This window comes from Aythya marila, assembly GCF_965140915.1.
Source record: "Aythya marila genome assembly, chromosome: Z".
NCBI lineage: Eukaryota > Metazoa > Chordata > Aves > Anseriformes > Anatidae > Aythya > Aythya marila.
The window spans coordinates 25,552,378-25,798,270 of record NC_139080.1 but is presented as its reverse complement, the minus strand read 5'-3'; the positions used below and the strand labels follow the sequence as shown (position 1 = coordinate 25,798,270).

Genomic DNA, 245,893 nt, shown 5'->3' with positions numbered 1-245,893 from the left:
GGCACTATGGCCATGCACACCCTTGTTCTTTCAACTACAGTGAACGAGGGAGCAGCACAACACAGCAAAGGCTAAAGAACAAAGAAACTGGGTTGTGAAAGTGTACTTCAATACATTCTTGACGTTGGCTGAGTATGACATTATAAAAATCAGTCAAAATGGTAATTTACAGCAAATAAAATATTTCTAGTCTTTTACTCATATCCACTTTTAACCGAAATGTTTTCCATGTTGGTTTGGGTCTAAGATCAGAAGAAAATATATGGGTGATTGTTTAAAAGATGTGTTCAGAAAGTGTTCAGAAGTGTTCAGAAAGCTTAGTGAGGACTGCAGCTCTACCTGTGTCTGCCCTGCATGCCTTTACAGTAAGTCATCACCTTTTGCTTCAGGGAGTTGAGAAAATTAAAATGACCTCAGTAAAGGTAAATTTGTTTCCTGTTGGGTGTCATTTTTCTCCTGCACTCTTCCAGCCCTTTCATCCTGTATAATCTGTATTTTAATTACTACCAGAAATGTCCATTCCCTCCAGCATGTTTTCATCCCTTCATGAGCCATTCCCAGCAATGCTAAAGATGGAACGAACAAAACAAGAGGCCTTGCAAACAACCTGCAGACATCCTCTAACCTGTGGAAAAGCTCAAAGGAGGCTCTGTAGAGCTAGCATGGTTTTATTGTGAAACAGAGATGACTGAAACCTGATGGACAGTCTGCAAACACCTGCTGAGAGCTGTCAGGTAAGTGGACACTGTGCACTAAACTACAAGCACACACAGGGACTTTGTGTCCCACACGCACTGCAGGACAGGTTATGGCTGTGCATGGACACTGCTTTCACTTTCTGTCTTCCAGCAAACCTTGTGCTGGAGGCTTAGAGGCAGCCTGTGAGGCACAGTGTAACCCTAAAATGTGCCTCCACTTCCAGCACTGCTGACCTCCAAGTCTGCTCTGGTGCATTTCAGGGGTTGCCCAGGAGCTGGTGGCCACCATCCAGCCACAAAATGTGAACATTTGGCCAGAAGCTTTATTGGTTCATTGCCTGAGATGAAGCCATCGCTGAGGGCACTGGGGTCACCCTGCATGGAAGCCACCAGTGAGGGCATTCACCCTGCTCCCACACCTTGGAAATGAGGGGGAGGCCGACAGGTACACCGTGCTCCAAAGGTGCCCCAACTGCACTGCACATTGTGGTGGTGGCTTCTTGGCACAACAAAAACACTGCTTGTGGAGGGTGAGGGTGTTTCAAATCAGCAAAACTGCAAGTGGGAAACCAAGTTTGGTTTCTCACCCCTCTCCACAGTCTCCTTTCTGCAAAAATGCAAGACGAGAGGTGGTTTAGCTATTTCTACTTGGGGTAGAATTTATTTATTTATTTTTTATTATTTTTTATTATTTTTTTTCATTGGCTTCACTTGTTTTACTCTTTCTTTTCCCCCCCCCCCCTTTTTTTTTTTATTTTTTTTGGTTAAACTTTTTTTCCTTTCCCCATTTTGGTGGCTTTTTTTATGCTTTCTTTTTATTTTTTTTTTCTCTTTTTCCTTCCTTTCTTTCTTCTTCAGCATTCTCTTTTCTCTTTTATTCTCTTTTCCTAATACTTGGCTTATTTTTTTAACTTTTTTTTTTTTTTTTTAATTTGATTTCATCATTTTCTTTCCTTTCATTTTTTTTTCCTTTTTTCTTTTTTTTTTTTTTTTTTTTTTTTTTTTTGTAGCTTTTTTGGCATTCTTTATTACTCCCTATTTTTCTTTCTCTCTCTCATTCCCTCTCTCTAACTCTCTCTTTCTCTTTCTTGCTCTCTTTTTCTCCCCCTCTCTATCTTTCTTGGCTTTTGTATTTTCTTTTCTTCTTTCTTTTTCTTTCTGTCTTTGTCTCTTCTCTTCTCTCTTTCTCCCTTCTTCTTTCTTTCTCTCTTTTTTTCTCTCTCTCTTTCTCTCTTTCTCTCTCTCTTTCCCTCTCTCTTTCTCTCTCCCTTTCTTTCTCTCTCTCTCTCTCTTTCTTCTTACGGGTGGGTGGGCTGGGATCTCCCACTCTGCCTCTCTCTCCCTCACTCTGCCTCTCTCTCCCTCACTCTGCCTCTCTCTCCCTCACTCTGCCTCTCCTCTCCCCCTCTCTCCATACCCCCCCACCCCCCTCTCTCCTCTCCCCCCGACCCGCCGCCCCCCCGTCGCTCCCGTGCGGCGGCGCCCCGCAGCCGTGCGCGGCGCCTCCCCGGGTGGCCGCATCCCCGCTCCCCGCTCCCCGCTCCTCGGTGCCGGCGCGGGGCGGGCGCGGGCGCGGGCGCAGCAAATCAGCGCGGCGCGGCCGGCGCATAAGAAGGGCGGGAGGCAGCGGGCGCCGTCCCTCCCGGCGGCGGCAGGATGCACCATGAGGAGCTGGCGCCCCTGCAGCGGCCCCGCTATGGCTGTGAGTGGGGTCGGGGGGCGGCGGGAGCGGGGGGCGCCCGGGGCCTGCCTGTTGTTCGCCCCCCTCCCCCGCCGGCCTGCTCTTTTTCGTGCGAAAAGAGAGGGTTGAGGGCAAAGAAAAGCAGCTCGGCCGGCTCTGCCGTTGCAGAGCGGCGCTGCGCGCAGCGCTCCGGCTTGCTTTGGGTTTGCTCGCGGCGACCTCCGGCAGGCTTCGGAGCAGGTTTTCGGGCTCCTGTTTTATTGCCTTTTTTATTTTTTGAATCATCGCTGTTATTTTTAACCTGAAGCTTTCTGAACGGATTGTAGCTGTAGTTCTGCGTTTTAACTCCAGGACTTTAGGTTCCTGCTAGAGCTCGGGGTTTTACCTCTATGTAATGCAGCATTGTAGGTATCAGGTTGGGTTGTAACTTCACAACTTCAGACTGCAACTGCAGCTTTCAGGTTATAACTTTATAACTTCTGGATTATAACTTCGGAATTTTGGACTGTAGTTTAAAACTTTGCTCTACAATTTTATAACTTTGCATTATAACTTTATAACTTCAAATTACAGCTTGAGTGGGGTGAGAAGCAGTGCAGGTACCAGGCATTTCCTTTCAGACAAGGTGTATTTGTTTCTCCAACCTATATTTAAAAAAAAATCCCTGAAGCAGCTTTCCTCCTCCTGCTTGCTGCAGGGCCCTCTCAGCATTGCTGTGGTTTGCTGGGATCCTGCATGGGCTGTATTTTCTCCTTTGGGCAGAGATGTGTAAGCCCTTGGTTTTGCCATCCTGATAAGAAATGCCTCTGATATTGTAGGCATTGCTAAAAGTGAACATGCAAATTATTTGCAAAGCTCATAGCAATTCTGGCATCCTGTGGTCTGATGCCAATACTAAAACCTTTCCAGGTTTTAGTATTGCAGCTTTTTTTTATAGCCATTTCTGGAAACTATTTTTTATAGAAGCACAAAAACCTTCACAAGGCTAGGGGCCACCCCACTTCCACCCAGGAAAGGTGTGAAAGCTTGACAGCAAGACCTTCGGTTTGGAGGATCCTGCACCCTCTTGAACACTTCCCTCTGTTGATGCCCCCCAGGTGGTGCATTCTGTAGACCATGCCCATAGGTTTCATTTTTCATTTGCGTTACCTGATGGGTGTCCCAGAGACCTTTGAAAGCATGCTGATGATGTTTTCTGGAGAAGGTTGCTGAAGGTTAGCACTGATGTTTTCTAGAGTGGCTGCTGGCCATGTATGCTCTGTGTCTATGCTAGCGATGATGAAGTTTGCTTTTGAAGCTAACCTCCCAGTCATCCCAGCTTGAAGTGCCATTGTTTGTGTGGTATGGCAGAGTCCAGTCATGGGAGCGGTGCCTGGGAAGATGTGGTGCTGAGGACAATCTCTGGGCTTCATGGTGATTTGACCTTGTGCTGATGCTTTATCCATGCATCTGATGTGCAAAAGCTTCTCAAGTGCTAATGGTGTGCCCATCAGGTCTTCAGAAGCATGGGATCTGCTCTGCAGATCTGGTCTGGCGGTTCTTGGGACTTGTGGATTTGGACATGTGGCGTTTGCCATAAAGTCCAATATGGTCAAAGAATCTTTGACAAGGAGCAAAAGGCCAATCCTTTAAGCCTTGGTTCCTGGCTGGACACTATGGTTTATTGATTACTGTACTGTCCAAGATGACTGGGGTGTTCTTAAGAATCTCACACCCTTATTTATGGTGGGAAAGGATGTCAACAATAAACATGCTCAGTGTCATTTTGAAGATATGGCTTCTTATCTCAGCATTCATGCTTTGCAATGGTAGTTCTGAGTTTTTTTTTTTACTGGAGTGATCAGGGAGAACTTGGTGTATGTTAAGTTGTAGCCACTCTCCCACTGCTTGGCCTTTGGTCCCAAGGCGCTGGCAGGTGTGGGTGAGAGCATCCTTCATTGCTTTCCTGATGCTGTCTTCCCTCTGACCAATGCTGTCTGCTTGCATAGGCTTCAGTTGCTTTTCAGTCCTTCCCTGAGTGAGAAGCTGAGGCTGTTGTATCACACTATCATTTTATTTATTTTTTTAGATTTTTTTTTTCCTGTAGGAGCCTTGGAGATGACTTTTTTTTTTTTTCCTGTAGGCTTGAATAAAGGCTCCTCATATGCTGGGCTGATAATCCATATTTTAAAAATGTGTGTGTATATATACACACATACCTGCAAACCATAGCCATTTCTGAGGTGATATCAGAGGTAGGGATGCATGTATTTAATTTCTTAGTTCTAGAAAACCAAATATGCTTTAGCTATGCTGTCTTTGCTTGCCATTTTGGAGATAAATAAGAGAGGAAGCATTTTTTTTTTTTTTTTTTTTTTTTAAAAAAAGGAAGGAAAAAAAATGAAAAGGCTCTCCAACTAGAAAACTTAGGCTTGCATTATCTGATGTCTTATGAAACCCAGCAGAAGTTGCAGGTTCTCTGTATAACTAAAATTTCCCTTTGGATCATGGGAATACAACATCTATGCAGGCTTTCTCATAAGAGTTAATAAGTTGTTCAGGTTAGACTATCAAATTGCTGAGGCTTCTTGCTCTAGCAAACTAGTACTGTTTTAAACATTTAACCTAACTTGTACTTTTGACTTTGGCTTTAAGCTTCTGGCAGAAGCTGTAGGTTGCTCTGAAGAAGGTTAGCTTTTTACTGTGACCCTTCTCTGCTAGGAAGTATGTGAATCAGTCTGCATGGCTGCCAGTAGCACTTCATTTTGACAGCTAGAGAGGAAGATGCATACAAATCTCAGGTACATTTTGTAGCCTGATGGAAACTAGTGTGAGAAAAGCATCTTTGGGTACTTTGGGACCTAATAATACAAAGGGAAAGTAATGGGGAAGACATCCCTAACTTAAACGCCAGCTCTATGTTTCAAGTTTTGCTGATATAGTTACTCGAAGATATGCATCTGGAAAAGATCCTTGTAGCTGATCATTTTCATCTTTAAAGTCAGGAAATAGCTGAATGAAACCAAGCAAGAGGATCCTTTTCCGGTGCTAGCTCAGGGTGAACACTGTACCTTGGAGAAACAGGGCCTCAGGAAAAAAAGCCTTTGGGCCTTCTCTTTGTCTATCAGTGCCAAACCTTTGTGGCTTCATGGACTGCTTGTTGAAATGTGCCTCCAACTCTGCATGCTGTCAATTGCCTTAAATAAATAAAGACTTTGTAAAAGGTTTTCTTTGGTGCTGCATTGAGTTTTTCAGTTGTTCACGTCCAGCACAAACTCAAGTGAGATCATATAAGCAGAAGGAAGTAGCTCATGCAGCAGAAACTGTGTTAACAGGCTCAATGCAACTGGATTTATGTAGCTGCTATCCAACCTGGTTACATCTGTTGCCTGACTTATTTCTCAATCCCAACACAATCAATTGCAGTCTTACTGAATTGCAGAGAACCGGGCCTTGTAATAAAATTCAAAGGATGAGCCATTTCTATGATGAAAATGCCTTTGCCATTGAAGATTATGAAGAAGAAAAGTATAATTCTTAGAAGTGCCTCCCAGATCAGTTAAATGCGAAGTTTTTTATGCAGGAATACAGCAAATCAGACAGCAGTGTATCCTCGAGGAAAAAGCCTCTTTCCTATCACTTTGAAACCTCAAACCTTGCAGTTTGGTCTGTCTGAAAATTGTGTGAGGTAACAAATACTTACATTTTGTAAGAAATGGCTGAATGGCTTCACGACAGTTCCAGGGATGTAATACAGCTACACTGAGTGAGGCCACAAACATCTGGATTTGGGAAGGATTTCAGGCATTTCCATGCTGAAAGTTTCTGAATTAATGTACCTGTGTTAGTGAGCCCAGGTCCCTACAGAATGAGCAAGGGGGGAAATTAGGTACACGAGCAACATCAAACTTGTTGGAAGGGAGGTGTGAAAAGACATATCAAAGAAATATCAAGCAGACTTATCCTGAAGTCTTGTTCCTCTTAGCTTCACTGCATGCTTTGAGGTTTGCAGCTGGCAGTACCCTCCTGCTCGTCTTGTGACGAGAGGTAAAGGAGTCTTCATCTCACCCATTGAAGTTGGAAAACCAGCTTTATGGGTCTGAGGTGGGTGAATACAGAGGAGACGTGACCTTAGCATCCAGTGAGGATGGTGATGTTGATGCTACTGATCATCCCTCCCACGACTGCTTCTTTCTGGTGTTAAGAGAAGAGCAAACAAGCAGCATGAAACATTGAGAGCTGCCCTGCCTGTGGAGATAGGCGTAGGCTACGTTTCACTTTGGGTTTGCCCTGCTTCTTTATGAAACTGCACCTTAACACAGCAGGATGTGAAAGTTTTTGAAAAACAGTGACTTTTAGAAAAATGTTGAACTTGAGAATCTATGACTTCTGCGTGTCTGTATTAAGTGCAGGGAAACAAATGGCCATTTTTCAACTGAATAGGAAAAAATCTTTTGGTAAATGTTCCATAGAATTTTTTAAAATGAAAACAGATGGATTTTTAAAGCTTTAAAAAAAGGCTTAACTGTATCATATGCATATATATTCTGTTGGGTGTATGCTTTCTGTAGCACTTGTGGCTCATGAGAAAGCTTTTCTTTTTTTTATTGATGGGCATAATTTGGCAACCAAACACACTGTTTATCTCTGCTACTCTTTTGTACATTGCTAATAATTAAACTGCTGAATGAGAACTTGAAAAGTTTAACTGCTTTGTTTAACCAAGTGCACATAATTCATTTGGGAGGAGTGGTTCTCTGTGTGCCTTTTGTATGAAGCAGACTCATCTCCCCTGAAGTCTCTTGGTAAAGAAAGGACTGAGCTATGTTAGAGCATGCTTGCAGCTACTTGAGTGCTGTTGAAACAGGAAATATTAATATCGCACTGGAAGCGGGTTTTATAGTGCACACAAGTGTGCTTATATCAAGTCCAATACTTGAGGCAGGGAGTAGGAAGCGGCAGATTAGCAACTTGCCTCTTCTGTTGAGAGTGGTGTTTCAATTACATAGTTGTTCCATCTCAAGATTTGCTTGTTACTGTTGCTGCTTCAAGTCTGCTGTGATATACTGGGAATAATCTTACTTGTGTGCTGGGAAAAAAATGCCTGACAGCGATAGACAGGGCTGGCAGGTCATACTTCACCGGGATGATAAGCAAGCTGTGCTCAGCTCCTCACAGCAAATGATTAACCTGCTCTGTTTGCTTCACTTGTTCAGGCTGTTTTGGTGATTTTTTTGGAACAGATATCCTTGAACTGTTCCTGCAGAACCAAGCTGTGGGCATGGGGTGGGGAGGAAGCAGTGCCCACCCTGTGACCTGCTGGAGATGAAGCAGGGAGGAATGCCCCATGGGGGCACCATGCTTGTTGATGCCCAGCAGTGAGATGGGCTGGGACACGAGGTGGGCCCTGCACATCTCTCTGGGTGGATCAGCACTTCCTGCACCTTAGAGCTTGTGCTTGCCTTTAGAAAACCACCGTCATCTACTGAAGGGTGCCAGCTATGCTTTGAGTAGTGTTAACCACAGGATATGCACTGCTGTAGTGTCACAGCTGGGGGAAGGGAGAGGCAGGTGTGTGCTGGCGGCCAGGGGTATCCTGCTCTATGGGGTGACAGGCTGGTGGCAGCAGGCAGTGCCAGGAGGGTGCCATGGGGTGGCCTTTGAAGGGTGCCAGGGTGGGATGTGGAGCAGGAGAAAGAGGAGATGTGGCCACAGTCCTTGCTTGAAGTCCTATGTAGCAGAGAAAAGGCGTACTTTGGTCCAAAGATCTACTGCTGCCCTCAGCGGAGATACTGAATCAAGTGGTGTTCCTACAAACACTTCTCTTGCTCCTGAATACACTTTGAAATGCTAAAAAAAAAATAAATAAACAACCATTAAGAATTTGTATTGGTGGCTGACTTCAGAGTTTGATTAAATTTCTCTTTCATTCAAGTGAGTGTGCATTAGCAAGAAACTTAGGAGGAATAATGTCAGTGTTATCCTTTGTTATCACTTACTGCACAAGTTAAGAGGTTGGCCAGGTACAAAGCCTTCAGGAGTCAAATTTGAGCAGCACCTCATGGCTCTGACTCATATCCATGGGCAAACAGCTGCCAGACCAAGGAGCTGCTGCCTTGAGGTGTGGTGCCTGCCCTGCCTGCCAGACTCTGGAGCTGGCAGAAACTGCAGTTCTCATCTCAGGAGCTTCTCCTGGCTTGGGTATAGCAGGCTAAGCAGCCCATGGATTCAGCAAAAGCTGGTAATAAGGGATGAGGTCTCTGCCAGTGGACATTGTGGACATTGACAGACATCCACTGTGGACATTGACCTGTTTCATTCAGAGTGTAGCAAAAGCTCCTGTGGCCTCCAGCAAGGTATTTAAACTGATTCTTACCAGTCTCCAAACTCTGACAAGGTATTCATGCTGGGAACACCAGACATGCAGGCTGGAAAATGAGAAGTTGTGCGTACTAGCCATCCTCTGGGCAATCTGCCTGAAAATCGAGGATATCCTCCTGCATTTGTGCTTAATTTGTAAAGATGCTTATTACACTACTTATATCTGCAGGATATAACTGGAGCCTTGATTTCTATGAGCCCAGTACAGATTAATTTCTGGAAAGCTGAAATAAGAAAAGCCCAAAGTATGTAGAGAAATGTATTCCATGGTGTTGAAGGCCACAATGTTTTACTACCTTTTTTTTTTTTTTTGGGGGGGGGGGGGGGGAGGGAGGAGGGTGTTTCAAAGGTGTTTTGTGGAACTGTTGCTAAGTACAGATCATTTCTGTGTCCAGTAGTCTGGTTAAAGTGAGTAAAAACTAGATAACTTGAAAACCTAAGGGCACAGGTTGGCTTTGCTTAAAACATGATCTTTTATCAAGGGCTAACTTCTTTTGAGAGAAACTGTTGTTTTAACTGGTTTGTTACATTGGAATCCCAGCTTGCTGCAGACCTTTGCAGCTGGGGAGCCTTCTGCAAAGCCTGAAAGTGTTGAGGTGCCTTCAGCTGGTCTGCTGCGGTCTTTGCCTCTTGTCAATATGATGGCATGGAGACCCAACCTGTTGGGTGGCTAATAGCTCCTTGTAGAGCTGATTTGCATGGCTGGGTTTTCTTTGCATCTTCCAGCCTCTGAAGTGGCTGGTTGTGGGTGACACAGCTGCTTATGCTGACCCCAGGAGGGGGAGTATTTATGGCCAGGTGGGACTGTGGCAGCCAGCATTTAAATGAATTTAAATTGCTCTGGATCCGCACCCTGAAGCTGTGGTTTTGTGTGCGCTTTCAGTCAGCTCTGCTGTTGGGAGAAGCAGCCTTGACTCCTTCCACGTGTTTTTGTTTTTTTTTGGCTGGGTTAGGTCCCCAGTCTGGCTCACACCAAAAACCCACAGTCAGGTCTGCCAGCCTGACTTGGTGTAGCTGGAGCTGGGATGAACACGAGCAGCAGGCAGAGTTGTTTTATAAACTGTGTTACTGCTGCACATAGAGATGAATATTTGATTGGGAAAGTGTGTGTGCAAAGGGACAGCAAAACATGGGGATGGCACAGGACTGTGCAGGTGAACCAGGCCAGGGGACCTCCAGGTACATAGGGTGGTGGGATAAGCATCACCTGCTTGCTGGGGTCCTCTGCTGTGATGCTGCTGCTAGTCTGGTGCCACTGCTTGCCTGCCAGGGATGGGCTTGGTCTCAGCTGTCATGTGGCCAAAGCAGTTTTGAATTACAGAAATGTTTTTTGAGAGAATTCAGTCTCAAATGCCATAGTTCAATAAAGCTGCAATTGTGAGCAAAGCTGTTGTGGTGCTCACCAAGCACTGCTGCAGGAGTACAAAAATTGTAAGGAAGTGTAAACATTAGACTAAACAAGAAAGGTAAAAAAAAAAAATGCTGCTTGTACATAAAAGTAAGTTTCAGCACAATTTTGCACCCCTTTTCTGATTGTAAAGTTACTTGAGTTGTAGGGCCTCAAAACTGCAAGGATGAGAAGTGACTTGTGGTTAGGTACTGCTCATTTCTGGGATTTTTAGTTTTTTTCAGGCCAACTGATTTACCCAATCAATAGTTGGCTGGCCTCTGTTCAGTAGTAAACAAGGCTTAAATTCCATATGTTCTCAATACTATGTAGCAGGAGAAATAATGCACTGAAATATCAGCCTGGGTATGTGGTAGTGTAACTTAAAAAGAATAAAAAAAAGTGTACTGGGAGGAGCAGTAATTATGCTCAGATTAGTCTGGGATAGAGCACTTACCCAGGAAAAATGGTTGACTGTTTTTCCAGGCACATTGTAAACATTATTTCATTATATGTGAGCTCAAACTTTTTGAATACTGGTTTTCAGGACATGGCAGAGCAAAGATTTCAGTGCTGTGATTTAGAGGGAGATGAACCAGTCCTGTTTTGGTGTTTGTTAGCTGACTGCTGAAAGTAGGTAGCCAGCTTAGCTGCAAAGACTGGACGTGACTGCCTACCGCTTTGAATTTACATCACCTCTGACCATGATAATACTAAACATTTGAATAGTAGATTACAACACTCCAAAAGCCATCTCAGTTTTATCACGTGCAAGGCAGACTGCTTGTGCTCCAGTGTCTATCTTCATACCTATCATAAAAAGAAAAACACATGATTTTGCTGAAGATTTAGCTGATGTGAGTTGTTCTAGAACAAACAATGTATTTCTTTTTTTTGTATTTTCAGTAGTAACAGCAAAACAAGGGCTAGTGTTTTCCATAACATTGAACCATGGCAATAACACTTGGTAGTTTGTCCTTTGTTGTTGTTGCACTTGAACAAAATTGAGCAGATCCACAAATGTTTATGGACATTTAATAAAAAAGTGGATTTCTGCAATATTGGTCTATATATTTTTTCCTAAAATTACAGTGGGATGCTGTAGACAACCAGTTGCCTGCTTCAAGCAGGATGCACATGTTGTTTGATGATGGCTGTATCTGTAACCCTGAGTGGATGAAGAAACAGGGTACTGAGGTGTTTGGGTTCCTAGAGCAGTAGGAGGATTGATCTGTATTAGTTTCTTAAACACATTTGAGATTTAAGTTTACATCTGATCATGGTGTTCAAATTTATTTTCCACAAGTTATAAAACAGAGGCTTTCTTGGAACTTGACCACTTGTATGAAAAATGTTGTCAGTTACAAAGAAGTATTTCCCTTCAGCTCATTTGTTACAGCCATTAGCCTACAATCCAGCAAATCAGAAAAACTGATGGTAACAAAACAAACCCTTTTGTTACACTAGGTCTCTGCAGAAACTGTTCCCATTATAGTACTAAATGTTACTTTCAGACTCTTCTGTACCCTATAGCAGCTCTAAGTCTAAGCATCTTACAGTATGGATGATGACTGCAGATAGCATGAGTGGGAAACCAGCACAAAGCCTGGAAGAAGAGATTGTTACAAGGTGTAACAAGAGTGCTAATTTCTAAAGCAGTGCTTCAATGAAGGAAACAGACTGCAGCTATACAGAAGATGACAAAAGTCAGTGCTGAGCCTATACAGATGTGATTTCTGTTGTTGGGTAGAAAATTCAAAACTTGAACTAATAGCTTAATCTGATGTTAAATTTATGTGCATTGTGTGCACTATGGTTGCCACAACAGTGATGAAAGCTAAATATGCTTCCTGTATTTTAGTGGTCTCAGTGTTGCTATTTCAAGCAGAATGCTTGTTTGTTTTGAGGTATCTGCACGATGATCCTGATATTACTATCTCTATCTATTTTCTATCTATTTCCATCTAGTTTCAACCCTCCTGCTCTGAGCCCAGTTGCCAACCACTAGAGCAGGCTGCCCAGAGACACATCTAGCCTGGCCTTGAATGCCTTCAGGGATGGGGCATCATCTCATACTACTTTATTCACAACCGATATTTAACTTCGTCACTGCAGTGTTTTCATTATTGGAAAGGCAGCCAAGGTAGCGAAGAGACTGTTTTGTGTCAGTACTTTGGGTCAGTATTTATTGCATTAAAACAAACCTTATTTTTTTTTTGAGTAGACTATAGAGTTGATGTGAGTGAGTAACCTGAAAAATTAAAGATGAGAGATTGACAGTTTTCTATCAGCTTAAAGGAAATCTGAATTTACTAGATGTAATAATTATGTTTAGAAACTGGTGGGCACATGATTTAGTAAACGCGTATCTTGTGTGTGCAGATGTCAGTGACTTGTCCTGGAAATGGAAGTGCTCTGAATATTGATAAGTAAGGGGGGAACATCTGATTCACTTCATATCTGATGACTGTGCAGTGATATGTGCAATGGTAGCTATGTCACTGTCACCCAAAGCATTTAATACTCTCAGTATTTAGGCAGTACACCTATTGAGTGAAAAGGCAGGGTTTTGTATGCTCTTTTCAAACCTTGATGTAAGAACTGACATTTAACTTTTAGGCTGGTGGAGCTTCAGTTCACTGCTATAGCTCTAACTCCTGATAACAAAGGAGAATTAAGTCTTTTTACTGGGTATGCAATTAATGGGGAGCACGGGGACAAGGCAGGCTGGAGCCAGTGGTGCCAGCTCTGATAACTTTGCAAGCACCGCTCTGCTCTCTGTGGAGCAGAGGTAGCCAAGCAGGTTTCAGGTGATAACTGAGGCCCTAACTGATATGGCACCGCCTTTGAACTGGTTACCTGTGTGGGTACACCTAGTTTGTCCTCTACCTGTGAAAACCGATCATCATCCCACCTATGAAGCAGAAGCAAAGAAGGCATCTCCTGCCCCTGTGCCATTGTGCACCCACATGGACTGGCAAAGTCAGTGAGGACAAGAGCTTATAAGGTGAATTCCTGGCTTGTGAGCCTGCTGTACCTCTGTCCCCTTTTTATGATGGCTCCTGCTCATGCTGGGCAATTGCAGTGACAGAAGCAATAAAGCGCAATGTGGTTTGAGTTGTTTCACAAGCAGCTCAACTGCCTTCCCTGGGGAACTGGAAACATGGGAGATACGGCAGGAGCTGCCGTGGTTTTGTGGGGTCTACTGGGTGCTTAGGGGTCCCTCACATTTGTGTTGGATGTTCTGTACCACATAACATTTCTTTACTTTCTGTGAATTTTAGTTCATGTTTGTACTAAAACTGTTCAATTTAATTCTATGGGACAATTTATTCTGTAGGTAGAAACTAAGTTGGTTCATCTGTTATCCCTAATGCTTAAGGGTTTTTTTTCCCCCCAACAAGATTTGAAATGCCATTGTTTCTATAAAAACAAACAAACAACATTCAAAGGCACTGAGGCTGTAATAATTATTTAGGGAGAAAAACCAAAGAAAACAAGGAAATGTGTTCTCCAAGTTCAGGGCTGTGAACATCATGTGTGCATATTTTTCTTTCTATTTTATCCACATACTTGTGTTTGCATCTTAAGGAAGAAAGTATTGTAACAGTTCAGGTGTTTCTGGAGCTTTTTTCAAAATATGGAAAGCGTGAAACAGTGTTTTGGAACTTTGTAGAGGCTAAACCCTGCAACAGACTGGTGAAGGAGCAATGAATTGTTAAAGAAACAAAGGCCAAGTGTCAGGGCTGAGTGACTCTATAGTGCTATCTTACAATTTCAAAGTTACCTATGCTTAAGTGATGCTTTTGCTTTTGGCTTTTCCTAGGCAGGTGTTTCGACCCTACTGAGTCTTCTCGTTCAGACCCTGAGGCTTATATAGCTCCTGTTAAAGTTGCTCGGTGACACTTGCATAGCTTTCTGCTCAGGTTACAGTCTCACAGAATGGCTGAGGTTGCTCCAGCACTCCCCCTTGTCATCCTCCTTTTCAGTTCTTTAAGCTGAATTTTTCCGCAGTTCTTTCAACTGGTTACTATAGCATGAGTTTGCTGGTAGGAAGCTTTTTCATGTAAACATCACAGTGATCTGAACATTGAATCTGTTTGTCAGCTGTTCACTCCCAAAGAGAATAGTTTGCTGGGCTGTTCTGGGAGCTGAAAGGGGCTCTTCCATTTCCTTCCCTTCCCTGCTCTCTCTCCCTCCTTTTACCCCCTTTCTGTTCTTGTCTTCCTCCCTTCTCACAGCCAAGAGTAGCCCCTTATTTGCCAACATCCAGGTAGAAGGCATTTACTGCAACTATCTACAAATTATTCTTTTGGTCTCAAGCTTTAATGCAGTCAGCTTTTTAACACTATAAAGATTTAAAACCAAACACGTGCAACATTTTGCAGGGATGTACATTAGCTGGTTATGGTTTAAATGACAAGTATTGTTTTGAATTTCTACCCATCATTAATGACAGTGAACAAAAACCTTCACCTTATGTTGCTTCTTGCAAACTTCAACCAGCTTGTGTGTCGGTGAAGCATCAAAGGTTCCTGTCAAACATGTTTGGCCTCTTCAGTCCTCAATTGCCTCAGTAAACCTAGTACTTCATCCTGGTCCTGTGGGAGGGATAAGACATCCCAATTTGATCAGGGTGACCTTAGCTACTGTTTGCAGAGTGAAGCATCTAAGCTGGCAGCTGTGGGAGTGATAGAGCTGTGGGTAAATATTGTGTGTGAACAGAGGAGAGGCAGACAAACCTGAATTCAGGTTTCCTGCTGTCACTGTGGTGAGTTCAGTCTGTGCTCTGCCATTCCTTCTGGTGGTCTGTTGTCCCTCTTTCCTGTTCTTCTACTCTGCTTCTGCTGTGTCTTCTGCCCTGTGCTTGATCTACAAATGTTTATGGATGGAGATCTATCCACAGGCAACGTTGTGACTGCATATAATGAATGCCTTTGGGGTTCGATAGAAAGCTGAATCCATGTCTACTTTTGCTGTAGATGCCATAGACATTTCCCTTTGTCTTTCATATTTGCGTAGCTTATTTTACTATCCTGGCAATACTAAACTATTCTTTTCATTATTTCATTTACATTTTGTTTGTGTTAACTTGAACTGAGGTCAGAATAGGTAAAATATAAGGAAATGGGGTCCATATGGTAAAATCTTGGCTCTTTAATAAAAGCTTGTTAATGTATATTGCTAATAAAAAAGCATGCAATAATTCTAGTGAAATGAACAGAAAATGACAAATGTGTCAAAATACATGGAATTCAAATCACAAGCTGAGAAAGCTGTGAGCATATAAAGTTGACAGAAACCTTTCACACTTTAGTAGTTGATTCGTCATGAATTAACCCTTGAAGAAAGAAAGCCTATTGGAAATTCCTGCTGGAATGTGTGATACAGTTTCAAATGTCTTGAGCCTCCAAAGACGTGTTAATCTTACCAACCAAATCTTCAAAAAAAAATTGCTTTTTTTTTTTAAAAAAAAAATAAAATATGAAAAACAACATGCTTACTGTAAGTATGTAGAAAACACACACCTCTCAACTGGACTGGCTACTTACCCATGTAGTCTTTTCCAAGCTGGCTTCAGGCTTGACTGTGATAATGGGTTGGACTACGTACGTGAAGACAGGATGACCTGCAAGGGAAAGAAACAACTTGTAATTGGTGTTCAGTTCCTCATTTCCATCAGCTCGAGTGCTTCTTTAGGCTTGCAACTTTATATTGGTAATGTTAGACTGAGGTTTTATCAGCAATCAGAGCTTTATGGACAACCAGGTAGTTCACAGAAAGGAGCTATGTTTTACAGATACTGAGTAGCCCATATTTTGGGGAATCCAGTTGTGTTGAGGTGACCAACTAGTAACACATGCAGAGGTAGCTTTATTAAGGAGTTACTTGAAGTATTTCTACAGACAGTGGGGTTTGCAATTAAATGCAAATGGAAATAGTTGGGCAACAGGAAGACTTATAAACTGCATTTCAGGTTTATAATTGTAGACAGCAACGCATGCTTTGAAGCTAACTGAAATTGTTTATGGTCAAATTTTCATGTACGTCCTTCAGACCCATTATTCTGTCTTCCTCCCTGTTCTTGCAAGTATACAGAACAATTATACTGTAGTTAAAATATAATGAAGAGTGTTATTTTTCTGCACAATGTAAAGAACCCTACTAGACAAGAGATGGCTGTGCTCTGGTATCATTACACATTGAGAGGAAAACAGAACTATTTAATGTCTATTGCCTCTACTAAAGTGTCACTTCATGGTATTGTAGAAAGCCTGACATCTGAAAGTAAACTAAAGGCTATTGATACCTATAAGCAGAAAAGTGAATACTAAATGTTCCAGCTGTGCCTGTGATTACTTGATGAATGCCAAAGTCATCTGTGTCTGTGTGGTTAAAAGTGACTTCTTAACTTTGTGGGAATTCAAGTAAACTAAGACAAGTCTCAACAGTCCGTCAGCCTTCTGGCAGTGTTGGCGCTTGATGGGCTCCATGAAATCTAGCAGTTTTGACACTTGGTCCCAGAAGCATGGGTTGTGGTTGCTGTTGCATCATAGTCCCTTTGTGTGATAGCCCTAAGGTTCATGACTTGAAATAGTGCTTCCTTTCTCTAAATGGATGTGGTTGGACTTGTGGCAGCAGATACAGAAGACTGAAATAAGACCTTTTTTCAAGGAAGTGAGGGAAGATTACTCTGGGAGAGTGAATGAACAGGAATAAGACTCTACAAGAAAGCTCAAGGGAAGGAGTGGTTTGCTAATGCTTCCAATTTTTACATCAGACTGTCTTTTTAGTGGACTTCTGGAGTCAACACTCAGAAAATGTTTTCCTACTTGTTTTCAATGGCTGGCAGTGAGATCGGGTCTAGAACAGTGACCCTGTAGATCTGGTGTGACCAATTTGTGAGAATGGTCTGGCCAGAAAATGCATGTGTATTTATGTATGAAAATCTGAGCGTGCATGCCTCAGACAATGTAATAACTAGATTAGGAAATCCATAGTCATTTCTAAGGAAGAAGAGAGCAGTTATATGTTGGAAAAATTGAGAATGCCAGATTGAAGAGCCTCATAACTTAATAAAGTGTATTATTCTAGTTTCCAAGGCATATCTGCCCTCCAAGTTCACAGCTGTGGTAAGTCTTGAGTGCTTTCTGTGTTTTATGTTGTACAGAGCCCTTTATTGGAGCAAATGTTCAGCAAATTGACTGAATTTCCTTAACTGGAGCCATAGGAAAAGGGTTTGGGCATCTGGTTTTATGGTTGTGGGATATGAGCTAGCTGCTTGCAACTGTGCTCTTTGACAGAGGAAGTCTGTAGAAGGCTGTCCTGATCAGAACCTTAAGTTTTTTCTACCAAAGATAAGTGTCCTCTGGCATACCACTGGACCTTGTAGGTACTCAGTACCATAACAGAATTCCTGTGATAGGAGTTTGGTGTTGTAAAACCATCTTTTCTTAATGGACATCTCTGTTCGCAGTTAGTTGGCATATTTGCTTCTGCACAGTTAGCAAAGTGCTGCATTAGATACCTGTGGTTTTGTATTTGGGAGCAGAGGCTCAGGAGGGAACTCCTTTGGCATCTGTAGCTTTGAGTAGTGCTTTTCCAATAGCTGGACATGTAATCCTGTCCCTGCGTTTTCCAGCTGGCTGGCAGTGCAACAGGCTCAGGTAGCAGTGAACCTGTCTCAAAAGGAACTGAGAGATCACAGACCTGCTCCAGTTACAGGGCCTGGCTGGTGCTATGTTTGCTGGGGTAACCCTAGGAGCAACTGCTAAGCCAAGCTGCTCTGGGCAGGCAGTCCTGGCTACTTGAAAGTACAAATTATACTAGAAATAAAGATTAAACTGAATGTATTGGCCTTGTTCATACTAGGATAAAATATTTGCATGCTCTCATAACCTATGGTTTTTGAGGTCACCTTGACTCTCTAAAACACAGTTGAGCTTTTTCTTGAAATTACAGCACTGAAATGTAGGGACAAATACTTCCCATTCAGAGCTTTTCCTGGTACAGACAGACATGAATGGGATGTTGCCTGGGGTCCATCAGTCACTGCTTTCACACCTGGTTCTAATTTTACCAGGACTGATAAGTAAGGTGCTGCTCTGGAGGTTGTGTGCAAGAAAGTCTTGACATTTGTTATAGTGTTCTTTGAGCTGTTACAGCATGTATCTGTTAAACACTGTTCATGGTGCTAATGCTAGGGATGTTGGGGTATGCTTGGGTGGGTGGAGGAGGCAGGAAGGTGTGAAGAAAGGACACAGAACTTGCCGAACATCTTGCAAGTGGACTTGAGCATGTCCTTGCCTACTGTGGGGCAGTGTGCCAGCCTCTGTATATGGGCTTTACACAGCACTCAGGATAGCACACAGTTGGGACTGTGAAATGAGATTTAAATGATTTTCAGCTCAAACAGTCTAGACAAAAACTTTTATTCCAGCATTTTATTATATTTTTGTCATGCATCCCTTTACCTCTTACCTCAGTTCTGAGTTTACTAACTCTTCTCTGTCACTGTAAGAAGATTTTGTTCTTTTCATCCTCTGTTATATCCTGTGTATTGATCTTCACTGTTGTGGTGCCAAAAACCATTGTCTTCCTTGCTTATTTCTCTCTTCCTGGGAAAATGTTTCTGATGGTGGGAAACTGAGAGCAATTGGTCCTGACAAATAAGAGCCTTTGCTCCTTTTTTTTTTTTTTGTCTTCCTCAGTATAAGAAGTCTTTTGGTGTGTCTGTGGCAAGTGTCTTGTTAAAGGGTCTACCTGCTAGAACTAGTCATGTATTGTTCTTGAACTATTGCAAACAGTTACACATCTGAGTACAAATGAATAACCAGAAAGCCTTAAATGATTCTGTATAACAATATTTTTTCCTAGTTTCTGTTTTTTAAGAATTAAAAAACTGGCTGGTTTTTTAATTGGGGGGATGAGGGAGAGGGGTGTAGGGTAGGAAATGTGTGGAATGAGAGTATGTAAGAAATTGTTTGTAGTATGCCATCTTTTCCACTGAATCAACTGAAGTAATTAGTGGAAGAATTTGCTTACTCAATTGTTATATCTTATGGAGTGCTCCAATAAGTCTGCTCATGTTTGTTGAAAATTAGGTATGACAATTTAAGCTTTAATGCTGCTAGCTGCTCCATACAGAGTTTTCTACTTATTCCTCATTTGGAGTTCTTTTTGTAAAGAAATATCTGTAATGAGGGAACCCAGTAACTAAACAAACAAATTCTTTGTATTAACTGCTGGCTAATGGGGTGGCAACAATTAAAATGAGTTGAAATGGAGAGCTTTTAGGAACTGCACTGGCATTTGTCTATATATTCATAACATCTAATCTTTGAGGGAATACTTGTGATGTTTTTATCTGAATTCTAAATCCCAAATCCCCAAACTGATGAATTGTAAAACGTGATTTCAGATGCATTTTTCTCTTCCTGCAAAGCCTTATGTAGTGGACATGTGCCTTGTTTTGTGGCATTTGGATCTTTTCAGCAGCAATGTTAAGTCTGTCCAGATAACTCTTGGTCATACCAGTGGGCTGGAGGTCTCCAGGTGAACCCTAACCTTGCTCTTCTGCACCCATAACATTCTTTATCATAACATTATCTTCGAGTTTAGCATTATCAAGAAGTTACTGATAGAGCAGAATGTATTTCTCATTTCATAATTCTTCCACATCTTCTGGTTGATATGTGCCCTGTTTGGAAAAGAGACTGAGCTTTCTGTCTTCAAACCAAGATCACTTGTCTGGAAACTTGTGTGGATGGATGTACCCAAAGGGTTTGTGTGGTAAGGTGGAAGGCTATATGCTTGAGTTTAGCACTGAAGACTGAAGTCTTTGCCAAAGAAAAGTTACATCAAACCAGACTTAAAGGACCCATGATCTTGAAAGTCTTCAAACTAATTTCCTGTGCAGCTTAGTCCTGCTGCCACCTCTATCCCACAGGTTGTCATTGCTGTTTCTAAAAGCATTTGCAACTGCTTATTTCATGTGATATCACTGTCGCTTTGAAGCCAGCATGTGCTGGAGGGGAAAGTGTATAAGTAGTCTTATCAGAAGGCGTTGGGTGTTGCAAGAGACTCCTCCCAGCATAAGTACCATAGGTGTTGGTGCTCCCTGTGCTTTGCTTTTTCAGAGCATAGGTATTCAGCCCAGAAACACACTTAGGCACTGGCAGGAAAGAAGCCTAACCTGTGAATTGCTGATGCAGTATCTCTTCTAGAAGAGATGCATGTTTTTCACTTTTCAGTGTCTCTACATTCTCCACTCTTGTCATTTTTCCTCATTGTTAGAGGTTTCCCTAAGCAGAACTACAGCAATCCCATGATATCTGTCACTGCCTTCACCCACCCTCTGAGTCAATCTTCACCAATAATTTTAATGAGGGATTTGATGTTGGCCAGGGCTGCTTGATCAGGTATGTCCTTGTTGAGGATAGGAGGCACCCATGGATGTGTTGATCCAGGAACAGATTATAAAGCATTTGTTATTCAGTTAAATTCCTAGTCTGATGTTTATCAAATGGGTTGTGTGCTTTTCCACTCCACTGCCTTTTTTTTTGATTGTCTGTAGCAAGTTGTGTTTGAAGGGCAAGAGTAAAACGTGAGAGCAGCCTAGTACCTGCTAAGAGGAGCAGGACATGGTAACAGCAAAGCTTTTAATGGGGAGCTGTTATGGGGGACCAAGTTCAGGTTACATCAAGGCTGACAGGACTGCACCATGTTAGGGTGGTTGGCTGGGCTCGCCTGATGGCACTTGTCATCATCCATGGGCTCATACCTCTAGGTGAGCAATGCTGCCTGAAAACTAGCCACAGAGCTCACTGCCTCAGGTAATGAAGTGGTGTATTAAACTTCAGCATGGGGCTCATTGATACTTCACCCTTGTCTAAGGGAGCCATGACTCCTCCCTTGCAGAAGCGCCGTGTCGGAGTGTGGGATCAGCCTGTCCTGGGCACGCTGACAGATGTGGGCAGGAACAGCAGCAAAGCAGCCTCCATAGCCAGTTTCCCATGCCGAGTGTTTTATGGCTTGCATCTTACATTTGCCTCCACATTTATGTTTCAGTTCATAATGAGTGATGACCTGATTACAGTATCTAAGAGCTCATTTTAGAGTGAGTCATGTTTATTGGAGCTACCAGACTTAAAAGGGACTCGGAACAAGACACGTATTTGTTTTATTGGTGCACGAAACTTCTGGGTAATTAGGAAGAGCCATCTTAAAAGCAAAGGAAGATGAGAGATATCAGTGCTTGTGGTGATTAAAACTGAAACTACAAAGCTCATAGTAGCTATATTATATGTTAACAAATGTGTGGTAGCATCAGCCTAAAACGTGGGTGAGTAGTGTCTTTTTTTCTGTCCTCAGTAAGGACGTGCTCTGTGTACTTCTACTTGTCAACATGGGTCATAGGCATGCTGAAGCTACAGGATCTGTTTTGTGTGTGGTCTCCGTTTGGAGAAGAAAGTATTTTAAATATCATTAGTGCATAATGAAGTGAAAGCAGTCTACTGTGACTCCATTTTCTCATGTACCTCAGACGGGATCACTTCTCTTTTCTTTTCTCAGGTTCAACCTTCAATATATGTATGTTCTTGTAAAGCACTTTTGCTGTGTTACTGTGTCTCTTACCCAAAGTGCTCATATCAACTCAGGATGGTGTTTACCCACTAAATGAAGTTGCATCAGGGAAATGCTGAAAACTACTTGTGACCTGTGTGACATTACAACTAATAGTGGCCAATAGTGCATTTGGGAAGGAGAGGGTCTGATTTTTTTTATCAGTGTTTCTTGATGTTCTCAGCTTGTGGCCTGCTGCTGAAAGCGGCTGGCCCAGCCCTGTTTCCGTCCCCACCCTGTGTTTGCATGAGAGTGGCTGCAAATGTGTAACGACTCAGATCAGAGATTTGATCCTTCTAGAAGTGCGTCTCTTCATAGCTCTTGTTTTTTTTTTTTTTTTTTTTTTTTTTTTTTTTTTCAGAAAGGTCATCTTGTGCTTCATGGATGCAGCCATAACATTGTCAACTCTGGCACAAACTGTTGGGAACATGTGGCTGAGAAATACAAGGGAGGGTAGGATAAACTCTTCTGGCAGTCACCAGCACAAATAGGGTGTTTTGGTAACTGGTTTATAGTGAAAACACTCTTCAAGAGCCTCATATGCTGTGATTGAAGCTCATCCAGAAGTCAGTAGTACTGTATTGCCCTGCAGATTCAATGCTGGAAACATATGAACTTCTGTAAGGATGGAGATTTTGCTCACAGAGGACCTTTTACCTACAAAGAGGGAGATCAGTTGTGAGGCACTTAATGATCAGGGATGCTTTCAGCTGGAGGTGTGCAGAGAGTCGTGCTTAATAGGTTGGGGCAGTGCTTTTATGGGAGGTGGTGTGTTTCAGCAGTAAGTAGGGGTATGAATACCATATCTCCTTCATTTGATTACAGCTCTTATCACAGGGCCCATCGATGAGAGACAGCCCAGTCTGCACGTTAACAGCTTGCTGAAGCTGCAGCTGGCTCCCAAGTTGCCCTTGAGACAAGAAATGCCCTTGCATTGTCTCCATCTCTACTTCTGTGGCTGTGTTTAGCATGAGGCTGCTCCATCCAGTGCTCACTTCAAGCTTGTGTTTGGGAGTCTTTAAACTTCTCTGAATATGTGTAAACTGAAACTGTCAGCTCCCAGGCATAACCCCACCTGTTTGAAATCTCCTTTTTACCCCCAAACCAGGTGACGGACAAAGTGTGATATGTGCTTGGTCTGAGCAAGTGGCACTTAAGGAATTCATGCTACAGAGAACAGCACCTTCTTAGTCATCTAAATACCTTTGTGTGCCAAAAAGGTCTCCGTGTAGAGGAGGGACAACTATGCTAATTTCATTTCTGCACTATTTAGCTTAGGTTTTCAGTAAAACTGCTCATTTAGAGCCTCGAATAATGTGTAACTTGATATGGGTTTCACTTTGCAGCTATTGTGGATGATGAAAGGCTTTCAGCGGAGGAAATGGATGAGAGGAGGCGTCAGAACATTGCTTATGAGTATCTCTGCCACCTAGAAGAAGCAAAAAGGTAAGTAAATGAAAGCTCTCTTATAGCTGACCTTTAAATACAGAAGTTAAAGCCTGCTGTGTTCTTGTGTTGCGATGCTTAAAATAACTTTTGCATTACTTTGATTAACTTAATATTGGAATCATAACACTTCAGTGTGAGAAACAAATAACCAATATGAAAAGCATCCTTCAAAGAAAGGGTTAAATCAAGAAAATCTCTTCAGACTCACTGTGGTGGCCAGTATCAATGAATGCAAAGGCTGGGTGTTAAAACCTAGGGCTGTGGTTTTGTGAGAAGCTGAGTCAAGCTTGTGTGACTGGGGAAATGCTTTTGCTCTTGGCCACGTGGTCCTACTCCCGTCTACTTGCTTGTGCTTTTGTGGAGTGACTTGGGTTGCCAAGATGGCAGATAATCACCTGGGCTCTTACTGGGTTAATGATCCATACCAGCTCAGTGTTTCAGTAGTAGTGTATGGCAAGTGCATACAGGGCGGTAAAGAGAACATACAATGTACTCTTTTGGCTCCTTTGACCCATTGCTCAAGACTCATTACTCCTCTCTTCAATTGACAGTCTGTGATGAAGCGCTGATTTTTCGAGGACACCAGGATTTTATTACTGTGCCATCCTATCTACAATTCACTCTTAAAACACATTCAGCTCTTGTAACTATTAAGCAAGAAAACAAGGCGGAATATCCTTGTGCTTTTGGAGTAGCTTAAGGTGCTGCCATTATCATTTGTAAAAACATTTCACACAGTGTTGGAACAGTTTTTCAAAGATGCCTGTTGTGCTCCATTGCTCCTGTACAGCTCTGTTGGTAACTATCCCACTTCTGATCTGCATCAACAAATAGATAGGGATCATTACTCCTCGTCTCCAGTTGGGTGCCTTTCCTAGAAATTTCTGTATGCAAAAGGAAACTTGCATTTTGACAATCAGTGGTACATGCTCTAAAACCTAGGAACCATCACTGTGATGAGAAATCACAGGAACCTTAGAAAGGAGCAACACAGGGTACATCAGTCAGGAATCAACTACAGAAGAATGCACTGGGTTCTGTGTCCACACTGCTCTCCACCATCATTCTGGCACTGACAGTTACCTTTCTAGCAGCCATGGGGCAACTAGCTGCCATTTACTTTCTCTTAGATGTGTTATAAAGGTCATGCTTTCTTATTTCAACTTGCTATTCATTCTGCTGTCCCACTTACTGTAGTAAGCATTGCCTTCTTTTCTCTTTCTTCTTTCCACTGCGGAGGGGTTTCCATGTTTGCATATTTAAGATGACACTCCATTGTGGCAGCAGTATGACACTTGCCCTGCTTTGTGCACTCCTGTTGCCTGCATCATGCAGTTGCAGGAGATTGCCCTTGGTCAGCTGAGTCAGCTGGCTGTGCTGGCAGGAAATTCGTAACTTTTGCTGAGTTAGTTTTCTAGTGGTTTAGTGAGCTGACTAGTCTGATCAAGGGGTCAGAGCAGAATCAGTGCTAGCAAAAAGAAGGGGATGGAGTGCAGCAGGGCTTCTCCTAGCACACTGAGTTGGAGGATCAGCTTAACCACCTCAGGAAGTGTAGTCAAGCTTTGATTTTACTTAAAGTGTACTCCTCCATTTTTTGCAAGTCCACAGCCTGCTGGCCTCTGGCAAGACAGGAATAATTAGTCTACAGATCCAGCCTTTTCTCTTCCATTAGTATTATAACTAATTTATCTTCCTGATTTTTTTCACCCTCTTCACTTCCCAGGGCTATCACTTTGAACTCAAGTTCTGTAGTTCTTCCTTTGAAGCATCCCTCGACACTTAATGAGGAAATGTTTTACAATTACTGAATTAAATTATCATCTTCTATGAGTAATCCACCTTCTCTTCCTTGTATTTATTTTCATAGGGATTCATGCCACTAGTGGTTTTCCAGAGGAAACAGCTTTAGTTCCACTGGCAGGTGATAGGGCTCACAGCAAACACTTAGTCAATAACTCCCAGGGCTGTCAAGTACCTGGAAGAATTTTTGGATCTCAGTTTTTGAAATGTACTTTTAAGTTAACTGTCAACACTACTGTATAAGGTGTATGAGTGCTGCAGCATAAGAGACTTTGTGGTTCCTTGTCCAGTCATTGCTGAGGGGTAGAATTGTCACAGATTGAGCTAATGCAGCAGCACAATGCTGCTGGATATCCTACTTGGGTGCCTTAGCATGGTGGTGATTTGACAGGAAATGTATTTTATATATTAAACACAATATATTTTAAACAAGACAAGAGGGAGAACTGCTCCTGGTCAGTGGTTTGAATCTGTTTACAGCACAGAATCTGCTTACAGAACAAGGTGATGCTTGGCCAAGCAAGCAAGGAAGAGGGCAGGACTGCATGGGGAGAAGAGGATGATGGAGGCTGTGGAGGTTCTGTCAGATGGACAGAGCTGCTGGGGAAGAAAAGAGGGTGAGGGAGGCTTTTCCCTTCGCTGTAAGCTTCTGGAATAATTCAGTTGCATCAGAAAACTTCCCCCTGAGAGGGGCTCTTGTTAATGTGAAAACACCACAGCAACACACCCTGATGAAAACGTGCAGAAACAAGCAGAAATGACTTGATCTCATAACTGTGTAGCTTCTAGCCCTCCTTGAGAGCAAGCAAATACTGTGAGCTGGGGTGGTCAGGGACAAGCTGGGCACAGGTGGTGCCAGGTGGGTATGTGGCAGAGGTGGTCTGCCACTCCTCTGTTGGAACAGCAATGGAGGAAAATATCACATCTCACTGCAGTCACTGCACATGGTGCCATTGCTTCCCCAGCAGCTGCAGCATTCTCCTTGTAACAACAGAGCCTAAATGAACCCGGAGGTGCTAGGAAGCAGCGGAGGTGCTAGAAGGTGGTGCTAGAAAGCAGGAGAGCAGCCTTGGAGGGAGTAGCAGGGCTGTAATTCAAACTGGCAAAGCAGGACTGGTGCACACTTGGAAGACCTGGTTGCAGGCCGTCTCATCAGTACAAGAGGGCTTGTGTGCTTTGGCTGCACTACGTGTGAAGCTCCAGCCAATAGGCCAGCATCTGCAGATCTTCTGGGCTGCACATTGGTGCTGGTGGGACTGGCAGAGCAGGGGAACAGGAGCTGGTGGGAGGAGGCAGGATGGTGCCTTTGGCCCCAGGCTGTGGAACAGCCCATAGCTGCAGGCATTGCCCTGCTGCCTGTTCTCTCCTGGGTGATACTGGGAACAAGAACTGCATCTTTTACATACCTGATATAGAATCTTGATGTCTGTTTAGTTGGTCACTTTTTTGACCCCATAAAGCCTGAATGAAAGGAGAGGCATCTTTCAGTATTCATGGATCTATAGATAGCAGTGACAATAAACTGAAGAAATTACTAAAGCAAAGCAATTTATTTCCATTTGGTTGGCAGCTGCTGAAACAGCTAAACAGCAGTGTGCAAACACAAAGGGCTTTGGTCCATACTGAAGATGAATAAATACTGAAATAAACAACTAATAGCAGAAGACTGGGGTGAAGTGTGGTTTTAGATACAATACTAAGGCAGGGTCTATACTCTCTGGCAATATTTATAATCAAAATATTGTTTTATAGCAACTCTGCATTTCAAAATGCCAAAGTTAATTAAAATGGTGAAGAATGTGTACTTTCAGCTATTTTTCAGACCTCTGTTTGCACACTTAGTTCCTGTAGTCCAGCTTTATTAAAAAAAAAAATGAGTTTAACGTGAAAGGAGAATCCTGCTGCTGGTAACTGTTTCTGCAAATAGTATTTTCTGTGCTAGACATAGTATTTTTTTTATATATATATAATATAGGAAACTGTTTTTTAAACACAATGAACAGGCTTATAATATCTGCAGAGGTCTGTAATGTCTGAATAGGGTGTTGGTACTGGAGAAAAAACATTTTCTTCCTAAATTGTTGATTCTTTCATGCCTAATAGCATCTGAGCATCTGAGGGCTTTCTTGCTCATAAGACATTGGGTTTATAAACCTTCCTTAAAGGCAAGAGTCATTCCATGTTGGAAAAATTGAGAGGTCTTGGTATCCTTAAGCTCCTAAGAAAAATAAAACTAAACACTTAGGAGTAGGGATTTCTTCCTTCAAGAAAAGTAAATGTGTGCCTACAACAGAAGCTCACCAACAGTTGCATGAATATGTTTCAGTATCATTTGGGAATTTTTTCTTTTAAATGATCAAGGTTTAAAGTAGGCAATAAGTAACAGCTGGACCACAGACCTTAATGCCCTATTGGATGAGGCTAATTGTAACAGATAATCTTTGGAAAGGAGGATCTTGTCGTAGGTTTTATCTCTGTGATGCCCAGAACATCAGATTCTATCTCAAGTTTGGCTTTTGCTGTTGCTTGTCTCTTTGCACTTGTGCAATTACCTCTCTGTGAATGATAACACAGATTTGAGGGTTTTTAAACTGTGACTAAAGCTTTGGCAATAATGCAAATTGAATTTACAGTAAAACTGTTGTAGCTGGTTAGGGTTATAATCATCCATAATTAAGGAGGCTCTATTTCTCTTGGTTTCTTGGAAATTATACCTTCTTGTGCTAGGCTTAAATTTGGACCAGAGGAAGCCTTATTTTACTAACCTTGCATCTATACATGAAACTATGGAGATTTTTATAATGTTGGCAGTTCTGATTATGAAATTTCAGTAGATACATCTTTTATTTCTTTCTTTACTTTCTTACTAACTTGTTAAATAGGACAAGAACTTGTGTGGAACACTGAAATTAAAAGACAAAGAAGACAATGAAGGAAAACTAACCTGGGAATTTCTTTTGAGAAATTTGGAAATGAAGTCAGAAAAGAATGCGGATTTACTGTACAATAGGAAATCAAATAATCCATTTTAAATTTCAGAACCTGCTTCCTTCATCGTACTAGGTTTTATTAAATTGGCTTGCAACAGCTATTTGCAGTATTGGTCACTGATGAGATCACAGTTGGAACCTGCTGTGTGAAAATGCACATCCAGTTTAATATGCTTAAAAGGTCAAGCCCTGAAGTGCTTAACTGGTTCAGTTAAAGCTAATAGTTCTGTGGTACCATAACACCACAGAAAGCTTTAGTTGCTCCAGTTGTCGTGACTGAGGGGTCATGGGGGTTTGCTTTGGAGCCCACCCTGTTACTGGGGGGAACTGATACTCTGATAAGGCTTGGTACAAACACTGAACCTGCCAGGCTGCTTGCTTCCATTTTTCCATGTTTAGGTAGTGGTAATTGTGCAGCCCTGGATGCTCATGGGTAAATCAACACAACTCAAATACTCTGTTTTTTTGTCCATTTCTTTCAGACTGCAGAAAATCTTTCAAGCTTTGTGCTTAAAGGTAAATGCATAATATTGTAATACAGCTGTACAACTAGATGACTATAAGCAGAAAATAAGATATTTCCTGGTTGTCTGGTTTGTATGAGTTTGTCCTAAAACAATTCCTGGAGTAGCAGTCAACTGACATTTTTGTAGATTATGTACTTTGGATCATCTTCCCTGTCTCTGCCTTATGTCTAATAAAACCTGCAAGCCTCAGCTCTGTAAAGGCCAAGTGTTTGAAATTAAGATGCTTCATGAGATGAAACTCTTGGATTAATCCTGTTTGGCCATGATGCTCATGTCCTTGAAATATCAGTCATATACTCAGTCTTCAAAGTTATTGAGCAGCAAGTATACTTATTGTTTCATGCCTTGATCCTCAAAGGTACTCATCTAGCAGACTGCAAGCTACTGAGTTGAACAGGTTTTTGTTCCAGATGGTTGTACAATTGAGCAGATATGCCAGAGTTTTCATATGCAAGTGTCAGTGGTATCAATCAGTCCAAATAATTGCTTGGATAGCAATATTTGCATATGAAAAGTCTTACTATTAGGATCTGAAGGAGAGAGAAACCTTTGTGCCACCATGAGAGAGCTGTTTCTGTACAGGATGCATTGACCTGCTCATTGGGATGTTGAGGTAATTCCTGCACATATTATGGGTCACTGCTCCGTGTGTATAGATGTTGGATAATGCTGCTGAGTATTGATGGATGTGACCTTTGTTTTTTGGAGACTAAGCCATATGGCACTTAACCTATAACATGCTCTGAAGCTAATAGTACAGTCATTTCAGAGCCAGTTCTTTCCTGAAGTTTTCCACTTTTGTTTTAAGCAGTACCGTCATGTAAAAGGATTTAACAGAGGAGTGACCAGTGTGGAATCTAGTTTTGTGCTCTAACACCCTCATATTGGTATATTGTAAGTCCAGTTTCACCAGGAGAGCAAGCGGTGCTTTCATTCCTCCTTCACTTTTCCCTTTGCAACTTGGATTATCTGCTGTGCAACTCAAAAGCAGGATTGCCTTTGTACTCTGTTGTGAGCCTAGCTCCCTGTCAGAACAAGCTAATGGCCTCATTCTGCACCCTGAGTTCCTATTTAATATTAAGCATAACCTGAGGGGGCCTCATTAAGGAATGAATTGTAGCTGAGTCATCATGTCACTGTACACAACATTGTGGAGTAGGGAAGCAGGCTGCAAGGGGAGGATAGTGGGGTTCCTTGCATGTCACCAACCAAAATTTCCGCATCTGTTCTGTTGGCAATGGTGAAGGAAAGCCTGGGGCTGAACTGTGTATGGAGGAGTGTAGATGTAGGTATTAGAGGTAGCAGATGGATTGAAGATTTTATTTTTTTTTTTAAAGGTATTCATATGAGGTTCCTGTTGGGAAGAACCCATGACAGTAACTGTGAGCTGGAGGGGTGCTGTTATCTTTTGCTTGGAGTTTAGAGGACTTTACTGTTGCTCTTAACCTTGGGGTGGTCCTTCTGCACTGTTTGAACTCTGCTTAATAAGACAGGGTGTATGCTCTGCTGTTCCTATACTTCTGAATGTAGACAAAGCTTTTGCTGGCTAACCTGTTAATAATGGAACAAATCACAATGTGGGTGCTGGGTGTACATGCTTTGTGCTAGTACCAAGTGTGCTGGACTATTGGCTGCAACAGCTGCATGCTGCATTGCTGGTGTAGATGACCTGCAAGTGGTGAATGTTGTCTGGCATGTATGCCATCATGCTGCAACTTCAGTGCAACCTTCAAAGAGCTTTGTAAAGGGTTGTGTGTCTGTTTGCCTTGGACTGGAGAAGGAAATTACCTGGGATGATGGATTTTTTTTAACAGTTCCCTTGCAGGAGTGTGCTTTCCATATGCTGAGATTGTCCTTACCCAGCTCTCTCCTGGAGAGCTGTTGATCTTTGGAAAAAGTGTTTGTTCATGTCCTTGTAGAAACTGGTGGGGAGATGTAAATGGCTCTTCATAGTTCAGAAGAGATGAAGTAGCTACTTGCAGCTTTGTGCAGCTGAGCAACAACTTGACCTTTGTAGCACTTCTTCGAGTGGACTGTTGCTAGCGGTGAGGAGCCCAAAGGCACGTGCTGGTGGAACCTCACTCTAATGGAAACAAGGAATTAAATGCTGACAAGAAACCATCTTCCAAGAGCAGGAATATTTTGCTATAGCTTTGAAGATACAAGAAATCTAGGTCCCCATGAGTTGCTAGTGAGTGGTTTGGGTCTGGAGATCCTAAAATCAGTCCAGTAATTGTTGAGATTTTCAAAAGAACTATGCTGCTGTATCTCCACTTCTGGATTGGAAAAATGACCCAAGGACTGGAAGGGATGGTGCTCACTGACTGTACAGGGGTGAGTCCACAGCTGGCTCTAGCTCCAGTTACAGCAGGGAAGTCTGTTGTGGGATAGGGCAACTGTTGAGAGAGAAGTCTGAGTTCCCTTAAAATCACTTCTGGTGCAAGTATATCAATCTGCTTACTGGAGAAGGAGCAAACATGACTGTTCACATTTACTGCTTTGGGTGTGGATTAATGCTAGAAAGTGTTTCAGTAATTTTGCTCCACATAGCCTAATGAATGAAGTCAGTAGCTACAGCTGATGCAAAACCAACATCATTTCCCATCATGGGGTGAACAGCCCTCCTCTGAGGGACTAAGTTGTGGACAGTAATGACTTGAAGCTTTCCAAAGCAACACATACTCAGACTTAGGTTGAGTTATGAGGGGTTATGAGGCTCTGGTGTCTGCTGTTGCTCTCTGTGATTAATATACTTTAAGATCACTTTCTATTCACATATGTTCAACTCCAAGGATATATTAAAATGTAGGGTATAGCAGTGTTCCAGAGTTCCTAAAATCACAGAAGCACCTAGCAGGAGCATAGATATTAGTGAGACCCCTTCCTGATATGGTGGTAGAACTGCCATTTGAAGCTCATGATGTGGTAGCCTTTCACAATTGCTTTTGCTGTTTCTGTTGATAGACATAGAGATGGGCAATGTGCAGGCTCCTGTGTAGGACCTAGTAGAAACCTCAAGCTCTCTATCACACTCAAGGCAGAGAAGGCTGTCAAAACAGACCTTGGTGCTTCACCGGTTACTTGTTTTCCAACTGCCTGTGCTTCTTTCAGTTGTGTATGCACTTTGTGTAGTGTACAGTTGGGGAAGCTTCAAGGTAATCTCTGCTATCCTGCATTTAACACTGATGGGGAAAAGATTCTTTAAGTCAAGGCATTCTTTGGAAAATATAAATCTTGTATTTGTTCTCTTAACCATGTTCAGGACCTGGGATATTTTCTTGAATTAGTACAACTTAATTAAACTTACCGAGCTGCATGTGTGAAGGAATGTTTTCTTTAGAGTCCAAACAAAAAATGTTCCTTGCCAACACTCTTGTTTTGCAGTTCCAGATCACATGAGGTGGTCAGATGATTTCTTAAAGATCAGTACAAGTGTAGCTGAGAAAATAACCCAAGGAGGTATCTGTTTCTATTCATTGAAAGAGGAAATAGTGGACCAAAATCCTTGCTGTAATTCCCCACAGACTATATGTCCAAAATTATTTCTGTGATAGACGCATGATAAAGAAGGGAGAAAGCAATTGTCTTTGCAGCAGCATCAGCACGTATTGCTTGATGTATTGCACTGTTTCTATTGCACACTTGCATTCGTGATCAGTAAGGCCTGAAATTGGTTTCAGAAGTAGACACAGAACTCAGGGAGTTCTAAGTCTGACAAATTTGAACCTGGTTGAGGGGCTGTGGATGAATGGGACTGCTCTCAAGTTTGATATACTAGGAAGGATTTCATGTAGCTTCCAGTAGCTGTATATGCTAGGCAGGTCTGGGCTCAGAAGCTGAAACCTCTACTAATAGCAAGTGTAACAACTGCATGGGCTTGAAGGGGAGAATCTTGGGGCTTTTCATTTTTGAGCTCAGAAGTGTTGAAAAACGAATTGTTACTGTGGCAATGAGTACAGATTTATTCTGGCAGGCTGATGGTTACCTACATGCATAACTTTCTAGCTACGCAGAAGATGAATAGCTAGGCTGTGCTGGGATGAGAGCTCATAGATCTGTGATTGAAAATATGTGCCATAAAGGCTTGAGTTGCAGAAGTATCCAACTCTTTTCATAACAGTGGAGGTGAGAGCCTGGACTTTGATCCTGGTTCTTATTGTTCCCACCTGGATTGCTACAGGTTTTGTTTATTGGTGGTGCCTGCCCCTAAAGGGAAGTGACAAATCTAGTCTGACAGCTTGAGTGCTTCTGCCATCTAAAATTTCTAATTCTGCTGTTTCTAAAATGTGATTGCAATCATAGTGGGTAGCATTATAATGCTAGATGCCTTAAATGTATAAAAGGAAATCTGTGGTAAATGAAATTGCCTTAAAAACAGTGCTTTTCATTACCTCTAGTTTTCTGCTCCCTAGCCATTTGCCTGTCACAGTGGCAAAGGCAGAATTCATGCATGAAGATGGAAATAGCTGTAGCAGTGCCTGCAGCCAGGCAGCCTTGCTGCACAAAAACCAGCCTGGTATGGTGCAGGTATGCTCAGGGCATTGGTGTGTTTGCTTCTCAATGGAGAAGAATAGGGAGAAGCAGTGGGAACAAGAAGGGAAAGGGAATGGTGCACTGGAACCACAAAAAATATACTTCAGGCTGCCCTTCCCTACCTCCTTTGCATGACAGCCTTGTTTACCCACAGGACTCATTACTGGTCATATGGAAAGCGTCAGGGGATCAAACGTATCCTATGTCACCACCTATGGCAGGAGCACCTTTAAAGACTGTCTGTCAAACTTCTCTAGGATGAGTAAATAGCAAGGTTTACATCAAAGGTCCGCACGTTGTGCCAAGCTTCTCTTTCTCTTTTATTTCTATGTGAAATAAATTGGAACCTGTGAACATTACAAGCTGGGATGGCTCCCTGTCCTGACAGCTTCCCAACTGCAGATTGCATCACTGTGCTTGTCATGGCCAAAGGAAAGCACAGGACATTTAACTCGAACGTGTCTGCCTTTACGTGATGTACAGACTCGGTCATGTGGAATTTGCTTTGCAGGGTGTATGGAGGAGTGCCAGCTCTTGGTCTCAGCTGTGCTCTCCTCGGGCTGGAGTTCAAGGGGGATTCGTGACTGAAGCTGGGTTTTAGGACTTCCCTGTTCTCTAGATGTTCACCAGAAAACGGGAAGAATCAACTTGATACACCCACTAACAGTTATGCTTTTTTTGGCTACTTTCTAAAGCAGAAATCAAAACCACTGCATTATGTTGAACATGAAGTGTTGGGACAGGGTAAAATATTTTTGATTAAGTATTGATAGCTCTGAAAGAGCTGTTTGTATTTTTTTAGCACTTTGAATGATGTGTTTTTCTTTCTCCTTTTCCTCCTCAAGACTACTGATCTATCTTTGTGATTGTCTTAACACTGATGGTTATACATGGGATGTCTACTATCTTTCTTTTAAGAGGGCTTGCACTTCAGTGTGAGTCTTGATAAATGTTAAAGTAAATCACTGAACAGTATTAGTGTATTTCTGTGTTCAGTTCATGTAGCTGGCAGGTCCTTTTTAGTATTTCTGCTGCTTTCTGTCCCCAGACAGAGACCTTGATCTGCTGCTGCTAAATAAATATACTTCTGTTGTGATTCCAATATCAACATTTTCTCCACTTCCTCAGGGTCAAAGTAGTATCACATGATAGTTACTAACATGTATTGCTTTACCTAATGAGAATAGGAAAGATCATACTTTAAAACAAGAATTTGTTCCAGGAGGTGTTATTCACACCTGGGCTTACACATTTATGATGTGAAGAAGAAACAGGGAGTACAGAGTTTGATTATTTTCTAGCATCCTGTGTCCCTTTTCAAAACTGTTTATAGTCAGAGGATTATCAGTAAGTAAGGTGTGGTCTGCTTGAGTTTTCAGTGCCTGAAAGTAGTAGGAACCAACTCATTTGCAGTGGTTACTGGCTGAGATTGTTATAGTATTTTGAATGTCAACAGGAATTGTTTTGCTTCTTAGGAAAACTTGTTAAAGAACTTTTTTTTTTTTTTTTTTTTTTTTTTTAGACCTTTGCAAAGATGTCTTAAAGGAAAAAAAGATTGAGCATGTTCATTCCCATGGAAAAAACAAACAAACAAACAAAAAAACCACAAAACTAGCAAAATAAGGGTAACTGGAAGATTTAACAAGACAATAACATAAAATCCCCAAGAAGAGGCAATAGACAACTGCTGAATTAAGCCTTCTCTGAAATTTGGGAAGGGCTGCTGAAGTACTGTGTACTTACAAAGGTCAACAGAACTGCTATTTGTATTTATTCTGCTTTCTAAAACCAAGGCCAAAATCTGCATGCTAGCAAAAGATTATTTGATGCAATTTTTGTTTGAATTCTCCTTTAGTGCAGAAACAGTCCATTTCTAAATAAAGACTTTTTCTTATGATTTGTCATTAGATTTCGAAATACATGGTTGAACTCTGCTGTTGTTTCACTGACTTCCTAAAAAATGTAGATACCTAAATTGCAGTGCAGAATTTTCATTAATTCTGTAGTTTCTGGCAAGTTCAAAGATGAAAAAAATGAAAATTGTCCAGTATTTCTGACCAACATCCATGTGTTGCAAAAGAAACCACTTTCTCAAAGCAGAGTTCACAAGGTTCTCTGGTTATTCTGTTTCTATGCTGCCTGTGAACTGGGTGTTCTGGAGGAATCATATCCTCTGTGAAGATCCTGCTTAGCTGGTACTTTGGTAACGTGATTAGATTAATAATTAATGCTGAGTGTACTGTGTGGCCTCTCATAACTCAGGATATGAACAATTAGGTGACTGCTATTAAAAATTTGCATGCCTGCATCATGAAAGAGTTTTATGGTTCAGCATCAAGAAAAAGCGTAATGAGGAAATGTGTAGAACACGTGTTGTTTCAGTCAGAGTCTATATCTTTCTCTTGCTTACTGGAAAGGCCAGGAGCAGGTGTAAGAGAAAATGCGAGGACTATTTAGGAGTTTTCAAGGAAGATGCTGAAGGAATGACTTCCCTTTATTGACTTTAGGCCACCAAAGATACCCCTTCTCAGTTCCGTTTTTAAGAGGTGGGTGAACAAAGTTCCTGACCTCTTTCTGCTGGTCACGTTATCTTAATTTTTTTAGCATATCTTTTTGTTTCAAGTCTGTCTTCAGAAAACTGGCTTCAGCAGTCACATTGCACAAGGTAGATTGTTGAGTTGTTTCTCAGATAACCTTTAATTTATGGGTTTCTTTCCCCAGCAAATGGATGAGCTTATGTTGAAATGTGTGAACACTCTGTTGCCAGCCACTTTGAGCAGCCCTGCCAGCTGGGCATGGAGGGCTTTCAGCAGTGGGTGAGATGAAGAGATGTGCAGGCACTGGTTCCCAGCCCCATGGGCTGAGCAGAGGGGTCCTCACCTACAAGGGCATGTGGTGTTTGGGGACTGTCTCTGAAGGATTTTGTTAAATGGCTTTAGTAGATCAAAGCCATGTAGTCCTGCCCTTACTTTGCCAGGGAAACTTGCACTAGTGAGATGGAGCAGTGATTGGTGGGACTGGGGCTGGTTTTCTTGAGCAGTTGTAGCAGAACTGTACCCATGCATGGGGAGGGAGCTATATCCAGGGCTTTTTTCCTGTTGCAGAAGAGGAACACCTATTCTTAAGATGACTGAGCAAGGATTTTGGGCAGGGATGCATAAATTCATTAGTGGAACTAGTTGTCCACATATATAGCATGAGGCATTTAGAGTTTTGAGTGCCACTGTTGAAATAACCATGTGTTGTGTGTAAAATGGCTGTCACCTTCAAGTAAATCCTTTCACAAGGCTAGCAGCTAGTGCATGTCTGTCTGGGGAGCAAGTGAAAGAAGAAAAGTGCTTTGTTTAGAAATACAACTTTGGTAATGCCTGATAAAGCACTTTCTAAAATAACAGTTGTTAGAGCTTTTGCACAATACAGCTTTTATCCACGTCTGACATTTAAACATTGAAATACTATTGAGTCAGTGTTGCAGAATGTTTTTGTGATGACCATATTACTCTGAGGAGTCTGATCAAGGAGCCAAAAAGCTGAATAACCTCAGGCATTTTTTTTCTCCTGCTGTATCATCTGCTGGAAAAATTTCTCTCAAGGCACATATTCAGAAATTGTGATGAAGTACCCTGACATAGGATGTCCTGGAAAGTGGCTTAATGAATTTAAACTGAAATTCTGACTTGAATAGAGGTCATGTATTAAAAGTCAAAAGTGCTTGAGCTGGTGATAAAAATGAGCCTTTGTTGCAATTCACTGCTGTTAGCTATGCTGGCTTAGTGTTCTGTGTGAACTGTAATGGATTTTTTTGAGGTAAGACTCTGAACTAGAGTTTACTGAGTTATTGTGATGTAAAACTGTTGAGAACAATTAAAGACTTGTGACTTGATCTGCAAGTAATAGGTGAATGAGCTGGAGCCTTGTGGATTTTCAAGGTTGGAGACTGGAAGAAGTGTTTTGAATTATGAACTTGGCATACCTGTGCAGGAGTTGAAGATGGATCCTTGCCACTTCTGAGTGAGTTGTACAAGAACCACTTAGTGGATGCTTTGTACTGAACCTGACCTGTTCCTCCACTCTAGGAAAGTGCCAGGGGGCATGAGAGGGGACTGATAGATTTGTTCCATTTGATTTGCTTATGTATACAGCAGGCTTGACAGTTTTCCATGATGTGAATGGTAAGGAAGCATGCATCCATGTCTCTAAGGATCTCATTAACAGCCTTTATAGTAAAGATTAAAAATAATAATAGTGATCTCTTAGGCTCAACTGTTCATTTGCTTGTTCAACTCTGTGCCTGCACAGTTGAAGACAGAAGCATCTCCATCATTCTGAAGGAGAGAAATCACAGCTAGCAAAACTTACATCTTTACAAATCTTCTCAAAGATTGAAAGACATTTAATTCTTTAAAAATCTGAGCACTGAAAGGGCTAATGTACTTTCATGAGCATACTTGGTGCTAGGTGCTACAGTATTTCATGGTCTTCTCTGCCACTTTTTTTTTTTTCATCTCCCATTAGGTCTGTGCAGTTAGAAAAACACTTCAGTAAAATGGCGTCAGTCCTGAACATATACATCTGATTATACAGTCTAAAGCAGGAGAGAGAAAGGTTCAAACTTTTACACAGTTATTGCATTGCTTAATTCTGCTTTTTTTATATGTTGTCACACTTCTTTTTGCTTTATAAAAAATACTTAAAAAAAAAAAAATAGGGTATCTGGAACACAGTATCTGGCAGTGGTTGTGCAGCCTTGTGAACTCTGAGTGACCTATTTGAATAGATTAGGGATGAATACAGTGAATATCCTGTCTCAGTATCTATAAAAAACATTGCACAGTAAGTATGGTGCTGCTGTAATGCACATGGCTTTCTGCTGCACAGGCAGAGAATGAAAACTTTTGAACATCGTGCATTGCAGATGGTTAGCTGCTGTCACTGAGTGTCAAATTATAAGATTTGGAGAAGGAAATAGCAACGGCTAGGATGGATGTGCATTGGTAAAAGGATCAGTTGGAAGGTGTTCAGATGTTCCTTCTGATGGTATTGCATCTGAATGGTTGTCAACCATTGTTGAAGCAGGGAAGAGAAAGATAAGTGCAGTGTTCTGGGTGTAAGACTTGTTCAGGTGGGAAGTGCCGGCATGTTTGTACCATCAGCTGGCTCTGAGGGCTGAGGACAGCATAGCTTCAGTGAGTCAGAGGCTAGAGTTCACTGGACATTGCTGACTAAACCTGTTCCTTACTTTGAAGCAAATTTCCTGCTGCTCATCTGCTTTAGGTTCAGAGTATGTCTTGGGAACATCAGCTGACAGTCATGGACAATCTTTACAGCAGAAACTAGACCAGGATGTCAGATAAACTGGCGTGAATGAGAAGGAAATGGAAATGGATGAAGAGCAGTGGCCTGAGCATGGGAATCCATGAGTGCATGAGGTAGGGATGATGGAAGCAGAGGAGCAACTACAGACAATTCTGCAAACATCTCCCGAGAGGTTTGTCCCAACAAGATCACGATCAAGTAGTCCAAGAAACCACAAAAACAGTGAAGGAGGGGCTGAAGACCTGAAGAATGCTTTCTGGATTAGGAGAGAAGCTTCATTAGAAGATGAATGTAGATGTTCTTCCTTTCTTTCCTTAAAAGGAAGGGAGCAAGGGCATAGACAAGAGTGTAAGGCTGTCCTACTGAGTGGGCAGAAAGGGCTGGTGTTGTGGGAATTGCCATCTTTCCACACCTTGTCTGATTGGAGGTGCTGTAACAAGGATGGGTGAAAGCAGGCAGTAACATGGTAAGTAACAAGACAATACCCTGCAGAATCATCACCTGGAGGAGGATTGCCTGATGGTGGGCTTTCTGTGGCTCTCAGTGCACAATCTTACTGGGATCATCTGTTTAGCTGCTAGGGAAAATACATTGTTTGTAATGCTATGAACAGTCTTGGTTTAAACAATATATATATTTTGTGATTTTTTTAAAATTCTGAATTGGTGCAGTCTAAACATTGCTCCTTCTTCAGAACAAGTGCTAATGAGTGCTCAATTCTGTAGAGATAAGAAGGTCTTTGTTCTGCTGTATACAAATGTTGAGCTGTGAACTTTGTCTACGTATGCTGTAAACAATGATTTGCATCTAAACATGAATTGCTAAAGCATCCTGTTCCTTGCTGTTTAACTTAGATGTACTTTAACTATCAGCATATTTATGCTAAATATGTAGTTATGGCATAATAACTATGTATTCATCAGGGGCTTAGCAGACCTTGTTCCCTTCTTTGTAGCTGATCCTTTGCAATGTTTCTACCTTGTGCCTCTTTGGTGGAATAAGACCAGCTAGCCACTGACCCTTAGAAACAACTTGTGAACATGTCAGATTAAACAGTTTCCATAACCAGCATATCTGATGATCAAATGATAATTTGCTTTAGTAATTTTGACAGTTAAATACATGGTGTCCATATACTTAAAAAAAAAAAAAAAAAAAAAAGAAAAAAAAAAAAAAACACCAGAAAACATTTTCATTGTTTTGAAGATGTGCGTTATGCTTACTGTCAAGGGTATAATAGCCAAGATACTTAAAGCAAACAAAACATTTATTAAAAGAGCCCTTGAAAGACAGACCTCTACTGTTTATAGAAGCACAGTTAAAGCTTAAATTTAAAAAAGTTAAATACATCAGGCAAAATAAATTTGGGAATGGGGAGAAAAGACAAATGTAAGGTATTATTAACACTGAAAGATCTTATCCTTTGGATGAATGGAGTCTGCTTGGCCATAATTTTGTTTTGTACTGGTGAAGTCTATGACCATGAATTGTCTAAAAAGAAAAACTGGCTAGACAAAACCTCATGTGATCTATTCCCTGGGTCAGTTGTTCAGGATCACTTACTGCCTCCTGCTTAACTTTGAATCTGTTCCTGGGTTGCTCTTTTTCATCTCTGAGAAATGAATTTGAAACTTCAGGTTCAAATTGTTGTCCTGTGATTTTTCCTCCCAGTGCAAAATCAAAATAAAGGAAGACAAAACTTAAGCATTTGGCTTACTGCAGATGTATCTTGTGCAAACTCAAGCAGTATTTTCTGAGTAAAACATAGGAAGTCTTTGCCTACTTTCTGATTATAGCAGTTATTCTTAACACTGAGAAGTAGAAATATACTCAGTTTTCTTGTACAAATTATTTCATGTTCTTCCTTAGAACTGTTTCTATTCTTCTATGTTTCAACTTTTTAGGAAATCCTAAAATACAAGAGCTCTGTTTTTCACTTGCCATCTGTTGATGCAGAGTTTTATGACCCTGTAAACAAAGTGTTGCCTGCTCTATCCCTACTTATAACACTTTTCCAAGTTGCTGTCTTTCCTATGTGCCTCAAATTGGTATGCCTGATCTGAAAAAAGCTGGAAGTTCTTGACTATTTGGGTAGTCTAAGCGATATTTAAGAAGATACTAGCCATCAGCAAGCAAAAATTGAGACATGATCAGGGAAATGTCCTGTTAAGTACACTTCATAATTTTGTCCCAGGGATGAAAGGGAAAAGAGGGAAGTAGGGGTAAATCTTGGACTTTTTGGAAGGTCTTGTTCTCAAATCTAGGTGGAGTCTAGCTAGCATCTATCTTTTTGTGAGGGTGGGCTTTGGGGCAGTCACATGAAGTTTTGTAACTCCTCTTGTGCCTCATCTGTGGTTTTAAAAATAGGTCTTATTCTGGTTCCCCTCCTGCTATTCTATTACAGCCAAACTCTGTTCTTACCACTGTTGCATCTTTTTCAGCATTTGTTTTTGAGAGGGTTAAGAGGCTAGCTATCAGTGTACAACTGACAACAAGCCTTTACCCTGTACTGGTGTGCTTTGCTTTGCCTGAAACAGGCACGGGTCTGGGGCCTTTTTGTGCACTGAACAACAGGAGCAAAAGCGATCAGTATCAATCTAGTTTTCCTCATTTTGTAAATGATAATAAAAATTCTGCAGCAGTTTTGCGTGTTCAGAAAATTGGTGAGTGATGCTTGCAACTTATGTTGTCTTCATATTTTAAGCTTTTTGCAGTAATGAAAAACAGTAACTATATATTTTAATGAGGTCTTAAATTCTAGGCAAGTTCATTCCCCCAGGTCAAACTTCTAGTTTGCAAGGGATGGAGCTTTGCCAATACACCATGCTTGAAAGGAATCATTGTGCAATATCTATACTTTAAAGCCATCCTGTCCCATAACTGCATGCTGTCAGGAGGAGAATGCTACTTTTTTACTTGGAAACAAGAATAATGACATGGAAAACTGATCTCCATCTGTTGATTCTCACTGCCTAGTTTGATGTTCAGATGGGGTCTTAATAGGTGCAAAATTTGTCAAAATAAGCTATCTAGACATGCAGTTCATTGCTCCCTCAGCCTTATACCTTGGTGTAGCCTTTTTTTTTTTTTTTTTTTTGCATGAGGCTTTTTTCATGCAAATCATCCTTGGTACGGGCTGAGTCTCCCAGGAATGAATAGCTTTCGTTCTCTTTCAGAGTTGTACTTCAGCAGTTGTGTTGTGTTGTAAGCTGGGAGAGACTTTTTTTTTTCCTCCTAGCTCTGCGATGGGAACTGCAGCACCAGATCTCGAAACTGTTGCTATGGCACAATTGCACACGGGGTGCTGTGCTCCTTGCTGCTGATGCTGGTTATCCCTGGAAAAGAGAATCCATTTGGCTTCAGTACAGTTGTTCATTATTTTGTGCAGATCACATACTGTTGCTGCTGTGGCAGCAAGATATTCTGGCAAGAAAAAAAAGTAAATGAAGGTGTAAACCATATGTAGGCTTCCTTGTAACAGAGATGCATGCTAGGCTAACTTCTGTGTGCATAACTCCTTTCCCCAGTTTCTGCTGTGGGCAGCTTTTTGTGAGGAATGGTAAAACAAATCTGTTGCTAGTTACCTGGAGTTTATTTTTAGCTATGAAGTTATCCTGAAATGCAAATTCAGAGTCAAATTACACTTGCTTTATGCTCTTTGCAATATTCCAGGGGTTCTTCATATATGTGTGTGTGTGTGTGTCTTGTGGATTATTAGTACCTGTTTCATCTTTTGGTCCTGCTCTGGAGAGTAAAAAGGTGGTTTTACAGACAACTGATTTTTCCAATTGCTGCACTTTAACATTGAACCAAAAGTATCTGGTGTTTCTCCTAAAGCTTTCCTCTGATCCTTAAAGGGTGATTAGATGGCAACCAGATGTTAGTCATTGTTAATCTTCATCCCACAAGTTCCAGACAATAAAACAAAGATTGCCTTTTGTCCTTGAATTTGGAAGCTATTGCAATTCACTTGGTATTTCTGTTTAGCATTTGATGTAGGAACAGTAAGCAGTGTAATACAGACAGTGTGCTGTGCACAGTGAAGAACACAGTGCTGGATGTGGCTTGCATTGCATCCAGGAATCAAATTAACATTTAATGTTTCTAGACTGTGGTCCCATCTGAATCTCCCCATGAGTGCACATGTGCTCAAGTGCACATACCTATCACTGTCTTGCTAGTAAGACATTGCTACAGTTAAGAAAGCAGAGTCTAAATAAATCCCAATGTTTGTGGCCTGGCTATTCTTACCATGAGCGTTAGATAATGAAGGGAGATATTTGGCTTCCCTTTCTCAGAAGAACTTTGGTACCATACTGATCAGTGCTTGAATGACTGGTCTGAGTCAGGGCTGCTTACAGTTAAATGAAGAAGTAATGATGAAACTTTATGGGCATAGCTTTCTACTGGACTTTAGGATTCCTGCCTAGATACTAATAAGATGTTTCAGGTTACTACTGCTTCCATCAGGTTACTTCTGAAGACCTGGAGGTATGTCAGCAATTGTAATAGGAAGTTCTGGATCAAAATGGGTTGGACATGGTTGCTTTAGTTTAGCTGAGTAACCACACTTGGTTAGAGACAGTTGTCAAGCCCCTTTCCATCCAAGATTCATTTCCTTTGATGAAATGGATATGTCAAAGAAGCCCTCTGTGCAAGCACTATTGAGCAGATTAAAATATTAGGAAGGGGATGTTTTGGGGCTTTGATAGGAAGTAAAAATACGTTCTTTTCTGCGTTCCTACAAATGACTCCAAAGCATTATCTTTGGGGTCTAACAAAATAGTTCTTGGTTTAAAACAATTCCTATCTAGAATGCAATTAAATACCATTTTTTACAAATAAAATAATAAATTGAATAAATATAGGTTAAGCATTTAAAAAAAAAAAAAAGCAAGTCTCTTTGTGCTGAGCCTTTTTTTTTTTTTTTTTTTTTTTTTTTTTTTTTTGGAAAGAAGCATTTGCAGGTCTGTGTGCTTGTCACTTGGGAGAGTAGTGACATAGTGACAAGTTTGCTTGTTCTCACTGGTAAATGTGGACAGCTTATAGAAAAATAACACTTAACTTGATAGAGCCAGATGGTCAACTTCAAATGATATATATTGTTTCACATAAAAATGTTAATGTAATAAATCCTGGGCTACAAATTCAGGCTAGAATGTAAAGTTACCTTGAGCTGCACAAGAGCTTAATTGAGAGCAGGGTAAAGCATTTTTGGAAGACTACCGGTACTGTTGTCCTCAGTCCTATGGGAATACCTAGGTTTGTAGAGGAGATGCTAAGAACTAGCATTCATTCAAGTATTCAAATCAGCTAAAACACTGACTTGTAAATATATTCCCTAACTACATACACTGACCTATTAGATGAAGGGTACATACATGTATACAAAATCTTTATGATGCAGGGGTAATGCTGCCCAATAACTGAGTGGCAGCCTTTGTCCTCCATGGAGCTGAGGAGTCTTTATTTGTTGTACTAGTCAAACTGAGCAGCAGCTGAGCAGAGCAACTCAACTCTCCTAAGAGTAATTAGACTAGTCCTTCTTAGTCATTTCTACATTCCACATAAATGCACAGGAAAATGTCTAGATATATATGTATAAAAAAAATAAAATCAATACTGCTTGAATTTCAGTCTGAAGTGGATCTGTTTCAGTGTCTTTGGAAACCACTGAGTAACTTTGAGCCTTATGTCCTAAGGAAGGCTGCTTCTCTTGTGCACCATCTGCACACACCTGTGTGTTCTCAAAGTGCAACTGCTGGAATAAATGACTACACTCTAAAACAGCTGCTTGAATAGTGTCCAATACTGTTAGTGTAAATAAGCCTGAATTACTGCACCTTAAAGCTAAGGCTAACAGTACTCAGAACTGAAACTAACTATAAACTTGCTGCAGTTCTCCATGCTTTAGTTATGCTTGAGTCTAAATGTTGTCTGTAAGCTTTCAGAGTTGATCTTCTGAAGTAGATGGTCTAGAGAGATTATATGTTGGAAAAAAAAAATATATATATCTTTCTTTGGTAAGCTCTGAGAAACTGACTCAAACGGTTTTGAGACTAATTTGTAAATGTTTGCACATCTTTGAATGTGTTGGAGCAAGACATCGAGCTATTGGATCTCTTGCCCAGCCTGTGTAATTGTCAGTTATATTCTATAGCACACTTCTCAACTTCTGATACTGTTTTACATGTAGTTTTTTCATAATGAAGTATGAGATTCCACAAACATTTCATATAATCATAGAATCATAGAATCCCTGAATTGGAAGGGGGACACAAGAATCATCACGTTTAACTCCTGGCTCTGCACAGGACCACCCAAAAATCAGACCACGTGTCTGAGAGCATTGTCTAAATGCTTCTGGAACTCTGGCATCTCTGTGCTATGCCCACTGCCCTGTGGAGCCTGTCCCAGTGCCTGACCCCCCTCTGGGTGAAGAACCTTTCCCTCGCAACCAGCCTGACCCTCCCCTGTCCCAGCTCCATGCTGTTCCCTCGGGTCCTGTCGCTGTCCCCAGAGAGCAGAGCTCAGCGCCTGCCCCTCTGCTCCCCTCGTGAGGGAGCTGCAGGCCACCATGAGGCCTCCCCTCAGCCTGCTCTGTGTCTGCTCTGGGCTGAGCAAACCAAGGGGCCTCAGCTGCTCCTCATACATCTTCCCCTCTCACCATTTTTGTTGCCATTTCCTATCCAGAAGGCAACCTTTTAGATACGGGTCTATTTGCTTTGAGTCTTCATATGATGTTCTGATGGTAGGAGGAAACTGCACTGCATTGAACTTTCTTGATAAATCTTAGTAAAGTACGCAATTAATGTTTGTCTTTGGATTCTGAGAGCCCAATTTACTTGGTCATGATGAGACACCCTTCTCTGAGAATTTCTTCAGAGGAATATGGAATTAAGATACTTGCTTACAAAAGCAGATGAGGAACTGGTCCTAAAAGTAACAATTTCAGATGGAGTCAGACAAAAATTGTTTTTATATGCATTGACAGATGACTTAAAGCATAAAACAGATCTAGCTAGTCCATTATTTTGACTAGAACAGTAGCCTTTGAGAATAAGGATAAACAAAACATACAATACTACCATTTTATTCAGGTGGGAGGTGGGGAGGAAATAAGGGAAAGGGTACCTCTGACTAGGTTTTGCCAACTTCAGGTTTTTATTAACAAATACACCAGTTTCCTCTTGTTGGTTATAATTTACATGTAGGTACAATAGAGGTTGACCCTGATTAGACTCGTTGTACCCAGGTGGTCATTGCTGACTGGAGAAGAGTAGTAATGAGGAAGCTGTTCTTTGAATAAAGACCAAATATGTTTTAATACTACCAGGAGTGATTACTTCATAGTATGGACGAAGTCTTTCCTTCACTCCTTTGCTGAGGATCGTGCTTTCCTCTTGTCTTGAGAGTGTTTTTTTCTACTTTCTTGAGAAATTTGTCTGTTTTAGTTCATCATACAGTTTTAGTGCATTCAGGTGTAGCAGCAGGCCATAGTCTTTTCTACCTTTTAGAAAAGCAGACAGACAAGAGGTCTTGAAACTGTCTGGTTTTGCATTGTGTAACTGTATAAAATGCAGGAACCTGTAGGGTTTGCTGTCATTACAATGACTAATGTTCCAGAAATCCTTGTTTAAGTTTTGGGTAAAAGGCAAACTGTGCATTGGTAAAGGTGTTCTTCCCCTCTGAGAAAACACCATCATTTGAGAGATTTTTTTCAAAAAGTTTTGAAAACATCCTGGAGTAGAACAGCTTAGTGCATGGTACTTCCCTTGTGACCATTTTTTAAAAGAAATATTGTACTGTTAATCTGGCATCCCATGAGTGTACCAGAAACTAAGTGGTGAAACTTGATTTTTTTTGGTAATCAGACATGATACAAAAAAACAAACCATAAAGAATGCCTCTGCTTTCAGTTACTAAAGCAATGTGGAGTTGGCAGCCAGTGGGGGAAGTGTGGCTCATGGTCCTGCTGTGACCTGGCAGCTTTGCACCTCTACAGAGGGACATTGTGGTTGATGCAATAGATTACCATGTGCAAGTTTTCTCTTGTGTATGGCTCTAAAGGCACAGATGATGCAGATCCTGCTATGCTATTCTGTTGTCAGAGGCACAGCTGTTGTGAAGGAGTGAGGTTGAGACTGAACATCATCTCAGTGGCTGGCTCTGGCTGAGTTTGGGTAGGGTGGAGCAGGACAGGGCATAACTGGCTTAGCACCAACTTTGCCCCCATATGCTTCTGCTGAGGACTTCTTGGCCATGTAGGAGATCTGGCACGTGTGTCTGAATTCTGAACTAGCACTGTCTGTCTGGGAGAAATCCATGTGCTTAGTGGCTGGAGCCCAAAGTGCTTCAGCATGCTGTGCTTTTTGCTAGAGATGAAAGAATGTAAACTAGCTGTGGTATCTTTTTGACTAGAGGTCAGAAAGGTGAACTAGCAGATGACTTAAAAGAAAGTATAGAGAGCTGTATAATATTGCAAAATGGGAGCTGCATTTTTAAGTGGTAATTGTGTTGGTTTGTTAATCTTGTGAAGAAAACTTTTATAAAATACAGAAGGTGAATTTAAATAATCACAACTATGACTATTTTAAATAAACTAGTTTTTTTAGTGCCTGGATATAGTAGCTTCTGAAAAGCCTGAGTTTTGCTGTCACGTAAAGGAGATGTATACATGGAGTAAACTCGGTCGCTTAATCTGTCATTTTCAGGTATCCTTATTGTTGGAGAAGGGAGAAGTGGTGGTGGTTGAGTCTGAAGTGGGGGGGATGTCAGAGCAGCAAAACTGCATCTTGTCTTGGCATATGCAATAGCCTTAAATAAGCAGTGATTATTCTTGCTTTGGAATAGCTTTCACCTAAATTTACAAAAAGTAAGCAGTTAAGTCCACCATTTGCATAACATCTAAAGTGACTTATTCAGTGTATAGTTAGCCTTCCTAGTTAATAAGTACTTCACACGGGACCCTGCAATTGCATAAGATTATTTGCTTCTAACAGACCTAGAAAAGGGCTTATGTTAGATATTACCAAAACAACACAACAAAAATGAAAAGGAAAATAACATGATCATACATCCCATCCTTTTATGTATGGACAATGTTTCTAGTGTCTTTGACAGCTGTGGAAAGGCATTTTAATCTTCTTCCCCCATAGTACACTGGCTCTCAAACTGTGTCAGACTTTGAAACAAAGATTGGCTTTACAAACAAGATCCAATTAGTGACTAAGGAGGAAACATTCTTCTCAGGGTGGATAACTGTCTGGATTCAGAGAAGAACTGGAAACATTTCTGTGACAATCAGTAGTATTCCTCAACAGAGACTGTAATGAGAAATTGTTTCCATAGGATTTTGGGTCTCTTTCCATCTATTTCTTAGATTAATTGAAGCATTGGTCGAGGATGAGGCAACTGAAGATTTGTTGTAGTACTTGTGCACAAGGTTGGTGCAATTGCACTTTACAGCTCTGAAAACTCTAAGTTGGCAAATGCAGGTAAAATAACTTGTAGCTTGATGTTTTCTTGCATTTCCGTTATGCATCGAAAATATATAAACCAATAAAGGGAAGCATGTGGTCACGTAGCTCCTGTTTTCTAGCCTGTACAACTGTGTATCTGTCCGTTTGCTTCTCTAGGATATTCCTTTTCTTTGAAGTCAGCACTGAGATTTTTTTTAGCTGCACTTCTGTCCTGAGCAGCAGGACTTGCATGGCCTCTACAGTCCCTGTGAATCACAGAAAATTTTGAATCTCATGTTCTTCTTTAGTGTGTCTCTCTCCTTGTTCTGGAAAGTGACTCACGGGCTAGGCCTGTCATAGTTGCCAAAAGTGATGTAATTTGGATAATGTAATACCCCACATACAAACTAAAGGCTATTTAGAATGAAAGGGAAATAGCTGTGTATCAGATGCATATCTCAATTTTAAAATCAGTATAAATGTGTATGCATTTATTAAATTTTAAATATAGAGAGTGCAAAAGGAGTAAAAGCTTCAGTGCTCCTTGAAATGTGTTTTCAGACAGTAGTAGGATGTCTAACTCTGTTCTGCTTCTGTTATGCCACAGCACTTGTTTGTGCAGCCAAGCTGTGGATCTGACCAGGGCATGCATCTGGTTAAGTGCTAATGTATGTATCTGGTGGTGTTTTTATTAGTTCTCAGCAATTCCTGCTCCCACTCACCCCATGGTCCTCCGGGCATGGGTGTTGCCTAAGAGTGGAGGAAAATGCAGGCAAGAATGAGCAGCAGGGAATGGGATGGGGAAGGGGGAAGCATGTTAACTTCAGTGGCCATCTATACATTAAAGTAACCCTGAAATGATAGTCTTAGCCTCACAAGGGTGGCATGACACAATTTCAGATGCAACTGTCTAAAGTAATGTATGGAAATGGGACGTTGCTTTGAGTTCCCCTTCCCTAATTACTTTTTCCAAAAAGGTGATATTTGTCAATGTCCCTGTCACTGTTTGTGGGCCCTAGGTAAAGAGCTGCCGTTGGGAGTAATTTGCTGTAACTCCTTTGGCAGAAGAGGTCTGCAACCCTGACAGTGTGGTATAGATTGGTGAAATGCTGTTAATTCAGCTTTGAATAGTGCTGGGGACAAAGTCTTGTTGCTTGTAAAATGGCAAAGGCATGAGAGGCCAACAGGTAAGCCTTGGTGGGGAAAATAAATGGTCTAGAAAATCTATTTTGGCATACTCTGTTCCTTTTCTGTTGCTGGCAGATATATAAGCTCACATTCTGTTGCTTTGGGAATGAACGCGGAATTTCATTTGCTACTAACCATCATGCTTTCAGATGGCCTGGAAATATCATATACAGTGTATCCTCAAGATAAATGAACTGAACTGTGTGTTTTATTACTTCATCTCATCACTGTGTTTTGTATTAAAACTAAACAGCAAGTAAAAACTGGCATGTAAACTGACCCACCTGTATTAAGCACAGCACTATGCAAGATAAACTCTACATGTTCAGTCTGTGCACTTCATTTCCCTGTGTGATGTAGCGCTGGCTCTGCCTCTTGGAGCAGCATGCTTTTCTGCTCCTACTGCTCCTGATTATTGTAACCAGAACACAAACAGATGTTCCTGTTAAGTCTGTTAAATACAGTGTTGAGCTTAAATTCATCATAATGCAAACCTCTTTCTGAAAAGAGATCTTTGCTCTTTGACTGCCCCAAGTCCAGATCATATCTAAGATCTGGAACTTAAAATGAGTTAGGTCAGGTCAGATTTGGTTGCCTTCTACTTCTGGAGAAGGATTTCTTGTTTATATGCTCATGACAGGGAAACATCAGAAAAGATTACTCTTCCACAACCAATAATTAAGGAGCATTGGACTTCAAATATTGTTCATCTTCATGTAGCTTCTTCAGAGGTCAGGAACACATTGTTCAAGATACATCCACAGTGCTAAGCTTTAAATAGGTGAAAAATAAAGTAAATCAAATGTGTTGCGCATTAAGCAAGAAAAGCACTGAAGAAATTGATAAAATTTCTGCAGATCTTAAATAGATTGTAATGCATTCCTCCATTGAAAATCACTTGTTTCAAGCCCTCCCTTGACCTACGTCTACCCTACTTCAATATTTCTTGATGTATTGTCAGTAGACCATATTTTATTATACTAAAATATACAGTAAAACTGTTACTATTTAAAGTTGTTGATGAAGATCTCCCAGTATAGAAGGAAAAGTAAACCAACTCTCAATCACTGGAACCTCTGTGGGATCAGCTGTTGCTGTTGCTTTCCTATGACTTGTATACTCTCTTCTATCAAAACTGTGGCAATGCAAATGCACACACATTGTACAGAGCTGAAACAATTCTAACTCTGTTAGACTGGAGTTTCACTGTTGGAAGATTTGTGGATCCAAAGCAAGATGACTGAGGGGTTGCTAGGTAACCTTATACATGTATTTGTAAAAGTGCATACTTTTTAAAAAAAAAAATTTACTACAATAACAGATTTATTGTAAGATTCCTGGTAGAACAGCAAGAATCAAAAATTACGTGAAGAACTTGAGCTTTCTTAAAAAGTGCAAGACGAAGACAGTGTTGATTGCTGAAAACTTGGGGAAAAAAGTAGGATTAAGACTTGTCATACACATTTTTTTTTGATAGACTTTTTTTTTTGTCAGGGGACTGAGAAACTGGAAAAAAGACTTCCTTAAGCCAAAGAACTACAATTCCCTACAGATTGCCTCTGCATTACCATTCCTTTTCTGCTATTTAGATGACACAGCAGTACAATATGTAAGAATTAAAAAAAAAAGAAAAAAAAGCAATGTCTAAGTTCTGGGATCTGAATGGAGGTAACTGTCAATATAAAGACTGTTTCAGTTTTGTGGAGTTTTATTAGAAAATGATGGTGAACAAAGTAAAGACAGATGTGTGGATATTGCTATATGGCAATTATTTTCAATATGTGCTGCTGCTCTGTAAGCAAGTAAACATTTTCATTTTATTTTTTTTTAAAGTGCATGTGAAGCTTGTTTGATTAGGAGCTTTGTGGAAATGGTACATAAACTTGCATATAAAGAAAGTCTAATTATTCATAACACTCAACATAGAGATTGGGAGCTGATTATTTGCCAGTAAACAGTGACAATATTAGTATACATATCTGCTGATATTAGTTTAGAAATATAATAGATGAAAACTTTTTGGAAAAATGTTTAATTTCCATCTAAATAAAATTATATATTTTTTCCCTAGATCTTTCGTGACTGCTTATTGCTCAATGCCATTGATATTTCTCTGCTCACAAGCAATTACTTCAACACAAGACATGATGTGCTTGTAGTACAGTGTCATAGTGTCAGGAAAGTGTTTTTTTTCAAAGCTGGCCAGAATGGAGCAAATACAGTGTTTATATAAAGTAAGCTCTGTCAAAGGAGTGTACTATAATTCAAGAATAACATATATATTTATAAATGAAGAATTAAGTTACTCAGGGTTTTACTAACAAGCTGCTTGTATCTTAAGACTACATCTGCCACCAGAGTGTTATTGAAAAGAACAGCTTGTCTTTCATTTAACATATTTGCAATAGAATCAACCTACAAAGGAAAAAAAAAATCTTATTTCTGAAGGATAAATGCTTTCACTCTTTCCCTAGCCAGCCATCCTGAACACAAAGCACTTTTGTGCAGATATCTAGAAAAGAATAATTTCCAGCTCTTTGTCCAAGCAAGGGGGATATCTTTGAGTTGGGACAGGACATTATGCTGTGTGTATGCTGGACACATTCTGCTATTTTTCAGTAGAGCTAAGAGAACTAAGGACTAAATACTTGGAGCAATGAATTGATGGACAAAAGGATTAGTCTGGGATTTCTTTTGATATTAGGTCTACTATCTCCTACTGCACAGAAACATCATTTACACTTGTTGAATAATAATGTAAGCTGTGACAGTGTTAGTAGAAAAACAGTTATTGTTAATTACTTCAGTTTCCTGTAGCTATTAAGTGAGTTTACCCAACATGCTGCTCAGGTATCATATCTAATATAGCCTACTTACTTCCCATCCCTGTTCAGCACTTCAGGTTGGATGCATGTTTTTTCTTACTTTCATACACTTCTACTTCTCCTATGGTAAACTCTCACCTTAACATGCTTGCAGACTGTCTGCTTCTCACAGAAGTGCCCAGCAGTGGTATAGGCCGAACAAATGCACTCTATATATATATGTAATATATATACTCTGTATCTATTTGAGTTACTGAGTCGACAAAATTTGAAGTTTGCTCAGTTGAGTGCCCTTTGCCCAAGCTCTTGCTCTGCTTTACAACCGTGCCTTCATATAGTTGTCTTGTACATTGATATTAGCATTCCTCTAATATCCATATGTGTGCATTTGTATATACCTTTGCAACAGATAGTGAATTTTCAGCTTACCTTAAAGCATTCGGGTACTACTGCTTTTAGTTTCTTATCTATAAACAGTTATCAGTTCCCTTCACAGAAAGGCTGGTTCTGACACTTCTGTAACAGCTGAAATGTGTTGTTTTGTTTTGTTTGTTTGTTTGTTTGTTTTGTTTTCCTTCAAATGCAGCTTTTTAGTTTGTTACTTCATAGCGTTGGTGGGTTTTAATCTATGCCTGTTTGTTGTTGAGCTGGGGCTGCAACGTAGAATACCTGCAGGTGTATTCTGAATACATGCTCTGAAATTCAAGGGACTGATGTTTGATGCTCTAGGACAAACCTGCAGTCCTCTGGTACCAAGCATTGAAAGTAGTGGAAAGCTTAATCATAAGCTTGGGTTCTGTTGCAAAAATTTGGTTTCCTTAAGAACTTAAGAGAGCAAGAATGGCAAAAGGACTACTTTTACTGTGCAGAGATGCAACTTTTACTACATTCACTTTGTTTTGTCGCAAAAACAGCTTCATTCCTGAAATAGCCTGAGTGTAGAACTTGTGTTTGAAATTAGGAGCAACTGGGCTGCTAAGTTTCTTTGAATTTGTGTTTTGGCTTTACTGAGGAGAACAAAAAGAGTGTGAAGATGTTGCCTTGATTATGTTGCATCTTCATATGGAAAATTGAAGTAAAATATGCTGCTTAAAGGATTTGGCTGGGTATCAAAGGAAGTGTGCAAAAGTTCTGTGAGACATACTTTTTAAATCTTAGATGAAGGTAAATATCTACGGATGCAGGCATTCTGTCAGAATTATTCCTTAGTTAGAAGTTGTGTCTGTTAGTGTAATTGTGCACGTACTCCGAGGCTCTTTTTTATCTCTTCCTTCTTTTTCATAAGATTTTCTTAACCAATTTTAGATTTAATGTATTAGTAAATTCTACAGTGAACACAGGCAAATCCCCCCCCAATCATCATAGAATGGCTTGGGTTGGAAGGGACCTTTAAAGATCATCTAACTCCTACCTGCCTGCCATAGACAGCCACCCACTAGATCACGTTGGGCAAGGCACCGTCCAGCCTGGACTTGGACACTTCCAGGGAGATGTTCAAGCTCTTCCAGTGCATACTTGTCAAGTTGATCTGATTTTATGGATCTAGTGCATTTTTCTTACAGTTGTATAACCTTTCTTTTGTCAGGGCACTGCTTTGTGTTTGTTGCCCAGGCTAAGGGACAGCTCTCCACACTCCACTTCAGACCTGTGGCAAGAGAAGCCACTATGCTTTTTCTTCCTTGTTATATATCTTACTATCCTGACATCTGTCCTGCTGTTCCCCTTATCTACTAGCTCCTGCGGTTGGCTCTTCCTGCCCCTTTCTCTTGACAGGAACTGTGTGGCATGGTGACAGTTGTGCTCCTCTTCCTCTTGCATGCAGTGTTTGTTTCTCCAGTGCTGGTGGATGGGCAGTGTCTTTATATGCCCCACTGCCATATAGCCTTCGACCCTATAGGCCAGTCAATGCATTATTTGTATTGATCTTTCATGTTGCCAACTAAGCTTTCAGCATGTTCCAGGAAAGGCTTTCATGCAAAATAGTAGCATTTCTTTTGACCTCTTTTACAGGAGTACTTGCACTACACATGATGATTGGGCTCTGCAGGCTGCAACAACAAGTAGCTCAAAATACACAATCTCCTCAAAAAATAAAAAATAAATACAAAAACATGCACTACAAATGACAAGGGCAAGTCGGAATCCAGTTTTAGGGTTGTGTGGCTTCTGGTTGTAACTGCAGCAACACCTTCCCAGCCTCTGTGACAACACTGTTACAGATGCTGTGCTCTCTTGGGATAAGAGATGAGGAGGAAACTCTCATATCAAAATAGCAACATAAGGCACTTAAGTCTCTGTGTAGAGCTGAGAGTTAACAAGCTGTGATGGTTTGCTGATTAACTTGATCAAAGTATCTAGGTCATGAATAGGCTTGGCAGTGAAGCAAATTGACTTAAAATATTTCTGTTTCAAGTTCATGTTTTTTCCACCTGTGTTAAATTGTTTGCTGGTTGAGGATCAGAAACCCTGAGTTAACAAGCATTATTCCAGCACAGTATTTAAATGTTTTTCTCTTGTCCTTTTAAATTTATTTTTTGAACACAAATGTAATATCTTTGAAGGAGTCTCAGAATAAGAGTAATGTCTAACCTTTCTAATGTGATAATGTGAAATTGTGTGTTAGCTGTTTATGCCTTTTTAAGGTGGAGTAACTGTTCTGTAGAAATAACAAAGTGAGGCTTACTAGCTTAAAAATGAGTTCCCAATGAAGGGGACTGATCATGATGCCAGGGCATTAGTCCTGCATTGCACTTCAATTTCAAAATAAAAATGTCATTACTTCCATTTTCTAACATGGATGTTTTTAGGTGAATTCCTATACTTAAAAGTACTTGGAGATGCTGAGCGAGGTGGTACAGGAGTATTTCCAAACAGGATATGCTGTACTAGTTGAAACAGCTTGTACCAGCTTTGTTTCCATTTAACTTTGCTGCAGTTCTTGCTTTGCAAAGAAATGATTTCTTTACAAACTGCTGAGCAAATTGTTCTCCACGGTTCATGCACCTAAAGGTACACAGAGGGTTCAAGCAAACTGAAAAGTCTCTGGAAATCTGCTTGTAGTAATATATGTAGTATAGTACATATGGAATATGCTCCATGGCTATGTCCTGTAAGTAGTTGACAAGGTTTAGAGAATATTTCCAAGTTTTTATTCTGATTTTACGTTTCTTTCATTTTTATTTCCTCTTCATGCATGAGCAAGGAAACAAAGGCTTTTTTTAAAATAAACTTTTCTGTGAATATAGCATCTGCTCTGCCAGGCAGTCCTATTGATACCAAAACTCATGTTTCAGTTGGATGACCAGTGCATATAGCATTCTCATAGGGATTGAGCAGCTACTATCTGTCACACTGTTGACCTGGGACCTCACTGATGAGGAGTTACTTGTCTTTTTACTTTTCTGCTGTTTGTTGAAATGATGACACAATGTCCAGAAGCACTCGTGGGTTGCCCTGAGCAAACGGCCACAGTGGGAGCAGTGTTACAGGGTAGCTGGGGATGCTGATCACTGGTTTGCCCATTCAAATTATTGAAAATCACTTTCTGGCAGGATAGAGGAAGTTTTTTCTGCACTGTTATGTTAAATCATGTGTCAGGAGGGTTTTTGGTTGGTGCTCATTGCTTTAAGCCAGACTTGATACCCCATTAACCTGTTTTTGAATCAAGTGGTGTCGGAACTGCTCATTTTTTCCAGTGCGTAATATCTTGTCTGGTGACTGGCAGGCTCATGGTTGATTAAGTGTTTCTGGAACCTCTCCTGCTGTCTTAAGTAACTTCAATGCTGGACTTCGATGGTAGATTTTTATCACCTAGTGATAAAAAATAAAAAAAAGTGATTGATAGGGATTTTGTACTCTTTCTTCTTGGAGACAAGATAGTCTTGTGCATGTAAATGTTAGAAACAGTGATCTCAAAGCCCTTAAACGGAAGTGTTGTCACCAAACAGTGCGCTTTATATTGACTGTGTGAGATGCTATTAATTGTGCTGTTAAACTTTTTTTACAATGCTGAACACTACCAGTTTCTTTTTGTCTAGCCTAGCAGTTAAATTGCAGTTCGCTTTCAGACTCTTTTATTGGTATCTGTCCACTAATTTTTCAGTTTTCACGTGCATATTGTTAAATACTTATTTGTTCTTGATGGCAAATACTGTTTGGAAAGACATGTTTGAAATGCCTGCAAGTGTTTTATGCTTTTTAGTTATGTCCTCAATGACTTGATTTGCACTGGCAAAATTGTAGCCAGTTCTTCACCAAGAGCTTATACTTACATATTGTATAGGAATTCCATATCTTACCCTTAGTCTAAATCAGTATTAAGTAGCTGCCTCAGACCTCTGTAGAAAACACTATCCAGTTTTTAAACTGGAATAATGGGATGGTCCTGAAATATCCAAACTTTTGTACTACAATTCTAAGCTTATAATCTGATAATAAATGTCAGGCTGAAGATCACTTGCAAATTTTTTTGGTGATTGTCTTTCAGCAGCTGAAAAGAAGTAACTGAATACAGTCAGTATATCAGTATAAAGAAGACCATGAATATCTTGTTTTTCTCACTTCTTTATACATTATTAAATGTTATATATACATTAAATGTTGCTGCCTACATTCTTCTCATTTACTGCAGGTCTAACTTGTATGTATATACTTCACAAATTTTACAGACATACCATAAAGTAGGTAGATGAGGACTGTCTTTCTAATCAAAGGAAGTGGGAGTGATGGAGAAGAGCATTGGTTACACAAGCATGGGAAAAAGAAAATAGAATAAATTAATTGTAGGTAGTAATTAATTGCTGTGTGTGGAGTTGCTTACCTAAATGTGTTGGTTTCAACTTTGTTCCTGTCTTGTGTTTCTCTTTGACATGAGACAAAGTTTAAACTTTGCAAACTCTTGTTATTGCTGTTTTGCAGTGTTTACATAACACTAAGTACTCTTAACAATAGTTGAGCTTTTCAGAAGCTGGCTCTTTCAGTCTTTTCACTTCTTTAACATCTTGTTCTCTCATCCGTGTCTCTTAATTCTTACTTGGCTGCTGTCCTGCACCTTTCTTTAGAAGTCATAGCTGCATGTCTAGTAGCTGAACTTCTTGGGTCCTTTTTATGGTCTTTGTCCCTGTGTACTTGGGAAAGCAACTAGTAACAGAAGTAGGATTTGTCAGATGCTAGACAGTACAAATACAGCTATCAGAATTAGATCCAGTGGACTTGAACTTGTCAAGTGGTCAGAACAGCACCCTGGACCTTGCCATGTCTGAGGTCTTGCTGTGCCTTAGGTCTGCTGCGTGGCTCCACGCACGCTCTTTAATTTGCAACACTGAGAGGGGTTCTGCTCACCCAGCTGCATCAGTCATTGAGTAGACATGTAGATCTGAAGGTAGAGCTGTGCATTTGTGTTCCTAGTCTTGATTTACTGTCTTGTTTTTAAACACACGTACAACATATGTGCTTGTCATGCTGAACCTATAGTGTAGCTACTTCCCTGGTTTACTTTTCTATCCTAGAAGTGTGTTGATCATGAATATGGCTGCAATGTTATGTCTGGCTGCTTACCTGGAAATAAAGGTCATAGCACATCCTTCTGGATAGCTGAGGGCTAATATCTGCATGGAAGGCATATCAGATCTCAATGCAAAAATGGCTGCCATTTTGGTGTTCCTGTAGCTGCCATCCCGTTTATGGTTAAGGATGACATCTGCTAGATACAGCATATCTGCTGATGCACAGGAGCTCTATAGAATGGGAACAAGATACTAGAGCCCTGATGGGTAGGTTTACTTTAGCCTGACTAGTAGCTTCATCAAAGTCAATCTTGTGCAGGATGCTTTATAGAGAATACTGCTGTTTTTCTATGCATTCAGATACTAATTACTGCTGTGGCAGGGCACAGATATTGGGTAAAGACTTAATGTAGCTGTGATTTAAGATTACAAGGGCTCTTAAATGATGTACATGTGAGGATTATATGAAGGATCCATTATTGGTTACTTCACTGTAACATATTCATGGCTTGCCAACAGAACGTATCTTCAGCTGCAAATCAAGATTATACTACTTATCCCCTCAAAAGGGTTGCTTGAGTGACTGCCAGGTTATACCAGAGTAGAAACCTTTAAGTTGATAAAAATGAAATAACGTGCTGTTTTTTGTCTTTTTTTTTGAGTTTGTGCATTAAACTATACTACCATACTACACCCTTAGTCAATGGTTGAGATGGGGGGGAGAAGGGGAACAGACAAAACACCCAAACCAACAGAACTCTCTAGTAGCATATAACAAGATAGTACAGTAAGCAAGTCTAAACTATGATCTTGGGGTCTGTGACCAGTGTTTTTCTTTAAGCAAACACCATGTTTTAGAGAAGTGACTTTTTTCAATAATTCCACACCAACGAACACTACACTGTAAAAATGGTTTTATTGCTGTGCCAGCTTCTGTTTGTCAAATCAGAGTCTATGTAGATGGGTAAAACATTAAGTTTAGATAAATTCATATGTTAAATTTGGTCTTTGGTCTCCCTCCATTTCAGATAAAAAGCACTACTTGATTTGTAGGGTTAGGTGGGGACCCTTTGTGTTTTCATGTGGGACTTGCTTTGGAGCTTATGTCTGTGCTACCTGAAATTTCATTAAAATGGCTTGAGTCTGTCATTTGCCTGAAATAATGCTTTCTAGGGGCCACTGAGCAAACAGTGCTGAACACAAGAAAGACTTGTTTCTGCTGCTGTAGTCTCTGCTGCCTGTTACAGAGATCACTTTTAAAAGAGCAGGGCTAGACTCTGAAGCCAGATGTTATGCAGTTATGTTAACTTGTATGCCTGTTACAGGGTCCCTAGAAGACCAATATGTTTCATCATTTTCCTCTTCTCTTGTAAATTAAAAAACAGTTCTAATTGTGAATTGGGACATTTTGCCCCACACCTTCACCCAGGTATTTTTTTTCCCTGAGACATTTGAACATCAGCTTAAGATTTTCACCTCATTTGGTAAGGCAACCTGTTCAGTTTTGTTTTCCCTGTGAAGAAAGAGTTGGTGTTTCTTATGGAGAAATACCTCAGATGGCTGTTGTCAACTTTTTCCCCAATCTCTTCCATCACTGCTACAAGCACCTGGCAGCCTGGAGCCAGGCCAGGAGCTGGGCAGTAAGACAAGGTGTCCATGTGATCAGACTGGGCTTTGTTAGTGTTGGCTCTGCTCAGCCTGTTATCTCACAGAGCAGTTGTTGAGTTTGTGGCTGATACGTGGTGCTAAATCTTAAGTCAGTGCAAACAGAAGAGGCAGCAAAACAAAGCCTGTTCAGGTTGCGAAGGTCGGGGGCTGTCATGAAATGCAGGCATGCGCGCTGCTGTTGCTTGTTGGGATGTAGACTGCTTGCTGGAGAATCACTAGCATTTTTAATACCTTAGAAGTGCTGAGTAAACAGGACTTGGCTGCTGCCAGGTGCCCAGTAGCTTGTGCCACCTGTGAGGCCATGCTGATGCTCCACAGGCTCTAGTGCAGGTTTCCTGAGCAGCAGGTTGCCTTGTGGACTTTAATCACCGATTAACCCACATAGGGGACCTGTGGAGTAAACCAGATTAAAATAACAAATAGTATCTGCACTGCCATCTTGTGAAACATAATTTTATAACACCTTCAAGATTATTTTGTAAATATGGTGATGTTTCCATAGCAGCAGAAATCTTGTGTGGAAAAATGTTGCTGAAATTATTTATGGCTACTTTAGTGTGCTGAACAAGGTGGGCAGGTTGTCATTGCTTCTTGTTTCTACTCACCTGAATTGAATGACCTGCATCAGAAGGGCCTTGATCAGGGAAATGAATATTGCAACAACCCTCTTGTAGGTCTGCAAAACTCAACAGCAACAAAATCAACAAAGCACAGCAATGCACTGTGAGATCCATACTATTTTAATACTTATGCATGACAAATTAATAACTTCGTCATCGCTTTCAGTGTAGCTCTTATGGAAAGTCAGTATCCTCTCTGGTAAAATCATGCATGACTTAATCATTTAAATAAACTGAGATGCTGCTAAATCAAGACAGTAGCTAGAAGGACAGGTGCACAACTTTGAGTTTGTACAGAGTTGTAGAAGGGTTAAAAAAAAAAAAGTGCACTACTTGAAACTAAAAATATCTTGTTAAAGGATTTGATGCTCATTTTACTTGTAATAAAGTTCTGAGATCTTGTGTGAGTTACAGCATCCTCTGTGATGCTTTCTTCATGTTATTTCTTGTATGTATTATAAGAAGTGTGGTGACTACTGAACTGCATCATGGTTTTCTTCTCTGCACTGCTCCAGTAAACCACCACCACAAATGCTGTCGTCTTTGTCACCAAGTATATTTTCAGTATATTTTTCAGATAAAACTTGAGACTCAGTGGAGATTGTTGCTGCATTATGAATCTATAGCAGATTTAGCAGACCATGTTTCAAGGGTGTCTTGCTACAGCAGTAAGTCAACACAGGCTGTTGCTGAAAAAGCTTCTCTCAGCTGTCTGTTCTCACTCCTTTGCACAGGCTTTATGTGGAGCCTACAAGCTTGTGCAGTTATTTGATAAAAACCCATACTTCTTGTTGTTATGGTATTCAGATTATCTGTACTGATTTTCATGGAATTGCTGGGAGTTCTGTATGCTTTTGTTCTGGAAACAGTATGTGGCTATTTGTGAAACAATTTTTGTCTGAGACTTCTAGTTTAGGAGATGTATCACACTGAAGCTTGCTGCCTAATGAGAACAAATTCCAAAGTTAACATACATTCTTTCCTTATAAACAAACCAGTGCCACCACTACCCTGCGTAGCCAAGAAATACACCTAGCTCCTCTGCTGCTCTCAGCCTCCTTTTTAAACAGTACCTACATGACTGCTAGTAGGAAAAATAAATCCTTTTTTTACATTAAAGAGCAAAAGCAAACAGAGTAAAGAGCTTAGATTTCTTAATAAATCTTTAGATTTTGAAACTGGAGGCATAAAAATGTAGAACGTGAAATGTTCTAGTTTCAATGGTTCAAACTACTCTTCATTTCTAAATATCTTCCAAAAAAAAAAAAAATCCTTATTTTAAATAAGTGTCTGAAGTGGTAGGGTCTTTTTAAAATTGGAACTTAAGTTTTTGCCTTGGGATTGGTTGTTACTTTTTGTTCTCTTCTAGTAACACATTTTTTTCAGTCTTTGTTGGGAATGAGATGTCTGAGTAACATCTAGGTGAGAACTTTAGTTTCCCCTCAATATGCATCTGCAAAAACAGATTGAAAGGCTGTGGTTGTGAGCCAGGGAGGTAGTTAATGTGTGGTAACTTGTCGTTACCTTGTATTCACTATGACTTTTTTTTATAGTAGCATCCAGTGTTTTGAGGTTCTCTCTGGAGCCTTGTCTCTTGCTCCCGGGGAGGTACAGACCTGGTATCCTTGGATCCCCATCTTGCAGCACAATTCCAAGAGGTCTGGGCAATGCAAGTAAAAATTCTGCTGCTATATCCAACAAGTGCCAAATGTGATGGACTTTTGGCAGGTTGTACAATGTATTCTGTTTTCTCTGCTGAACATTAGCTTAAGCATTTCCAGTCCCTCAGCCAGCAGCGTGTTTTGCTGACCACACAGCCTGTCAGTGGCAACTTCATAACTGGTGATGTTCACAGTACAGCACTGGTGCTTTGAGTTCCCTTGACTCTTGTCTTGAATGAGATTCATTTTTTTTTCTTTTAAGCTGCAAGTCTGATCTCATTATACTGCTGCTGTTTTGCATGCTTGAATCTGGAGACTGGAGTCTCTGGGTGAGCAGTGTGCTGTTTACTGCTCATAGGTCTGGCACAGAAGTAACCATTGTTATTTTGCCAGAAATTCACTGCTGAACTTCTCTGCCTCAGATTGCCAAAAGTTAAAACAGAATGGAGCAGAGCAAATGAAAACTGTACCTACTGGACCTCAGTACTCACTGCTGCCAGTACCTACAATGCTATAAATTAGAATTACTGTTTTGGAGGCTTATTTCCCTTGATTAACTTTTTTTTTTTTTTTTCCCCACTTATTTACATTTCTTAAGGCTAATATTCTCTGCTGACAACTACTGGAGTAAAATGAAAATAAAAGCTGATTAGTTTTGCTTACCAGTGTATTTATGTATACTGATTTATGATCCAAAGTATCTTTTCTCAGGAAAACACCTGTTTATATATTGGAATCAAAATGGTAAGGTTAAAACTGGCATTAGTAGCTCTGCAGGAAAGTTTAAATGATAACTAATTTTGGGGGATGCTACCCCAGGACTTCAGGTCTACATTCCAGCCTGCATCCTGACATTTTCTTTTGTTTCTCCACCATGGATTGGTGTTTGGGTTTAGCTATAATTAGTGATCAAGTCAACCATTTTTTCGTGGCATATATCTGACAGTATGTTAAAGTTGTTTAAAACACAGTACTAGCTATGGGGAGTGCATTGTAGAAAAATAAAATGGTAGAAATGCATGTATGCATTTGATAGTTATACTAGTATTATGCCACAAACTTCATACTGAAAATTCATAATGAAGAAAAGCACCTTGTATAATGTTGATTATAGATCCTTCTTATATAGCCTATTTATTTCTTATTTGTTCGTGGGGAACAGCTCCTGTGACAGACTTAAGTCTAATGCTGATGCTGCAGTACTACATGTTCAGGAAAACAGTGGGTGAGCCAAAGGCAATGGTGGTGTTTTTTTTCAGTCCAAAGAAAAAATAAATGCCCCAGAGATACCTATTAATCCTTACTGTCAGGTAGATATTCTGTGTGACTTAAAAACAGAAGTAGAAAGAATTTGTTTTTCTATTCCAGTCTACTCTTTCTGTCAGTACCACACTGTATCATAACTTTCATAAACTTGCCAAACTGCATCTTAAAAAGCAGAACCTCACAACCTTACAATTAATGCTTTGTTCTGTTGAGAACCACAACTGCTTTTTAAGTAAACTGGAGCAAAAGGAACAAAACTATTGCAAATGCAAGAAATGGGGCGTGCAAATGTGCTGCAGATGTGTCAATACATAACAGATAACAGGAGAGTAACAGTTGAGCATCTGTGAGTAGCATAACAAAGGCTTAACAGGTTGGTTGTATATTTGCAGGACTTCACAGTAGTTCTTGTAGTAGGTATGTTCTGCAGCTTCCAAATATTAATAAAACTTGTCTTACATGTAACACAGCCATAGCTGTATTCTCTGCTGTGGCAATTGATTCACAAAAGCTGTAGGTTAGTTCCCCTATTGATGACCTGTGAGAGCATTTTTCTGGAATGAATGTCACTTACAGCTAAAAAATCTTTAAGTGGAAATAAATTCTTCATATACATTTTTCAGCTCTGCTCTATTTATCTTTTTCTACTTTTTCTTTATTTCACTGAGCTACTAATGTTCTCCTTCTGAAAAGACTGCTCGTGTACTTATCTGTAGTTGGTGGATTGACAACTTTACTTTTCTTACTTTTTTTGCTGTTTTCTTTGCTTCCTCATACAGTTTCCTGTTCTTCTGTGTTGCATTCACCCACTGAATCACGGAGAGCAGTATCACTGTCCAGAACAGGGTGGTTCCAGGTTAATTTAGGAGCTTGTCAACACGCAGGAAACAAATTCAAATCCATTTTTGTTGAATAACAGAAGGTTTTTAAGTGGAGAAGCAGCTTTCACCTCAGATTAGCACCTTGTTTAGAGTTTGCGGAATAACTCTATTTCATAAGGACACTTCATAGCCCAGACCAAAACCACCCAAATGCATCCTTTCCTCTAATTCAACAACAGTGGTGGGTTATGTCTTGACAAGAACATTGCATTGGATTCTTTACACTTCAAAATGTCAATGTGCTGAACTCTGCTGTAGGGTTATACAGCTTGTTTTTGTCTCACTGGAGGTGGTTCATTGTGTAACAGGATCAGCTTCAGCTCATGGTGACTTACCTCCCTTTCATTACTCAGCATGCTCTTCCTGCTGCCTGGATCACTCTACCAGAAGACATGTTTTAGGAAGTAAAACCTGCAGGGAAAAAAAAAAAAAGATAACTGACTCAGACAAAACCCACAGTTGCTACAAACAAGAGTATATATTCTTTGCTTTTTCTTCCTTGCCCTGTTTTGAAGACAAATGTTATGACACTTTGCCTTATTGTATTTATTTATTCTATCAAATGTCATTAATAAGATAACTTTTCCAATCCTCAGCATGGACCCATAGCACATGTCTCTGCTCCATTCTGCTTTGTATGCTCATCTGACACTATTTCTTACCAGAGCAGCTTTTATACTGCAAACTATAGTTCCCCTAGTGACACTTGCTCCGTGCAGCTTTCCGTGATATAGTCCAAGATTTATGACTGGTGGTTTCCTGAAGAGCTATTTGGGTAGTCTGTACTTCACTGAAACAACTTTCATATGTCTTGTAACAAATCCAAAAGTGTAATGGAATAGGTCATTTGTCTTGAGTCTTAACATGAAACAAAATGATGTAGTAGGCTTTTTTCTTCTCTGTAGTGAGGAAAATTTGGCTTATTTTCAACCTGGATTCCAGCTTTCTGGTTTCTGAACTCACCCCTGTGGAGGTGATGCTAGATTTGTAATGTCTCACACAGCATACAGCAAACCTGCTTTAGTTACAGTAAGGTGAACTAATGTCTTCAGTTTTGTTCTTTCACAAATGAAATGATACTAATATCTTTTTATCAAAAGCAGAGATCGCCTAAGCAATAAAATAAAGTATATATTGGGAAAGTACAAAACAGATTTATAACTATCATAATGTTATTTTGCTGCTAGAAATAAGAATAAGATTACAGGGCCAAAACACTTAGACCACCAAAGTAACGAGCTTCTGATGCAGTGAACAGGATAGTAATCATTTTCAGGAGTAGTTTGGTAGCAGTGTTTCTTGGCTACTCATTATAAACATACTAGATGGATGGTTTTATGTCTTTTAATGGCTTTCTGGACTGATTATGTATTTAATTAGTTTTCTATCTAGTATAACTTCTAAATCTCAAAAGTGGAAACTAGTTTATCATCTTGAATGATTTAGTTATTGTTGGACAAGAAGCCCTTTCCAGCGATGTGCAATGGGAATGTTTCAGCCAAGTACTTGCCAGACAGACCTCAAATGTGCAAGGTTCTTTGGGCTGTTTCAACAAAAAAGCTTGTCTCCTATCAGCCATGGCACCACAGTTCGTAGGTGAAGGTGGAGAGCTGCTACCTACTGCAGATAGAAGATGAATTGCTGTGGGCACTGCTGCTGCAAGTTCAGTTTGCAGTGCACCTCAGCTGTGTGAACTCAATTCATGCCACATGCTACTGGTCTCAATGCCCCTGGCATTCAGCACAGACTTATTAAAATACAAATATCAGTGATACACAGCATCCCATGTTTTCCTCTGGCTTCAAAATGAATCACTGCCTACTTGAAAGCCTAGGGCTGCTTAGAAGATCTGAGACAGCCCTTAGGGGGTAAGTACTTCAAAACATGTTTTTGGTTGTTGATGAGTCACTAACATGCAGTGCAGATATGACTGTAGTCATTTTGATCTGCTTTATTAGCAAACATTAATATTCTCAACCTGTTTGTGCCCTTTTCCTTTATAGATTATGAGCATTGTAGCAGTGACATTAAATGCACAGTGGTTGTGGGGAAAAATGTCAGTTTAAATCTACTAGTTTTGCAGGTAGTGATGTTTCTCAAATGATGTATTTGCAGGTGGATGGAGGTCTGCTTGGAAGAAGAGCTGCCCCCTACTACTGAGCTGGAAGAAGGCTTAAGGAATGGTGTTTACCTTGCCAAGCTTGCAAAATTCTTTGCCCCTAATGTGGTGTCAGACAAAAAAATCTATGATGTGGAGCAGGCACGTTACAAGGTAATAACTCTATCCGCTGTATAACAAGACAAAAAAAAAATCTATCTTCCAGCCCTTCAAGAAATGCAAGCATGGTAGGTTCACTTTCTATACTGCTTTTTAAGTCTGTCAAGATGAGATGGAAGATGCAAAGCACTAGGAAGCCAGTATGATAATTTAGAAATGTTTTATATTGAGAAAAACTGTGTTAGTGCCACTTAAAGCTTATAAAGCCAAACAAATTACACTTCTGGCTCCAGGGAGAGCATAAAGGTTATCGCTTAAGCAATTATTCCTAAGAACTGGAGCCAAAAACAATTCAATAATTAAACATGATGACTATTCCTGATTTTTCTTGTCTTGAAAGGACATTCACTTCATTAGATCTGTGTTTATTTTTTCTGCCAAATTTACAACTGAAGCAAAAAAAAAAAAAAAATCAAGCTGACAGTAATTAAGCCTAGATAGCATGTGTGCAAGCTGTTCATTAACTCCAAGATATCCAATAACGTAGAAACATACACATATGCATCAGCCGCACTATAGAATGTTATATCAGTTCATAGAGGGGGCAGAAATGTGTAAGTTTTGGAGATGTAACCACTGTTTGTTGTCTAAGTATAGAAATTCAGGTGCTCTGTTCTCATGTGGTTAATAGAATTATGGTTAAGAATCATGGCTAATTTTAAATACTTCTCTTGAAAATTCATGAAACTGGAGTTCAGTCTTTTGTGCCTTTACCCTCCCTCTTTAAAAAATGCATACATATATATATATTTTCCCACTTTGTTCTCATAACTGCTTCTTGTGTACTCTGTAGAAAGGGGCAGGTGTTCCTGCAGACCTGAACAGCAAGTGAGAGTTCCTTATCTATTCTCCTTAATAGTAGTGCTGGTGGCATCTCTGCTTCTTTATACTGGAGGTAGTGGTTTGTGGTATGTAACAGCCAGCTTTTGCTTCTGAAGCCTGCTAAAGGTCTTCATTTAAACCATTATGGCCATTTAAGCCACCACATACCTAGATGTATAAAAATTTGGTTCACCTTGCATAAAAACATGGGTTGGACAGCATGAGCCTGTTAACGCTTTAGGCTATTTCATTACCAGGATTGCAGCTGTGGTACTTGGGTCTCCAAGTACAATGAGGGAAAACTCCTCAAACTCATATTCAGGACATAAAATTGGGAATCGGCAGAACATTCAGTAATCAAAGAACTTGATTTGCATTCTTTCCATCATTTTTCCCTTCTCTGTTTCCAATAGAGATCAGGACTTCATTTTCGGCACACAGATAATACCGTGCAATGGTTAAGAGCAATGGAGTCCATTGGTCTGCCTAAGGTAAGCAGTTAGATTTTAGCAAGGAATCTGGATCAAGGCACTGACTCAATATTTCCTTTCATCTGCCTGCATATAAACAATCGTTTACAGTAAGTCTACTGGGAAGGCTGGCTCAGGAAAAATCTGAAGAGAAGGTAATGCTGAAAACAGTGATGGTGTCAGTTATGTGCTGAGGCTGCTGTGGATGACAAGTGCTGTGAGTGGAAATACTCAGTATTTTGGGAAGTCAAAGGGGAATGCTAGCAGTGTTTTAGCTGTACCTTATTACTGTTAGAGTCTCAGGGAGGGCCTAAATAGAGTATGTTTTAAAGTAAAAAAATAAAATATTTGCTTCCTTTAGGTTGCTACCTCTCATGTCTCCTGCTGACTCTTCCTCCTAACGTCTGTCCTAGTTTCTCTGCCTCTGCCCTGTTTCTAGACTGTCCTTGCACGTTCCGGTATCCCTGCGTGGCTATGCTGCTCCTCTTCCACCAGCTGGTTTCTTGGGTCACCTTTAATACTTATCTTCCTTCTTGCTGGTCTTCACTTGTCATCTTCCCCCTCTGCTGTTTCTGGGCACCAGTGAGTCTTTTTTTCTGCATGAAAATCCTTTAAGAAAGGGCTGCATGGAAACAAATGCTGTGCTTGTTCTCCCGTTTTGATACTCGTGGGCAACTGGGTGAGTGCCCCCTTGGCCAGGAGCAGCCCTATGGTGCCTGGGGGGGACTGTCCCACGTGCTGTGAGGCTGGGCACAGGGGATGCTCAGATGGACTGCCTGAAGGGCTGTGGGGAACAGTGGCTGGTCCATGTGCAGGTACCCATAGGCAGATAGGATTACACATGACTGCCATCCTCCATCCCATGAAGAGATGGAGGGTCCTACCTCTACTAGTTCAGCTATTTTGTAGCTCTTTTTGAAAGCTTGAGGCCTCTGTTTAGCTAGCTGATTTCTACCACACCATTCCTCCTCCAAAAGGTTTCACTTCTGCTGCACAGGAGGGTTGTGGCCCAAATGTTTCCCATGTTTCCCTCCCAGAGCTGTTGTGAGCAAGTGATGAAGAGGGCACTGTGCTCCTGACCAGCTCAGTTGTGCTCCGCTGCCTGTGGGACTGTGCAGTTCTGAGTGCCCAGGCTGCAAACATGCTGCCAGCTCTCACGGGTAGCCAAAGCTTTTATTTTATTTTCTTGAAGGAGCAGTGTTTAGTGACTGGGACCAAGGCCAGGAACAAATTAGTTTTAGAAGCAGAACTGGAACTTACAATGTGACTTTTTGACTAAATTGTTTTTACACTCCTCTATCCGAGTGTATTTCTCTGTTAATGATGCACTCACACGGCTGGGGGTGCTGCTGTTTAAGCTCTTTGCATTTTTAAAACTTACTGGGTCGTGGTGGTTTGCTTTGCAGGTGGTAACTGTATCCTAAGCTTTAGGTGTCTGTAGGAAGACAAACCCTACTTTCTGAGCTCTTGCCAAAGGATCATTTCTAACAGTTTTGCTGATATGCTATCTTCTGTATTTTCCATTTTAATAACTAACCTTTATTAAACTTTTCCTCATGAAAATTACTGATAAAACTAAAATAGTATGACATGAGATTTGATTCATAGATGTATAGAAATAACAGTGGAACTTCTGTATTTCAAAGATATGGATTTGCAGGCAGCCCATTTTAGCTATTCTTCTGCCCAGTTATCTATCTTCTCCTTCAACAGCATGCTCTTTTTTTTTTTTTCAGATCTTTTATCCAGAGACTACTGATGTCTATGATAGGAAAAACATACCTAGGATGATATATTGCATTCATGCTTTAAGGTAACTCCTGATGGGAATTAAAACAAAACTGGTGAATTTAAGATTGTAAGTCTTGAATGGCATTAGTGTAATCAGTCCGTCACAATCTCTCTGAATATACAAGTTCATTAATTTAAAGCTAGTGATGAAAGTGGAACTTAAGCAAGGCTGCTGGGTAAATTATATCTAAAATGAAAAAGGACGGCAAAAAGTAGTGCAAACATCCTTTTAAATGTGTATTACCTTCACAAATTCGTTTGTCTTAACGTGTGTTTTGATACATGCAAACAAATGAAGAAAACCATAGCAAAATATTAGTGTTACCATGGAACAGAGGTGCTGATCAGAGTGAAAATGGTGAACTGACATCCCCCTGACCCACAAGAAGACCAAATAACTGTATTATGAGGTCAATCACATGTAATTTAACACTTTCCAAACTTCAGAAATTCTAAGCAACTCAATTCTGAATGTAAATTCAAAAGACTTTAGCAACATCTCTGAAGTAGAACTTAAGGGGTTTTTTTTGTCCAGCTGCAAGGATTTCCTTGTGACGTTTAGCACTGAAAGCACTGAACATCTGCCTCACACTACCCCTGTTGTGAGAGGCAGTGGAGTGAGTAGACAGCTCCTCCCTCTTGTGGCTCTCCCAGCTCATTTCCTGCACAAGGAGACCTTTTCCTTTCCTTACTTTAACTACATCTCCATAAGCTTAGTATGTCACACATCCCAGCTCTTGCCTGTGTTCCTAACAGCATTCAAAGGCACATCAGCTGCCTCAGGGGTATAGGTCAGAAACCACTCAATGCATGGTGTAATTGAAATTTTTTACAGTCTAATCCTTGAAATGATGTGCACACTACTGCACTCCGCCATATGCACTTACTGCCAACAAATAAGCCATACCACCAAAGTTCACCATATTTCCTTAAAATAATAGGTGTTCAGACTTGGCAACCCTGGATATATTTTTTTTTTTGTCAGCTCTTGAGTATTGCCCATTGAAATTACTATGACTGGTGTGATGTTAACTGTCTGGCATTGGCAGGCACGTATGTGGGCAGCTCTCCCCTAAAACTTTGCAATGCCGTTTCTTCTGTCAGCAAGTGTCTTATGTAAGCCTGGAGTGATTTCCTGGAGTGGGCGCGTGGGGCTCGTAATGCTCAGCAGCTGAGGCGGGAGCGGTGGGCTGCGTTCCCCCCGGGTGATGTAAGGGCCGGCTCAGATGTTTCACAGGAGGTGGGAGAGCACAGTGAGGTTTTCAAATAACTGTGTGCCTGTGGATGGAGGACTTCATCAGCCATGGATTTCAATGTTACACGAACACCTTATAAGATCTGCCTAATCTCTGCAATCATAGGAGTTTTCTTCTTGAGCTGAATTTTGCAATGGGTTGGCCTCTGGTAGGGGTCTTTTGTTCTCCAGCTTGGCTTGTTCCAGGATTTATGCTAGTATCAAAACCAGTCTGCGTTGTCTTGGCTCTCACTTCCAAGTTTGTCTTGTTTAAATTATTTTTCCTTGCTACATATCAACACAAAGCTATAACTCCATGCTTCTGAGCTATTATTTTAGAAATAGACTTCTGTAACATACATCACGCATCATGGCATGCTGAAGGGGAGTAGACTGGCAATGCTTTGCTTATGATGCTTCACCATGGCAGTGTGGGGCCCTGTGACCGCATACACGTGCAGGATGTAAGAGTCGAAGAAGCAATTGTTGAGCTCCACTTACTTACAGACAGATTACCAAAATGCATGTTGTAAACATCTTTCTTTCAAGTCAAACTCTGGTATCGGTATTCAATTGTACACAGACTACATTGTGAAAGCAGGCTGGGAAAGGGCTGTTTTAAAGGACAGGGCACTCACTTGGCCAGCAATGTTTGCTCTTGGGTTGGTGTCAGGAACACTGAGCTGCAGGAATCCATCTCTGTTCCCCTTCCACTGACCCACTGTTTTCTGTCCCCTGGATCTGTGCCAAGTGCACTGCCTCATTGGGTTTGTCGAAGCATCCTCTCCAGGGAGCCAGCATAGGGATCACTGACCCTAGAAAATTCCTTGTCCAGCTGTTCTCAGGGGAACCAGAGTACCTAGAAGCAGAAAATGCAAGCAGGATTTTTCCATTTGTGTCTGTTGTATATGATCATGATCACTATATGAAGAATCACCACAGGGTTGAAGTGCTAAATTCTAATATATGTCTTGGAGTGTGTGCTCAAATTTCAAAGGCTTGAAACCTGGGAAAATTGAGTACTTTCTCTGAGAGGTGAGGGGCTGATCTACTTTCCATTTATTCTTAACTGTTACCTAGTCATTACCCCAAAGCATAAAGATTCTTAAGCCTTCCAATGAACTGCAAGAATTTAACACAGGATATTTTATCTTTTTCTGGTACACAGAAATACTGAAGCCAAATGCAGTTGAGATTTTTCATAGGTTAACTTACTGAAGCAATCTACATAACTATTACTTAAAATTGCCCCCTTCAGAAGACTGAAGTAGACTTCACTGTAGATAATACGACTAAATGTTAACCAAGGACTTTTTGTATGAAATGTTATTTGGGTTTTGCTGATCTTTGAGCAGGTGGAGGGCTTGAAGACGGGAAATTACTCTAAGCAAAACTGTTTAAATATATTTTTAAGATATGGCCTGCTTCAAGCCTGAAATGAAGACCATTGCCCTTACAGCATGTGGGGAAAAAAAAAAAAAAAAAAAAAAAAAAAAACTTGCAGCCAAATACAGTACTGCTCTGTCCAGGAAGGAGTGATTTAGCAAACAATTTCTGGATTTCTGCTGAGTACAATTACCATCTTATTTTTTCCTGTTGAAACACCAATACTTAAACCGGACCCAAAAAATAAAATATTTCTCAGTTCTTGCAGCATTTTTCTTATGAAAGCTGATTTGGATTTGGTCCTGGACTAATGAGGTTAAGAACTGCTTTGTTTAAATTTAAATGCTAATAGTGATTCTTGTTCCTAAAAAGTGGTGTTGGAGATTTGATTCTTCTCCCTCCTCCTGCTCCCTTAAATATATAATTTTCAAATAATCTTTACAAACAGATCACTGGTACATCCTGGACAAACTATCCCGCTGAAACCGAACATTTTCAACACATTTTTTTCCTAGGAAGTGGTAGAATAGCAAGCATATGTTTAAAAAATAAAAATAAAAAGCACGTTTTTTTTTTCAGGTTTGTTTGTTAGGGCATGCTGTACATGAGCTAAGCTTAAAACAAGACCTATGAGCTTCTGGTTGATCACAACTGCAATTCTTCATGGGTGATGCAAAGGTAGCTTCACCTGGAAGTGCCCTTTCACCTTTGTTTCTCCCCTGCGCCCACTGCATCACGTCCATCATTCTCAACCTGGTTTTGATTTTCCCTGGGTTCCCTGAGGCTCAAGCTACATCTACAAAAGCATTGAGCAAGCTGTTTCGAGTGAAATTATTCATGTATGTTGATATAGAATAGAAATGTCTTCGTGTTCCCTGCAAGCAAATTTGCAGCACCACCTGGTGGTGAATAAGTTTATTCAGAAGAAGCAGTCTCGGAAGTAATGTGCATTGCTCAGCGCTCTTGGGAAGCGCTAAGTTTAAGAAAAAAAAAAAAAGTCCCTCCTGTTCATAGCATTCATTTTTTAATTCTGGGTGTTCTTAGCTCCATGATGTTGCTGATTTCCATGACTACTGTTGACACCCAGCACCTCAGCCAGTGCTCTATCTTTGCCTTGAGCTTGGAGTAATATCTCTTTTAAAGTCTGCAAGAAAAGACTGTCAGGCAGTTTAGGGTAAAGAAGGGACCTGGCTCATTACTATAGTCTTGTGTGTTTTTCCCCCTCTCATATAGCTATCTTGCATCTGAGATTGGCACAGTTATTCTCAGCTTTCATAACAATGATTTGAGGGACTTCAGCAGCCCAAAGTTTGTATACATTAGATGTGTTGTTGCAACCATCCAGGTTATGACAGGACAGAAGTAGCAGCAGTAGTACGGAAGATGAAATGCTGATTCTTTGTGCTCTGAAATGTAGCAGCTACAAATACTTGCTTTCAAATCTCTACTTGCAATTTCTTAGTAGACCAGAAAAAAATAAAATAAAAATGAAAACAGAAGGCAAATGTCCTCCTCGACAAACAAACACCAGCCCCCAATGCACATTGGCAATGTATGAAGTTGTGGGTGAAGTAATTTAAGTAAGAGGTACAAAATGATCCTCTTGGAGGAATACATTGTTTCAGTCTTATTTTTAAAACTTACTTGCTGAGAGTTGATACCTTTTCACAGGATTTATTTTGTTCATTGAGTTTCACTGATTAAAGTAATAATTAAGTCTTTTGTAGATAAATGCCTGTCTAGTGTTGGAAGATATTGAGCAAAATATGCTTAGCTGGTTTTCAGATATCACCCAGAGCTCTAGCAATAATGAGTATGGAATTTTTTTATTCTATTTTGAAACAAGCCTGGAAGGCACTTTTACACAGAGTTCATTTCATTTTCCAAAAGCAAAATTGTTAATGACACAAATGTGTTTGAGAGGACCTAAGCACAGGCTCCCATACACTTAATAAGAAAGGTGTCAGTGATTTGTGTGCCTATCTATTAAGATGTAAGCAAAAACAAAGTATGGATCCAAAGCTATAAGCTGTACTGAAGTGCATTCACTTCCTGATTTTTGCCAATATTAACTTTTGAATTTCTTTAGAAAAACTTAGTGGAAAACAATTGCTTGTTTACATTTCTGAGATACAGTGACAGTGCTTCTTACAGATGCTTCTTTAAAACTTCAAGTCAAAAGAGACCTCGTTCTGTAACACCTACAATGCAACATAAAAATTAAAAAAAAAATAATAAAATTTGCTAGTTTGACTTTTATGGAGAGATATGGAACAAAGGTTAAAGGACAATCTTCACAGTGGCAACTATTCTGACAAAAACATTCTGTTTATACAGAAAAGTGACACATGAACAACACACAGGACTTCTAATTCTAATATTTTTACTTTGCAGTTTATATCTGTTCAAACTAGGATTGGCACCACAGATTCAGGACCTACTGGGAAAAGTAGACTTCACAGGTAATAAGTTGCTTATATAATCATGTATTAGATAACTTCTTCATGTTGTAAATCTGCTAACATTGTACATATTTTCCGTTATGGTCTTTTTCCTCCCCTATGGTTGTGTTAAGCATGTTGTAATTAAATACACGGGAGGTTGCTATCTTTAATAAACATCTATCTTTGAAGGACGGAAGGGAGTGAATTTGCATGGAATACTTGCCATATCTTAGATTCCTTCAAAACAGGGAGGGAAAAACTGCTAAGAATTCCTAGTGACATGTGCTTTCAAAAGAAAAAAAAAAAGTCATGCACATATTTGTAGGTATGGTGGTTCAAAATGGATTTTTTTCAGATTTTGTTTATATAATATTTTTTTATTTGAACAGAGGAAGAAATCAGCAACATGCGAAAGGAGCTAGAGAAGTATGGCATACAGATGCCATCTTTTAGTAAAATTGGTGGGATTCTGGCCAGTGAATTATCAGTGGACGAAGCTGCATGTAAGTATGGCTCTTGTTTTCTACTAAATACTGAAAGAATGCCAATAAAATACTTTGTGTTTTAATGCATCTATCTTGCTATAAATAATGAGAAAGGAAAGCAATTTTCATTTATTATCACATTCCATAATTGTTGCAAGGCCTTTTGCATCTTGTCAGTCTGCATTATTTGAGCAGGAAAGAACATGTGTATATATATCCATGCAGCCTCTGGAAGTATTACCACAAACAAAGATCTCTTCCTAGCTTCTGCATGTGGTTGGTGTTTTGGTAGCTAGTGTTCGTCTAGAATGTAGACGTGAGCTCTGTGGGTGCCTCCACGTTGTACAATGGGCTAGTGAAGACAACACATATAGTGAAATCAGGAATTATTAACATAGGAAAGGGGCATCAGGGAAAAAACACAACTGCATTATAATTAAGTTTCAGCAAAACTTTTTAAACCTTGCAAAGCAGCATAATTGAAACAAGCTGCTTCATAAACGAGTGTGCTGAAAGTTCCGGACCTGAACTTAAAACATGCTTCCTCATGTTGATTCACATTCTGTCACATACTCTGCAACCTGCTGCAGCTTAATTTTGTGTATGCTTGTGCAAAGACAGATCTCAAAATACTGTCTATGGAAGCGATGGAAGCGGGGACAGTGTTTTTTTTTTTTGTTTTTTTTTTTTTTACCAGACTCAGTGATACCAAACGCTATTCCAGTGAGCTTCCTTCCTTCTTCGGAGATGAAAGGGTTGCAACTTCCTTCTGTGAAAGCTTTTTATAGCATCTATATGTAGTTTCCTTTAACTTCCAAAATGTTTTCAGCCCTCCATAGAAAATTAGAGTTTCCTGGTTAGGGTTCTGTCTCTTTGGGCAAAGCGTGTGCTATATATAATGTGCACTGGCCCACAACAGGAAATATCTGCTGTGGGAACCCTCATGCACTACGAAAGATTGACATGGAGATCCTGCCAGAGGAAAGGGGGCTACCATCCTGCTTCTGAAATTGAGTAAGCAAAAAAGAGATACGAAATGAAACGACTGCTAATGACTCCTGCAGTGCTGTCAGCAATACCAGAAATCAGTGTGCAAAGAGCAAAACTTAGTGCCCTCAAAACAAGTTATTGTAAAACTTTTTCATACATTCAGACCATTCTTGCTAGTCCAATTGTTTTTTTTATTGTTTCCCTTGGTAGTTTCCAAGGTTTGCAACATCCACCAACACAAGCTCACAGCTCTAACCTTGACACTGTCTGTTGTCTACATGTTACCAGCTCCACTTATGTCAGTGAGGCCTATTACACAACTTTGGAAGAGAATGCGTCTTTCCTATGTTTCTGTTATATGTGGATGCAGGGCTGATACGTCTTAGGAAATGCAGTCTTTACTTAGCCCCTTGAAACTTCTGTGGGTGCTTAGCCCCTTGAAACTTCTGTGGGTGTTAACACTGAAAAGCAAAAGAACCAGTGTCTCTGCTTGCATTTCCTCCATGCCAGCTGCTGTTTCTCCTCTGCTGCTGTGCTGAAATGAACTAGTGAAAATTGTTTCAGAACAACTTTCTAGCATGAGCATAATGCTAGGCTGTGGAAAATCCAGCAACAGCTAGACAAGCTTTTGCTGTAACTCTGAGAACGTGTAGCTTCACTTTATTCTTCATTTGCCTGTGTTCAGTTTCCAGTGGTCTGCTCTTCTGTTCCACTTTCCTGAATTTCTTGCACCTTCGTTTTTCTAAAAGCTCAAAAATGTTAGTCATCAACAAATGTCTTTCATTTTTTACAAAATGTAGTTTTTTTTAGTATATAAAGAACTACAAGGCTATAAACCCAGATGTACAGACCCTAAATTAAACTTAATCCCCAAAAAATGATTTTTTTTAGAATAGTAACAAAACTACTCTAAGCCATGTAACAGTTTAGTCTTGACAGAATAAGGAAAGATGACATTGTTTGTTTTTTTTTTTTCCCCCAATACATTTCATTGGTGATGTGAAAGTAAATCTTAGACAAGCTTCTATGGTGACAATAGGGAGCTGCTGTTGTCCGCCTTCAGGATAGGTTCTTTAAATACTCATCAACAATTACCTTATAGTAATGTTTGAAAAATCTTTCAGATGAATATGCCACTAAAGCAATCACTAGTGTGCTTTTTTTATTATTTTCTGGCATGCTGGTCCAGATAAAATGTAGCTCTAGAGAAAACCCTTCCTCTAGCCTTTTCTCAGGTTCTTCCTCAAGGAACAAATGTGTGCAGGAAACATCTGGGAGGGATGTGTTGGCCCTTACTGTATGCCTAACTCAGCTGCAAGTGATCTTGATTTTTATACAAATATGTAATTATTCTGAGTGGAAAAACAAGACCATTTCTATTCTTGTCTAGAAAAAGAACAAATCTTTGAGTCAAGCATTTTTTGGTAGTTGAAGTTCTGTTGTTTTCTCAAAAAAGGTTTAACATTTAAGCTATATTAATGAGTTGCTCAATGGCTATAGTGAGGCACTTTTTCTCCATATCCTGTGCAGTAATGTTCTGAGAACTATACAGATCCTTTTTTTGTGTGTTCTTCTAGCTGTTTGAAACTTGCTGTACTACTGCTTTCAGGTGACAGAATTAGGGACCGTTATAACAGTGACTCTCTTCACTAACTGCTCATGGTGATCCTCTGTTAGGAAAGGAGAAAGTTTGTCTCAGACAATTTTAGGCATGGTGTTCAGGATTGTGTCCTGCCTAGGGACTCTTAACTATGTTTTTTGGGGCACAAGTTTGAACTTTCTTATAGTTGAAAGGTTCTACATAGGAATATTTATTATAAACAATGCTTTTTCATAGATCAAAACAGCAGGGTTATTTAGGTTGGAAAACACCTGTAAGGTCATCAAGTCTGACCATCTACCTAACACTACAAGTCCACTGTTAAACCATGTCCATAACTGTAGCATCCACCCATCTCTTAAATGTCTCTTAATGAAAGTGACAAAAATGCTTTCAATTCCTGCATGTAACTGCCTTCTAAATGAGATAGAACTTGAATAGTAAAGCATAACTCACATTTTGTTTTTGGTCAGTAAAGCAGTAACCCTTAGCTGGGAGAAGGGATAACATGTAGCAGACATGATGTGCTACCAAAGCTGCCTCTGAGATAAGTGTTTTCGTTGCTGCAGCCTAAGTGAAGCATTAGGAGTGGAATGTTTTGAGTGGGAATATGCGAACTGTCTTACACGTATTAAACACTCATTTCAAATAAATCAAGAGACAGTATAAATAATAAATGGATATGAGGAATATGTGATGCAGAAGGTATCCAACCTGGTGTTCTGAAATCCTCCCTGGGGAGGTGGCTGTCAATCCTGGGATTTAAGCTGAAAGAATAGAGCACTTGTATGTGGCAGCTGACTGGAAGGGTAGGATTTAGGCAAGCTGCAGTTAATCTTGTGCTTTTACATACAAACTGTTTTTCTTAGGTTCTTCTACTGCTATTTCTAAACTTAATAGAATTATTTTGTTATCTTGCTACAAAAACTGAGATTTTCTGTTAACTGGTAGTTTGCCATTGTTTAATGAAGTGGAATTTCTGCTCTCTATAGCATGTTATCTGCTTGTTATCTGCTTTTATTTTTTTTATTTCCTTTACCTCAGGCTTCTTTATTAAAAGCACTTAATTCAAATATTTTATTCGCTTCCTGAAATCTTGGATTGTACTTTTAATTTTAGTGCATGCTGCAGTAATAGCAATTAACGAAGCTATTGAGAAGGGAATAGCTGAACAAACCATTGCAACTCTGAGGAACCCAAATGCAATGTTGCTAAATGTGGATGAGGAACTTGCTCAGGACTATCAAAATGAACTCTTTGAAGCTAAAAGGAGAAAACAATCAAGTGCAAGACTTAAGGTAGTGGTATTTTATTACTTCTCACAGTGTTCCTTCATGTTGCTCTTCATGCTCTCATATTTCATAATTACATTAAATATTACTGCAATTAGGGAAAAAAACAAACAAACAGCTAAATAAGATAAGTAATGGTAATCTAACAAACTGACAGACAATTCTAGAATTTGGTTTATATGAGTTTGTAGTTCAAGTTTGATCAAGGAATCTTAGGGAGTCACTTAAAGTCTAAAAATAAATAAACAGACAATTTCCTCTATCACTTAACAATTTTTCTGTTTTTTTTTTTATTTAAAAAAAAAGTTCCAAAGGAAATGATACCTTTTGGGGGCATAAAATATAATCTCTTCCCAATGTCTTCAGTGTGAAATAACTTGCTTTGCTTTTACATGAGACAATGTTTTCTGCTGATGAAAAATACTGCAATGTATTTATATTTGTACTATACAGAAAGCAGAAAATGCTTTAAATCAGTTACCACAAGGGGCAGGTACTTTTGGTTCATGTAATCAACAAATTCCTTTGAGCGCATCCAGCAAATACTTAGCTGATGTAGTTTTTAATGACTCCCACTAATAGCTTTTCTCCCTGCAAATTTTTTTTGACTAACAGCATTTTGTTTTTAGAATGGCACAGTCTCTGAAGAGGAGAGAGATGTCTATGAAGAACTGCTGACACAAGCTGAGATTCAAGGCAATATCAATAAGATCAACAGTAAGCCATTCAGGATCCTTACAGAAGTGTGCATGTAACACGTGGTCTTCCAGATTGCAGCTGAACATGGCTTAAATCCACAGGAACAAACAAAATATTTCTGTGGATACTCATAAAACATACAGAAATAGCTAATGTCTGTCTACAACAGGTTTTTCTTGCTTTTCCTACCCTACTAATCATCTGGGGGCTAATGTCTGTTTGTTTGTGGGTTTTGCTGTAAAGATTCTGCAGTTCAGAATCCAATCTTTTTTGTCTGCTTTTTTTTCCTCATGTTTGAGTTCCTTCTGTTTGCAGCATACTGTAAATTTTGACCCCCTATTCTATATAGACCTGAAACTTGTTCATAAGCTTCCACCCATTAGTTAGCTTTAGATAAACTGCTCCCACATGGGCTCATATAGAATCAAACTGCTTACAGGATCTTGAAATAATCTTCTCTTGGATAATGACTGACACTCTATTTGGCTTTCACAAAAAGTGAGATGCTGACAGACTTGATTTTTATTTATTTATTTTTTCAAAAACATATGTGCTGTTTATAAGCATTGTTTTCATTTCAGTTCACATAGCTTTAGTCCAAGTGAATGAGGCTATTGACTGGCAAGATGAAGTGGCACTGATGGCAGGTTTGAACCGTCCTGCTCTGAGCCTACTTGAAGTTCTGCCACAAAATTCCTCATGGTACCTATTGCAATTGTGTGATTCTAAAGCACAGAAAATGCAGGTAATTGAATGGAATGGGTACTATGCATCAGTTTGATTTCTTTTTTTTCTAGCTGACTTAATCCAGAGAGAAATTACCCTACTCTAACTTCAGTATCACTTAAGAAATAACTCTATCAAGATTTTAGAATAACTAATGTACTAATCAATACCAAAGTAGTTGCATTTGCTCTGAAGAGCACGACTCACTTTTAAGTAATTACTAAGATATCAGAATAAAATTCGAGATATGTCATTCAACCCATAGTAATGCTTGTTTTGAAAATGAGTACAACTCATTTGTAACTTGAGTACAACAAAAGATAATATTGAACCATTAATGGCTATGAAAGAACTTCAGTGGTATTGAGTTTCAGGGAGAAAATCCCACATTCTGAGTAAGATAAAAATCACAGGGAAAGATTAATGCTTTGTTTACTGTGACATTGTATTTGATGCCCAGGCAAGACTGCAATCAAATTCTAGCGTCCCATCAAGGGTTTTTATCCCTTATGTCGCATCAAACTTGCAAGCGTAATCAAATCTTTTTTTTTCTGATGATAGATAGCAGGGGGTCCAATTATGCTCGACAAAAGTGAAATACAGAAAGAAGTTAGTGTTGCCAATGCGGAAGCTGAGGCTCACAAGCTTAGTGAGTAATTGTTTTAATACTAATTTTTTTAGCATCACTGTTTAATTATGTTAAGACGATTAATCGAATCCCCAATTCCTTGCATACAGACTAGGTTTCTCACACTGAAGCCATGTGCATTGCATTTTATTTTGTAACTGTCCATCTCAGTGTCACAATTGCCAAGTCACTGATCTGTGTTACAGTGGATGTATTCTTTTTACCCGAGGCAGCTAACACCTATGAATGACTTAAGCTACTGATAAATGCATTGTCACAAACTGAACAGACTGCATAGCTTCATGACTTGCACAGTAAGAGAGATGAACATCATTGTAGCATTAAATTAGAACAAGCAAAAGGAATAACATCTTGCAATCACATTCCAGAGGAAAATTGTTCTTATTTTTAGATGCATATATCTAAATTTAATTTGTAGTTTCAAAAAATATAGTTAAAGGGGATCTAAATTTGCAGCGCATGCATTGCTTCTTTTGACTGGAAACTTCTCTGCTAAGAAGTTCAGCTATGTTAAGCTGCTGTCATTTCATGCTATATCTGAGCATGGCTTAGTGGCTGTTTTCTCTATTTCCAATGCTTTGAATCCAGGCTGACTGCTTTTGTAATGTGACTTAAAGTTGGTACCGTGAGGTCAACCTAAGCCAGAAGCAAAGTTACTAGCTCAAATGTTATCCTATTTTAGATTGGTTAGGCATGGTGAGCAGTAAGTTCGTCTAAAAGAGGTGCTCCTTGGTAAACAAAATAATGAAAATTGTGATCTATGAAAAGCAGTAATGGTACTTTGGAGAGCAATTTATTTCTTATGTCTGGTTTAAAAAGGAAAAATAGCATTTGTTATTGGAATGTGAACTTGTTAGTGTGTCTTTTGTAAGTTGCATGCTTGGTTCCTAAATTAGGAATCAATTGTTTAGCTGCTGACTACAGAGCTAGTTTAGTTTATTTGTGGACTCAGTCTTTCCTTTGCTCTTTTCTCTGAAAAGCATGCATGCAGTAGCTTTGAGAGCCTTTGCTGTTTCTAACCACAGGAGTAGCCAAAAGAGAGCCTTCAAGAACTACATGGCCCCATGTGACCATGCTTCAGAGCAATTGAAATGAGAAGCAAAGAGCTTGTTTAGGTGGGCCTGATTACTTTAAAAGGTTTTTGAAGTCTTAATCTTTTATAATAAGACCCAAGTGGTGTTGCATACATGAAATGAGAATGGTGTCAGCTGTACAAGCAGTCCTGTACAGACTTGAGCAGTCAATGGTGACTAGAAGCATTCACTGGAAAAGAGGAAAGTCATAAGATAAGCTGGAAGAAAGGGGGTTATTTTGCTGATGGAAACGACATTTACATAATTGTGATTCCTTACTCTGCCATACACACGCTAACCTTTAAGGTTGTTTCCTGTTTATGCAAGACTGAGGCTGTACCTTGTGCAACATATTCCTGGGTGCGTCCCAGCCTGGGTTTCTTGAGAATTGGCTCCTCCGGGAGTGCAATTACGGTCACTGACTAAGAGAGGAAGTGTTGCCAAGGTTGCTGTGGCTCAGGTAGGAGTGTTTTTCAGTGTTTTTCTGCTGGCCTTCAAATCTCTGAAGTGTGTTCAGCAAAACAGAAATCTTGTACTGAGAAGGGTTGCATTAGTACTACTCTATGGTGGTCTGTTTGACAGACAGCAGTACTTACGAGAACTGATCTTCCAGACTTAAATGGACAACTGATAGCACACAAACTTTTAGAAGCTGTACCCTACGTTCCACCTCTCCTACCCTCCCACTCACGTTATCCACTGAAAATTCCACTTCTGAACTTACTCATCAATTTCTACCAGGCATCCTAAAAGAGATGATAAAAAATGTCATTGGTTGGCAGGACAGGTTTGCTTTAGCTGGCTGAGTTAGGTCTTGCTGAAAGGAGGAGGTGAGGGAAGAAATACAACAGAAGAAAATGAGCATTTGTGTTGAGGTGGGACTGGAGTGCTTGAGCTGACATACTGAGAGGAACATGCTGCAAGCAAACACAAGAGGAGAGATATTAGGTCCCTCTCCATGTGCTAGAATGAGTCACATCCTTGCTTTGGAATCCAGTTATAATAGTTTGTCCCTAATATCTGCAAGTCCAGAAACTATTTATAGTCCTCTGGTCAATTATTTGCTGCAATTTTTTGAACATACATGTTTTGCAACATTCAGCAGTTTGTCTTATAAAACCTGACTTTTTCCTCCAATGACAGCAAATAATACTCTCTGGATAATCTGTCATCTACGTGGCACAGAAAACAAATGGCTTGTGAAAATTAATAGGCTTTTCTTTCCCTGCTGTTCTCTAGAACTTATAGCAGTTGACAATATCAATACTGCAATTCGTAACTGTGATCCTAGTAAAACACTGGTTGCACTGATGAAACCGGAGGCGCAGCTGCCTGTTGTTCACTCATTTGCTGCTGTTATCTATCAGACTGAGCTGTTCAACCTCCAACAACAGAACGCTGTGGTAAGAGTGAAATGCTTACAACCTGCTCTCTGATGTTATGTAGCCGTGCCATGAAACAGCACAAACATAGCATGTTGTCTTGTAAAATTGGACTTAATTCTCTCACCATGGTGTTATGTATTGCATGATTGTTTTCAATCAAAGTGGCAATATTGAATTACAGAAGTCATTTCTTGATACACTTTGCTCTGGCTGAGCTCTTGTGTTGCAACAGATTGACTTTTTTAATTGTTGCATGCTCTGACTGAGGACTAACCCTTCATATATTGCTTAGGAAAAGTAATTCCCTGCTATGAGGGTATGATCAGAAAGAGATGGGACTGGGGCAAAAGGCCAAAGGGAATTGTAGCAAACAGAGTAAGCTCTACTACCAGCGCTGTGTTAACGCGACATATCTGTGACCAGGAAATTTGTCTTAGCACTTCAGGCTTTCTAAATCAATTCCATCTCATTGATGGCATCTGGACTGTGTAACTCAAATTCGTTACACTGCTTATTTAGCTTCCTGACTGAGGTACATTATTGTCCTACAGAATTATCTGGCACATGATGAACTGTCTATTGCAGTAGAAATGTTGTCAGCAGTTGTGTTGCTAAACCAAGCCTTGGAAAATAAGGACATCCTAATGATAAAGAATCACCTCAGAAACCCATGCATTGGCTTCAATAATCTGGAAGAGGAAAACTTGCAACGGTAAAAGTTCATTTTTTGTTGTCTGGATGAGACTTGGCAACTTCTGCAGAAGGATAAGTAGGCATTTCACTGGGGAAGGGGAGTGTGGGTTTTCCTGTGCTGTGGTTATGAAGATGAAAGGGCTGTAAAATACTGTTATATGTTACTAGGGGAAAACATAAATACCAAACTAATTGTGTATTTGTAACTATAAGCAGTCTCACAACCTCAAATATTTGAGAGCAAAAGGATATGCAAGGTGGAGTGGAGACATTGTCAGAAAGCAGATGTTAAGATCTGACAAAAAAAACTTTGAGGACACTAAAACATAAGCCAATAGTAGTTGGAGACTGTCAATCAGTAACCTCTTCGCAATACTGACGGAGGATCTTTGGAATGAGATAATGTGTTGAGTGTCTTAAGGTCAAGTAGGCCCCTTAGACACTGCCTAACCCCCTTTTTCAGCCCAAGATTTGCAAAGGCCTGAAATATAGTGAAGTCTTGCTTGCTAAAAAGCTGAGTACAATGCTGTGGCACGCGTGCATGTTCAAAGTTAAGTTATAGCCTTCACTGAGCTGCTAGCTGCTTGCACTGCCACATGTCTGACTTGTCACAGCCATGAGCTGCTGCTGTGCTCTTCAGCTTATCTGCAAAATTAAAAAAAAAAAAAAAAAAAAAAAAAAGGCAAATATGCAACTTGTGTGAGACCAGAGGCCCCAGCCTGTGGGGAAGAGGGCAGGTTCTCACCACTTGGTCATGGGTAGTGGAAATCTGAGTGCTGCTGGAAGGTATCACTAGACAGAAAGGACAGCAGTGACCTGGTCACTGAAGGTCTTCACCAGGCTGTGAGACGACATGAATCTGAGCCCTTACTAGGTTAGGTTCCTTGAAGCTGGAGGGAAAGCAGTCAAGACAGGAGAGACAGGGAGAAAAAAAAAAAAAAAAAAAAAGTAACTTGTGTGTGAGTTGAGAGAAGCTTCCTCTCCGTCAAGAGGCAGGAAGAATCTGTTCCAACCTGAAAGGGGGGCAGAGTGCTGTGGGGTTGAACAAAATCAGTGTGCCACTTGGCCTTGTTGATGTCATGGTGCTTGGGGGAATGAGAAGCAATGTTAACCATAAAAATACACAGATGACCGCAAAGTATCCAAATGCAGTGTCTGACCGATGACATTGTGGCCTGATAGGACTGCCAGCCAATACAAATGAAACGGAAGGATTAGTTGGAGTAGGGAATAAAATAAAACTTTATTATGCTAATATGCAAATATGGGCTGCCAACCACAGGCTGAGTGTAGCAGGAAGCTTCAATTTCACAATACCCAAAGGGGTACAGTAGAAATAGAGAAAGTTCTGTGAGGGAAATGGTATTCAATGGCTTTGTACTAGAAGGCATGTATTTGTTAGGGATGCCTTTCCTAGAAGACAGAAATTCAGTGGAAATACGACAAAGTTCTGCAACATTGTATGTGTTGTGTGGAATGTTATTAATGAGTTGCTAGCTTCTCATAACTTAATTATCTCCTTAGGAAAACTGGAGTGAGAAAAGATTGGGTACTATGAAATATAAAGTTTAAAATTTACACAACGAACTACCATCTTATAAAAGATTTAAATAGTGGGACTCATTACTAAATAGTGCATAAGATTTGAAAATGAACTGATAAGTCAATGGATCACAGAATCATTTGCAGCTATTAACCACTGACATGCAACCTGCAGCTTGGGGAAGCCCATAATATAGTCTGATAAATGTAGAGAGGACAAATCAGAACAGGAAATAATTCTCTACTGTACTGGTTTGGCAGCAATTAATTTCAAGCCACAGCTGGAAATAGAAGACAGGTATTTGGTCTGACTTACTGGGTCAGTTCAATAGTTGATTCCAGAATTTCAAAATACTTAACTTTCTTCTATAGGTGTTTACACTGCTGTGAAGGTTTCCAGGTCAACTAGGTCTGTGATCGTTCTAAAAACAACAGGCACAGGCTACAGAGCTTGTGCTTGGAGGACCATGACGTGTGGGGCTCATGCCCTTTCTCTTCCTATGGCCCACCATCCTCTATGTGCAGGATGCATGGTTATCTTCTAAGCAAATGGGGTTGCTACCTGATGCTAGGACTGACTCTCTGATCTTTGATGTACTATAGCAAGAAGCAGATCACAGTTTCTTACAAATTCATCTCCAGTGTCATGTACTAAAGAATATGCCCAGCTCTGTTGCCACTTTCCCCAGCACTGTGTTGGGAAGTGGGGATGTGCAATGCCTGTGGTATAGCTGCTGTTGACACTTCTTAGGAGCGAAATTCGGGATGAAGAACACTTCATCTGAAGCCTAGTGGCTTCCTACCAGACAGGAAATAAATTAGTTCAGGACAGACAGTAAAATAACAAGGCAGTGTTTTTCTCCTCTTTTCTGTCAGTGAAGAGTTGGGAAAAAAAAAGAAAAAGAAAAAAAAAAAAAAAAACAAACCAAAAAAAAAAAAAAAAAGAATCCTGGGGATATCACCTGTGAGCAGAAGAATATGAAATATCTATTTGAAGAGCTGTAATGCTCTGCTTTGTAGGAGAACCTCCCTTGGCTACCAGATTACATGGTATATTTTTCCTTCTGAGTTTACTGGTAAAGCTTAAATTTTCCAGGAGTTAGGGAGTCAAATACTGTTGATAAAGACATAGAATACTAGTGCATTACAGCAGTGTCTGAAACTACTGGCATCTCCCTCCTGAAGTAGTATTTGTGAAACAGACAACAGCTTCCTGAAATCATCATTACCATTCCACTCTGCCCAGAAAAATGTTTTGGATTAGCACATAGGGCCAGCATTTCACCTCCTGTAATGCATGTGTAGGACAAAAAGGCAGCTTGCATGTCTATATAATTTCTGGTGAGAGATGAGTTTGTCTGAAATTCATTAATTGGAAAAAATTATAGTAATTAAATGATGGATGATGCATCTGACTAATTCTTAATGGAAATTTACCTTGTATATGAAATACACTTATGTATTTTATATCTTCTTATAGTTATGCTGATACACTATTGTCTATTAAGTCAGAGGCTTCATCTCAAGGCCAAGATTATTTAAGCTGGAATGATATCCAGAACTGCATTGACATGGTTAATATGCAAATTCAAGAAGAAAATGAAAGTAAGTAATTCTTCCTCTACATCACTGGCAGAGATGGTAGTCTGTTCCTTGGGACACAAAAATTCAGTGCTGAATGGCCTTGTACAGACTCTGATCAAGAGAGAAGACATATAATTTTGAATGACTGTTGGTCTTTAAATCTGTTTGAAGTATTTCTGGTTATACTATGGATGGCTGAAAGACATCCTAGGATGCCTGCCTTTGGCAGCATTATAAATGCTGTGGTTCAGAACACTTGCAATTTAGTATTTGCACTGGATGTTGGCACTTAAAAGATTTTGCAGAAAATGTAAACTATTGTGTTATTGAAGAATAGGGTCGGAAAAGGAAAGCAGCATCCTGTGTAGAACTGTTATAGTTAAATTGATCTCTAAGCCCTTGTTTTTCACCAGAGAATTGGTAGGAATTTATGCAGTGCAACTATCTGTCATGATCTCAATTCAAATAATTAGATTTATCTAAAAGAATGGTTTCTTGTGCTCGCTCTTTCAAATATAAATGGTTTTGGGGAATATTTCTTTCAGTTGAATGTGACTGTATGGCCCTATAAGGGTGGTGTTAAATGTGGTACCTGGTCATTTGGTGTTCAAAACTGCTAAAGGACTGAGACTCTCCACTGGATATAGAAGCATGATATTTCTAGTAAAATTTGAGGCTGTTAAGTGCACTTGCATAGTGCATTGTGTGCACTCTTGTAGCATGGGCCCAGCAGGGTGGGATGTGAGCAGTTGCAGGTTGTCCTGCATTAACAGTCAGTCTTTACTGGTGAGATAGCTTAGCTGCACTTGGTTTCAGTGACACCGGTCTCTGCCTAGAAATGGTTTCTGGGGCAGAGAGGGCAGGAAGAAGGCTGTCATCACTTTCCGTAAGTAAATCTGCATGCCTGACAGTTCCTGCTTTGGTGACACCCAGAAAAATTGTCTGTTCTGGAAATGTTAGGTGTTATGAAGGAATGGATCCATGACCCACCAGCTGTGGAGGGCATGGGAGAGATGTGGTGGCAGATGTGGTGGCAGCCACTAGTGAAGATGTCATATCTCACAGGTGATGGGGAGCCCTCAACCAGTGCCTTTCTGGAGTAGAATGGCTTTAGGGAGACAGCACCCCCAAGCAGTGTATTTCCAGGCTGTTTGGGAGTAGGAATAAACTGTGACGTTAAATGTTGAAACCAGTCTTGACAACTGAAGGAAATGAATCACAGGTTTTATTAAATGTGGCTGAAGTTTGGAGTGCCACAGGTCTATGGGGGAAAAAAAATAAATATCTTGAGATCAGTGTTATCTGTTTGGCTAATTAAGGTGAAATTTTAAAGAAATTAGGGTATGGTCCAGCATAATGTTGTAGTTTGTAGATCAGTATGTATGTATTTGTTGTTGTAGTTTGCAGATCAGTATGTATGTATTTGTTGAAACAGGGGTTCCAACTAATCTGGTCCAAAATCACATGATTTTTGAGTGTCTTTCAGCATTGTCAGCAAATATTTTGGTGCACGCATAGATGTGGTGTCCAGCATTTCTTTAAGCTTCATGTAGGTCTTCCTTCCCTGCATGTAAAGGAAGTCAATTTTCCCTTTTTTTGGTAAGGATTGATTTGGCTTTAATGGAAAGGTAGATTCAGAGAAATGAGTACGTGTGGCGGAAAGGAAACCTGTACAACTTAATAGCCTCATTCGAGTATCTGAGCAAAAAATAATAATTTTAAATCACTTGCTGTTGCTGCCTCTGCTTCTTGTTACTTGATTTTTCTTTGCTTTGTGTTACTGCTTCGTTTGTATGTGAAATGTGACAAGATATATCTTTCTTTGACAACTGCATTTGTAATAACCTTTTTATTTCATAGGAATTATTGCAATTGGCCACATTAATGAAGCAATTGACCAAGGAGATCCTGAGAAAACCCTAGAAACCCTACTTATGCCCACAGCCAAGCTGCAAGATGTGAGACCAGAAAATGCAAAGCATTATCAAGATGTTTTGTACCACGCCAAAGCACAGAAATGCAAGGTTAGAGCTTGGACTGTTGCATCTGTCAGAACTGAAATGTTGATTCTTTTTCCTTCATGTCCTGTTCCTCCAATGTTTTGATTAGTTGTGCTAACAGGGTGGTAAATAAGCCAGAGACAACAATCTGTCACTGAATAATTTTTGAATACAACTTTTTCTGAGTGACGCAAGGGATTAATTTTCAGTCAATACTAAGATGTATTCTGCATCTGTTGTGTTTTTCTGCAAGGATTGAGTTACAAGACTGTCAGGCAGGTAGTTATTGTGCAGGCAGGAATTGTCTTTTTTGCTACTAAGTATTCAGTCATGCTGAAGAAGTCATTGTTTAACAAACCTCTAAATAGTACTTTGAGGAGCCTTTGTTGCTTAAATCTGGGGGGGGTTACAATAGAGGAGTCTTGTGCTTATTTCTGTTCTGCCCTTGTCATGCAACAAAATGCTGGCCATCATGTACTTCAGCTTCAACCTATCTCAGCAGGATACTGGTATCTGCTTCCTCAAAAGCAGTGCCCTGGTTAACATCACAGCTCAGGGAAACATAAACACAGATCAGCCTCACAACTTGCAGGATGTGACTGAATGCAAGATTAGCTAAAACTCATGGTACAGCATTTCATTTTTCCTGCTGTTTGAAAAGATGCCTAAAATTCACATATGTTCCTAATGTCAGCTGGAGAAATTTCTTGCTCTTTGGCTTGTAAAAATACCCTCCAGCTATCTTGTCACCTCACCTGTGGTACCTGCTATGAAATTGTGCATTTCTGTAAGCCACAGCTTTTGAACTTGGTGCTGTACATCTGATTTTTTTTACTTAGGTTCCTATGTAAGATCTGGTTTCACTGAGCACTGGATCCTGAAAAGCCTTCCCCTTGCTGTATGCTGTTCCTATTGTGTGTTTTTAGACTTTGACAACTACTTAAAACATCTTCTCTTTTTTTCCCACCTCATGATTAAAAAAAAAAAACAACAATCTCCATGTTTATGGAGAAAGCAGGACCACTCTGTACGAATTCCCAAGAGAAACATTTGGATATATTAACCTGAGTTACTATTCTAACTACTGACTAATGACATGGATATCACCTTTCTTTAAGAAAAAATATGATTTATACATGTATTGAACTTCCTCTTATAAAAAAAAAAAATAATCAAAAAGTCAAAAAGTTTGTGCAATAAGTCTTTTTCAACCCCATGCTTTTTCTGAGTCCTATTTATAAAGCAGATCTGTCTTTAATTGTATTTAAGATGTTTTAAGAGTGAGCTGTGGCATAAGGAAGTACTTGATTTACAACAATCAGATCTGCATGTGAACTTCCTATATTCCCAAGTGTCTCAGAAAACATATGGGTCTGAACTTCTGGCTTATTCTAATCATCCCATTGTCACATCCCCCCAGTTGTGGTGACCTTGGATAAGTAAAATCTGCACCAAAAACTCCCAGTTCCCATTGTGGCTCTTAATCACAGATCACACCTACTTGTTCTTTGCTTGAAGAATAAAATGAAAATGTGGAATTTTATTCCTGTAACAATACTTCTATTGTGTTGTATTGTATTGTGTACAATAGCTTCTAACAGCTCTCACAGTTGCTTCAAGCAAAGTGTGTTCAAGCCCCAGCAAAGAGAGCCTATGTTTAGGAAGTGTTACTTCTATGTGGAATGTTAAACAGATGTACCATACTTTTGCATGCTTCCTGAGTTTTGTTATTTTATTTTGAGTGATAGCTATGCAGGTTTTACAGTTAGGTTAGCAATTTTGATGTCTGCAATTAATGAGTAACACCTGGATTATTTTAAAGTTATCCTGAAGTTACTTTGAGGGAAGGGCATGATTTTAACTAATGTAAATTAGGAGCCAGGAGAAATTGAAGAGGTAGAACCTTACCAGACTGCACATTTCTTGGAGTCAATTTCTATTTTCCCCTGCAAATGGCTTTATTTTTGAGTAAAGTTTCTTACAATACTATTATCAGACAGATGTAAAACACTTTTTTTTTCTCATCACTGTCTTACATGGTTCAGTTACAAACATGTACACCAACAACTGAGCTCGTTTGTAGGAACTTATACTCAGTATACGTAGATATTGAGTTTCTGTAAATGTCAAGTTAATTCTTTGCTTTATGAATGTGGACAATTAATCACAATTTCCTTAAGGATTTGTAACACGAAGTATTTCCTGTGAGGATGTGAAAATATACAGAATACTACAATGTAGCTTCCCTGTTTTGCTTACCAAGCAAGAATAAAACTTGCCTGGATTCACGCTGATAAGGCTTAGCTTCCAGCTGTCCTTGAGGGTTATAGGAGTACAGGTGCTGACACAGTGGAAGAACAAGTCTACAGAGCAAAGCTGGTTGAGCAGCCTCAGAGGAGATACTTCCTTGGAAGTGTGTCAGGTTCCGTGTCTATAGCTGTAGATTCATTGCTCTTCCAGCTGAATGGGATTCCAGCTCCTTATTTTTAACATCCAGTGCAGATTTGCTGTTGGTTGTGTGATAGGGAGCTTCTGCAAAGTTCTATAGCCCCTGAACACCTAGAAAGTGCTTTTACTTGTCCATGTTCCCACCAGACGAAAACCTTATGTTCACTTCACTGTTCCTGCAGTGAATGTGAGCACAGAGATCGTATGAAGTCTTTGGAAGTCATGAATGGACCTAAAAGTGCTATTCAGATATGGATTCCTCTTCTGTTCAGAGGCTGTGGTGACTGCTATTATAGTTTCTTCTCTATAGCGGCCATAAAAGTGACCTTCCCAGAAGAAAATGGAGATGCTCAGCCACTTCCCTGAATCTTGGTACACCAAACGTTGTAACACACGTGATAAAATTAGAGTTGGAGAAGAGTATTTCTGAAGATGCTTCTTTGTGTGGTGTTTGGAAAGATGTAAATTTTACTGAGATCATGGTTTAACATCCTTAGATTTTTTTTTTAGGTTTAATTGTTGCATGTGAGGTTTATTGCTACCTGGGTTAGTAAATATACAAAATCATAATTCCAACAATATAGAAACAAGTTTATGCTTCCCTGGATATTTTAACCATTGTTAGGTAAATATTGGATTGGCTTCTGATTTTGGACATCAGAAAATAAAGGAAAGGATCAAGACAACTGTTTAAGCTGCTAAGACATAAAGCAATTAGATAAAAAGAATACAACTCATCTGTGTTATAATAGTAATAGTTGATATGATGGATAATAAGAATAATATTGCTTGGTACAAAGCAAATAGTGAAGATGGTAAGGATCAAAAGACTAACTTTAACATACCAGAACCATTCATGTGTTTTGAGTGTTCGTATGATTGAGACATAGCAGAAAATTATGATTGCAAGAGGTATTAAAAATCCAAAGATAGCTAAAGAAACATAGTAGTAAAACTGGAAGGAAGATACAGTTTCACAAGCATTGTGCACATCATGGCAGGTGTAAATTCCCAGTTGTTTCACATAATAGCTCTGCTGCATTATGCAAAGTGGGAGCATGTACAAGAAAACGATGGTCCACACAGTAACACAGACCATAGTGGCATAAGTACGTTTCGGCAGGCTTTTGTAGGTGAAAGGGTGAACAATGGCCACATAGCGGCTGACGCTGATGCACGTGAGCAGCAGAATAGAGCAGTACATGTTGCCATAAAACACCACAGTTGTGGTTCGGCACATCATTTCTCCAAAAATCCAGTTGTTCCCATTGATGTGATATGCTATTTTGAATGGCAGCATGATGCAGAAGAGCAGATCTGAAATAGCCAAGTTTGTGTAGAGGATGGCAGTGCACACAGACCGGATCCTGAAGATCAGCATCCACAAAATGATGGCATTAGATGGTACACCCAATAAAACAGCACTGAGGTAGACAGTGGGTATCAGCTTGGTGCTCAGAGAACTTGTCAGGTACTCTAACGTTGTGTTGTTTACTTCTGTTAAAGTGGAGTCATTGGACTTTTTTGAAGAGCTTTTGTTTTCTTTGATGTGGATGGTCTTTGTTTCCCCTTCTATAGCATGCGGGGGGATGTAATCGTAGTCTCTTGCTGAAATTCCACGGAAAGTCTTGATAAGAGACACGGTTTTAACTGCAGAGCCATTCAGTGAAGATTCTAAAGCTTAAAGTTAATATTGTTAAAATAGGCAAACTACTGGATTAGGAATACAACTTTCAGGTAAGGAGAAAGGCAAGCCTTTCCTTGTGAAAAGCAATCTCCATTTAGAAAGTTTGATAGGGTTCTTTGTTGCTTTAAGTTAGCATCTCAAATGTGCCTAAGAATAATCTTTGCTTTCTTAGTAATTTCAACCCCGTTCTTTAAAATTTAGTGTAAATTTAATGTTAAATTGACTTTTCTGAATACTAGGTGTTTTCAGTCTTTAGCAAAACATCCCATTTGTGCAATGTTTGTCACCTGTAAAGGTTTTTGTCACGTAGCAGCAATGTTGGTAATTTATGATAAAAGCTGATCAAGTCTTAGTGCAGGCTACCCTTGTCACTTAGTGGATGAAATGCATGACTGCAAAAATGAAAAAAGAACTGCCTTGCTTAACAGGGGCTGAAAATTTCAAATTATGAGAAAAAATCATCTCATATACCAAATTAAGTTGCTATTTTGTATTTTTCATCTTCTGACTAAAGCAAACTAGACTATTCTTTTTCTTATACATGAAAAAATGCAGTTACTCCCGAAAACTGAATGTAAATCTTTGGGCTGATATTAGATCAAACTTATTGGTATGAGTAAAATTTTTCATGCAGCAAGAATAGTCTCCATCAGTAAATATAACAGATGTGAGTAAAGCCACTGATGCTGGTTACCTTTCTGATGCTTAGTGGCTGAATTTTAAAGACATTAACATTTATAGATGAAGTATGAATGTGTTCAACGCATGGTCTCAAAGTAACTTGTAAAATACCTTTTGCAGAACGAGTGGCAGCTTAATGAATTTTGTCATTCAAAAAATTTCTTCCTTGGTTGTGCTTAATGCCAAAAAACTTCACACAAAGCATCAGGCACACATCTTGAATCTGGAATTCAGAAGTGAACTGAAATTTGGATGAAAACCTGTGAAAACCTTTTACCATTCCAAACTGGAACAGAACATGGAAAACAGCTTTAACCATGATTAATTTTTTGTAACTGGTAGATTTATGGTAGAAAACTTTGAAATTACAATCAGTAGCCTGCATCCATTTCAGTAACTTTCTGGATGGTTACTCCCGGGAAAAAAAAAAAAAATGTTGCTCTTTAAAATGTTTGTATATATTATTGCATAACAAAAAAAAAAAAAAAAAAAAAAAAAACACAAACAAACAAAAAAAAAAAAACAAAAAAAAAGCAATAACAAAAACTTAGTTTGAAAACAGGTCTAATTTTAGTAAGGAAAAGAGATGGGCTTGATCACGTCCTTAAGTTATGTTTGTCAATAATTATCTGAGATTTTCCTTCTAATAACATAGTCTGAATCTGTAATCTTGTTGAACACTTTAAAACAGAAAGAACGTGACTCTACAGGTTTGAGTATTGTATCACTACAGAAACATTAGAAGATGTGTTTTTAGTAAGGGCAGAAAGATCGCTTAAATAATTCCTCATTAGTGACTGAGGAAAGCGAAAGGTAATCCAAGGTGTCACTGAAAGGAAATAGTAAAAGTCTGTCTAAAGTAAGCTTTTCTGTAGTGTAATAATATCATGATGTGTACAGTCCATTTAAGCCAGTAAAGCACCAAAACCTCAAAAGCAAATATCAATTAAAACAGAGTACATGCAGAAAGGAGGACTCACCTGTAGTAAAAAGACTTGAGGTAAGAGAGAGAAGTCCAGTGAAAACCAGTATCTTCATCGTAGTATGCTAAATCCGGATATATATAAATATATATAAAAAAAAAAGTAATACTGTTTTAGTTCATCTCAAGATGTGTTTTTGATAGGATATTCTTCCTTCTGTAAGGGTCTACAGAGTAATTGATCTGTTGTCCAGAAGCATCCTGTAGGCATGAGATTTATGGTGCGGATCTAGTTTGTTCTTTGTCTACTAGTAAGAGGGTGTGACGTATCCAAATATGCACACATGACTCAGTTTCAGCCTCTGCCCAACACTGAGATTAAATTGCTTTACAGCAGCAATTTAACTCTTAATTTACCACAACCCTGATTGTGGGAGAGGAGGTTCTGCTGGAATATGTATGTACAGGTATCTGGGGAAAACAGTATTTTCTGGGAAAACCGAAGGCTGTTTACGTAAACGTTCAGAGGTCTCATCCAAAGACTAAAATTCTGTATTGCTGAACTCTGTACCCTTCTTGGGGAGAGGCCAGGTGTTGGGAAGAGAGTAGTGATCATGGTTTAGCAAATGTAGCGGTGAAAGCAAGCCACACATACACGGTTTTCTGAAGGCATGTGTGTACTGCCTCAGCCCCTGCCTACCTACCCAGCACAAGCAGCCTGTGCTCCTGTGACGGCATCCCACCCCAGCTGCCTGCTCTTTCCAGACAATTCCCACCCATTACACACTCTGGAACCTTTACCCCATTTTCATTTGCTGTTTTTGTTGATCCCTTCCTCTTCCTCTGTTATTTTTTTCCTTGAATGCCAGAAAACAATGGCTTTCTTCCAGCAGACAAAATTAGTGTGAGTCCTGGTCTGGCTTCCAAGCTAGTGGCAAGGCTCAACATAAGCAGGACTTGGCTCCAGAACAAAAATTGTATCTGTTTTTGTATTTAGTGTGTAGAAATTGGACACCAGATAAGGATTGCGAAACTGAAAAGAATTCCTTTCCTATAAATCGTCAGTTGTATTTTGTATGTGCTCTCTCTCATGTTAACCCTAAATTGCAGTGTACATCCACTGTCATGCAACTGCCTGATACTGGTTGATTTTATTTAGATATTTTGCTTATGTGTTTGTTTGCATATAATAGAAAGAGAGGAGTCTTTGTTTTGCAATTTTTACCCTCTTTTCTTTACCCTGGTCAGCCTGTAGATGATGAGACCTGCTCTGCCATTTAACTCCTGAAATATTTGCCACCTGAGCTAAGTAATCATTATTAAACCTGAGTTGCCTTTTTATGCCATCTTTTGCTTTTATTTTCTTATGTAACCTTTACTCATGTTTACAGCCTTCCCATATAAGGGTTTTGGGATGAATACCAACTTCCTGCATTCTCCTTTGTGCTCATAGTGCTGGGTAATAACATTTGGATATACGTAATGCTTTATTTAATTGATTTATTTAATTACATTGCTTATACATTATGGAAATTGAAACAATTCCAGCTCTGCTCAAAATCTTACTCACCTTTAGCAGGACGGAGTCTTTTACATGTGAAAGCTTTGAGAACTTTTATTGAGCAAGAATTTATTCTAGTCACTAAATGGAGTATAACTTGTTTTATTGCTCATTTTAAGTGGTAAAATTATTTTTAATGCCCGGGGGCTTTGCAAGGGAAGTCTGTGTATGAGCTCTCTCTGTATATTCAGACACTTCTATAATTCAGTTCTCATAAGGCTTTTCTCTGTCCTTTTTACAGGAAACCCAGGATGAATCAGCAGTGCTATGGCTGGATGAAATACAAAAGGGAATCATTGATGCCAATAACAATATAAAAAAAGCTGAAATCTGTAAGCATTAAGCTGCATCTGTATTCCTCTTGTTCTTCTTAGTCTGGAAAAAGTGAAATTTTCAGTATTTTTTTTCTCCACTTCAGGGAAGAGTGGCATCTTTTATATATGCTGACAGAAACAAATGCATGTCCTTTGTCATGCTGAAGTTAGGGTGACTTAAATTTGAAAAACTTTGTTAGCTTTGAAGTGGTAAATCTTGAAGTTCAGTTAATAATTTAGTGGGTGTGGTTATATAGGTTAACATGATCAAGATTTACAGCGTCAGTGTAATTTCCTATCACTTTTAAAGCAGAAGAAAATGATAACAGGAAGTCATGCAAATTCTTAAATGTTTATAACTTCACTTATTTCAATATGGTATCTTCTATTAAGTGCTAACAAATAAAAATTACTTTGGGCCAGCACAGATCTGTCAAGGTTGCCAGCTTGAGTTTCAGGGCTGGGTCACCTCTTGCTTGAGTTGGCTGTGGTGGGAGAGGAGGTGAGCAGCTTGTGTGAGTGAGTCTGCAGCACTTTCTTTTGCATCCTGAGAGGTTGTGGAATACAGTTGCTTAACTTGATGTACTCCTGCAGTGCTGCACTCAGCCTTCAGTAAAGTACTGCTGTCATTTGTTTACTTATAGGCATGCTATATCAGTAGTTAGTTCTTTGAAAGTTGTGGGTGGAAGAAAAAAACAACAGCCAGGTATTACAAAACTAAATCTTCTATCCCTGCTACAGAACCAGTGAACTTAATGTTACTGTTTCAGAGTTGATTTGCAGTTCTAATTCAATCAGTCAGATGTACTGAAAACACATGAAGGATTTCCATTGGTCACACATCTGTGAAAAGCATCTTGTGTTTTCTGAGGCAGGGTTAGATGCACATATGTTGTCCAAACTGAGCTGTTGTACTTGGAGGTACTGATACCCATCTTTTTCCACAAAAGAAGGTTCATTTCAATGCCACCCAGAGGCGTGAAAAAGCGTGAGGAAACATCTGAGCTCAGAGAAGGGAAGGAAATGCATAGCTTCTAAACAGATGTGAACTAAAGCTAAAGAGTGACTTGAAAATATGTTTTTGTCTACTGCTGTAAGACCTTTAAATATGTCACATAAATTGCATACCTAAATTAGTTCAGCGTTATGCATATACTAGTACCATACATGTTGAAAAAGACTAGCTATTGCTTTACCTAGTAGTTGTTTCAGTAAAATCTTCATGTAATCAATGCCACCATTTTTGTAGCAAATGTGCAGCTTTTCATAATCAAGTATGATCAGTAGAACTATTTTAACAAGTCCCTAGTGGAAATAACTACTAATCTCCTGTACTCTGCCCTCTGGGTTGAAACAGAGCAGTGTCAGCACAGCACATTCTTCAGAAGTGCTCTAACATTTTGGAGCTAAAAACTGAGATTTAAAACTTCCCCACGGCACAGAACCTGGTACTCGCTATAATGAAAGCATCCTGTTTCAGGAAGTTAACATGTTATATTCACATAGATTAAACTTAGAAAACTCAACTCATTCCCAACTTGGAAATTAATTTCCATTTCAATCTATCCCAGATAAGCTATTTTTGAAAAGCAGACAATCCCCTCCCTACCACAAAGCTTGTGTACAAAAGTAAAGGCAGCACAAAATGGTTTTGTTTCGGTTAGGACAAAATGTGTATTTTGAGATAGCTGCAGTAATGGCAATAGCAGTCAAGTACTGACAGCTATACTGGAATCGTCTTGATCCTTTTCCAAATCATTTTAATGCTTTGTAGAAGTATTAAATACTACAATATTAAAACTTTGATATGGCCTTTATAAAATGCCTGCCCTGTCAGTAAAGGACTATCTTGTACCTTCCTTTAGGAAGACATGTTCAGTAAAGACTCTTGTGCTTCCTAATTCTTTGTGGTGTTTGCTGTGGAATTTGGCTTATCTTACTTTGTGTCTTGAATCAGTTCAACCCCTGTACTCCTTGTGCAAAAAGAGATCAAAACAAGATTGGCAGAACAGTAGCTGTATACCATGGCACCCTTCAGGAAGAGATAACAGTGCAGACCTTCAGCTTTGCATAGGAAGGGGCTGTGAAAGCAGGATCTGCCTCTTGAGAGCTGTGTTATAGAAAAGAGCTGATCTTTGGCCCTGCTCAGAGTTCAAGCTTATCACGGTGGGCAGCTGCATCTTTGTGTATCTTAGCTTCTTGGAGGGAGGATAGATGTGGAAGAGCCCTTTGCAGTGCTCATCTGCTTCTGAGATCGTGATTGCTGCAAGAGCAGGTCCATGCGCTGAGAGCCTGCCCCTCTCCTGCAGTCAAGGATAACTAAATTTCACATATCTCATAATTTCACAAGGACACATGGTCCCTTCTTTAGAGAAGCAGCAACAGAATGAAGTGTTACTACACCAGTACAATTTCTATTGAATTGGTGTTTTTCCCCACTATTTTTTCTTATGCTTTTATTTTAGAAGAAAAACATAATTAGTTAATAGATAAGGAGAAAAATCCAGGCAGCGCGGGATCTACAGAAATAACTGTAAGCTAGGTTGTGTGTTCTTTTGTCTGTATAACAATAGTTTCCAGCATCCCTAACTAGAGGACAAAAAGGAGAGAGAAAAATATTCAAATACTGGTGACCAGAGCTGAGGAGGTGGATGGTCTCACTACTGTCGCTGAGCACCTTTTGTGGCAGCTGTGGGTGGAAAAATATGTGTAGGTCAAGCAATGAACATAGAGAGGGACCTTTCTTGTATTGATCCAGGTACACACAAGGAAAAGTGCTTGGTGCTGTAGTCTGAAAAGCAGCTGTAACAAGCAAAATTACCTGAATTCATTTAAGCAAGGATATAATACAGATATTCTATCTGTGTGTGTCTTTTCACTTGTTCCTTGGTGCATGCATCTTGAATTTAGATGTTAAGGATCACTATTTAAGATCAGAGTAGTGGTTTCTAAGCAGTGCTGCATATAACTTTATTGTGTAAGGTACTTTGAAGTGTGTTGTGTTGCTACGTGTTGTCGGGGTGGTATCACCCCTCTGACCATGAGACCTGCACATAGAAAAGGACACTTAAGAAGCCCTGATCTGAAGCTTCATGTAACTTAGAAGTTTGACCATGTCTCAAAGCATTGCTTTTATATGCCCTGAAACCAACTCTTCATTGCTGGCAAACTCAAGGGTGTAGCCTCATCAGCTTTAGGCAAGCTTCAGATTTAAGGGGATGATGACGAGGAACGGTTGCTTTGGGATCGTGACTAGGGTGTTGGCACAGTGTTGCAAAACTTTGTTCAAGACAAATGAAATTTATTCCGATTTTGCACAGTAAAACTGAACAGTTTACAGCTTGTAATGCAATGACCCACTGCATCTCTATCAGGCTCCTGAGTGATCTTCTGCTTTATGGGCCCACTTGTTGGGCATGCTAAGTGAGAAAACCTGCCATCCTCAGCTACTGCCCCTGCTGTTCTTTGGCGTCCCACCTGATGGGGAGCAGCGCTGCCCTCAGAGCGCTCTGTCATGCTGTGACTACATCCCTGCCTGGGTGCAGGGCACACTTTCTAATGAGCCTGCTGTTCTCTGAAATACTCTTCCTTAAAAGCACAGAGGAGTCTACAAAGAGGTGAAGCACTGGATTGCTGTGTGCAACCATCCCAGATGTCCATTATCAAAGTTGCTAGTGGTTAGCATTGTGGGTATGTAGAGTACAACACTTAATTTTCTCCATCATTGTTTTTCCCTAGTGGCCACTGGAATATCATTGATTAACAAAAGCTTGGAGAAGGGTGACTCACAATCAATCCCGATGATACTACAGTCCAAGTTTGGATTACGGATTGTTTCAGAATGTGCCGAAATTTACTTCAAGAACCTCTCTGAAGCCAAGAAGCTGAAAACGAAAGATGGTAAAAGCCATCCTGAACAGAAAAGTTTCACATTTCCCTGTTACTGAGGCAATTGGAAAACTAGCACAAAAGACTTACCTAAAATCACTGTAAAGTGAGGGATGTGGTTGATAATTTTTGAAATATATTGAGAAATGTGTTACAGTTGCCCAAGTACATTTTACATGATGGTGAACTGTTCCGTGCATCATCCAGGGCCCACTGCATGCTGAGGAATATCTAGTTAGTTCCAGAGTCTAGCAAAGATCAAAGTAGCCTCAGAGAATTCAAGACATCTTCTCTGACTGTCAATAGGCTAATCTGTCCTGTCAGGAAACCACATGACTCTCCTTTTTTTTTTTCTGTTAGCAGACAAAGGAAAGGGTTAGACTGCACACTTCAGCCTTATGGACTACTGTCACAGGTCAGGCTCTGCCAGAGTGTCCATGACCTGTTTATGAACCCTGTGATTTGCCTGGGCAGCAGATATCAGCAACAAAAGTTTGGAGAGGGCATTTTGCACAGATGACCTTAGCAGCTTTACTTTTTTTTTTTGTCCATGAGGAAATGGATTTTTTCCTGCCTTTCAGGATGCAGTATTGTTTACTGAATCACTAAACAGGGCAACGATATGGACATGGAAAATCTCTGGCGGGAGCTAAGTGTTAACGAGGCCCAGCATCTGGCCGGAAGATAGCAAAAATATTTTCTTAAATAGTCTATTTCAATAGTAAGTGATGATGGAAGATGTGGCTTACACTGTTTCAGCAGCAAGCACCAAGTTGGCATGTATTTTTGAGAAGCTGACTATGAATTTGTACAAACCTCACAGCAGTTTTGTTCTAGGAGAATGATGCTGCCCAGCAGAATAAGATACTTTGAAAATATTCTTACTACAAAATGGGCCAAAATATATAATGCCTTTTGTATAAAATTTCTCCATAGCGAATGTAGAGATGGGGAGTGAATGGGGAGAGCTTTAACTTATCAGTGTAGGAGGACACAAATATGTGCAAATGACAGCATGTATTGCTTTCAGATTCTACGGAAAGTCCATGGATTAAACTTGTAATGAAAGATATGTATGATTACTACTACAATGTGGAAACAGAGGAAGGTACCTGTGCTGCCCCTGGAGGAGTTGTACCAAAAACTTCTTGGTTAACTGGTGAAGAAATCCAGGTAGATGGCTAAAATATTTGCTTTGACTGCAAACATAAAGCATAAACACTTAAGGGATAGATAGCAATACATGGCAATATCAAAGGAAGAGGCTGCACTGGGGGAGACTGAAGATCATTTTGGTTCTGTATCTGCTTCTTAAAATATCAACATGTAAAGTCTGAGACATTAGTGATGGCACAGCCTCCTGTTTTATATATCCTAATGATTTTGGGGCTCCCTAATTGAAGGTTACAACAATGTTTTTAATAGCCACTAGTAGACACTTATGGAGTGTCTGACTGCTTTTTGTATACTTTCACATTTTTTGGTCTTTGTATCTCCAAGTACAATAAGATTTGTGAAACTTGAACCCAATTGCTGTAGAGATTTTGCAATAACATGAAATACAACTTAAATTAGTGGATCACACAAGCCTCTGTGCATTTTTTTTATTCTGATGTAGCTCATATAGGACATTGGTTTACTCTGCTGCAGACAGCTCAAGTCACCACAATAGGTCCTTTAGAAACTCTGACTTTAACACTACTTAAGTGTGTTTCTATATACAGAGCTCCCTGATTTGGTATGTATTTCTAGATGTGACTTCAAAAAAAAAAAAAAAGCACAAAAAAAAAAACACACTTGAAAGTAGGAAAGCAGAACTTTTAATCCTAATGTTTAAAAAAAATAAAATAACTTCCTCAAAATAGCATGTCCAGCTGGTTAACTCAGGCTTGAAAGGAGTTCATACCCCTCATAAAATTCAATGGTAGTGAAGTAGCTCTTCATACTGACTAAAGTTTAGAGGTAAGTTGTAGGGGTTCAGATATGATGAACATAATACAGACAGAGAATACAGGACAGATTCCAGAATGGTTTTGTCCCTAGGTGGTGGTGGTGGTGTTTAATTTTGCTTTGTTTTATTTTCTTAGCTCCTTTTAAATGACCTTTTTCTGTGGTATCTTAACAGAGCATTGTTGGGCAAGTCACAGCAGATTACAATCGGGAGCAGCTTTGGCTTGCTAATGAAAATCTGATTGTTCAGCTACAAGCCCAAGCAAGGGGATACTTGATCAGGAAGAATTATCAGGAGAGAAAAGCATACCTCCAAAGCCAGGAACCATCTGCCATCAAAATACAGGTATTGTATTAGAATGAGAATGTAATCTGGCTTGGGTAACTATCTGCATGTGAGTGATTAAGTGGTGTATCACTGCTGAAAACAGACTGCTAATAACAAAATTCTCAAATCAGCAATTCAAACTTCAACTTTTGCAAATGTATTCCTGTCCTAGTTGGAATAACTATGCTTTTAAATAGAAAACCTCCAGTTTTCAAATAACAAATCGTATACACCTGTAACCTAAGCCACTTCAATGGGAAGATCTCAGAAATGCATAGCCTTGGCTTTATTCTGAGGTGTTCAGGTCTTGCATGGTATACCTAACCAAGACTGGAAGATTGGAATATATTTTTTGAGTATTGAAGCAAAAATTCCGTGGCAAAACATGATGTAAGAAATGCATTCCTTTCTAGACTATCCCAACTGGGAAGTGGTTTGCTTCTGTTCCATGAAGTCATAACTTGGTAGGGAGTGGCAGACGCGCTGGTATTATCAGGCTCTGACATTGTTACTTGGATGTCTTCTGTTTGTTGAACTCCAAAAGAAGTGTAAAAGAAACATTTCTGTGTGCTGAGAGTGTGAACACTGATGATTATTTTGGTGTCTATAGTAACAACTTAAAAATTCATGATGATAAATACTAGTAGCTCTTATCTGGATCGGGTTTTCACTTTCCTACATCGTGTCTGGGCACAGTAAAGTCTTTCACTGCTGTTTAAGTAATTCAGGGCCTTTGAAGAGGTTCAAAAGTGAGGAGAAGTTTAGGTAAATGAAGTTCTCTGATAGTTTTTTATGAGCATTAAAAGAGGCTGTGAAAAGCCAACAAGTGGAGAACTAGGCTGATGTCACTGTTTGGATAGACTAAAGACACATTATGGTAAATGCTGAGTACAGCTGAATGATCTGTATTGCTGAGGTCTTTGCTGAAAGTTTACTTTGAACTAGCAGAAGGAGAGCTGAATAAGGGAATTGGCAGGTTGTCATCTGTGGTACAAGGTGATGATCCTGAATGTCTCAGGAAGACCACAGACTTGAGGAGGAGGCCAGGACGAGAACAATGTGGGTTCTATTAGGTAAAGCAACAGCTCTGGGATGCAATGGGCAAGAAGAAGGTGGCTGGGTCTTCCTGTGTGAGGGATGAAGCTAATGACTGGGATGTTAAGGGTGTACTGGTGATAAGAGTAAGGATGGCTTCAGGGGAAAGGAGGAACTGATATTGGACAACAGTTCTAAAACTGGACCAAATTGGAATGAAATATCAGCGAAGCTTAAAAATATAAGCAAGATTACATTTAGGTTAATTATCTTTTTACTGTAAAGGACGTTTTTCTGTGTAACGTACACACAAATTGCTAACAATGTTTAAGTAGCCTTAAATATCAGTCTCTTATTAACAATGTCTCCTTATAAAACAGGCTTTCTGGAAAGGATTCAAACAAAGGAAAAGCTACGTTGATAGATTAAAGGTGCTTCAAGGCAACGTTGGTGCTATTGTCAAGGTAAGACTCCGCTCTGCTTCTGGGTCTGAGTATTCTTCATCCCTTGACTTGGTTCTCTGATGCCTGGGAATCTGCAGCTAGCAGCAGAAAATGAATGGGCTCATGCTCCAGAAATTTACATGGTGCTGAATGTTAATTGACAGATTTTGTAAATAGAAAGCTTCTTGAAAGCTGTGTGCATGACTTCTATAAAGCTTTGAGCTTGAGTGGATCATAATAGATTTTCTTATACTTCTCTTTCTATAATACTAATTTAGAGAATAGATATCACAAGCACATGAGACCAGTATGCCTACAACAGAGGACTGTCAGATACAAATTTAAAAGACATGCACTCGGATACACACATACAAACCATTTGTGCAGAATGTGTTATTTTATTTAATTTTCAGATTCAGTCATGGGTCAAAATGTGGTTAGCAAAGAGAGCTTACAGGAAGCGGCTGCAATACTTCAAGGATCATGTAAGTCCTTTTTCTTCATTTTGAACACAAAGCAGTAAATAGGGTAATATGACTACATGCACATTATAGAAATAAGTCCTAACTCGATTCTTTTGCTTGATCTTTGTACCTTACAGAATGAAGAAATTGTGAAGATACAAGCATTTCTCAGAGCAAACAAAGCCAGGGAGGACTACAGAACACTAAGTAAGTGGTAATGGTTATTTGTTGTATATCTGGGCAGAAGTATGTTCCTGTGTCACTTTAAAAAAAAATAAAAAAAAAAATCCAAGATTTCTTAGTTTCCTATTCCCTTCAAAAACAGGTGCAAACAGTTGGAAACCAGTTGTGTTTTACCTATGCTATTTTACATACTTGTACTTTATGATAAATATTCAGCTTATGCTTGTAACTGTTATAACCTTTCTGCAGTTCAGCTTTTTATACACTGTAATCAGTTTCCCAAGGGTTTTACACGTGTTCAGTGATGTGTTAACTAACAAGCCAATTTTTTTCAACTATAGTTGGTGCTGAAAATCCACCCTTGCCTGTCTTGCGCAAATTCGCCTACCTCTTGGACCAAAGTGACTTAGATTTTCAAGAAGAACTAGAAGTAACAAGATTAAGAGAAGAAGTGGTTACGAAAATTCGATCCAACCAACAGCTGGAAAAGGACTTGAACTTAATGGATATAAAGATTGGGCTGCTGGTGAAAAACAGAATCACTCTTCAGGTCAGCAGACTGTTCAGTACTTAGTAACGTACACTGACAACTTCTATGTGTTAGAGCTCAGGATTAAAGAAACACAGAGTGGTTGTGTTGGAAGTGACCTCTGGAGATCACCTGTCCTGCTCAAGCAGGTCTACCCAGAGCAGGTTGTCCAGGTCCCTCTCAATGTGGCTTCTGAAGATCTCCAAGGAAGGAGTCTCCACAACCTCTGGGCAACCTGTGATAATGCTTGGTCACCCTCAGTTAGTTACAATACTGGCAAATGAAACACTTTGCTTAAGTAATCTGGTCAGAATAGCTTGCGTGAGAAGTTGCTCTTTTGTCCTGAGTGGTATTTCTGTTTGCTACTGAATGTCAGTTTGTTTTGCTAGTTTGGACAACAGTAATTATTTGGCACACTTAAAGCATTTTGGTAGAATAGAGTAGTCTTCTGATCATATTTGAGAGATTAAATAATTATTTAATTAAATAATTCATTAAATAATTAATGAGTCTATACATGAGATCAGATTTCCCAAACAGTCACTGTTGGCAAGCCATAATGGTGGCAAAAAAAAATGTTCAAAAGACCAGCTAGTGAATAAAGTAGCAAAAAGTACAAAGCTGCTAATAAATGACCTGATAGCAACATATAAAATAGTTAGAAAAAAAATCCGATTTGCCTTCTACATTTACATATAATATAAACTTTTGATCATTGCAGGATGTGGTATTGCATAGTAAGAAACTTAACAAAAAGAGCAAAAATCAGCTAGAAGAGATGGTTATGGTTGATAAACAGGGTATCAAAGGATTGAGCAAAGAGAGAAGAAAAAAACTGGAGGCATATCAACACTTATTCTATCTATTACAGGTAAGTCTTAGAGTAAAAATAAATATGACAAAATTGCTGAAGGAAAAAAGTATATTGCTTGCTCTATTTTAGCAATGTCAGTAGCAGTTATGAAAAGATTTCCAAAGGAGTGTTGTATGTAGATCACAGTAGATACTATCTTGGTCTTCTAATGTTTCCTGCAATTTAGAAAATCCATGCTGTCCTTAAATTGTGCAAGAAATATAGATGCTTTATTGTTGAGAATAACTTCAATCCATACTGAAACCAAATAAATGTTTTCTTACATACATCTTTTAGTCCGCATGAATTAGTGTTAGTTTTATCCTTCATTGTATGTGGTGGAAAGGAAGCTGTCTGATAAGCAGCTTAAAGCGTATAATAAATTTTTTGCCCTTCCAATTAATCACATCTCACCTAAAATTTTCTAGAAGCTTAGATCTTCCCAGGGCAGATGCCCTTTGTAGGGATGGTTTATCTCAGAAAATAGTGTTCAAATAATTTGTTTGTTTTGCAGACTAATCCCATGTATCTGGCAAAGCTGATTTTCCAGATGCCTCAAAACAAATCAACCAAGTTTATGGATACAGTCATCTTCACTCTCTACAACTATGCCTCTAATCAACGAGAAGAATATCTGCTGCTCAAACTCTTCAAAACTGCTCTAGAAGAGGAAATAAAGTATGTACATTTAGTACAAGACTTCAGTTAATTTGTCTGACAGGCATTTCAGTAAATTCTTCATACCTAAAATAATTTGGTTAAATTTTTAATTGCTGTAAGACTATATATATAAATTTCAGTGGAGAATTTTGCTTTCAAGGTAGTAATTTACCCTGAAAATTAAATAATAAACCCTGTAAAATTAACACTTCAATTCAGAAAAAATTTTCTATGTTGAATACTTTTTTTGATAGTCACTTAAAAGGGGGAAAAAAAAAAAAAAAAAAGCTGGGCTCTCTTGCTTTCATAATTAGGTATTTAAGGGTGAGGAAACTTTTTTTTTTTTTCTGCATAGGTATGTATTTTGAAAGTGTAGTGGAGATTGTTTTGTTTCTTTTTTTTTTTTTTGAAAAATTACTAACTTGTTTTATGCACTTAACAGGCATTTGGGCCCTGACTTGTTTTTTTTATAGATTTTTTTTAGTGATCATTCACTATGCTGTGTTCCAGGGACATTATATTAATTCTCACTAGCATTCAGATACTAACTGCTACAATGTTATTCTATAGAGGAGTCTAAGAAATAGTCTGCATAAACATGTTTGAATATGCATAAAGGGTGCTTTCAAAAGAGTGGTCTGAAAAATGCTTAAAAACATTGATAACTGCATACATAAGTAAGATCTGTAAACTTTTCTATTGTTGATACAGCTCTAAGGTAGACCAGATACAGGATATTGTCACTGGAAATCCCACTGTCATCAAGATGGTTGTCAGCTTCAATCGAGGTGCTCGTGGACAGAACACTCTGCGCCAGCTCCTGGCACCAGTAGTGAAGGAGATCATGGATGACAAGTCCCTCATAATCAACACTAGTCCTGTAGATGTGTACAAGTCATGGGTAAATCAGCTAGAAATGCAGACTGGTGAGGCCAGGTAAGGGAGGAAGCTGGATATACCATACCATCTCTTACACACTTGAGGGATCCCTCAGTTTAACTTCCTCTTTCCTTCTCTGACAAACTGTGCTTGTGTCCATCTGTCCTTCCCCCATCTTTCCATAACACAGTGGGATGCTTACTTGGGGAGAAGTGCTTGAAATATTGTACTTCAACCTATTCTGAACAATATATTACTTTTATAGAATCACAGAATGGCTTGGGTTGGAAAGAACATTAAAGATCACCCAGTTCCACTCCCCCCTACTATTGGTGGGGATACCTACTACTAGATCGGGTTGCTCAAAGCCCCACCCAATCTGGCCTTGATTGCCTCCAGGGATGGCACATCCACGGCTTCTCTGGGTAGCCTGTTCCAGTGCCTCACCACCCTGAGAATAAAGAATTTCCTCCTTATATTTAATCTAAACCTATCCTCTTTTAGTTTAAAGCCATTCAGCGTTGTCCTATCCCTACACTCAAAGAGCCTCTCCCCAGCTTTCCTGTTAGGCTCCCTTTAGGTACTTTAAAGGCCACTTTAAGGTCTCCCCAAAACCACCTCTACTCCAGGCTGAACACTCTCCAACTTCCTCAGCCTTTCTTTTTTCTAATTTTTTAAGTGATCCCAGGGATTTTATTCAAGTGACATCTGTACCACTGCTGTGATTGCTTATGGCTTGAGGGGAAAAATGAGATGAGGAAAAGGGGAAAGAAAAATTCTCTGTGAATTCCCCCTTCCCTTCATCACCCTTGCTTTCAAAGCTTGTGGTCTACAACAAATCACACAAGCTCCTCTAGCACCCCTACAGATTATTCTAGAAATGATGCCAGATGATCCCAGTTCCTGAAAGTATACTTGCTTGGAATCTAAATTTGCTTCCAAGTGTGACAGCATTCCTTAAACCTTTGGATTGGCTTGGGTTAATCAAAAAGAAAATCTTGTTTATGTTCATTCTACTTCCTTTCAGATATGAAAATGATCAAAAGTCATTTACTTCATCTTTATAGGTATAGTAAGCCATGCTTTGAAAGAATTTACAGAACTTTGTTTTTATAGCAATGTGATAGCACTGTCCTTCCGAAGAACTATGAATTGGAACTTTTTAAATCCATTATCAAATTTAGGAATCCTCTTTTGTAACAAAGGGAAGGAACATGGCCTGTGTGCCCCTACCCAAATGAAGAGTTCCCTCCAAAAAAGAAGCTAATGCACCTGATACTCTTGTTAAAACTCTTGTTACTTTGTAAACTTCAGCTGTATTTGTGTTTTTCTGTTCACTGACTCCTATGAGGCAAAAACTAAATAAATAAATCTAGTTTATTCTCTGATATGCTTAGCATGGTTTAATGTCTGTTTCCTTTACAGCAAATTGCCATATGATGTTACTACGGAACAAGCATTAACACACACGGAAGTAGTCAGTAAATTGGAATTATCAATTCAGAGTTTGCGAGCAGTAACTGATAAAGTTCTCACATCCATATTCTCATCTCTCAACATGATGCCGTAAGTGCTAAGTTGAGGTTCAGTTCATGTGAATGGTGAAGCTTGATATAAACCTTGTCAATTGTGATCCTTTCAAATTACATGGTTTGATATGTGCATCTCCAATGACTTCCCCAGTAGAGGGAGTGGTTTTCTTACTCCTACTCTGTTTTAGTCTTGTGAATGTCTCCATATACTTGAAACTTCTTGTATTTTCCATTACGATTTTTTTGTGTTTTAAGTAGCTGACAAAAGAGCCAGTAACTTGGCTTACTAGTATGATTTGTTTGTTTCATCTAAGTCTTTCAGGTTTTCTTTTTGTCTCTTCCACTTGTAGCTATGGGATGAGATATATAGCCAAAGTTCTGAAGAGCTCACTCCATGAGAAATTCCCTGATGCAACAGAAGATGAACTATTAAAGGTAGACTTCCAAGGGCAAACCACCAGCCACTTGTTCTTTTGATGCCAAAGGGGATTTTTATTGACACTAAGCATTCTAATGAACTGATAAACAACAGCATTTATCTGAAGGGATCTGGTGTTACTTGGGTTTTAAAGGGGTGGTAGAAAAGGAAGAGAAAGGAATTCTGTTGTCACAACCTAGATTTCTTAGTCTGTGTGCTCAGCAATTCCTAATGACACTGCTCAACTTCTTGTAGATAGTCAACTTAGTAACAGTTCTTAGAGGTTTGGTCTTTATTTGAATCATCATACTTTTTGGTTTTATATTTTTGCCATTGCCACTAGAGGTCCTTTCATGAAGAACACAGTAGTCTTTATTTTTTTTTTCTTCCCTGAAGTTATCATATGAAAAGTAATATATTTAATTTAGAAAAAGTTAATGTTTTAATTTAAAGACAGTGTGAAAGAGCTCTAAAAAAAATTTACAAGTAGGTCCTTTCATTGTATTGCACACACTTAAGGTAGTTCTAAATGTTGTGGAAATGAAGCTCACAAATGAAGTGTGAGTGAAGGTATTGTACAGGCACTGTGATCATCTCTAACCTGTCACGTAGTCATTGTGCCTCTTTAGGGGCCTTGCTCCATGAGCCAACAGTGAACTGAAAGACTGACAACTCTGAAATTACAACTATTTATATTTCAGTAAAGGTGTTTTTATTAGTGTTTAATGAAATGGTTTAATGAAATGGTTTTAATGAAATTTTTAAATGGTTTTTAAATGGTTTTTAAATTGCAAGGGATCCATTTCAATGGGACTAGCCATGTGTGTATATATAATGGCACCAGACAGCATTTCTGAAGTACTTCTATCCATCACTTCAGCAAGGCAGATTAAAAGTATTGCTTGACATAAGAAATAAGTAGAAAATAGAGCATAAAGCATTCAAGCCTTTGTGCAAGCTGGAGGTTCTACAGGTGACTACACATAAACTAAGGATCTTTGCAGAAAGAGAAGTCCTTTCTTTTTCTGGGACCAGGAAAGATATTAAACAGCCATTTGCATGACACAAATTACTGCAAGATCATTGTAGAGAGTGCAGTTTTGGAAAACGTGTTTTCTAGTCTCTTAATAATAATAATAAAAAAAAAAAAAAAAAAAACACGACATTGAGACTTGTCTCTTAATGTCAATAGATGCATTAAACATTGGCAACTGTCTGTTGCACTTCAGAAAATGAACCTGTGGAGACAAACCTATCAAAATTTAGAAGAAAAGTTGTATGTGTCTTGATGTGTTCAAGTCAATGCCTTACACTAGCTTGACTATATCTAGCAGTACCAAATTGAAACCTTATTTTGAAAGTCTATAACTGATGCTTTAAAAGGCCCAAATTCTAAATACAAAAATTATTGATGTGTTGTTTAACTAAAAATATTCATTACAAAGTTTGGAATATATATATTTTTATTTTTGCTGTGGAGCAAATCCAATGAATATAAGAACTGACTTAGAGCTTAACGGAATACTAATCTTTGAAGAGTTGTTAAAAAAAAAGAAATGTTGAAAAAAAAAAAGTTGTTAAAAAAAAAGAATGTTGAAAGATTGATTCTATTCTTTTATGAATTTGCTTTTTGGTGTTTAATGATATTCAGTTTTTGTGTTAAGTGTTATTGAGACATTTGCCAAAGTGTTGGAAGAATTTGTTGTGAGATAAGCAGTTGATTTTTCTCTTCCTTAATAGTTTACTAGATAATTAAGGGCTATTTTAAATTGAATATTTTACCCAGAAACTTTGTTACTCCAAAGCTTAAAAATAAGCTGTAGTTTTTATTACTGGTGCTGGTTTAAATATAAATTTGAAGATTCCAGTATATGTCTGGTAGGTTTCTGACAGTCAAAAACAGACAGTTATTGTAATGGAAATAATGTAGTTGAAATCAGGCAATTCCATTTCTAAACATTTTTTTAATACATAGCTGTCTGATATCTTGGAAACATGTTTTAAAAAGTACATGTCTGTACACAGAAGTATGTATGCTTGGTTTTTTATTGTGTTATGGTATGGTGCACTTTACTGTCCTTGCATCATATAAAAAATCAGACTCTTTTCAGTTGGACACATAGGTAACACATACATCCTAGGAGTTTTTCCTTGTTTTCTACCACCAGTTCATATGGTCTAAGTTGGAAGTGATTGATAATGTTCTGTAAAATGTGATTATGTATGAAAAGGAAATTCTCTTAATTTTTTTCTTTACAGATTGTTGGAAACCTCTTGTACTATCGCTATATGAACCCTGCCATTGTTGCTCCTGATGGTTTTGATATAATTGATATGACAGCCGGGGGCCAGATACACCCTGACCAGAGGAGGAATCTAGGTTGTGTGGCAAAAGTCCTTCAGCATGCTGCTTCTAACAAGCTCTTTGAAGGAGAGAGTGAACATCTGTCATCTATGAATGCTTACCTCTCACAGACATACCAGAAGTTCAGGTATGAAAGGCTCTCACAAGTAGCTATACAGTAAGAATGCTCTTCTAGGATGAGTAAGGAAGACTAGTTTGTGCATTCTGCAAATAATAACACCCTGCTTAAAGTTGAATGTTGAAGGATTCTCACTCACTGAGGAAGCTGAAGCAGAAGGAGCATGTTGTATTCCTTCTTGAGCATTACTTGGAGCACCAATCAGCCCTGCTGATTTCATTGCAGTAAGACTTCCTTACTGTAAATACAGATTATGAAAGCAGCATGAAATGATTCACAGTCTAGCAGAAACATTTGTGTTCCTCAGTTGGGTGGGATAGCTGAATGTTTTGTCTGAGGAAAAGACTTACTGATGAGAAAAAGTTGCTTTTTTCATTTTTATTCTTTCATCTTTATACAGTCACAGGAAACTGTTTGTTTTGTTACACTACAGGACACAAGTTTGTTGGAATTACTGACCATCTTTTCGTGTGGTTGCTATTATACTGAAGTGTTCTTCTGCCCTGTGTCAAACTTATTTTTGTAACTTTTATGCTTATTGACCATGCTTAATAAAAGCAAATGTACTGTTCATATAATGTGTTTCCTTGAGAGATCAGCCATGAACACAAAGGCATAACCTTAATCACTCTGTTTATTTAAGGTATTATTTGAGGGCACGACACAAACATGACGAATAGGGTAGAAAGTGTAGCAAGATCAACAAAGGTTAATAAAGGAAAAAACCTACTCTAACTAGTCCTTTGATTACTACAAAAGAAAGAAATCGTCTTTTAATGAAGCCAACTTCTTACTAGACTGATTCTCTGGGGATCTTTACTTAAAACAGAAATGCCCTGCCTACCTTAGATACCAATGGTGGTTAATCCTAGCTGCTCAGATTCAGATCCTCTGACTTTAGAAAACAAACTGTTCCTTTGGCAGGAGGACCTTGCTGTTTGTTGGTTGTCTATGCATATCCCTGAAGTCGTTAGTAGCTCAGAGTAAATCATTGTCTTGTAAAGTAGGACTCTGTTCTCCACGTAGCTCCAAGTTGATATAATGCTTGAAGCATTTTTTGCATTTTCTCCTCTTAAGATCCTTGGATTTTAAACAATGCCATATTTTATGACACCTCAGTTTGATTTGAAGAAGTGATTTAAATTTTGTAGCCCAAAGTTTAATAATTTGGTAATTTTATATAGTTATCTCAAATAATTTCTTCTCAGCACACTTCATACTACAAAGTGCATTTATAACAACAGAGGGTATTTCTGTGGAAATCCTTTCATAACTTCTTAAGCATTAAATATGGGTTTCTCTAAATATTTTGGATTTGCCGAGTTATCAGTCTGTGCAGAATCAGCAGAAAAATCTTACCTCAAAAATAATCTTTCACCAGCTGTCCAGGAAGTCGTCATTAGTGTTTGAAGGACCCTTTCTTCAAAGACAATGTATTTACACATCAATATAGAGTAGATTGCAGATTATAAGACAAATATAATGCAAATTGAAGACTTGCTTATATTTTTAATACAGACAAAATAAAGAGAATTTATAGCTAACAATTATTGTCTCTCATTTTCTCTTAGAAATTTTTTTCAGGCAGCATGTGATGTTCCTGAACCAGAGGAGAAATTCAATATTGATGAGTACTCTGATATGGTGACCCTCAGCAAACCTGTCATATATATCTCAATTGAAGAAATTATCAATACCCATTCAGTAAGTGGATATACTTATTAGGAGACTAAAATGTATAGGTTATGAAATAATTATAACAGTCTCTGAGGAAAGTTTAAAGTGTGTTTCTTTTGAAAGAATTTCTTCAGTCTCTAGTATGGTTTGACATTGAGTATTAAATTTTCCTAGAGGACTGCTTCCATGTAAAAGCAATATCTTGAATAACAATGAGAATATAACATTGTATGATGGGAAAACATTTTTGTTTCCATCTAGTGTGATATTGCTAACTTATTTATATTTATAAACTCTTTCCTATCTTGGTTAAGAAAGTAAGCCCAGTTTGAAGAAGTTCCTTTGATGCTAGGAAAACAGGAAATCTCAGTGTATTTTGTTTCATACATCATATATGCATTGTGTTGGAAGCAGACCTAAATATCTGATTTAGGAAGGACAAACTGTATTTCCTGTCAGATCTTTTTTCCTGGGTAAAGAATAGAATAATAGAATCATAGATTAACTGCAGTCCATAGTTTGATTTAGGGTACAAGTTATGTCTTCCACGTGGTCTTCATGAAGCTGGGATAATATTTTCTAGCTTAAAATATTATTTTCTAGCTTAAAAAAAAAAAGGGGGGAGAGGAGGCAGGAGGAGGGAAGTACCACAGAGAACCTCCCCTTATGTTTTCAGATATGCTATAGAAAAAGTGCTCAACTTCCAGTATACCACATTGCAAATCCTCTTATAGCCTGGTCTGCTAATTACATACATGCTGGATAGTCTTTGTATCTACTTTTTTCTTTTAATTTAAGGCATAGACCTATTCTTTTATGCCACTCATTGGTGACATTTATACACTAGTCTTATTCAAATATTACATCTAGTGAGGTTGTTTTTTCTCTAATATGTCCTTGGAGTTGAAATTACTATGCTATTCTGGTTTTGTTGATAAAATATCCTATAAAATATGAAATAACTTAATGAAAGTAAATTGCTGAACAAAGGAGATCAAGAAGATTGGTCTTTTTTGATAATATCACAACACAGTTCTCTGCTTGCAGGAAGTAAGCAATTAGGTGGGAATACTACACATTATTTTAGTGCAGTAACTCTAGCAGATGATCTTCTTTTACCAATGCCACTTCTTCCACCAAACTTCCTGCTTTCATCTGAATTGTCTTCTCCCACTGTATCTTCCCTATGAATGTAAATTCAGCTTTCCATTCTGGTCATACAGCTCAAAATTAGTTTGAGTAACAGGATGTACATAAAAATCCTGTCCTTTGTCATACATAGTTCAGTTTAAAAAAAAGTTCTCAAATCTGACCTCTATCATCAGATCTGGTGGTAACTGCTTAACTTATTTTCTTTTCACAACTCTTCAGAGTGTAGCTGGAATGAGAGATCTGTTAGATTCATCAGCTTTGTTTTTTTTTTGGTACTTCCATGTTTTTGTCTTGCCTGAGAGAGGACTTGTTCTGTGAATGTATTCATTCTGTGCTTGTATACAGTTAAGCATGGTGGAGCTTTATTCAGTATGAGTAGAGTTGCTCAGCTATTTTCATAATATCATACTCAATGCTATGTACAGTATAGGGTAGTTGCTGCACTTAAGTCTGAGAAATTAACAATTACAGGCCTATAATTCTCACTTAAGACTGAGAAATTAAGTTACAAGCCTATAGTTCTCACTTAACTGTCCTGTTAGTATGACTGAAACACTTACATGCCTTTGCTTTCTGGACTTGGACCTTTTAGTTGTCAGTAAGTTTATAGTAACCATTAACTTTTTTCTAAAAATAGCTTGCAGTGCTTAAACTACTTAATATCTTGGAATTTTTGGCTTCTATGCATACTTTGCTATAATTAAATTTCGAAGAAGCTTGGTGACCCCATGCCTTTCCATCAGGCTTTCATATAAGGAATACTTCTAAGGGAAATGAACTGCTGGATTTTGCAGTCATCAACACTGCCAACTCAATCTAACTCAATATGAGGTCACTTTATCATCAATAGTGAGAACCTGTTTACAGGAAAACGTTAATGCCCATCCATGGTCTTTACTAACTTGTTTCACCAGTATTTTTGTGGCTTAGTTTTGGGAAGATGTCTGGGTGCAATGAAAGTTACTGTGAATATGTTCATAAATATGCAACTGCTGCTTTACTGTTTCTTATAGTTCTAGGTGCTGGATAGATTCCTTTCTTACTTATAAAACTGAAAGGTATTTCTGAAAGGTATCACTAACAGTATTGTATTTCAAAATAGCTACTATAATGGTTACACAGGGGGAAAAAATAAATATATTTCTATGCAACCACTGACCCTGTCTTCATCCCTCTGTATTCTCAGTTCAGGATGCCACACTGAAAGGTACTGCTTGTGTTATTACCCTAAAGGCAAATCTTAAACTTTTTTCTTCTCAGTTGTGATGTTCAGCACTGAAGTTAACTTGCAGAGGAACACAGCAAGCTGCCTTACTGCAAGAACAATTCTGAAGTCATTGTCTAGAAAGGTGTATGCTTGTTCCCCCTGCCTCCCACCCACTTTAGTTCCTCCATAATGCTGATAACAATCCATCTTTTTTTCAGTATATAGTCTCCAGATTTCTTTACAAGTATAAAGACATTGGTATGGCTTTTTGGAATTATGTCTTTATGTACATTTGTTTATAGCTACTGTTGGAACACCAGGATGCCATTGCCACTGAGCCAAATGATCTGCTGAATGAACTGCTGGAAGGACTGGGACCTGTTCCTGATGTAGAGTCTTTCCTTGGTATGTTGTTTTTCATCTCATGGTTAACTTCAATTTGGGGTAAGACTAAATGGGGTCTTGATTTAAATACTACAAGATACACAAATTCTCATCTCTCTGATGTTACCAGATTCTGCATTTACTGTAAACATGTTTTTTTGAACACTTGCTGTGACATTCTCAAAAGTGAATTCACACTTTGACTATAGGTGATCCTGCTGAAAATCAAAGCTGATGCAGAGTCAATACAGGTAGCTATCTTTGACAGCACCCTTGAGATGTGTGAAGAGCTTCTAACTGAAATTTTAACTGAATCATAAGGTTGGAAAAGAACCCCCTCCAAGATCATCTGGTCCAAACATCACCCTACAAACAATGTCACCCACTAAACCATGTCCCTAAGCACCATGTCCAACCTTTCCTTGAACACCCCCAGGGATGGTGACGCCACCACCTCCCTGCGCACCTGTTCCAATGCCTGACTTCTCCTTCTGAGAAGAAATGCCTCCTAATTTCCAATCTAAACCACCCCTGGCACAACTTGAGGCCATTCCTTCTATTCCTATCACTAGTTACACGCAAGAAGAGGCCAACTCCCAGCTCCCTACACCTTCCTTTCAGGTAGCTGCAGAGAGCAATAAGGTCTCCCCTGAGCCTCCTCTTCTCCAGACTAAACAACCCCACTTCTCTCAGCCACATCCTGTAGGACTTGTGTTCTAAGCCCTTCACCAGCTTTGTAGCCCTTCTCTGGACATGCTCCAGGGCCTCTGTCTTTCTTGTAGTGAGGGGCCCAAAGTCAAACACATTACTCGAGGTGTAGCCTCACCAGACCTGAATACAGGGGAGGATCACTTCCCTGGCCCTGCTGGCTACAAAATTCCTGATACAACCAGGATGCCACTGGCCTTTTTGGCACATTGCTGGCTCAAACAAGCATCAGTCAGCACACACAGTACTGAAGATTATTTGTGATACAAAATCCAAACACTAGTGTTTCTAAAAATGATCTGGTTTTGTTCAAATTGCCGGACAGGGAAAAAAAATATATATTTTAAATAACCTAAACTTCGTATTTGGTCTTCTTGGCCACAAATGGCCACAAAATTGCAGAGAAACTTTTAAATACCAGTTTTAATTTGGAGACTTATTTTTCCAGTTAAAAATGAGGTTTAAAAATATATTTGAATTTGTAACGAATAAATGTGGCTGATATTTCATTTGCCTCAACAGTATTAGGAAGTGAACTGCATTCCTTCTTGTTTAGAAAGTAGCTATAACATCACAGATAATACCAGGTTCAAGGTAAACAGCTACTGCTCTTTCATTTTTCACTGTCACTGCAAGTTAGGATAAAAGATATGAAATCATTCTCCTTTTGAAAATAAGATGTGAGTCTCTTGCAGATCAGTACTTCAAAAGGAAATTATTTGAGGCATTTCCAAAATATTCTGAGTTTATAAGTAGATGGTTTATGGTTTTGTTTATTCGGTGTTCCCCCCCAAAAAGACTGCTTTTAATGGTAGGAATGGGTGTGTTATTAAATAAGGTGATGATTAGGTGGTGATTTTGTTTTATGCATTGACTCTTCATAAAATTAGCAAACTGAAGTAAAAGATATTTCCTTTCTTACAGGGGAAGGATCTGTTGATCCCAATGACCCCAACAGGGAAGGCACACTGAATCAGCTTGCAAAAACAGAGATTTCACTGTCTTTAACGAGCAAATACGAGTTACGAGAAGGTGAAGATCAGGATCTTAAAAGCCTGATGATAAAGTAAGTTTTGCTCAAAAATCTGTATTTTTAAAAATAACTGATCAATGACTGGATCCATAATCTATACGTAATGAATATTTTCTGGGAAGCTATAAAAAAAATTCTGCTTTAAAACATCACAGTCTTGGGAAAGTTGAGATGAAAAGCTGTTTAGATGCTTAAGGGGTGGACACTATGAAACTGTCTTCTCTTCCCCCTGAAACAAAAACACTTCCCTGACCTACTGCCATCAGGCACTGGAACAGGATGTGACTGTCACTTTAGTATGAATAGTGCATGCTTTTATTTTATGTAAAGGAAATGATGTTTATTCTATTCCTTTACTAAAGGAATTGATGTTTATTCTATTTAGTCTGCAGATTGAGGACTGAGTAGTTGGATAACCTATAACCTACTTTATAGTCCAAAATTTTGTCATAAAATCATATACTATCAATGGCTTGTGTGTCATCTTCAGAATTATTTAAACTTGTCCAGAATAAGGCTTGTTATATTATATCCTGCTGCTACTTCAACAAAGGGGAGAATTGGATTGTTTACTTCTCTACTTAACACACAAGTGAGAAAGCTAGAAATTCACTTTAAATCCTTATGTTGTATTTCCCTCTAATGTTCTTGTAAGCACTATGAGTGTAGACACAAACTTCAAGTTTTTTCAAAATCAAAACACAGAGGGAAAAAGAATTTACTAGGTAGTATGTGAAGTTTTACTTTTGAAGAAAGTTCTTAGCTATAATGTCTGCAGTCCAATCTCAAAGTCAGACTTTGTTCAAAGTCTGGAAAAAATATAAAATTTTAGGTACAAGAAAAACTTGTTATCTATACTAAAAGGAAAAGGAGTTTTTCTACAGTAAGTTTTACATATTTGATCTGAATCAAACAAAAAAATAGTTTTTCTCTAGCCTGTTATCAAAACTGGAGACAGTGAAAAGACTGCAAAGACAATAACAAATCAGAATGGTGTTAGTTACTTGGTGTTCCACAGACCAGGGCTCTAGAGCTATTCCCAAAGTGTTGTGGGTTTTTGTTGTTGTTTTTATTATGGATATGCCTGCTGTTGTCACTTAAAAACAAACAAACAACAACAACAAAAACTGTTCTGTTTTTCCTCTATGTCAGACTAATATGTTAGCCCTTAACTTTATCTCTGAAGATATTCAAAATCAAGGCCAAAAGAAACATTTAAAATCATATTCAATCCTTTACATTGTGTGGAAATACATTGAAATAATAGCAAGAAAATTAACAGAATTTAACTTCTTTGCATAAGTGCTTTCAAGTAATCTCAATGGCATTTTAAGATCTAGTAAACAAACTGACAGAAGAATAAATAGCAACCTGTGTTAAACTGCAGCAAAAAAAAAAAAAAGTTAAAATACTTGACACAACTGTTTATACAAGGGATGTAAACACAGATACTGTAGCTTCCTTTTTTTCTCTAAAGCGACATGCCTCTTGAACAGAAGTATTAAAGTATTTGTTTTTAAATGGTTTTGTTAAGGCTTCTGTGACAAGCCCAAAGATTTGCAGGTACCTCTGTCTAGAAGACGTTATGTAAGGTGCCCAGTACACGTGGTCTGAATGCATAGGGACAGCATGCCAAGTTGTACGTGAGTGGGGAGGAGTGGAGCCCTAGGCTGTTTTGCTTCTGGAAAACAAGAAATCTGAGCTGGTTTGGTGTAAAGGAGATGAAGTAGGCATGCATGTATTACCAGCCATATCAGCATACAGATAGGTTTCAAGTGCACGGAATGGTAACACTGTCCCATGTTTGCTACTGTTAATGGTGGTGGTGACCACCAAAGGCTGAGAAAGGTTTTGCCAGGCAGAGAAAGCCAGGAATGTGTTGATGTAACACAGGTGAATTAATTTTAGGGGATCTTGGTGGTTTTGTTTGTTGTTTTTTCTTTGTTTTCTGGGGATCTGGAGGGAATTCCAAGAGTTTGTGAAGGAAAAATCTTGTTTGTAATGGTGTCCTCCGAATTAATAGAATTCTGTAATAAGACATTCTTTGAAGTATTATAGATAAACTCCTACCAAAAAAGAACTGGTTTACATATCAGCATGCAACAGCTTCCTTTTTTTTTTTTTTTTTTTTTTTTTTTTTTTTTTTAGTGAGGAAGTGCTCCATATGTTGCCACTAAAGAAACATCTGCCCCTTAAGTAGTGTCTGCTGTGCAATTCCTTCAAAAGTTCAGCTTTGAGTGCCTTTCCACTTTATTTAGTAGATACGATCCTTATGTACCTGCATAGTTCAGGCTTTGGAAAGGTGACCTTCCAACCTGCTGTCATGATCATAATTAGAATCCTTTTTTATATTGTTGGTTTGGTTTTTATTATGTTAGCAGTAACTGTTATACTATGTTAACCAGTTAGATATTTCCTAAAATAAAAGGGAGAAAAGTATGTACACACTTCTCTTGTTGCCTGTGTAGAAGTCATATGTTCAGTGGATCAATGGAAGATCTGGAATATAAAACCGAAGAAATACTTGTATTACCAAGCATAAAGGGCATGCTTGCTAGTTTTACAGTCAAAGAAATAAAATGCACAGATGAACCAGTGGTAACTGTTTTGTAATACCCATATATTCTTTTTAAAAGGACCAAAAGACTTATTGTGGATGTGATACGAGCTCAGCCAGGGGATACGCTCTTAGAAATATTAGAAACAACAGCCACTGTGCAACAGGTAAGTGCTATATTATGCCTGAATAGGGAAGAAAATAACTATTTTATTAAAGCTATTTAAAAGCAGATTTCTGACAGCTTTTTCTCTTACTATAATAATAGCATTGTTGCTATTTGTAAACTACATGTAGGACTGGTAACAACTTGGAGGAGGGGGGAATATTAATTCTTGCTGTCAACTACAACAGCTGGAATAATATATTTCATAATTCTTTAAACTTGTAAACATGGCCTTTTCTTTCCTATGTACTAATGCAAGCAAATAGCCTGAGGTGAATTCTCTGATGGATTTTTCTTTTTCTTGTAAACTTTGGTATATTGAGTTATTTGCTGCCTAGTATATTTGCTTAAGCAATATAAGCAAACATTGGCTTGGGAACTGCAGCTATCTTTGATGTAGGAAATGAGTGGGAAGAGCTCTCAGCTGAGGATTTGCCCTGGAGATACTGACGCACAAAGCCACATCTCAATAACATGCACTTTTTAGCTTAGTTTAAAGAGTGTGTAAATGTGTGTGTAAGCAGGGGGCACCTGTGAGACCTGGACAGTCTTCATACAACTAAATGAAGCCAGTGAGTCTTCTGGCTTATTTCAGACATGTTTATATTAATTGAAACGTGACTGTTGTGAAGAGTTACTGAAGGTATATCAAAAGGGAATAGTAAACTGAGCAACTTTAGACAATTTGATAAGAAAATAGAAACAAAGACAATTACATTTCTTTATCTCCTGTGAGAATTCAATGCATCTGAATTCTTAACTGTTATCCTTAATTGTATCCCTAAATGTTTTGGATTTCTTTTTACCCAGGAATCTGAGCACTTGAAACTTGTAGAAAAACGTGCCATTTTAGATTCCAAAACTCCAGAGAAAATGAAGCACAGTCAGTCTATTTTTGAAGAAGGGCAGCTACCAATAGAACAAAAGAAAAGGAAAATTCAGAGAAATCTCCGGACATTGGAACAAGCAGGATTAGTGTCTTCAGCAACTAAGTACCAAGAAATTATAAATGAGATTGCTAAGGTAAATAGAACATGCTTCTTCTAAACTGATGATTTTTTTTAGGTATCTAGCTCAAATCCATTCTAGCTAGACATGTTAACTGATATTAAGTCTGGATAGCAAAGGCTACTGCTCCACATTATTCAGTTCAGGTAGTTGTGCATTAGCATGCTGCCTCTCAGTTAATCAGTAAACTAAGATTTGTTTCTTATTTGAACACTTCATTGATTTATTGTAGTGTCCTGAAGACCACAATAAATTTCAGGCTACCACAACTTGTAATTAATTTAGCTCCAACTATTTGTAGTCACCTTGAATGAGGGGATATAAGTTTGCCCACAGAAGACATAAAGCCAGTGTTGGACTGAGTGGGCCTTGGTGCAGACATCCACAAGGTTAGCTTTTCAGTTGTCAACCTGCTGGGCTTTCCTAGGGTTTTGAGGTGCCCAGTGACAGCAGTCTGCTTGGAGGGGCTGTCACCAGATGGAGACAATCATGCATTAGGAGAAAGAGTTTCAAACCACCTGTCCAATCTCCTTTCCAACCAATGCCTAACTGTTTAACTTCCCCAAAGTCAATATATCTAATTAATAAGCTTATTGCATAATAAGCTTAAATCTTCTGTTTTAGGATATCCGGAATCAAAGAAGATACAGACATCACCGAAAAGCTGAACTGGTGAAACTCCAGCAGACTTTGAATGCACTTAACTCCAAGACAGCATTTTATGAAGAACAAATTAATTATTACAACACCTATATAAAAACTTGTTTAGACAACTTAACAAGAAAGTGAGTTGATTCTTCTTGTCTTTTAATATTTTAATGTGTTTTATTAGGAGGGATAGCAGGTCTTGTAGTAGGAATCTTTGATTCCAATGGGTAGGCAACCCACAGATTTAAAAGTACATATGAGTTGCCACTGAGCTAACCAAAAATCCTTAAACAATGAGGCATACATTTATTTAATTTTTCCTTAAGGAGGACTGTTTCCCTATAATATGGTTTCAATATATTTAATTAGTGTTACTTTGCAAGTCTACTAGCATCCTTTGAAGTCATGAAGCTTTGGGAAGTGACTATTGATTTTCTTCCTTCATTGAATAGATTTGTCTTTAGAATAGAACGGGGAAATAAATAAAAAAACATCTTATTTTTCATGAATGATGCAGCCACTCATTTGTGATCCAACTCCTAGTAGGGCCATTAAGGTGTCAAAATAAAAGCATTTTAATGGCATGAACAGGAGCTTTCTCAGTGGTCCAAAAAGGAACACTAACGATCAACCTTATTTAATACCTATGTCACTGTATGCTTCCAAACTGCTGCTTTTAAGTGATGATTGTGAACTCTTTTAGACTGGGTTTGCATTTCACAATAGAATTTAGATAAGTGCTAGTAAATGTTCATTCAAAATAATTACAAAAATATTTTAGACTACTTCAGGTGCCAAAAATCCTTCTAATTCTTGGATTGTTCCTTAATAGCTACTTAGGAGGGCAAAGAGTGAAGAAAAAATAAAGCTAGAAGACTAGCTGAAATATAAAAGACATTTGTGTGCTGGTAGCTTAATTACAAGCCATTTTTTGTTCTCTCCCAGAAATTCAAGGAGGTCAATTAAAGTGGATGGAAAAGAGGAGGTAAAGGGAAGCAAAAAACTGAAGCAGGCATCATTAAAGTATACTGCTGCAAGACTGCATGAAAAGGGTGTCATCCTAGAAATTGAAGATCTTCAAACTAACCAGTAAGTGTGGCACAAAACAATTGAGAGCATTTTCTAATCACCAACTCCCTCAGGAGTCTGTCTTTTGTGAAAATTATTTGCAATTTCCTGCACTGCACCTAAAATACCTTCAGATTTTTTTATCATTCAGGAAAAAGATAAAGTCTAATAGTTGTGATTAATTTTTATCCTTGTACCTTGCTATATGACTACTCCAGTAAGATACTGGAATATGTCTATTTTGGCATTAGTTTAGATGGGATTAGTATGAGTTAGGCAGCATGTTCACTAAGGACTGACTTGTTAAGCAATTGTAACATACTTTTTCATTTGCTGACCAAATGCTTTCATATTACTGAGTAAATACCTCATATGCTGTGCTTCCCAACTATGGCAAACTGGGAATGTATGTGGTAGTTTAACCTCCCTGTTGTATCTATCCATTATAAAGCTGCTCTTCCACCCTATGCATCTTTCCATCTTGCTTCTACATTGGAAAAGGTTTCTGGGTTGCAACTTTTTCCAAGTAGGTTTGTCAACAGTGGCAAAACTGACACCAGAGATTTGTGTACACCTGCAAGATGATACTCAAAGGTGGCAGAACAAATCTGCGTGCCCTGTGGACACTTGTTCCTCTTTGTTCTCTGTAATTCTCACAAGCAATTTTTTTCTCAGTATAAAGGACTGTTAAGAGCTATATGCCATACTACAAGTATACGAGACAAGCCTCCAAGAAGATATTGCAATAGTGATGGTGTGGTTCATGCAACATTATGCTAGTGATCTTCAGATAATAACTGATAGATCAAGTTAAAATGTCCACTCCCTAGTCTAACAAGGCCAAAGCAGATTTCATGTTAAAGTAAGACACCCTTTTTTAGTCTTCTCTTACCTTCTGAAGACCACTCGACAGACCTGTTCTAAGTTGTTAGGCATTGGAATGGGCTGCCCAGGAAAGTGGTGGAGTCACCATCCCTGGAGGTGTTTAAAAGACGTTTAGATGTAGAGCTTAGTGATATGGGTTAGTGGAGGACTGGTTAGTGTTAGGTCAGAGGTTGGACTTGGTGATCTTGGAGGTCTCTTCCAACTTAGATGATTCTGTGATTCTGTATATAAGTTGAACCTGCCATGTGAAGGTAGTAGTAGCTTCTGCTTGCAGTTCTGCAGGATCAGCATATTACAACAGGATGGGAAATGCAACATGGCATACAGTTTCATGAATATTTTTCAGTGACCCCTGTGCTCCATGTACTTCACTGTTTATGCATCCTACCTTAACTATGCATTATATAAATCAGGTCAGAAAAAAAGTGATCAGATTTTAGTTTGTGGGTACAAAAGGAAAGGAGAGAAAGGACAGGCTTACCCACCAGCTGATATAGCCAAACTCTGGTATAGCCAAATAAATTCTACTAAAACTCAGATGTTCTCCATCAGACTATGTGATTCTACACAGTGGATTTGCTAAAACAATGAGAACAATTCCTAGATTACCCGGTATGTTATGTTGTTGCACTATACCAAAACCACTGGTCTGGGCAAAAAGCATCCTTCCTGTTCAAAGCAGTGGGATTTGTTTCTAAGGGTCACTTAAATTTTTTGGTTGGCTTTTTTTTTTTTTTTTTTTTTTTGGTTTAGCGTTTGGTGTCTGTTCATATGCAGTGTGTTTTCTCACACATTACTTGTACAGCTTAGCTAGCAGCAAGATGATACATGAGAGCTGGTGCTAGGTGCAAAGTTTAAGCTGACGTTTCTACCAGTCTTCCTGTTGCCCAGCTGAGGTCCAACAGCTCTCGTGGAAAAATTACTCTATGGTCCCTAAAGGTTTCTGCTGCTGGGAGGAGATAAAGCTATGCTTACAAAATGAATATGTCATGGAAAACACTGCTTGTTGTAAAAGTTTTTTTGTGCTTTTTTTTTTTTTTTTTTTTTTTTTTTGCACAAAAAGGTTTTTGTGTGTGTGAGAGAGAGCTCTTCAGCTCTTCAGGGTTTCTATCAAACTTTTGGAGTATATAAAACCAATATATGGAGTATATAAAACTCCAATATTTGGAGTATATAAAACCAATGGAGTCTTTGGAGTATATAAAACTGCATATCGTACATACTCAATTACTGTTCTTTGTTTTAAGGTTTAAGAACGTGATGTTTGATATAACACCTGGAGAAGAAGTGGGTGACTTTGAAATCAAAGCAAAATTTTTGGGGGTTGAGATGGAAAAAGTGCAGCTCCATTTCCAGGTAAAGTTTGAATTTTATCACTGTGTTCTATAACCACATTCACATTTGTTCTAAATAGGAATTTTTCAGTCTTTTTCTAAATCCATGAACTATTCAGTCACTGCAAGGCAGCAGGTCATAGGGGGAATGATTTTGTAATCTGTGAAGGATGCTGGGCTTGGAGTAGGGTTAAGACATACATTAGAGAGACCATCAAACTGCATCAAACCAAGTGGCATATTAGAGCAGTGGCAAGGAGCAAATACCTATGCAAGAGTATAATACACAGGAGTCTATCTTTCTTCCAGCTTGCTGTTACTGACAGCTTATAATGGGGGATCTAGAAAACATGTACTGTTTTTCATACTTACCAATAGTTCCTTTTAATTGTTTAAATTGTGAAGGACCTGGAGTTTTAGGTAATTAGCATGTGATGAAAATGACCCAATCTATTTGCGATGAGGTATAGATTCAAGCAAAGAATAATGATTTTATTTATTGTTACAGGATTTGCTTCAGATGCAGTATGAAGGTGTGGCTGTAATGAAAATGTTTGACAAAGCTAAAGTGAATGTTAACTTGCTCATATTCTTGTTGAATAAGAAGTTCTATGGCAAATGAGTGTCTTCAGACATCGTGGACTACATCCACCAATGGGAAGTCTCTTCAGTATTTTTTTTTTTTTTTTTGCTTTTCAACATTTGTTTGATGTTTGTCATTGGATGCTTTTTAACTTTACAGGAAACTAAAAGACCAAATATTGAGAGGAATGTATACAGTGCCTTTTCATCATTGATAATGGAGCAGAAAAATAGAAAATAGATTAATTTAAACACTTCCAGATCTCATTGGTGTTGGTACTTTTAAATCAAAATATTGTTTAGGACACTCAGCTATTGTGGTTGTATGGATATTAAGGTAGACAGAAAGTGAATTTAGTTGAATATATAAGCCTCTTCCTATTAAAAACATTTTAAATGACCTCAGATATATAATATAGTTCATATTAGACTTTAAGTATTTACCAAAAGAAATCCTAATTTGTCTCTAGGGGATAGCTCGTGCAAATATTTAGTTACATACTAAGCCTATTTTCTGGCAGTTGTCAATTGCAAAGCAAACTTGTTGTGCAATTCAAAAATTTTTATAGGTAATTATAAAGTGACAGTAACATTTTACTGTACAAAAATATATTTTGTGATTCATTCCTACTAAATAAAATGCACTACTGCCTTGTGTAAAATGACATTTTCTACTTTCACAACCTTTTGAGTGGCATGGGGGTAATCTGGACAGTGAACAGCTGTTCAGTTTGAAGTATTTGAATACATAAATCGTGCCTGTCTGTCTTTTTGTAAGAAAATAAATGCAATAAAATCAGTATTTAGATTTTTTTAAATGTTCTTTGGAGATTGTTCTATGTAAAATAAATGTTACTTAATTAAACTGGCTTGTTTCCTAGATTTCATTTAAAAGGATTATTCAAGTAGCAGTCTAGATGGTAATGAGAACTTTCAAGAGCTTTTATAAAATTGAATCTAAGCTTAACTATCCTCACATTACACTTTGGGAAGGTTTCTCAGCAGTGAAGTCTTCTTGATCTTCATCACTACTTTCAGTGGCATAATTTTGCTGATTAATTACCAATTACATCTAAAGAGCAAGAACATGTATAGTGGATACTGTAATATATAAAGCAAGGAAAGCTATTTACTACTCTCACTTTCCTTGTGACAGATCATCTTAGAAGATGAATGTAGAGCGAGATGTTCTGGAATGCATTGTAAAAGCAATATTATGCAATATTACATAAATATTTAATTCTGAAGCTGAAATCTAAAGTGAGTGGCAGATACGTAGACTACATTAGTTTGTACACTGATCTGTTGTATTACACAAGTTGGAGAAAAGATTTCTTATTAGAGATATTCATTTATGTGTGACATTAAATGTGAACACTTTACTACTTTAAAACAGCTACTATCACTAAAAAATAAACAGGTCCTAGGTACTTCCATTTCTCCTCCAGCTAGTTATGCTGTATTACCCATTTATCAGCCATTTAAATGTTACATACTTATTAATACCCAGATTCACTTAAAATAGCTGTTAGGGAAGATGGAAGTAGCACTTTGAAGGCCCCTTCTAACTGAACTATTCTATTCTGAGATTATGTAGTCCAACTACCTGACCTCTTCAGGGCTAAACAAAAGTTAAAGCACATGACTGAAGGTATTGTCCAAATGCCCCTTGAGCACTGACAGGCACAGGGCATCAGCCACCCCTCTAGGAAGGCTGTTCCAGGGTTTGGCCACCCTCACAGTAAAGCAACTTTTCCTCATGCCCAGTCTGGCAATTGTCCAGAACTGGACAATCCCCTGACACAGCTTTGTGCTGTTCCCTTGTGCCTTGTCATTGGTGACCAGGGAGGCTAATCCCTACACAGTTTTGACAAATTTTGCACAAGTAGGATGTTGACCAATAAAAACAGACCTTTGAAGTGACATGTCAAAAGCCTGGAAATATGCTGGTGTATTTACTAGAGACCCACTGCCTCTGTGAGAGTAAGTCACTCCTAGATGTGTTGCTTTGTGTGACATACTTGACACACCTAGTTCCTGCTCAGTTCTAATGTGAGCAGAACCTTCCTAGCTGCACCTTATGAAAGCTTGTTGGTAATGACATGTATGAAAGGTACAGTCTGTATACCAGATCTCATCTTTTCCAACTGTTTCTTGATATTCCTGCTCTCCTGGTACACATCAAAGAAAAACTTCCACTTAAATTTCTTTGAACTCCTTCAGAAGCTTTCTTCTTAATTAGCTGGTTCAGTTTAGGACCTTGTCACTGAACAAATAATGAACCCTGCCAAACAAGGCTGACCATAATGGTTCTACCTAAATATAAGATTGACAGGTAATACTGGTACTATGTAATTGGGCTAAGTAATTCTGTACCCACCAGTTACTGTCATATACAGGTGATATCTACTAGAAAGTAGAAAATTGTTCTTTTGGAGGTTACTGTGAGCTGCGATTTAGGGACTCCAATTATGCATGGTTAGATATGCGTTGATGAAACCAGTTTCATTCATGAAATAGTCTTGTGGACAGACTTGCCTTGCTGGTGACAAAAAATTAGGAAAAAAACAGCATAGCTGAATAGTGTTTTACTCAGCTGTTCTCAGTATAGAGAACTGAGTCTTTCCTTGTAAGACCTGTCCATCAATTAAGTTTGTTTTCCTAGACAGTGCAAGTGAAATTATAATAGTCAATAGTCATTGTCTGTTAAACTTAGAGTTTGCATTTTTCTGACATACCATTTTTAGAGTTGACTAAGAGCGCTTTGCAATTAACTTGATTTAATTTGGCACTTACTCATTCTGATGGGTTTCTGAAGCTCCAAAACAATCCACAAGATTGTGGAATGAATAATATCTATCTTATTTGACCAAGCAGAGAGAAATACTATCACAAGTGATTGCTCTGTTCTGTTTTACTTGGTGCCTATCTGCAGACCTTTGTTAGTGCTTTTTTAAAAGCAAGCAAGAACAACTAAACAAACTTCCCTCTAATAGCAAATCCAAAGAGCAACAGTCACATCTGACATCAAACAGTTCATAACTACTTAGACAACACAACCCTCTTCCCAGACCTGGAGGACTGGTTTTGCCTCTGAAATATGGTTCTAACCTCACCCTTTTAGAGCAGTAACTACAAACCCAGGCATGCACCAGAGCAGTGTGGTAGCTCCTGAACAGAACGATGGCTTCTTTCCCATCGACATAAAGATGCAACCAGATGGTTCCAGGCTTTCTTGGTAGACCTGTGGAGTTTTATAGGAATGAAGTTTTGTCCTGTGATATGCTCCTGAGGGGAAAAATAAATAAATAAATAAAAAAAAAATAAATGCTGAAAAAGATGCAAGAAGTTGAATGTAAAACTGTTACAAGTTTTAGAAACTGTGAACTCTTCACCTCCATTACAATTAGCTTATCCAGACAAAGTATAGCATATCCTGTAGCATAATTACAGGATTAAAAAACAAACAAACAAACAAACAAACAAACAAAAACACTTAAATTTGGCTCCTGTATGCAAACAGAAAATCTAAAAATAGTTGTTTTTTTTTTTTTATTATTCACTTCCTATATCTACAGTAAGCCAATTTATAAGGATACAAAGGACATAGCTCTGTGACTGTTCCTTATAACTGAAAGGAAGGTTATCATTGTAGGTATGATGTGAGTTTCCCTTCACATATTTCACAGATTTGGCAGGCAGTGGCTTATGCCTCAAAAACTGGCCTACTGGTAAAGGCTTCTGGAATCTAATTTACAAAAAATGTGTATTTTCTCTGGGGTCTGGTAAAATATTTAGAAAAACTTATTTATGTTGTGGTATAACCTTGCAGACAGCTAAGTTACACACAGCTTTTACCTCTCCACCCTAGTGGTATGGAGGAGAGAACTGAAAAAGCTAAAAATGTAAAAAGTCATTGATTGAGATGAAGTTTGATAAATGATAATAATAATAACAAAAGAAAAAAAGTCATGCAAGACACAATTGCTCACCACCAGCTGGTTAATGTCTAGCCGATACCCAATTTGGTGCCCCACAGCCCTGCCCTGACCAACTCCCCCGTTCCTATTGCCCAGCATGACACCATGTGGTAAGGGACACCCCTCTGGCCCCCTAGGGCCAGCTGTCCTAGCTGTGTCCCCTCCCAGCTCCTTGTGTACCCCCAGCCTCCTCGCTGGTAGGGCAGTGTGAGAAGCTGAGAGAAGTCCTGGGCTTTGTGTGAGTGCTCTGCAGCAACTAAGGCATCAGTCTGTTATCACCACTATTTTCATCAAAAATCCAAAGCACATTGTGCCAGCTACTAAGAAGAAATTTAACCCTATCCTAGCCAAAATGAGGACATTTTAAGACTCAAATTGGAGGTTAAAAAATAAATAAATAAATAATATTTCTTTGCAGATAGTTCCTTCAACAATACTTGTTCCTAGCTTATGACTAAAGGTTAACTCTATTGCACAGTGTTCCAGAACCTGATCTTGTTTCCAGATGCCTATCTCTTCATAACACTCAGAAGCTGATCCAACTCATATACCTTCAGGATACTAAATGTAAGTATTCATAGACATTTCTTGGACATGCCTCCAGTTGTGTAGCATTGGACCACATAGGTGATTGAAATGTTTGAAAAAAGAAAAAAAGAAAGAAAAAAAAAAAAAAGAAAAAAAAAAAACAGATTTTGTCAGCTCCACCCTATCAATTTTTCCTCCTGTCCTCCTGTACATGACCAGATTCTTGAACCAGACATCAGATTTTTCATTTTCTTTTATCTTAAAGAACATCTCAAAAACACTTAGGAGGGTGTTTTTTGTGAGAAAGGCATCACATAATATTGATTCCCAAAGGTGGAAGAAACATGTTAAAAACATTCTTCCAGAATTGAAATGCTTGTTCATTTTCACATTCAAGTGCATGTCAGAGTAATCTGGTATATAATGAATGTTGGGGAAATCAGGTGTAATGCTTCTTTATCAAACTATATTGTTCAAAGGACGTAAGTTTTCACAACTTGTGGATCTAGCCCCCTGACCAACCTTAATGTCAGCTCTCAAATCTCCAGTTTGAACTCTTGGCAAGACGTTTCCTGTTGCATTTCTCACTAAGACAGAGCTCTTAAAATGCTGTCATATCTGAGACTGGAAATGGGTTCATCGCATGTTTTTACTATATATGGTGTGTTAAGAGTTAGTTCCTCATTTGCTTCAATTTTTTTTTTCAAGGCACTCTACATTTAGGTCACAGATGTCACTTTGCTGTGCCTATTTACATAGATTAAAATGCATTTGAGTCTGTATAAATACACACTGTAAAAATGGAGTGCCTCTAATGGAAAGCACTTTCAGAGAACTCCCTTTCTGTTTTCACAGTGTGTTTAAATTTCATTCAGTACAGCAAATCCTGTTAGTTTTTCTCAACCTGTGGAAGAACAGATTGATGCTTTAAAATTGCATATGCAGTATAGCAGCTTTAAAAAGAAAAAAAAAAAAAAAAGTTTTCACTTCAATGGCAAAATGAGTTTTCTCCACACAAATATTCCCACAAATATTCTATAACTTATTTTCTCTTCTCTCTTGAAGGCCTATCTCTCAGCTATAGCTTCCTTAAGGAAACCGCAGCATAGAAGATAAATTCAGCTCACAAGGAGCTTCTGCTTATGCATATGCTAAACAAATAGGGTTGGGCAGAAAAACCACTGCTGTTACACCACATTTGGGTATGCTTATAAAGCTGCAAGACCATGGAAATGTCCAAGAATAGTGCTTCTCTCTCTTCCCAAATAGATTAAAATAAATAATCTGTAATTAAAATATTTTCTAAATTGATAAAAAGAAACTATTCAGTATAAGGTATTCTCTGTGGTTCCCTGGTTTGTTCATGGATGACAGAGTTTGTCTTGCATGTTTCTCACTAAATTGCAAGGTCTTCTTACCCACCTGAGGAAAGGCCAGCCCACAGTAAAACTAATACTCATTACTTCTTCTTGGTCTGTGCAATCCAGTGTCAACCTTAATGTTGCCACAACATGGAGCAATGGCTAGAATTGTGAGACAAACATAGTAGAGCAAGCAAGGATTAGGACTGGAATTTGCTGCGAACCAGTACTTGCTCTCAGGAATACTTTATTTTCTACAGGTATTATTCTCAGTTAAAGAGTATAGGCCAGCATTTCTGCAACAGCTCAGCTTCATGTATCTAACCAACTACTAAACATAGCTTGCCTCCCATCCTGTCTGTATTGCGATAAACTGAAATATATACACTTCAGGATGGGGCAGCACACTCTAGCAAATGACGGAGCATCTATTTGTAAAGCTTTTGATTGCATTATGCACCTAAGGCTTACAATGCACTAAACTTCCAGCAGAATAACTATTTTCACCACCATCACCACCAAGAACAACAACAACAGAAGAGCCTAAATAATAGCTGCAAAGTTATTTTCCTCTGTAGTTTTGATTAGGTTTCACCTCAAGCAGTTTCTCATTCATGCAACTTAGGAAGGACAGAGCAAAGCTTTCTTATCCAAGACGTATGCCATTGAACTCAGGAGTGGCAGCACTTCGTGTGCATCCTTGGAATAAGAACAAAATAAATAAATAAATAAATAAATAAATAAATAAATAAATAAAAACAACAAAAATAAAAACAACGGAAAACAGACACAAGAACCTCACAGGTGAGTAGCACATCTCCTTTCAGGTTGGCCAGTGCTTTTAGGGCAGTGAGTTTAGCAAGCCCAGGCAGTGGAAGGTGAGCTGTTGGTTATTGTATTGAAGACTGATTTCTGCTCGAAGAAGCATCTCCTCCCTATCACTAACACTGCAGCTACTTCAACCTCCTATGCTACTGCGGGGTCTTAGCGATTGGAATCACGTGCACAAAACTCGGCAAACTCCTCTCCTTAAACTCAGACCCATTTTGGGGGGGGATTATCCTTTGTCTGGCACTTCCTGCCTCCGCACCGCGCCCAAGCCCCTGGCGCCTTCCCCCTTCCCTGAGCCCAGCTAGCGCCGAGGAGGCGCGGGCAGGCAAGCACCCACCGCCCATCCCCATCCCCATCCCCGTCCCCGACCCCATCCCCGTCCCCATCCCCGTCCCCGTGCCCGTCCCCGCCCCGCCCCGGCTCGGTGGAGCCGCCCCTCCCGGCCCTCCCTCGCCGCCCCTGGCGCGGCAGGGACGCACGGACGGGAGCTAGGGAGGGACGGACGGACGGACGGAGGGAGGCAGCCGGCGGCGGCCATGGGGCTGCCCGCGCTGCTCTACGCCCTGGCCGTGCTCAGCTGCCCGCTCTCGCCGCCGCTCGCCGCGGCGCAGGCCGGTGAGTGGCCCAGACGGGGGATGCCCGGGGGGGTCCTGAGCCTCGGGAAGGGGCAGGGGGATACCGGGAGTGGGCTCCGATCCGGCCGGAGCAGAGGGAAATAAATGAATTTCCCGCTGGCAGAGGGAAATAAGCGGCGTGTGCCCGCGGGTAGCCGGGGCAACGGGGTTCTGCTTTCTGGTTTTAATTAGCGTTGGCTTCCTTCGGCCATTCACTGCGCTGCGCCCGGTTTGTTCTCACAGCCGCGAGAGCAGGCTAGCACATGTCAGGCTGGGTAGAGCGGTGTCAGCCTGTTGTTCGGCGAGAGAACTGCTTTGTTTATCTACTTGGGTAAAAGGCAGTGCCATGGATCCAAAATACACAGATTTCGGAGTGACACCGTGCCACAGGTGAGGTGATTAAAGATGAAGAAGGATTTATAATTGTCCCATGGCTGAAGAGAGGACCTAGCAATAGCGGATTATGATGGAAAGAAGAGACGAGGTTGGCGAGATGTACTGGTGGGTCTCATGAAAAGAATGGCACTGCCTTTTGTTAACAACTTCAGGAGATAGACTGCCTGCCAAATATGTGGCAGCAATAAAGACTGGAAGATCTGCCAACACAAAACAGTTCATAATACGCACCCTAATTAGATGACTTTCCTCTTTGTTTAATTAGATACAGAACGAATGACAACATGTGTGCTGTACGTGGTGAGGCGTTGGATCTGTCTAGCTCTGAACTTGTCTGACAGTGCAGGTGCTCAGGGGAGGAATGTAAGAGAAGTATGTTTAGCCTCACGGTTTCTAGTAAATGTACAATGATACTAAGGGCTAGATCATGCACTTAGAGATAGCAACATTTTTATTTTCTGTAAAATTCTGTTTAGTGTTTCTTTCAATCCTGTAAAACCCGGCTAAAAAATTAGAATTTCACCTCTTGAGATACCTGCTGGGAAGTCTCAGTGCAAGCTCAAAGTACAGAAAAGGGCCGATAAGAGGAACAGAGTGTCTGCCAGCTAAGGGGAAATTTTAAGTGTGGTGTCTTTGACTACTAAAATGAAGGCTGAGAGAGGACAGAGCTAGTGCATGTAATTATGCTGGGAGGGAAATATCAGAGAGGGGAAAATTTCAGCTAAACAACTTTTTGTCACAAGGACAAGTGGGCAGAAAAGAGGCCACAACCGTGTTCATATCAAAAGTTGAAAGGAAGTGTCCTTATTATAAAAACAAACAAACAAAGAAAGAAACAAACAAAAAAAACAACAGGGGGGAATGTTTGCGTGGGAGGTAATTATGAACTAAATTATGAACTATAGAAGTTATTGTTGGAAAAAGATCGTACTCTTCAACGCTCTTCTTCCAGTTTATGGAAACATCCAAGCTGGTTTTTCTGTCTTTAACAATTGTAATCTTCATTGAAGAGTACCCTGATGTACACTATTTAATTGCTGCATCCTTAGGAAACAATGAACAAAATACTTAGTGTATTACATCACTAACACTAAGAAAAGAAAAATTCAAACAAGTTATTTCATGCGCAGTAGAACTAATAAAGCCCAGCCATCTATCTGCATGTCTTCTGATCCCCTTTCACTCTCTCCCACAGCAATAATGTCCTTTCCCTGCTGTCCAACGTAACCTTCCCTATTTTAACCACAATGCTCTTAATTCCCACTGCATGTGCATTGCTGCATCCCTAGGCCAGCTATTGTCTTGCACCTGTGGCTTCTCTCCCACTTCCTACTTGATCCCTCAATACCCATAGTTATCACCATATTGGCCTCTGCTGGTCCTGTGGGCAAGTGAAAAACAATAAATATTTGCAGTGGCTTGGTGCTGGGTGCTTGCTCCTAAGCTCACAGGGTGCTGCCTCACAAAGGCTGGGCACGCCAAGGTATCTGGCTGAGGTCTGAAGTTGCCTGGACTTTCCTGTGTTGGGACACTGACAGCTGGATAAAGAGACAGATGCTACCATTGCTTGAAGCCAGCAGGCATGGTGAAAGCTGTTGAGAAAGGAAAGCAAAAAGGAGCAGGCATCTGTTGGCAAGAAAATGAGACTTCATAAAAATGTGTGAAAATTGTTACTGCGTTACTCATGTACTACAATAATGAACTCTGCATGAATGGAGATATGTGTTAAAGAACACTTTAAAAAGAAAACATGGTGTTTATTGTTACAAAAGGAAATAATTGTCACCTGTCCTACAAGACTGTAGCTTACCTTACTTATAAACATCTGGCTTGCATTTATCATTCTGTCTTTCAGTACCTAATTTTTGGGCCACTATAAATTTAGATTGTAGATGAGCATCCATGCAGATTATACAAAGGGAAGATAAGAGGAACAGACTTCATGTTGTAAGCCAGTGGTGCAGCACTACAATCCATAATGCCCAGAAATCAGTATTTATAGTTGTCCGGTGGCACACAGAGAATATCTTTAACTGTCTTGAGTCAGAGTCTAATGTGTTTAGTTTTGCACCTCATTAAAAAACAGACAAACAAAAAAAAAAAGTATTTTGTGAGGTGAAGATGAACACTGCAGATTTGTAACTGTCTAGGTTTATGGGTTTATAGAAATACTTCAAAATTTTCCGGTGCTCAAGAGATGTGGAGTGCTGTTTAAGATTGTCTGAAGCTGTTATGTTTTGCTCTCTACTTTTCCTTTCACAAAACAGTGCACACAGTAGCGCCTTGCATATGAAAACATACATGAAATTACAAAATAGCTCTTTGTGAAACACAGCACCATCTTTCAGGGCAAGCAGAATATGTGTATGCTAACCAGGAGATCAACAGTATTTGGTACTTGATGGAAAATAGAACACAATGGATTGTTAAAATCAGTCACAAACTTTATACAGTTTGTGCACTTTCTAGCTTCCTGTATCATTTCTGCATGTCCTTGTTGAATAATCAGTGCAAAAGCAGTAAAAGAAAACTTCAGGAAATTTGAGTATTGTACTGATTTTGCTTAATTTTTGTCTTTTGAAGTCCTTATTAGAAGCAAAGGGAAGAACGTAGTGTACACTACATAGTGTAGTGTCCTGACTGCATGCCATGAGGATAAAACTCCAATACTTTATCCTGTTTGTTCTTAGTTAAGCCAGAGCTCTTTCTATATTACAAGTACTTTGATGCAGCTCTTAACTCTGCTGTTAGATCAGCAGTAAGAATACCATTAATCATATAAATAATATTCCACAAGTTTTGGGCTCTTCCCAAAGGAATGGGTGATAGCCTGGCAGAAGCAGGATTCCCGAGCATTTATGATTGTTATACTATCAAAGCTTTACCTCTGTTTTCTGGACAGATTATTTCTATGATTAAAAATGTCTTAGGCTTTAGTCAAGTATATTTTAGAGACATACTCCATTGCATCTTTAAAACAGCTCAAAAAGAACTCCTGGCACATTCTGGTATTCATACAGAAAATCTTTTCTGTAGAGCTGCTATAGAGCTTTGATGTATTATCAGAGCTTATAGATAGTCTATTTCCTATTACAGTGTTTTGTTTTTTTTTAAATAATAAGACATAATTTAGTCATTCACTCTTACATGTATAAATCGCTGATCACTGCCTTTCTCAAATAAACACTGACACAAAAGGAATCCAGAACCCCAGGGCACTTACTGTCTTGCTTTCCATTTTATAAAGCATGAGTGCACTGTTGGTTTTTCTAATAATGTACAGACATTGGGTCACACAAACATATAAACATCTTTGCAAAGGAAAAGAACTGATATCTGGCTATAAATATCTTAATTTAATTACAATTTAGTTTCGTTAAGAAAGTTTAGATTCGTGTTATCTGTATTAGAGAGCAGCAGAGAGAAACAGCAAGATTAAGGTCTCATCCTATTTTCCTGTACAGCTGACTTTCACGTAGTTTCTCATGTCATCTAAGTTCAAGATAAAGATGTGGACAGAGCACAGTACACGACATGGAGATGTTGTTCAAGGTTGAGGTAAACTCTGAATTTAGAAAGTCATTGCTTGTATGAAGAACATGTAGTTTGGCTAAGTTGAAGTATTATTCTGTAGAATTTTAACTCAATTAAAAATATTTATGCTTGCCCTGAGTTATTGTAATAGGATTCTACTTTTAGGAAATTTTGATAATGGAGTAATGTGGACTGTAAATAGTTCCATCTAAAACTCATCCTGTAAAGTAATTAGCTCCAAGATTTCAGTATATAATTAAAATTATCAGCAATGTTTAAGTAACTACAAGGAATAACTTATTCAAAGGCTTGTGGTTGATATACAGAACGTCTGTCAATCATCATTTTTCTTCTCTAACTTATTTTGGTAGTGTTCTAATGAGTCACTGATGAGAAATGGGTCAGGTTACTGGCAAGAGTTTTCACGATAAGTAACTTAACCCCCAGCCATTACGGGTCTGTGGTTCCACCTCGTTTGCTTGCTAGTCCTCAAAAAGAGAGACACAGCAGCACTTCTGAGGCTTCACAGCAACACTGCTAACTACTGTGAAGCAGCACAGGTGAAAACCTTCAAAGTTCAGGGATACAGGGTTATGAGAGGTGCTTGTTAGAAGCACCTCAGTTCCCACGTCATGCAGAGGTGATCTTGGTAATATAATTCCTATCTCTAAACACAGCTCTACCCTGCTTCTCACCAGGCTCATTTACACCTGTGCTTCCTCAAAATGTGCCTAGCTCACATGAAACCATGTCACCTCTTCATTGTTCTTCAGTGACAGAGGAACCAAGAAAGAAGCATAGAACTCTGGGGACTATGATTGTCATTATATTCCTTTTTCAACAATTTTTTATTTTATAAAAAACAATTGAAGAAATTTATATTCATAGCATATGAAGTCTTGAATTCATAAAACAAGTGTGTACTGGAAATATCAGAAGTAAAATTCAAGTTCTTTCATCACTCTTAGTGATGTCTATAAGCTTTACCATGAAGACTTGCCTGTGGCAGAAGAAATCTCTTTCTTTTTTTTTTTTTTTCATTCAAATATAATTATGATCCTCCCATAAGAGGTGAATACCGATGGTGTCAGTTGTGACAGGTTTTTATTGCGATAATCATTAAGTAGTGGAAATCACCTAATTATTCAATGTTAGCTACATGCTAAAGTTAAAGGTGTGGATTTATGCTGTATCTGAACTGCTAAATTAAGAGCTGACTGAGCCATCTAATCACTTGCACTAAAATTTTAAAGTAATGTTAAAGATTGAGGTTCCATAGTTCCGCTTTTTGTTAATGTTCTCATTTGGAATGAAGAACAGATCCTTGTATAACTTTGTGTAGTGCCATTCTGTACAAACACTGCGTGCTGAATCCCACATCCGTCTGTCACGCTTGTGTTTTGGTATACTTATCAAATAGTTCCTACTTCAGTCTACATAAACAAGCTCCCAGACTTGAATTCTTATCCAGCAGCCTTTTTCTGTCCTGTAGAGAATGCACTCAAATAACTGTATATAAAAACACATCACAAACATGTCCCTTTGTTTGTCCTCTCCTACCTCAGAATGCTGCCATGATACAGCATGATATCTGCAGCACAACAGTTCAAAAAAATAAAAAATGCCCAAATCCCTCTGTCTCTGCTTTCATCCTCTCCCACATTCTAGCCTGGATTTTACTAACATTCAGGCTGGGCAAGGCTCCTCTCTCACAGCCCTTCGCACAAAGGTTGGTAGTTGGCTGCTTAAAGCTGCAGTCATTCCTTTCTTTGCCATCTGCCTCCTTAGGATGCTTTTGCTCTCATCTGCATTTAAAAAAAAAAAAAAAAGGATTGAATTGCTATAGAACAAATAATTGCTTCTGAAGAATAGATAGATGAATCATGCCCAAGTACTTTTGGTTCACTGATTTAGGCTTACACAACTTAATTTTTGTTTTAGTAGTTCAGGATTTAACAAGTGATCAGGTGCATAGCTGAGTAGATGAATGGTTACTTCGTAGTAGTAACTCCATCAGTTCTGCCTGCTCATAATATGTTTGAAATAACTTTCACATAACTACAATAAGCTGAAAAAGGTGTTCTTCCAGAATAAGTGTTCATATGTTTGCTTTGTTTGTTTTTACAAACATATGCCCTTACCACACCTGCAACAATTTGTAATTCTCACTGCCTTAACGTAATCTGTTTACATTCAAAAGGCAGGGATGCTCTGTCCTGACACATCTTCTCAGTTGTAGTCAGTGAACCATGCTGCAGAAAACATCACTGTAGAGGCAATGTCTGTGGCACATCTCAGAAGTGCAGGAAGGGCATGCTGGATGCATGCTGACCTCGATGCACACTGCAGCATACAATAAGTAGAACTGGGAAAGTGTTTCAGTGGAATCTGTGGCTACCTGTTCAATCCAAGCAGGAGGGTGATTCATGTCAGCCATGAAAACTGTGTGAAGACTTCTGCCATTGGTCTTTATGTTCATCTGGCCATCAGGAGACCACAGAAATATCTCAGAAACTTGGTATTTTAATCACACTTTAACTTTTTGTTACTTTGGTGATGTGTACTTATGTGTATGAATACCAACATTTACGCTAGCACCTCAATTCTAATAAACTTTATGAAGCATCTGACAAAGAAAATTTATGGGTGGCAAATTTACAGTTGTATTTATGTTAAAGTAGTCTACAGAGAATATAGACTAGATTGGTTCCTTAAGCACAGATAGTTTGGTCCCTATCATAAAGAGCTTAGAATTTAAGAGAGTGGAGTTAAAGGGGGAAGTATTACCTGAACTGTAACAGGGGCTAAAACAAAATGGATGGACCAAAATCTGTGAGCCATCCACATTTTGAATAAAGTATTAACTGTATTATTTTGTGTTGTCGATATTATTTTAGCTTCCTTTTCCGAAAGATGTTTTCAGTCCCCCATAGTATGAAATATCTGCTTTTTAATCTTTATACTGTCTTTTCTTTCAGCATCTAGATCCAACAGCAGTAGTCCAAGGGCCAGAGCTTTTCTGATACCTGACCGTGGTGACCCTATACCTATCGAAGACATTGAAAGCAGTGCTGAAAATGAGTCAGAATTTCGAATGACAGGTTTCACCAACCAGACCAGATCACCTCCACGTGAACAACGAACTGTGTCAGTGGAAACAGCAGGATACCTCACTAGTCCGTGGCTGACCCGTTTTGTTCCTTCAGTTTACACCTTAGTGGTTGTGCTGAGCCTCCCTCTGAACATTACAGCCATATTTGTGTTCCTGAAAAAAATGAAAATCGAAAAGCCTGCTGTAATATACATGCTGAATTTGGCCCTTGCAGATGTGCTGTTTGTAAGTGTGCTTCCCTTTAAGATTGCTTATCATTTTTCTGGAAACAACTGGTTATTTGGACCTCAAATGTGCCGCTTCATCACTGCTGCTTTCTACTGCAACATGTACTGTTCAATAATGTTTATGACAAGCATAAGCTTTGATCGCTTCTTAGCAGTGGTGTACCCCATGCAGGCCCTTGGCTGGCGTACATTAACACGTGCCACAGTGATTTGTTTCATCATATGGCTTGTAGCAATAACTGGGGTTATTCCTTTTCTCATCAGAGAGCAAACCATGGAAATAACCAACTTAAATATAACAACCTGCCATGATGTGCTACGGGAATCCGAACTTCACAAGTACTACTTTCACTTTTTCTCCATCTTCTCTTCTGTATTCTTTATAGTGCCATTTATAATAACTACCATCTGTTACGTGTGTATCATTCGGTGTTTGAGTTCTTCTAATATTGTTGCAAAACAAAATAAGAAGACACGTGCATTGCTTTTGTGTGTGGCAGTTTTTTCTGTTTTCATTATTTGTTTTGGACCAACAAATATCCTCTTATTAATTCATTATATCAATTATTCATATGACAACAGTTTAGAGTATCTCTACTTTGCCTATCTCCTGTGTGTTTGTATCAGTAGTGTTAACTGTTGCATCGATCCCCTTGTTTACTACTATGCTTCTTCTCAGTATCAGAGACAACTTTTCAGCCTCATCAATTCTAAAGGGACTTTAGATCCTAACAGTAGTAACAGCAGTGGCCAGTCAATGTCTACCAATAGCAGAAGGGGTACCTGCTCTACTAACGTAAATAACAGTGTCTACAGCAAATTACTAGCAATACAGTGAAATAATGTCTTACATATGATTAATTTTTATACAGTTTCATACAAAAAAAAAGACTGCACTATATCCAAGTTTTTGTTTATACCAAGTTGTACAATACATAGATCTATGGTTTTCCTTACAGTAATGCACAATCCAAATTATAACATAGTACATGTGTATGTATATGTATATATATATATAGTATATGTAAATAGATTAATGTAGAGGGAAAAAAATAATTTCTTTATAATAGCTGTTGAGTGTTTTGAAAATAAACATCCTTTTTTTTCAGACAAACGCTTTACGTAGTTCAATTTATTGTGGGGGTGTATGAAATCCCATTTTAGGATTTTAAACTATCAGATAGATTAAATTCCTACTCATGGAATTAGTCATCTAACCATAATTTTATGAATAAAGTGAAAATAGCTTTTCAGGCAGATTTTTTCCTATTTGTATTTATTTCTAAAATAATCCACAAATGTAATTTTTTAGCATTATTTTGCAACATAGGCCCATAGCTGTAGACATATTAATATACTCAAAACAGTATATATACTATAGATATTCAAAATAGTCTATATGGTGTCAGGAATTTGAACAAATTAAAAACAGCTATTGTTGAAATTTGTCAGAGAAAATCATTCCCAGCAGCTATAACTGGCTTTTCTTTTGATATTCCTACCATTAGTATATGCAAAGTGTCTTGGTTAGAATGGCAGTATCTTCAGAACCAAATTCCACAATATATCAATGTTGAATGGCACTACAGAAAGTATTCTGAAAAAGCATTATTCATCATCTTCCTATGCAGTTTGCAAATATGTGCTTTCTTGCACATGATTAGTCATCGTGCACATGATTAGGACTTGCAATTATCATTTATGTCCGCCAAGTCTGGATGTTTTTTTTTACATTTTTGATTATGTCCTCTTTAACTAAAATTGCTGTCATATGGAGGTAAATAGCTAACTTCATTCTCTGTTGCATTCTTTTGCTAAAAAGACAGTAAAGTTAAATAACAGGAAATTGGTTTTAGAAATAAATTTGTAGGTAAAAGGACCTTACATGAAGATGGAACCCAATTGAAGTTGGAGTTTGGTTAATATACGGTTTGCCATGGGAATCTGCCAAGACCAACAGCAAGGCATAAATGTTGTATTTTTTTCATCACAAGTGATAAACCTAATCTTTCTGAAGATACTGTGAAAGTGAGAAACCTCCTTGTTATCATGATCTCTTGTCATTTTTTATCCATTCCTTAACAGACTTAAACATAATTACATGCTGAATTACCAGACACTCTAATTCTTTGTTCTCAACTATTTGCTACTTTCTGAATAAGTATATGAGGAACTAAAAATATATGTTTGTGTAACTTGTAAGGCTAAAAAAAACACAAATGTTTATATGACACACTCAGATACATTCACATTTTGTTTAACATTGTATTAGCTTTTTTGTTTTGTTTTGTTTACTTTTGTTTTCAGCAGAAAAAGTAAGTTCATCTTAAAACTATGGTTAAACAGCTTCCTGCTTCCAGAAAAATTATGCCTGTGCTTCCTGTAGCTAAAAGCTCAGGGACTGCTTTTTCAGATCTATCAGGTAATTGGGAGTTGTTTCAATGTAATGAAATTTTGTTTCATGATAGTGGTTTATTTTCAGATAGCTTAAAGAGACTGTGTAGTCAGCCTTGGAAGGGACAGTATTACAAACTAGGAGGGAAGGTACTTAATGTATTAAATTTTTGTATTATAAACTTAAGTAAAATATGTAAATATTTGCCCGTTCTGTTCATTTCTTGTTATGTATTCCTATCTTAACCAAATAAATTAGTCTCTATTTATTCAAAGTATAATTCTGTTGCTTTAAACTGCTTTGGACCTGTAACACTAAACTTGCAAACCTCTGAAGTTTATTGGGCTCCCTGCACTGTTAAAAAGATTGCTGTTCCAGCCACAGACACAACACTCAAGAGTCACAAAATCGTGCTTTTTACTTGAGACATATTAAGGATGGAAGAAAGCATAACCAGTATTGTCGCATAAGTATATACATGTATGTGTGTGTGTGTGTGCATATATATACATATATACAGATATATGTATACTACAGGGGATGTCTGTATTTTCCTCAGTGCCATGATATATTTGTTATATAGATACATAGCGTGCTGTTAAACCCACAGAGTTACTCAGCCACTTGTGACTCTGGGAAGTCAAATTGTTCATACTAAGCCCCCTGAAACCTTCTGTTCCAGTCTGAATCTGGGTCTTGTATTTCTGTGAAAACTGACGCAGCACTAACCTGATGTCACAGAAGACCAGTGTCCATGTTTTTACGTAAAAGTTTCACAGCAAAAACACAAAAATGGGTAAGTACAAGTCAGCTGGTGAAACATTTATCCAAAACAAATAATTTAAATATCTTTGACTGAATTTTTTAAGGACAATATTTTGCAGCATTTTGCAAGCAACTTCAATTGCTTGCATGCAAATACCAAAAAAAGAAAACCAAACACATAAAAGGCTGTTAATATGAAACCCTTAAATGAAAACATTTTACAAATCAAATAGATCTCTTGACTTCTTAGTAATGAGATAACGTGCTGATAGTTGCCTTTGAAAAGTATTTTTATGTTGTCTAAGCATGTCTGAAAACACTACCACTCCATGTGCATACGTATCCCACACATATTGATCCTCTGCAAGTGCTTCAGCAAGCCTACAAATACATACCTCTGCTACGTATTTAGATGTGATTAACAAGTCAATTCCTGCACTGCATAATACTTGCTATAAGTAGAACAAATACCAAGTAAAGTAAATACCATCTTTTCACAGCAAATGAAGCATTCACAATTTTTCCTTCTTTTAAGCTCACAGAGCTGGTGTCACACCTCTGCTGGCTAAAGGGTCTGTCAGCCTGATATGATTGCAAAAATAGTAAACTGCTCCTGCAGAGCCCACCCACACCAAAAATTAGAAAACAACTACATAACTGCAGGACTCTTATACCAATGCATTGACAGCTGAAATCTTACTGAATGTGCCATTTCTGTGCAACCAACTTTGTAGTCAGGAAGTGCTGCACTTCTCAGTGTCTGCTTTCGCAGCTGCATTTTATGGCAAGAGAGAAAAGACCTGCTCTTGCAGCAGTGGTTTATTGAACCAATCTCAGGCACAAACACCATTTAAAATGAGATTAGAACTACTGAGGGTAGGATGAAGCAATGTGGTAGCTATTCAAGGAAGGTATTACTGACATGATCAAGCTAACAGGAAAAGCTAACCACCTCTTCATGTTTAATGTGTTTAATGCACCCTCGCACTACCAGCTGGGAAAGAAAAAAAACAGAGGGAAGGAGTGAAAACTTGACTATAATGAAAATAAATGAAATCTATCAATGTTTACATGCTGGTTTGCTTGTGCCCTCTCCTCGTTCTTCTTCTTTTTTTTTTTTTTTTTCACTAGGTGAGGATTAATTGTTTTGCATATGCAGGAAGCAAAAAACTTGTCCCAAGTGGTATTTAGAGGTGAGGAGGTGTGAGACGTAAAACAAACAAACAAACAAACAAACAAAAACAAAAACAAAACAAAAAAAAAAAACTTGCTAATGTTGCCAATGTGACAGATCCATATTTTAGTAATATTGGCTGGAGGTGTGGGGAGGTAAGATTTGCAATTGGCATGTTTTCTGTCAGCAAAACATCTCATATAGCTTCTGTCACTGAAGTAACTGCGTTCACAGGGAGACAGCTTGCTTGATCTAGCAAGGCAACAATTTTATAGGGATTGATGCGTTAACACATTACCTTTATCTGTTAATCCCAAGCATGCACCTACCATTACAACCTGCTACTTGCAGCTAGACTGCAGAAAAATATGGACTACTGTTTGCTAGCTCTGTTCCCCACATAATTATTTTAATCCAGTCCAGAAACATGAGCATGACTGTAAGACATATGTAACATTTCGATACAGGCTGCTGTCACTGGATGTTGTCTTGTGATGGGATCCAGAGACAGAAAGAGTCAGAGGCAGTATATCACCAGCTACATCTCTGCCATAGAGATCTCTGACATCCGGGGTAGGAGAGAGATGATCCAAGTGTGATATTTAAATAAATTGCTTGCTAATGCTTCTTCTTAAATCATTTCATCTTTTTGGATTTGATCGCAGTTTGATCCTGAAAAATGTTGACTAAATAAAAAAAATGAATGGGATCTACCATTCAGTTAAAACTCATGATCCATATAAATGTCTTTGCATAATGTTTTGCATTTTGCAAGTGCTAGAAGTTGTTTAGTAATAGCTAGGAGAGCTGGAGAAGTGAACAGAAATAACATGCTATAATCCAAGTCAACACTAGAGAGCATTAAAATGATTAGGCACAGCTGTCGCAATTTGGCTTGCTGAGGTGGAGATCATTAGTAACTGGATCTGAACATGCTGAGCTGTGAAAAACTGAACAGCTCCCTGTAGAAAAATATGTGGTTTTGGACACATGAAAAAGTATTGGAAATATCTTGGAAAAGTGGGTAACTTTTTTAAAACAAATCTTGTATAAAGGTTCAGGAACGTTTTGAGGAATAGTTTTCCTTACCTTTGTGCTTCTAATAGCAGTCCTTGTCATACGGAAGCACCACAATCAAGCCTCTCTCCTCAAAAGCAAAGCCTGGAATTTCAACTTTGAGACTACTCTCCAACACATTGCACACAGCAGTGTACTTCTACGCAGGTCAGAGAAGTCAAACATAACATTTGAGAGACTTTCATTGATTGATTCAATTTCACAGTTTTTCATTGTTGGCATTACGTACCAAGTCAACACACAAACATAATGCCAACAATGAAAATCCGGCTTGTTGTTTTGTCACCAAAATGAAACACATTACATTGAAATAAATTCATGTCTATCCCATTGTAAGTCTAGGGAATTCACCATCATTGACATTCTTTTATCATTATGGGGTCTTGCACTGGGAATTTGGTGTCTCATTTCTGGTTTTTGTTTGTTTTGTCTTTTGCTGTACCGTTATGTACTGGAGGCAGCAATTCTTGGAAATGTTTCTATATTTTTTCATCCTCCTGGATAGGTCAGCATGTGCCCACAGGGACTGGGCAGAGTTCTCCCTGGTCATTGTCCTGCATGGCTTGCAGCCTGCTCATGGTGGCTTGCTGTATTTCTCCCTTTGATTCAGCTGGTGATGCCAGTCAGTCACTGCTTCTTCCCTCAAGAGCCTGAAAACAGAAAGGAGAAATAATCAAATAGACTATCAGAACCAGACTTTCTATAATTATTAGCTCTCTTAGCTCCTTATAGTGTTCTAGAGCAAATCAGCAGCAGCAATATGAGAAGCAGATTGGGATCCTAAGACCAAACCTTTCAAAACTCTGTTTCAGAAGACAATTAAGTCCATTCATCCAGTTTATACTTCAGCAGGTGTGGAGCCTCCCTTTGGTGCTGCACTCCTGTAGGATGGGGACACGGTCGTGTATCAACTAGGGAGATGATGCTGCTGAGCATATGCCATGGGAGTCTTGCTTCCTTTCAGACAGCATGGCACTTACTCGGAAACAGGCATCCAGGTCTGGAGGATGTGTTTTGTCATGACCACTTCCTGCTGTAATGTCCTGTTTACCTAAGAACTGATCATTTCTCATCCAAGACATACACCACACAGTCCTCACCGTTTGCATGCAAAGTGCCCTGGGGATTTGCACTATCACATGGATATTACTATCAGCCAGAGTTAACTTAGCACAGCTTACATGTATCTCACTGATTTAAACATCTTTCCTCCAATATTCCTCTTCTATTTTCTATTTTACAGCTATCAATTTACTGCTTGTTCCAGCCTTTCATCACTCATCTTTATTGTTGCAAATCTGAATAAAAAATCATTTTATTTTTGTTTGTTTGTTTGTTTCAGCAATCTTGTGGGTTTGTAAAGTGATACAACTCATATCTGACAAGTTTTTCCAGGAATCATAAAATGCAAGAAATTTGTTAAGTTCAAATATCCTGCCAGCTAGCTTGAATGGAGTAATTGCACATCATGTATGTGGATAAAACCTTACAGCTGCATAAACCACGTTGTACTGCAAACCCAATTCTGGAGAGAGAATAACAAAGAGAGGGGGAAAGAAAATGCAATTATTTAGGCTTTTATACTGTTTTATCAGTGGGTAATAAATCTCACTCCTGCAGAATAGTATTTTAAATGTATTTCTAAATACTTTATTGTGTGATTCTGTTATAGGCCACATCAGGAATAAACTATGATATCTCTGCAAATTGTGCAATTCCTTAAAATATATATATATATATATATATATATATCCTTTTTCTTGTCTCCACCTTTGCTGACTTTAAGAAGTACATGTAATTCTACATAGAAAAAAATACAATAAATCCAGTTAGCTGATGCTACTTCTATAGAACTAAATACCTGTGGAAATGCAAATTATGCCAAAGAATTTTGTTTTCTGTCATTCAAACACAAGCTAGGGGTGACCAAGGAAACTCCTTCCAATAAAAATGCTTATTTATATTTACAGAAGCTCTGAAATTCATCTTAGGTCTCCTACTTGCCTTTATCATTTTTTCTTTTTTCTCTTTGCATGTTATCTTTAGAAAAATCTTTTGAAAGGAGGGACCTAGTATGTTTAACTTAGTATACAACATGTTATTCGTAATTTTGCCATGAATTATACAGATGTTTTTCTTTCAATGGTTAAATTCAAATATTTCTAGGCCTCTTATATCTCTGTACCAGAAATAAAGAGTTTTGTTGTGGAAAATTAATTCAAAGTTAAGAGACAGTCTTGCCTAAAGAGATATTATCTTTCCTTAGCCCAACTGATACATTTTGGTGGAAAACAAACAAACAAAAACGATATTTAGGGTAATTTAAGCCCTTCTGGGTAGCCTTCCAGGTTTACATTTTCTAAAACACTATCAGTAGTAAAGCTTGATCTGTTCATCTACTAGCACGTTTTGTTAACACAGAGCAGATATTTTAAAAGATATTGAAAATCAGTCAAGAGCTATTGATATTTTTACCCAAATATTTTACCTTTGATTGGTCACAGGACATACTATTTGTCTCTTAATGAAACATTTTTGTTTGTTTGTTTGTTTGTTTTTGGTTTGTTTTTCTTTTCTCACCTTCACCTTCTGGACTAGCATCTAGCATTTATTAAATTCAGGCTGAGGAACAAGCAACATCAAGGAGAGGTACTGCCTCCAGATTTACTTCAGCATTTCATCTTCCATATTAAGCAATGTATAAACAGCCCAAGTTTACAACTCTCATAACAGGAGCAACCTGTACCAGGCCTTTTGATGGAGGAGGAAGAGGAAGGAAAGGAAGGAAATAGGTGAGAAATGTGGGCCCATGACACTAGAGAAGGCATTACCCTTGGATGATGAACAAGCACAGCCCCTCTGCTGGCCTTAAATTCATTGTTGTAACCATGGCAGCAGCATGGTCAGGCAGGCATTTCCTATGTTTCTTTCTTGAACACAAAACCCATATGTTTCATAAGTCATAACCAGAACTGATTACTTTTTACGACACTAATAAAGATATCCAAGCCCACAGACTAAACCCAGGCTTCTACAGCAAACCACAAGTTACATTCTGTAGCAATGAGACTGCATGCAACAAAAAGAAGCTTTTAAGGGTGACCTGCTATAGATCATCAGAAACAGAAGTCACATGAGGAAACTTCTTAAGCTAACCTTAATAATCAAGCAACAACAACAAAAAAATTGTGCATGAGGGACCTGTTAGCTGCTTAAACTCATCAAGAAAATGTATTGTGACAAAAATGAGTTTGCATAGAACTTTTTTTACTCTTACTAGTTGTACTAGATAAGAACCTACTGTAATGCTGACATGTTTTGACTGGAACACAGCAAGGACAGAATGGCTTGCACTATGACCTACATACATTGTTGTCTCATAACCAATTCTTTCAGCATGCTGTACATTTGCTGCTTATTCTAAGACTCTACCGAGTGTTGTGAGTGGTTCATCTGGAAAGGTATAAATGACAGTTGTCATTTGTTTACCCTAGCAATTCTTGTTGTTGCAGTAAAAATGTTAACTGCACAATAGGTTTAAGGTGTTAGCCAGAGAACAGCAGGTCTATGTTTCTCTGCTCATAGCCCCTGTCACTGCTTAGTCAGTGATCAGTCCACAGAAAATTTCTGGTCTTTGTTGCAGAGACTTATGTTAGATTCAGCACCTACAAATTTTGCTCTTACTTTGGATTTAATATCATGGGCATGTGTGTAGGGTGTAGCAGCCAATTCTCTAAAGAATTGTAACTGTTTTTTAATTGAAGGAAAGTAGTCACACCCTGTAGTTTCAGTGAAGCTTGGCACAACCCAGACCAGCTTTGCCAAGCGTGTCAGAAATGCTCACTCTGCAATAGTAATTTTGTAAAAATTGCTGACTGGTAGAAAGCATGACTGCATAACCCTCAAAACACTGTTTTGCAGATGCCTTTCTTTCACATTATTCTTACTGTATTTCTCATCAAAGTACTATGACTCCACAAATGAGCAGGCCTGGGAAAAGGCAGTAGTAGAGAAACTTTCTCAACCACTTAATGAAATAAATTTATCTTCCAATCTAGCTAGAGGATATGGAATTTTTTATAGCCATGAGACTGGCACTGTAATAGCTTTCACTGTTGTATTCGAAGGATTTTTTCTTCTTCTCATTGAATCTTGGACTGGATTACAGAGTCTTTTATCCTCTGAAGTTCTACTGTGCTTTTAACTATGTGCAGCTCTTGTAGATTTCCTAGTCAGTAGCAGAAACAGGCTGTCCTCCTGCTTGAATGGACATGACCCAACGGACAATCCTGGGAGGCCTCTCCCTCTGTATACACCTTGAAGTCCCTTCACTGAATGGGGAGCTGAATGGAAGAAAAGCATGCAGGCCTCTGCACATGCACAAACTTCTAAACTGAGGAGTACAGCCCTTAGTGCTCCTGCCCAGAAGAGGAGCCCCTCTCAGCCTTGTCACCATACTTAGGTTATGGTGACTCCTCTCCCCTCTCTTCCCTTTTGCCAGGCACTCAGGAGGCACACAGCAATGCCATTCCCTAGGAAGTTCTCATAGCTCCCAATGCAGTAGGAACAAGTCCTCTTTGCAATTCTGTCTTTATTTATCATCTAGCCAAATATCCATAAGTACATGAGTTCTAACAGTGCTGTTACCCATAACACCCACAACATAAGTGGCTTAGTCAGATGATTGTGTAATGGCAGCTGTCATAATGAGTCAGAAATACCATCATTCACAAGTATATTAACAAAACAAAGTTAATGGCCATGAAAACCTTTGTATCTAATAAACGATTAGTCATCCCAGCTCTATCTACATTGATCCCTGGTTCTGAAGCCCAGGTGGTTTGGAAATGTAAAGATGATAAATAGATCCACAGCTAGCATATATGATTTGAGCAGGGTCAGGGGTTACTGTCTCCTACTGTAGCCAAGGAATAGGTTCAGCTATCCCATTTCTGTGGTCTGCATGGCAACAAGCATAGAAAAGCCTAATAGAGGTCACATAGTATCCATGCATCTCCTGGCAATATGCTCCTGCTAGTAACTATAAGAGTAATGGCAATGCTCAAGTGGTAGTCACTAAAAATCAGATAGAAAGAAGACTCTTCAGGAAAGAATTTGTATACCAGCTTCCCCCAAGATAGAATCAGCTGTCTGTGTCACTCTTCACTGATGCTTGTCAAACCTGTTTCCAGAAACCTTCAGTGATGGAGACTTCATAGCCTGCCTCAACATCTGATTCCAGTCTCTTTATTTCTCCTTTCCTCACCTCTCCTCTAATCAGATTTTATATATTTAATGGTTTCTACCAGTCTTCTCATTTCCAGATTAAACAATTATAAACATTTCAAATTCTCCTTAACAGATTGTTTTCTAGACCTCTCGTCCTCCTTCCCTAGCCTTTCTGTTTTGTTCTGTATCTTTCCTGAAATACAGTGCCCACACCATAATCCAGATGATGCTTTGCAGAAGTTGAGTACATTAACTTGGCTCATTTTCCAGTCTGTACTCTTCTTGCTACATCTAGTTTGTCTTTTTTTTTTTTTTTTTTTTTTTTTTTTTCAACAGCATGACATAATCTGCTTTTGTTCCCCTGCATCCCACTCTGCAGACAAAGCAAATTGGGACTTTGAAGCTCAGTGGGGGAGGATCTGGTTCAGTATAGACAGCCCTTTGCTAAGCAGCCTTGTAGACTAATGAAGTTTCTCAAGTACAAGCACAAGTGTGAGAAATCTGGCTGTAGAGGAATCCAAACCCAAATTAATGGTCACCTCCACAGATTCTCTGAATTCATCTGCCTTAGAAGGCATCACACTGCTTTGTGATGACCTTTTCATGTGTCATCACTGATCAAACAGAGGAAGTACTTATGCTCATCTCCTGAGAACTGTCTACCAGTAAAAATTAGTTAAGTTCTCTGTCTTGCCATTCTGCTCATTGTAGCAACAGTGAATTGAACTATTGGGTGTAAGATGTTTTTCCCCTTTAATTGTACTGGAGCTTCTTCTAACACTCCATCCACTGCCAGTGGCCTCTACCCTACCCAAACTGAACACACCACAGGCTCAGAAAACAATGCTGGGAAAACTTATCATGTATCTGAACAGAAAAACTAAAATATTGCTGTCTCTAAGTCTGAATTTAATATGGCACAAGCATTAAGGCAATTGCATTAAAATAGATACACTAGAAGACACATCTGTCCTTTTGTTCAAACTGGGAGAGCAATAGAGTGTTCAGGGGGCTGGGTACATAAACTGAAGTCACTAAGTCACTGTTCATACTTTTCCTTTTTTGGTCCTTTCAATAAAATAAGTACTACTTACAGGATTATGGTCCCCAGCCAAATTCAAAAGACTGAATTTTTTTAGTTGTCTTTTTTTTTTTTTTTTTTAAATTCCAGTCATAACTGATCACTAGTAAAGCACATGACGAAATGAGATACATTTTAATTTCCCAAACTAATTCATCAGTTTTCTTTATGTCACATATCAGGATTTAGTATCGTGCATTTTTCTTGGATGATCTGAAAGTTGGCAGTTTTATTTTGTAAAGTGCTTTGAGATAATTTTCTTCCAATTTAAGCACAAAAATATAGACTTTTTAAGCCTTTTGAAACCAATTAATAGCTACAGTATGTGTCACCTAATCCACAAGCCTCAATTCTATTGAAGTCCAACCTCAAGAAAGGATCAAATGTGGTATTTTCATCCCTTGGTAGTTAATAGCTAAAATCCCCATTAGCCAGGTCCTTAATACCTATTTCTAAAGTGATTATGATTAATTGAGAGCTTCAGATTGATGAGCTCCAGATGATGGCATCTATCTGCTAGCATCAACTGGAACCTTACTTTGATTATGACACAAATACTGAGATAAGAAATCATTCTGAGGCATAACATTAGCTAACATTAGCTGAGTTAAAACTGAGAATGTACAAATATGAATAAGAGAACAACCTAACATTGATAGTTTGGATATATTTGACTGCTGAAAATCAACAGAAGACACTGATGGTGTATTTGGGTACAGGTTTACTGGGCAAACTAAGAGACCCCAAGGCCTCCAATACTGTTCGGGGGGAAGGAAGAAGGAATCCTGCAGCAGGGAAAATACTTCATAGTATCACCTGACCCATTTTACCATCACGGGAATACTTACAGGTGGGTGGGGATCAGAGAAGAAAGGTGTACCCAGCAGCACATTTCCCGGTTGCCTTCTGTGCACTGTGAGCTCTGTGTCAACAACTCAGGGTTGGCACTGGCACAGCGCTGGCATCACACCAGGCTACCTTCTCATTTCTTCACTTCAGGCTGTTTTCTTTTCTTCCTTATGGTGAGCTGAATGTGTGTTTTGATAGCACCCAGAAAACTCAAGGAAAAACACTGAGTAAGCCACAAGGCAATCCTTGACCTGAAGAACTGCCATCCAAGAGGATTTATTATGAGGATTATAATAATTATGTATTTTTTCCTTTTTAATGCTGGACTTAGTTACATGAAAATCCAGTTTTTGTTTTAAAATTGTGAAAGTCTTTACCTTCCCTGAGGAAATGAAAATCTCTTATATGAATCAGTGTCTGCTCTAGTGACTCCAGCTACAAACAGTAAATGAAAAGGTGATGCTTATTACTTGTAAAGCAGTATGAGACTGGGCAGGGACACCCAGCACATTCTTTAAACTCTTGAATATAGGCACACTGTTACCACTGTTTATTTTTCAGCAGATGTGGATTTGTTTTTTTCTTTTCCAATTGCCTGGTACATGGTAGTGTTTTAGAAGCAAAAAGGAGAGACTTAAAAAAAATAGCGATAATACATACTCATTAAAAAGCAACGAACTATCAAGCACAAATGAAGGAGGAAAAAAAAAAAAAAGTGCATTATTTTACAGCTCCATAATCAAGTACTCTAAGACAGGCTGCTCCTGCTGTGGGGTTGTGGTAAGAGCCATTCTGTTACAAAGTCAGTGATTGAATAGAGGCGTGTGTTGCTCCTGAGTACCTCTTGGGCATGAACCCAAAAATCTTGCAGAGTTTTGCTATGCGTTAATTGTTCACTTCAGCACTGAAGGCACTCAGGAGGTTGAAAGCAATGCACAGATCTTCTCTCAGCACTTTTATGCCACATTTTTTAAGATCTTGTAGTGTTTGGTCATATCCTGCCTTGTCACTGTTAATAAGTAGGATGAGAGGTGCCAGTATGTCAATGAACACTTAAGTATATCAAGTAAAGGGCAATAGTTTCCCTGGGAGAAAATGAAAACGTCCAGGGATTTCAGTATCTCTTACTTTGGAGATAGGAGCACTGTGTTAGGATAAGGAGGTATTAAGGCCTGAAAATCCTTTACACATTGATCCCAGGTCTTCACAATCCTTGAAGTCCTGGTTAAAAAAAAAAAACTGCTCCTCTTCGTACTCATTCTGCATAGGTTTTCTTTTTGGAAGCAGGCTGAGAGTGATGAAGAACTTAGTTTTGTCACAGCCAGTAATGCAAAGCTGAACCAGGGTTTTCTGTGTTAGATATCTGACATCTGTCACGTGGGGCAGGCTGTACCCTTGCTCTGGCCAGAGTTCCTTGGCATTGCTGGCAGCCATTGGGTAGCTGCATGAATCCCACCCAAAAGTAGAGATTTTTTTTTGTTTTGTTTTGTTTTTTTTTTGTGTTCACTCTGGAGCTGGGATGTCAGAGCAGAGACAGAGACACATTGTCCCCAGGCTCCACTTGTACAGATCACCCCGACCTCTCCTATTCCACAAGAGGATACAAACAACTCCCAATAAGGCCAAAAGGAAACTGCTTTTCGATAGACTGCTTCTGGGGTTCACTGAGAGGTTACAAGTGTTCGTGTCTGAGTTGGCTGGGGCTGCCTCCTGCCTACTCCCCTCCATGTAAGAGGTCTGAAGCCAGATATCATGATTTTTAGCTCTTTGATAGAGGTCTTCATCATGAACTGCCACCTAATTACCTTCCATAAATCCTTCAAAACTTCATACAATACTTCATTGTAGACTCCTACGACCTCTACCAAGTATTTAATTAAATACTTTAAGTGTAATTTATCTCTGTAAGTAGAGGTAATTTAATCCCATTTCAATTATTTTTGTGGGTAGGCTATGATATGCATGTTATAAAAAAGGAAATCTTTCACCAACTCAGGAAACATAATACAGGAATGACTCCATCATAGAAAAACCAGCTCAACCAGATTTTCTGCCAACCTATAAACAAACCTAAACACAGTAGAGAGAATAAACTGCAAAATTTTCCTTGGTTTGAATCCCTGGTATTGCAGTAGACAAAAATTAGGTAGAAGAGCCACGTGCTTCATTTTGCAGAAAATGAAGCAATTCACAAAAGAAGGATAGCATTGAAGCTGTCATCACCAACTGAAATGTTGAATCAGATATGGGGAATTAACCTTTGAAATTCTATGAATATAGATTTCACTGATCAAATATTTGTGAAACATTTAGACTTTCTTAATTCGTACCCCTGTGCTCCTAATTAATTTTCCATCAAGTCCATCAATGATAGTTAATACACTGAGTGCTTTCAACAGCCATGCAGAATTTCCATGCAATTAAAATATAAGCACTCTTGCACTTCAGCATTTTATACCATTTTGAAAAACAAGCAAACAAACAAACAAAAAAATCTACAACAGCCAGAGGACTATATTGATCACATTCCTTATGGTAAAACTGTTAACTGTATTGTAAAATGTGGAGGGGATGAGGGATTGGCAAATTCACATTCTGCACGTCAGGCAGGGTGTTACATATCACTTCTGCATATTAAAGTTTTTGCTCACATAGTCTTGGGTTGTGGGGTGATTTCATGGGTCAGGGGCAACAGGGTGACCCAGGCTGAAACACACCTCCACACCTTGATCACGCAGAACAAGTGACCACCCTGATATTTCCCTAGCTGAGTAATGCACAGGCAGTTACTACATAGGACATGTTTTAACACAAAGTGAGTGAAGGCATCTGACTGAAACCCCTGAGCCAAAGAACAGCCAGAGGGACAAGTGGCAAAGTGGGACAACATACTCTGAGGCAGGGAGCTCAGGCTCCTGAGCTCTCAGCCAAAGCAATACTCAGCTGGGAGCTGGAGATGGAGGGGGAGAAAAATAGCTTCTCACTCAGAAAGAGCCAGAACAGGGAGCTTTATCAGAAAATCCAAATCTTGCTTCCACCTTGTGCATCACAGACATGGAACAGAAAAGGAAAGGTGTCTTCATTCTGTGCCTTTCAACAATAGCCCAGCGTTTGCAGTGGGCTCCTGTATTGCCATGCTGTGCTCAGGAGATCAGAGCAGGACTGCTAGGTACAGTATTGTGTACAATCCTGCCACCCCTAGAGGAAACCTGGGCAGAGACAAAAAGTAGCATTCAGAAGCTGCAACAAGGCTGAAAAGAGAATCTTTTTCCTCCTCTCATGGCCCTTCACAAAATGCTAAGGGTGAAAATGGTCACTGTGCACATGTAGTCAATCACTTGCAATCCTTATCCACTCTGTTCCCCACATTTCTAAGCACATGTTGACTAAGGATTTAGATGCTAACTGTGAGAATGCTTCCATGAGATTACTACATAGCTGTAGTTTAGATGTTTGACAAGTTTCAGCTAAATAGAATAACAAATATCACTAAACCTGCATAATAATTATAGCTGTGTTTTAAATGATAGCTTTTTTTGAGGGGTGGGTAGCATGGTGGTCCTAAAGTTCAGGCCAAATGACTGCATTGGATCTGATAAGGAGTTTGTGGCTTTCACCAAGTTGTGCAGACAGTGGGAGGTGGGCTGAAAAGCAGGAGGAGATGAGACAGGTTCCTGCTCTGCTGAACAAACAACGTGAGAACAGCTGGATGGCTGTGTGGGCAGCATGTGACTCAGCATCGCTGTGTAGATCTCCTGCTCACATCCTTTCTTAGCAAGGGCACTTTGCAAAAGGTTTTCTGGAGTCCTGGCCAGCCAGCATACTTTTTCCATTAAACTCACTTCATTTTGGACGTTGTTCTTTGCTTCTAAACAGACCACAACCATGCTGATAAAATAGTTACAAAAATGTTCCCTATCTCTGTGCTTTTTAACAAATATCCTAAGCAGTACAAAAGCAGTCCCCTTTCACCTCAGTGACAATGATCATAGGAATTCACAAAAAGCAATTTATAAACCACTTGAACTATGGTGGAACAGCATTTGCTGAAGCTGGAGGGATGGGTCACTGAAACTATGAAAAGACCAAATATGCTCAAAACCAGACAGACAGACACATCCTTTTTATATCAAAATGCCTCAAAACTAAGGCAAATGACCACAGTATTCAAAGGAAGTCCCTCTGGCCTGGATGCCATCCACATCTTCCCAGGAACTTATGGAAATCTCTTGTATCTCCAGCGTCCTTTGGCAAAGAGCTCCACAGATTTCCTACCTGCTGGTTGTTCTCTGCACAATATGTTCGGAGCTGGCTGTCAGTATTTGAGTAGATGGCCCCAGCCTCTAGTTCTGTACTGGCAGAGGTTGCAAATGGCCAGTCCTGACCCACCACGGCATTGCCTTTATTTCATATTCAAGAGTTAATGCCTCCTGTGTCAGCTTTTTTTTGAGTAACTTCATCCAGAAGTTACTCAACATTTTCAAAGATGTACCATAAATATTGTTGGAATTTGTCAGAGCCTGAATTTTAAACGTAACTGCATTCATCATCTATTATTCCCAGATGTAGAAGTTAAAAACTAGATTGAACAGGATTTAAGTTAAGAGGCACGTATGTCTATTGCTTAACTTCCTTCTGTTTAATTTATCAGCATAAAACTGCAACAGACAAAATACTAGCCCCTGCCAAAGAAGGCAATCTGAAAACAGTAATTATTTCTTTTTACTTGCAATGTGGTCTCTTGAATGCTAATTTCACATACTGCTTAAATTGTTGTAAACCAGGACTGCAGCCACATGAACTGCCTGACCTCTCAGTGCCCTTGGACATTTGTGCATGTCTCTGAAACACTCCCTCTTTTATGCCAACACAGGCACACAAACAACAGACTGGAGGACTGATCCTGGCAAAATTCTGCCTCTGATTGGATTCATTTCCCAGGGCCCCTGTGGGGCTGCAAGGACGTATGGGCCAGCAGAACCAGGGAGGAATGGAACAGTGCAAGTCCACACACGTGCTGAGAAAAGAGAAAGCTATGAACTTACAAGTATTTATGCTTTTCACCCTTAATCCTACCAGATGGCCATTGTAATATTTCACTGTCATAACTACTATAAAAGTTGTAATTTTGCAGGTCGTTCTTTTTAACATCTAATTTAAAATCACTCGTAAATTAAGAGCGTAGTAGTAAAACATGATGAGACACCAAAAAATATCACAGATACTGACAGATCAGCTGAATTGCCAAGTCAAATGCTCTAAGTGGAATACATAGTCAGAGGTTAATAAATATGTTGTTTTGTTACAAGGAAGGCATCTACAACTAGTCAGGAAATATGGTTAATATACTATATTTCACATATGCAAGTTACAGTGCAATTCAGACTAGCAGCGTATCGAACTTCAGAGAATACAGAATAACAAATGATAGATGCTGCACATATGTTAGATTCAGTTCCCTTTCCTATTTAGGAAAATAATATTATGATTTAGCAAATCATTTATTCATCTCAAAGTATTAACTACTTTTATTGGTCATTATGAATATTGATTTTCAAGGAAGACTCAGGTCCTAAAAATAGAAAATTGATTAGCTAATCATTAATTCACAGACATTTAGTATTAGAGGGTTTTCAGATCTGGAAGTTTTGTTTTTAAGTCTGGAGAACAGTTCAAATGCTGGAAAAAATCATATAGTTTTGACATCAGTCAGCACTGTTCTGAGTGAATGTCAAATGTCCGTCTGTTCTGAACTAAAAGCTTGCCAATGAAACTTCCTGTGAAGCTCTCAGAATTCATTTCCACTTTGTTTTTTTTGTAAACATTAATAGGAATCTAAAAAGACACTCTGATTAGACAGTATTAGCAAGCATTTAATGGCACAGGCAATATCTGACAGTTGCCATTAATTTCTTGGATACTGAATCCTGGCACCCTCTTACAACTGAGAATGGCATTACTGCTTGAGGAAGTCCTAAGTTCCTAGGGAGCCATGAACAATTTTCAGCCAGAGTCCATCCCTCCAAATGCTGTCCCAGGCGTTATCTACACCAAAGTGTTTACATAATGTCCATAAAGCTGCAGTAATTGAAACCAATACCTGAAACTGGAGCAGGCAAGATCCACGGGCCAAATCACAGCTCAGATCCTGATGCCATTTCACTTCTGCAGTTCAGCATGTGTGAAAGCACAACCTGCCTTTTACTGACAACAGCTTTGCTGGAGCATACCTACAGCTTTAACTTGTTGTGCAGGTCATGACACTTTATTTCAAGGACCTGCAAGAATGGTTGCATAGACAGTTTGGAGACCCCCTCACCTGCTGTTGAATGCTTTTATCTCCTCCCTTTTCTGCAGAATGTTGCTACCTTCTTTCACAAGGAGTGGTTGGCATTTTGGCTGTGGAGCCTCACTGTCCCTTACATGTGCCGTTGTGCCTCTTTCATAGCAGTTCTGATCCCCTGGGAAGCAGGACTGCTATTCATTACCACTACACTTCTTTTGGATTAGTTAGCATTTTCCTAGCTCTTGAATTGGAAAGTGCTTTCCTATTTATCTCGAGTCAAAAAAAAAAGCCATCATTGGCACAGGGGTCGTGGTGGGACTATGAAGCTGGGAGTGTTGCTCCCTCTTTTGATGGCTGATTGACCTTTAGACAAATAAAGGCAGCCAGCTTCTGAAGTCTCAGTCATTATGTTCTCCTCTTTCCCCATGTCTGAGTATTCTTCCTGATATGACTCTTCCTCCACATATCCCTGTGTGTCCACTTCTACTTTCCTCCTCTGTAAGTTTGTCATGGATCTACTTAAGCGTTAAACTGTATGGTGGAGTTCTGGAAAGCTCTCAACAAACAAGGGGATCTTGAGGGAAAAAAAAAGCATTTCCAGGTCACCACTCACAAAACATTCCTTTTTACCTTGATTTATGAATTCTCTTTCTATTGGCGTGCCTTTGCTAAAAGCGAGCTAGAAAAAATTCCTCTTTTGAGAGTGTTCTGGGGATTGTAACATGAGGAGTAGTAACTGTGTGCTAGCAGAAGAAAAACACTAGAAAAATATGCATGTTTCTACTGAACTGTGAAACATTAAGGGCCAGTGAATGCAGATGCATCAGGCAGGTAATGTCATTCTGCAGGCTGGCAGCATAAGGAGAGAGAATGCAAACAATCAAAGGCAGTAGAGAAGGTAATGGTCAGGCTAGTAACTACATTAGCATATCTGTAGGTTATTTCTGCTGTGGGTTATACTTGCTACAGATTACTAATTCTGAGATATATGCCCACAAGGCAGGAAAGGAATCAGTTCAAAATGGTCATGATAAAACCAGAAGAGCATGTCGTATTACAGTTTTCTTGTACAGCATTCTCCCAACCTGGATTAGGTCAACACAGGCAGAAGGATCAACCCTTAGAGATTGTTTTTAATCACATCACTTATATGAAGAATTATTTATTTAAGCTTTTAACCTGACTTCCCAGGAAGTGAGGGGAGAACACAAAGTATTCCTTTAGCACCCGAATAAGCACTTGCTTTTTCAGACGTCTATGTTCTATATGTAAAGGAAAAAGCACCAACAATAAATCAACCAGTTTCCTGCTTATCCCTTGAGTGGTAAGTCCCAGACAACTATGAAGACATCTGTTTTGTACATAGGGTTAGTTTCTTATAAAGCTCTTTCTTGCCAGAGAAAGACTGAAATTTCTGGCAGCACTGGCTTCCTGTAGATCTCCTCCCACATTTTGGGCTGTCTCCTCACTTTCCAAAGTCTGGCTGCGATCCAGTCAGCTGCCAAATCTCTGAGAGCTTAATGCTGCTTTTTGAAGGTGACCAGGTCTGTAGGTCAATGTCACCCTCTCCATGAGTTTTATCTCAGACTCCTAAAGCACAGATGTGGGTTTAGTCCCCAGTGCCATAAGAGGATGCTTTAAAATTTCCCCTCTGGGCTGATGGGTCAGTTGGTCACAACACTGCTGTCTTCTCTGTGTGGCTTAGGAAGAAAAATGCAGAAAGGCTTGTATAAGCTTGTCTCTCCAGTGTAAATAAATAAAATAAAAATTAAAACTAAAAATAATAATAATTAAAAAAATAAAAACAACTCAGCAGGACACTTTGCTATTGCCTGAGTCATGATTGCTCAGAAATGATGAGTGTGACCTGAGAATCTGAACTCTTCCCAAGCTAGAATCAGATAAGAGAGGGCCTGGATAGTATTTGAACAGCATCTGCTGTTGAACAGAGGCACATGAATGTAAGACCACAACTTGACTCACAACGTAAAATATCATATGAAATCTTACTGCACTCAGAGGCCCAACAAGAGTAAGATGACTGAGGTCAGTGTAATAAAGGACTGGGTTTTATTCTGCTAGGGACGTTGCACCAATGACTGGACTAGAAGAATTACTCAAGGTAGGTGAAGAGTAACTGGAAGAATTACTCAAGAAGTAGGTGAAGCTTCACCTACATCTCCCATAAGGATGAACTCTACATACCTACATTATTTCTGTTTGTGTAAACCAACTTAAAATTGCCACTGCCCAGGAAATTACCACTGACTCCCTAGGAAATAAGAGCTGAATACAACTAGTGGCAATTGTTAGAAACTTTTTCATAACTTCTAACTCTGCTACCTTTTCAGTCAACCCAGTGAGCACTGAAAATATGCACCAGCCTTGAATATACTTGAATATGTCATCATGTCTGTCTGTGACCTTATTTAGGGGAAAAAAAAATGCCCCAAACATTTTTCAAAAATTTCTAATTGTTCACATATTCTCTGGACTTTACTCAGTTTTCTTTACAGAACATGTGGACAGAGCTGAAAATATCCTTCAACAAACAACATACTAGTGCTGAACAAAGAAGGAGTTTCTTCATATATATTAGACAGAAGCACAATTTTCTGCACAACAACACTTCTGACTCTCATTGAGTTTGTGATTCATTGCAGTAATTCGGATCATTTTAGGAGGAATTATTATTTTATACACTCCACCCTGTATTCTTTCTAGTGCAGATGTAGATGGATTAGACAAGAATTGTAACAGACCCATGCTGAAGTTATCTGTCAATGCCCTTTAAAACAGTTTTACAAACTAGTATGTACAAACAGCAGCCCAATTGAAAGGAAAATGCACATAAAATAAAGGAAGCATGTATGCAAAAGAAAGTATGCATGCAAAACTCCTCAGTTCAATCTATGTATATTCATTTAAAATTACTCTCCAGGATGAAAACCTGGAGACGAGCTGAGGAGGCTTTAACTTTTCCTAGTGCACAGGGTTAACACTTCATTATACTCATCATTTTGCAATCTTTTCCTATCACCACAAAGATTTAGCTTAGAGTTCATGACAGGAACTGTCCCTTGGAACTGACATGGTTTCACTACATTGCTAAAAGGAATACAGTGAGTAGAAATGGGCTTTTAAGATTTTTCATAGTGCTTGCAACATTTTCAGTTACATAATTAATCAGTAAAGTGAGACATTATAACCGTAATGGTTAATGATCTTTAAAAAGATCCTTTCTTAAAAGTAATTTGGTGTTTGAATAGATCTATAGTATTAATAAAAACATCTCTGATAAACCATCAATAAACCTCCTACGCAAGATGCACCAATGGGGTTCTGAAAGAGAAAGACGTGGAAAATACCTATCTAGTTCAGCATGATTAACATTGAGATTAATTTTCTGCCACATCCTTCCCCATTATATTTCTGCTGCAAATAGGTTGCCTCTCTAAGCATATAGCTCTTTAATAACCTTGTTTCAATTGTCATAAGGCTGACCTTATTTTTAATCCCAAGTGTTGGTGCAAATTCATTTATCAGTGTCCGCTTGCAGGTGGCATGCTATTATGCCACCTGCAAGAGTAGCTGGCTATTACAAAGGGCACAGTAGCACCCGTTCCAACAAACATGCCAACACAATTAACAATGTTGCTTTATGTTGAGCTGTTACTTTTTTTTCCACCCTAAGCTGAATAATAAACCATTGTTTCATTTAGTGCAGGTAACAGAAAGGCAGTAGACACGCCAGATATGAGAACCAGTGGCTGCACTGATGAGTTGCAGGCAGTCTGCACACACCTTACTCTGAATTCCTATCTATACAGGGAGAATACTTCCCCAGTTTACAGCCGTAGTAGCATAATAGGTCAGTACCAGCTAAATGCTGGTACCTTGAGTATACCTGTACCCGTGAACAGAGGTATAACTACTTGAGATTACCTGATTATTCATGAGCACACACTCCATGCAGTGCACCATAGAAGAGACTGTATGTAATGTTATAATTAAACTCATTTCAAAGTACATATGCACAAGTATATTGAATCAGGAATGTACAAGAAACTGACATTATAGCGTTTCTTAATTTTCAACTGCTTGTTTGCTTGATTTTGTTGATTTTTTCCAGCTTTTTTTTTTTTAAAAAAAAATACATCTGTAAGCACACTTGAAGGCAGATGTACCAAAGGGTAAGCAAGTGCCAAAACAAGTGCAGAATTATTTTGTGTGCTTTGTATTCTGCTTAGACCAAACTGTTTTGTTTACTTTGGATGTCCTTTATTACTGCAAGGTTACTGTGAACAGGAGCCACAGGATACTGCTTACAGCAGGTTAGAGACATCAGGAAGATACACAATATCTATTAATGGAACACCTTAAATAATCCATACTACCTATCCCTTCCTCCAAAACAATGAGACCCAAATGCCATCAATTAATATGCCATCCATACTGTCATACACAGGACTAACACCACCATAACAAGCTCATCAAACACACATTTACCATGGATAGAATTTCTAAAAATTGCAAAGATCTTCAGGTAAATGTACTAAAGGCAGTGCAAGTGAATTCCTACAGAGTTAAATTAAATGGACCTTTGCTACCAGAGAAATAAAAACAACATACAGCTGTTGCTCTCATTTTCTAGGATCCTGGGTGGACACACACAGAGTGTCAAAGACATATGTGACAACCACTGTGCAGAACCTTGTAAGATTGCCAGTAAGGCTGACAAGAACTGAGCAGGAAATACTCCAAGACCTATTCAAAGGCTCTAAAATAAAAAAGAAAAGGAGGAGGGGAAGGGGGTGACAGTTTCTGACACTTGGGGAATAAGAAACAAGGAGGAAAGATAGAGAACATCACTGTACAGAAGTTTCCAAAATAAAATTATTCTCATTCTTTTATTCAAACCAAACTTCAACCTCCCTCCTTGAACCCTGGCACAACTGCACAATTTGAAGCATATTTTTAAGTGCTTCTGCCATCATTGCAAGACATACTGATTTTTAAAGTTAGGAGATTTTTATTTCTTCTCCCTTCCAAAAACAAATCATTTTGCACCTGAATAATTAAATAAAACAATCCATATATTTTTGTAAGGCATATGGCACAAATAGTCATCCTTTACCTTTTTCCCCCAACAGACACAGGACTGGATTACAGTAAACCATACACTAAAAAACACACTGGCTAACCAAATTCAGAAGCCCACAGGTTAACCCAAGCACAGAAACCCAGCTCTGTATATTGAAAGTGTTCCCATCCCTTTATCCTAGCACAAGCAACTGTACTAGTACTGACAATTACCTTGCAATGAAGACACATCCACTTCTCAGTTAATAAAGGGGTACCAAGTATGTATGAGAAAATAACATATCTTTGGGATTATCACATTAAAAATGAATTACAGATGTAAGGTGTAAGACTCACAAGCCCTGCAAAACAGTAAATCCCCTCCAGATCCACCATGGTGAACTGTGTAACACCACATGCAGCAGATACTCAGAAAGAGAGTGAGAGCACATTGTCAGTTATGCCCTTTGCCTAAAGATGCACAAAACTTTCCTGATAACATGCCCCAACCAACCATTGGTAGAGCATGGAGTTACGAGCTGCTGGTGACTTTCCTTTTTGTCATTTTGAATATGCTTTAAGAACAAACACTGCTATAGCACAAGTGATGCATGTGTCCAAAGCTCCCTTCATCGGCTGTATAAAGTGACAAGTTCATTCGCCGTAACTCATTATATTTCTAGCAGAAAATAGGTATACATAACACATATATGTATATAATGCTATGTATACGGATGCATATAAATATATGTATCTGTATATGTAGCAGAAAATTGTATAGCAGTAAAAAAAATATATATAAAAAAAATACTGGTTTGTAATAGAGGACTGAGGTTTAATTGTAGAATATCTGTGTTGGAAGGGACCCACACAGACCATCGAGTCCAACTCCTCGGTCCCCAATAGATCAACAAAAATAACCCACAAAACATCAGATCATGTGTTCCAGATCATTGTTCACATCTTGAACTCCAGCAGCTCAGTGTCATGACCACTTCCCTCAGGAGCCTCTTCCAGTGCCTGACTACCCTCTTGGTGATGAACCTTTTCCTGATATCCAGTCTGAACCTCCCCTGTCACAGCTTCAAGCCATTCCCTTGGGTCCTAATAAACACCTAAAGTTGCGTACTTTTCTTCTGTTGGTGGTTTGAATAGGTGAAGAGGTGATTTGAAGAGGCGATTTGAATAATGGCAAAAATAGGTCTATTTTCTACTATACACTTTCTACTATACATGAGTGAGAACTAAATAGTAGCCTACAAATTGGTGTCGTGGTTCCGCTCGAGTGGGCAGCCGAGCTCCACCACAGCCACTCTCTCACTCCCCCTCCTCAAAGAGGAATGGGGAGAAAATATGTGAAAAGGGCTCAAGGATTGAGATAAGGACGAGAAAATCACGCAATAATTATTGTAACGGGCAAAACAGACTCGGCATAAGGAGATAGTAAGATTTATTGCCTACAACTAACAAGCGAGAGAAGTGAGAAAACAAAGGAAAAAAAAAAACAAAAGCACCTTCCCCCCCATCCACCCTCTTCCACCTCCTCCCCCCGAGCGGCGCAGGGGAACGGGGAATGGGGGTTATGGTCAGTCTACAGCACTTCTTCTCTGCCGCTCCTTCTCGGTCACTCTCGTCCCCTGTGCTGTGGGGTCCCACCCACGGGGTGCAGTCCTTGATGAACTGATCCGGCGTGGGCTTCCCACAGGCAGCAGCTCTTCCAGAACTGCTCCAGATATGGGTCCGTACCACGGGGTCCATCCCTCAGGAGAAAACTGCTCCAACCTGGCTCCCCCACGGGCAGCAGCTCCTGCCAGATCACCTGCTCCTGCGTGGGCTCCTCTCCACGGGCTACAGGTCCGGCCCGGAATCTGCTCCAGCAGGGGTCTTCCACAGGCAGCAGCCTCCGTCGGTGCAGGGCCACCTGCTCCACCGTGGTCTCCTCCACGGGCTGCAGCGTGGAACCCTGCTCCACCGTGGTACTCCATGGGCTGCAGGGGGACATCCTGCTTCACCATGGTCCTCACCACAGGCCGCAGGGGACTTCTGCTCCGGCGCCTGGAGCACCTCTCCCCCTCCTTCTACACTGACCTTGGTGCAAGGCTGTTCTCCCACTCCCTTGACTCTCCCGGCTGCTGTGTGGCGCAGCGTTTTTTCCCTGTCTTAAATATGCTCTCACAGAGGCGCAAAACAACATCACTTATTGGCTCGGATCTGGAAAACAATGGGGCCCTTCCCAAACATGGGGCAGCTTCTAGATCTTTCTAACAGAAACCACCCCTATGGCTCCCTGCTACCAAAACCTTGCCACGTAAACCCACTACAATTGGTAATCTTCCTAAAATTTGTTATGCCTGCTGAAGATGTTAACTAGGAACACTGACTTTTAGATAAATGTAAATAAGTAGAACAAAACCAGAACAAATACCTTGCTAGCCACACATAGATCAAGCACTAGAAACTACTGCTTAAAGTGCCCATGACCACTAGTTTGTTGAAAGGCAGGCTGAGAATTCTCCAACACTAAAGCTACCTGACACTGTTCTATAACTTATATATATTTAATATTTTCAATATATTTAATATATACATTTATATATTTAATATATATTTATTATAATATATATATTTAATATTTTAATGTATTTAATATTTTAAATTACTTGTGAATCTCATGAGATTTTGAAAGTTGATCTTTATGTCAATTACATGTTTCTGAAACTCCCATGCACATCTAGCCAAGCTATAAACTTCTGTTAGCTTGTTTTCCTTCCACACAGAGGCTAAGCTGAGAGTTGCATTTCCAGAAGACGCACAGGCAATGGTGCTTGCTTCTACACAGAGCCATGGAGCTTCTCCAGCTGCAGCTCTGACCCATCATGGGAGAGGCAGATTTTGTTTAGTGACAGCAACGTATTCTTTCCTCTTTTGTTCTCGGTCCAGAGATCTGTTGCCAAATCCAGGCTCTCTGCTGGATTAGGGGACAAAGAGTCAGACTGGAAAGAGTAAACCAAGAGAAAATGGACAGTGAAAACTGGGACTGGGTGATGGCAGACAGCAGGAGAGACTGGCTAGAGCACTGGCTAGAGGAGACGATGAAAGAAGGACTGAATACTCCTTCATACTTCAGGTCTGAGAGGGAAAACACTAGAAAATAGAAACCAGTGCATATGTACATGCCTGTTTGAAAGGGAGATTAGATTAGAAAAACAGCTAGGAAGACTACAGCTCATTTGACAAGGTGATTAGGAGCAGGATACTAAGTACCCATGAAGCAGTCTGTAATGGCAAAGTAAACAAAAAAGCACTGCAAGTGAGAAAGGAGACAGGGAGGAAGTCTGGAGGGTTGGGCTATGACTTTCCTGGTGTTCGGCAGGGGGGCTGAAACTAAGATGAGAAGTCTGTAAGCAGACTTAGCTGGGTGGATGACACATAGGAACCAACAGGTGCTGTGAGTGATGACAAATAAGAAAAAAATCATGCTTTCAGTAAGGAATGACTTATAACAAAGAACTCAAAAAAGAGAAGCCCTGGAGCTCAACCCAGACAGCCAAAACTTCCAATCACATTTATCTTACTCTCTCTATACCCCATTATCTGTCTGTGAAATGAGAATAATGCAGACTTCCTACACTCATAGTCAGACCTCATGAGCATCACAGTAGACAAAAAGAACAGTTCTGTCTTTAGAGCAGCATAGAACAGAGCACATGCGTAATATAAAAGAGAGAAGGAGGGAGAGAGGGAGAGAGGGAGAGAGGGAGAGAGGGAGAGAGGGAGAGAGGGAGAGAGGGAGAGAGGGAGAGAGGGAGAGAGGGAGAGAGGGAGAGAGGGAGAGAGGGAGAGAGGGAGAGAGGGAGAGAGGGAGAGAGGGAGAGAGGGAGAGAGGGAGAGAGGGAGAGAGGGAGAGAGGGAGAGAGGGAGAGAGGGAGAGAGGGAGAGAGGGAGAGAGGGAAGTAACAAGTTTATTACCAACTGAACACTGAGCATTCTGCAGACTAACCAAGGGAGATGGGAAACTACTGCTGTAACTCAAAAGCCACTTACCTGTCTAGAGGTGTGAATTAGAGCTGAATATGTTTTAATTTTGGAATTTGGCAACTTGCATGCTTTATATTTACAAACCCAAAAACACTCTTAATATTTCTGTTTATATATATAAATTGAAAACACTTCTGGCATTGCATTCCATTCAGTCGTATTACTCTTGAAATAAGTATTTGCAAAAATAAACTTGGTGCTCCCTGAGCCTAAGAGAGGTTGATAATGAAAGCATCTCTTTCTTGTGCTGGGTTACCCATACAGTACCACAAATGTAATAGGTTAAGCAAACATTACACATTTTCCTACCTGTTTTTCATTTGACATTACAATAAAAAATGGTTTGAAACTTGGCAATCACAAAGGAATACTTTGAGTCAGCAGGAGTAACACTGTCCCAAAGAAACACCCCCTTAGACCCAGTCCTCACTAGCACATCCCTATTCCCAACCAGCTCCCTCCAAGGCAAAGTTCAGCAAAAATCATGACAGTCTGTAGTGGGTTTATGTGGCAAGCTTTTGGTAGCAGAAGGCTGTGGGGGTGGCTTCTGTGAGAAGAATCCAGAAGCTGCCCCATGTTAGAAAAGGGACCTGCTGCTGCCCAGAGCTGAGCCAACAAGTGATGTTGTTTGTGCCTCTGCAAAAGCAGATTTAAGAAAGAAGAAAAAAAGAAAATTACTGCACAACAGCTGCTGTGAGAGTGAGGAGTGAGAACCAGCCCTGCAGACCCTGAGGTCACTGAAGGAGGGGGAGGAGGTGCTCCAGGTGCTGGAGCTGAAGTTCCCTTTGCAGCCCATGGTGTACCATAGCAGAGCAGATCTCCATGCTGCAGCCTGTGGAGGAGCCCCTGGTGGACAAGGTGGACCTGCCCCAAATGAAGTTGTGGCCTATGGAGAACCCTCTCTGGAGCAGATTCCATGCCGGAGCTGCAGCCCATAGAGGGGACCATGCAGAGGCAGGCGACCTGGCAGGAGCTGCTGCCTGTGGGGGACCCATGCTGGAGCTCCTGATGGATGGACCCCATAGTACAGACCCGTGCTGGATCAGTTCTTGAAGAGCTGCTGCCTGTGGGCAGCCCATTCGCGATCAGTTTGGGAAGGACGGCATCCCATGGGAGGGACGGAGGGACCCACCCGGAGCAGGGGCAGTGAAGGAGCAGTGGAGAGTGTTATAGACTGACCACAATACCCATTCCCCCAGGCTGCTCAGGTGGAGAAGATGGAAGAGGGTGGATGGGGGAAAGGTGTTTTTAGTTTCTGTCCTTCCTTTCTCACTTCCCTAGCTTGTTAGTAATAGGCAATAAAATTGCTAATCTCCCTACTCTGAGCCTTTTTTGCCCGTCATGATAGTTGTTGAGTGATCTCCCTATCCTTATCTCAACCCTTGAGCACTTTTCACTGTATTTTCTCCCCCTTTCCCTTTGAGGAGGGGGAGCAAGAGAGTGGTTGTGGTGGAGCTTGGCTGCCACCTGAGGAAAAACTACCCCAGCCTTCCAGTAAGTAGCAGGTCAAACAACGTATCACTGGCTATGACTTCATAAAAACGTTAACTAAACATGCACTTTGCTACTCTTCTAATACAAACTCAACAAACAAACGGCATTACAGAAGCACAATAAAACCCATATATGGAGCACTCAACACAGGTGATCTGGGGGGACTTCCCCCTCCCTAAACCTCAGACACCTTCACTTCAGGGCATCATACCCCAAAGACGTCACACCGCACACACAGCCTGTTACTTCACCTGGTCTGTCAGGCACCAGGTATGCCATGCATGACGACTAACCAGATGGACACCAATGTGAACTCTAGCACCGCAGAAGACTCCACAGCCACTGAGGGCCACACCACCCAAAACTTTGAAACCTCAAAAGCAGCCCCGTGGGCTTGGCCGAGCTGAGGGTACGGGCAGGACTCCTCGGCAGGCACCTGCCACGGGAGACAGCCTCTCCTCCCCACCCTGCGACCGGGCTCAGGTAGCCGTCGGAGGGCGGACAGAGGAAGGAGAGAGGGCTGAAACCTCGGGCAGCAGCCGCGAGGCGAGGCGAGGCGAGGCGAGGCACGACCCGCAGCCATCCTGAGGCGGACTCCGCGCCCCCCGCGGCGGGGCTCGCCCCCGCCATTTTAGGTGTCGCCCCGCCGAGCCCCGAGGGGCGGTCCTGCCCTGCCCTGCCCTGCCGGTACCGCTCAGGCCGCACCCTCCGCCCCCTCCTCGCTCAGGTATCAGGCGAAACTGGTCGTGCGTGCGGGACGGGGCAGGACAGCGGCGGCCGGAGCGCGGCGGGAGGGACGATGGCTGGGCGCCGCGGGCTGTGCCTGCTGCTGCTGCTGCTGCAGCTGCTGCTGCTCAGCGCCCTGCTGGAAGCCGTCACGCCCTCAGGTGAGCGGGGCAGCGCCGGGCGGGGTGCCCTGCTGCGGGCACCGGAGCCCCGCGGCAGGGCTGGGGGAGCGCCGGTGCTGCGGCTGAGGGGGACGGCGGGGCGCAGGGTGAGGCTGTGGGGCTTGATCGCCTTGGGGAGCAGGGTGCGGGGAGCCCCGAGCAGCGCTGCGGGGCCGGGGCTCGGCCATCGCGCTCCTGGACGCCTGGCGGCTCCGAGCGAGGCTTCGCCAGCGTCAGGTGCTGCCGTGCCTCGCCTGGTTCCCAGTAACGCGCCTGGAGGCGTGCTTAAGTGTTAAAATAAAATAAAATAAAATAACATAAAATAAAATAAAATAAAATAAAATAAAATAAAATCCTGGCTTTTCAGAACCGGAAGAAAAAAAAATCCAATTCTGAAAAGCCAACACATTTTTTCTTCCTTTTTAAAAAACCTTAATTCTTATCTTTGTTATTTTATATTACTTTCTGAAAGTAAATACTGTTTAAAAAAAAAAAAAAAAAGGAAGGAAGAAAAGACATTCAAATCTCACTGCCCTACAGTTCATGTTTTGCTACCTTTTTGTATCAAAGCCTCCAAATCCCATTACCGTATCTGTGCACTTTGCACCGTGCCTCTCTGCATTAGTTCTCCCTGTGCCTACTTACATAGTAAAAGTTTATGCGTAAGGACTATGTAAATATTGAAACCAAGCTTCTGGTAGTTCCTATTTTCTCAGCAAATAGACACTAGATGTTTAATACGTGGTTATCACCTGCATGGTCAAACCAATGCATGACGGTATCAGATATTTTATTTTGTTCTATTGTGCAGTGTATTTTGCATCGCTTTTTGTGCGGTCTAGAACTACTGTAGGTTGTAACAAATGGATCATAGCGTCCTTAAAATCTTAAGGCAGTAAAAATCAGTGAGCCGTTAGGTGCAAATTTTGTGGCAGAGAGCAGAGTTGGTGATACCATATTGCCTCTTGGTAGCTCAGCTATCTGACCGGGGCAAGCGTAAGCTGTAAAGGGGATAATATCAACTTGGGGTGGAAAAAGTAGTCTGCTTAAATGTTTTATCAGGTTGATTGATCTTCTGGTGTTGAGAAGTGAGATGAGCTGGAAAAGGTATTCCCCTCCCGGCCAAAGTAGATGCACTGCAAGTCAGGGAACGTGACTGTTTTCAAACAGGCTAAGGCCCTTGTAGGGTTGTGGTGAATCTTTGCTGCAGGACCAAGAACCTTAACCTCAGTCCTGTGTGGGTGAGTATTGCCACCATGACCTAAGATGGTTTAGATACTCTGTGCTGCAGGGCAGACGTCATCCTTCGTTTGTTGTGCAGGTTTATATCTTCTGGACAAATAGCAAAGCTAGCAATGTTGAAACGGTCTTCTTGTGGGAGAGAGTGTGTTTGTCCCGATGATGCCAAGTAAGCTTTTCCTGTGGGCAGATTAGCAAGTTAACTGCATTCTCTGTATGTGAGTCAGGCAGGGTGAAACTGTTCTTGGAAGAAAAAGAAAAAAAAAAAACAAAACACCAACAACAAAAACCTCAATTGTTATGGAAAACAGCAAGAAGAGAAAGAGTAAGAAAAGGATGTAGAAAATGCACATACCTAACAAAGGATTGGTTGCTCTGGGAGGGAATGTTAACTACAAAGAGAAACAGGATACTGAAACAGTCTCCCTGTATGCATGCCAGCTGGGCTAACAAAAACTGCCCAGTATCTGCAGTCAGAAATTTTGAGGCCAAAACTGAAACATATCCTTCAAGTAAGAATAAAAGCAAAACTTGGTGTCTGAAATCATATGCTTAATTTGATCATGCCTTCAAAAATAGAATAAATAGTAAGGAAAACTTTGTTCTGTCACTCTTGCAATACCAAGTCCTGTTTGTGGGTCATGTGTCTTTCAGTCCACTTTATTTCATACCACTCTTGTTCTTTTGTGACACGCTAACACGCTAGTTTTTTTTGAGACTATGCTTATTTCTTTCCACCCAGCCTATGAACACCAATGGCAAAACATTGTTTTTGTATCTGGTCACAAAATGTTTAAGTCTTTTGAATGGAATATGAATAGTAAGACTGCAGTTTGATATGGTAAACTACTTGTTGATATACACCTGCAACAGTGCTAAGCTAAGCTTTATTGTGGTACTCTGAGAACTAGTCAGCTTGTAGTAAAGGATCTGAGCACTCTGGGACCTTTCTCAGCCAACCTGGGGAAAGAAGTATTACTTAACTTTTTACCATTTACATCTAATGCCTCAATGAGCTATGAGCTATGCTGATTCTCTATTTTTCTATTTACACCTCAGGTTAGGGACCTGGTTATTCTGTAATATGCAAGCAAAGTTTACAGTCCTTAAAGACATTACTGACATAATCATATGACTTGAAGACCTGAGAGCAGGATTTGTATGATTCTGCCATTTTGTAATTATACCACAAATAGGCCAAAATGAATATTTGTCATTGCAGTTGGTTTTATCAGCAGAACAGTCCTGACAAAAATACAGACAAATCTTTGTGGTAGACTGCACAGAGACTGAAGAAGTCCATGTCATTGAACTTGCAAAGAGCTTTCTTACACCACAGTCTTCCAGTGAAGCCTGCCTGTGCCGTGAACTTGACAAACCCTTGTTAAGTAGAACTAGGATAACTTAATTCAAAACTCGAAAGAACACCAATATATGTCATATTTCTGTACCTCTTTCTTAAGAGGTCACTAAGCCTAGACAGGACCCTAATACTGTACATCAGGCGTTTGTAGTACTAACTTGAACAGCTATCTAGAGTTGTGCTTCTTTTGGGAATCTATTGTGGAAAACACACATACTTGTGTGTTTATTTATTTATTGTACGATAACTCTTGACTTAGACATTAATAGAATCATAGAATATCTGAATTGTAAGGGACCCACACGGATCATCGAGTCCAACACCCTAAATAAAAAAATGACTGTGGGTCTAAGACTATTGTCCAAGCTCTTCTTGAACTCTATCAAGCTCAGTGCCATGCCCCCTTCCCTGAGGAGCATGTTCCAGTGCCTACTTTAAAATGTAAGGTGTTATTCTAATTTATTCCTTGCTGGAATTGTATCAAAACTACTATTTGTTGAAAGACAAAGGCACCATCCTTCAACACTCTTCATGGCATATTAAACACAGACCTGCGTGCTCAATAAAATTCTTTATACTGTTGTTTTTTGATGTTGCTGTTTTGGTTGGTGTGGTTTTGTTTGTTTGTTTGTTTTGGGGGGTGGGGTGGGGACAGAGTGGCTAAAATTATTCACAAATATTGATAGATTTTGTGATAAGATTAAGCTACTCTTACAAACAATCATGTGCCATGTCCATTGAGTCTAGCTTGGTGGACATGTGACTTTTTAGAATAGAGTGAATTCTTTGACAGTATCTGTGCAGTTTAACTTGTCTGTACAGGAGGACTGTGTTGTGTATTGGAGGTGTTGTGGCAGGGGTCTCTGGACTGAGCCATCTGAAGGCTGTCATACAAGACGGAGCAATCAGGAATGTCTGGCTTGCCTATATGGTTTACAGGTTCATGTGGCATCCAAAGAGGTAGAACAAAACCTGAAGTGATAGCTTTCTGGTGTAAGAAGCAACCATAGAATCACAGAACAGCTTGTGTTGGAAGGGACCTTAAAACCATCCAGTTCCAAGCCCCCGTCATGCACGCAGGGATGCTACCCACTAGACCAGGTTGCTCAAAGCCCCATCCAACCTCGTCTTTAACACCTCCAGGGCTGGGACATCCACAGCTTCTCTGGGCAACCTGTTCCAGTGCCTCACCACCTTCTGAGTGAAGAATTTCCTCCTAATATCTAACCTAAATCTCCCCTCTTTTAGTTTAAAACCATTGTTCTTGCCCTATCTATCTGCCTGAGTTGCTGCTTTCCAGCAACCATATCTGGCAGCTCTACTGATCTAGTGGTGCGAGTAGAAATAGTAGAGATTGCTTGACCATCTTATCTGTGAGTTGGAAGGACACGACAGATGACTGGCCCTGTTGCACCTTCATGCTTAAAGTTAGTCTGTTCATGTTTTACTTCAGATACAGTGTAATAGACATCTTTCTTCAGAGGTCACTTGAGCATAGCTTCCTGCTTTGCATTCTGACTGTTTCAGTTCTAGCTGGTCTGACTGAGGACAGCATGCTATCTTTAATGCACAGCTGGGTTTGAGCTCATCTTTTCATCATCAGTTTAAGGCCAAGGAAACTTCTACTGCAGATATACTGTAAGCATGCTGGAAAGTTCTAGAAATCCTAGCATTTGAGTAATCTGGCAGTGCCATGAAAAAAGATAATCGTGCCCCTGGGTTACTTGAAAAATTTTGTTTTAACTGTTCAGATGGTAGGAACACCTGACAGTCATTTCAATAATGTATTTTTATATTACTGGTGAGGCGGAAAAGCATTCTGGTTGCTGATACACAACCATTAAATAAGAATATAAGTGTATTTTGGGTAGTAAACTAAAATGAAGGGAAGAAAAATTGTCAAGTATTTGAAAAGCAGTCTCATTTTTCTGTTCACAAGACTCTCTTTAATTCTTCAGTGTAAATCACATTGTCTACTTTATTAAAAAAAAAAAAAAAAAGTAGTTATATTTGTACTTCAGTAACAGTGACTTCTCAATTTATTTTTTTTCTAGTGAAAAGTGTAACCGCCAAGCCAAAAGGAAGAAGTTTTGTGGGCCAGAAAGTTACAAATGCAAATAATGCCTCTGGGGAGTCCTACAAAGTGGATGACTTTGCAGCAAAAGTTCTTACAGGAAAGCTGACCACAGTTTTCCTTCCCATTGTGTATGTCATTGTCTTTATCATTGGTTTGCCAAGCAATGCCATGGCCATTTGGGTCTTTTTTTTCAGAACAAAGAAGAAACATCCTGCTGTGATTTATATGGTTAACTTGGCATTCGCAGACCTTCTCTTTGTTGTATGGTTCCCACTGAAGATTGCATACCATGTAAATGGCAATAACTGGCTATTCGGTGAAGGTCTCTGCAAAGTGCTTGTTGGATTTTTCTATGGAAATATGTACTGCTCCATTCTTTTTATGACATGTCTCAGTGTGCAAAGGTATTGGGTTGTAGTGAACCCCATAGTGAACTCAAGAAAGAAGTCTGAAATTGCTCTGGGCATCTCCCTTGCTATCTGGATACTGATTTTGCTGGGCACCATTCCATTGTATCTTGTTAATCAGACAGTATATATTTCAGATCTTAACATCACTACCTGCCATGATGTGTTGCCTGAAAACGTTTTGGCTAACAACATGTTCAATTACTTTCTCTCACTTGCAATTGGACTCTTTCTAATCCCAGCTCTTGTCACTGCTGTTGCTTACATACTAATGATTAAGACTCTGAATGCTTCCATCTCAGATATAAGCAATGGGAAGAAACGAAAAAGAGCAATCAAGCTCATTATTGTTGTCCTGTCAATGTACCTCATCTGTTTTACACCTAGCAATGTGCTGCTTATTGTGCACTATTTACTCCTCAAAAAATACAGCCAAAGCCATCTGTATGCATCATACATAACTGCACTGTGTCTTTCTACTCTGAACAGTTGTATCGATCCATTCATCTATTATTATATTTCAAAGGACTTCAGAGGCAATCTTAGATATGCTCTTCTTTGCCGAAGTGTGCGAACTACACGGAGGATGCAAGTTTCTCTCTCATCAAATAGACACACCAAGAAATCCATTTCTTACTCTTCAAACTCAAATGGTACCACTGAATCAACCTACTGAGTTTAGTCCTAGAAGAAAAGTGAACTCTTACTACTGGTGTTGAAAGGAAGACAAGAAATTTATTTTGTATTACAGTTTGAAGAACACCTTTGCTTTTTGACTCACACTGAAGCCTAGATTTCAGAACTGGCAGCTGCTTTTCCTTTACAGAAATGTCAAGCAGATAAATCTTCCAACCATGCTGGAAAAACAAATAATGACATTTCTGATGCTTTGCAGAAGTGCTGCTCACCTTGAAGTGTGTTGTGGTTGAAGAAGTTTTTGTTCTATATTGAAGCTGCCAAAAAGGCAAATGTCACTGGAATGTTATGTAGAGTTTCTAGTATATTTAATTAACAGAGAAATCTGTTTTGTTTGGCTTTAACTGTAATATATTAAACATATTGTTTGTGTAGGACCTTGCACTGTGTACATGCTTACACTGAATGTTTTTTGAAACAGTAGCAAGAAGGAAAGGAGAATCTGTTCCACCTTATTGGTGGGGGTCCAGCAACATGAGTGCTTATTATCTTAAGTATAATGTAATCTTATTGTATTTTTAAAATTTCCATGTTGTAAATACTAACATGGTAGTAGCCTGGTAGGGTTATCTTTTTGAGTTGACCAGCTGAACTTATCAGCTAGCACTGAACTAAATTAAATGTTAGTTGAGGCGTTGAGATTATATACGGTTACTTAATAATCATGAGAACCTGGTCTTAAATGGGTCTGTTTAACAAAATTTTGATGAATAGGTTTGATTTTTATATAATGTCTTGTATTTTTTAAGATATCTAATATGATTTTTTTTATAATACATTTGAGTTTTTTGCTTTCTTTTATTCATTTATATGCTCTTCAAAAGACTGAGAAGTTCACCTTGCTGGGTTTCAGGTAGCAGAGATATCATTCCTAATAGTGAATTAGAAGTCTGACTATTATAGCTGTAATGCATAAATGTGTCAAGTAAAAACATTTCATTAGAGCAAAACTCTATTCCCTTATCAGTAGATAATTAAACAAAATGATTCCAAATGCTTCAGAACTCTGGGGAAATAATGAGAGATAAATCATGTTTAGATTTCTAAATATCTTAAATCCTCCTCCCCCACCCATTTGTGATCACTCATGAATATGGAATCACACCAACTTCTTCTCCAAAAAGCTGATGGTATACATTTGCTGGTAGGACTTAGATACATGTACACTCTCTCAAATCTTGCAGTCCTGGTAATTTTTACCAAGCTGTACATTGCACTACCATTAAAATGACCTGAGACTTAGGTGTAGCAGGATTTCTGCAAACACAAGCAAATAGAAAAGCTGTCAGTCCAAAAAATACTCTGTTTTTTGGTGATAACTCTGATGGTTCAGTTGTTGCTGAGCAGTGCTTACGCTAAGTCAAGGACTTTTCAGCTTCTCATGATGCCCTGCCAGTTAGGAAGCTGGGGGTGCACAAAGAACTGGGGGAGGACACAGCCAGGACAGCTGGCCAGAGACGTGTCCCCATACTACATACTATCATGCTGAACAATAAAAATGAGGGATAAAGAAGGAAGGAGTGGACATTGGGAGAGATGCAACTTCTCTTCACGTGAAACAGTTATGTGTGATAAGCCCTGCTTTCCTGGAAGTGACTGTCCACCTGCCTGCTGGTGGGAAGTAGTAAATGAATTCCTTCCTTTGCTTTGCTTGTGCACATGGCTTTTGCTTTACCTAGTTAACTGTTGTTATCTCAACATTTGAGTTTTCACACTTTTATCTTTCTGATTCTCTTCCCCCATCTCACCTACAGAGAATGAGAGAGTGGCTGTGCAGTGCTCAGCTGCCTGCTGGAGTTAAAGCATGGCAGCATTTTAAAGGTGACGAATTGTCTATGAGTGTCCACATAATACCACAATGATATCACTTATGATCAATGGATGACTCTTACATTGCTAAAAAAAATAATAGGCTTAATATAGCCATTCAGTCTTTGGGGGCTGTTGTGTTCCTGAAATTATAGAAACTGGGGAAACTACAACTTACAGAAACTACAGTCTTGTATAGCAGTATATATCGCATCAAATATATCTAAAATACTTCTTTCTGTAACATCCCAGAAGTTAAAGCATAGTTTTTTTCAGTGCTTCCTCACTTGTGGATTAAAAGAGCAGATTGCAAGGAAGAGTCTTTCAACTCTTACAGCAGAGGTCTGCCAATGACATGCATAAGACTTTGGCATTACTATTGTGTAGTTGAAAGCTTTTTGATAAAAAGTTGTAACTAACAGTATGGTTTATCTTTAAAGAGATTGTACCATATGTGACATACTTTGGAGAAGACTGTTCAAGGAGCCCACAATCATCTATATGCTCACTGCATGCTGTGAAAAGATCTTTTTAGTCGTGTTTCTTTATATAGTATAGATCACTAAAGTCCATTTTGATTTTCGTTCACTGTTTTACTGATATCATCTGGGGTTTATGTTGGGGTGGAGAGGAAGGCAAAATTCTGTGTTCTACTGCTCGTGGGGATCATTTTGGTCTGCACTGAACTGTTGTGTGGTTGGAGAGAACTGATACTGAGAATTTAATCAAACATTTAACTGTTTTTAAGATCTGTATCTCCTAAATAAACAATGCTGCAAGTGTGTCTTCATTTGCCTCAACCCAAGTGCAACGAAGAGCAAACTAAACTACAGATAAAGAGGAGGAACCCATATAAAAATTGTCTTATTTTCTTGTTCAGCTTTTCTTCAGCTCAAAACAGGGACAAATTGTAGCAAGGTAAATCCTTACTTTTAATACAGGTATCCCATCTATAGCTGCATTTCAAATCCTTATTCTAATTTAGAATGAAGGGGTAAATTTGTTCCCATTAATGGGACAGGTAGGCCATACTCTGTATGATACAGAGTATAATAAAAGTTGCAAATTTAAACAACATATATATGAGGTTAGAGTGTCGTAAGCCACTTGTTATCATGGAAGAGCACCTTAAGCTGTTGTCCTAGTTTTGGCTGGGATAGAGTTAATCTCTCTGGTCGTTGCTATATAATTGCTATATGATACTATAAGTCATCACTGCTATGGTTGCTGTATGCCATATCAATGGTATTACAGTCAACTGGATTAACAAAAAATTAATTTTGATGGAACTGAGCAAAGAGCAGTGGTGATGGAACCAGAAGTGGCTTCAGCATACAGCAAGCAGTTCAACACCAACTCTCCTGCCCTGAAGGACTGTTATAGCAGACGGAGCCTAAAGCCATTGACGAAATGAATTCAACAGCCAGTTTGGAAGGATGGTGCATATTGTGGAGAAATTATATGCATCTGTATATGTATCAAAAGACAAGAAAGTTGGTGGTGATTAATTGGGATGTATTGGAAAGTGGGGGTACTGTGACATAGCTGATATAGTATAAGGGGTGTTTTTTGTCCTTGTTTCAGCTGGGATGGAGTTAATTTTCTTACTGGTGCTATGTTTAGGATGAGAATAATGCTCTGGTAACATGCTGATGTTTCAGTTGTTGCTGAGCGGTGCTTACGCTAAGCCAAGGCCTTTTCAGCTCCTCATACTGCCCTGCCAGCAAGGAGGTTGGGGGTGCACAAGGAGCTGGGAGGGGACACAGCCAGGACAGCTGGCCCTAGGGGGCCAGAGGGGTGTCCCATACCACATGGCATCATACTGGACAATAGGAACGGGGGAGTTGGCCTGGGGGTCTGTCACTGCTCAGGGTCTGGCTGGGCATCAGTGGTGAGCAACTGAATTGTGCATCATGTTCTTTGTATATGCCTTTATCATCATTATCATTATTATTAACATTGTTATTACTACTACTACTACTACTACTACCACTATGTTTTTTCCCTTCATTTTCTGTCTTATTAAACTTGTCTTCATCTCAACCCACAAGTTTTACCTTCTTCCAATTTTCTCTCCCATCCCACTGAGGGGGAGTAAGCAAATGTCTGTCTGGTACTGAGCTGCCTGCTGGGTTACACTACAGCAGCTGCTGGGCTACAATCCTGTTTTTCTTCCCTTTCTTTCTCAGGCACAAGTTCTTATGCAGCTGAGTAGGAAAGCAAGTTAGGGAGCTGATTCAACAGAAAACTAGAATTACTGAAGAGGATTGATTAAATTACAGAAATTTGAATTAGTTCTTTTAATTGACAATTGTGTTTGTATATAGCCAGATAGCAATGGGGTAAGAACAGTTAGCCCAGTAGGGTGAAATAGGCTTCTAAGCTTTCATTGAAACTGTGTCCTCAGGCAGGACTGATTGGTATAAAGGTAGTCACCTTTTGCTATTAAAACAAGTATTATATATAAATACAAATATTTTCCTGAGCAGTTAGAGTGCTAACTTTGCAATTTAAACACCAATCAGTGCAAAACAAACAAACCAACAAACCCCACACATAGCTTATATAAGGTTGAGATGCTGTGAAAAATATTCCTTGCAAGTGTCAGGGAGTTAGAAATCAATGTAATTTGTGTGCACAGTGTCATGGTTTCACAGTCAGCTCGAGCACGTGCTGTATGTAAGAGACTGTAAACCAATGTTTCCTCTGGCCTGACATCTTTATCACACCGTTCCCTCATATTGTCACAAGCGTGCGTGACCTTGTGGTGGATAGGATCACTGAAGAGTAATCAGTTAAAGTTAAACCTGGAAGGAGGCAAAGGTTGCTTTTTTCTTGAAACAGCTTCTGCTTGGTTTACTGGATGAGGGCTTGGCTGGGCACAAGCGAGAGGCAGTCTTTCTCTTTCACTGTCAGCACCTGTGGATCTACAAAGCAAGTTGAAGCGTGGGAGCTGTGAGGCCTCTGCCTAACCTCCTAAGCAGTGAGAAGTGAACCTCCACACAAGAACATAAGAATGGCTCTGCTGGCTCAGACCCAGGGCTCATTCAGCACAGCCATGCCTCTGGAGGTCTGCAAGGCAGTAAGATGTCAGGAGCTGAGTCAAAAAACAGAACTGCTGAACAGGGCACATGACCAACAGATTGACATTAGTTGTGGCTGGGGAAGTTTGTCACATTGCACCGCCACATGAATGATATGCTACGGAGCTGCCACACTGTGCTTGAAGCCCAGAGGAAAAAGGAAGGGGGTGGGGACAAATGAAGGCAGGAGGAGCTATACTCATTGCCACCTGTGAGAAAAACTGCTGCTACTAAATATTAATCTGTAACTCAATATGCATATGTGACAGCAACAAAGAGTGGTTATAGGCAGGTATCCACAGATGAGTAAAAACAATACAAGCATGTGCTATATGCCCCACAGTACTCTCCCAACATCCAGTTATTTTTAGCACAAGGGCTTCATTAAATCTGATGTGGCTCATCTATTTTAGTAGCATCATTTAGGTGTCTTGCTGTGAAAATGACAATCATTTAACTTGCTTTGAATCAGGATCATACAAACAGAATAATTAAGGTTGAAAGAACCTCCAAGATCATCTAGTCCAACCATCACCCTACAAACAATGTCACCCACTAAACTGTGTCCCTAAGCATCACATCCAGACTTTCTTTGAACACCCCCAGGGATGGTGACTCCACCACCACTCTGGACAACCCGTTCCAATGCCTGACTGCTCTTTCTAAGGAGAAATGTCTCCTCATTTCCAACCTAAACCTCCCCTGTTGCAAATTGAGGCCATTCTCTTAAGTCCTACCACTGGTTATCTGCGAGAAGAGTCTGACCCCCAGTTCCCCACACCTTCCTTTCAGGGAGTTGTAGAGAGCAGTAAGGTCTCCCCTGAGCCTCCTCTTCTCTAGACTAAACAACCCCAGTGCCCTCAGCAGCTCCCCTTAGGACTTGTGTTCCAGGCCCTTCACCGGCTTCGTAGCCCTTCTCTAGGCGTGCTCCAAGGCCTTGATGTCCTTCTTGTACTGAGGGGCCCAAAACTGAATGCAGTACTCGAGGCGCACCCTCACCAGAGCAGAGTACAGGGGGATGATCACCTCCCTAGTCCTGCTGGTTACGCTATTCCTGATACAAGCTAGGATGCCGTTGGCCTTCTTGGCCACCTGAGCACACTGCTGGCTCATGTTCAGGTGAGCATCAATCAGCACCCCTAGATCCTTTTCCTCTGCACAACTTCCAAGCCACTCTGCCCCAAGCTTGTAGCATTGCATGGGGTTGTTGTGGCCAAAGTGCAGGACCAGGCACTTAGCCTCATTGAACCTCATCCTATTGGCCTCTGCCCATCAACCCTAACCTGTCCAAGTCCCTCTGCAGGGCCTTTCTACCCTCTGGCAGATGGACACTTCCCCCAAACTTGGCATCATCTGCAAACTTACTGAGGGTGCACTCAATTCCCTCATCCAAACCATCAATAAAGATGTCAAACAGGATGTGCCCCAACACCATCTCCTGGGGAACACCACTGGTGACCGGTCACCAGCTGGATTTCACTCCATTCACCACCACTCTTTTGGCCCAGCCTTCCACCCAGTTTTTAACCCAGCAAAGAGTGTGCCTGCCCAAGCCATGGGCTGACAGCTTCTCCAGGAAAATACTGTGCAAGGCTGTGTCAAAGGCTTTGCTGACATCTATGTAGACTACGTCAACAGGCTTTCCCTCATCCACCAGGCAGGTGACCTGGTCATAGAAGGAGATGAGGTTGGTCAGGCAGGATTTGCCTTTCATGAAGCCATGCTGACTGGGCCTGATCCCATGGTTGTCCCATATTTGCTGCTTGATTGCATTCAAGATGACCTGTTCCGTCACCTTTCGTGGCACTGAGGTCAGGCTGACAGGCCTGTAGTTCCCTGGGTCCTCCTTACAACCCTTCTTATAGATAGCCATCATGTTAGCAAGCTTCCAGTCACACAGAACCTCTCCAGTTGACCATGGCCACTGATAGATGCCGGAAAGTGGCCCAGCAGTCACATCTGCCAAATCCCTCTGCAGCCTCGGGTGGATCCCGTCAGGTCCCATGGACTTGTGATAGTCCAGGTGGAGCAGCAGGTCTCCACTGCTTCTGTTTCCTCCAGAACTGTGGGGGGGTTCTTCTCCCTGCCCCAGACTTCCAGGTCAGGAGGCTGAGTACCCCAAAGATACATGGTCTGACTAGTGAAAACAGATGTAAAGACATTAAGAACTTCAGCCTTTTCCTTATCCTCAGTAGTCATGTTTCCCCCTGAGTCCAGTAAAGGATGGAGATTCTCCCTGGCACTCCTCTTACTGTTAATATATTTGTAAAAACATTTTTGTTATGCTTAAATATAGTGGCCAGGTTCAGCTTGTGCTGGGCTTTAGCCTTCTGATTTTCTCTCTGCGCATGCTGGCAACTTCCTTGTACTCTCCCTTTGTTGCCTGTCCCTTCTTCCAGTGGACATAAATTCTGTTTTTCTCTCGGACTCTCAGCAAATGTACCCTGTTCAGCCATACCAGCCTTCTTCCCCACCAGCTCCTCTTATGGCACACAGTGATAGCTTGCTCCTTCGCCTTTAAGACTTCCTTCCTGAGGAGCATCCAGCCTTCCTGGACCTCTTTGATCCTTATCCATAGGGATGCTACCTTATCATTCTCAGCCCCAGGCTCAACAGCATTGAAACACTCTCTAATATAGAAACACACCACTGCCCCTCCTTAGATTCCTGTTCCTTCTGAAGAGCTTGCAGCCATCCATTGCAGCACTGCAGTCATGGGACTGGTCCCACCACATTTCAGTGATGGCGACTAGGTCATAGTTTGCCTGCCGCACAACGGCTTCCAGCTCCTCCTGTTTGTTGCCCATGCTGTGTGCATTAGTGTAGATGCACTTCAGTTGGGTCATCGCCCTAGCCCCCAGCATTACTCCCCCGGGCTCATCTCTACTGAGCCTCATTTCTGCTATCTTCCTTTGGTGGATTCAGCTCTCAAAGGGTAAGTGGATGAATGAGTCCCTAACTGCCTTACCCTTCCCACTTGCAATTTTATAGGCTACTGTCAATTTCTCTCCATCTCAGCTAATTTTCAGGTTGAGGAGTCCTGGCCAATTCGTTCACTCCAGTATTGACACAATTCGCCAAGGCCTTCACCTACCTGTGTGCTGTCCCTCAGCTACACACAGCATTCAAGCCACAAATGAGTGTGATGACTTCTATTTTGTTCCCTGATGCTTTCCCTAATGTTTGATTTTATTTTCTTTCTGCTCTGGAAAACTGTTTTGATGTTTTCATGCAACTGCTTGTAACTTCAGCATATCACTCCTGACCAGTTACAGTAATTTTGCAACATACATAATTCTGCATACAATTGTTTTTGCATACATAATTCTGTATGGCAAGCTAGGACATTTTTTCTCTATGCACCTTACTTTACAGTTATTCATATTTGTTTCATCAGTCTTTTCATTGCTCGGTCAGTCTTACAAGGTTCTTTTGCAATTATTTGCAGCTTGCCTAAGTCCCCACTGTCTTGACTAACTTTGTGTCTTTGGCAAACTTTTATTCCTCACTGCTCAAACTTTTTCAGAACACTTATGAATATGCAGAACAGTACAGGTCCAACACCACTCTGGTGAAATCTGTACTTTGTGGAGACCAACCATTTTCCTCTTGCCTTTTGTTTTCTGTCTTCTCCTGTTAATTTTCCAGAGGACTTTCCCTCTTATTCCACAGCTGCTTAGTTTTCTTTAAAAGCTTTTGATTGGTAATTTTGCAGGAAGTGTTTTGGATATCTGGGTGGACTACCTGCTGGATCACACTTATCTTCATGTGTGTCCTTCATCTTCCCGAAACTCCAAAATGTTATTAAGCCCAGATTTTTCTTTACAAAAGCTAAGGTGACTTTGCCCCAAAAGATGTAAAAGTTCCCCAGTGATGACTCTAGTTAAAAACTCCAATAGCTGGCCCAGTACAGATATCTGGCTCACAGGATCATAATTTCATGGACCCTGAAGAACTTGCTTTTAATTATGCATTGGCTCCTAGCATTCAAGTGCAATTTTTGCAAGAGGCAACATACTGCTGTTATGAATTCAGCTATTTTGTTTCTGAGTTTTCTCAGTAATCCTTGTTGAATACCATCTGGGCCCAGCAGTTTAACATTCATTCTGTAATGCCTGAAGACATGTAGCACCTGTCTAGATAGGTAGCTCTTCTGGGAATCAAGCAGTGTGACGTCTACTACCGTAACAGTGCTTTGGGACTCAGGTTTCATTATCACAGAATCACAGAATGGTAGAGATTGGAAGGGACCTCTGGAGGTCATCTGGTCCAAGTCCTTAGTTACCTAGAGCTGGTCACCCAAAATTTGAATCAATTTTGTTGATTCAAAAATAGCCAGGAGGGAATATGTTACCTATGTTTTTTTCTCAGGAGTACTAACATTCTGTAGATGTACAGATAAACATTTTCCAGGTGCTGTTTTCTGGCAGGACCAGTATAACAGGCTGACTACATAGTCAGCTCTCTGTTATCTAGGCCAAAGGAGGTGGAGATGCTTTGGATAATGGAAAAAAATGCTAGTGACTGTGAAGGATATATTGATCGCCCTGCAGAGACACTGTGACTTGGATCCATCAGGACAAAATTATCCAGTGTTAACCAGTATGACATAAGCTTCACAGTGTGGCTGCAACCAGCTTTCCTGATTGTCTGTCTCTGTGGCGGCCAGAAGAAGGAGGAAAGGTATATGTGGTCCATGCACAGTGATGTGTTTACGTGGAGATAGATGGGATCATAGCAGTGCTGGAATCCATAAACCATTCAGAACTATTGGTGTGATTCAAACACCGGAAAAGAGTAAGCTTAAGACTACTAGGGTCTACCTGAGATTATCTACCTGGACTTGTGCAAATTGTTTGACACTGTCCTGCACAACACCCTTGTCTCTAAATTGGAGAGACATGGATTTGATAGACGGACCACTCAGTAGGCAAGGAATTGGCTGAATGGTCGTACTTAAAAGAGATGCAGTCAAGAGCTCAATGTTCAGGTGGAGACCAGTGACGAGTGTGTTCCTTGGAGGTCCAGATTAGAACCAATATTATTTAACGTCTTTGTTGGTGACACGGACAGTCACGTTGTGTGCACTTTCAGCAAGTTGTGCCAGGGGAGGTTTAGCTTGCATATTAGGAAAAAATTCTTCATGGAAAACACTGTGAAGTACAGGCTGCCCAGGGAACAAGTTGAGTCACCATCCCTGGATGTCTTAAAAAAAAAAAAAGTGTAGAACTTAGTGACTTAGTTTAATAGTGGACTTGGTAGTTCTAGGTTAAAAGTTAGACTAGATGATCTTAGATCTCTTTTCCAGCCTAAATGATTCTATGATACTAAGTCTGTGGCTGACACCAACCTATGTGCTCTCCCATGCTGGAGGGAAGGGTTGCCTTCCACTGGGACTTCAACAGGCTTGAGAGGTGGGCCTGTGTGAACATGAGGTTCAACAAGACCAAGCACAAATTCCTCCTTCTGGGTCAGGGCAATCCCAAGCACCAATACAGGATGGGTGGAGAGTGGAGAGAAGGCCCTAAGGAGAAGGGGGGTGTTGGTTGATGAGAAGCTAAACATAAGCCAGCAATGTGAGCTTGCAGCTCAGAAAGCCAATTGTACCCTGGGATGCACCAAGAGAAAAGTGGCCAGCAGGCTGAGGGAGGTGATTCTCCACCCCCCGCTCTGCTCTCATGAAATCCCACCTGGAGTGCTGCATTCAGCTCTGGGGCCCCCAGTATAAGGAGGATGTCAGACTGAGTCCAGAGGGTCATAAGGATGATCAGAGGGCTGGAGCTCCTTTCCTATGAAGACAGGCTGTCGTGGTTCCGCTCGAGTGGGCAGCCGAGCTCCACCACAGCCACTCTCTCACTCCCCCTCCTCAAAGAGGAATGGGGAGAAAATATGTGAAAAGGGCTCAAGGATTGAGATAAGGACAAGAAAATCATGCAATAATTATTGTAACGGGCAAAACAGACTCGGCATAAGGAGATAGTAAGATTTATTGCCTACAACTAACAAGCGAGAGAAGTGAGAAAACAAAGGAAAAAAAAACAAAAGCACCTTCCCCCCATCCACCCTCTTCCACCTCCTCCCCCCGAGGGGCGCAGGGGAACGGGGAATGGGGGTTATTGTCAGTCTACAGCACTTCTTCTCTGCCGCTCCTTCTCGGTCACTCTCGTCCCCTGTGCTGTGGGGTCCCTCCCACGGGATGCAGTCCTTGATGAACTGATCCGGCGTGGGCTTCCCACAGGCAGCAGCTCTTTCAGAACTGCTCCAGATATGGGTCCGTACCACGGGGTCCATCCCTCAGGAGAAAACTGCTCCAACCTGGCTCCCCTACGGGCAGCAGCTCCTGCCAGGTCACCTGCTCCTGCGTGGGCTCCTCTCCATGGGCTACAGGTCCGGCCCAGAATCTGCTCCGGCAGGGGTCTTCCACAGGCGGCAGCCTCCGTCAGTGCAGGGCCACCTGCTCCACCGTGGTACTCCATGGGCTGCAGGGGGACATCCTGCTTCACCATGGTCCTCACCACAGGCCGCAGGGGACTTCTGCTCCGGCGCCTGGAGCACCTCTCCCCCTCCTTCTACACTGACCTTGGTGCAAGGCTGTTCTCTCAATCTCTTGACTCTCCCGGCTGCTGTGTGGCGCAGCGTTTTTTCCCTGTCTTAAATATGCTCTCACAGAGGCGCAAAACAACATCACTTATTGGCTTGGATCTGGAAAACAATGGGGCCCTTCCCAAACATGGGGCAGCTTCTAGATCTTTCTCACAGAAACCACCCCTATGGCTCCCTGCTACCAAAACCTTGCCACGTAAACCCACTACACAGGCTTGGGACGTTGGGGTTATTCAGCTTGGAGAAGAAAAGGATCTAGTGGGAAGTGCCCCCACTCATGGTAGGGGGGGTGGTAGCTAGACGATCTTTAAGGTCCCTTCCAACCCAAACCATTCTGTGATTCTGTGATTCTATGATTCTGTGATCTGTGCTGTTACTGAGCTGCTAGGTTCTTTCAGATCCAAGCTCCAGTGTATGTGCTTCAATAGAGAGGCAATATACCTAAATGCAAACATATTTACAATATGACTGTGTTTCTGGGCTGGACATGTCCACTCCCATCTCTCTGTGTGTCCTGCTTTCGTGTCACATATGCTGCCAGCTGTTGAATGTTGTGTGAGTCAGCCTAATACTCACCTGGGTGTTTTGTTTTGCCACAGCAAACTTCAGTAGACAAGCCATGTGAGAGAAACAGCGCAATCTCTGATTGCCAGAGCCATGTTAGCAGGAGTCCTAATGTGACTGTAACACGAAGGCTGCACCTTTACATGTAAAACTTGTTCTATCTAGTCTCTGTGGGATTGTTACACTGGTTGAGAAGTATAGGTATGCTAATAAAGTTATGTCAGTGTTTGGAGTACTTTACCAGCACAGTCTGTTGGTAGCATGCTCATCATATGGATTAAATCTTATTCCGTTGTTTGTTCTGAAGGTGTCAATAATATACAGTAACAGGCATTAATGAGCACCTGTGTAATGAGGCAAGATGACAAAATGTGGGAGGAGAAGAAAAGCATACATGTGAGCAGTCTGCATTTAAGAGTTAAGATAAATGACCCAGTAGGACAGCAACTCTCATCTCTATTGGTTGGTAACTCCAGGTAAGGCAGCCCCCAAAACATGTCCATTATGTCAGACAGCTTTGTGTGACAGACAGAACTGTGGCACAGGGGGATGCTGTTCATAATTTATGGCAGTTATAAAGACCAGTGTATAATTATTCTTAAGGTTGGCAAGATTTTAACTGTCAAGCATTGCATCCATCAAATGACAAGTGCTCTGGCTGAGAACAAGCATTAGGTGGTATGTGAGAGAATGTCTACCTATTGCAGTTACCAGCTATGTTTGGTTCAGTTCTGGAAACTGAATGTTCAGCATGTTTGAGAATGAACTTTCAGTGCAGTTTACTTGCTTCACCCCACATTACAGTGCTTCTCAGCTCTCTAGTCATGCAGAGGAAGAAACCAGTGCATGGAGGTATTTCTGCAGTGAGGGACACCATCAACATCCAGTTTTTCTCTAAAAGGGGTCTGGATTCAGGGTATTAGTATTTCTGTTGCTGTGTCTTAGCAGCATGGTCTGTACTTCCCCTGGCTGAATGTCTGTGATGGCGACTGCTGTACCACTCAATCCACAGCAGGATGTAGTGAAGTAGGGACAACTTGCATTAGTCCTGGCTGGGTCTGTATTTCTGAGCACTTGGAAAACTACAATAATTTAACAGGAAAGCAAAGGCTATGCTTCCTCTTTGGAGAGGCTGGTGTGCTGAATAAAAAGAAATAAAGGAAATAATTATACATAACACAAATAAAAATAAATAAAAGATGCAATAGATAGAGGGAGTTTCCTGAAGGCTCTCCTATGTCATTCATTCATTTACTAAAGGCAGGGGTGGGATATGAAGAAAACACAAGAAGCAATAGATGAGTCAAATGTCACTGTGGGCTAGGAAGAGAACACCATGCTCTAGTGCTCACTGGCATTTGGCTGGCAGTGACTCAGGACCAGAGTATACTTACAGCTTGACATGCTATGACCCCCTGACATTTCATCTTGAAACCCCAGTCAGGCAAATCCATTTCTTTTTCTGTGAGTGGATGAACACAGTAACATACTTTACGGTGTAAAAATATTGGGGGAAGGACACTAATACATAATGTGTTGGGTGCAAGTAATGCTGTATCCCATTCAAATGACTTCTTAGGTTAAAATCACTAACGTGTCCCATTTAACTTTGGGAGTACATCATGTGCCAACTGGAAAGGCCAGAGGTGGCTGTATTGTGGTGATGCTATTTGTGAGCTAGTGTGGAGGGTACCATTGCTGTGAAGAGTGCTTTGATGGTAAAATACAACTCTAAAACGAAAATTTGGAACTACTCTGTCATAGTTTATGAATACTGTGTTGTGTATACAGGGGTGGTTGCCTGGGAGCTTCCCATGTGACTACATCTGGTTTAATCGGTAGAGTCAAGGAGCAGACAGTGAAAGACAACAATATCTGCCCATACTACACCCCATAGTAACTGTCTGAGCTACTGATGGACTGTGGGTAAGTAGCTGAGTCTGAGGAGCCTCACTCAGCTCCTGCAGCCCACCTGTGTGGGTTTTGGTTAGCAGGGTCAGCCATGGAGGGCACAATGGCATGCTCCAGGGTGACTGGTGGTCAGCTTCTTGTCAGGGAGCTGCTTGGAGCAGTGTTTCTGAAGAGTGCATATGGATTTGCTCTGATTTGCTATTGGAGGATGTAGAGCTGTCTTCAGCATAGACAAAACTCAGCCCAGGGAGAACTCTGAGGAGTTAAACTCTGTAGCAGTAGCCAAGAAGGTGCTGGAGAAGGGCAGACAGCAAAGGGGAGAGAGGAGGAACTAGTCCCTCCCACAGCTACCTTCACTCTAGTAATGCCGTGTTTTCACTTTGGTATCTCTGGTGGGCCTTGGTTTGGCAGATAGGGAAGATCCTGGCTCTAATGACATAATGACATGGGACGTTATGGAGAAGAGCTAGCGCTACCAGAACTGGGGAAATGACAGTGCCTGACTCTGCTGCTAAGGCCACAGATTCCACTGCCTACTTCTCATATCAAGACAGCGGGGCTTTGGATAAGAGAGATGTCAGGAACACTGTTGTTTCAAGATCCTTTCCTCTGTCATGTGGAGTTTAAGTTTAAACAATATTTGGTATGAATACCAACCATGGAGTCACTTCGTATCACAGGACACCCAAAGATGCTGAATCAGACCCACCAGACATAGCTGGGGAAAATGGTGACCATTTTCCTGAGGACCATTTTGGGGGACTTCTTTACTTAGTGGGGTCACCATCCTGTGCACGGAGCTACACTTGTATCTCATGATAACTCATACTTAGTTTCTCTTAGCAGGAATTCACAGTGCCTTTGTGTTGGCTAGGACATTCCTCCCAGCTCCTCCCAGTCAGTTTGCACTTGGAGATGAGACGCACATCTCTGCATTGTTACCTAAACATCCTATACGAGCAGATAGATGATACAGTGCAAAGCTTAGTATGTCTAGCGTAGCAGCCTCCCTCCTTCCTCTCAGAACACCCTCCTCTCCATCATTCACACAGGGTTCTACAGGTTCTACAACTGCATCATTTACGTCACAGGTGCCAGAGCTTTCTTGGCTCTCCATGTAAGGTGTTCCCACAGAGCAAGGACTTCACTGTAAATTTGCACCCCCACTTTTGCATATTAACTTCCTAGCTGCAGAAGACTTGCAGTGCATGTACCATACTCAGTACCATATCCATGGAGAAAGGGCACAAAGAATGATGTGGGAATGTGGCTTCTCAGACAACAGTCAGAGAGACAGCTAAGCTGTCTGCCTAAGGTGGTAGTATTGATGATATTGTGATTCTGTGATTCTGTAAATTCTGTGATTCTGTGATATTCAGGAGCTGGTCGAGCATGCTGTTCGTCAGCTGCAGCTCAAGGGGAACAAACTTCTAATATAGAGTCATGTTTTCTCCAAAACAGCAAAACAGAGCCGGTACTGTGATTAAATGCTCCCTCTTCTGTTTCCAGTGGATATTGCACGTTCTCTTCAACGTAGATAAATGTGAAAGATTTAATTCACTTTTCTGTCCAGATAGTTTTGCAACTCTCCATTTCAAAACACACAAATCTGATGGTAGAGAGGGAGAAGGACTTAACAGCTGATATCAAATAACCCTGCTAAGCTTGGGATCAGGAAAGTGGATTGCTAAGGGGAGATACAGGGCTCCTGAAGGGTAACTTTGGAAGCATGACATTGTCATAGTGTCTTCCAGTCTCTGTCTTTTTTTTTTTTTCTTTTTTTTTTTTTTTAATCTAAAACACTGTTAAACTGAACTCTTCCAAGTGTAATTTTATCTGAACAGTCTTGTAATGCTCAGCTTTCTGAATTGTATGACATGCAGAAGTTTATTACCAACAATAGCTGTTTTGTTTGTTTGTTTATTTGTTTGTTTGTTGTCTTTATTTTCACAGCTTCTGAGCCCACAGGAATTTTGTTCTCATGGAAATGTTGCTTCACCTGCAAGTCTGACTGTAATTTAATGCATGTTTACCATGGTCACTGTAGCTACTCTGTGCAAATATATCTGTATTGGTGAAGGTGGTAACTCAGGCTGCTTCACAAGTGGAGAGTGATCTTAAGTGACAAATAAATGTATTTCTTAGGTAAGAAATGAATCTCCACCCTTTGAACAGAGTCCCATTTGTACAGTTTTACCAGTCTTCCATCTTTTTCAGGGAGGAATTGTAACATTCTTACAAGGTACTGCAAGCATACTTCTGTTTGGTATTAAAGTCAGGACTGGGGCTGGGATGGAGCTTTGGAGTGCCAACACACCTTGTCAGATGAGCCAGGGACTGCTGAGAGTTCTGGACCTGTCCTGTAAGTGGAGCTGCATCATAAGAGGAAATGATGGGAGCATCATCTTCTCATTTTACGTTAAATTTCTCTTGATAGTAAACAAGAACAAAGGATGGGGAATGCCTGAGCTCAGTGCCTTGATAAAAACCTACATGCTTTGTAATATCATTATTTAGGAGCTTTCCATGGGCCAGTAACATTCATAATTTTGATAGCTGGAAAGTTGTTGTTAATTTGCTCTGGGAGTGTCGTGATTTTATTTAGATAACCATTTGACTAAAAGGCATCAATGCCTGTTATACTCATTGTTTCAATGACCAGTGGAAGATGGAAAGTACATATGGAATAAATGAAGATACCATAATTAGATTGCTAGTGAACTATGGCAAGCACTGTTTTCTGCCATACTTCTGCCACAGTATAACTCCAAGGAGATGTAAGAGCCCCAGGTGTTCAGGATCACTTCTTGCTATCTGAAAATAGGGATACTTACATTTTTGTTCCAAAATGAACACACTTGAATATCTAGCTCAACACAATGGAAAAAGCTGGTAGCATGTACTTGCCCTTCAAGAACCTGACAGTCATTTGGATCTGGTGGATCTTGGAACTCATGAAATGGAAAATCTCTAGAAGCAAGGAAGGGTGGTGATATTGTCATCATAGTTGTTAATCCATAGATGACAGTATTATCAAAAGTATGTATGAAATTTAATTTAGTACCAGTCTTTATATTTGTGTCTACAGATTTGTCCTGTCTTCTCTGGAAAAACAAAGGGATGATCATTTTTTAAGAACCTTTAAGCAATGCCAGAGGAGTTATTTTGGAAAAAAAAAAAAATAAATAAATAAAAGCAAAACTGCATTCCACTCTAAAATCAAGGGCTGGGGCTGGGGGTGGGGGTTGAAAGAGGGCTGAAAAAATATTTACAGAGAAAAGAGAAAATAAAAGCTTACATTAAAAATGCTGTAGAGTGTGTCAGTCGTTGGCATTCCCCTTTTCATTGCTCAGGGACTTTGGCCAAATATCTGAAAAGCAAATAACAGAAATTCATACAGTTCTGATTATGAACAAATTCCTTTTCACTGAGATGTATGTCTCCCACAAGTATGATATAAATGTTATTACACTCTTATAGATAATGAATGTAGAAAGCTCACATGAATAAGGGAGTTCAGATGTAACTTTTGTCATGTTCTCTGGCTCAGAAAGAGTTTAAACTGTGCTATGTAGCTATTTAAATTAAAGAGAAGAGACTCCAATCAAAGGTAGAATATTATTCAGCATGGTTGGGCAGAGATAAGAAGGAAGTTGTGTGAATTTAACACCATCTCTTTCAAGGCTTTGTTACAGGGATACTTGGAAAACAGGGTAAGAGCAATAAAACATTACTCAACCTTTTAGAAGTCAGTAGAGCAGTAAATTTCAAAGTGGATTTATGCACAATTGCTCTGTTTTCCACAGCAGACATGATGATTATTTTTAGCAGCACAAAGAGAATGCTTGTAATTGTTCTATGGGCTTTCTCTCTGTCACAACTTTAACTCATCCATTGTAACTCACTTTATTCCAGATTATTTCCAAATTTTAATAACATATTTTAACCATGATCTGTATTGGTTGAGTTATAGTTCCACAGACGTTTGTGTCTACTTCTTCTCTTCCAATGCTCATGCTTTTGTTTTTATTATTAGAGGTGTTTGCTGAAATCTAGTCCATTCAGTCTACCTCTGTGCAAGCCCAGGAAGTCATCATGTTGTCTGACATGCAGAATTCAGCTGCTGACTTGCAGCTCAGAGGAGGTGCCTCTGATGGCAGGGCTGGGAGCTCTTGCTGCTGCTTCACAAAGGCAAGGGATGGAGGCATAACAGCAGGGCAACGTGAGCTGGGTATCATTTGAGTGTGTCTGCAAAGCACTCTATTCTCAGTTTCTTCTCCAAACAGAAATGAAACATGCAGCCCCAAATTCTATGTTAACTCTAAGCTGTGAAGAGAAAATGATGCCCCTTGGCTTTCTTTGTTCCTCCCACCATTTCAGCTGTCTGTGGTTCACACATGCATGCAACATATCTCTGGGCCATCGTTTATGGTGTTCAATTAAACATGAAACAACCACTACATTTCCTCATATTTTAAAGACAAATAAATATATTGTACCTTGGAAACAAATGCCTCTGGCTCTCTATTTGCATCAGCTTTTTTAACAATCAGCCTGGCTTCTGCTGAGACATGCATTGCTCCAATAGTACTGGTACACTACCATTCTTAGTGCCATTAGAAATCCACTCTTCTATCCCATGAGCAGATCCCTCAGAGCAACAGCACCTATAATAACAACGAGACCATATGGGGAGGGCTGCAAGTACTTCCTGCTTTCAGAGTTTTGCTTTATTCTGACCTTATCCTGGAATGGGCTATTTGGTCTGATTTAGACTTCTTAATGAATTTTCTCCCTATTACAAAATTACTGAGACATCCATTCAAACCACATTCCTAGAATACTCATCCAGTCTCCAGTGGTATGCACTTCAGAGATGTCTCAATGGCACAGGCTTTTGTGTTTAGTAGCTGCCAATAAACATTTCCCAAGAGATTGTCACAGCAAGCAGCTTCACCATTTAAAATTATTCTTCTGTTTGTTTTGACCTATTTTTTTTTTTCTCTTTTATTTCTTCTTACTGTTATATTGGTAAAGACCATGAATAATTATTACTTACTCACCTTCTCCATGCCAATTTCAGCTGCATGGACTTCTTTCACCTCCCTACTCAGTTATTTCCTTCCACAAACTGAGATGCCTTGTGTATTTAGCTGTTTCTAACATAAAAGCTGCTTCATAACTTTGAACATCTTGGCTGCTCTTCTCTTTGCCTCTTCTAATCCTTCTGTACTGTTTGTAGAATGAAGAGACTGGGACTACTACAGTGTTGAAGAAGTGAGCTCCCTTATTTAGTGGTTTAAGAATATTTCTTGTTCTGTTTCCTATTTCTTTCCTAAACTTTTTGTTTTGTTTTGTTTTGTTTCTTTTTCCTTTTATTTTCAGATTCTGACTGGGCCAACATTTTCATTTCCTCTCTCTATGCAGCTTTATATCAACACAAACAAGAACAACAACAAAACTCACAACTTAATTTCTTCATTATTCATTCCCTTTCCCAGATCATGGGTGAATATGCTGAATAGTGCCTGCCCCAGCATAGATTCCCGTGGGTCTCACGGGAATTCTTGGTGGTTTCAGTTCACTTTTAAAGAATAATAATTCATTCTTTATTTCTTATCTTTCAATAAGTCATGCACCTTTACGAGCCTTTTCCTTTTATTCCATGGCAATCTAGTTTCTTAAAGAGTGTTTTTAGTTTCTTAAAAAGTGAGGAATCCTTTCTGGGAACAAGATAGACAGCAGTCACTGAGGTCATCTACTCATGGACTCCTTCAGGCAAAGTCAGTAGATTTGAATTATGACTTTACTTTTCCACAGTATATATGTATGTTCCCACTATTCTGTTTTTCATGTTAATGTCCACCTCTTTATCTACTATGAACAGCAGATTTACTGCTCAGCAGCTCTCTGGATATTGCAGGGCACCTCTCAAATTGATAACAAGGCAGATTTCAGCAAGTGGCTCCTAGCACGTGGTTCATCAACTTCAAAATCGTCTAGAACTATGGGGTGGATACCATCCAGTCATGGTTAAATCGTTCCTGCTGGTTTTGAGGATTTGCCCTACAGCTCCTTCTACACCCACTTTGGTTTAAGACCGATCCACCAGCGTGTCCTTTTCTCTGTCCTGTGGGAGCCTCCCCAAGCTCCACCACAGTGAAAACACGTGCAAAATACTTATTGAAGTCTTTTTCTATGGTTTTACTTCCCCTTAAACACTGTGTATATATCTTGACTACCTACTGGCCCTCAACGCCCTCTTCAGGCTCCGCAATCCAATTGCATTTGAGAAAGAATTCGTGTCCTTTTGCATACTGCTCCATTAACAGCTCTTGAGAATACTGCATTACTCTGTTCCTCCCTCTTCTTCCATTCCCCCTCGAAACAGTGGCATTGGTATTAAGTGCTTCTGAACTATCGTTTTCCCACAGCAAATGGTAAGCTTGAGATGCATTATTAAGGAGCAGATATTTCCATGCGTGCCTGTTGCTGTCAGCTGGCCTTTCATTAGTGGAATATACAGCCTGAATTCTGCAAAGCACATCCCTAAATCCCTAATTCCTTTAACACTGAACTGTGAAGTACTTAAATTACCTGCAGGGTTTGTAGCTTTAGCTACCAAGCCATGAGAAGCTGGAGTTTGTTTCCTCTGTAATTTTTAATATTACTTCTCATTTTGCTTATTGTTTATACAGCAGAACTTTATGCAAAGTTTGCTGTAGTAACGCAGTAAAGAAAAAAGTATGTGTGTCCTGGAGCAGTTGGGAGAGTCTGACTTCTTGGGTCTTGCAGTTTGAATCATTTTGGTAGTCATTGCTAGCATGAGATCTAGGAGTAGCAGTTCTTATGCAAGACACTAAGGGGCAGCCCCAGACCTAAAGTTTTTCTCATTGTTTTATACATATACAAAATAAGAAAGAACTTTGTTCTACTCATTTTTTCATATTGATTTAATATCAACAAAGCCCACAAATATTGAATCAATCTAGTCTGCAGTGTTTTGTTTTGTTTTGTTTTGTTTTTCCACTTCCATCTTTTAACAGTTATTTATTTCTGCCAATGCAATGGTGACAAGGAAGGTGAATTTATTCGTCATTTATCTCAAGAGTCAGCCTGTTTGAGCTTGTGGTTTGCAGACAGAGCAGAGGGCTGCCGGAAGCTCCGCTTTGGCAGCTACCCATGCATTATGACATGGCCAAATGCATTTACATGTGCAGTTGTGCAGGTCTTCACCACTCAGAGGAGCTCCTTGCCACCAGAGAGTAGCTGCATCAGTTGCGTCAGCACTAGGAAACCTTCTCCCTAAGTAATAGTTTCCATATGTATAGATGGAGACCAGAGAACCATGGAAAGGAGGGACTGAAGCAGGACTCAGTCACTGGTCCTACCAGAGCCAAAGGAAACCTGTGGAAGAAAGAGAATCCTGCTTTCTTGTACTTCCGACCATGCCAGTAACTGAAGGTGCCTTCCTCTAGGCTCTGGGAAAAACTACAGCAGGAAAGGGATTTCTTTAGGTTGCAAAGCAGTGAAGTCATACAGAGGACATTCTTTAGTGGTCCATATGTATTCTGCACACTGCTGAGCCCTCAATAGTAGAGAACATCCTCTACAGTGCTGATATCATCATGAAGCAGAAAACATCTCCTTGCACCTTGAGCCCTCTGAAGGCATTTCCATTTACTAATTCATCTCTGTTAGCTTTCCTGTTTCAAACCAGTGGTAATGGACAAACAGTATTTGCTCCCAAATGCCAATGCGTGAGTCAGACCTGAAGTGCTTTTCCATACAGGGGCAGCGTAGGAAGCTTATGCTGAAAATGAGTATGAAGGGTGGCAGTAATTTTCACAGTCACTTGCTGCAACCTGTTGGGTGACTTGACCACAGTCCTGTAGAGTTCACTACAGCCTGCAAAGAGAAGTACTAATGGTACCTACCTGGAAAAAAGGAACTGGACATTGAAGTGAACTAGGAAAAAGGTTGTTGGATGTTGAGACAAGCTTGAATGAGTCGGTCGGAACAAACATGCCTCAGGAGGGTGGGTTTGTCTTATCCATCAGTGGATTTATCACAAAGGGAAAGACTATTCTGTTCAGAAGGTGTTGTACTGTAACATCAGCTAGCACAGACAGCTGGAGTGGAGTGCATATTCTCCAGTAACTTGGAACTGGGCATCCTGCTAGATGAGGCATAGCTGGGTCTGACACTGTGGAATTTTAATCTACTTTGATAACCTTCCTTGGTGTAAATAGACAGAATTAAAGTAATAAATGACTCTGCAGCAGAGCAGGGGATCATAGTGTGCAGGGTATCTCTTCTTCTCAGGAAGAGCAGTCAGGCATTGGAAAGGCTTGCCCAGGGAGGTGGTGGAGTCACCGTCTCTGCGGGTGTTTAAAGAAAGGTTGGACATGGAGCTTAGGAACATGGTTTTGTGGGTGATATTGTTGGTAGGGTGATGGTTGGACCAGATGACCTTGAAGGACTTTTCTAACCTGAAAGTTTCTATGGTTCACCAAGGCCCCTTTGAGGCGCGATGAAATCACTGAGAGAGGCCTGAAGGCTATCAAAAGGGACTTAGGAGACTGGGGCAGTTCCTGGATGGAGTGGGAGCACAGGTGGTGTTTTCCTGCTTTCCTTATCCCTTGAGTGGCACGGAGGGATACTGAGAAAACCTAGAAAGCCCAGATAATGAATACATTGCAGAGAGGCTGGTGCCATGGCAGAAACATTCATTTATTATTTTTTTGACCATGGGGAGGTTTACTTGGTACCTGGCCTGATGGCTGCAGATGGGTCCCACCTGTCTCAAAGGTTGAAACAGATGCTAGCCCAAGAGCTGGCAGGGTTCATTGAGAGGGCTTTAAACTGGAAACGAATGGGACAGACAGGAAATGAGGCTTGACAGAGATGCCCAGGGAGCACTAACAGGGTTGGGGGTTAGGGCGATGGCATGAATAAATTGCATCTCTAATAATGCTTGGAGCATGGGGCAACAAACAGGAGGAGCTGGAAGCCATTGTGCGGCAGGCAAACATCTATCTTTACCAGTCAGATTGCTTATCCTCAGGGTACTCAGCCTCCCAGTCTGGAAGTCTGGGATGAGGAGCAGAAGAAACCCACACACATAGTTCATTTGGAACAGTTAAAGGCCTGCTGCTCCACCTAGACTGTCACAAGTCCATAGGACCTGACGGGATCCACCCAAGGGTGCTGAGGGAGTAGGTGGATGTGATTGCTGAGCCGCTTACCAGCATCTATCAGTGGTCATGGTCAACTGGAGAGGTTCTGGATGACTGGAGGCTTGCTAACATGATGGCCATCTATAAGAAGGGTCATAAGGGGAACCCAGGAAACTTTAAGCCTGTCAGCCTGACCTCAGTGCCAGGAAAGGTGATGGAACAGGTCATCTTGAATGCAATCAGGTAATTTATGTATATGTGGGGCAACAGGAGGTCAGGCCCAGTCAGCATGCGTTCATGAAAGGCAAGTCCTGCCTGACCAACCTCATCTCCTCCTACGACTGTGTGACCTGCTGGGTGGATGAGGAAAAGATTGTTAACGTAGTCTACCTAGACTTCACCAAAGCCTTAGACACTGTCCCCCACAGTTTTCTCCTGGAGAAGCTGTCAGCCCATGGCTTGGACAGGTACACACTTTGTTGGGTTAAAAACTGGCTGGACAGCCAGGCCCAGAGAGTGGTGAAGAATGGAGTGGAATCCAGCTGGTCATGAGTGGTGTTCCCCAGGGATAGGTGTTGAGGCCCATCTTCTTTAATATCTTTATTGATGATTTGGATGAGGGAATTGAGTGCACCCTCAGCAAGTTTGCAGATGACGCCAAGTCTGGGGGAAGTGTCCATCTGCCAGAGGGTAGAAAGGCCCTGCAGAGGGACCTGGACAGGTTGGGTTGATGGGCAGAGGCCAATGGGATGAGGTTCAACATGGTTAAGTGCCTGGTCCTGCACTTTGGCCACAACAACCCCATGCAATGCTACAAGCTTGGGGCAGAGTGGCTTGAAAGCCGTGCAGAGGAAAAGGATCTGGGGGTGTTGGTCGATGCTCACCTGAACAGGAGCCAGCAGTGTGCCCAGGTGGCCAAGAAGGCCAACAGCATCCTGGCTTGTGTCAGGAATAGTGTAGCAAGCAGGAAAAGGGAGATGATCGTCCCCCTGTACTCTGCTCTGGTGAGGCTGCGCCTCGAGTACTGCGTTCAGCTTTGGGCCCCTCACTACAAGAAGGACATTGAGGCCCTGGCGCATGCCCAGAGAAGGGCTATGAAGCCGATGAAGGATCTGGAACACAGTTCGTATGAGGAGTGGCTGAGAGCACAGGGGTTGTTTAGTCTAGAGAAGAGGAGGCTCAGGGCAGACGTTATTGCTCTCTACAACTACCTGAAGGGAAGTTCTGGCAAGCTGGGAATCAGCCTCTTCTTGCGGATAACTAGTGGAACAACAAGAGAGAATGGCTTCAAGTTGTGCCAGGGTAGGTTTAGGTTGGAAGTTAGAAGACATTTCTTCTCAGAAGGAGCAGTCAAGCATTGGAAAGATTTGCCCAGAGAGGTGGTGGAGTCACCATCCCTGGGGTGTTCAAGGAAAGTCTGGATGTGGTGCTTAGGAACAAAGTTTAGTGGGTGACATTTTTTGTAGGGTGATGGTTGGATCAGATGATCTTGGAGGTCTTTTCCAACCTTAATGATTCTATGATTCTATGTCTGTATACACAAATCTCCTTCAGAAGCACAAGAAGGAGAAAGAATGCTTGTAAAGCCAAAATGTCATTTAGTAACTTCAATTTAGGGCTAACAAAGGTTTTCTATTCTATTTTCCAAATAACAATAAATTCCTATACAACCTGATGTTACCTCTACAAGCTAGTAATGGGTTGTTGCTCACAGAGGAAAAGGTGGCTCATTTTCTGGAAGAAAGACAAGGGAGTAGTGCTTAGTGACCCTGTTATATCTCAAGTATAGACAATGCTTTAATTCCTGGCCTAAATGAGTATTATAAGTGAAATGACTGCTACGGCAACAAGCAGAGTTCAGTGAGCTAGTCATTTCAGTGCAAAAGTAAATTATTTATTTGGATAAGAATATACAATATTGTCCAACATGGGATGCAAAAGAGAATGGGATCAGAGTAAACTTAAGCATTTAAGTGTAATCTGTTAGAAAATATCTCTAAAGAGTATATCACCAAGTTTAAGTGATAAAAGCTAATAGGAAGATCTTTAATAGCTCTTTGCTATTCTACTCTCTGTGGGGCTGCAGCAGTTAAAACAGCCTTGAAAATATGAACTGGAACATGTGGGGAAGACAGACATGCCTGATGGAACAAGATAAATCAGTCAACCAGACGGATATGGAAACAGAACAAAAATGAAAATGCTAACACTGCTAAAATGTAAAAATGTTCATTATAACTTCACAAGAAATAGTGGTTCAAATGTGGTCTCCTGAAAGCTCTTTAGTCTATATAAGTAAGCTCTTTATTCTAATCTAGTATACTTAATCTAATGTAAGCTTTTTACTGTACAGTCTATCTGTCTTTCTGAGCCTTGCAATGTTCCCTGTTTACAGTCACAACTTTTGCCACGTTGGGGATACAACATTGATTCAAAACACGTGCATCCCAAGAACAGAGTCAATCTGGGAAAAATAAATAATGACAGGATGTGGGTGGGAGGCTGACTTGCCTTTCCCAGTGCAATAATTATTTGTGAGAAAATATTCCCCACGTGTATTCTGGCAAATTGTAAAACCAGATGCCCTAAGCGTGAGATCCTCCCTCTTAAATTGAGCAGTATTTTATTGTGACTTAGGCTGTCACTCTATAGGCTTCTCTGGCTTAAAGACATCTTGTATTATTTTGCCTCAGGAAGATACCAAGGGAAAATCAGTGTGATCCAAGAAGCCAAAACTACTTCTTCCTCCCAGAGAGCAGACCCAGTCATGGTCACCACAAGGCAGAAAGCACTCACTAAAGCACTCACCAAAAAGACTGTGGCAACCCAGACAGAGTGCCTGCCCAAAGATGCAGCTGTTCAGGTCTCCAGCTGCAGGGAGTACCTGAGCCTGTTGCTGCCAACAAAGGGTCACAGGGATACTACTTGCACGAGGTACAAGCAAGTGAAGGATCTGATCAGCTTGGTGGCAAAGCTCAAACAGGAGGTGGAGAAATTAAGAACCATCAGGGAGTGTGAGCAGGAGTTAGACCAACAGAGTCACTCCCTGCCATGCCTGAAAGAAAAGCATAAGGGTGACACACCCCAAATAGTGGTGGACCCCCTGCCCTGTCTCTGTTGGGCAGAGGAAGGGGACCTGGAAGATGAAGAAGAATGGAAACAGGTCCCTGCTTGGCATTGCAAACGAACCCCCTCCCTACCTGCCTTGCCTCCCAAGGTGCCCTTACACAACAGGTTTGAGGCCCCGGGGGTTGAGGGACAGGGTAGTGAGGATGTGGAGCAAAGTCTACCCAGAAGGCTGTCTAGGGCAAGGAAGTTGACTCCATGCCTCAAGACTTTCTCCACCAAGAAGGGAAGAAGGGTAATGGTTGTAGGCAGCTCCCTTCTGAGGGGAACAGAGGGCCCCATATGTTGGCCAGACCCTACCCATAGGGAGGTCTGCTTCCTACCTGGCGTCCAGGTCAGGGACATTACCAGAAAGCTTCCTGACCTTGTTCACCCCTCTGATTATTAACCATTAGTGATAATTCAGGCTGGCAGTGATGAAATATCAGATAAAAACCTAAAGGCTGTCAAAAGGGACTTCAGAGGATTGGGGCAGTTACTGGGTGGAGTGAGTGTGCTTTCCTCTAGAGGTGTTTTCCTCTATCCCTTCAGTGGTAGGGAGGAATATTGAGCAGACCTGGAAGGCCCAGATGATTAATACATGGCTGAGAGGCTGGTGCCATCACAGGAATTTTGGTTTATGTGACCATGGGGAGATTTACTTGGCACCTGGCCTGACGGCTGCCAATGCTTCCCACCTGTCTCAAAGGGGGAAATGGACTCTAGCCTAGGAACTGGCAGGGTTTATTGAGAGGGCTTAAACTGGAAATGAAGAGGGATGGGGGGAAAATTAGACTTGATAGAGAAGAGCCTGGGGGAGCAGTCCCAGGATTGAGGGTGAGGGTGATTGTGCGATTCAAGTGCATCTATGCCAATGCATGAAACAAGGGCAACAAACAGGAGGAGCTGGAAGCCACTGTGTAGCAGGCAAACTATGACCTAGATGCCATCACTGAAATGTGGTGGGACGACTTCCATGACTGCAGTGCTGCAATGGATGTCTACAGGCTCTTCAGCAGGGACAGGAATCTAAGGAGGGGCAGCGGTGTGTCTTTCTATATTAGAAAGTGTTTCGATGTTGTTGAGCCTGGGGCTGGGAATGATAAGGTAGTATCCCTATGGATAAGGATCAGGGGGATGGCCAACAAAATGGACATCCTGGTGGGCATCTGTTATAGACTATCAAACCAGGATGAAGAGATGGATGAGGTGTTCTATAAGCAGATGGCAGAAGTCATTCAATTGCCAGAACTTGTCCTCATGGGTGACTTTAACTGCCTAAGGAGACTAAGGAGCCTGTTGCTGAATGAAAGGGTGCTGTTGTGACACAGAATTACCGGATGCCTACTCTGCTTCAGTCTTTACTGCTAAGGCAAGCCCTGAGGAATCCCAGACCCCTGGGACATGAGGGAAATTCTGGAGAAAGGAAGACTTTCTCTTGGCTGGGGAGGATCAGGTTATAGCCACAAATCCATGGGCCCAGATGGGATGCACTCACAAGCATTGAGGGAGCTGGCAGATGTTATCAGTATGCCACTACCCACGATCTTTGAGAGGTTGTGGAGAACAGGGGAGGTGCCTGAGGTCTGGAAGAAAGCTGATGTCATGCCAGCCTTCTGTACTGGGTCTGGCTGGGATGTTAACTTTCCTGCAGCAGCCCATACAGTGCCGTACTCTGCACTGGTAGGTGGAACAGCAGTGTTATCACACCAGTGTTGTGTCTACTGCTGAGCAGTGCTGGCACAACATCGGGCCTCTCTCTAACCCTCCTAGGGGGTGGGCAAAAAGTGAGAAGAGAAACATCACCAGGGCAGCTGACCTAAACCAACAAAAGGGATATTCCATACCATGTGGTGTCACACTCAGCAATAAAAGGTGGAAACAGGAAGAAGAGGGGAGGGGTGGGCTCTCGTTGTGAAAATGTCGGTCCTCCTCCCAAACACCAGCTATGTTCATTGAGGCCCTGCTTCAAGGACGTGGTCAATCATTGCTCATTTGTGGGAAGTAGAGAGTAAAGAATAATCTTTCCTCTGCACTTCCACATAGTCTTCATTTGTTTTATTTGTTTTTTTTCCTCCTTTTTTTTTTTTCCCTTTCCCCCTCCCTTTTCCCCTTTCCCTTTTTATTTCCCTTTAGTTAAATTGTTTAGTTCATAATAATCTTTCTTTAATAATTATTATTAATAGTTCCCTTTAATTAAATTATCCTTATCTCAACCTGTGAGTTGTTCTTTGCTTTACTTCTCCCACTCCTCATCTAAGGAGGGGGAGTGAGAGAGTGGTTGTGGTGTTTAGCTGCCCAGCACAGTAAAACCACCACAGGGCAAGAAGGAGGACTCAGGGAACTACAGACCAGTCACCCTGCCTCCATCCCTGGACAGGTGATGGAACAGCTCATTCTAGAGGTCTTCTTTAAACATGTGAAGGAAAAGAAGGTGATCAGGAGCAGTCAGCATGCATTCCCCAGGGGGAAATTGTGCTTAACCTATCTGAGAGCCTTCTGTGACTGAATGACTGGCTGGGTAGATGAGGGGAGAGCACTGGCTGTTGTCTACCTTGACTTCAGCAAGGCTTTTGACATTGTCTCCCACAACATCCTCATAGGTAAGCTCAGGAATTGTGGGTTAGGGCAGTGGGCAGTGAGGTGCATTAAGGACCACCTGGATGGCAGAGCTCAGAGGGCTGTGATCAGTGCCGCAGTCTGGTTGGAGGCCTGTAGCTAGTGGTGTCCCCAGGGGGGTCAATACTGGGTCCAGAACTGTTCAATTTACATGTCAATGGCCTGGATGAAGGGACAGCATGAACCCTCAGCATGTTTGGTGATGACACAAAACTGTGAGGTGTGGTACACCAGAGGGCTGTGCTGCCATTCAGAGAGACCTGGACAGGGCAGAGAGCTGGGCCGAGAGGAACCTCATGAAGTTCAACAAGGGCAAGTGTAGGGTCCTGCACATAGAGGAGAATAACCCCAGGCACCAGTACAGGCTCAAGGCTGACCTGCTGGAGAGCAGCTCTGCGGAGAGGGACCTGGGAGTCCTGGTGAACAATAAGTTAACTATGAGCCAGCAATGTGCCCTGGTGGCCAAGAAAGCCAATGCTGTCCTGGGGTGCATTAGGAAGAGCATTCCCAGCAGGTCAAGTTACATGATCCTGCCCCTCTACTCAGCCCTTGTGAGTCCTGGCTTTAACTTCTTTACTGTGAGGGTGACAGAGCAGCGACAGAGTATTGGAACGGGTTGCCAAGAGATGTCATGGAGTCTGCTTGGAGTCTGCATGGAGTCTCCAGAGATGTCTCTGGAGATACTCAGAACTCACCTAGTCATGATCCTGTGCAGAGTGCTCTATGTCGCCCTGCTTGTTGGACCAGATCATCCCCAGACGTCCCTTCCAACCCTAACTGTTCTGTGATTCTCTAGTTCTCTGATCATTCCACTTTGAGCAAGAGGTGGGATTAGACACCTCCAAGGTGCCTTCTCACCAACACTTCCATTACTTGACTAGTTGTAACAGGCTAATTCAGTTACGAATGAGAAAGGCAATCTCCTCCGTGTCTCAAATTGTGCTGTGGTTCTGCTCCATGTGCCTGCTCCAGTGTTGCTTCTGTACTTACCATGGCAGATGCTAAAGTGCAAGGGAGCATCAGAGGGGAAATGGTGGCTGTTGACACATAGTTATGTATTGCTGTGATACAGGAGTGCTCTCAGGTCATGTCATCTTTAGTTATCTTCAGTGCTTCCAGATAACATACATACAAAAAAAAAAAAAAAAAAAAAAAAAATTGTGTCAGAGTTTTGGATAAAGGTTTTGAAGCAGTGGACTGACAATCATGATTCTTGTAGAAGCTTCTGGGACCTGATATCAGTGGAGTTAGAAGATCTCTGCTGTCACTAGAGCCACTAGCAGAATTTCCTTGTCCAGAAAGGGCAGGTATGGACAGAGCAAACTGAATGGACATCTGAATAAACAAGCTCAGTGCAGCTGCTCCCTGTGTAATACTCCATCATGGAGTAGAAAGTTCTTACCCAATTAGCTGGAGTGAAAGGAGCTATTGAGAGAGAATACACAGACTATATCACTGTATAAATTACTGAGATGATGTTCTGGAGACAATGGAAGAAAAAAGCTTCTTTATTCTGTTCTGAAAATAGTAGCTCTGAAAGCTTATGCTTACTGCTCAGAAATTGTACCTCTTGTAGACCTTGCATGGATAATTATTTTGCAATATTATTCATAAACCAGACAATAGATGTAATATATATACAAATAGGAGGAAGTTACACCAATGAATTGACTCAACAGTGTTTTGTTTGTTTGTTTGTTTTGTTTTGTTTTGTTTTCTTGTTGTGGGTGAAGATGTTGTTGAATAAATGGCAAACAAAGAAACTTTAAGTTTTGATTGGGTAATGTTGCTGGACAATAGCTGTGGGCATTAGCAGATCACAGCCCTACATAGCTGTAGCGCATAGCAGACAGTCTCCCTCCATATGCTTTTACTTAGCATCTGCAATGGCACAAGATATGTCTAGGATATAATTGAGAGAGTTGTGCTGCAGCTGATATGCATCTCCATCCCCTCATACAGCAGATGAATGGAGGGCACCTCTCCTCCCCAGCACTCATCTGGCTTCAAGAGGGAGTAGATCCCTCTTGTCGTACATCAAATTTCCAGGCTGGTTTCCACCAGGACCTTTTCTGAAATTAACCTGAGCATTGTCTTTTCCTAATTCAGTGAGTACTCACAACCACAGTGATGGGAGGTGAAGGAGCACACCCTGCATTATTGTACATGTCTGCAGAGACCTCTAAGCTAAGGAGCCTAAGGAGCCTGTTGCTTCAATAACAATGCTTTACATATAGCCACCTCCAATACCACTGGGATCTAGCATTTCTGTTTAGTGCCCCTTTCTCCAAGAGAAAATTCTTGCCCATCAGACACTGATGAGACCCCTGTGGTTGGGGAGGTTTTTCTCAATGGTGTGGATGAGAGAAGTGTCAAATCGTGAGGCAAAGGAGGCAGATGGAGGTGTGGGCTGAGTTTTACTGTGGAACTTAAAATTATAGGTGCCTAGAGGCTTCTGGAAACAACAACGTTGCCTACCTCATCCTCTGTCCTCCAGGTTGGGACAAAAGTGAGAAGCAGCCACAGCTGTGTACCCTGTTGCTGTTTATCTGTCCATTTGTCTTACCTGGGCACACATGTGCAGCAGGTGGAGAACTTCATGGAGGCAAAGTAAACTCAGAGCAAGAAGCTTTCCATTTCATGTGACTGTCATGAAAACTATGGCTTTTTGATGTTTTGGGTGGTAAGTAGGCTCTATCATGATGAAATTACTGCTTATTGTGTTCCCTAGCCATCACCAGCAGGGCTGGCATGTCTCTGGGGCTGGGACAAGGGAAGACGTCTTCAGGTAATATGGCTTACTGAAAGAGATGTTGCACTGCACTTTTTATTCCACGGGGAACGAGCTCAGAAACAGAAGTGCGGAGATGATTTGTATGTGGTAACCTGTTTAGCCAAGCTGACAGGAGCTTTGTTTCAGCTGTTCAAAGGGCAAAGATCTGCAAAAGCATCTCTTGCTTGATATGAGATGAGCATGTGGATGATCCACAGGCTGAAAGCAGGATGCTGACCTCAGAGCACTTTTGGCTCTTCAGTTCATTTCAACTGGGTTGACAAAGATTAAACGAAGTCTACTGCTCTGAGCAATTCCAGATGCACCTGTGTCTGAAACTGGTTTTGTCCAGAGGACATGTGAACTATGGCAAAAACTTCATTCATCAAGAGCCAACATTTTAGGCTTATTGTAACATCTGACATTAAAGATAAATGTCTCAAGGGATTTGTTGCAAACTCATCTACAAGCCTACTTTTGGAAGCTTAAGTATCCTTGAGGATGGGCTGCCAGTGGCTCAGCATTTAGGCTCACTGCTGTAGAAGTGCAGAGAGATTAGAAATATATATACATGTATATATATATATATATATTTTTTTTTTTAAATGGGGGAAAGTTATTTTATACTGACTTTTAGTTATTGTTAGCATTTCCTAATTTTGACTTTCAGAATCCCAGATGTGCATTTTTGTAAAATGTCAAATGATAAAAAATACATTGTGTGTTCCACACACAGCCCTCTGTGCTGCCTAGTAAATATTTTAGTGACCTATTTAGAGCAAGTGGCTTTTGTTGAACACGGTAGGCAAATACAGAGGGAGACGGAAGCCCTGTCATCCTTGTGACAATTATACCTCCATCTCTAATCCACCCTCTCAGCCTGATAAACAAGTGTGTGCATGAGTTTTGAACAGAAGGTGACCATCACCTTCTGATCTGTTTTCTTGCAAATACTTCAGTTAGCCTGTAAAGCAGGTAAGCAGTAATATTTTTTCTTTATAACTCCAGTCTTTGAATTTTGTTTGGTTTTGTTATTGTTGTTTGTTTTGTTTTGTTTTGTTTTAAGCTCTCGCCTGGGGCTTAATCAAAACAATGTGTTTCCTTCCACCTGATTTCTAATTCTAGTTATTCTTTGAGTCAGCTACTCAGCAATGAATTGTATTTCCATCTTTTGTAAGTTTTAGTGGTGCTTCCCTTTCTATTTTCTGACTGCATGCTTGATGAAGCAAACCCTCTGATGTGCCTAGCTCATAGTTGTTTATTCCAGGTAATTTACAGGGAGAAAAAAATCATCCCAAACAAGCAACTCCAAATTAAGTGAAAGCTTTTGCTCCTACCCTTGCATCTCTTTGTGATTGGTGACTTTCCTCTCACCACCTTAGAAACAGGTATGTTAGGAGCCTGCTGTATAAATGTACTTTGGCTGTGGCTTCCAGTTGATCCCATTTTCCTGAGGAAACTTTTGAATAAGCAGTGTACCTTCATCTTGCTTGTGTTCTCAGCTGTGGGTGCAAGAGGTTTCCTTTTATATCAAATGGATGCATGGTAGCACAGTTTCTCAAGTGAAGGTTTTTCTTTCTTTTTACATTTAGAAGTGAATTCTAATGAATTCAGGAACATGTTTTATTTTATAACAATCTAGACTTGTTCACATGCATTTGACAGCATGGATCAGCTGAAAGCCCATTTTCTCAGTGCTGATAACAATTTCTACCTCCAGCTAGCTCTCCATCCCTTCCCCAAGGAAGGACTTTAATTCCTCTGCCATGCCACTGATTCTGCGTCTTTGCCCCACAGCTCTCCTGCTTGCTGCTATGTCCGCACCACTGGAGGATGCTATGAACACCTTGATCAGGATTTTTCATCACTACTCTGGCAAAGAAGGAGACAGATACAAGCTCAGTAAAGCAGAACTCAAGGAACTCCTCGCCAGTGAGCTCACTGACTTCCTTTCAGTAAGATGCAGCTCCTGAGTTTCTTGAGTTTCTGTTTCACTGGTGAGATAAGCAGCTATCAAAGTGTTCAGGAATAGCATCTCTTTACACAGCAAACATCCTGCTATAGCCTCTCAGATGACAACTGTCTTGCAGAGACGGAGAGAAAGAGATGAGATCAAATTTCACTGTTGAAAAGTGTGTTTTCAGAGGGTGGTCTGGGCCCCCAGTTCTCTCCCAGGTGCCACAAGGCAGGCACTTTGTGCTTCGCTTGCTGTGCTTTTGGACAGAAGGGCCAGCAGCAGCCAGAACTAGTAACAAAACTCATGCTGGATCAGGCTTTATTTATTTGTTCGTTTGTTTTAGTAATGGAGCAGAAATAAGTCATTCAAAGATTCAAATTCAGCAACCAGCTCTCAGGAAATGACAAAGTAGTTTGCATACCATATGGCATGGGACATCCCTCTGGTTCCCTTAGGCCAGCTGTCCTGGCTGTGTCCCCTCCCAGCGCCTTGTGTACCCCCAGCGTCCTCGCTGGCAGAACAGCACATGGAGCTAAAAAGGCCTTGTCTCAGTGTGAGCACTGCTCTGCAATAACTGAAACATGGGTGTGTTATCAACACTCTCTTCATCAAAAATCCAAACTACAGCATTGTGTGGGTCTCTGTGAAGAAAATTAACTCTGTCCCAGACAAAACTATGGCATGACACCATGGTCATGCAATAGGTGAGCTCCAAGGTCCATTTTATTCTTGACGGCCTAACTAAATCATACCCAGCTGTGATGCGGAAACTGTTATGGGAAACCACAGACACACTAGAGCTGCTTATCTGTCCCACAGTGTTATTAAGAAAACCTTTCAGGGATAAGTATTTTGATACGAATATCTCTTTACATGTTTGTTGTGTTCTTCATTACACAGCATTGACACTTTACGGAATAATGACCTGATCCATAACAGATTTTCTGTATCGTCTAAATTGTAAGGATTGTTGAGGACCCTATCACCATCAGTAGGACTTTTAATATATTGTATCCATTTTCTTGAATTGGATTTTCTTTTAATCTTTGTTATTGATTTATTTTCATGAGATTGACTGTCCTTACTCCCACTGCATAGGATGTGTTGTTTGTCAAGTAGAGATATTCTGAATGCGATGAATGGAGGTATAATATGACCATTTATAAACAGTTGCTTGAAAATCAGAGTACTATTTGTTATGGATGATACAAAGAAATTTCAATTTTTATTTATTTACTTATTGCACATTACAGATTAGACTTGTGCTCAGCAGCTCCTAAAACTTGTTTGATTCATTTCAGTGTCCATTCAGTACCTGTATTCCTTCTAAGAGCTGCAATGTTCCCAGTTTCTGTAGCTGCATACCTTTGGGACCCCAGACCTACGTTTTTAATGTTATGACTCACGTATATTAGTATTTGGGTGCATATTGCACTCACCCTTTTATTTAATAGTATCTGGTCTTGTGTCATACTGGTGGGTTGCACCATCACGTGTGTTGTAATTATGCATTCAAGATCTGCCCAGCTAAGATACTTTTTTTCTCTTTAGGGCCAAAATGATCCCCTTCTGGTCGATAAGATTATGAAAGATCTGGACTCCAATAAAGACAATGAAGTGGATTTTAATGAATTTATGACTCTGGTTGCAGCTTTGACTGTGGCATGTAATGATTTCTTTGAAGAACAACTAAAGGAAGAAGGATTTTAAAAATGCTCGATACAATCAATCTCATCACCACAAATACAATGAAGTATATCTACTTAGCTAGTGCTCATCAGCATTTAGTGAATGCAAACCATCATCAGTCAAACTGCTACTGCAATAAGACACTTATAGACCAGATCAGCAACTGGTGTAAGCTGGACCAAAGGCAGCTTACACTGTTTGAGATCTGGCTTTTAGTATTCTCAGCCTTTGCACTGCGGGTGTCTGTAACACACACTGATCAGTTTCCCAGGTCCCAGGCTTGGGGTGGCAGAGCACTTGGCAGGAGTTAAGACTTCACTTTTGTAAGTGTCAGTGGAGTGGGAAGTAAAAGGAACATGAATGTTGCTTACATACTTTCTGAATTGGAAAATTTGGAATGAGACATAAAATTTGCCATTTAGTTTTCAGTCATTCTGTAACAAACATGCTTCTGCAGGTCACAGAAAGTTGTTTGTTTCTTGCTCAGCTCTGCTTATTCCAACGCCCTTTTTATTTGCTGCTCCATACGTCCCTGCACTCTCGTATTTCAGATATGGTCACAGCTGCCTCCCGCCGCCTGAGCAGATGGTGTTGCTTGCTGTGATTATGGGTTCATTTCCCCCAATCTCCCCAGCTTCCATTTTGTTGTGTTGGCATTACTGCATCCCAGTGGTCCACCTCTTTGTTTGTCATAAATGAATTCATTCATATGATAAATTATTCAAATACATAGAAGTTTTAGTCAGCAAGCTGCTCTGAGGGCTGATGGAAGAACTGGGTCTTTAGGGGAAATGTAAATGCCTGCTGCTTTCATTATTCTGGCACCCTTAAGAGGAGAGCTTTTAGAGGACCACTTGTGGTGGATTTCATGATAGGATCCCGGAGTACAGCTTCATCATGTGAGTCATCTGATGGAACAATAATTTCTTCTTGTGCTGATCCAACTCCCTTCATGGATGTGGTGCAAAAGGGGCAGTGGGACCCCATGGCCAGACATGGAGAGAGAAATGTTTCAGTGTTAACCCATCCTTGGACTGAAATAAGTGTATATCTAGATTCCTGTTTAAACATACTTCCAAACCCCTGCAAATCCTTAGTGACAGCATGTTGCAGCTTTTTTCTTGCATGGAGTGCTCTCATTGTTTATTTTTGTTTGGTTGGTAATTTCAAACTGTAATAAAAGGTGTCTGAATTAAGTGAAGATTATCTGTTTGTGTAAGAGGTCAAAAAAAAAAAAAACAACAAGAACCTTCAATGTGCCAATTTGCTGTTTAACTTGCTGTCAAACAGAACCCCCAGATCCCTCTCTGCAGGGTTGCTCTCCAGCCTCTCAGCCTCCAAATGATCTTATCTTGGAAAAAAAAAAGAAAAAAAAAAAAAAAAAGCAAGTTTGGGTGGTGGTAGAGGCTCTTTAACTCTACCATAACAGAAGTTATATAGCATTCACAGAATGTCTTATACAGAAGCGTGGCAGAAAGTATTAAACTGAAGACAATAACACAACTTTTTGTCCTCTTTCATGTCATGCACTTTAATATCCTTGCTGTTCTTGGACGAGGGTGGCAGCAGGACCAGCCAGAAAAGGCAAGACTTCTTTCATGGTCCTGAAGACTGTTTCTGGTCTCTCAGAGCTTCCCCTTCTTGGGTGGCATGGAGAGGAGCATAGTCTAAACCTTCAGCCCAAAGCTACAAGGACTCAGGTTGTCTCAGTGAGGACTGCTTTGTCCATTACAACTTTTGAGCAAAAACCTTTCTGGAAATAAGCTTCAGCACGTCCATAACCCCCGTGCCTATCCTTGGTGGGACCCTAGACACTCAGCAGCTTGTGTGTTGAGTGTAGCTGTGGAAAGTCACAACTGGGGTCAGACAGGGAGCCCTGCTGAAGAGGGTTTGTGGAGCCATCTCATCAGCAGAACTGACTGCAGACTGAGTGCAGTCTCGCTCCTCTGCAGAAGGGGCTTGCTTGCATAAGAACCAGACAAGAATGACTCAGATGGCCTTTATTCCAACCAAAGTTTTATAAAACTTAATAAATCAGTGCTTGGCTTTGCTGGTTAGGTTTTCCTGGTTGCTGTTTTAACTACATGGACAACTGTTAAATTCTATCAGTAGCAAAGAAGAAAGTATTCCATACAAAAACCAGAGAATAAACAGAAAATGAAGAAAATGCTACAAAGCCCATTCAAACACTAGAAAACAAAAAACACTGGCATAACCTGGGGTCCTGGGGCAAGGCACTTGCCATCCCAATCCTGGGCTAACAGTGGGTTGACCCACTGCACCAGAAGGTCACTCACTCCTCAGCCATTCTTCTTCTGCCCGTGACAACCACTGCTGCATTCGCAGATACCACTGCTAGAAGAGATGCCTAAAATCTTCCTTTTTCAGGGGAAGATCACCTCAAAGTTTTGTATTGCCTCAGAACTTTTCTGTAAGCAAGCTTCAGGATGGAGAGCTGCACTGAGGCCACTCTTGCTGGCTATGCAGGAAGGTGTTTGTGTGACCAACCTCACTACAGACATTTTGTCCTGCAGACATGAACTTTTTGATTTAGCTGCTCTTAAAAGCAGAGCTATCTTCTTTAAACATGAAGCCATTATTTTTTTCTCATTGTTTACTGACACTTTTCTTGCTGACTTCAAGTTTTCCTGTAATTCATGAATCCAGGAGCCACTTTAAACTTTTACATGAAGAGGAAGCTTGTTGTGTGGGTTCCTCCAAAGTCAGCTTTCAGCTTTAGGAAAGATGTCTAATTATGGGCATTTTTTCATTTGTGTTACCAGACTGTCTGAAAAATCAATAGAAAAGTGAACACTGCAATATGGCCTAATATTTTCAAGTTACATTAAAGACCAATAAAAATCCAGTGATGCCAGACAAGATCCTTTCTAGCTATTGTGAAATTGTTTTCCCTGACATCTAAAAAGCAGATTTTGAGAAGATAAATGGCATTATCTTGAAAGCCTCAGCCTTTGCCTTTTACTTTTATTTCAGTTCAAAGGATACTTGAAGTGGCAGTGCAACTTGATACACAAAGCTTCATGCACTATTGGTAAATAAATTTATAACCTCTTCAGATTTGGTGTCCAACTGCTGATCTCCAACACTGCATGTGACACCACCAGTGCTTTGAAAGGGAGCAGTCCCTCTTAGCTCTGACTTACTGTCCAGGTCAACTGAAAGGCAACATTTCTTTTGCTCTACAGACCTGTAGGCGGTGTCAAGCCCAGTGGAATAATCATCATCCTACAACAACAGTTCCTGCTCTTAAAGGTGAGAAACAAAGTGGCCTGGGGTTGTGGGAGGGGAAAATGCCATGCACACCTATTTGGTCTGGGAAATCTGGATAGGACTACCTTTCAAATCCTGGTGCATAACTCCTCATCCTTGGCATCCCTATACATAGGCTGGCAATCTCCCCATGCTGTCAGTACAGTGCCTGCTCTTTTGAGATGTGCACTTTCCCCTTAGCAGAGCAGCTATTTACTCCTGGGGCAAAGGCTTATAGGTCCCCCTTAGTGCAGCAAGCACTGCCGTGGGTGTTCAGTCACAGCAATGTGCTGGGTCTATGCAGTGTGTACAGTACGGACTCTAAATCTCAAAATCCAGTGCATGTATCTCAGTGAAGCATGGCTTCATGGGATCCCAAGCAGTTGGAAAATTAACACTCCCATGCATGCAGGCCAGAGAAAGGTGGGGCAGAGCTCTCCTATGGCAATGCAGGTCCATGCCAATTTACTCAGCAGTCCAAGTCTGAGCCCCTTCCCACTACGAGCGTTGCAGGCTGTGCTGCAGTGTAAAGCAGAGAGTGGCCAGGAGGGAAACTCTTGGCCACGACCCAAAGCCCACAGTCCTAGGCTGGCACCATGCCGAAAAAAGTTCAGTTACTCTCAGATTTCCACCCAGATAAGTTGGTTAAAAGGTCAAAGACAGGACTTGCCTCTTAAATCAGATTAATCTATATAAAGGTTTTTGACTGGCAGGAAGATTTCTTAGACTGTGATGTGATGTCATGTGCATGTCTAATAACGGGTTTGATTGACAGGCTAACAATTAATAGATGTGTCTTTAGGGATAATTAAGTCTGTTGAATGGCACTGTATTATTTAAAGAAAAAAAGAGGTCACATTTTCAATTTTATCTTTCTTCTTCCACATGATACTGCATGAGATAAGATTTTTTGTTTATGATCTAGCAATCTTTTTTTTCTAAGCAAGGACATTTTCATCCATGTCCTTTCCTCTGAGCTGGGCTACATGCCCTTGCGTAACCATCAGGCAGAGCAGATGAGTGAACTTCTCCAGATACATTAAAAAATAAAAAAGTCTTTTTAAATACCAAATTCCAGCCACCTGCAATCAGTTGTGTAAGAGGGGGACTACTCCCAAGGAAGAGAACTGCAGCTGCATCCACTTATTTTGCCCTAGCAAGTAGATTCTCAGCTGATATAAAACAACAAAGCCTATTGCACTTAGTGGCGTAATTTTGCAACAGCTGAGGACATGTGCTTATGACTTTAAATTAGCCGTCAATGGAAAGTTGTGCTTCTGTTAGCTGGTTGGCTAAATAAGGACATATCTGTAAAATTGCAAATGTTGCAACAAGGCAGCTGAGAGGAAAACAGAAGAAGCTGTTGCTCAGAGTACAGGTATTTGTAGGATAAATCAGTGGGAGATGTTCCTTTGGTTTATCTCCTTCAAATTACAAGCTGTCACTCTCAGGTCTTGGTTGACTTTGTGTGTTGCAGAGCAAACAGTCACAGTATGGGTACCAAGTATCTCTGCTGGTGGAGTCTCTCTTAAAGCTCCATGTGTTAGGATGACTCCACATTCACATCTGTTGCATGAACCCAGAAAAGCACATGGACAGGAAAAACCTGTGGGTAGAACAAGTTGTGAGGAGCTGAAGGGCAAGTGAACCTGCTGGGGTTTTAGATAAGGTTGTTTTTTGTTTTTTTTTCTTTGTGAGCTGAAAAATGTCAGGAAACTGAGAACACTGCAAAAACTGCATCTTCCCCAGCTCTGGCTGTGGATGTTGAGTGGCAGTGGCAGATAGGTCCACATGTTTAAGCTACAGGTAGTTGGAGGAGATATAGTTCTGGAGAGCTCTGTCCTGTTAAACTACAAATGTCTTGATTAGGAGAAGCTAAAGCTTTTTTGTCTTTGCATCAATGACCTATTTTACAGTTGTCACTCAGGGAAAATTTTTGTCATTTTTTGTTGCCCCAGGAAACAAATTAAGTGAAATCAATTCATGAGAATTTGAAAGCTGAGTTTGATTTCTCTGTGCAGTGAAAAAACATGTTGGCAGACCTGAGGTAAGAGACGGTCTGTGAAATTTCTATCAAAGTCTAAGCTGTCTCTAGGCTTCAGGAGGTGGAAGAATGCCAGGTGATCTCAAAGTCCTTCAATGTTTGTTTTTTTTCATTGACACGAAACACTGCGGTACTTCTGTCTAGAAGGGGAGGAATTACATGCATGTGAAAAAGAGCTAAGTGGTAGGAGTAGCTGAGAGGATAAATACATCGATATGCTGGGTATGCTGGCATCTCTTATCTGACTCATATTGACTAGCTGAACTGTGTTACAATCCACAGTATTTCTGAAATGGCCCATTATTGTAATACCTAACACTGTTGGAGACGATCAGGTTGAATCACAGCTCTTTCCCTGGATGAGTGAGAATCAATCAAGGAGACAGTCACTTCAGCTGAGAAGTACTTGTCCTTGGATAGGAAAAATATTTCATATCACTCTTTGAAGGGGAGCTCTGTCAGAGAGGAATTTTGTTCTTCACAGTGACCCAATTCTAACAAATTTTGGAATGAGGTGTGTGTAAGTAGTAAGATTTTTCAATATATCCAAAAATAATATTTTGTATTCTAAGGTGACCTCAGCATTGAAAATAAAATGACAAATGTTCTGGTAACTCAAGTCTGGGAGAGGAGAGGAAGCAGTGGCTGAAACACCCTGTGTCCTCTGCAGGTCTGGCGCGTAATCTGATGTTTGCCTCCGAGCAAAGTGCAACACCAGTAATTGTGCCCCATTCTGGGAAGGAAACTGCTCTTCTCCAAGGACACTGGGACGGGTCAGGGAAGCCACTACTTTAGGTGAAGACTGACACAACCCAGTGCTGATCTGTTGGGATGCAGACATGGAGAAAAGGAGGACAAAGATATGGAGCATCTACCAGATCTCTCATGTTGGAGCCATGGTCAGAGTTGACATCCCAGGTGGGCAAATGTCCTGAAACTCTCCTAACACCAGAGCCATGGCACATGCCTTTCCCCATCACCCCCTCCCACATCTCTTTTTTTCTTCCTGGGAGAAAACTTTTCTCCACTCCCACTTCTTGGCCCCAACTGCTTTGTGTAGACTCTGCACTGAGTCACAGGCAGAGCTCGTAGTGATCATCGCCCTCAGGGTAATCTCAGTGTCTGAATATAATATTTGCTTGATTATTTGTAACCCGCTAAACTGCGAGCTTCACAATTCTTGTTCTTATTCAATGCCATAAATAGTGTTAATGCAACACTTATCATCAAGCCTGCACAATGCTGATAGTCTTTCTGTTCACCAATCCACAGGCATTCGTCATTTCTCAAAGCTACTCAACATAACAAATCACACATCTCTTGTGTTAAACTGCCCAGAGTTAACAAGCTACATTTACTTCACCTTACTGAAAGTTCATCTCTATTTAAGGCCAACTTATTCATACACACACAAGTAACAGAAGTGTCATTACAGAAAGATGTACTGCAAGGCTTGGAAGAGGTGGTAGATTTTCCTCTACCAGCACACAGAGCTGGGGACAGCAGGTAGTGGCAGAAATGCCCATTGCCTGCAGTGGGAGGAGTGTTGGGTTCAGGATGGATCATATGTTGCCAGAAGATTTGCCTGACTCCCCCAAAACAGAGGTAGAGTAAAGGTACAAAATGAGATCCCGAACACTGTACTTTTGGTGCTTGGTTTCAGTTGTCATTGCAACTATGGTTGGGTTTGTGTATCAAAACACTGATAGGCACAACTTAATTACTTTAATCATGTTGAGATGTACCTTTCCTGTTGTATGACAACAGCCTGGCTACTTAAACTGTTTTTTTTTTTCCAGTAGTTCCACCGGTGCGTTTTGTAGAATGGGTGCTTATCCACCAATTACTGCTGTGGCAACAAAGAAACTCACATCTCATGCCACAAGTGGTCCCCAGATGTAGTCATGATCATGTAGTTATGATCATCACAGTTCCAAGGGGTCTGTCAGTCACATTTTGGGCCCTCCAAATGACAAGGGTTTTTGAGACGTTAATTAGCTCTCCATTGATTTTTCTGTACTACAGGTTGCTCCCTGGCCAGGACCTGGGCAGAGCAGTGACCCATTGCCCTGGGGTGTGGTAGGCAGTGTGTGCTGGACACACAGAGAAATTTGGCACCATGTCTTGACAATTAACTGGCCCTAATCAGCTGTGGTAACACATAGCATGGCATAACCTGTTAGTGGAGAGGGGACCTGATGGTTAGCAATGGGATGTGGCTGCAAAGTCTCACTCCTCTTCTTTCTCCTTCTCCCCAGCACCTGCAAGGGAGGAGGCAGAAACATGCATAGGAGCCTGGGGCAATGGAGATGTATGGGAATACAAAATCTTCCCCTCTAGCCCTCAGAACTGAAGTGAAGTGTTCAGTAATGATCTGTGAGTACTGTGAAGGGATTCAGGGACTTCAGTGTTTCCTATGGTGACTTATAGGATAAGGGAAATGGACTAGAGGCAGGAGCTTCCTCAGGCAGTTGGACTAGATAGTCTTTGAAGATCCCTTCCAAATGAGCTACTCTGTTCTGTCATTCCCTTCTATTCTAAACATGTGGCTCTAGTTTCACAATCCCTCAGGCTTTGAAGTGATGTTCTGTGTAAGTCTATATTAAGGATATGGTTTCCTAATGACCCCTGCAGCTGTGATTTTTCATGCAGCCTCACCTTTGTTTCCTTTTCCGTGGCATTTTTTTTCAGAGCAGTAATTGATTGCTAGCAAAGAATTTAGTAATCACGGGATTGAAAACTTGCCCCTCACAGTAGTAATTATGACATTTTAGAGCCTCTAGATTTCTTTGTCTCCTTAATCTAGGCTAGTTAATCCCACTGTTCAGGACTAATATGTGGAAGGGATTGCAGCCAGTTGAATGGCATAGCTCTATAATAAAATGCCAGTGATGTGCAGCAATCCCCTATGTGCAAAGACACAGACAATGGTGTGGGACCTGCTGCCACATGAGAAACAGCAACAGCTAGATAGTGTTACATTTCCCAGACACCATAGAAAAGGAAAAGCTACTTTCTTGTTTAATTCTGAATTAAAGCAGGGATAAGCATAAGAGAAATACATGTTAACTCAGCACAGTGTTTAGCAGCTGACACAGCAAGGTTAAACCACAGCCAGAGTTCCTGCACATTCAATGCCCTGCATCGTTTCTCCAGCTGGGCTGAGCATCCATGAGAAATCAGCATGAGCAGCTGAGGATGGACTGCCTGAGGCAGGAGAAGTCCTTCTTACCCATGCTGTTGGTGGTGAAGCACTATGGGCTTGCTGCTGTTCTGAGCAGGCAGAGGATTTGCCTGGTGTGGACGAGCAGGGGAGTCCCTGTGGGATGTGCAGCAGCCTGTCACTGGGATGTTCCCTGCGGCGTGAAGGAGACAGAGCTTGCATGGGGATGTGGCTATACAGGAAAACTAACATTTGTCTGAGGTTCTGGTGTTAGAGGGAGGTTTGATCTGCTCTGGTGCTTGTGCTAAGACTCAAACTGCAGCCCAGGGGAATTAAGAAATACAGGGTTTAAAATATGGCCCAAATTAGAAGACCAAAGTTTTCAACAGGTATATCACAGGAAATCCAGGAGCTGTGGTTTGTGTGGAGTGAGAAAGCTCTGGGCTTCCCTTGGGTGTAGGGGGCAATTAGCTGCAGGGGAAATTTCCACTCTGAGGGGAGGGAATGATGGCTACAGCCTGTGCTATGGTTGTGAAGAAGCTTGTGTGGAAATATAATGACCTTTCACAGGAATTCAAGCATGGAAGTGTGTTGTTTTAGGGAGCTGCGGGCTCAAAAAACCCTTTTGGAGACCAGGGATCCTATGTGGTTTGTAACACCCAGTCCCTGTTCTCATCATCAAGGCAGCCCTAAGGAGTGCCTGTAGCTGGAGCACTGCTTTCTGCAAAGCTCAGTTCCAAGATCATCGTACACAGCCTCACAGTACCAACCACCTTACCTCAAAGGAAAGGAAAACACAATTACTGACTGCATTATAGCACAGAGCATCACTTGATCTCCACAGGGGAGAGTAAACAAGGCTTGTTTCACTACTCTCTATTCTGCTGTATTTTCTCCACCTCTCACCACAACTGCGATCTCTCTTGTCTGAAAAAGCAGCTGACAAGACACCTACAAGCTCCCAACACTGTGTGGGGGAATTTTCACCATGGGACAGGCAGCTGTGGGCATCTGAACCCACCTACAGACCCCAGCTCTAGCAGTACAATGCTCTGCAGGATCTGAGGTGCCACCACGGTGTAGGGCAGGTGATGTCCTGCTTCTGCCAGGCAGGAGATAGGTGCTCCCAGGGCTGTGTTACAGCCACAGAGGTTGCTGGTGTAGTGGAGGTGTCACAACATGAGATTATCTGGTCTACAGCGGGGTTGGACAGGGTGGGAATGTGCTTTTCTTTGTTATGTAATCTGATGTTAACAAAAAATATTGTCCTATTAAGTGTTACTGTGACTCAACCCAATAAAAATAAAATAAATAAATAAATAAAGGCACTCTTCTCATTTGCCCAAGGGTTTGTATCACATTTAAGGTGCTTTTCCCTTCCAAAGTGCCCTAGGGATATTTTGAACCCTGATTAAATTGCTGATTTTTCTTTGCTTTGATAGGTGTAATCACATCTGACAAGTTCAGCCTCATCCTTAAGCACACGCAGAGCTGGAGCGAGGGTCTGGTCTGTGCAGGCAAGGGGAGACTCTGACGGCAGAGGGGCAACTCAGGGTTTGGGGTGGGCTGAATGGAGGTCCTTTCCACCTCAACCATCCTGTGACTGTGTTAGCCCTATGCTTTAGGAAGCAGGGAATCACCTCTGGTGCTGGGTGGCTTCACGAGGAGGCTGGGCAGGATGTCACTGTGCCTTCCTCACCAGTTGCTGCTGAGCACAGAGCTGAAATGCAAAGCAAGATGTGGCACGGAGGAAACAGCAAGTTGCATGAGTGTCCCTGCTAATAGTGAATTCCCCTTCTACAGCAACAGGCATCTGAGTTTAGCTTTAGCAATAACGCCATGCAGAATATTTGCAGTGCTCAAAGCAAACTCCTGCAGGTGCTGTGTCAGAAGCATGAAGCCTTTGTAGGCCTGAGGTGGCTCCTCACCTTTCTCCACCATCTTCAAGATTGTATTACAGTCCTCACACCTCCTGGTGCCAGCAGCTTGCTGTGCTATGGCCCCAGGGTTACCTGCTCTTCTGGGCACCCCCCCCAGGTAATGCTGTGTTAGCCCAGGCCTCAGCTACCCTTCACTGGGAAGGGTTTAAAACCATGGTGTTTCTCTTGGTGTATTTTGTGAGAGCAGATCAGATCACAGATGATCTGAAATAGGTTTTGCTGCAGTGTCACCTGTCCTTCACTCCTTTTTGCAGATGAATTCAACCAAATCTTCAGTAACTGGTGAAATCCTCAGACAACCGAGCACTCTTCCTCACTTAGTAAAGGCATCCAAGGAGGACACAGTCTCTGAGGCTTAGGCCGGCAGGGTAAGTGCAGGCACCCCAGCCAGAATGGGGCTGGGGGCTGCCAAGGGCTGGGAATATGGGTAGCAGGGGGAGTGAGGTTCTTATTGGGGCTGTAGTAGGTCTCCAGCTACCACTTCTGGCTACTTTAGTCAAACCTCTGTTATTTTCCAAACAAGCACCAAGCTGCCTGCTATGCAATGATCCTGACTTTCTTCTTCTCTTCAGAAAGCAAGTGTGTGATCAGAGAAGTACAAGAGGCTGGGCTCTTCTGCAACCCCCTCAGGTCATGCAGGCTCCTGGTGGTCTCTGGGGCATCTCACACCACCCCGAGCAACCTCCCAGCCACCCTCTCACAGGCCGTGGCTAAACCCTACAGCTTTCCTCCACAAGTTCAGTCCCTGAAGAACTCCAGAGTATTTAAATTCTGAGCTCCCGTAGTGCTTCTGATGATGCTTGCTTAAAATCGCAGTTAACAATTCAAGGCAAGTACATGAAGATGAATTAATTCAGTCTTGGTTCATTCAGCAATTAACCACACAGTTCCCTGAAGCAGTTTTAGCAACCTTTGAGTACAACCTAGTGTGAAAAGTTCAAAAACATTTTCTGTTTCCTCAGTATTCTTTATGCTATTGGAAATCATGCAGATACTGCATAATCACAGAAGTGCTATGCAGATACTGAGGAATATTATAGTTTAAAGTAAACTCCAAACATAAGAATTATAGCATAATAAAATCAAAGCATATAGACAGAGTAGTATTTTTTGCTATTATTATTTGACCATTAAGTGGTGTGAAACAACTGGCAAATGTTCCTGTCTACCATCCTTAAGATTGAAATCAGGAGCAGCAAAGTTAAAGCTCTGCAAGTTTGGATCATATTGTTTTTTAAGTTTTACTGAACCAAAATGAGATTTTGACAGAAAAGCGTAGCTGAGAAGATGTTATCAAGATGACTGAGATGGGCAAATTGTAGGTATTGTATGCACACCATCAGTGGATCACTCAGGGTCAGAGGAAAATTAGAGTATGCCATAAAACTAGTCACTGAGTTCGAGTTCATGATTTTCAGTACTCTGCAGAGTTACAAATTTTCATCTCCAGGTTCATCCTTTGAAGGTATTTCTCAAATTTCCCCTGAGGATCAGGGATGAGGGACAGCTGTATCAGCAGTTCTGTGGGAAATACTCCCTTAGGACCCCCAAGTTTTCCTAATTTCTGTGTGAAAGCTGTGTCTGCTGCAGAGGACTGTCTCATTTTCCTGTGTACTTGCTGCAGACCCCTTTGTGCCCCCACCACAGGCACAGGACCAGGAGGTCAGTGTTCATGCTGCATGCTGCGGAGCAGCAGGAGGAGCCCTGCAGGTCTGAAATGCCCTGAGACCAGAGAGGAGGAGGAGGAGGGAGGGATGCTCTTTGATTCTCACTTTGCTTTTGAGTAACTGGAAATCACCACAGGGAGCAAGCGCCCTGGCTGTGCGGGAACACGCTCTCCTCCTCGGAGCTTTTCAGCTCCACCAGACAGAGAAGTAGAAAAGACATCTGCCAGCAAGGGGAGCGCTGTTGGCTGGGGAATCTGTGGCTGTGATTTGGACCCTCGTCATGCCCACGTACTGTGTCACTGCGAGAGGAATTCAGTTACCATGGGTTACCCTATCAGTACGGGGACCAAGTGCCTCCCCTCCCAACAGCTCTATAAAAAGAGTCGCTGGAAGATGCCCTGGCGGCTCCTGCCTCCCAGCACAGAGCAGCAGGCACTTAGCGTGGGCAGAGAGGGGTGCCAGCATGCCGTCTGCCTTCCAGCTTCAGTGCCACCTTGTCCTCATCTTCCTGGCAGCCTACAAAGGGGAGACCAGATACCTAGAGGTGAGCAATGGGGCTGATGGCTAATGCACCTTGATGTGCTTTTCTGCTCTCTTCTAACTTTATTTCCATCTCCTGAGAATTGGGATTTGACTCTCCTTTCCTATTCCCATTCCCTCTGCACCTGACCAGAGGTGTGACATTAATATAAAAGCACTCCTTTCATTTATTTGTCCTTTTCTCAAACTTGCACTTTTTGCTAAGTAATTGAGACACTTGCTGTGTGCTGAGCTGGGCTAACCTCTAAGGTGCAGGTTTGCTCCCCCACTAAAGCAGCTTTCTGACTAAGCTCTTGCACAGCTGCACCCTTCCCGGAGAAGGGATTTAATCTGCCAGCACCTATTTTAGAGAAGTGCAAGGAGGGGGCTGTTTTTTGCTTTGCCCCAGCCTCTTCTTGCCCTGTTTCCCTGACAGGTAAGGGATGCTGGTGAAGATGAGCCCTTCCTACTCCTCAGCGAAGATTTGAAGCGAGAGCTTTCTGCAGGACAGATCTACCGGCGGTCGCTCCGTGAGTTTCTTCAAAGCTCTGCTGGGTCTCTCTGAGGAGTGGGAGGTTCCTGGGGGGGGGTGAGCTTGGGGTAATTTGGGAGTGACAGAGCTGCAGGTGCATTTTGCAGGGCAGGGGGGAGACAGGCAGAGTGTTAAAACCTCCGCAAGCTGTGGCTGAGGCAGAGAGCTCAAAGAGGGGCTCTGAAGGAGGCTGGGGGTCAGAACTGATTTTCCACTGATGGGAGGAGGTTGGGGGTCATCCATCTGCAGTCGCGGGCAGGGTCTGTCTCCAGGGGAAGTGGTAGATGGAAAAGCTGTGATGAGGGATAAATACAAAGGAACTCAGTTTTTATACACTTGTGTACACATGCAGATGCAGTTTTCAGCTCAGAGATGCTGTGATGTGTCATTTTCCCCCACCACACCTGTGAGCATCCCCGATTGCTCAGCCGTCTTTCTCTCCTCCCTACTGACTGGGTCTCAGTGCGGGGTCTCTCCTCGCTCTCCCCTTCCCTGTGCAGGGGGAGTGGGCACTGGGTCTCCCTTCTGAGCAGGCAGAGGCAGCAGCTCCCGGCTCTGTCCCTGCAGGCTGCATTGACATGCTGAGTATAGAGGGGCAGTTCACCTTCACCGCAGAGCAGCCCCAGCTGCACTGTGCGACCTTCTTCATCGGCGAGCCTGAGGAGCTCATCACGATAGACTATGACTTCGTAGACATTGACTGCCAAGGAGGCGATTTCCTGAAGGTAAGGAGTTGGCAGCTCCTGCTGCTTGTCCCTGTGTCCCTGCTCTGGTGTGTGAGATGCTGGCTGTGTGTGGAAGGGCACGCGAGTGCGTGTGTGTGTGTGCGCATACAGAACAGCCTTTTACAAAGCATCCATCTCTGGGACTGCTGCTCCTCCTCCCCCAGGTGCTTTGGTGGCATTCCCACCACCACCACCCCCATAAAGCAAAGTCTATCGCAGGCAGGGAATCAGTCTCCAAACTGCAGCATGGTCTCTTCCAAACTTTTCCAGGAGCACCTCCACTGAAGTGTCTGCAGCTGGCAGACTGACCAAAAAGCTTGGTCGGTGCTAGCCAAGGCTCTCAGCCCCGGTAGGAGGGTTTTCTTGTTGTCTCTGTGATAACATAAATTATGTGAGGAGATAATGACAGCCCTCTGAAATGCTATTACTTTGTGAGGACCTCCACTCACTGCATTAACTTGTTAATGTGTGGATCATTGCAGGAAAGACTATCAAATGGCCCTGCTAGAGCATGCTCCAAACAGAGAGAGGTCTGTGATGCAAAGCCATTTATAGTCCAGAACTAAAAAAAAAAAATAAATTACTGGAGCAATTTGGTAGCAGACAGATGTGTGACCAAGACCTGAACTCAGTTTTGGTGGTGAGGGGAGGTTTGAAGGTACCTGCCTGCTCCCTTTACCTCTTGCTCTGCCCTTTATGCACAGCACAGAGCCCCTCCTGAATGGCTGCAAGCTGAGCTGCGGGGGGGGAAGGAGGAGGAAAACTGCCCTTTAGCCCTGTCCTTGTCCCTCTGCTGGGGGGTCTTGTCCCTCTGTCCCTTGGTTGGGGTCTCTCCAAATGTTGCTACAGGATGATTTCAGGGATTTTCTTCCTAGACTCATAGATACTTGTGAAAGCTAAAAAAAAAATAGCAAGCAACCTTTAAAACTTTATAAAGGTTTCCTTCCTCTGATTATGGTGTCCCCAGTTGCTACTGTATTCATACAGGCAGCTTTTCCCTGATGTGATTTGGGCAGCTGCTTCTCACAAGTTCAGAAAATTTGCAGTTCTAGCAAATCTGGAAACCAATCCTGCAGGTCTTCCACCAAAACGTCCCACACACGCTCACATCAGGATTACTCACCGCAGCAGCAGCAGGATCTGGTCCTCCGATTTTCAAAGCATGATCAGAGCACAAAAGGAGTTATCAGGTGAGAGCAGGCAGGAGGGAACTGGAAGTGCTAGGAAGGGAAGGTAACTGCACAGCTGTGCTAGGGTTAACACAGATTTCCAGTTCTGGCATGTTTCTGACAGGTCTTCCTGAACATGGTGAGGGCCAATTTGTTGCTATTTCTGTTGTGAAAGAAAGATTTGCAGAGGTTGCTGCTTAAGCTCTAGCCCAGTAGGCAGCATTTGTTGTGCTCTCTAGTGATTACAGTGAGCTGAAAGAAAAGACACAGGTGAGAGCAATCCCCCTGCTGATAATTCCTCCCCTAAGATTTATCATGCTTTTCTTTTGGACTGAAACATGGATGCTCTGGGGGGCTCTGGGCACATTGAAGACGAGCTGCAAAACATGGATGGTGGAAGATTACAGGCAGGTCAGTGGACTTCATGTCCACAGCTCAGAAGTGTGACTTTTGTTTGATGTGGCTTTCACATTATAAATTAGTTTTAGTAGCAATTGAACAGCAGTACTAATAAATCAAAAACTGATGTGAATTTGATGGTGTTGGAGCAAAGAGAGCTGTCTCCCTCAAAAACAAGTCACCAAAATTGTCACCTGAAGGAAATAAAAACAATAAAATTTATAACCATCCCATTCCTATATATTGATTTAAGCTTTAATTATTAGTTAAATGTTAGGAAATAGATAAATGCAAAGATTTTTTGGCTTTACCTAGGGGTTTTTAACAAGCTATCTGGTGTCAAAATAAAACAGCGTAACACTTTACACTTCTCTTCTCTGCTGAGAAGATGATATGCAAAAGCCCTGGTTTCAATTATTGAACCCCTATAGGTATTTGATGGCTGGATACTCAAAGGAGAGAAATTTCCTAGTTCCTTGGACCATCCCCTCCCCACTTCTGAAAGATACACAGACTTCTGTGAAAGTGGCAACATGCAGAGGAGCGTCAGGTCATCACAGAACGTGGCGATGATCTTCTTCAGGATTCACCACCCAGGCAATGGATTTACTGTCACAGTCAAGAAAACTACCAACCTCTTCCGTAAGTCTTATTTTATCTAATTAAATAGCTTACATCTGGGGTGGAAAGCAAAACAAAAGTGATGGTTTGCACTGAATTCTCTCTGATTTTATCTGTATCAACACAGTTCCAGTGACTTTTGTGGAGCTGCCTGCCTGGCGGTTTGACTCAGGCTCAGCTTGTATCTCAGGAAAGAAAATTAGAGAACTATACAAGAGAACTTCATAATTTCTTCTGTATTCAGGACAAGAAGGATCTTTCTTTCAAAGATGATCTCTTCAAATCTAATATTGTTGTGTCCTGTCACATTTGGCTTGAACGGGTAGTATTAAACTAGAGATTTTAATCTGAGCAATTTCTAAATCTGGGTGAACAATGAGGAAAAAATATTTGAAAAAGTTCAGCAGTACAATCAGTATATTGAACAGTAACATGGAGAGTGATATATGATCCCAAGGACCTACTCGCAAGTTATTTCCCTGAGCCCACGAGCTAGCAAGGTACAAATATTGGTCACTTGCAACACTTTTCCAAAAGAGGACAGGACATCTATCTTCAGTATTTAAGCTGTTTGACTAATAAATCTGATTCATCTGCCTTACAATGCGAAAGATGAAGGTGAGAGCATGTCTGCCCTTCCCTAACTTTGAGTTGTTAAGACACGAGCCTGGACACTGGGTCTCCAGGCTGGTGTGGCTTTGTGCCCATGGACCTGATCATTGTGTGCAACTGCTGGAGCTTGCTTCTGTCCATCAACTGCTGGCCAAAGCAGCTGCAGGCCTCCATTGCCTGCATGGAGGATCCCTTGGGTCACGCACACCAGCGATAAGCTACTACCTGAACTGATGATTTTGAACTTCAAAACAAAATAAGCATGTGCCTGCTCTAGTTTGAGTGGGGTGTTTCACAGGGTAAGGGAACCCCAGTTATAAGGAGCAGGAGAGGGCTTGGGGGTTTGCTGGCAGTATTGTGCAATGACAAGTCAAAGGTAAATGAAAGCCCTTCATCCATATTTCGCTTTAACTGGCAAAAAGTAGGAGCCCCTGAGAACACAAATCCCTGACGCGTGGATTTGGGGTGTGAGCTCTCCTATTTGATGGCCTCACCCTCAAATTCTGATAGAACCCATTCTACACCATAAGCAATGGGAAGGAAATTTCTAGGGAATAAATGCCAGGCGAGAAAACCTAAAAATATTTTAGGCATACTTTTTAGTATTTTGGTTTTAACTCTCAGCTGTTAAATTGTTTTTTACTTGTTAGTACCAAAAGTACACGATTTTGCTAAATGTGGGCAGTAATGGCTGTACAAGTAACATCTGCACCTTCTCCTGTGCCCCAGCTTGCAATGTCATCTCTCAGACTCCCTCGGGAAGGTTCACCATGGTCATTCCTCATCAGCACAGAAACTGCAGCTTTTCTATAATATACCCAGTGGTGATAAAAATATCCGATCTCATCCTGGGACATTTAAATGGCCTCTTTCTAAAGGTGAGTGGGTTTTGTTTCTTAATAAATCACTACCACGTGCATCTTCTCTGGGCATGGACAGGGGAGGAAGGGGTGAAGAAGGGATGGCCACAGCACTGGCTTTTAGGGCATGTGTGCTCCAGATCATGTATGTGCCCACCATGCGTGCCAGCACCCCCAGAGACCAGAGCTGGGTCTGTCTCTGCTGTTATTGACTCTGTAACATTGCAGAGGCAATCAAATTATGCAAAGTACCATTAGCACATGTAAATATTTCTTACTCTTTGTTACAGCAAGCATTTAATTAGAAAGAAAAGAGTGTTCTCTCAGAGCTGTCTGTCTGCATTTAAACTAATGAAAGCGGGAAGCACTCTGAACAGAGAAAGGAGATGCAGGTTAGGCAGTGAGGTATGAGCATGGTGAAAAAACAGATGTGTTCACTACAGATGCTCAGTGTGCTGAGCATCCTCTGCTCTGTTTGCTCTGATGCACAGCATTTGATGCTCAAGTGATGAGCAGGCAGGAGAGGACAAGAGCTGTTGGTAGCACCCTGGGCCTGGGAGGTCTGAAAAGGTGAAGATGTCCAGAAGGATAGAAAAAAAAACTTTGTTTTCTGGTTCCAGTGAGACTGGTAGCTGAGGTCCTCCGTGGGGATTGCCTGTGTCTGAGCAGCAGTCAGGGCACACAGCTGACACAGGCAAGGTGCTGGTGGGAGGCAGGACATGAGAAGACAGAAATTCAGCAGGCAACTGGTGGAAACAAGACAAGAAACAGTGAACAAATCCCTGTCAGGGCAACACAGGGGGCTCTGTTGCTAATCTGTTTTTGTTTTTTTTTTTGTTTTGTTTTGAGTGGTTTGCACCAAGAAGAGCTTTAAGGAAAAGGTTAGAGCAAAATGAAGACACAGCTATTTGAGTCTGTGTGTGGTACCCCACCAGCAGACAGCATAAAGGGCAGCTTGAGTGAAACTGCAGAAATGATCTATTTTTGTCAAGACAAAAAATGAGCAATAAATGTTAGCTGTATATGCTGATCAGCAGCAGGAGCTGATCTGCTAATTCTGCAGAAAGAAAGAAAAAAAAAAAAAAAAAAAAAAAAAAAAAGAGGTGGACAGGCTTAAAAATTCAAATGAAAAGAGTAAATCATACCAGAGGTGGAGCTGTTAGGAGTCTGATAGTGTCTTGAGAGTCCTGAGACTGCACGACCCAGGCTGCAGATCAACTGGAAAATGGATATGGGGAAGTTCCTAGAGGGGAGTGAGGAGTTTTTAAGAGATGTTTAAATTTTGCTTGCACAGTAAAAGGGAACAAGGTGTGGGCAAGTGGTGAGCAAGGAAAGGTCTGAGCACAGATGGGAAGTGCTCAGGAAAAGATGGTCAGTCTTGCAGTGCAGATAGAGACTGGCCAGACTGAGGAAATTCAGCTCACAGCTTGGTGCATGAGGGCAAAATCAGTCACAGAATTACAGAAGGTGCGGATTTTAAATATTGATTGCCTCAGACCAGTCCATAGCTGTAGCCTTGCCTTACATGTTGTTTTCACAGGGACACTCACTCTTCCACACTACAAAGAAGGAGACCCCCACTCTTGTTACAAGAAAACAAAGGCAAACAAAAATTTAAATCAAGTGTAAAGTTTTAATACATAAGAGGAAAAAAATCTTCCTTTATTACAAGTTAGCTAGAAAATACCAGTACGCCTGATCAAAAAGCCGATGTCTCTGTCCTGCCAGGAGCTCCTTCTCTGCTCTTGAAGCCTGTGAACCAGCAGCTTCAGGGCTGATGGTTCAGGATGCCTAGAAACAACTTGTCCCAAAACAGACTTTGAGATGGCCCATTATTCAGTATTGGGCAGACAAGAGACCACAGCAGGGACTATTCTCTTAGTCAGAACGGTGAGATTTGGCATTACTTTCTGCTTAGGAATCTGAAAGCGAGGTTATTTTGGAGCCTAAGTTACTGTCTGCCAGCTGTGTGGGCATGCGTGCGGCCCTATGGCTCTATTAATTTGATTACACATCAAATTAATTGCACCCAGAATGAGATTGCTTACTTGCACTGAAAGCAACTGGATCGACAACTTAACTGCAAGCCAGTGATTTTCCAGAGTTCACTTAGATCTTTCTCTGAGAGTCTCTTAAATTAACTCACAAATTGAAGTACTATTTATTGATTGAGATGAGAACAGCTTTGATTTCACATGGATTTGAGCACAAAGTACTCTAAAACCTGCTGTTGACTGCAGTCTTGTCTAGCAAATTGCTATATTTTGATGAAAAAAACAAATAACTTTTAATCTCTGTCTTCTTAGAAACCATCAGCAGGCTGTGCGGGAGTGGGAGATTTTGTAGAGCTGTTGGGGGGAACTGGTTTAGACCCATCCAAGATGTTTCCACTAGCTGATCTCTGTCACTCCTTTCATGGGTCTGGTGAGTACTCCTTCTTCCACTTACCTCTGCATGACAAAATACCAAACCAGAGAGGGCCATGCAGGGCCTTCTCAAACCCAGATTTCCTCTAGACTGGTGAACTTCACATGTAGCAGAACACGAGAGCTAAATCTCTTCGAGCCTGTAGCAGGGGGGGTGTGATGCAGCACACCCATGAATACCTTCACTTGCCCCTGCGGTAATTATAATCAAGTTATATACATTTTTAAAACAGTTTTCCTATGACACATATTATTATTAGTGTCAACAGACAGACAAGCCTGGAAAGTCATAATAAATGAAGGTAGAGGAGTTACATTTTCAGTTCAGGCATTTTTTCTCACTTTTGTTGTGTTCTCAGTGCCTTCCTTTCTGCTGTAGAAGCAAAGCATACCCCAAAAAGCCTCAAAACCCTCACCCACTGCTTTCAGGCTGAGCCTCTTTCACAACAGTGCCATGTCAGTGACTTCTTTCTCCACACATAAATAACAATTTCCAGTTTCCCTAATATTTAATTGAGGAGAGAAAGCAGTGTTGCAGTGATGAGATGGATAGAGCTCTGCAGCACACAGATGTGGGGCCGAGGGAGTGTGGTACCTTGGAGTACCCTCTCCATCACCTTTCAACACACCACAGCCTAATGGTCCAGGCACTGCCCAAAGCCTTAACAAGTAAGCACTGGAACTGAGCAAATAATGAGCACTGCAAAAAGATCAAAGCATGCTTTCCTGGCAGCATAAAGGAAGGAAAATCCCATCTTGTGTCTCTGCTCTCCCAGTGTTTCAGTGTTGTTAGTTTTGGAGATCTCCAGGATAGGGTGCCGCTGTTCTCGCCTGTCACTTGTGGTATCTAACCAGTGAGTGCAAGCATGTATAAATTCCGTGTCATGTCTGTAGTTGAGACTGCAGATGGATGGGAGGTGAGTGGTGTTTGCATGAGTAAAGGCTACAACATTTAATGAAATAGCCAGGCCATTATAAAGTAAAGCCAACAAATGCAGAGGAAGGCATTTAGTCAGCAATGCCACTACCTGACGGTCATCGCTACACCCAAATGTGCTTTGTTTCCAAAGCAGTATGCATTAGTGCTTTGTAATTCCCAACACTACATATCACTTTTCCCTCTCTCTGGTATAAATTTATCCTTATGTCTCTATCCCTTTTCCCTAATTAGCCCAAATGAAGATTGGTTGTGACAATACTGTGCTACGAATGGTCTCCAGTGGCAAGCACATCAATCGTGTGACGTTTGAGTACTATCAGCTTGATCTGCAGGAAATAGAAAACAGAAAAGAGAACAGCATTGAGGAATTCTGCTTCCCTAGTATCTGAGAAACCAGGCAACATTTTTTCACACAGCTAATGACAATAAGGTTCTGGCAAATTAAAAAAAAAAAAAAAAAAAAGTATTTTTCCTTTACCAGCTGGTGTTATTGATCCTTTGAGCCTTTCTACAGTACAAGCATATTCCCCCTTTTTTCCCCATACAAATCAGTCATTCTCATGAGAAAGCAGGAAAAAGTATATTAATCTTTGTTACTACCATGATAATTTTTCTGCAATATTTAGGATAATTTACTATATTCAAAATCAATAGCAAGAACAGAAGTCTATGTTTCCAATATAAGTGTTATTAGGGAAACAGACATAAATCCTCAGTGTATTCAGTCTGAGCACACACAAAACTGATAAGTATAAACTTCATATGGTTAACTTTATCCTTTTATATCAGGAATAAACAAAAAAAAAAATAAGATGGTGGAATACATTTCCAGTTTTGTAAAAGGAAATCCAGCAGTAGTGTGTGCAAAAATGACTTGTTTGTTTATGACTATAAATGTGGTATTTATTTCTAATGACATGTTTTTAATAAAAATTTAAAGCATGGAAACTTCCTTACACAAACCCAAACATGAATAAATACATTCCAAGAGTTGGCAAAACACTATGATGTTGTATTTTTCTGAAGAGCTCTTTAAAACATTTTTGTTGAACTTCCCAAGTCTTGTGCAGTTTTCTGGAAATTATCATTTTGAACATATGTAGCTGTAAAACTGTAAACTATTAAAGTAACGTTATGGGCATAAATGTGTTTAACAGTGTTGCCTACACCTTCTTATGCAGCACATGCCACCTACCAGCACCTTTCCCATTTAAGGTTTTTGGTCAAATGTCCAGAATACATGTGAAGTCTGATACACAAATACATGTTATTTTTCTCATCTTTGGTGACCCAGAAGAGGAGTGTAAGCCTGGAGAGCTCTAGGAAGCACAGCAGAGGACCACAGCTCTGTCCAAGCTTGGCAGAGCGTGGATGGATTTGTATGTTTTCTGTGAGTGCCACCTGGCAAACGTGGGGGTAAACAGCTTCTTCTCTGATGTTCAATTAACAACCAATGCTGATTAATCCAGCTGCATGCCAGAGACCTTCAGATCTGATATCTGGCTCTTTGTCTCACACTCAGTCACCAAAAATCAAGTGTTCTGAGTACTCAGCAGCTCTGAAGTTCATCCCCCTGCCTCAATAGAAGTTGGTGAAAACTTTAGGATGTCTCAGACTCTCTCTTCATAGGGTTTGATGAACCTAGTTCTGATTAATAACTGCCTAGATAATGAAGGGATATGTCTGGCAGCCTGGTCAGCCTTGGGTGTGTCCACGCTGCAGGGCTATGTTTATGGAACGGATGAAGATTGTGTGCATGTTTTGCTTTGTTTCCCCCCAAAAACAGACAAAGCCTCACACTTCCATCCAACAGCTTGGAAAATCTAGCACAGGTGAGTGCTCCCCAGGATGGGTCAAACAGGGACCTAGGACCTGCAGCAGTGGGACCATCCTGCTTCTGGCTATCCCACGGCATGGAGCACCTCCAGCTCATGTCTTGGGGCAGGGGATCCTTGGCCAGCACATCCCTGCTCCCACCTCCAGCTCATGTCTTGGGGCAGGGGATCCTTGGCCAGCACATCCCTGCTCCAGCCCCATGCAACCTCCTGCAGTTGTCCCAGGCCCCTGCTGTGGTGCAGGTGTGTGCATGGAGGCCTGGCCACCCAGCATGGAAACATTGGCACTCTGCTCTGAGGTAGGAATAAAAATTAATTGTAGCTCTATGAACTGTTTTTTTGTTGTTTTGTTTTGTTTTGTTTTGTTTGTTTGTTTGTTTGTTTCCTGAGGAAACTTGCAGTGATGGAGGAATTCTCTCTCCCCAAAACCCCTAACCATATCCAGCCCCAACAGCCTTTCACAGGCACCCTTCAGCATAATGGGGTAGGTTATCAGGAGGGTTTAGGACACAGTTCAGAGACTGCTGTATCAGACCATGCTTACCCATATGCCTATCTGCAAACTGGTGAGAAGGAGAGGTCATTAAAATATTGCTCCTTGGTCACTGAGAAACATTCAGTGGGGAGGAGTTGAAAACTCAACAACAGATTTCAAGTCCATCAGCTCAGGACTAGGTCATGGATGAAGATAAACTCACCATCTCTTGCTTAGTGTAGTTTAGTAGTAGCATTTCCCGTCTTTCAGCTTTATGTGAAACTTTGCTTTCAATCCTAACACAATTTAAATACCTCCAAAACCAGCAAAGCCTTACAGAAAAGATACTTAACATTCAGAGGTTGGATATTAGTCCCTCCAAATTATAACTTAGTGGACTCTGTTACTAAGGAAACTTACCATTATAGATGGAAAAGAATGGAAAAACAACACTTTACGGGTGACAGCACAAGCTATTTCTATTGCTCTGTGTGTAGTACTCAAGTATGAGGTGTTTTTACTGGAGCTAGGAGCTTCACCTGTTCTTTTTAATCAACATTCATTTGGACAACACCCTCAATCACATCACCCCAATGTGTTGACTGTCTTAAAAACAAAAACAAAACAAAAAAAAACACTGTGTTTTAAACTCTACTGCATGTAAAAAAACAATAGTCACTGCAGCCATTGTACCTCTATTTATGGATGCTCTGTCATTTCAGAATCTGCAGAACTTCAGTCTTAAGATATCAGCTCATAGCTGTCAAATGTCACAACTCCTCCAGTGTTTAGTTCTGATAAGGGAGGAAATAAGGATTCTCTTTAATGAAAAGAAGGGGAACTAAGACAAAGAAAAAATAATAATGAACGTTTGTAGAATATATATATATATAAAAGGATATATATAGAGAGAATATATATATAAAAGGATAAGATATATGTGAATAAGATAACTATCTTGTTTAAAAAAAAAATGATAGAGAAGAGCAAGGTTGTAGTCTGGAGCTGTACAATTGAAATACAAACACACCAAAAAAATACCTCTAACAATAGAAATGGAACAAAAGTGTTTGAAGGGGCATTGTATGCAAATCTTGGCTTTGAGAAGCATTGTATGTCCTGGGTTTAGACACCCTGAAATCTTGCATCACAGGCAAAACAATCAAAACTCACAGTTAACATTAAAATCCACAGAATTGTCAGGAGATGTGAGTGAATGTCTTAGTGAAGACTCTTATATCCAAGAATGAGCTACTTTTCTTCATCGCTTTGACTTGGCGTCACCACTGACTTTCCCTTAGAGAAGGGTGTAAAAGGTGAAATGGTACCATGTCAGCACCTCACAGCATAGAAGCACCTTGCTAGAATTAGAAAGAAAACTGCTGAACTTGAATCAATGGGTTAGCAATTACTGAAAAAATCTTCAGCACCACAAGAACTGCAAAGGGTTAAAAGATGTTAGTTACATGAAAAGAGAAAAATCAGCCGCTCCTATTGGAATCTTAACCCTGAAAAACAGAGAGATGCAGCAAATAAATTAACTCTTACATTTCTGTAGTAACATGAAAGGATCGGTCAGCTGAAATAACTTTTGTCAAATTTTCCAGTGATGGAATGGAAAACATTATTATGGGACCTACCGATAGAGAACTCATGCCAAGAGCAGGTAACATACGTGGATAGAGACTCGTTCAAGCTCCTTGGGACCGTGACAGCAAGAAAACTTCAGAAATTAGAAGTTATTCTTGATAAGTAAGGTGTCAGTAGAAATATTTTATTGAAGTTAGAAATGCTGCTTTTGGAGGTAAAAAAAATCTGCAGAACTGTAATTTAGGAAGACATTTCAGTGGTTTCTCGCCTGGTGAGATGACCTCTGTTCCCAAAATTAGATTCTTTGTTCTTGAAGCAGTGACAAAAATTCAGGGATTTGTTTGTCGTAATGTACAACTCCCTGCAATAATACATAATAGTCCTTTTAAGTTAGAATTGTTCTGCTAAACTAATGTTGATTTTATCTTTCATGACTGACAATGGAAATAAGTGCTCAGACAAAGACATGTGCAGTCTTTCTGAATGGTGGTCTGAATGACTTTTGAAATGTCTCCTGTCTGTTCTTCTAACATTGATTCGATGACACCATGTCCTGCTTTCCTGCTTTTTCCTGCTCAGTGGGGGACTGATCGTGTGGAGTGTGATTTGTAGTTGGGAATGAGGCTGAATAGTAGGGAAAGTAGATTTGCACAATGAATTAGGTGCTTGATCATATAACCTCCTTCCCACTGAAAGTCTAGTCCCGAAAATTTGAAATATGTCTTCAGGGCCAACACACTGCACTGATTTTGCACGTCAAGCAGATTTTATGCTACCTCTACCTCTGCCCATGTGATTTTGTGCACAGAAGGTGTAAAAGGGGCTGAACTCTGCTGTCACACACTGGAATGAATATATGTGGCACTAATTATGTAACAGAGACCAAACTCGTTTTTAAGAGCATAAAGAAATTTCACTTTCTTTCATGAAATGCACACTTCTTAGGATCTCAAAGCTGTACTTACTCAGTTCTAAACACAAGCTAAATTATACTTCAAGGAAGTGATTCATTATAGTCATTTTTATTCAGAGCCTCATTACTTCTGGTATCTGAGTAACTTTCTTGTTGATAAATTGACACAGTTTTCACTTTTTTTTTTTTCTCCACATTGCTTCTTATCTTTAAAGATCAGCAACAACTAATCATAGCAACTATGGATTTTGTACGCACATCATTTCCTATTAAAGGAAATGCAGTGTATTACACGTGAGTCACTACAAAATGAAGTTTTCATTATCTGTTCTTTTGAATAAAATTGATATTCATGGTACCGTGCTGCTGCAAATTACCATCAAACCATCAATTACAGTGTTGACTAATAGTTTTTTTATAACTTTGCCCCTCAACATGAAAGCAGACAGTTTTATAACCACAATTTGCCTTTCCTCTCTATTCAGTGCCCCCCAGGGGGACTCACACAGCACTTTGAAGGACCTAAGTGTGTCCTTCAAGTCAAGTGCGTAATGCTCCTTTCATGCAGGACATGTTGTTCACAGATGTCCCACCATGGACAGTTCCTCCCCCAGGCTGGCAGCAGAGGTTTCCCAAAAGCAGAAGGGTTCTCCTCAGTGTCACCCAGCACTGGAAGCTGGGACACACAGAGCTGGAGGATACATTTCTTCTGACCTCCAAGCTCACAGGCATGAGTGCAGATGCACAGCTCTCCTCTTTTCCTGATGACACGTCCCCAGCTCTGCCACACTTGTGCTCCTGGAGCCCATGGTGGGTCACAGACAATAGCATCACAGCCTCCCACTCCTGAATGCTCCTGGGGAGTCTGAGCAAACTGTTATTGAGTGAGGGTGATGTCAGCTCCTCTCCCATGGGAGATGTCCTGCCCGGGTACTTCACACTGCTGGTGGGAAGTAGGTACTTATGAGGGCTCTCCTTTGTGTGAGAGAGCAGCAGAAGCTGTCCTGTCATCCACATCTGTCTGCGGGGACCCACTGACCATTGCACATTCCTGGTATTATATTGTATATTTAGGTAAAACGTCATGTAAAGTTCAGCCATCAAAACAACCTGAGGAAATTGTAAAGGTTATGACTGAGTATTTATCACACAATAAAAATAAAGATTACAGAATCATCACAATAGCAGGTGATAAAAGATCATAATAATTTGCCTGAAGAACAATTATTCTGTCTTAGGAAAACTCAGCTTTAATTAACTGACAGATACAGTCAAATGCCTGCAGCACAGCAGAGCTGGCTGAGCTCAGGCGTAAAAGATGGGTGATGATGACTCCTTCTGACATCTCATTCAGATGTCAGAGCTTTGATTATCCTGATGAGGGAACTTGTTGAGACCCTTGGCTGATCCTGCCTTGCTGGTCCTCTTCCCTGTGTGCTGTTGTTGTGGTGAGAAGTTGTATGAGGTGCCCAGCCCAACAGGAGCTGGAGGTGCGCAATGCCACAGCCTGCATGAGGTGCTGGTGGCACTGCAAGCCAAACCAGATGTCTCCTGACATCAGAAGTACCTTGATGGGGATTTTGCATATCCCAAAAACCTCTTAAGTACAGAGCTGGGGGTGCAGGGAGAAAAAAAATAACATTGCTGAGAAGGTTTCACATGCAACTAGGAAGTCTGTATTCACAAGGAAAAGATACACCTCCTCTGAGTTTTGTGGCCCAAGAACTACATCAGCAGATACCACAGCAAGCAGTTACAGTTTTTGCTGTGGCTTCTGTGAGAATACCACAAGATATAACAAATTGAGCAACATTTCTAAGTACCTCTTGGCTTTAATCCCTCTCAAATTAGGTTCTGCAATAAATTGAGCTTTAAACTGGGTACCTCTTGGAGGAAGTCTGAACACAGCCCCCAGTTTCTATTTTTGGAAAATAGAATATTTGGAAATATTTTGGATTGGAAATCTGTCTTCTTCTTTTTTTTTTTTTTTTCATTTTTATTTTCTTTTTTTTTTTTCTCTTTTTTTTTCTAGGCAAAAGGAATCGATAAAGTGTTTCCATCATTGCCATAATTTAATTAGATTTAAATCAAATCCTACTTCAGTCCCACTGTTTATAACAATAAATTGGAAGGCAAAATGAAGTGTCACAAACAAAAAGCCAACCAAATGGGATCTCTGATTCTTTAATCAGTCAAGCTTCAGCCTTACCTCAGGGAACGTGTAGGCAGTTTCTTATTGTATGAAAGATCACATGTCTGCATGCTGCTGGAAGCTCCCGGGCTGAGCTGGAACTTTGAGGGAAGAAAAGCAGTATCACTGGCATTGCTAGTTAAAACAGACTCCTGTTAAAGTAAACAGGGTTCCTTTAAGTAGAGAAGATGTTGAAAGGTATAAAAAGACCAATTTAGAGGCAGAGAAAATCAAATTCTCAAAATAAAAGACAGAGAAGAGATAAATCTGGAAAGCCTCACAGAGCTATCCCCATGTAACACAGTCCATTCTTAATGCAGCTGATGCAAGTGTTTAGCATCTCATTAAATCAAAACATGTAGCTGTCTTGGGAGGGAGATTGTTTTTACTGATCCATTTGTCACTACAGCAGTATCAGCCCTACCTGAGCAAACACAGTTGTTTTGTTTGTTTGTTGTTTTTTAATGTTAGAAATAGAATCTTCACAAAACATGGAAATTTCTGTATGTTTACTATCGTCATTTGGTTGGTTAAAAACAGATAATGGGGACTAAAAAGAAAAAAAAAAAAAAAGAAAGAAAAAAAAAAACTCATTCTCAGCTCATCTGAGCTGTCAATCTCTACATTCAGTCAAATGTACAATTTGACAATGAAAATATTTCTGAGGAGCTGGAAATGCAGTGGAAGTGCGGTTTGGCTCAATCAGTCTAAGATGAAGAATGGGATAAACTGAATCATTGGAGATTTTCCCCTGTGTCTGTTTCTTGTTCTTATTCCAAACCAGCTTAATTCGGGAACATGATCCATCAGAATTTGTTCCTGTCTCTCAGCTTGGAGAGTTGTTCTTACTGTCTTCGCAGGGAAAAGCAAAGCAGGAGAAAAAAGTTCTGGCAAGTGAATATTTTCATACTTTATAGAGGACACATCAAAGTCAAGTAGACTTTGGAGTCTGCACTGCATCCAATGCAAAAGGAAAATCAATGAGAAAAGGCAAGGCCGGTTCATCATAACCCAGGACAACAATTATATTACTGCACAGATGCATGAGACCCCATCATCAAAATATCCCACTCACTTTAAAACTGCCATCATAAAAAACATAGCATTGTTTAGCTCTTAATAACAAGATCACAAAGGAGGTGTCCTCTGAGCTAAGACCACCTCCAGACCGATCACTGAATGACCTCCATGACTGGAGCCATCTGCAGCGTCAGGACATTCTTGCTGGTCATAGGGAGGAGCATTGCCCAGGAACTGTGTGGTTCAGACCTCCCTGAAGCAGACATCCCAAATGGATTGGTTGCCAAAACCCTGCCTCTGTGGCTCTATAGATCAGAGGACCCCTGATCATCACCTGAGTTGTGGGTGCTCTGGAGAAATCACTTGGCTACACCATAGAGATATTTCAAATTCAGCAGCAGTCTTAAGTATCTTCTGCACAGCCAAAATAAATATAAGAATTATTTGTCATTTCCACTACACAGTTACTTTCACAGCTTTAAGGAAAATGATTCTGGATTGAGATTTTTGGAATATACAACCTGAGGCAAACCCGACAAGTGAGTACAAAACCTCTGAAAAGAAAGCATGGGAAATGCTGCCCGACTTGTGACTGAAGTAGTATCTTTAGAAAGGGAGGGTAAATACAGTCTTGTGAGAAGAGAATCTTAAAGAAAGGGCATTGCGCATACATGGAACAAGAGAACTTACGTAAATTCAAAGCGATGTTCTATTTTTGCTGCTGTTAATTAAATGTTATCTCGTGTGCTTCATGCTTACAAATCACTTCAGCTATTGTCAGATCTCAAGTAGCTTCCCTTCATTTCTTCTTCTTCAATGAAACCAATTTGAAAGTCTCTTTCAGCGATTTGCTTTTAATTGGAAAGCACTCCCAAATGCAATCCTGAACAATGTGGTCACTGATGTGCATTGATACTGATTATTTGTCAAGTCCGTATTTAAAAGGGAACATCTGACTGGAATCTGTAGTGTGGTTTATTTTCACCATTTCCCCTCAAGAAAGGGTGAGCCTCAGGAGCAGAAAGCAACACGAGCACTGGCATTCTGCCAGAGAATTTCAGAGTCCCCAAATCATTCAAGGCGAGGTGCTGGGAGCACAAACACATCAGTAAACAAGGCTGACGGGTGGGTTTTATTCATCTCCTCATCATCTCCTCATGATGGTGGAGACAGGGGGAGGGAGGGTTTAAAGCTATTTGTTTCATTCTCCTCTAAAAATAAAAGAAGCTGGGAAACAAGCAGTCTTTTGCTCTCCCTAAACATGTGGCTCCTCTGCTGAGCTGTCAGAAGATGCTTGTGGCTGAGGCTGGAGTCACACAGCTCTCCACCATGTCCTCTCCTCCTCTGCCTCCTCCTCCTTCTGCCTTCTTCGTGCTCTGGACTCCTCTCTGTGCCACTCACCTGGCTGTCAGCCCTATCAGTCCCTGCTGAGCTGGGGTGATGACCCATCTCAGAGAAGGACCCGGTATGACAGTGCAAGGCAGGGGCAGGCACAGGCAGCCAGCGGGGAAAGAAAAAAAAAAAAAAAAAAAAAAAAAAAAGTGGAAACATGATCTCCCCTTTCTGGCAGGTCCAAGTCACTGCTGCAGTGGGAGACATTCAGGTTTGTTTGGAAGAACAGGGAACAACTAGACAATTAGTGATCTGCTAGTGCTTCAGGATCATGAAGTGTCTTTTGCTTCTTTTGATTTCAGGGGACAACTCGTGAGACAGAAGGTTACAAATGGAATATCTTAAAGGAGAGGATTTCTCTTCACAAACCTCGGCGCACACTCTGTGCATTCAACATCCCTTTTGTTTTCCTTGGTATTAGTATGTAGGGAAAAGATTCAGAACTGATATCCCTCTCATCTTCTATTTAAGTGGCCTTCCCAGAAAAGCTGGAAAAACAAGGTGCAACTTGAAGACGTAAGCTGCAGGTTCCATAAAGAGAATAGCTTCACTGGTAAATAGTGTGTTAAATCCGTCCTCATGTTGTACACCCTTAAAACGAGATATCAAGTGGCACTATCTTAATTGAGCATTAGAAATAGGTCTATTTCTCTAGCTAATATTTCTCCTGGCTTAATAGCCCTCTTGAATTGGTTATCTGGCTTTTTACAATGAATGTGTAGTGAAGATTTCTTTTTTTTTTTTTTTTTTTTTCAGGCCTTCCATGCAATGTATTTTAACCCAAATAATACGCTAACCAAGGATAATTCTAATTACACAGATCGCTTGGTCAGTTTTTAATTAGAAATTAAAGCAATCCCTTTACTCATGGCATCTAAATTGTTTTTATTAGTCCTTATCTTCCTCGTAGGCTCCAGCGCATGAAGGGTTCATGTCTCGTGTAGGTCCTTCCTGACTGTAGTGACCACTGCTGGGGAGCAGAAAACCTCAGCTCCTCATGGACGTGCTCTGCACCCACGGAGACCTCACTCTGACTCAGCAGTGATTACTCACTGTTGAGGGATTAATCCCACCTCTGGTTTACCACAGAGTTTTCCCACTGCTACTTACATAAACCATTTTTTATCCCAGTGGTATTTGTATTTTCCACATTGTCTGTTAAATAATGAAAAGCAAATTGGTCTTTAATAGGAACCCTGACAAGGGTCCAAAATCTCCCACCCTTCTTCCCTCAAGGCTGACTTAAAGAGAATGAGCTAAGAGATACAAAGTGAGATCATCTCTTAACTGTAATGGCATTAGGCTTTTCAGTCCATTTATTTTAGCTGATACTTGGATAAGGTTGAAGGAGCCAGTACTTCAAGATGTATGTATGAACCAAAATCCACTGGTACATGACTATTTTTAAACAAAGAGCAAAAATGTTTCAGATAGATATCAAAAAATTAATCTAAGCCAAAACATGAGTTCATATTCATCAAATAAGGTAATTATAACATGGGAAAATCTATAGACCAAAACTGTATGTTGAAATATAGCTATTCCTTGGTGGGCAAAATAGAGAGACTCCGTTTTTCCCTTTTATGATATACATGTACAGTTATGTGAATACGCCAGGAGGACGTATGAATGAAGTGTCACATATCTGTTATCCTGGATGCTGACCCCTTGGATTCACTGGAAATATTTATGCTCCTGAAAAAGGGAGTGCGAGGCACCAAGCTGGGTTGCTGAACCACCTGCTGCCTGGCTCAGCTCTGGACCAGATCCCTTCTGTACACAACTTGGGTGCATCTCAGAGTACATTTGTTGTTGCTGTTGTTGTTTTCCAAGTATATGGATCAGCCTGTGATGTAACTAGATTACTCTGCCAAAAATGAACCTCCAGCAGAGTCTGCACAGTTGTACATCTCTCCAATATCACCTTTGGGAGCTGAAAAGCCATGTCATGACTACTGGCCAGACTAGCATGCACAGTACTAAACCAGAAAGTGAACATGTGGGGTATGGTCCTCATCCAGCAGAGGCCAGTGAGAGGTGCTGCCTCCATGCTGCCCCATCACTGCCGTCCCCTTTCTACTAGCCTTGCTGAGGATACTGTGGGGCTTATGTACCATGCTGAGGCATGCATGTCAAATGTGGTGGAGGTGTACCAGGTGCACTCTGGAGAGGTGACTGGGCCTCAAGATCTGGAGACCCATGTGGCCTGTGCCAGCCTGGGGGCTCCCAGGCCTGTGTGGCCTCAGTGACCAAACAAAACTGCCCAGAAATGGCTACGGGGGTCAGTAAGATGCTGCCGGCTCCTGTGGATATAGCTGTGTCTTCAACAGGGTGGGAGGTCACTCTCCTCTGCACTGATGATTTTCTTTTTCATGTCGCTTTTGTTTTTCTCTTCTGGGCCTGCTCTGGTCTGTATCTTTCAACCGATGGTTGGAAGCCTGTGACCCATCAGTCCATAAAACAAGTGAGTTTAAAAGTTCCATTTAGGCTTGTGGGATCACAGAAAGTCCTACAGGATTACATGTTTCGTACCTGCATTTTGCTTGCAGTGAAGCTGGGAGTAAAAGAGAATTGTCACCAGCAGCAGAGCTACATTTTCTCTCTCTGTTATTCTCTTGCACACTCTCTGCAAGCTCATCTTGCCTCAGTTGATAGGATACATCAGGTGCCACCCCAGCTTTTCCTCCAAAAACTCCCAGCATCAACCACTGCAGGGAGTAGCTAACAAGAGACAGTTCTTTGATAAACCTCTCCAACAGCCCTTTAAATGAAACCAGTTCTTGACATTTCAGATACCTTTTACTACAAGAGATGATGGGAATGGAAAGTGATCTGCATCTTTTATACGAACACTGTTCTTTAGTAGTAATTGTTTTCAAACTACACAGCTAGTAGAAGTCTCTACTCAAATCCCTCAATTTTACTTATTTTTCAAATGAGATGACCATGTCAGGCTAACTTACCTTATTGAGACTCGTTGTGTCTTGTCCCATACCTGATAAAGGCAAAGCCTCAGAGATAAGAACAGAGACAGCTGACTGTTGTGCTAACATTTTGAGTTCCTGATTCCAGCTCAGTTACTAACATAGTTGTAATCACAGCTATGATCAAAGTGGTTTTGTTTATTTTTGTTTGTTTGTTTGTTTTAACTAGTAGTTAATATGTTTTTATTTCAAGCTGCAAGAAAGACTTATGTTCCTACACAAACATTCAACATTTATTTGATTGCTTGGGGGTCATAGAAATAGTTTTTGTTTATTTTGCTGAATTGGGGTGAATGAGCTCCAAGCCTGCACAATCAGCAGCAAAAACACTGAAGCACATTT

General features: G+C 40.6%; 6 protein-coding genes across 16 annotated transcripts; 5 read left to right on the top strand and 1 right to left on the bottom strand.

Annotated features, from left to right (window-relative positions):
• Window positions 1–2,310: 2,310 nt before the first annotated feature.
• IQGAP2 (IQ motif containing GTPase activating protein 2) lies at window positions 2,311–127,109 on the top strand. 6 transcript variants are annotated; one of them, XM_082783848.1, is made up of 38 exons: window positions 2,311–2,400; window positions 23,098–23,197; window positions 65,556–65,712; window positions 66,954–67,031; window positions 68,747–68,823; window positions 73,816–73,883; window positions 74,255–74,368; window positions 78,060–78,238; window positions 78,862–78,949; window positions 79,513–79,676; window positions 80,219–80,306; window positions 82,619–82,782; window positions 83,316–83,476; window positions 86,480–86,604; window positions 88,444–88,607; window positions 96,124–96,214; window positions 99,935–100,096; window positions 101,115–101,257; window positions 102,210–102,380; window positions 103,778–103,861; window positions 104,254–104,325; window positions 104,442–104,511; window positions 104,829–105,037; window positions 105,738–105,887; window positions 106,384–106,547; window positions 107,241–107,465; window positions 108,834–108,974; window positions 109,291–109,375; window positions 111,618–111,850; window positions 113,413–113,545; window positions 116,180–116,282; window positions 117,894–118,035; window positions 120,639–120,726; window positions 121,536–121,748; window positions 122,358–122,518; window positions 123,327–123,470; window positions 125,582–125,690; window positions 126,177–127,109. In XM_082783848.1, the coding sequence occupies exons 1-38, from the start codon at window positions 2,355–2,357 to the stop codon at window positions 126,288–126,290; spliced, it is 4,980 nt and encodes a 1,659-aa protein (XP_082639974.1). In that variant the 5' UTR covers window positions 2,311–2,354; the 3' UTR covers window positions 126,291–127,109. The 6 variants fall into 6 exon arrangements, with proteins under 6 accessions (XP_082639974.1, XP_082639973.1, XP_082639975.1 ...); XM_082783847.1 differs by having other exon boundaries at window positions 78,060–78,241; XM_082783849.1 differs by lacking the exons at window positions 79,513–79,676; window positions 80,219–80,306 and having other exon boundaries at window positions 78,060–78,241.
• Window positions 88,621–94,979, bottom strand: F2RL2 (coagulation factor II thrombin receptor like 2). 3 transcript variants are annotated; one of them, XM_082783853.1, is made up of 2 exons: window positions 94,380–94,979; window positions 88,621–92,711 (listed from the first exon to the last, which is right to left on the bottom strand). In XM_082783853.1, exons 1-2 carry the CDS (start codon window positions 94,435–94,437, stop codon window positions 91,624–91,626), a joined length of 1,146 nt encoding a protein of 381 aa, XP_082639979.1. In that variant the 5' UTR covers window positions 94,438–94,979; the 3' UTR covers window positions 88,621–91,623. The 3 variants fall into 3 exon arrangements, with proteins under 3 accessions (XP_082639979.1, XP_082639980.1, XP_082639981.1); XM_082783854.1 differs by having other exon boundaries at window positions 88,621–92,705; XM_082783855.1 differs by having other exon boundaries at window positions 88,621–92,639.
• A 6,150-nt stretch (window positions 127,110–133,259) lies between the features above and the next one.
• Window positions 133,260–143,501, top strand: F2R (coagulation factor II thrombin receptor). The gene is made up of 2 exons (XM_082783300.1): window positions 133,260–133,565; window positions 140,473–143,501. The coding sequence occupies exons 1-2, from the start codon at window positions 133,487–133,489 to the stop codon at window positions 141,669–141,671; spliced, it is 1,278 nt and encodes a 425-aa protein (XP_082639426.1). The 5' UTR covers window positions 133,260–133,486; the 3' UTR covers window positions 141,672–143,501.
• A 27,552-nt stretch (window positions 143,502–171,053) lies between these two features.
• Window positions 171,054–234,161, top strand: CRHBP (corticotropin releasing hormone binding protein). 4 transcript variants are annotated; one of them, XM_082782664.1, is made up of 11 exons: window positions 171,082–171,190; window positions 215,471–215,537; window positions 218,249–218,496; window positions 222,936–223,049; window positions 224,718–224,892; window positions 225,304–225,397; window positions 225,967–226,124; window positions 228,124–228,334; window positions 229,655–229,803; window positions 232,092–232,209; window positions 233,383–234,161. In XM_082782664.1, exons 5-11 carry the CDS (start codon window positions 224,812–224,814, stop codon window positions 233,538–233,540), a joined length of 969 nt encoding a protein of 322 aa, XP_082638790.1. In that variant the 5' UTR covers window positions 171,082–171,190; window positions 215,471–215,537; window positions 218,249–218,496; window positions 222,936–223,049; window positions 224,718–224,811; the 3' UTR covers window positions 233,541–234,161. The 4 variants fall into 4 exon arrangements, with proteins under 4 accessions (XP_082638791.1, XP_082638790.1, XP_082638789.1 ...); XM_082782663.1 differs by having other exon boundaries at window positions 224,485–224,892; XM_082782666.1 differs by lacking the exon at window positions 224,718–224,892.
• Window positions 171,062–180,779, top strand: F2RL1 (F2R like trypsin receptor 1). Its single transcript, XM_082782662.1, has 2 exons — window positions 171,062–171,190; window positions 175,847–180,779. The coding sequence occupies exons 1-2, from the start codon at window positions 171,103–171,105 to the stop codon at window positions 176,950–176,952; spliced, it is 1,194 nt and encodes a 397-aa protein (XP_082638788.1). The 5' UTR covers window positions 171,062–171,102; the 3' UTR covers window positions 176,953–180,779.
• On the top strand, window positions 210,433–212,367 carry S100Z (S100 calcium binding protein Z; the record flags this gene model as incomplete). Its single annotated transcript, XM_082782672.1, has 2 exons — window positions 210,433–210,573; window positions 212,127–212,367. The coding sequence occupies 2 exons, from the start codon at window positions 210,433–210,435 to the stop codon at window positions 212,283–212,285; spliced, it is 300 nt and encodes a 99-aa protein (XP_082638798.1). The 3' UTR covers window positions 212,286–212,367.
• Window positions 234,162–245,893: the final 11,732 nt, after the last annotated feature.

What these genes read in the sequence shown, in the direction of transcription:
- IQGAP2 (XM_082783847.1), top strand. Translation starts at nt 2,355, where the DNA reads ATGCACCATGAGGAGCTGGCGCCCCTGCAGCGGCCCCGCTATGGCT. An exon ending in AGCTGAGGCTCACAAGCTTA is followed by an intron (nt 80,307 to 82,618) that starts GTGAGTAATTGT and finishes GCTGTTCTCTAG; the next exon opens with AACTTATAGCAGTTGACAAT. An exon ending in TATAAAAAAAGCTGAAATCT is followed by an intron (nt 96,215 to 99,934) that starts GTAAGCATTAAG and finishes GTTTTTCCCTAG; the next exon opens with TGGCCACTGGAATATCATTG.
- F2RL2 (XM_082783853.1), bottom strand. Translation starts at nt 94,437, where the DNA reads ATGAAGATACTGGTTTTCACTGGACTTCTCTCTCTTACCTCAAGTCTT. An exon ending in CTCAAGTCTTTTTACTACAG is followed by an intron (nt 92,712 to 94,379) that starts GTGAGTCCTCCT and finishes ATTAACTTTAAG; the next exon opens with CTTTAGAATCTTCACTGAAT.
- F2R (XM_082783300.1), top strand. Translation starts at nt 133,487, where the DNA reads ATGGGGCTGCCCGCGCTGCTCTACGCCCTGGCCGTGCTCAGCTGCCCG. An exon ending in GCTCGCCGCGGCGCAGGCCG is followed by an intron (nt 133,566 to 140,472) that starts GTGAGTGGCCCA and finishes CTTTTCTTTCAG; the next exon opens with CATCTAGATCCAACAGCAGT.
- F2RL1 (XM_082782662.1), top strand. Translation starts at nt 171,103, where the DNA reads ATGGCTGGGCGCCGCGGGCTGTGCCTGCTGCTGCTGCTGCTGCAGCTG. An exon ending in GGAAGCCGTCACGCCCTCAG is followed by an intron (nt 171,191 to 175,846) that starts GTGAGCGGGGCA and finishes TTTTTTTTCTAG; the next exon opens with TGAAAAGTGTAACCGCCAAG.
- CRHBP (XM_082782663.1), top strand. Translation starts at nt 224,629, where the DNA reads ATGCCCACGTACTGTGTCACTGCGAGAGGAATTCAGTTACCATGGGTT. An exon ending in GAAAACTACCAACCTCTTCC is followed by an intron (nt 228,335 to 229,654) that starts GTAAGTCTTATT and finishes CCTGTGCCCCAG; the next exon opens with CTTGCAATGTCATCTCTCAG. An exon ending in TCACTCCTTTCATGGGTCTG is followed by an intron (nt 232,210 to 233,382) that starts GTGAGTACTCCT and finishes TTCCCTAATTAG; the next exon opens with CCCAAATGAAGATTGGTTGT.